This window comes from Tenrec ecaudatus, chromosome 5 (assembly GCF_050624435.1).
Source record: "Tenrec ecaudatus isolate mTenEca1 chromosome 5, mTenEca1.hap1, whole genome shotgun sequence".
NCBI lineage: Eukaryota > Metazoa > Chordata > Mammalia > Afrosoricida > Tenrecidae > Tenrec > Tenrec ecaudatus.
In genome coordinates this window covers 95,205,478-95,493,835 of record NC_134534.1, presented here as the reverse complement: position 1 = coordinate 95,493,835, position 288,358 = coordinate 95,205,478, and the positions used below count along the sequence as shown (strand labels likewise).

General features: G+C 43.3%; 1 protein-coding gene across 8 annotated transcripts; it reads right to left on the bottom strand.

Moving 5' to 3' along the window:
• Positions 1-83,599: 83,599 nt before the first annotated feature.
• Positions 83,600-258,038, bottom strand: LOC142448177 (transducin-like enhancer protein 4). 8 transcript variants are annotated; one of them, XM_075549762.1, is made up of 20 exons: positions 257,137-258,038; positions 256,186-256,283; positions 255,006-255,069; positions 253,834-253,878; positions 215,351-215,413; positions 187,429-187,503; positions 154,018-154,222; positions 152,752-152,768; positions 105,088-105,207; positions 103,881-103,934; positions 102,991-103,143; positions 101,235-101,367; positions 100,700-100,893; positions 99,918-99,994; positions 90,545-90,794; positions 88,629-88,876; positions 86,575-86,722; positions 85,930-86,080; positions 85,553-85,629; positions 83,600-83,793 (listed from the first exon to the last, which is right to left on the bottom strand). In XM_075549762.1, exons 1-20 carry the CDS (start codon positions 257,179-257,181, stop codon positions 83,686-83,688), a joined length of 2,325 nt encoding a protein of 774 aa, XP_075405877.1. In that variant the 5' UTR covers positions 257,182-258,038; the 3' UTR covers positions 83,600-83,685. The 8 variants fall into 8 exon arrangements, with proteins under 8 accessions (XP_075405877.1, XP_075405878.1, XP_075405879.1 ...); XM_075549763.1 differs by having other exon boundaries at positions 154,018-154,219; XM_075549764.1 differs by lacking the exon at positions 257,137-258,038 and adding an exon at positions 256,598-256,766.
• Between the last annotated feature and the right edge of the window lie 30,320 nt (positions 258,039-288,358).

Here is a 288,358-nt window from a genome sequence, read left to right as displayed (position 1 = left end):
AAATAAACATATTTTTAAATTTAATATTAGTGACCTTGCTTTATTACTCATTTTACATACTATGGTAATTTAAAAATAAAACCCTCTCCCACCGAGTCAACTTTGACTCCTAGGGGTTTCCAAGAGTGTAAACCTTGATGGAAGCAGACAGCATCTCCCTCGGGGAGGATGATAGTGTTTGAATTGCTGATCAGTGGTTAGCAGCCCAACATGTAGGCCACTGTGCCACCAGGGCTCCTTCGTAATACAGTTAGTATAGAAATAAATATAGAAGTCCTCATTCCTTCTGTCCACACTTCAACAGATTCCGCTGTGAACTATGCTTTGTAGGCTAGTCAATCTACATTATTTTCTTGCTTTTAGTAAAATAAAATAGGTTCTTTTCTTTCTTGCTTTTTTCTTTACAAATGAAGGTAGGGAGGAAATGAGAAGGCAATTGTGCTTACATTTCTCTCGTCTAAATTCACAGCACAGAAGTGATTCTGCATAACCTTTTGTGACTATTGGCCTTCTGGGCTAACGGGAGTGTTTGGGAGAAGCATGAAACCACAGAGCACGAACCATCAAATATTTGTTACTCCAGCTGCCCTGTTTACTTCTTTGAAAATTGGCAGCTCCTTCATTCAGTATATTTAGATATTTAATTCACGTTAAGTCAGCACAATTATCCTATAAAACTATGCATTATAAGTGGTTTAGTAAGCACTTCGTTGATTCTAATATTACCCAAGAGAAAGCATGTCAACCAGATGTGCTGATACATCCAAGTTCAAATGGTTCCAGTCCAGACAGGCACTTATTTGCATTTTTAACAGGCATGTTTGCAATTGTCTTTATTATTTGTTAGTGATCTAAACTTCCCTTGGTTATTTCTCTTGATAGAACTTAGACATCAGTATCTCAGCTATTTTAGTCTTTCTTGTTATGCTCATCTTTACTGATTAATAAACTTAAAAAAAACTTTTGTCTACTTCTCCGCTGATCTATTTGTGAAAGTTCCATTATCATTATCGCCTTCTGCTAACAAACTCCATTTGCTTTTTGGCTATTATCTTTTCCTTGTCAGTCATAACTAATGGGTGAAATCTTGCTTAATTCTTTTCTATCTATTCCATGCCTGTCATGCTTTTTACCCCTCCTCTACATATAGATCTTAAAATAAGTCAAAGGAAGCAGTTCATTAAGAAATTATTTGAATGCTTCTCACAGCATACAGGCTTTCATTTGGATGTCAGTTTAGATTTTTCCATCTCATTCTTATTCTCCCAATTGGATCTTTCTTCCAGCAAAGAATACAAGGAAACTCTTTAAAAGAATCTTTCCTGAAGCCTGAGACCCAATGTTATGATCTGTAAAGCCAATTTGTATGATAGTCGGCTTTCAGCTAGCCATGGAAACCTGGGAAATACTGGCCTGTTACAACTAATTGAGAGCTCTCAAAGGAATCAGGAACTCACATATGGTAACACGTTTCACCCTACACTAGACCAGTTTCAACGTTCAAATGCATATACGCATGTGAGAGGTATTACCCTAAACTTTTGCACTTAGTGCCCAGTAAACCTGCTGGTAAATATCCAATTAATGGAAGGGAGAATGTCAGAAGCGAGAGCCAAGTGGAAAAGAAGTCAAAACCCTTTGCATTGCCCCGGGGACTCCGGTGGCTAGACGGCCAGTGGACCTGCTGCAGCTCCGGCAGGTGACTCACGCGGAGCCCAGTGTAGGCTTTGAACCGGAGGTGACCCAGGCGGTCACTTGCACTGATGCTGGCATGAGAGCTCTGGATCTCGGGCACCTCCAGAGGCTGGGACTGGATGTCGCAAAACCGCAGGCTTGGCAGGCTCCCCAAGTCTGTGCTCAGGTCGGTCTTGTCAGCTCTGCTCTTGTCCAATTCCCCAGCGGCTCCGGAGTCCGGGAACTCCATGTGCACCTCCGGGTCTGCCCGCACTTCAAAGGGCCCAGACCTGCCCCACTGGTACCTCGTGTTCATCCTGGGGGTGTGCAGTGGTTGTCACCCATCTAAATGGACATGCTGAGAGAAGCAAAGGTCAAGGATATTTGCAGGCAATGTCTTCACTGCTCGAGTAAATGTCGACCTGCTGAGGTTTTCCCCAGCTTTGGAGGAACGTTTGGATCTAGTATGTGGTACAGACTGTTGACCATCTGGGTTGCGTGGCACAAAGCCGAGCTAATGGTGCACGCAGGGTTGTGATGGGCTGTGGCAGGCCCCTCTCCTCCATTCAGTTGCCATAGGCAGAGGAGCCCCGTTGTTAAGGAGGCTGACCCAGGGTCCTGGGATGCTGGTGCCTGTGTCTCCTTTGTGGGGGTCACAGACCTATCTCCCGGAGAGAGAAGTCATCCTGCGGGCCACGGCCAGCTTGCTGGATGTCAGACGACACATCCGCCAGGTCTCTCCCACCAGTCTTCACTTCCTCGATGGGAAAAGGGCATTTAATTTCGACTGCATCCCTTTCTGTATCCATTTTAAGATACAGGATGAGTTGGAGTAAGCATGTGTTGAAATCGACTAAACGACGGTGAATTTGGTTTAGTTTTATTTTTTTTATCAAGTATGTGTTTTCTATAACTTAAATGAATCTCAAAGGGTAGCATTTGAGAATAATTATTTTTAATTACTTACATACTTTGTCAGTCCTGGTAAACTAGAAAAAAAATCATAAACACTCATATGTGTATAAGAAAGAGCTTTTCATACAAGACCAGTGGAATTTTCAGAAAACATCCCAGATCAAAAGTCTGATATTAACCCATGTGTCCAACACCAATCCATACATTCCTCTCCAGACTCACGAAACACATGCAATGACTCCAAATTCTGGACAATCACAGGCCAATGGGTGGAAAGTCTTGTGGATCCAATGGTGGTAGAGGCATCTCAACGTTGACAGGGGTCTCCTCGTGGCTCCTCCAGGTCAGGGTACTAGCATAGCTCCATGTGTCTTGTCATCTGCAATGTCTCCCAGGGAGTCAGCCTGCGCCCTGCCTCCAGTGAGCTATTTACCTCCTTAGAGCCTCCAAATGAGGTGGTCAAGCTACAACCTGGTTGACAGGTTAAACTCAACCCCTTCACTCTCAAATTGACAACAAATTATATAACTACATTACATATATAAGTATAAAATGAAATTAATTACTCACAGTAGTAATTACTTCCAACAAAGATCATATCCTGTTGTAATAGACCACTTAGGATTTTATCATGTAAATACAAGTGTGTTGTTGTTGTTGGTTGTGATTGAGTTGGTTCTGACCCATATCAACCATATGTGACATAGTAGAGCAGCTTCATAAAGGTTTCTTGGCTATAATCTTTAAAAGAGCAGACTATCCTATCTTTCTCCTACCGATCTACTGGTGGGTTTCAACCACAAACCTTCGACTGCTGGACACTTAATCATTGCACTACCAGGACTCCTTAAGTATATCCCTATGCTCCTTAGAGGCAAGGATGATGGGACTTTGTCTCACAGACTTGGGACATGTTGTCAGGAAAGATCCGTCCCTGGAGAAAGGATATCATTCTTGGTAAAGTTGAGGGACAACAAAAAAGAGGAAGGGCCTGGACCAGATGGATTGACCCAGTGGCTGCAATAAGAGGCTCCAACCGAAGGGCACTTGTGGGGCAGGTGCAGGGCTGGGCAGTATTTTAGTCTGTTGTACAGAGGGCCGCTGTAAGATGGAAGTGACAACTGCACACCGGGACAGCAACAATTTGGACTCAGAGTAACTCGGTCCAACCTCAACACTTGCCTGTTTGTGCTTACGTGCACGTGCACACACAGAGACACACACAGCCACGCACAAAGACACACACAGTCATATAAAGTTCCCTAGCCATGCAGATCCCTCATCCATTCAAAGAGCACACCCTGAGGGCCTACTGTCTGCCCAGCATGGTGTAATCTAAGGTAGTAGGCAGCAAGGTGGTGTGCTCAGAGGATGGAGGAGAGTGTACGCTACAAGAGTGATCGAAGTGTACCTGTATCAACCTTCTCTGGATGGAATACTTTGCCAAGGACCAATTTTACATAAGACTTCCCGCTACTCATAAGTATGGAAAAGCACGGATGCCATTTTGAGGACTAAGGTGCCCCTGGCCCAAGCCATGGAAATCAGACAAGGAAAAAGGCAGAGCAAAGAATAATTGGCACATTCTAATTGTGGTGTTGGTGACGAGTTGTTATGATGTTGTGAACTACCAGGGAGTGAACAAATTTGTGTTGGAATAAGTACAATCAAGGTGCTCCTTAAAAGCGAGGATGACAAGACTTCAGCGTGCTTAGTTTGGCATGGCATCCAGAAAGCTCAAGTGATAGGGAAAGACCTTCTGCTTGTCAAAGAAGAGGGTTAGTGAAAAGGAGGGAGACCGCAGGGAGGTGGACTGAAGCAGAGGCTGCCACACTGCGCTGAGACGTAGCAATGATTTTGCGACTGGCACAAGACCAGGCACTATTTTGTGTTGCGATGGATACAGTTATTATGATAATGGAGATACCTAACATGCAATGTGCTTCCACATAGCGACAAAAGAGACCTGCCACTTCCTACACTTCCTCTTTGTCTCCCAAGAAACAAGTGCGTGGACCAGTCCCGAGCTTAATGATTACCTGTCAGTTCACACAATGAATGCCTTAATTCCTCTGGGCAATTGGTAAAGTGCCAATATCAAAGAAGAAATTATTTCATGTTCACCAAAAGTGGCCCGTGTTTACCTTTCCTTTGGATAACTTTTACAAACGAAATGTGGGATGGGGAAAGAGTCGGAGGACCATGAAGGAAGAGACCTTCCTTTTCATAATGAAATAGTTGACCATTTGGGGAAAATGCTCTTACGTCAGACCTAGCCCCGGTTCCTGGAAAAAATGCTTCTGTACGTTTTTCTCAGGAAGGTGAAATAACAAGAAGTCCAAGTCAGAGGTGCAGCACAGCAAAGAGGGAGCCATCTCTTGCTGAGCTCAAAAAGAGAAAAAATTCAGTTCTTGCAATTTTGTAAATTTATCCTGAAAAATGACATCTTTATTTTGATTGAGTGACAAATAACATCTTATGACTCAAAGCAAAAATTTATGTATATGCTCCCAGGATTAAATTTTTCAAGATAAAGCATTTGAGAATAAAAAAATGTGCCTCTCAGCCTCGCGTTCCTTGCTAATAACGTTGCTAAGCTTGAAGGCAATCTCCCTTAATGTTCTTGGGTAACAAAGGGGAAATTACACAGAGCAGCATGAGAAAAATATGATAGAGAAATCACTGGGCTATTTTAATGAATGTGAAATCCAAATTGGAACACAGATATCCAAACCACAGTCAAAATATCATGCTTATTCTACAATAGCTATCCAAGAACAAGATACTCAGATGATTGGAATGCAGTTAATGTGGGGCTGTCTGGAAGGATTCAGAGGTGGCAGCATCTGATGAGGACTATGTAAAGGGCAAAACAAAATCTGCCCCAAAAGGCCAATCAGGAAGTTAAAAACAACTATGGCATGAGTTTCATTCCTTCATTGTCTCTGTCGTTCCATCAACAAGTCAATCAACAAACACCACACTTTTCATTGACTCCTGAGTGATAAACCTGCAAAGTCGATTTTTCTGATGTCAGCTGCTTTCCCGTCAGTCCCTGACAAGTGGTCCATGCACAATAGAAGGAAATGCTTCCAGGGCCCGCCTCATTCACACGATGATTTGCAGAGTACATCCTACTGATGCATAGGGCTTCCAGGTTTTTGGAAGGTGATCATCTGACCTTTCTTCTAGTCTGTCTTAGTCTAGAAACTCCACTGTAACCTGCTCATCATCCTAGCAATGCACAAGTCTCCGTTGGTAGATGGGTGGAGGCTTTGCCTGAGCTGCTTTGCTGGGAAAGGATCCTAAGTCTCCTTCCTGGAAGACAAACATTCTACCACTGAGCCACCTGGGGCCCTATAAAATAGATCCAATATCCACCCGATAGAGGTAAGGAATGCACAACAAAACAAAATGTTCTCTACCTGTGGAACAATGCAATGAAGTCCCCGGGGAAGACCAAAAATAGACTTTGGGGCCAGGGCATGGCACTCCATCATGTTCGACCAGGAAACACTCTTAAAGGTCAACAAACAGACCTTGAACTATTTACAGACTTTCCTTAAATTTCCCTTGGTTTTTGTTGTTGTTTTGATTTCTATTGTTGCTTTGCTTTGCTCTGTTTTGTTTTTGTGCATATTATTATCTCTGCAGGTCTATGTAGATAAGATAGGTGGGTAAACAATCTGAAAGAGAAACCAAGGGACCAACTGTTCCAGGGGGACATGGGAGTGGGGGAGGTGGGGGAAAGGAAGTTGATGTTAACAAACCTAGGGAAAAGGGTACAAGTGATCCAAAACCACTGGGGTGTAAGAGACCTGGTAGAGCTTGACCAAGGGCAACGTAACCGAGAGGAATTACTGAAACCCAAAGGAAGGCTGAGCATGACAGTGGAACAAGAAGTAAAAGGAAATAAAGGAAGGAACTAGGTGGCAAAGGGCATTTATAGAGGCCTAAATACAGGCATGTACATATGTAAATATATTTATATATGATGATGGGGAAATAGACCTATGTACATATATTTATAGGTTTAGTATTAAGGACATTGGCCCTCAACTCAAACTCTACCTCAATTCAAGAACACTTTGTTCAAATAACTTGGTATTCCATGATGCTCACCTTCCTGACATAGTCACCGAAGACAAAGCAGGTACATAAGCAAATGCAAAGAAAACTGATGGTGCCCTACTATAAAAAGATATGACATGTGGGGTCTTAAAGGCTTGAAGTTAAGCAAGAGGCCATCTAGCTGAGAAGCAACAGAGCCCACATTTTGTCAATAGGATCAAGTATCAGGCATCAAAGAACAAAAAACTCTTATCATTTTGAATGAGGGGGATTGGGGAGTGGAGTTCCAAAGTCCATCTGTAGGCGACTGTACATCCCCTTACAGAAGAGTCTCGGGGAGGAGACAAGCCAGTCAGGGTGCAGTATAGCAATGATGAAACATACAACTTTCCTCTAGTTCTTTGATGATTACCCCACCCTCCACCCCCAACTATCATGATCTCAATTCTATCTTACAAATCCAGCTAGACCAGAGGATGTACACTGGTACAGATAAGAGGTGTAATTACATGGAATCAAGGACAGATAAATCCCTCAGGACCAATAATGGGAGTAGTGATACCAGGATGGGAAGAAGGTTGGGGTAGAAAGGGGGACGCGATCACAATGATCTACCTATAACCCCCTCCCTGGGACAACAGAAAAGTGAGTGAAGGGAGACATTGGTCAGTGCAAGACATCAAATAATAATTGATAAATCATCAAGGGTTTGTGAGGTGGGGGTGGGGTAGAAAACTGAGAAGCTGATACCCAGGAGTTGATACCAAGGGCTCAACACCCCCGGGGCAATGCGGTAAATGTTTTGAGAATGATGATGGCAACAAATGTACAAATGTGCTTGACACCATGAATGGATGTATGGATTGTGATAAGAGTTGTACAAGTCCCCAATACAATGATTTTAAATAAGTAAAAAGTTCACTCCCTGCAATTAGTTTAATGAATGGAACAGAATATGAAAAATATCCACATAATCTTCTGACTGCCACTTGTGAAGTTCATTTGTGAAGATTAAATGAAATGTTTGGTGTGGTCTATGTTGACTGTCTTATTGGCCAAGAGACAAGCAGTCAAGAGAGATAAAGACCATAACAAATATACGTGATTGAGTTGAACCCCATAGAAGACAAAGGCTCTCGTAGACTAAGGATCTTTATGAAGTGCATCTCAAGCAGGAGGGTAGCGTAAGGAAGTGGGAAATGAAGAAAGTAGAAAAACTTTACCTATTGTCTCTCGTTTCCCATGGTCCAAGTGTGGTCCACTGGTATCACTCCCCATTAGTCCAAGTTGACCAGGAGAAAGATCAGGGTCATTATGTCAGAGAAATTGTAGAGTAGGAAGGGAGGAGTTTTCCGGGGGAAACAACACCCTGGGTGCAATGCAGTATTTATAGTTAATATGGCCCTTCTGGGTAGAGCCTTTGTTACTCCCGCAATTAACCTTTGTTTGGTGTGGGGTGTGGGTAAGAAGGTAGGAGAAGACATTGATTGAACTGTATGGATCAGCTATGAGTTGATTATCACCAGGGTTCATTGTGATTGCCATTCTGCTAGAGTGGGGATTTTACACCAGCCAGGAGTGGAGCACACCCTCTGAACACCAAGATCCCTGTGTAGCGAATCTCCTTGAACCAGAAGACAGCCCTGACACCCAAGAGTGGCAGAATGATGGCAACCGCACAACAGCAGCCACTGCATGCAACGAGTGGTGGGCCTCCTCAGACCAAGTGCACCTGAGGCTACTGGACAGGAGACTGACTTGGACAGCGGGGTTCCTCTGGGCACTTCATTGAGGGAGCTGGGTTTGCTGACCCACAGAGCTGTAGCTGAGTGCCTTCAGGCTGAGGTTTATGGGTTAATGTTGGAATTATGTTCGTCATCTAAACTCAGCTGGAATGTTTTCTAGATATATAATGGTTCTTTGACATAGAGCTCTTTCGTACACATCTATGAGCATCCCTGGGTTTGTTTCTCTAGTCAACCTGGCCTAACATACCTAATAAACCTCATAATTGTGCCTTTCATCTGGGAGCTCTGCATGGCCATTGCACTGAATTATTGAAACCAGCAAAAGAGTGCAGGGGAAGCAGAGGACTGTGGGAAGAATGGTTGGTGTTAAAATATGGCTAAAAAGGATGGAGAGTGGACACATGTCTGGCTCCTGCCTTGTGACAACCAGCCGGGGGAGCCAGACAAAGTCAGATGTGGCACCTGGTGTCTGTTCTCTACCATATTTGGACCACACATTCTTTGATACCCTATCTCCTTCCCTGGGGCTTTTCCTAGACTCTCCTGCCACCATAAGATAACCATGCAGCAGAGATTAGAGAATCAGATGTTAGAGACCACGTGAAGATGCACATGAATGACCGTAACTAAAAAATTCTAGTCCGTTGTCATGGAGCCCATTTTGCCCCATAGTGACCCCATGGAAGGGAGAAGAACACACCTCCCCCCACTACCACCCCCGTCGTGTTCCAAGGCGGCAATCTTCATTGAAGCAGACGCCACATCTTTCTCCTGTGGAGCAGCTGGTGGGCTTGAACCGCTGATCTTTCAATTAGCAGCTGAGCATTTAACTACAATATCACCAGGGCTCCTCATGAATGTCCTAGCTGTGCTGAAATGAAAGGAGTATGCTTAATAAATAGAAAACGGAATTATTTGGGGAAGGGGGAGAGGAATCAATTTCATGTCCAGCAGACAAATTCACTTGCATCTCTATCGACAAAAGGGACTTGCGATTTTATTGGTTTCCTACCATGTATTATTTATTGTACTCTAGGATAAAATCACCCAACCCAGAAGAGTATTCTAGATAAAGCCTTTAGTCACTGAAAACAGCTCTAGTTATATTTTGTTGGTTTGTTTCCTGCCCATTTCAATGTGTTTTGAAGTCTTTCCTAACACGGTCAGATGGGGGTGTTTCAGTCTGTATTTTACATAGTCTCATCAGACAGTCTCCCAGGCCTTCATTTGTGACCCAACCCAAAGAACTAGAGTAGGCTTCAAGACTGCTTAAGTCAGAGGTCAGCAAACTCTGACTACCAGTCAAATGGAGCCGGTCTATGCTTGTCAGTCGTCAGCCACATGTGGGCAGATCTACGACTCCTTGCATGGTACAATGCAGAAGGGAGCAGCTCCTGCCAAGATGGTATGACCTACAATGCCTAGAATATATACTATATGGCTCTTTACATGAATATTTGCCAACTCTTGCTCTAGTTTATCAAGCAAGAAACAGGATTGAGAAATCTTACATTCTCTGGTCACCAAGTGGGCTCTGTCTCTGGATGGTTCTGAGGAGTTTGGGGCCAGAAAACCTTCATTTTCTGTGAAGCTAACTTCCTCCGGTAATTTTCATCTAAGCATCACAGTGGAAGCAATTGTGTGACTGTCCTGGCCTACTCTTCCTTGAGGCACCATGAAGTGACCCACAGATGCCTTAAATAGCATGCTGCTTTATGAGGAAACAGGAAAATCAGAAGAAAACTGTCCCAATATTATTGTTGTTGCTGTTTGGGTGAAAGTGTAAAGAGCAGATTAGTTTACATTCCACGGTGCACACACACACAGTGGGTTGTTTGTTTGTTTGTTTGTTTATAACATTCCGTTGTAATCCCCTCAGGGTAGTAGCACTCTTCAAATTTACTCCATCAAACTTACTCCAAGGGGTTCGCGTATATTAGTCTCTCTTTCCTGCCCCTTCTGAGCTTTGTTTGGGGGCACACGCTGCCCTTCGGTCTCTAATAGTTCATTGTCCTGAGGAGTTCTTTCCGTCACAAGTATTATTTCCTTCATTACAGGCCTATCTGTTGTTTGGCTGAAAGGTGATCCTGGGGGGTGGGGTGGGGGGATGAAGGCGTGGGGCGGTTAGGTTTCAGGGTTGAAGCCAGTCTCTATCAGACCAGTAAGCTTGGTCTTCTTCATGATTTTGAATTCTGTTCTCTGTCTTTCTCCCGTTCTGACCAAGGCCTTCTGGGGTTCCATCAGAGTGATCGGTAGCCAGGTCATCTCAATATTTATTTAATCCTGTCCACAGCCTTCAAAAGGTTCCTGTTCTCTAAAAGATTAGTTGACTGTTCCTCCTAACATCGGCCTAGAAAATGTCTAGCCGCTCTCCTTAGGAAGCATGGATCCATCCTATCCATTCTCGTCAATGTGAGCCTTAATTGAAACTCCAAGAACACAGGAAAGGTTTTATTCTACATTCTGTCCCATAACTAAAGAGCCCGGGGCGCTCTGTGGGTTAAGCTTTGGGCTACTGACCATAAGCTCAGCTGCGTTGCAGAAGAAAGGCGAAGTGAAGCTACTCTTGGAAAGTTCGACCACTGGGGAAGTTCTCAGACGCGATTCTACTCTGTTCTCTGTGGTTGGCAGTTAGAACTCACCAGCTGCTCCTTGGGGGAAAGGCTCGGCTGTCTACTCCCGTGCACAGTTACAGCTCTGAAGCCCACAGGGGTCGCTGTGAGTCTGCACTGACTCGATGGCAGTGAGATTGATTTGGGGGGCGGGGGGATGTTGGCTCTCAGGTCACCATGAGTCAGAACCGACTGGGTGCTGTGGGTTTGGGGTGATCTCATACAAGCCAAAGACAAACAGCTTCCCAGGCCGTTTGTAACTGGGCTCAAGACTCGTCCTGCCCTCATAGGGCTCAGCCACTCCCTTCAGCCCAACCCACCTCCCTTGGAGCCGCTCTGCTGCTATTTTTAAAGGCATGGAGCACGGAGGTGAGAAAAAATGCTGTGGGCAGAACGCTTGCTACCTCCCTGCTGCTTCCCCGCCACTCAGAGGGGCGGAGACATGGGTGGGCTCCACACCAGCCTGGCAGAGGAAGCAGACATCTGTCTCCAGACGGTATTTCTTACTCTCGATAGCAGCCAGGCGTGCTTCCTGGTCCAAAAAAAAAGTGTGCCTCAGCTAAGCTGTAGTTTAAAATGTAAGCATATTGAAACTAAACTTGATTTATGTTTCGTTTCCTTTTTTAAAAAGAACTGGTGAACCTAAAAGAAAAAAAAAGTTGTGACATTTCTCAATCCTTGGGTAGAATCTCTAATGCGGTGGTTCTCAACCTGCGGGTCGCGACCCTTTCGGGGGTCGAAAGACCCTTTCAGATGGGGTCACGTGACTCATAAGAGTAGCAAAATGTCAGTTATGAAATAGCACAGAGAATAATGTTATGGTTGGGGGTCACCACCACATGAGAAGCTGTCTGAAAGGGTTGTGGCACTCGGAAGGCTGAGATCCACTGCCCTCATGACTCATGGAGGGAAAGCACTCAGCAGACAAGTTTGATAAAGTGAGAGTAAAGCCACGGCACCAAGGGGCAGGGGGGCATCTTCCCTATCTTGTCCACACTGAGAGAAAACGACACTTCGCTCATCAGGGCAGAACACGAGCTCAGGCTTGGCGGTGAGTTTTTGTGTGTTTTTGTTTGCTTTTATGACACAGATAAGGCTTCTCCAGCCGAATGTCAGGTGTGTCTCCTGGGTCCATCTTTGTTAACCTCATTTTCTGGGGAGGGTCATTCCTCTGATTACTTGTATCTTGGGAGGTCACATGTCACAGTGGAAGCAACTGTGGGTATGTTGTGGCCTACTCTTTCTTATTTATTTATTATTATTATTTTGGCCTACTCTTTCTTGAAGCATCATAAATTAAAAATCTAAGAATAAAATAAATTGAAAACTTTAAAATAACCAACCTACTTCCACTCAGTGGATGCTGACTCACAGTGACCCTGTAGGGCAGCATAGGATTGCTCCTCCGGGTTTTCGAGACGGTAACTCTCTACAGAAAGAGAAAGCCCCTCTTTCTCCAAACTGCCCACTCGTAAGCAGGACCCCCCCAGGGCTTCACCTGGTGTCACATGAGAGGAGTAGGTGGCTCAGTGGTACAATTCTCACCTTCTGTGTGGGAACCTTAGGCTCAATGCCTAACCAATGCACATCAAGCACAGCCATTCACCTCTCCATCGGTGGAGGCTTAGATTTTATGATGTTGCTGAGCAATTTTTACCAAAGCTTCTAAAATAAGACAATCTAGGGGGAAAGACCCTGGTGATCTTTTCCCCAAAGTCAGCCAATGAAAGCCCTATGGATCACAAAGATAGATTCTGCAACTGGCCATCGGAGTGGCAAAGACAGAACAGCGTTTCACCCCGGTGTACATGGGTTGCACAGAGTGGAGGGCCAGCCAACAGTAACGTTACCAGAATTCGGTTCTTGTCTTACCAAGAGAGAGATTTCCTTTTGGAAGACATAGGGCGATAGTGAGGGATGTATCAAAAGTTCCTCGGAGGAAGGAAGGAGCCCTGACGGCAGTTCCAAACGACCAGTTGCTCTGGCAGAGAACGATGGGACTTCATACTCGGTAAACGCCTTGGAAACCCGCAGGGGCCGTTCCCCTGTCCTCTAAGGCCACCACGAGTCACCACCGGTCTGATGGCAGTGAGTTTGGGTTTTTGAGGAAGGAAGCTGCATGGAGCCAGTACATCTGAAACACTTCCCTGTCCCCAAGCAATGGAGTCCTGAGCTGCTAATCTCAAAGTCCGCAGTTTGAAACCACCAGCCCCTCCACAGGAGAAAAATTAGGCTTGTGACTCCAGTCAAGAGTTACGGTCTCAGAAACCCACCGGGGCAGTTCTACCCTGCCTCTAATCTAGGACCACCAGGCGTCTGAATTAACTGGACAGCGGTGAGTTTGTTGCCAAGCAGGGTCCTGGGCATGCGCCCGATTCTCAGGAACGGGCTTCTGAGGATGCTCTGTTCTCACGAGATCACATCATGATGTTGGTTCTGCTCAGTGTCTCTGGTGCCTTTGAGAGCTATTGGCCCAGGAAAAAGGAAACTGCTCTTACCTCTGCTTCTGGTCCAGATCTCTCCCATTGCTCCCCTGCCCTGTCTCAATAACAATAGTGTTGACTGCGCAGCTGTTGAATTTAAATACAGGTTCAAATCCTGCCGGGGCTACTTATTAGCTATGTAACCTGGGAAAACCCATCTCCCACCGCTGGCCTTTAGCTTCCTCATCTGTGAATTAGGACGCCGATTGCAGGATGGAAACAGGACTAGTCAGGGAAATCTTAGCGGGAGCCTGGCACATGCTGGGTGTTTCAGTTAAGCATTTGCCTCCCCAAACCCTACTCTGCGACATTCAACAGCTAATCACGCTGCAAGAATGCTCTGTGCATTTTAATATTGCTGTTGTGTTGCCCCAAACGCCACATTGTTACATTGTCCATTTCTCCTGTCTGTATCCTGATTCATTTGCATTTAAATTTAAGTAGCAACATCTTGATCAAACAAAACAAAAGAGAGAAACAAACTAACTGCCTATAGCAAAACCTACCACTAGAGTTGGCTCTCATCAGCCTGCAGAGAGCACAAGTCTGAGAGACAGAGAGTGACAGGCTTGAGGGTAATTAGTAAGGACTGGCCTGAGACAGCAGTGGAGCTATAAAGAGAAGGCGTTAAGTTTTGTAATAAGTGAGCATTCTCTAAGTGTTTAAAAAAGAAAGACTTTGTTGGAGAGGAGTCTCCAAGCAAAACCTTTGTGCCTTAATTTAAAAGGAAAAGGAATCTCAAGCAACGTGATTATTAACATAAAGAAAATATAAATGAATTAGTAAAAAGTCTAGGAACCAGTCAACTCTGGAAAGTTGTTGGCTATTTTACTTTAAAGAACAATTTTACAAGTGGAAAAGTTACTGTGTGTGCGGGGCGCATACTTTTAAAAGTTCATAGAAAAATGGAATAAAATGATAATAGAATTTTTCCAGAAAATTTTTGTTGCCCCATCATAAATATTATGTGTGTAGTGAGACTGTGTTTGTTCGTTTTAACACTTCAATGAGTTGGAAATAATCGCTGCATGACGATTTAAAATGTGCTTTTCTGCAACGTTCTAAGCCAAATAATTTTATAAATTACATTAGGGTTAGAATTTTCTGGAAGCCAAGAATGTCTTTGTATATAACCCAAAATAAGGCCCAGCCTATGTCCAATATAAATATAGGCCAAGATGTCTGCTTTTTACCACATGAATGGTTTTATGGTATTTTTCCTAGTTATCCCTCTGGAAAGTTATGTTACAAAGTAACATAACTGGAAAGAAATGTTACAAAGTAACTCCAGTCCAAGAAAGAAGTCAATCAAGATAATCCAAAATTGAGGAGCCTGGCTCACAGCAATGCAGTTCAATCAGCAATGCAGGAAAGCCAAGTAGACTAAATGAAGCAAGATGACATTTCTGGTCCTTTCTTGGCCGGTGTCTCCAGCAGGTTTGCTGCCATGAATAGCTGTCATCATCGAGGGCTTCCCAGTTGCATCCTATCCAGTGCAATATGTGTCGAAAGGGAAAATTATTTTCTCGTCAAACCTGCTGCTTTAATTCCAAAGGTAAACAGACACTCCTTCCAAGTTAAGAGAAGTAGGAAAAGTCAGCTGGCTCAAGCCACTAACCAGTTACTCACACTTTCCTAAGCACTCATCATCTTTAGAACACATATTTTATGTTAATGTAAATTTGTACAATAATATTTGAATTTCTGTGGTGACCACTGCCAGTGGAGAATAAAATTCACAAGCATAAAACCACTAAATAATTTAAACTGTAACTATATCCTCAACCCTTGGAATGCCTGGCACCCAGAAGGTACCCCAGAAGTGCTTGCAGAGTTGGTGACTACGCACAGTCAACGCAATGGGGAGAAGGAAAGCAGAGGAATTAGGGAATTAAGGGGGTGGAACTTGCAATTAATAAACACATGACTGTGAAGTAATGAAGTTGTTTTTTTAAATCCACCAAGCCCATTGCCATAGCGTTGATTCTAACTCATAGTTAAAGAATAGAACCAAGCTCCATAGATTTTCTCGGCTGTGGTTGTTATAAAGACAGGTTGTCTGGACCGTTTTCTACAGTGCCCCCAAGTAAAAAACTCACTGCCATCCAGCAGTTGTCCCTTTACAGTGACCTTATAGGACAGGGTAGAACTGCCCCTCTGGGTTTCTGAGACTGTAACCCTGTACCGGAGTTGAAAGCCTCATCTCCTATGGAAAAGCTCATGGTTTTGAACTGCTGACTTTGCGATTAGTAGCCCAAAAAGTAACCACGACCTCAGCTGAGTCCAAGTGGCCAACCTTTCCATTAGGAGCCAAACATAAACTATTTGCGCCACCCAGATATTTCCTAGTAAGTAAACCAACACCCTCCCCACCAAAAGAAAGCAAGCATTGCTAGGAGTGGATTCTAACTAAAGCCATCCCATAGAAAAGAGAAAAACCGTCTCAGAGCTTAAAACTCAATAAATAAAGAAAGAAAATGCCCCCCACCAAAAAATAAAAATTATATGCCAATTAAGCTGTTAAACAAGCAAAAGAAAAAAATCTTTTTGAGCGGAGTGTTATGTCCTCCTGCAGAGTGGTTGGTAGGTTGGAAACTGGCACTTAACTCTTTTGCTATCAGGGATTCTAAGTAAGGAATAGGCAGATGATGACAACAACACCAACAACTAAGACCCATTGGGTCTTCTCAAAAACAGAAAACACCAATAAGGAAGCGTAAATAATAGATGGTTTATATCAGGTTCAACATATCCCCACTTAGATCATTCTTTTTCACCAGTCTTTTCTTTCTCTGCTGCCTTCCTAATAAACAAGTGAATTCATTTTCAACTTCTAACAAGGGTATAAACAAATTTCACATATCCATATTTAGTCCGATAACAAATAGTAAAATAGAAACAATTATATTAGAGTCATTTTTGTCATAATAAAATATAGAGAAAATATGTATGTAAATAGATAAATAGCTTCAAAATAGTTGTTGAAAAATGAAATTAAAAGATACTTGAATTTTTCCACAAAATGTTTTAAGTCCTCTTATAGATAAATAAATGGTCAGGCTGCCCAGACCACATGGGCAAAAACTAAGAGGGAAAGAGAGAGAGAGGGTGGACCCATCTTGGTCCATCAAGCTCCCAACACTCCTGCTCAGAGCAGCCAAGACACAGAGAGGATCGTTGGGCCAGTCCCGCCATGAGACCTGACATCCCCTTACTGACCCATATAGCTGCAGGGGACTGCAGTGGAGACACAGTGCAGGAATGGTGCCCGGTCTGACCACCCCACACTGGGGCAAAACACAAAGGATGCACAACAGAGCACCAAGGGGAGCAAAGCAACAAAGTCCCCCAAAGAACTCCGAAAATAGACTTCAGGCTCAAAGGGCAGGGCTTGGCCCCCTCATTAGAATTGGAACTATTTGTAGGCCCTTCCCCCACCCCCTTCTTTTTTTATGTCTATGTAAAATAGGCAAAATAAAGAACCCCAAGTAGAAAACAATGGGACCCATAGTTCCAGGGGACAGGGGAAGGGGGGGAGGGAAGGGAGTGGGAGTCAACAAATCCAGGGACAAGGGAACAAGAGATCTAAAATCAATGGCAAGGGGGCTGTAGAATGCCTGGTGGCGTTTGATAAAATGCTATGTAGCCGAGAAGAATTACTGAGAACCAAATGAAGGTCAGACATGATAGTGGGACAGGAGCAAAGTAAAAGGAAATAGAGGAAAGAACTAGGAAGCAAAAGGCATTTATAGAGATATAAATATAAGGATGTATACATGTCAAGATATTAATATATAACAATAGGGATTTCGGTCTGTGTACATATATTTATAAGTTAAGCATCAAGGTAGCAGATGGCCTTTGGGTCTCTATTCAATTACTCCCTCACTGCAAGAACACTTGGTTTTAATAGTCTGGAACTCTGTGATGCTCACTTTCCTGACAAAATAGTTGAAGTCAAAACAGGTACATAAGCAAATGTGGTGATGAAAGTTGATGGTGCCCAGCTATCACAAGATATAGCATCTGGGGCCTTAAAGGCTTGAAGTTAATTAAGTGGTCATCTAGTAGAGTGCAACAAAACCCACATGAAAGAAGCACACCAGACTGTGTGATCACGAGGTGTCAACTGGATCAGGTATCAGGCATCAGAAGACCCAAAACAATCATATCGATGGGAATGAGGGGGGTCAAAGGAGACCCAAAGCCCAACTGTAGACAAGTGGGCATCCCTCCACAGAAGGGTCACAAGGAAGGAATGAACCAGCAGTATAGCATCAATGAAACACACAAAATTGCACTAGTTCTTTAATGTTTCCTCCCCACCCCAATACCCACCCCCCAACCCATTATCATGACCCCAGTTCTACCTTACAAGTCTGGTTAGACCAAGCATGTTCATTGGTACAGGTAAAAGCTCTAGACATGGAAACCAGGACAGATAAACCCCTCAGGAACAATAATGGGAGTAGCGATACCATGAGGGTAGGGGGTAGGTGGGGGGGAAAGGGGGAGAACGGGGGAACTGATAATAATGATCGATGTATAAACTACTCCCACCCACTCCCAGAGAGGGACAAATAGGAAAAATGTGGGTGAAAGGAGACAGCAGATGGTGTAAGATATGAAAATAATAATAATTTATAATTTATCAAGAGGTCACGAGGGTAGGAGGATGAGGGGAGGAGGGAATAAAGAGCTGATACCAAGGGCTCAAGAAGAAAGAAAATGTTTTGAAAATGATGATGGCAACATAAGTACAAATGTGCCTAATACAATTGATGTATGGATTGTTGTAAGCGCCCTCAATAAAATGATTTATTAAAAAGATAGATAGATAGATAGATAGATAGATAGATAGATAGATAGATAGATAGATAGATAGATAGATAGATAGTCTAGGTCATCTGTGACATTATGGAGTTCATTTTATAGAAAGTATCCCTAATAATGGTGCATTCATTAACAATCTGTAATACCAGATGATACTGCCCTATTTGCTGAAACCCAAGAGTCCTTGAAGCACTTACTGAAGTCTTTAATTTGAATTACAACTCAACATTTAAAAAAATCCTCATAACTGGACCAATAAGCAACATCATAATAAATGAAGGAAAGATTGAAGTTCTCAAGGATGTCATTTCACTTACCCACAATACCTTGGAAGCAGTAATCAAGAAATCAAATCAAAGCAGTAATCAAGAAATCAAAGAAATTTGCAGTAGGCAAATCTGATGCAAAAAATCCTAACTCTCACTTAACTACTTCTGTTTTGAAAACTCTATACTGCTATGCAAAAGCTCAGGACTTCTAAATAGAAAGCATGGGTTTCTATCCGGTTGCTAGTTGGTGCCTTCGAGTTGCTGTGACTCATAACAACCCTATGCACAACAGAACAAAGCAGTGTCCACTCCTGTACAGCTTCACAATTGTTACCTTTGAGTCCATTACTGCAAGCACTGTGGCAGGTTGCTAGCTGCAAGGTCAACAGTTGGGCCGCTCTACCAGAAAGGATGAGGTTCTCTATTTCTGTAAAGAATAACAGTCTCAGAAATCCACAAGGGGTGGGGAAGGGGCGCGTGGGGGGGGGGGGGCGTGTTCAACCTTGTCTTTTATGGTTGCTATGAGTTGGAATCAACTCAATGGCAGTGATTTTGGAGTTTAGTTCTACTAAAGAATGGTATCCTTTTCCATGGACTGGTCTAGTGTGATGATATGACCTTCGGCTCTACTTTCTCCGAGACAGATTGATTTATTTTTCTGGCAGTCCATGGTACTTCCAATATTCTTCACCCAAACCAGAATGTAATCAATCTGATTGATCCCTGTGTAGTTCATCTAGTGAGGGCCACAGGTTTTGTCGGCATTTATGATGTTAAAAAAGAAAAACCGGTATTTTCAATGAAGAAGTCTTGGTCCTGCAAAGTTACATCATGGAACACCCAACTTTGTGTCTACCATCAAGGCCATATTTTTCAGCTACCAACACTTCCTCTTTGTTTGCAACTTTTGAATTCCAATCAAGAGACATTATCCACATATCAGGATTGCATGCTTGATTGAGACCAGATTGAAGATATTGGTAGAATTCTTCAGTTTTTTCATTACTGCTTTCAGTGGTTGGCGCATGAATTTGAATAATACATGCCATTGTTATAAGTGTATCAGTGCTGAGCTATCCCAGACAGCATTTTACTTCAAGACAGATCCTGAAACAATCTTTCTGATGATGAATGCAACACCCTCATTCCTGTTGGATTTTCATTTCCAGCACAGTAAACCATGATTGTCTGATTCAAAATGGCCAGTACCCATCTCTGTCAGCTCACTAATCAATCTTTATGCATTCCCTTTAATTTTTGACAATTCACAATTTTCCTAGATTCACACTTTGCAAATTCCATGTTCTGATTAGCAGTGGGTATCTGCAGCACCTGCTTCTCGTTGTGAGTCACGGCCCATCAACCACTGGGGCCCCTTGTGCTTTGCTCCATCCACATCGTTGTCAGGCCAACTCCGATCCGGGGAGCCGGGTCTTTCCCAAGCATGTTTTGAGTGACTGATTTTCCAGAACCGTATCAGACATTGTTCCACTGCTATCCATCAGCTTTATAGGAGCGAATCCCTCAGAAGCAGACCACCTATTTTTTTCCCTAGACTGTTCTTAGTCTTTCGTCTCCACGGAAGCCTGTCTATCTTGGGTGAAGCTGTTGATCTTTGAAACACTGGTGGCATAGCTTCCAACATCACAGCAACATGGAAGTCAATCCATTATGATAACCTAGCAGACTAGTGAGGGATTCTTTCCTAATGCATCAAGGTGCCAACAGCTTTGCCAATTCACTTTCCCTCTCTGAAGCTTCAATTTTATCAGCATTAAAATGGGGGAAAAGAAACCCAACCTACCTACATCATACAGGGTTTGCCTGAGTATCAGCCCAGATGAGAAACTATGAAATTCCATAGCATCACTTTGTAATGCTCATTTCTGAAGGAATATGGATTTTTATTATTTAGTTATTTTATTTTAAACAATTTATTAGGGGCTCATACAACTCTTATCACAGTCCATACATATACATACATCAATTGTATAAAGCACATCTGTACATTCTTTGCCCTAATCATTTTCTTTTTTTTTCCTCCTCTTTTCTTTTTTTACATTTTATTAGGGACTCATACAACTCTTATCACAATCCATACATATACATACATCAATTGTATAAAGCACATCCATACATTCCCTGCCCCAATCATTCTCAAAGCATTTGCTCTCCACTTAAGCCCTTTGCATCAGGTCCTCTTTTTTTGGGGGGGGGGGCGGGGGGGGATATGGATTTTTAAGCTGTACTCCCAACCCTTGTAAAATTTCTATCTTTTGCACTTAATTTTCTCTCTTCTCTTTCTGCCACCTCAACCATGCTAGACTTGATGCATTAACTGCTTTACCTGCTTAATTTCATAAATCGAAGCTACATGGGAATGTAACTTTTAAATATACATTTTACTGAACTAAACAAAAGGATTAAAACTGTTACATAAAGTGGTTTCTTCATAATATTTCAATTCAGAGCAGAAAAAAATTCTTAAATCGATTAAGAAAGGATTCCTAAGCCCTACAGAGAAAATAGAAGGGCACGGCGGATCGTGATGAACTTACTGAGAAATATGCAGATTGTTCTTCTCAGGATTTTGCTTGGCAGTTTGCATTTAGAAATAGACTTCTTAAAAGCACTTGTCACGGAAAGACATCATCAGCGCTCACTCCTTGTGCACTATACTTTTGCAGAGCAATAAAAAACAATTCACCCTCAAGTCAACGAATCTGCGCTCCTTCAAAAGCAATAAAATTAAATCATGCTAATAGCTACCCCTTCTTCTTTCAATCTTCAAATATTATTTTCAAGAAACAAATACTCATGTACCAGAAAAATTATAGTTACTGCATTTAACAAAAGCAGGAATCAATTTTTGAACATTCCACACTAACAGAAATAGGCTTGATTTCTCTCGGAAGGATTTACAACTCAAAAATGTAAGCATATATGATGGAGCAAATACAGAATCTGTCTTCATTAACTAATGCATAGATATTTTGGTTGTCAAATTATTAAAATAATAACAGAAAATAATATATTATGTACAATCATATAAAATTATATTTGGACATGTAATTGGAAAAATAGAGATTACATAATATCTCTGTGTAATTAATTTTCATATAGAAAGGTTTTCCAAGCTTCCAATCTTAATTCTATCCAGAGGAGCTGTTCCACTCATCCTAACAATATCTGAAACAAAATCCTTGGAGTCTGGAGGTTCTCAAGCCTCACAGGAAACCTAGGAAATTAAGGCAATTCCAGGTTGGGAACCATAACCAGAGCTTCATTCAATTTACTAATTTCTTGTTGCCCCTCATTTTCTCTTCCTTCACTCAGAAGGCGCAGGATAGTTCAAACCATTAACAGGCTCTGTTGCTAATGGAACGCTGGACGTACAAGTCCACCTGGAGGCATCTTGGAAGAAAGGCGCAGTGACCTGTGTCTGAAGAATCCGTCACGGAAACTTCAGGGCGCACGCTTCTGGTCTCACACACGCAGAGTAAACCAGTTGGAATCAACGACTGAAACTGGCTTTCTTGTCCCGAATTTGACTCTGTGCTTCCTTCTCTCCTTTCATTCTTGTCACTCTGTCCCCACGCATGATTTCGGCACCATCACAGAACTAAATGAAGTTAACCCACTGCTGTTGGGTGGACTCCGACCCTACTGGGCGAGTAGAACTCTGCTCCACAGGGTTTTTCAGCTGACTCATCTTTACGGCGGCAGCATCCAGTCTCATCTTTCTCCTGCAGTGCTGCAGGTTTACCCTACCGACCTGGTAGTTAACCACGCAAGGCTTAACCCACTCTGCCACCAAGACTCCTGAGCACCCAAATATCCTGATAGTTTCTGAGTTGGCACCTAGAATTTTAAGTCTTTGGAGCCACCAGAGGCCAAATGTTGAACACGTTGCCATCAAAGTAGAGAGTGGGATCCTATGAACTGCAAAAACGGCTGGGAGGGAGGTAAGTCCCCTTAGCAAGGGAGTAGGCCTACTCTCATCTTCACCACATGGCTCTTGGTAGATCCTGTCGACACTAACTCCGATGATGCTCAAAATAAAGCCAATGATTACTACTAATAACGTAAGAATAAGACCAGGAGGAATACTCTGGATGTAACAGCTCTTAGAAACAACTGCTAAACAAACCAAACAGCTGGTAGCCTGATTGGATTACTTTAACCATCTCTAAAGTCTATCTGCTGTATAATTTTTGGCGACTTCCCACTGTGGGCAGGGTTGTATATCCTACCTCTGACCCTTGGCACAGCCACATGACTGGGTTTGGACAATAGAGTGAACTAGACACTGTTATATTCAGTAAATCATAGTGCAGGATGAGCAGGTAAAAACTATTTGTGCTATTTCCAATCCCCAGCCTCAAGAGCCCTTGAAGATTTACTCTTACTTCTGTGTCTCTACCTGCCAAACATACTTGATGGAAGAGAAAGATTTGTGGTGCAGAGCTAGATCTCCCTTGTCATTCCAGTTGAGGTTAGCCTAGATCTGCTGACACCCACTCAGTGTCGATATGTGTAAGTCGATCCACACGGATTAGTAGGCCCGGGCCAACCTCCAATGGCTCCATGAAGCGTGAGTGTTAGTTTCTGCTACTGAGTCTGTGGCGGCTTGTAAGGCATAGCCAGGGTGCTCCGTTAAGGGGAAAGTCTATGCTAAAGCTGCATTTGTGAACTTTCTAATTAGAGGAGGAATTTAATGGTTTATCTCTAATTGCCAACAAATATACACCCTCTCCCTTTCCATTCGTCCAATACACTGACACACTGGGGAATTCAAAGCACCTTCCAATTTATGTTCCTCCTCTCACATCTACCCCTCCTCTCAGTCCATTCCCTCACCCACTTTCACCTCCAACAATTAGGTCAAAACATGGCTTTTTTTTTTAACTTCATTAGAAATTTATTTTTTTCCTTCTTTTTAAAATCATTTTATTGGGGGCTCATGCAACTCTTATCACAATCCATACATCCATCCATTGTGTCAAGAACATTTGTGCATTTGCTGCCCTCATCATTCTCAAAACATTGTCTTTCTACTTGAGCCCTTGGTATCAGCTCCTCATTTTTAACTCTACCTCCCTACCCCCTCTCCCTCACGAACTTTGATATTTTATAAATTATAATTATTTTGTCATGTCTTACACTGTCTGATGTCTCCATCTACCCACTTTTCTGTTGTCCGTCCCCTAGGGTGGGGGTTATATATAGATCCTTGTGATCGGTTTCCCCCTTCCACCCTACCTCCTCCTTCCACTCCTGGTATCGCTACTCTCATTATTGGTCCTGAGGGGTTTATCCATCCTGGATTCCCTGTGTTTCCAGCTCTTATCTGTACCAGTGTACATCCTCCGGTCTAGCCGGATTTGTAAGGGATCATGATAGTGGGTGGGGTGGGGGAGGAAGCATTAAAGAACTAGAGGAAAGTTGTATATTTCATCACTGCACCCTGACTGGCTCATCTCTAGAACATGATATTGCCTAAAATTCTTAAAAGAACAGCTCACTCACTGCTGGTTTGTTGCAGGGTGGCTTCTGAAGATGGCCGCCTCACATAGATTACTTGGTCACTTTGGGGCAGATGTAGAATAGTTGCTGCTGACGATGATTCCTTTGGGTACTACACACAGCAGCGTGTTAGAGACGGAGCCTTGCTGCCTCCGCTCTGAGCTCTGAGCCTTCCTGCCTCAGCTCAAAGTAAGAGAAAGACAAGACTTTGATCTGCATTTAAAAATCTCTATGATTTCCTTATGTAGGGATGAGATGTTAGGATGGGTTTTCTAGAAAGAAGAATGTCAGGACACTCGTGCCTGTATAAGAAAGACAATTATATCCCACAGTAGCCCACACAGTTGCCGAGCAGCCAAACTCAGCCCAACACTTGTCCACGGTTCTGATGCTAGCTGCATCCCTTCTCAATGAAGCTGTTGACTGATGAACCAAGAAACTGAAGCAGGAGGTGGGAAGACCAGAGGCTGGTGAAGACAAAGCCAAGCAGATCCATGTCAGGGAACATGGCAGGCCACTGATGATGGCTCCCAAATTTTGGCAGACCACATGGTGGCCTCGAGCCCAAGTCTCAGAAAGCCAGATGCCGAAATCAAAGAGAGACCAGCAGGAAAACAAAGAGATAGTCTGTTCTCCGCAGTATCTCTTCATAGATAACAAAACAGGTAACAAAAGAGCAGGCGTGCAACCTAATAGAAGGATTGGAAATCACCCATACCGTCTTACGTGTGCAGCCATGTGACAAAAAAACATATCACAGAGAATGACTGAGGGGGAGGTATTCCTGACCTGTGAACCCCGTCCTCACTAGTGTGGGAAGTTGACAGAGGTGCCATCTTCTCTCCACAAGGTTAAGAAATGTTCAAGAACCCTCTCAGACTATTGTCTAACGGCTGCCTTCTCCTGGTTGCATGCGCCCAAGGGGAAAAGTGCTGCTTCCCTGTTTCAGTGAGAGAGCCGAGAGACTGAGTGCTGCGTGGTAGGGTCAACCCGGAACCTCGGGGTCTATGGAGAAAGAGATCCTGGGTACTGACGTCAACCACACCGGAGAAGAGCCAACTCATCATGTCTTGGGTCCTATACCAGAGGGCAACACTGAGAGAGGAGGTTCAATTGAAGTAGATCACTGAACACCTCGGGAGTGAGGGCGAAGCTTCAAATGACCACCGGAAGTAGTCCACTCAAGTAATGAGTGCTTCAGGGAAAAGAGCCCCACAGGGCACCTCACAGAGCTGCAGAAGACAACTACACAGTCAACCTCTGCAGCCTGTTTAGGGAGAGGGCTCCCACAGCTCCCCAAGGCTCAAGGAGGAAACCATCACAGGCCCTTAATTCTACTCCTCACACCTTTCATTCTGGAGAGGAACCAACAAGGGGGAGCAAAAGTTACCAGGGAGGAAAAGATGTAGACAGGTAGTTTAGAAGGAGTAATAACTAGTGAGTAGGATCATGAATGAAGTAGGCCAAAGATCAAGAAAGAAGAAAGACTGAGCACTTTTAAGTCCACATTTTAAACTAATATTTTTGCTAACATCTTCTAATTATTTAAAAATGATTGTGTTTGCAAACCAAAGTAGCATTGGAGTACCCATTACCTTGGAATGAAAGCAAACATAGTGATACTTGCTAGAGTTTTGTCCAAGGGCAAAGCTTAATTCTGAATTAAGCTTAAAGGTATTCTAGGTGAAATATTATAATACTCTGTTTTGTTTATGTCCCAGAAGATGATTACCAAACGGACCTGTTACACATTATTGAAGGTGTATTTTCTACTCCGGATGATGTTCCCTCATTCTTGTCTAGTGTACACGCATGACCAGCACTTGCTGTTGTGGTCAGGTGCAATCAAGTTAGTTCTGGCTCATAGTGGCCGTACCTCCACCACCACCCCGCCCCGCTCTGTCCTCACCATTGTTGTTCTGTTGGAGCCCAGTGATGAAGCCTCTGTGTCAGTCCATCCTATCAAAGGCCCTCCTCTGTTTCCTTGTCCCTTGACTTTAGCCAACACAATGTCCATCGGGGACTGGTCTCGCCTGATCACATGTCCAAAGTATGTGAGATGCAATCTCACCATCCTTGCTTCCAAGGAACATTCTGGCTACACTTCTTCTAAGGCAGATCTGTTTCTTTGTTTGTTCGCTTGTTTACTTATTTATGTTTGCAGATATTAGACTACCAGAACCAGCACTAAGCAATAGGTTCATTTATTTTTTTGTCTTCAGTCACTGGCTCCTGGTTGTGATCATACAGAGACGGAGGTGGTGAAAATGCTTACAGCTTACAGAACTCTGGGGCCTAAAATGGACTGGATGGAAGAGTGAACATTTCATGCCTCCTTCCTAGTCTCGACTGTCCATGTCGTCTCAATGAGATGTGCTAACTCCAGTCACCTACGCCCTAAACCTTTTCATCCACAACCAGATGCTCCAATTGAATAGACAGAGCTAATGAGAAACCATTTCCCGAGGCCTCGGGTTCAATTTCCATGCTTGTTGGTGTGGGGATTATTTTTGTTTTGGGGTGGGGGGGTATTTTGTTTTGTTAAGATTTATCATAAGAATTATGTCAACTAACCAAAAGTCTGCTAGCAGTACAAATTAGAGATGAGAATGAATGCCCAGATCTAGTCTAACACTCCGGCTAGTGTCGATATAGATGACCCCGAGAGTCAACTACCGTAAATAAAAATAAAGCAGGGCAATAAGAAGAGTCTCTGTTTTTCGATATTCCTTTTTGCACTGCAAGACTCTGTCCTTTATATGTACAAAAGGGGATCAGAGGTATTTCTCAACAGCAAAGCTTGGCCTTGGGGCTGATGAGGCAAATCCTCTACAGGTTGTGTTAAAGGCAACTTGCTGCACGAATGCTGTCTCCTCCTGAGCTCTGTAACGCCCCGTGCGACGTTTTCATGACATTTGTTTAAAACGTATCTGCTACTGAAATGATAAAGCTTTTGGAGCCGACGAAGATGTCGACGAAATCATCGCACTTTCCTAATACAAATGCATACAGCTGGTCACGCATTTTAGGGGCAAAATGCTTGAATCGTGGCACCTGTTTTGACCAATTGTGCGTTTGAGGTTAAGTGGTCATTGGCGTTCAGTGCATTTTACGATAATTTTCAATCTAGTGAAGTTTTAGTGTTGATGCTTTTTTCAGATGTTCATAAAACTGTAGTTTTATGCCAAAGGTGTAATACTCATTAAAAACATTATATTTATTATATATTTCTGCTTTTTAAAAACGTAACAAATTTGTTATGTTCGTCTTTTGAATCGACGGTGGCAAAAATTACCACAGAATGGATGTTGATTTGTTTTATGGAAAATGGTGAATTTATGACCTAGATGGAAGTGGTACAGACTCAGACAAGGAACCAGATGCTAATATGGATGAGATTAGTAAATAAAATGTGTATTATATTAAAAATTTTTGATTTTACAATTTTAAATTTTAATTATATTGCTATTCAAACTATTTCACCATTACCCTGAGATCACAAACAGAGGAAGATGCAAAAATGTAAATTGCAAGAGTGCACCTGTATATTTCTGCAGCAAAGCCAAAGCTCATCTTTGTATCACGAAAGAAAAAAATGGTTTTGTTCAATTTCACACTAACTAAAATTGTAAACAAATAAATTTTGTAGTATATTTTATAAACAAAATAAGTTTTCAGTTTGTTTTTTTATTTAATAATAAAATAAGATGAAAAATAATATAGAAATGAAGGTGCATTTTTAATTTTTATATTCTAAATCCATGGACGAATGTGATGATCTGTTTACATTTTAAAAAACATTGCAAATTTTATATGTTTTAATATATTTTGGTTGTTGTACATTTTCATAACTATGAAAGTAAAGAATAAAATACAAATTTTTTTCCTGAAATTAAAAATGCAGGCGTTATAGTTAGGCCACAGGATTTGAGCCTGGTGGCCAGAAGGAAAAGAGTCTCTCACTCGGAGGAGTTCAGCACTCTCCAGATCAAGCCCGACAGAATGAATCTCGGACATTGACCTACTAGGCCTTAACCAATGTCACTTTCCCTCTCCATCCTTGGCTATTCTCTCTTTCCTCTTTGTCAAAAATCTAATCATGATCTAAACTTATCATTCCACTATGATCTCTTAGGTACCTTGAGCCATACCATTCAAGTTCAACCAGTGCCTGCCTCTGGATGACAATCCTGTTCACTTTTGTAGTCAAAGTTCCCACCAGAGGGTCCTGGGGTCAAAGAACAGGACAACAGTGAGACTTGGCCCCAGATGCACAGAGAGATCTGCCACCACCCTGCCCAACTATCCCTGCTTGCCAATTTCATAACTGAGTGTCTCCTTCCATTCAAATTTAATTTTTAAAACCTTTCTTTGTTTTAAGATAATCCTACTAGAAAACATAATAGTTGATTCGGAGCTTGTTCCACAAAAGCCCAGTATTCAACCTGGATTGGCTAACAATAATCCACAAGAAGTCATCTGAGAAAAGATGTGTGTTCATGCCTTTGCTTTAGGAGAGATGTTAGGATGTTTGACAGAAGCACAGCTCAAAGTGTGATATGAGGTCCAAACGTGTGAGTGGCGATACTGGGAATGTAGAGGAGTGTGAGTTGGAAAGGGGGAACCGGTTCCAAGGATCTACATGTGGCCTCCTCCTTGGGGTATGGACAACAGAAAAATTGGTGAAAGGAGACGTTACACAGGGCCAGATATGACAAAAATAATAATTTGTAAGTTATCAAGGGTTCATGAGGAGGGGGCAGCAGGGAGGAAGGGGAAAATGAGGAGGTGATGCCAGGGGCTTAAATAGAGAGCAAATGTTTTGAGAATGATGAGGGCAACGAATGTACAAATGTGCTTTACGCAATTGATGTATGGATGGATTGTGATAAAAGTTGTATGAGCCCCTAATAAAACGATTTAAAAAGAAAATAAATATGACAAAAAAAGGACCAAAACACTACCAGTGTCCTAGATAATTACGACCACCCAGACCACCACTGTGCCTGGCCTACAGAATCTACTGCCAGTGCCCTAGACAATTACGACCACCCAGACCACCACTGTGCCTGGCCTACAGAATCTACTGCCAGTGCCCTAGACAATTACGACCACCCAGACCACCACTGTGCCTGGCCTACAGAATCTACTGCCAGTGCCCTAGACAATTACGACCACCCAGACCACCACTGTGCCTGGCCTACAGAATCTACTGCCAGTGCCCTAGACAATTACGACCACCCAGACCACCACTGTGCCTGGCCTACAGAATCTACTGCCAGTGCCCTAGACAATTACGACCACCCAGACCACCACTGTGCCTGGCCTACAGAATCTACTGCCAGTGCCCTAGACAATTACGACCACCCAGACCACCACTGTGCCTGGCCTACAGAATCTACTGCCAGTGCCCTAGATAATTACGACCACCCAGACCACCACTGTGCCTGGCCTACAGAATCTACTGCCAGTGCCCTAGACAATTACGACCACCCAGACCACCACTGTGCCTGGCCTACAGAATCTACTGCCAGTGCCCTAGACAATTATGACCACCCAGACCACCACTGTGCCTGGCCTACAGAATCTACTGCCAGTGCGGCTGTCTCTGATGGTCTGTTTCAGTTAGTCTGGACCATCTGTCATTGATGAGAACAATGACAGATATGACCATGCTTTATTTGATTTGATCATTCATATACGATTGCTTTATTTGATTAAGGCCCAGTTCACAAATGTGTTTGCTTGGGGATTATTCAGGCTAGGTCACTTAGGAAAAAATCCCCTGGAAATGCCCCCCACCCCTCGAATCAACAGCTTGAAACGTGACAATGAGGAATAGAAAGGCATTAAGGAAATGTCACCTCCCTCCCCAGCCTCCGTTTCCCTTTGGTGTGCAGCAGAGGCAACCATGGCACCCACTCCGCAGAGGTGCTGTGAAGAATGAACGTGCTAAGACGCAGAAAGCACTTAAAACAAAGCACAGCACCTAATAAGCACTCCGTAAATGTGCACCCAGGGTGAATGAATAAAAGGTCAGCCATCAATCTCTCTGTAGCAGCCTCAGTATCAGAATACCACATACACACACACACGCACACACGCACACACGCACACACTACAGAAAGCCTTGCTTGAGTGACAGGGGAGATACCAAGGCTGAGCTACATCTGATCACCCGCCCCCCTTCCCTGTTAACCAAAACCACACATCAAGAGAAGTGGGAAGGCTTTCTAAAGAAAGATGTCTTTCTTGATAATAGCTCAGCTCTCTCCTCATGCCCCAAACAAATCCTCGGTGCCATGGTGGTCTCAGCCGCAAGTGTGGTTGGCCTGGCTTTTCACATAACCACACGCTACTTTGTGTAAAAAGCAATCCTCTGGTGCCCTGTGCAGTCCTTCCTGGTCTGCCCCAGCGGCTCCCTCGAGCCCAGGCACAACCAAGAAGAGGTTCTCAGAAATGCAGAGAAGCTCCATGCCTGTCCTGATCACTCCCGAGCAGAATCAGAGATGTGGCACTTGGTTTCACCCTTCCTGCTGCTTCGTGGGCACAGAGAGCAGTAAGCCTGCTCCACAAAAAGAAAACCCAACAAGGCCACGTCCATGCCGGGCATGGGGTTGCTATGGTAATCTGTCTCCTCCTCTTGCCTCCTTTCCTAGGGACGTCTGCTTGGAATCCAGAGATGAGAACGTTTCCATGCGGCTCAGAAGAGGAGGGCCCTACGGACGAAAGCTGAGCATCTGGCTAGGCACCGGACTCTGTTCTAGGGTCTTCTCCAATTCTGCGAAGTTTCACATCATGCATAGTTAGGAAATGTCTACATCTCGACACCCATGCTTATCTTAGGGTACTCCTAAAAATACAGGTTTAAGTCAGAAAGTATTACTGCAAAACCATGGCTACCTTGATGGAGCAACAAAGGTCAACAGGTGAAGCTATTGTCTCTCAGCACACCATCCGTGGATGCACGTCCACAGACATTGTATTGTCTCTCGGCACACCATCCGTAGGTGCACGTCCACAGACATTGTATTGTCTCTCGGCACACCATCCGTGGATGCACGTCCACAGACATTGTATTGTCTCTCGGCACACCATCCGTGGGTGCACGTCCACAGACATTGTATTGTCTCTCGGCACACCATCTGTGGATGCACGTCCACAGACATTGTCCCATTTCTCTAGCCCCTCCCAACACAGCCTGTGCTGTTCGACTCTTCCACATCCCAACAGCCAATTCGGCATCCTCCCAGAATGTGAACTATGGTCTTTTAGTTTGGGAAACAAAAAGAAGTCTGATGGGACAGGACTAGGCTGTAGGGTGGGTGGGATAAGAGCTGGGAAAGTCTCATAGGACAGTCCTTGAAGAATAAGCAGGTGTATTGTTGTCATGAAAATAATTCAGTGGCACAAATTTCTGGCCCTGGTGGTGGTATAGTTACAAACTGGGCTGCTTACTGCAAGAGTTATAGTCTCAAATACTCACAGCAGCGGTTCTATCCTGCCCTACGAGTCAGCATTGGCACAGTAGTGATCTTTGTTTTCTTTCATAAATGCGGTTTTTAATTTTCTTTAAACTTATTCCTACTGAGGCCCCGTGTTAGGCTGGTTTATATCTATCTATAGCTTTCTGTCTGTCTCTACGTCTAGCTTCATATCTTAGGCAAAGCTACATTAGTGAAATGGCTGGCTCACATAGTCATAGAAACAGGTTAAATCCCATCTGGTTTAAGTCTGTGAGTCAGGTGTTAAACTGGAGGCTTTTCCTAACTCGTGTAACAGCCAGGCAACAGGAAGACTACTTATGAAGCAGGAAGACTCCAGGTTGGTGGAGGCAGAGGCCAACAAATCCGTCAGTAAATTGGCCTCAGGGTGCAGGCTCAGATGAATCCAAGGTCTGCAGGCATCTGATAGCTCCCAGGGTCAGCAGGCAATATAGCAGGCCATTGGCTCAAGTACAAAGAACCTGAGACAGAGGAAATAGGTGCAGAGGACAGACAAACCAAGCAGGACAAAGCAGAGAGCCATCTCACAGACTCCATTTAAATAGGAACAGGCCACACCCTGGAGGAAAATTCCTTTCCATTGTCATCAAGGATGTGGACTGATGGAGGGACTAGCATTCCACCCCAATCTTCACACAACTGCTTACAGCCATTTTTATTACATGATGTGAGACCACCTCGAGGCCCAGCCAAGGTGACACAAAACCTATCACCGGACAAGCAACAGTCCCTGTCAGGATGACCTCTTTGGAATCCCAGGAAAGCAATTGTCATAACCATCTGAGCTGACCCCTTGGTCTTGAATTTAACTGACCCAGCAGATCCCTCAAATGCCACTGTTTTGATTGGATCTGGTTTTTGAAGGCACCCTAACACCTACTGATTTCAGAAATTCATTTAAACACATTTTCTTTAAAATAGACCTCTGTATGTATGAACTAGAATCATAGTAGCAATTCATTTTGACTTATCCTCAAATATGAAAACTATTGTGCATTGGATTGTGTGTGCTTCTTCAAAAAATATAGGTCAAAATCCTAACTTCTGTCTGAATAAATATGACTCTGTTTGGAAATAAGGGTTTTCTTTTGTTATGTTAATAAGATCATGCCATTATATGGTGGATCCTAAACCTACTCATTTCTGAGCTATAAAAAGAACAGACTTGACACAGAGACACATGCAGGGAACGACAAATGAAAATCAGCACCTGTCTGCCAGCAGAGGACCACCCTCACACTCTAGAAAGTAGGCTAGAGCCCGTAGAAGGAATGAGCCCAACCAAGACCCTGATTTGGACTTCTAATGAAATACATTTCTGCTCCTTACAAGCCATCTACTTATGGTCTTTGTGTGGCACCAGATAAAAACTAAGGGAAACAGTAGTAGCCATAGAGTTGATTCCAATTCACAAAGATGAACTATGCTTCAGAAGGTTTTCTTTCTATTTTTTTATTTAAATCATTTTATTGGGGGCTCGTACAGCTCTTGTCACAATCCATACATGCATCCATTGTGTCAAGCACATTTGTATATTTGTTGCTATCATCATTCTCAAAACATTTTCTTTCCACTTGAGGCCTTAGTATCAGCTTATTTCCCCCCTGCTCCCCCACCCTCCCTCCCACATGAGCCCTTGATAATTTATAATTCTTTTTAATGTCTTACACTGATCACTGTCTCCCTTTACCCACTTTTCTATTGTCAGTTCCCCTAGAAGGGGGTTATATGTAGATCATTGTGATCGGGTCCCCCTTTCTGCCCCCCCAACTTCCCTCCTGGTATTGCTATTCTTATTATTGGTCCTCAGGGGTTTATCTGTCCTGGATTCCCCGTGTTTCCAGATCATATCTGTACCCATGTACATGCTCTGGTCTAGCCAGACTTGTAAGGTAGAATTGGGGTCATGATAGTGGGGAGGAGGAAGCATTTAAAAACTAGAGGAAAGTTATATATTTTGTTGGTGCTATACTGCACCCTGACTGGCTCATCTCTTCCTTGTGACCCTTCTATAAAGGAATGTCCAATTGTCTACAGATGGGTTTTGGGTCTTCACTCCGTACTCCCCCTCATTCACATCAATGATTTTTTTTCTGGGTTTTTTATGCCTGATACCTGATCCAATTGACACCTCATGATCACACAGGCCGGTGTGCTTCTTCCATGTGGACTTTGTTGCTTCTCAGCTAGATGGCTGCTTGTTTATCTTCAAGTCTTTAAGACCCCAAATGCTAAATCTTTTGATAGTCGGGCACCATCAGCTGTCTTGCTTATGCACCCATTTCGTCTCAGCCATCATATAGGGAAGGTGAGCTTCACAGAATGCCGGATTATTAGAACAAAGAATTCTTACATTGAGGGAGTACTTGAGTTGAAGCCCAATGTCCATCTGCTAACTTCATACTTAACATATAAATTTATGCACATAGATCTATTTCCCTATCATTATACATTTACATATGCACATGACTGTATTTAGATCTTCAATGACTGGGTTTTCAGAAGTATAATAACAAGTCTTCTTTTAAGGTCCTCTGGGTGGGCATGAATCGCCAATGTTTTGGTGAACAATCTAGTACTCGAACCCTTTGCACCAGTCAGGGATTCTGGGGTAACAGGGATGACTAAATCTGAAAGCCTAGGAAGGAGTCTCTATTGGTTCTTGCTGATTCAGCAGGGGAATTCATACATCCACCTGACACAGAAATCAACTCTCAGTGAGGTTCTAGAACATGTCATAAATCACACAGACTCCAAGCTCTCCGGCTAGTTGGATTCAGAAGCTTCAAGTTCAGGGAACTCTCCTTCTGACTCCACTGCACTGCCTTCTTGCCCACTGAGTATTGTGGTTCACAGAGGAACAAAACTTAAGCCAGAACAGAAAGGGATTATGCAGGGTTGCATCCCACAGAATACATGGTGCATTGGCCCAATCCATGATCAGATGGAGTTCTGCTGGTTATTTTAGAATCAGAGAGAAGAGTTGTTTGGATTTTTCTGGTTTCTACTTTGTCCATCCTGAAGGAAGGAAGCAGGCCAGCCCCACAGAGGTAAGAAGAAAAACCAAAGCAATACATTTGGGATGAGTCTGGGAGGGTGTTCTCCTGTCCCATCTACAAGGTAGGGTGTGCTGAGGTTCAACAACCAAAATGGAGAACTCAGAAACCAGGTAAGTGAATACCACCATACGGACATGGCATTGGAGTCTAAGAAAAGGTGCAGAGGGATTGCGTGAGCAGATGACTGGTCCAATCAGAGCTGGGAGTATAAACTCTTAAGCAGAGCAGGCTAGGGGAGGAGTCCTGGGAAAAGGGAGCCGCTGGGAAGGGGTGTGGACACAAATGCTGGTAATCTGGACAGAAACAGCATGCAGGTGGAAGAGTTGTCTGTATAGATATGTCTTATGTATCTTTGTATAGTTTTCCCTTTGCTAATTATATTTTTTTCTATAAACTTGTACTGAAGGTGCTTCAGAAAAGATTTGCTAAATCCTGCCTATTGTTAAGGAGAAGCCCAATAAAAATAGAAATCCTGAACTAGAGCCCAGATGACAAGTGTTGGTGACCTTTTATTAGAACTCTGATCTCCCACATAGGAGTCCCAGGATTGATTTCTGGCCAGTGGGCCTCGGGTGCAGCTACCACCTGTCTGTATGTGGGGGGTTGAATATTGCTATAATATTGGATAGGGTTCAACAGAGATTCTAGACCGAGACAGTCTAGGAAGAAAGGCTTGGAAATCTAGGAATGGTTGTTCTTGTTGGGGTGGGGGGGTATCATCAAGTTGGTCCCAACTCACAGAAACACTATGCACACGAGTACAAAACACTGTGCGCCATCCTCGCAATGGCTCCCAGGCTTGAGTTCATTGTTGCAGGCATGGTGCTGATCCACCTCCTTGGAAAACTTCATCGCTCACTGCCCCTCTACTTTACCAAACATGATGCCTTCTCCAGGGATGAGACTCTCCTGACAACATGCCCCCAAAAGGCAAATGAAGTTTCACCATCCTTGCCTCTTAGGAGCACTTTGGCCATAATTTTAGAAATTAAAAACCAAAGGCAAACTCAGTCATCGAGTCGATTCTGACTCATAGTGACTGCATAGAGCGGTAGAACTGCCCAGGTGGGTTTCTGAGAATGTTATTCTTAATTGGAATAGAAAGCCTCATCTTACTCCCAAGAAGTGGCTGGAGGTTTCAAACTACCAACCTTGTGGTTAGCAGCCCAATACTCAACCACTACATCAATGAAAACCCTATGATTCATAGAAACCTGATCCATAACCAATTATGGGACTGATGCAGGGCTGGTGGTTAATCTGTACTGTTGACATGGGGTCACCATGAGTCAGGGGCTGGCCTCATTTCAACAAACAACTAACAAGGGCCCTGATAGTTTGGGCTGGTTCACTTGCCAGGAAAATTATACCACAAGCAGAAAGAGCGGGATAAGAGGTGAAGTTGGCAGATCCAGGAAACAGGACTTACCACTATCCCCAAATTTGACCTTGGGACCTGGAACGTGCACTTGGACAGCGGGACCCTTCCTGTTCGAGTAGGACCAGCCCGGCAAGGTGCAAATGTAACGGGCTGCAAAGCTGACTCACTAGTTCAATGGTGAGTCACAAAAGTGGACTCCTTTATAGTTTCCTGGGTAAAGCAAGAAGGCACATTCAAATACACATATTTTCCTTCCTGGTAAGAAAAACAAGAGAATAGATCATTAAAGGAGTCCTTCTGGACAGCTCGGAAGGGGGAAAACAACTGAGATGAAAGGCTGCTAGGTCGTCATAGCTCTTGTTCTAGCCCTCTGTTATTAGAGGTTAACGCTGCTAGGCATGAAGCCTGGCCTGCTTCAGAAGCTGGAGGTCTTGCCTTAAGGGACAATAATTATTGTAGTTCCATCCTCCTGTGTATCATAGCTACACCATAAGAAGGGGAAAGCTTCGAGCTGAGGGATTTTTTTCTAATGGTGTTAAAAATATACAAGGTATAAACTAGAACGTACACAAGGCACAGACTCTAAAATGTGATGAGAATGATATGCCCGAACTGTGATAACATCTAATCAGTGAGACATGCAGGGCTTGAGTTTCTTCGACTGGAACATCATTTTAATTCCTGTACTGTCTCTTCAGACTATTCCTTCAGGTTATTAATACTAACAGTTCTCGTCAAAGCAGTAAACTTGAAAGGAAGGGGAAAAACGACCCTGATAACATTGGCATCTCTTTTATCTAGCCCTCAAATGGAAGTTAGCGCTGGCATGCCTCCCTTTGGGTGGAGACAGATCACCTGAAACTTGGAAGAAAATTAAATTGGGGTGTAGGAATTTAAAAGCATAAGGAAACATTTATGTTTAGGTGCTGACCAAATGACTGGGTATTCCCTAGGTCAATTGCCACTGTCAGACGTCCTACTTTAATGGGAAAAGCTGGGGTCTTCCAAGCTTGTGGGTGGCCATCTAAGGAGCAGTTGTTGGTCCCTCTGTCCAGAGGAAAGAAAAGTGACCCAAAGTTGGAGATGCATGGAAACAATTAGTCCAATGGGCCGCATGAACATCAGTCTGCACCTCCTGGAGACTAGAAGAACTAGACAGGGCTTGACTCCAATGGCCGACTCTTCTGAAAGGGATCACATTAGAAGGTCCTGAATTCGGGGAAGGGGTGGGAGATGTGGATCACACGTCCAAACCATAAAAATTGGTCAGGCATGCAAGAACATGTTGTTCTATTAAATTGGCATTCCAGGATGCACACCTTCCCGATACGATTGCTGAAGAAAAGTGTGTGCATAAGCAAATGTGGTGAAGAAAACTGATGGTGCCTGGCTATCAAATGATATAGTGTCTTGGGTCTTAAAGGCTTGAAGACAAACAAGCAGCCATCTAGCTGAAAATAAAAGCCCACATGGAAGAAGCACCCCAGCCTGTGTGACCACAAGGTGTAGAAGGGACCAGTTATCAGATATCAAAGAACTAAATATCATATTGGTGGGTGCCCACCTTTGTGATATGGTCAATGAAGACAAACGTGTGCATAAGCAAATGTGGAGAAGAAAGCTAATGGTGTCCGGCTATCAAAAGATACAGTGTCTGGGGTCTTGGAGGCTCGAAGATAAACAAGTGGCCATCTAGCTCAGAAGCAACAAAGCCCACATGGAAGAAACATACCAGCCTGTAGCTCAGAAGCAACAAAGCCCACATGGAAGAAACATACCAGCCTGTGTGACCACAAGCTGTTGAAGGGATCAGATATCAAGCATCAAGGAACAAAAAATCATATCATTGAAAATGTGGGTGAGTGCAGAGTGGAAACTCAAAGCCCATCAGCAGCCAACTGAACACCCCCTTACTTAGGGGTTGTGGGGAGGAGATGAGCCAGTCAGGGTGCAGGGTAGCAACGAAGAAACATATAACTTTCCTCTAGTTCTTAAATACACCCCCCCCACCGCCACCCACTATCATGATCCCAATTCTACCTTACAAATCTGGCTAGGCCAGAGGATGTACATTGGTACAGATAACAACTGGAAACACAGGGAATCCAGGGTGGATGGCTCCTTCAGGACCAGTGGTGAGAGTGGCGATGCCTGGAGGGTGGAGGGAATGTGGGGTAGAAAGAGGGAACTGATTACAAGAGCCTCCTCCCTGGGGGATGGACAGCCGAGAAGAGGGCAGGGGGAGACAGCGGACAGTGTAACATGAGACAAAATAATAACAATTTATTAATGATGAAGGGTTCATGAGGTAGGGGGAAGGGGGAGGGAGGGGGGAAACGAGCAACTGATATTAAGGGCTCAAGTGGAAGGCAAATGTTTTGAGAATGATGATGGCAACAAATGTACATATGCGCTTGACACAATGGAGGGATATATGGATAATGATAAGAATTGTACGAGCCCCCAATAAAATGTTTAAAAGAAAATCGGCCAGGCTTCCTGATCAGATAGAGATTGGAGAAACCCCTGAAATTATGACCTTAAACCTTCCTTTGGGTCTGGAAATTAACTCACCCCTATAGTTCAGTTTTCCTGTCCAGAGGGGGAACTAAAGGATTAGAAAGTATAAACACTAGAATAATCAGTCCACCATTTCAGCTAACAAATGGCAACATTCATCCAAAGATCATGCTCAGAGGGCCTCAGGCAGCAGGAGGAAGAGAAGCAGGAAACACTGGGAGGAAGTGAGGTTACACTGTGGGAATTGCAATCAATGAAGCAGGATGAGTAAGAATGGTTGCATAAAAATCTGATCTGCTCTGTAAGTCTTCACTACGTGCATGATAAAAGGTTAAAATATAGATGATCGGGTGTTCAGGAACCTTTCTTTTTATACTAAACGTCATTGCATAGCAGCTTTGAGTCATAGAAACTAGAGACTCCTCACACCCCTTCTGTCCCTGCACACAGCCTCTCTGTACTCAGCCCCTCACACGCCTGCGGAACAGTGTGGCCCTTGATGAACCAAGGCATTCGGTGCACGCTTTGTGTTGTAGCTGTTTGGTTTCTGACAAATACTTAGTGGGACGTGACCCCATCACAGTATCAGGCAGCACACTTTCAGCGCCTTTCTCAGTTATCTAGTGCCGCTGCTGTTACAGAGATACCACAAGTGGACGGACTTAACAAACAGCCATTTATTTTCTCATCGTTAGGAGGCTCGAAGTCCAAATTCAGGCAAAGGCTTTCTCTAGCTGCTCTGTGGGAAAAGCCTTGCTTTAGCTTCCGTACCCCCAGAGTGCTGGGCTCTTTGGAGAGTGCTACATGGCACCGGGCGTTTCCATTGTCTTGCTTCTCTGTATGTCTGCAGTCCTGTGGGGCAGTGGTTATGCTTTGGCTGCTAACCTGAAAGATCAGCAGTTCTAAACCGCCAGTGGCTTTTCTGGCAAAAGAGGAGGCTCTCTACTCTGATAGAGTTAGCATCTCACAGGGGCAGTTCTATCCTGTCCGAGGGGGTCATGATGAATCAGAATTGATTCGATGGCAGTGAGTTTGATTTGGGGGTCTCTGTGTTCTGTCTCCCCTTTTTGGATGTCAAAATCCATTAGGTTTACAACACCATAACAAAGAAAATGCTATTCCAAATGGGATTGCATTCACAGGGATTGTTGTGGTTGTTAGGTGCCATTGAAAGGGTTCCACGTCACAGCATGCTGTTGGACAGAGTAGAACTCGCCATGGGGTTTCCACGCTGTGATGTGCGCAGAAGCAGAGCGCGCACCTTGCTCTCTCCAAGGGGCTGGTTGGAGGTCATGTCGCAGTGCTTACTCGCTGCCCCATCAGAACTCCTTCATCCCAGGTGTGCGCATCAAGATTCCAAACACCTTAGGGCTTTGGGAAGGTCACGATTCAACGCCTAAGGTTATCCTAACACTATATTATTTTTTTAAAGAAGCCAATCATGCTGGAAACATTTAACACTCAATAGATTTGAATCTTCACAAACTGAGGTTTCCGACAGTGAGGAAGAGCTATGTCTCATCACCTTGCTACTTCTGACTGGCTTGATTTAAAAAAAAGAAGCGTTTTCAACAAGTTATACCGCTGTTATAAAGCATAAGTATAATGGGGTCTGACCCTATACGCAAAAAAGAGAATAAATTAGAGGCCACTAGGGTGCAAATCGGCAGATTAACGCTCCCTTGATTTAAATTTCAACCTAATAGAATGAAGTCACAGCTGGATGGAGAGAAGAATGGTTTCCTGCAGTCAGTGTAGCTGCCAAGCAAGGAGCAGGAGGGACCACTAGCTGCCCCGGGGAGGGGGTGGGGTGGGCGGTAATCACACCAGGCTGAGCACAGACAGAGCGTTACAGTTTTCCTGTTTCTCCAACTCACACACATTCACTCCCCCACACAGAAATGCACCAGCCCTGTCCCATTAGTGAGAATACAAACCCAGCTAAGGATTAAAACATACCAGCGATGATTAAACTGGTTCAAGACCAGGTAACATTTTGTAGTTAGACATCATGTTGCCACAAATCAGAGCCAATTTGACAGCAACTAACAAGAAGCCTTTAGTTTAATTGTGGTATCAAAGATTCAGAATGCTAGCGTTCACAGATGGAATAGGTTTTTCTCATCCATAAGCAGGCAATTCAAAGCTGGATTGGAGCTCTTCACTTGTATGGGACTTGAGATGCTTCTAGACTTTCTCTCTTCCATCTCGGAGGCGGTTCCCATCTTCATGATCCAGCAGAGGATACCAGCAACCCTTCAGCATTCCAGTCTGATAGAAGGAAGACCACCGAAGGAATTTGGGGATGTTATTTGCTTTCCTTCTCCAAAGTAATGGGAGTCATGTGGCCACCTGGAACAAAAATTACATTCCCAGACTCTTTTGCAGCTAGGGGTTCTGGCTCATGAAATGTGAGGGAAGAAGATAACTGCAACTTCATGAATGTCATTAAAGGTGAATTTTCATGACTGACAGATAGGCAAGGACTTGGGTCTTCAGAAAGATATGTTGACATCCTAACCCTGGTACTTGTAAGTGGGACTTTGTTTGGGGAAATGGATTCTTTTTTTTGTTGAAGATTTTTTATCAGTTAAATAATGCTGCTTAGCATCAAATAGAATGGAAATTCCAGAACACTTCATAGTGTTCATGCAGAATCTGTACACAGACCAGGAGGCAGTTGCTCAAACAGAACAAGGATATACTGCATACTTTCAAAGTAGGAAATGTACTAGACACGGTGTATTCTTTCACCATATGTCCTCAGCCTGTATACTGAGCAAATCATTAACGAAGCTACATCATACCAAGAACTCAGCATCAGGATTGGAGGAAGGCTTATTAACCACGTTTCTAGGCGTATGACACACTCGTGCCAGCACAGGTAAGGAGGTCTTGAAGCCCTTGCTGATGAAGATCAAAAGCTGAGACCTTTACTATGAATTACAACTCCAAGTAAAAACAAACATTTCCACAACTGTACCAATATGATAAACACGGTAAATAATGGTGGTAAAGACTTCCTCTTACTTAGATCCACAATCGATGCTCATGGAAGCAGCAGTCAAGATACTGGATAATCTGCTCCATGGGCAAATCTGCTGCACACAACTTCTTTAAAGTGCTAAGGAGCAAACATGTCACTTAGAAGATGAAGGCGCCCATGAACCGAGCCATCTTTTCAATTGCCTCCCATGCACATGAAAGTTGTACAATGAATAAAGAAGACCCAAAAATAATTGACGTATTTAAGTCATGGTGCCGGAGAAGACTATTGAAAGTACTATGGACTGTCAGAACAACAAACAAATCTGGAGGAAGTGCTATCAGAATGCTCCTCAGAAGCAAAGATGATCAGATTTTGTCTCACGTACTTTGGATCTATTATCAAGGGAGACCAGTCTGTGGAGAAGGACATCATGCCAGGGTAATTAGAGGCTCAGCAAAAAATTGGAAGATTGTCAACAAGATGGACTGAGACCATGGCCACACAATAGCCTCAAGCATCACAACAATTGTGAGGCTGGCACAGGGCTGGGCAGTGTTTTGCTCTGTTGTGGGTAGAGTCACCACACAGAATGGAAGTACACTGAATGGAAATCTGACTAGTCCTTCTGAGTTGTAGCTGTAAAAGGGGGACACAGAGAGAGAGAGACACAGGCATAGGTGAAAGCCAGATGCCATGAGACAAAACAGGAGGATGGCACATGCGAGAAAACCAAGAAACTTCTGGGACTGCCAGAAGCTAGAGAAGGAAAGGCAGGGATTTTCTCTAGAGCCAACAGAGAGAGCAAGTCTAGCCCTGTCAGTGGCCTGGATTCAGACTTCCATTCTGCATAGCTAGGAGACTTGGTCGTTCTGTGATTCGGGGCAGCTTACTCTGTGGCATTTGGGTGGGGCAGCCCTGGGGTACCAAGACACTCTCTTTCCTCTGTCTTGGACAATGACATCAAAGCCATTGACACAGACAAGGGGACCACCACGGACGCTGTGCACCGCCGATGTGAAGACTCTTACATGAGCGCAAAATAAACGTTCATAGTTTTAGCCCCTTCCCTTTGAGTCTCTATTATATGCTGGAATGAAATCCTATCTAATACACTGATCTTAAGAGAAATTTCATGAGGGAAAAGGTCAATATTTTAATTTACTAGGTTCTGATGGTTAGCCCCAAAGCCTCACCACTAGCCCTTTCATTTGTGCATTTAATAAACATTGATCTAGCACCTGCAATGCTCCTGACAGTATTCCAGGTCCTGGGAGCAATGCAAAAGGAATGCGCCCTGCTCCCTTCCCCCAAGGAACATAATATCCAGGAAAAGAAAGGATGAAGGAAGTCAGTACAAGGGAGTGCAGGTAATACGCTAGGCACGCCTGCAGTTGTTTCCATGTGTTTATATTATTTGCATCTCACTACATTTTTGTGGAATCCTCATATCGGAGATGGACTTTGAAGCACTGGAAAGTTGTAGAATTTTCCCAGAGTTATACTTATCACAAGTAATGGAGTCAATCTTAAGGCTTGGATTTGACTTTTGAGTCAAATATTGCATCGTTCAGCAAGTATTCTTCTTTATGGGCATGCACAGGTATATGAAAAACAAGAATGCAAGGTTATATATGACAAGTGCCAAACACGCCAAACACTTCAGTCGCTGGGTAACTCTCAAGGATTGAAATATGTCCCACCAAATCTATGTCAACTTCGGGCAGGCCAGGATTCTCAGCAGCTTGTCACTTAGGTGATTCTGTAGTGATTTTGTGATGCAATCATCCTTCATGATGTGAGCTGATGTAATTATGCTTCATTTACAGTGTGCTAAAGCTCCTTCCCTTTTTCTAATAGGACTAGTCATATTGGATTGGGGCCTGTTCTCCTGTGGTATAGCCTCACGCTACCGTCATCAACTTTGCATGATAAGGTGCTCTTTCCAAATAAAGTCACAGTCACAGGTACCAGGAGGTAGGATGTCAACTTGTGTTTTGGGGGCCACCGTCCACTGGGTTGTAGGCATTCTCATGCTCTCCTGTACTACACAAGACCACACTGTCTTCCAAGGAGGCTCTCCCAGTTTCTACTGCCACCGACAGAGCGCTCTCCATCACATCCTTGGGAACACCCAATATTACTGGTTTCCTTGATTTTCAACTACACTGGTAATTGGAAAATGGTACCTCAATGTGGTTTTATTTTCATTTTCTTTAGGGTGTACTTTCATTCCATGTAAATCCGAGAAAAAGAAAACATGATAAACCAGTAGGTGGGAGTATCCCGCATTCTTAAAGGACAAACGGCAAAAATCAGGCACCTCCTAACAAAAGAGACCGTATAATTGGTAAAAGGCAAAAATTCCTCATTTTTGGACATTAGGAAATATGAAAGGGCACATGCTACTGTTTTACTGTAGGTTCAGCCGCTATGTCTTCAATGGCTCCTTTTAGAGGGTCAATGGTATTATCTTAAGTCATGGGAAAAGTACATACATTTCAGGGATATTGTAAACAGTCTCTTTATCTCATCAGATAAGGAGGTTTCGTATAAATTCTAACCCACTTGCTATACACAATTTACAGCAGATGAAGAGTTTGAAACACTTTCATATAAACAATCAGATTTTCCCCCCCAAAGTTGCTAAAAGGCTGTCTGACACGCGTTGTATGTGGGAAAGCATCTCAGAGGGAGATGGGTGGTTCTGGTTAATATCAGGACGCACTGCCCTCTGGCAAAGCAGCTCCAGTAAGCCGGTTTTCATGTCGAAGCCTTAGCTCTCTGTAATGTTTACATCATTGACACCTTCTCTTAACTGAATCCCTAATATAAGCACAGGATGTAATAAGTCCTAATGTATTTTAACAGGATTTTAAAAGGCGCCGCGATGGGGTGAGGATAGCCAAATAGAGGTAGAGATTAAAGCAAAAATTATATAACATCTCAGTCTCGTGTGACAAAGACAACTCCATAATTTAAGTCCAGAAGAGAAACATCCTCCTTGTGTTTATTCATCAATTAGAAGCTGATGGGCTCCCAATGTCCTCTGACCTGCCAAATGCTGCACCGCAGCCTTCTAGTGGGAAATTAAAACCGAAGCACTGTTTGGAAGAGAGCCTTGGCAATGAATTTGCTCACTCCATCACAGCTCGGGACTTATGGCGAGTGTGGGTTCTATGAGGTGCAGCAGTGACACATGAAGAGCGCGTCTCTGTGATCTCCCATGTTCGCTCAATGCCCCACGAGATGATCCACCCACGAGTACAAACTTCACCTGGTCTAGTTCAAGTGAAGCTGCCCTTTGCAGGGGTGCTTGACCGATACAGAGAGAAGAGATGATATGTGAATAACTCTCATTTTGAAGACTTGGCTCTCTGTAAGGTTCAGGGGAGTTTGGGCAACAAGTCGTGGAAGGCGGGCAGCAGTGGTGCTCATTGGGCGCTTAGGAGATCCTGTGTGCCAGAAGGGCGTGGGTTAGCTGAGTGCTACTCAAAATCCTTGGACCAATGCCAAGCTGCAGATGCATTGTCATCAGCCCTCTGCAAGAAAGCTCCACAAGCTGAGAACACGTATTTCAAAACTTTCCTAGTTTGAAATACAAACATCTGACCAGTGCTGCAAAAGCTAGATGCGTGTTGCCTAAATCTGTCTCGGTGAGCAGAACGTTGACAAAAGAAAAAAGAAATGGTCCGCGACAAATTAAACACAAACAACAAACTTGCTTTCAACCCCTAGCACTTAAGAAGCGATGTCCTACGATTCTTATTAAACATGCCATTCCTTGGTTAGCAAGTCCATATTTGGGATCAGGTCTGTGAATCTGCAATGTGGGCCAGGCCCACACTTTGTGTAACCCTGGTCTAAACCATAACAGTGGTCTAGTTCTAAAAGGCAACGTGGCCCTACCATTCGTCATTTATGATTCATAAGCTATTAATAGGATTCATAGCAACATGTTAATGGCGTGGTCCCAGGACTTAATGTCCTTTGAATATGTCTGTTCGGCACTCTCGGTGTTCTTAGGTGAGGGCCCTGGTGGCAATGTCCGATAAATATTGGTCTGCTAACTGCAAGGTCGGCAGTTCAAGCTCATCAGCCTCTCGCAGGAGATCGAGAGGGCTTTCTGTTCCGATAGAGATGTCCTACAGCCCGGAAAACCCTGCATAGGCTCAATATGAGTAAATCCACTGGAGGGCAGGGGATTGGGGGGCTTTAAAGTGAAGGTGGGTGTTAGCATGCTAGTAGTCTAAGATGTCTCCAGGTTCTCACGTGCATCCGCCGCAAGCCGGCACTAAGGTGACCCTTTCCTGAAGTTTCAGCACATCCTCTGTCACTGTTTGAAAGGTCTGCCAATGTGCTGACATCGCACATGTGATGTCAGGATGAATGACTGGCAGGCGGGCGGAGCCTCCTGGGAATTGAAGGGGATTCTAACTGGGATCCGGACTGACGTGAGCGGTGGAAAAAGGACAAGAGTTGAAGTCTACACAAGAAGGACAAGATTTGGTGTCTGACATGGAAAACCACTCGTGCCTGCCTGACCAAGAGCTCAAGTGCTAGTTCACGACTCGCCTGATTGCCTTGTTGCAGTTTGGAGAACACCCGTCAACATGCTCTCTTCAGAAAGAACACAGGATGGCATGTGGGAGACGGCCTGCCTCTGATGCAGGCGTTGGCTTCTCCCCTTCTCTGAGTGGTGGCTAAACAAGCCAGCTGCTGCAGGGCTGATCCAGCTCCCCAGCAGCTGGACTACCACGGAAAGGCCTGCACATTGTTCAGCAAGAGCCAGTCCATTGCTAAGTCAGTGATCCCAGGGTGCAGCAGGCTTTGAGAGAGATTAAGCTCCCCTTGCTATGGAAAGAAAATGATAGATTCTCATATGGGACCCTTCAGTGTACACCTGTTGGCCAGTTATCTAGCTGGATCTGTGATTTGATCAAATGCCTTAGCATTCTGGAAAGGAACATGCACTATAGGAGAGTTGTTTGCACACAAGTAAGGGGCCAGGGTCCTTAGAGGAGAAAAGTGTGCTCACTAGATTGCATTGAAAGTCAACCTATAATTCACACACACACACACACACACACACACCATCTGCACAATTACGGGGGGTTATTAGGAACATTAGTGGGTTGCCAGAAGCCAGGACCAGTCAATAGTAAGGATACAGTCATTCGTCCACAATAATGCTTCTTCTCGACCAGCAGCCAAGTCCCTCTCTGGTCCCCTGTCCCTTACCCAGGGGGGCCCTTGGCCTCCCCCTCCAGGGACCCAAGAGCCCAACCGTGGTGCCAGCTCATGGTTCCGGAGGCTTGGACCGGATGAGGATAATGTACTCCATGGTCTGCTATCTCAGAAGCCGGGACAGAGAAATCCCAGGATCATCAACGAAGAGGAGCCGTCAGAGGAACATGTTCAAAATCCCTGCCTGGTGTGACAGAGGCAGCAGAGACCTGCCATCCTGAAACCAGGTGCTGCGGCACGAGACCATGACACAGAGCAGAAAGGAAACAGGAGGCCAAGGGACTGTGTGCCTGAGAAGTTTGGGACCAGAGAGAGCGAGCTGGCTGCTGGCTGAGGAGAGGTGTCACTGTTGGACCAATAGCCATATCCTGAATGTTTTTTCATCCCGGCTGGTGGTGACTGAAGAAGCCTCCATGAGCGTAGGTGTTGTCTTCCAGGGTGACCATTGCAATGAAGTATGAAACCCAGAAAAATAGAGTGCCATGGGAGGAACAGTTGGTGTTAGATTAAGGGAAGAATTAAAACTAACGAAGAGGGGGTGGTGGTGGAGGCTTGTGTGACCTCTGCCTGTGTCGGCCATCCTTGGACCGGTGTGGAGAGGGAGTCTCCTTCTCTCTCAGGTAGCCAGACGCAGGCAGCTGGGGCTTTCCCACCATTTCTTCAAGCTCCCAGGTGATTTTTCCAGAAGCATTGGATTCCTGAAGCAATTGTCCTGGGGGTGGGGAGGAAGAGCGAAGAATCTGAAGTGCCCCAGTGGCACAATGTGTCAAAGCTTGGTTACTAACCCGATGGTGGGTGGTCAAGAGCACCAGCCCCGCTGCGAAGCTGTGACGATCTGCTTCCCCAAAGAAAGTGCCTTGGAGCCCCTGTGGGGCAATTCCACTCTGGCTCATATTGTCATTGTGAGTTGGCATCAACTCAATGGCAATGAGTTTGGTAAAGGGAGCAGGGATATGTCCCTAGACCACAAAGAGGCCTGAGGTTGGCAAGTTCCACAAACACTGAGCCACATCTAACTTCTCTGGCCCCATGGAGGGTGGCAGAACAACAGAAGAGAATATGTGGGAAACCTCGAGGCTGGTTCTCAGTAGCATGAATAGTGAGACTCAGTTCCAGATTCCCAACTAAGCCACAGATCTGCCTGCCTTCAATGAGTCACCAGCCTTGAAGGTGAAAGGCCCACTTCTGATCTATGTATAAGCCTTCTGAATGGCCATAATTTTAGAGGAAGAGAAATATGCTCTCCTGCATATTAAGTGAGAGCTGACTCTCTTGTCATCTGGGGGAGGTACGGAGTCAGAGGTAGATTTGATTTTTTAAAAAGAAATATTCTATTTATTAAGCCTTTAAGATTACAGAAGTAGCCCTGGTGGTGTCATGGGTTAGCATTGAGCTGTTAACCATAGGAGCAGAGGTTCAAATCCACTAGTTGCTCTGCGGGAGAGAGAGGCCGCTATCTGATCCCACCAAGATTTAACATCTCAGAAACCCAAAGGGGCCGTTCTACTCTGTTCTATACAGTTGCTAAGAGTCAGCATCGACTCAAAGGCAGTGAGTGGGTTTGTGGGTTTGGTTGTGAGATGATGGGGCAAGGTTTTCAAAGGACATAGAGGAGGGAAGAGAAGAAAGAGAAGGGAGAAATAACATCATATCAGAGAGGATGAGAAGAGACAGCAAGATGTATGAAGAGTACTTCAGAAAAGCCCACGACAGAGGTCTGACTAACTCTATGGTACAAAATAGGTAACACATGGCTGAATAAATAACAACAACCGTGCACCCAAAATGACGGAATGAAACACTTTGTGTAAAGCTATGATCTTTATCTAACAAAAACACAACAAACTCCCCAAGATGACTGGACTTAATTATTACTGTATCTGTCAGGTATTTTTCTTAATGGACCAATGATGTTTGAAGGCCAACAAAATAACTTTCATATTCACTAGTTTACATTCCATGAAATTTGTCTTCCTTGCGTTTGTTTCCGCAAAACCCTAATTACACTATAATCAATGCTTTCACATATTTTCTGTTCTACTGGACGTCATGCCAAAACAAACGCTTTTCTTGAAACACCACAGTCTAGTGCCGTGCTTCTCCACCCTCCGCATGCTGTGACCCTTTCGTACAGTTCCTCATGTGGTGGTGACCGCAACCATAACATTATTTTCATTGCTACCTCATCACTGTCATTTTGCTACAGTTAGGAATCGGGCGACCCCTGTGAAAGGGTTATTCGATCCCCAAGGGGGTCATGGCCCACAGGTTGAGACCCGCTGGTGTAGCGCCCTTCAGATTATTCATTTCGATTTGGAAGATCAGTAATCTGCTAACAGCAGTGGCCTTTGGACTTACCCATACAATTTCCTTATTTGCCTTGTTCAACACTGGCTGCATATGAGGTCATTGTTAGCAGAAAAAATAATCCAAAGTATTTTCATTTCAATATCTAAATTGACCAATTATAATTTTCACCATCTCTTAAAGCGATATTGAGAGCCGACTGATACTGCTAAGAAGATTGATATTGCTCACCTGTGTCTAGATTCAAATTCAGGAGTCAGCTGGCTCATTGAACCTTCCACACATTCTTCATATTACATGCGCTAGAGCTGTCCGGAACTTGGCACTGGTTCATGAATGCCTCTAGAACCAGAAGAAATAAGAAAGCGGACGCTCAGCACTCGTGGGAGACAATCCCATGAGCCCGTTGCGTACATGCCATCAGAGAAAAATGATTGGACAAGTTCATTAATTTGTCTTTTCCCTTACCTAAGCACTTCTACCACTCAAATCCTTCATGTGCTCCAAGGCAGCGTTTAGCTTTGATGCAGGTAGCGGTGTACAGTCGCCGAGTCTTCCTGGCATTCACATGGAGTCTCCTTGCCGTCTGAGGACAAAGGGCGAGGATGTGAAGCAGTATTTCCCTGGGGCAGAAACAGTGTTAGTCACGAGGATGAATGTTTAGGGATCCACTGTGCCAGCACTGAGCCCTGGATCCAAAATGACATGGGTGCCTACGTGCGCTTTCATGAATTCCTCTGCATCTCTTAGTGGTACGCGTCTATTGTTACTGCTAGCTGTAGTCGAGAGGCCCACCTCATGGGGACGGCACACACATCAAGTATAACAAGCTGCCTGGTGCTCCTGGGCCATTCCCAGGAGCTGGAGGATTTTCATGGACTGATTTTAAGGAGTGGAGTCCAGCCCTTTCTTCCTCGTCGTTCTTAGTCTGGAAGCTCCATTTAAATCTATGCAGCATCATAGCAAGACGCAAGCTCCCGCTAGCAGGTGGGTGGTGGCTGTGCGTGGGAGGTAGTGCCTGACTACAGAATCTGGCTCTCCCAAAGCACAGGCGCGAAGTCTACCGTTGAACTACCGCCGTCCCATGTGTGCTAAGCAGGGCTTTCTAAAGTGTGAGGCCAGATTCTTCTCGCATGATCTAAACGCAGTACTAAGGAGGAGAGTGGCCATAGAACAAGGAGAAGAAAGAGGGAAAAATTGGATGAAAAGAGCCCAAAGCTGCCTCCCACACTTTCTCACATCAGTAGTCTCGCTCAAAGGAGCTCTAGACGAGTACCCAGTGAAAAATCCTCAGCTGACTTGGATTCGAAGAGCTTCGACAAACAAATAGGAAGTATTTTTTAAAACAAAAAGCAATGAATATCTGCAGACAGCCTTTCCAGGCGTTTCTGTAGCAAACAGTGCCTCCTTCTCTTGTAGTTCCTTCGGTCTGACCCACTCGTTTCTCACCAAGGAGCTCAGGTGCCATGGTGCAGAATGGGGAGCCAACAGATGCCATATCTGCTTCTACCGGGTCCAAGATGGAGGCTTTCAGAACTTCTCTGTACTCAAAACATGTCTTGATAATTGGAGGAATTGTCACGGGATTAGTCATTTGGTGAAAAGGGAAAAACGGGACATGAAAACCCTTTAGCATCTTTATTGTCCTCAATTCATGAGAGAGACATTTCTAGGACACACGTAATCTTTGATTAAAGATTATGCATTCAAATTAGTATTTTAAAAGACATATTACCTTTTAACCAATTTTCTTTAAAGAGCATTTTATTGGGGGCTCTAACAACTCTTATTAAAATCCATACATTAATTGTATCTGGCATATTTGTAAATATGTTGCCATCATTATTTTCTAGACACTTACTTTCTATTGAGACTTTTCCCTCCCTTCCCCTTGCCACCCTCGTGACCCCTTGAGAGATTATAAATTATTATTATCTTCATGTACCACACCAACCACTGCCTCCCTCCCCCCCCCCCAGTTTCTGTTGTTATTCCCCCTGGAGGAGGGGGTGTGGCTATGTGTCCATCCTTGTGATCAGTTGCCCCTCCTCCCCTCCTCTCTCCCTCTTCCCTCTACCCTTCTGGTATTGCTATTCCCATTCCTGTTATTGGGTTCCATGTGTTATGCGTTCTTGTCTCTTATCAGTACTTATGCATATGCTCTGGTCTAGTATGAAGTGAGAGGCATAACTGGGGTCATGGTGGTGGGGGGAGGGCATGAGCATGCCTCAAGAAACCAGAGGAATATTGTGCTTTATCGGTGCTTTACTGTGCCCTGGGTGACTCATCCCTTCCCCGTGACCCCTCTGTCAGGGAAATATCTCATTATCTATAGATGGGCTTTGGGCTCTGCTCCCACCCCTCTTGTTCTCAACAATGCTTTTGTTTGTTTATTATGGGTCTTCTGATGCCTGTTACCGAGTGCCGATGACACCTCATGAATGCTTGATGTGCTGCTTTCATGTGGGCTTGTTGCTTCTCTGCTAGATGGCCGTCTTTAACCTCAAGCCTTTGAGATCCAGATGCTACACCTTTTAATAGCAGGGCACCATCTGCTTTCTTCACCACATTTGCTTTTGCACCCATTTTGTCTTCAGTGATAGTGCCAGGAGGGTGAGCATCACAGAATGCCAGTTTGTTAGAATAGTGTTTTTGTATTGAGGGAGGGTATAAACAGAGGCCTGAAATCTGTCCACTACGGCAGTGTATTATTATATAAATATATGTACACAGGCCAATACCTTTATTTTAATGGATTAATGTATTTATATATGTACACACCTATGCTTATACCTCTATTCATAGCATTGCTTCCAAATCATTCCTTTGGTTCCTTTTACCTTCCTCCTGCCCAACCCTCACACTAGCCTTACTTCCCCCTCTTAGTAATTCCTCTCAGCTAGATTGCTATTGCTCCAACACCCCCAGGATCTCTCCGTCCTTGCTGTTGGTTTTAATTCCCTAGTTGTTCCCCTGTCTATGACGTTTGTTCACTGCACCCTCCCTGCCACCTTCTGCCCCCAAGTTCCTCCAGGACCTTTGATGCCATTGCTTTCTCCTCGAGCTTCCTTCCCTAGCCCTATGCCTACCTTATGTAAGTAGGCAAGCCAACAATGACATAGACCAAACAAAAGATTGAAAAAAGAAAAAACATACATAATTCCAGGTCTGTCTGCTGACCTTTATGACTATCTCCCCATTGGTCCTGGGGGAACTCCGGGAGCTGCCTGGAGTCTATTTTGGAGGCTCTTTAGGGGCTTTGTGACTTGACATTGCTCCTGTTGCTGATCTGTTCTGTTCCCTTTTTGGTTTGGCCCGCTGTAGTAGTGCAGACCATACTACCTCCCTGCTGTGTGTCTCCAGTACTGTCCTCTGTCACAGTATGCTCCAGTAAGCAGAAGGGGATAACATGTCTAGAGCTGTTGTCGGCCCTACAGTTCTCTCTGTGCCTTACCAGCTCCGTGCAGGGATGTTGTCCTCTGGACTTGGTGTGCCAATATGAGGTCTAGACTGACAGTCCCTTTCTCTTTTTCCTTTTTGGTTTGATTCCATGTGGGTGTGGTATGCCAGCACCTCTCCCCAATCTGTAGGTTCAGTGTTGTTCTCTGTCGCATAATACTTCTAGGGAGGGGGTCAGTTTGGCTTTAGTTGGGGCTGGCCCTGTAGCCTAATGTGTTCATGCATTCCTCCACATGGTTACGTTGCCCTCATGGTTTGGTGCACCGTGGTGGAGTCTGTATGCACACTCCCAATTCTGTGGAAACATAACCAATACTCTCCCACTGGGTGGGCTAGTGCCCTGCTCCTCCCATGTCATCATCTCACTTTTCCCCTCCCATTTTCTCCCCCACTCTTCCCCCATCTTTGTGTTGGATTAACATGTACCTAATTGGATTTGGTTTGACCTCCACCTGACTCCTGTACCTCAACCCATATATTGTGAAGTAAGTGGCGTTTCTTCTATACCTACTGTGCTGATTATACTTATCTCAGTGGTCTCATGCTGTACTTGTCTCCTTGTGATTGGCTTCACTTAGCATAATTTCCTCCAACTCTTCCAATGAAACAACATGCTTCAAGTGATCATCAGTGCTTTTCAGTGATGCATTGAACTCCATCGTGTGTATGTACCAGAGTTTACTAATCAACTCATCTATAGATGGAAATTTAGGCTGTCTCTAAATCTTTGCAATTGTGAATTGCGCCACAATAAATATTGGGGTGCAGACAACTGGTCATGTTTTATTTCTTTCCTTGTTTGGGCATATGCCTAGGAGAGGGATAGCTGGGTCATAAGGTACATCAACTTCCATTTTCTTTAAATATTGCCAGATTGCTTTCCACAGAGGCTGTACATATCTACACAACCACCAACAGTGGAGGAGAGTTCCTATCTTGCCACATCCCTCCAACATTGGTTACTCTCTGATTTGAGCTAGCATCAAGGGTGTTAGATGGTATCTCATGGCTGTTTTAGTTTGCATTTCTCTGGTGGCTAAGGATCAGGAGCATTTTCTCATGTTTATTGGCCATATAGGTCTCTTCCCTAGTGAAACTTCTTTTCAGTTCTTTTGTTCACTTCATCAGGGGGTTAACGGTTTTCTTTTTTTTAATTTTTTTATTTGCAGGACAGGAGGGTATTATAGATTTTAGTAATAAGCCCTTTGTCTGTTGTGTCATTACTAAAAATCCTCTCCCAGTCTGTGAGTTGTCTTGTTACCCTCTTGGCGAAGTATTTCAATGCACACAAATGTTTTATCCCTAGTAAATCTCACTTGTCTATTTCAGCTTCACCTGTGTATGTACCCTTCCCTATTGCAGTTAGCCTATGCATTGCCTGGGTCAAGGTTCTTGGGTTTGTCCTGATTCCTTTGTTGATGGTCGTGATAATTTGGGGTTGTACTTCTAGGCCTGTGACCCACCTTGAGTTTGCTCTTGTGCATGAGGTGAGGTAAACATCTTGATTCATTTTTCTACATGTCAATATCCATTGTTATACTTGTTAAAGAGGGCATCTGCCTCCCCCTCGATGCTTCTTGGGCCCTTGGCAAAGATCAGTTGTCTATATGCTGATGGTTTTATTTCTGGGTTTTCTGTTTGTGGTAGCTACATAATCTAGTGTCAATTTGAGGATTCAGAGTGAAGGGGTGGAGTTTAGCCTGTCAATCATATTGCAGCTTGATGACCTCATTTGGAAGCACTAAGGAGATAGTTTGCTGGAGGTGGGATGCACACTCAGTCCCTGTGAGACATCTTGGTTGATAGGCCACATGGAGACAGGCTGATGGCAGCCAGAGACAGAGCTGGAGAAGCCACTTGGAGATCCCTGTCAGCGTTGAGATGCTTACAATGCTACAAGACTTCCCTCCCACTGGCCTGTGATCTTCCTGCATCCTGCATTACTGCATGTGCTTCATGAGTCTAATGAGGACTTTATAGATTGGTATTGGACATATGGGCTAATATCAGACTTATGGACTTGATATGGACTAGGCTGGAGTGCTTTCTTAATGTACAATTACTCTTTATATAAAATTCCTTGATATACACAGATGAGTTTCTATGGATTTGCTTCTCTAGTCCACCCAGACTAACACACTATACTTTTCCATTGGTCTGAGAATCTGTCATTATGCCAGTACCACACTGTTTTGACCACTGTGGCTGTGAAGTAGGTGTTGAAATCAGGTAAAGCGAGACCTCCAACTTTGTCCTTCTTCTTGAGGAGTTCCCTGCTAATTCTGGACTTCTTCCCTCTCCATATGAAATTGGTGGTCAGTTTTTCCAATTCTTTGAAAAAGGTTGTTGGTATTTGAATCAGGAGAGCATTAAACTTACAAAGCACCGTGGGTAAGATTGACATATTTACTATATTGAGTCTTCCAATCCACGAGCATGGGATATTCATCCATTTGTGGGGGTCGCTTATGGTTTCCTGTAGTAGGGTCTTGTAGTTTTCCTTGTGTGTCTTTTGCTTTTTTTGGTTAAATATATCCCTAGATATTTCCATTTGTTCTTGGCTATTGTGAAGAGTGTACTGCCTTCTTGATCTCCTCTTCCATAGTCCTGCCCAATATAGATAGAAATGTGATAGACTTCTGTTTGTTAATCTTGTGTCCTGCCATTCTTCCATATTCCTCTCTTGCTATCAGTACTCCTATTGTGGAGTTTTGGGGATTTTCAATGTACAGAATCAAGTCGTCTGCAAATAGCGATAGTTTCACTTCGTCCTTTCTCAGTTGGATACCTTTAATGTGCATCTGCTGTCTTATGTTGTTAGCTAGGACCTCTAGTACTATATTGAATAGAAGTGGGAACATAGCATCCTTGTCTGCTCCTTTTTCGGTGGGATTGATTTCATCTTTTCTCCATTGATTATGATGTTGGCTGTTGGCTTTTCACAGATAGCTTGTTTTAGCTTGAGGAGTTTTCCTTCCATTCCTATCTTCTTAAATGTCTTAATTAGGAATGGGTGTTGGCTGTTGTTAAATGCTTTCTGCGTCTATCGATATGATCATGTTATTCTTATACTTTTTCTTATCAAGGTGGTGTATAATAATGGATTTTTGGATGTTAAGCCATCCCTGCATCCCTGGTGGAAGATACGTTTTATATACTTTTATATCCTATTGACTAATATCTTGTTAAGGATTTTTGTGTCTATTATTCATTAGAGATATCTGTCTGTAGTTCTCTATTGCCTTGTTTGGGTATCAAAGTTATACTGGCTTTGTAAAATGAGTTTGGGAGTTTGCCATCCTTTCCTATGCTCTGGAATAATTTGTAGAGATCACTGTCGGCTCTTCCCTGAATGCTTGGTAGAATTCTCCTGGGAAGTTACCTGGTCTGAGAGTTATTTTTGTTGGTAACTTCTTGAAAACCATATCTATTTCTTCTTTTGTTATTGATCTGTTGAGGTTCTTGATCTCTATCTGGGATAGTCTAGGGAGGAATTGTTTTGCCAAGGATTTGTCCATGTCTTCCATGTTGTTGAGATCATTAGAATACAGACTTTCATAGTACTTTGTGATTATCCTTTTAATCCCATTGGAGTCTGTTGTGATTTCCCGTTTCACCCCTCAACTTGGCTATTGATGTTTGCTCCTTTCTTTCCTTTCCTTGGTTAGGTTTGCCAGAGGTCTGTCCATTCTGTCGATCTTTTCAAAGAGCCAGCTTTTTGCTGCATTAATCTTTTACATCATTCTCTTGTTTTCCCACTGACTTAACTCTGCCATGATTTTAATTATTTCCTTCATATTGCTATTGGAGAGGCTGGTCTGTTGACTCTGTCCTAGTTGCTGGAGGTTTTGTGAGAGCATATGAGTCGTAAGTCTCTTTTCCTATAAGCTACAAAGCTACCGCTGATAGCTACTTTCACAGTGTTCCATGGGTTTTAAAAATTGTGTTCTCATTCTCATTAGTTTCTAGCAACTTGCCAACTTCCTCTCTAATCTAGACTAGTACCCTTTTATGTCGAAGACGATCATTATTCATCCTCCAATTGTTTGCCCTTTTTTTTCCTGGTCGTCCTTTTATTAATCTCCAGCTTTATGGCATGGTGATCCAAGAAGGACAGGTGAGTAATCTCTATGTGTTTAAATTTACTCAGGCTCAACTTGTGTCCCAGAATATGGTCTATTTCAAAAATGAGCCATGAGCACTTGAAAAGAATGTGATTTGGGGGGAGGGGCATTTGGCTGGAAAGCTCTATATATGTCTATCACAGGGGACCTCAAACTACAGCCCGCGGGGCACATGCAGCCCGCCGAGGACATTTATCCAGCCCGCCAGGTGTTTTTGCCCCATTTGTTTTTTTTTACTTACTATAGTCTGGCCCTCCACTGGGTCTGAGGGACAGTGAACTGGCCCACTATTTAAAAAGTTTGAGGCGCCCTGGTCTAACAGATCCAGTTGTCTAATTGTAGTGTTTACCTCTGCAGCCTCCTTGCTGAGCTTCTTTCCCAGTGATCCATCTTTCTCTGATAGTGATGTATTAAAGTCACCTACTATGATTATTGAATCTGATTTCTTTTTCATCTTTTGAATATTTGTTTAACGAATTTTGCGGTTCTCTTGTTAGGTGCATGTATATTTATTATTCTCACTGGTTCCTGGTTTTATGATCCGTTGGACATTATCTAGGGCCCCTCCTAGTCTCATTTTATGGTTTTTACCTTAAGGTCAATTTTGTCAGAGATTAGTGTTGCAACCACTGCTTTTTTAAAGTTGCTGTTTGCTTGGTATAATTTCAACCAGCCTTTTATTCTTAGACGATTTTTGTCTGCGAGCTTAAGATGTGTCTCTTTCAGGCAATAGATTGATGAGTTATGTTTTTTGAGCCAGTCTTCAAGCCATTTTATTTTAATGTATGAATTGTGAGGCCGTTGGAATTCAGAGTTATTATCACGATCTGTGGATTCATTGCTGTCATCTTGTGCCTTTTGTGTGGGTGTTTTCTTATCTCCCTTCATATCAGTGGGCTGTGTTTGTGTGTTGGGGGGGCTTCTTTCTCACTTTTCCCCCTCTGAGGCCATGTTATCTTGGTAATTGTTAATGGCACAATGCCTTCTGGATGGACTTGGGCTATATGGTGTTCTCCTTCTTGTGCCTACGGGATGTTGGTCTTTTGATCATAGTGAGTTGGCAAGGATCTTCCTCAGGGTTGGGTGTCTTATGGAATATTCTTTGAGTTTTTCCTTGTCCTGTAAGACTCTTATCTCTCCTATGTTAATAGATAATTTGGCAGGGTATAGGATTCTCGGGCAGGCGTTGTTTTCCTTCAGATTTTGGAAGATGTTACTCCACTCTCTCCTCCTCTTCATGGTTTCTGCTGATAGGTGGGGCCATATTCTTACATGAGTGCCATTGTATGTGACCGCCTTTATTTCTCTTGCTGCTCTTACATTTTTCTTTTATCCCTCAAAGTTGGATAGTTTAACTATTATATGCCTTGATGAGTTCTTCCTGGGGTTTAATCTAATTGGTGTCCTCTCTGATTCCTGTATGAGTGTTTGATTCTTATTCATTGAGGTGGGGAAGTTTGCTTCCAGAAACTCCTTCACAAACTTAGCTGTTGACTTCTTCGTTGTGTTCTTTCTGGTAGACCGAGTATTTGATTATTGTTCCTCTTCAGAGTATCTGTCATTGATCTCGGGGTTTCTTTTGCCTCTTTGATTATCTTGTTTGACTGTCTTTCTCATTTCTTGAAGTCTGCCTGATTGTCTTCAAGATCACTGATATATTTGTCTCTGCCTTTCAGATCTGTAATCCTGTATTTAGCTTCTGTTGCCTCATCCACTAACTCCTGTATTTACTGTTGGTACGTGGACTTCATCCCTCTACTGTGGACTTCTCTGTCATTGTGTTCTTAGTCTGTGTTGCTTCCCTCATCTCCTGTATGACTCCAAGCAGCCTTCTGAAAATTTCTTTTTGTGGCAGATCCACATCTGATTCTTCTATGAGCGCAGTTAGCTCTGTTGTTGTGTTTTGTCTTTCTTGTTGAGGGTACCATGGTAATATTGATGTTTACGTGATATTTTAGAAGAACTGGGCGCCATTTTCCTGGGCGACCAAGGGACCATGAGCTCTTTCTGTGTTGGACTGGTAAGTGTTTTATAGGGTTGCCCTAGAAAAGTTGTGGCTTCGGGTGCAGTGATAAGGCTGAGTGGGCCAATTGGAGGGTGCTGGCCATGTTGGGGTCTGAGATAGTGTGGCCAGTGTGGGCTGGGGAGCCCCAGGCACCAGGTTGCTGATCCACTGGCTTCTGGAGTGAGGCTAGATGTGGGGGAAGAATGCCTTCTAGACTGACGATGTACTCTAATTTGCTCCACGTGGATGTTGGAGAGGTCAGGGCAGCGCTGTGCTGGGAAAAGCTGGTGGTGCTGCAATGCATGGGCCAGGAAAGGTCTGGGTGACACTGTGTAGCGTGGGCAGGGACACAGTTAAGGCTGAGATGGTGCTGCGCCATGTGGGCATGGATGTGGGAGAGGCTGCCAGCGTAGTTCCACGCAGGCTGGGAGAGGCTGGGGCAGCGCTGAGCTGTGCTACCAGGTAAGTGGCCTGCCCTGCCCCCTGTGGGCATAGGAGACGCAGCTGCCACAGGGGCGGGGGGTGTTAGGCAATGGTGTTGAGAGCCCCCATAGTTTCAAGTGACCAAACATTGCAGGTGGACTAGGTAAGGTAAGGTGTCCTGGGGCTCTGGGAGTGTGGTGGGAAGGACTGGAGCCTGGCAGCGAGAGCACCACCATTTGGAGAGAGCGGAACTGCGGGAGAATGGAGTAGCTCCCCTAGGGGAGTGCCGTGAGTGGACCAGCTGCTGTATGGTGGCCCTGGAGGACTCAGCAGGGCAGCTGTCCAGCTCTTGGTGTGGGGGTGAGGGGTGAAATTGGTGGGTGGTGCCATGATGGCATGCAGAAGCAGCACACCATCATGGGCCAGGGAATCCCGAGGATCAGGTCACAGATCTTCAGGGCGCTGAGGCAAGGCAGGTTTGTAGGAGAGCTGCCTCCCACACAGAAGAAGCACTCTGGGTTGTTATGGAGGTCTTTTCACTTACCAGAATGCCCCCACTCATCCTCCTGGACACCAGGTTTACTGTTTGCTATGGAGCTCCCAGTATGGGCTGTTTACCTGAGTGCCAACTTGCCAGCCATCCATATTACCTTTTTTGATGCATCTATTCATTGGTTGTCAAGAACTGGTAGCAGCTTAACCAAAACATCACCTTGTCCTTGGATTAACTTTATAGATTACAGTGACAACTTAACTGAGCCAATGAAGCTCTTAAAAGGCCAACATTCAAAGGCACTGCAAGGGCCACAAAGTCTGTGAGTTGGCTGGTGCGGAAGTTGTTACCAAAATGGACAAAAGTCTAGAAATAATTATTATTCATTGCATTGGCTTCAAAGCATATGGTGATCTTGAAATATGCAGTCATCTCAATGTCTTTCGTTTGCCTGGGCATTAAGCATAGAATAAACTGTGGTCTATGCAATTAAGTTGAATCAGGAAGTAAGGAAGGGGAAAGGGAGAAACACCAATGTCACTATGCAAAATAAGCCCCGGAGAACAACACACAGTCTTGTACTAAAGGGTCCAGATGACAGCTGGTGACAACAGGTCCCTGAGGAGTGAATAAGCACTTTTTACTCACCCAGAAAGTGGAAGGTCTTGCAGAGTTGATGAATGGCTTAGAATTCCCTCTGTAAAGCAGTGCTGGTGCCAATGATGATGGGTGGCCTGCAAGCAGAACTGCCAGAGTGTGGCTGGCATCCCATGCTCCCCATGTTTCTCTGTAAAAAATGTAAATGCATCAAAAGTGATAACCAGGCCACAGGGAAAAGCTTCCTTGTCCCTAGGGCTAATCTGGATCTTGGTGTCATGCACAAAGTACGTTGCTCCCCAAGGAGAGAAGGGGTTGCACAGATGACCACGGGTGGCCAAGTCTCAAATTGGGTAAACTGATCACCCCACCTGCAGGTTATAGACTTTTACCACTCATTTCACTTCCCCAAGCCTCCATTTCCACCCATTTAAGTTTGGTTTTGAGTTGGAATTAATTCCTCAGCAGTGAGGTTGGTTTTGAGCAAAGTCATATTCGAGGAAGTCCTGGTGGCACAGAATTAAGTGTGGGGCCACTAACTACCAGCAGCTCCATGAAAGAAGTGGGCTGCTTCTAAAAAGATGTATAGCCCCGAAGCCCTATGGAGTTCTCTCTGCCCTACCGGACCTGGAATGGACTCAATAGCAGTGATTGGGTCCGGGTTTTTGGAATGCCCCCTACCTAGCTGCATTACTTTGGGGGCTAGATAAACTATTTAAAAACCATCAACACGGTCAGGAGATAATTTTATCCCATTTATTACAGCACTGATCTCCATCCTAAAGACTCCTTATGTTCTTGTTGTTGGCCATTAAATCAGCCTTTCACTCATGACAACTCCATGAATAACAACAACAACAACAGCAACAAACTGTTGCCTCCTCTTGTGGCTCCTTAGTATTGGCCGCTGCAGACCAGTTGGGACACTTTGAAACCCGAGGTTTCCACCAGCTGATTCTTGGAAGCAGATTGCCAGGACTTTCTTCTGAATCCTTCTGAATTTGGAAGCTCCACTGAGCCTTGTTCAACATCACAGCAACCTGTGGTAAACTGAGGACTTGGTAGAGTACATTTGGCTTTATTTCTACACTCACAATCACGGGCCTGGAAAACTAGCTCTATTTTGAGAAACAGCTCTATTGTTCCAAGATAGAAATTTTTTCAAATACAGTCTCCAGGCCAAAAAAAGTACAGATACCCCCTCCTGTAATAAATAGTCTTCCATTAAGGTGCAGTCATAAAAGAGCTACCATAAAGACAGAATCATTCTTGTGTCTGGCTATTCACTATGCCTAGAGGTTATCTATAGATAAGAGCAATCAGATTCCTTAGGCCAACCCACTGTAAAATGAAGCAAACCCCTGGGGAGGGCTCAGAGGCATTTGAGGTCAACTAGCACTAGGTCAAGATGATGACTCACCTCATTGCTGGTTTATTATGCTACACACTTATGTTACCCATTGACTATGTAATATGTGTACTCTATGACGTGTATGCCTTTTGAAAGATGTGTAAGGCCCATTATATACACCCATTGGAAAATATATTTACTCGCTTGGCCCTGACGTGGGGACAAGGAGGCTTTGGGCCCTGCTGTCTGTCTTTATCGTTTTCCACGATTGCAAAGTCGCTTCTGAGGACCTGCTCGACTGTGGAGACTCCCTCACCCCACAGCAACCTAGGCCAGGATTTAAGCCCAGGTCTCTCACATGGAAGGTAAGAACCCTACCACTGGACCACCAGGGCACCATAACTGGAAATGAGCATCCATCATTCTCTCAAAACTTGCATGTGGCATGTTAGTGTCTCCACAGGTCTGTCTGAATAGGACAGGCTGGATGAACTATCTGGAGGAAAAACAACGGGACCGACAGTTCCGGGGGCACTTGGGGTGGGGGAGGGGGAGGGGGGGTAAGGAAGTGGTGTTAACAAACACAGGGACAAGGGAACAACATGGGACCCAAAATGGTAGTGAGGGGGTAGTGGCAGGCCTGGTGGGGAATGATCAAGGGTAAGGTTGCGTAGAGAAGAGGTATAGCTGTAGCCCAGGTGGGGACGGAGCATGGTAGTGGGGCATGAGGAAAGTCAAGGGAGATGGAGGAAGGTGCTGGGAGTCGAGGGACATTTATGGAGGTGTAGACAAAGACATGTACATGCAAATATATATATATGAGGATGGAGAAATAGATCTATGTGTCTATATTTATAGGTTTAGTATTAAGGTGGCAGAAGGACCTTGGGCCTCTACTCAAGCACTCCCTCAATGCATGAATACTTTCTTTTATTAAATTTGCACTCTATGATGCTCACTCTCCCGACACAACTGCTAAAGCCAAAGCGGGTGAACAAGTAAATGTGATGAAGAAAGCTGATGGTGCCCGGCTATCAAAAGAGATAGTGACTGGGGTCTTAAAGGCTTGAAGATAAACAAGCGACCATCTAGCTCAGAAGCAACAAAGCCCACATGGAAGAACACACCAACCTGTGTGATCGCATGGTCCCAAAGGGATCAGTTATCAAGCATCAAAGAACAAAAAATCATATCATTAGCTGCACACCTCCATGATACGATCGCTGAAGACAAACGGGTACATAAGCAAATGTAGCGAAGAAAGCTGATGGTGCCCAGCTATCGAAAGAGATAGTGTCTGGGGTCTTAACGGCTTGAAAGTGAACAAGCAGCCATCTAGCTCAGAAGCAATAAAGCCCACATAGAAGAAGCACACCAGCCAGTGCGATCACGAGGTGCCAAAGGGACCAGGTATAAGGCATCATGCAAAAAAAAAATATATATATATGTGTGTGTGTATATATATATATATATGTGTATATATATATATATATATATATATATATATATATATATATATATACACACACACCATAGTGAATGAAGGGGGAAGTGCAGAGTGGAGACCCGAGGCCCAAGTGTTGACCACTGGAGATCCCCTCACAGAGGGGTTTAGGAGAGGAGACAGGTCAGTGAGGGTGCGATGTAGTACCGACGAAGAACACAGCTTTCCCCCAGATCCTGGATGCTTCCTCCCCCCAACTACCATGATCCGAATTCTACCTTGCAGAACAGGATAGGGCAGAGGTTGTACACTAGTGCATATGGGAGCTGGAGGCACAGGGAATCCAGGGTGGACGATACCTTCAGGACCAAGGGTGTGAGGGGCGATGCTGGGAGAGTGTAGGGTGAGTGGGTTGAAAAGGGGGAACTGATTAAAAGGATCCACATGTGACCTCCTCCCTGGGAGATGGACGGCAGAGAAGGGGGGAAGGGAGACTCCGGATAGGGAAAGATATGACAAAATAACAATCTGTGGATTATCAAGGGCTAATGAGGGAGGGGGGAGCGGGGAGGGAGGGGGAAAAAAAGAGGGCTTAAGTGGAGAGCAAATGCTTTGAGAGTGATTAGGGCAAAGAATGTACGGATATGCTTTATACAATTGATGTATGTATATGCATGGATTGTGATAAGAGTTGTATGAGTCCCTCATGCAAAAAAAACACGATATAAGTGTGTGTATATATGTGTATATGTATATGTATATATATACACCATATTAAATGAAGGGGGAAGTGCAGAGTGGAGACCCAAGGCCCAAGTGTCGGCCAATGGAGATCCCCTCATAGAGGCGTTTAGGAGAGGAGATGGGTTAATTAGGGTGCGAGGTAGTACAGATGAAGAACACAGCTTTCCCCCAGATCCTGGATGCTTCCTCCCCCCAACTACCATGATCCGAATTCTACCTTGCAGGCCTGGATAGGACAGAGGCTGTACACTGGTACATATGAGGGCTGGAGGTACAGGGAATCCAGGGTGGATGATACCTTCAGGACCAAGGGTGTGAGGGACGATGCTGAGAGAGTGGAGGGTGAGTGGGTTGGAAAGGGGGAACTGATTACAAGGATCCACATGTGACCTCTTCCCTGGGAGAGGGACAGCAGAGAAGGGGGGAAGGGAGACTCCGGATAGGGCAAGATATGACAAAATAACGAGGTATAAATTACCAAGGGCACATGAGGGAGGGGGGAAAGGGGAGGGAGGGGAAAAAAAAAAGAGGACCTGATGCAAGGGGCTTAAGTGGAGAGCAAATGCCTTGAGAATGATTGGGGCAGGGAATGTATGGATGTGCTTTATATAATTGATGTATGTATATGTATGGATGGTGATAAGAGTTGTATGAGTCCCTAATAAAATGTAAAAAAAGAAAAGAGGAGAAAAAAATGATTGGGGCAAAGACTGTACAGATGTGCTTTATACAATTGATGTATGTATATGTATGAACTGTGATAAGAATTGTATGAGCCCCTAATAAATTGTTAAAATTAAAAAAAAAGAGTTGTATGAGTCCCTAATAAAATGTAAAAAAAGAAAAAAAAAAGAGGACCTGATGCAAAGGGCTTAAGTGGAGAGCAAATGCTTTGAGAATGATTGGGGCAGGGAATATATGGATGTGCTTTATACAATTTATGTATATGTATGGATTGTGATAAGAGTTGTATGAGCCCCTAATAAAATGTTTAAAAAAAAACTTGCATGTGAGCTATTGAAACACAAAGTACCCCATCAACAAGAGGAGGAAAAGAAAGTGCTTGCCATTTGAGAAGATAAGTCCGTGTGGAATTGCGCTCTGAGCTCTGGACTCTGTGTCTTGGCCTCCTGGAAAGATCTCTGACATGCCCACAAGCTCCCACATCCTGGCCGAGCATAGGACTACAGCTACTGAGAACATGCCACCCCCACCAGGAGTGCACTGGAGAATACATGCTTTCCAACCCCCTTCCTTCTCTGTCCTGTCAAACACACACTCAAAGCATTGACACACACACACACACACACACACACACACACACACACACATACTCACTCGCATTAATGGAAGCACCCCTTTAAGACTCGACCAGATTCCTTCCATTTTCAAGCAGCAGCCCAACAGATAGACCTGTGCTCATACTTTCCAGTCACCCAGTTGCCACTGCAATGAGAGAGTGATGGACAAACAAGAGTGGTGTAACCTGTTTATAACATTTTCCCATGTTTAATTTCCAAATTGAAGAGTCTTAAGTCCAGTTGACAAAGGCAGGTTTTTTGCCTACATGCAATGTCTACACACACACACACACACACACACACACACACACACACACACCCTCCCCATGGTCTCTTTAGTAAATGGTAACTGATTTTCCTTTCTTTATTTCTTCTTACAAGTGCTTTGCCGAGGCCAAGAGTTTTTTCCCTCCTGGTCTACAATACCCTTTGGGCTAACACCCAAATGGCTTTCACACTTCCAAGTGAGAAGGAATTAAGTGCTTGCGCAAGTGAAGGGTGCTGGGTGGGCCTCGCAGCCAGAGCTCTCTGTGCTGAACTCTGGCTCCCAGACTTCAGAGCCTCCCCGTCAGGTGCTGAGAAAGAAAGGCGAGAGTGAGGAGAGCCCGTTAGTTCTCCATCTGGTGCACAGCCACATGGCTGCACCTAATCCCACCCAAATCCCCACGCCACCCCCGCCCCAGGTATCTGGGGGCAGAAGATTTTAGCAGATATCTTCTGGGTTTTGTACCTCGGAGGCCATTACAACCTCAAAAGTTGTCACCTCCATTTCATGTCCACCCCGGCTGGACTGCTTGCTGACCAGATTTTCATAATAAATTGGTGGCACTGTGGCTTAAGTGTTGGGCTGCTAACCACAGGGTCGGCAATTTGATGGGAGAGAAAGATGAGATCGCCTGCTTCTGTAAAGAGGTACCAAATGGAGTGCCCCCCCCAAAACAAGGATGTTTTGTCCAAGCTATGTATTTCTTTTTTCTTTTGTCTTACAAAACAACCATGTCACCTTCAAAGTTCTCTCCGTTACACTTAATACATTTGTCAAATCTGCAATTCCATTCTTGGAAACAGTTTTCAAACTCATCTGTTTGGGTGGTTGACAGCACCTCCCTCGTTGTTTTCTTCCCTTCTTCCACATTGTCAGATTGCTGTCTTTTTTTGTCTCCCTTCATTTGCAGAAACAAAAGAAAGTCATCTGGAAGGAGGTCAGGTCAGGTAAGGAGCATGGGGCATGAGAGGCATGCTGATTTGTGCCCCAAACTGGCACACTGAAATGGCTGCTTTAGCAAGTGCATTGTCATGGTGGCAAAACCAGTCCTCTGTCTGCCACAAATCAGTCCTTTTTTGGCACACACTGCTACACCACAATCTTCTCAGAACTTCTAGATAGAAAGCTTGAATAACTGTCTGACCCGGTGGAACAAACTCCAAATGCACTATCCCCCTCACACGGAAACAAACAAACAAATGAGCATCGAGTTTTGGGGTGGTTTTTTTTGGGGGGGTGGCAGGGGCGGTACCCCTCTGATAGCCTTGGAAACCCAAAGGAGCAATTTTACTCAGTCCTCTAGGGTCACTACAAGGCAGAATTGACTTGGTGCTGGGGCTTTGGTTTGGTTACTATGGGAGCCTCATCATTCCAATGGCAGGAGAAAAAGCGGTTAAGTTTCTTTACATTATTGCTCATTGCTTTGGAAAGCTAATCAAGTCTCATCATTTCTCAAAGGTATAGCAATACTTTTTGACTTACCCTCGTATTATCCCACAATACGTTTATATTCTACAGAGCAAACTCGTCACGTAGTTGAATCATTGCACCTTAACCCCTCTACATACTTCAGACTAGTCATTTATTTATTTGTCGGTACAGCTCTGCAGAACAGCTAGCCTATCCATTTATCCAGGTACAGTCAGAGGTCAACTGGAGAGCTGTGGACCATGGCCCCGCGAATCTCTCAGGAGCTTGCCAATTTGTAAGAAATTCAAGATGACAGGTTTTTGCCGTCGCTGTCTTCTTTTCCTAAATACATCCAAATCGCCCTTCCCTTTAAGCAGGCTCCCTTACACAGCTCCCAAGTAAGGGAACGATATTTGCAGAAAGCAATTTAAAACATTTCTCAGGGAGGCCCCTAAAAAGGAGCAAAAAGTGGAGCGAAGATGTCTGAACCACAGAAAGGGGCAGCCCTGAAAATCATAGAGCAGGCAACTTCGTTTTCATACCTTGAAAATACTGGAATAAATCATCAAAAAATCAATTTGCAAACACCCATACAATCACAAAATAGTAGGTAATAATCAACATTGCTTTGTCTGAAGAACAGTCTTGTCAGAACCATCTAATTTCCTTCTAAAACAGAGTGACAGGCCTGGTCGATCAGAGGGATGAAATAGATATAACAGAGCTAGAATTTTATAAAGCTCTTGATTCTGTCTTCTATGATATGCTCATCAACAGATGATTTCAGACCAGAAGGATATTGGTGTAAAGGTTTACTGAAAACAACAACAAAAAAAACCAAACACAAAACCCGAACACAGCCATCATTGGTTCAGCATGAAACCGCTGGGGGTAGGGATCTGGGTCGGGTATTCAGGTGGCATCTGGCAAAGGAATGAAAGACTCCTGGACTCTTCAGTATGGTTATCAATGCACAACACAGTCCTACCATGCGGCCTGGGCTCACGTGCCACTTGATCAATGAGAGAACAATCAGCGAGGTTGCTGGGTGAACGTCATGAATTAGACAGGGGAATGGAGGTCAACATCTTCAACATCTTGCGCTCCTCTATAAAAAGCTTTGGAGTCCTTGAGTGGTGCAGAGTTAAAAGTGCTCAGCAGTTAACTAAAAGATTAGCAGGTCAAGTTCATACAGAAACTTCTCAGAAGAAAGGCCTGGTGACCCATTTCTAAAAGGTCACAACCATTGAGAACCGAACAGTTGTAATACCTGGAAAAGACCACTCTGGCACCCGGGGGCTCACCATGAGTCGGAAGCAACTGGACAATGATGAATCCTGCAAGCATTTCCCTATGGCTATCTGGGCGGTTGCCTGCGGTCACTGCAACCCCCGTCCAAGATAGAAGGCTAGGACAGAAGTTGGCGTTTCATGTTTTCCCATTTCTATCTGTCTGGAGGAATGTGATTGTCAAGTCCCTCAAGAATGCCAAAACTACCATTTTGACCTGGTAGACATCAAAGGGCATTGAATTCTCTGGAGAGGGATTTGAGAGAAGGAAAGGCCTCCTTCAGAAGTGCATGGGTGGACATGGAGGATATGTTGAGAACCAATAACTTTGTATAGTTATATCATTTCCCCCCCCAAAAAAATATTTTATTGGGAGCTGATACAGGTTTCATATCGTACCATAGTTCAATCCCATCAAGCAGTACTGTACAATGGCTGGCGCAGTCAGTTTAGCCCCCTTTGACTCCCGTCCCCTCTCCCACTGTACCTGCCAGGAACACTTATTCTACTTGCTGTGTCTATAGGTTCATTGATCCTGGGCTTCATATACCGAAAACAGAAAAATATATATCCAAAATTCAAGAGGGCTACCCTCAATGGCAAGATACATCAGAGATCTTTAATAGAGGTGTCTGTGATGTACACGTGTGCATCAAAGAATAGTTCAAACAACAAAGAGATAGCCACTGAGATTGACATTGCACCTGGAAGCTTCAAGGGAGCTGGAGGAACAGTGTGAAGCAGTAACTTATTCCAGGCAGGGTACCAGTCAACGGGCACTGAACACAGTTGTTAACTCCAAAGAGAGAATAAAGCAGACAGGCTGTCATCACCCAATCGCAGACATAGTGATATCTCTTTGGACTGCTGGGGATTTCAGAAAAAAGTTTTCCACGATCACAGATGGACAGGATTTCAGTTTTTCAACATCTCTAAAAGGATCCTCACTTTAAAACGTCTTGCTTTTGCCATTGCATTCATTCAAGTCAATTCAGACTTCTAACAGTCAAGTATGCAAAGTAGAGCAAACTGCTCCGGAAGGGTTTCAAAGCTGTTACCTTTTGAAGGCAAACCGCCAGGCCTTTCTTACAAGGTGTTTGCTGGTGGGTGGGTTCAAACCACCAACCTTTCAGCTAGCCATCAGGCGCTGCAGCATTTCTAGGAGCCAGGGCCTCCGTGAGGGTTGTCCAAGGGCACCGAGGATGCACACCTCTGCATCACCGTGCATCCGGCAGCTTGTTTTGACAAGAAAGTATTTGAGGCCGTAACTGAAGTGGTCCAGGTTTTGTGATGAGATTTTAATTAAAACCCTACAAAGTCATCTCTCTAAATTCTCTACGTGTTCTGTTTTCAGAAGGTGGGCAGAATAGGCCTTCTTTAAGACAGGGTTGTGATATTAAACACTCAAGAGTAAATAATCAAACTGTCCCCAAAACTTGAGCAATAGCTCAAAATGCCTTTGTGTACCCAGAATACTGGCTTCCAGGATTTCAGGTAACCCATGTCCTTCAGCACCAGCCCATCAATCTATCCTGTGAGCAGGGCCTCCTGTTAGCTCTGTGCAATTTTAACATGACTGTAAACAATGCTGTTTTAACCACCCTGGATGGGTCTTTATGAGCTCATGAATCAAAACACACACTAGTCATCAAGGAAAATCTTCCCGTGTGTCCCATCTTTCAAACAAGACAATTGCATATGTTACAAAGTGCTCTTCAAATAAAAGAAAGAAAAGACATAAACTCAGTCAGAACAAAGGATAATTTTATCAAGATATTACATAAAGCAAAGCAAAACCCCAAGATAAACCCATATTAAAATTTGGAGGACTCTATGTATATAAATATACAGTCCTATATTAAGACTTGCATTTCAAATCAGAAAACTTGAAAAACATTCTTGTCAAAAATCTCTTTTGGGAAATAAAGGAAATTACTAGGAGGCAAAAGACATGTACAGAGGTATAAACATAGGCATACATATATGTAAATATATCAATATATAACAATAACGATATAGTTATATGCATAAATATTTATAGGTTAAGTGTTAAGGTAGCAGATGGACATTGGGTCTCTACTCAAGTACTCCCTCAATGCAAGAACACTTTTTTCTAATAGCCTAGCATTCTGTGATGCTCACCTTTCTGACACGATCACTGAAAACAAAATGGGTGCATAAGCCTATGTGGTAAAGAAAACTGATGGTGACCTGCTATTACAAGATGCGGCACCTGGGTCTTAAGGGCTTGAAGTTAAACAAGCAGCCATCTAGCAGGGAAAAACAGAGCCCACATGGAAAAAACACACCAACCATGTGAATGAGAGGTGTCAATGGAACCAGGTTTCAGGCATTAGAACACCCCAAATAAAACCATTATTTTGATGTGAATGAAGGGAATCCGAATGGAGATCCAAAGCTTATTTGTAGACAATTGGACATCCCCTCACAGAAGGGTCACAAGGAACAGATAAGGCAGCCAGGGTGCAGTATAGCACCAATGAAACACATAACATTCCTCTAGTTCTTTAATGCTTCCTCCCCCCAACCCCGCATCATGACCCCAGTTCTACCTTACAAATCTAGTATACCAGAGCATTTACACTGGTGCAGGTAAGAGCTCCCCACACCCAGAACCCAGGACAAAGAAACTCCTCAGGACCAATAATGAGAGTAGCAATATTGTGAAGGTAGAGGGAAGGTGGGGTGGCGGGGAGGATGAACTCATCACAATGATTGATAACATATAACTCACCCCCTACCTCCCAGGGAGACTAACAATAGAAAGGTGGGTAAAGGGAGAGAGCAGCTGGTATAAAATATGAAAATAAAAATAATTTCTCTATCACCAAGGGTGCATGAGGGTGGGAGGGGCGGGGAGGGAGGGAATAAAAAAGAGGAGCTGATACCAAGGGCTCAAGTGGCAATATATGCACAAATGTTTGATACAATTGATGTGTGAATTTTTGTTGTATGGTCTAAATATAGGCATGTAAGAGCACCCCATAAGACTATTTTTTAAAAATCAAGGAAACTATAAGTGAAAATCGATGGCGAGGAGGATGCCTGGTGGGGTTCGATCAAGTGCAATGTAGCCAAGAGGAATTACTGAGAGCCAAATGAAGGTTGAACATGATAGTGGAACGGGAGAAACGTAAAAGGAAAGAGGAAAGAACTAGGAGGCAAGGGACATTTATAAAGGTCTAAATACAAGCATGTACATATGTAAATATATTTATATATAAAGTTAGGGAAATAGATCTATGTACATCAATACTTATTAACAATACTTAATGCTAAGTATTAACATAGCAGTTGGACACTGGACCTCTACTCAAGTAATTCCTTAACACAAGAACACTTTGTTTTAACCTGGCATTCTGTGACGCTCACTCTCCTGACACAATTGCTGAAGACAAAATGGATGCATAAGCAAATGTGGTGAAGAAGGCTGATGGTGCCTGGTTATCAAAAGATATAGCGTCTGGGGTCTTTAAGGCTTGGAGATAAACAAGCAGCCCTCTATCTGAGAAGCAACAGAGCCCACATGGAAGAAGCACACCCAGCCTGTGTGACCATGAGGTGTCGATGGGATCAGGGATCAGGCAACAAAGACACAGAAAAAAAATCGTATCAATGTGAATGAAGGGGAGGGCAGAGTGCAGACCCAATGCCCATCTGTAGACAATTGGACATCCCCTCACAAAAGGATCACAAAGAAGAGATAAGCCAGTCAATGAAACATACAACTTTCCTCTAGTTCTTTAATGCCCTCCCTGTACCCCATCATGACCCCAATTCTACCTTATGAATATGGCTAGACCAGAGCATTTACATGGGTACAGATAAGAGATGGAAACACAGGGAATCCAGGATAAATAAACTCCTCAGGGCCAATAATGAGAATAGTGATACCAGGAAGGTAAGGGAAGATGGGGGGAGAAAGGGGACTTGATCACAATGATCGACATATAACCCCCTCCCAGGGAGATGGACGAACAACAGAAAAGTGGATGAAGGGAGACATTGGTCAGGGTGAGACATTTAAAAAAAAAAAAAAGATAAATTATCAAGGGTTCCTGAGGGAGGGAGGGGGGAAAATGAAGAGCTGATACCAGGTGCTCAGGTAGAAAGAAAATGTTTTGAAAATGATAATGGCAACAAATGTACAAATGTGCTTGATACAATGGGTGGGTGGGTGGATGGATGGATGGATGGATGGATGGATGGATGGATGGATGGATGGAGTGTGATAAGAGCTGTAAGAACCCCCAATAAAATTATATTTTAAAATGAGAAAAAGATAATACAAAAAAGAATGTCTTTTTTCTTCATCATTACTACTTTTAATCATGTGTCTCATCTGAAAGTTGAATTTCCCATGGGCAAAAGTAGCATGAAATAAAGAAAGCTCTCTGCAGCCTGGGACACCGTCTGTAAGCAAAGTACACATGCCAGCGTTTTGTTTTTAAATATAAGTCTGAGATTTTGCCTAAAAGCCCTGGTGGTGCTGTTGGTTATGTGTGGGATTGCTCACTGCAAGGTCAGTGGTTCAAACCCAGCAGTCTCTCTACAGGAGAAAGCTGAGGCTGTGTGCTCCCCTAAAGATTGATAGTTGTGGAAACCCATACCAGGTCTCTATAAGTCATCATAAACCTGATAGACAAACCAAAAGCCAAATGGACTGCTAATGAATCGATTCTGATTCATAGTGACTCTACAGGACAGGGCAGAATTGCCCCTGTGGGTTTCTGAGACTGGAACTCTTGACAGAAGCAGAAAGCCTCGCTTTTCTCCTGAGGAGCAGTGGATGGTTTCAAACTACTGACCTGTGGTTAGCAGCCCTACATGTAAGTACTATGCCATCAGAGCTCCTTAGCGTGACGGCAGTGGTTTTGTGTTTGTGTGTTACATTGGGTTCTTTCTTTTTAAAACACTTTTTATTGTGATGTGGGTGAGTTAACAAACTGGTTTTCCCTTCAACAATCCATATACATTTTGATTCGTGACATTGATTGGGACATAAGGTTTCATTGTCTAATTTTGCCAAAAGAATAAAAATCAGTCCTAAGTACTATTACAGTGCTCCTTCGAAGAAACGGTGGTGACGTTTTGACTTGCTTACTTTGGACACAGGAGATCAGTAGCGCGAAATAACTGCTGGTTAGGGAAGAGGGCCAGGGCAAACAACACAGACCCTCAATGGGCTGGGTTGATGACAGCAGCAGCAAGCGGCTCCAACCCGCCAACGATCCCGACAATGGCCCAGGGCGGGCCAAGGTCTGCTCTCTTACACACCTAAGATGGCTGTGAATTGAAGCCCGCTCGATGGCAACAAACACAACCGCATGGAATCTTACTTTGGGCTAACGGAAAATATTAATGACAATAATAACAGTAAATGATGAGCGGGAGGGACCCAGAGATTCTCTAGGAAATAGTATATAGGAGACAGGGCAGTCCCAGGCAAACGAACACAGTGACCATTGGGAGAGGTTAAGGATACTGGTTATGGTGTTAGAACAAACTTCTGTCATCCATTCATGATCAGTTTACCCTCGGGGGATCTGTTTGCTTGTCTGTACAAACAAACACAGAAGCATATGCTCTCAAATCTAACTCCAAAATTGTAAGAAAACCAAATTCTCATAACTTTGAGGTGAAACCATGTCAACTGGGGATGTGGAGGTTCATGATCAAACGAAGCATTTATACCATTTAGTGTGTCAAATATTAATGTGCTTGATCATAGGGTGCTGAGGGTGGGTGGGGTGTACCTATGTCTATGTGTCTGTATGTATCGTACTACTTTTCCAGAATGAAAAACACTGACAATCGACTTCCCCGAACCAGCCATTGAACACCCTTGGGGCACAGTTCTACTATGACAAACACACGTGGGTCAATGGCAACTGATTTTCTTAAATGAATTACTAGCAGCAGAAAGAAAGTACAATGCATCTGGGTAACTTTCGGTCAAAAACATGTTTTTAAGGTTGATTTCTGAAAAGAGTAAATTTCACATACCTGGCAATTAGTCAACGTGTGATGTTTTTATTCCCCGGTGATGCCAGATGTCTAACAGAAACCGCGATACCACAAAATGATCAATAGCAAACCTGAGAAACTGTTACCAAAAGTTCTAGAGGATAAACCTTTCTTTATAAGCTCTAGCAACACCAACGTGCCTTATCTTATTCTCTCCAGATCTGCGGTCTGGTTTCTAAGTCTACGCCAGCCTTGACAGTTTAGCAGCACATGATATGGGAGAGACCCTACCCTGCGGTTCTTGTTAATTTGTACAAATGCAAACTTTGGGCAACAAAAAGACCAAATTAGAAGCTAATGCTATCCTTCATAAATCTATAGAAGTGGAGCTTGAATCCCCTTTGGAGCCAACACTGCCTTCACCCGAGTAAACCTGCACACTAGCCGTGTGCCCAAGCCAAGCACCGCAGCGTGTACCTTTCAATGGGAAAGCAAGGGAGGCTCTGAGAAACGTGGGACCATGGCCCTTACAGACGGGAGGTAAAACCTTCCACTTTTAGTCAGCTTGAGTCACTATGAAACTTCTCCTTGGGGATGCTTTACGCTTTGTTGGCTTAGATCAGGGGTGTCAAACTGGCGGCCTGTGAGCCGCATGCGGCTCCAGAGGTCATTTTTTGTGGCCCACGATGCTCTGAAATAAAATGAAAATAGAAAAAATTGTTATGAAGAAAATAGCGCTTAGGGGAGATCCAGGCAATTCCGTACACACAATTCCCTGTTAGTCCTTTAACTACTGAAGACAAGTAGACATGTGGCCAGGGGCCTTTCCTGGGGGCGTGAGGACGGGTATCAACATGCTGACTCAGGTCGGGGATGTTTGGAAGCGATATATCTGCCGCTGTCAGTGTCACATCATGTAAACAGATCCCAATAGCAAAAAGGTTAGAAAGAGCACTCTGGGTTGTGCTGTTATGAGTCATACCTAGCGGCAGCGCTGGTTAACATTTTAGAGGGAAGCCATTACGATTGTGCATCACGTTTGTCAGCTGTCCAACATTTTGTGTTTTTTATTAGTATATTTTCTGATCATGACCTAAGAGGTAAATGAAAACTAGTAGGAGGAAAGCGCTGGCAAATTTCGGGTAACAGAGAATAATTTGTCTTATAAATAAATGTTTAAATAAAAGCAATTATCTAGTGTTTTAATTATCCTATCCGTATTCCTGAATCCTCACTTCAAAATGTAAATTTAACAAAATTTGTAAATGTGATGTGGCCCGCTTGAAACTAAGTGACTGTGAATCAAGGCCTTCGTTCTCAGAGGAATTTTAACAACCTTCTTGGGCACAGCTAGGTCTGCTGCTCAGCTGGATCACAATGCAGCTCTGAGACCAGAAGACATGCCTGAGACCTTGGGTGAAGCAAATGGTTGCTGTGCTCAGCAGCCTGCCCAAAGGTTAAGAGGTTCGAGTTCACCCCTAGGCGCTTTGTGAGCAAGCCTGGTGAGCTTCCTTCTGAAGAATCGGCCATGGAACACCTCTGGGTTTGCAGCTCTGCCCTGGCACTCCCGAGGCCACCGTGAGTTGAGGTGTCAGCCGCGGCAGCTGGCCAGAGAGGCGCCGGCAGCTGGCTCACTCATGAGCAGCTTGGAAAGCCGCACTGTTTCCAGACTCGGCCATAAATCTGAAACCACATGGATACTGATGACCTCCTTGGTGGGGCAAAACAAAAGGGGGCTATGGATATCTGATGTCCACTTCACAAGGAGGTTTACCAGAAGGCCTCTCAATTCCTTCAGAAACAGAACCTTTTCAGTTATCTTGGGGGGAGGGGCGGGGGTTGGGAGGGGGTGGTTGTCCTCAGAAGTACCAGCCTTCTTCACGTTTGTACATGGAGTTCCCCAAACTTGATCCCATAGGTGTCTAAGTTCATAACTAGTTAAGCTAAAATACACATATACAATATTCACAAAAGTTCTTAACTATTTTAAGCTATAATCTCCTGGCCTCAAAGAGTATCCAACTAAAATTCTTCAATCAGGAAGCTATCTTGAGGAAAGTTCTGCTCGACGCCCACTGGTCCGGTGGTCTCACCTGTGGCGGTCCCTGTTGGAGTCGCACTCTCTGGGGCCATGGCTGTTGGCCCACCGAGCAATGCGGGCTCTTTCCCTGTCGGACAGTTTTCTTCCCTGCAGCCCCTATGGGTACGCCTGATTAATCGAGCCCACTCCGATTTTCCAGCCTCCATGGGGGCTATGACGGGAGAGTGAAGGAGCATTGACCCCCCCCACCCCCCCAGCCGACTTAGTCTTGGAAACTCCCAAAGGCAGTTGTACCCTGTGCAGAAGATCACTATGAGTAGGTCTTGGTAGCAGTGAATTTTGCTTGGGTTTTATGGTGGGGTGGGAGAGGAGGTAGAAACCCATCTCCTGTGCCCCGTTCATGTTTTCTGCCACATGTCACAAACTATTGCTGAGGACGACGCCTGGAGATTTCTTTTGGAAAATGCTGTGGTGTTAAGATTTGCAAATGGCAGTTACCAAAACCCAGGGAGAAAGGTTGGGCCATTAACAACCCCTCGGCATCAGTTCGGCCCCAGCTCATCAGGGTCCGAGGGTCTCTTGGCCAGCAGCCCCGCAGCAGGCTGTTACTTCTATGCTGTGCTGTGGAGCCGCATGGGCTTGATGGTGATGTGGGATTCAGCATCCAAAAATTCACTGCTTGATTGGCAAACTCAAATACCTCCCAAGTACCTCCGTATGCGCACATGGACAGGCCTATTTTGTCCGACTCGAGTTAAAGAGCATATGACGTGAGTTCGCCTTCTTGCAAAGCCCAGTGAACTTCCTACAGCCTGAATGTTTTACGTACTTTCAGGGTGGTGTTCATGGGGAGGCTCCTGCTTGAAGGTGAGATTGTCAGGGACTCAAGCAGGAAAAGACTAACAGGCGAGTGGGTATTGCCATGGAGGTACTGCTTCCAGTCCACAGCTGGCACATGGATCACAGGGGGAAAAAGGCAGGATGCAGTGGTTGTTTCTTATTAAGAGCCCTGGTATTGATGACGTGCTGGCCTGCTGAACGAAAAGGTCAGCAGTCGAACTTAACGGCCATTCCATGGGAGAAAGATGCGTGAAGTTAGTTACAGAAACCCACAGGGCGGTGTACCTTACCTTACAGGGTCACCAAGAGTCTAGTCAGTGAGTTTGGTTTGGCTTGGTGATTTTTGTAGATTTCCAGGGACTCTGAGATATAAAGCCTCAAGACAGTTCGTTTTCATGAAGCCAAGAGGCAAAGGGCTGTGAAGTGGAGGTGTCTTCAACTCTCCATCTGTTTGTGTTGGATTCCGCCACATTGTACAGATAGGGCAGAATTCAGGACTGCACGCAGGAACCTTCAGCTTAGCCCAAGCCCCTGGGGAGATGAGTGTTTGGGTAAATCACTGCTCTTCTCTCATTCTTTGTTCTTTGTTGGTCACTCAAGTCTCCAGCATCTGCCCCGTCCTGGATGGCGTGAGATCAAATGGGGCAGCTTTTGTAAAAACACGTGTGCTCTTTTTTCCCTCTGGATGTCAGGCAGCCCAGTGTGACTTCTCTTTCTCTGCAGGGCAAATCCTTCCCCTGGGAAGAGTCAAACATTCTCGAGTCCAGCTCTCCTGCCAATTCCTAGCTGGGACCCACGCGAGTCTGTCCCCTGCTGCCGAAAGTTCAAAGAAAACCAACATGACGGACACAGCAGTTGCTAACAGAAGAGTCTTTCCTGCCCATGAGCACAGGATTGCTGTTCAAATGCTCTGCGACAGGAGGTTTCCTGACGTGCTTGGGGTAGCCAAGGGGGGAACGCAACCCTTACAGTTGTTAGCTCTGAAGAGAAGGTTGAACCAAAGCGCAAAGACAACAGAACCTAAGAACAAAGCTTGTGGCCAGCTGCTGCTTCTATTGCTTAGGGACCCAGTGGGAAATTGCAGCGCGGCGGGGTCCAAAGGTGCTCAGCCGAAGCCACTCCACAGATGGCCCAGGTGCTGGCTAGCTACGAAATGATGAAGGCATCCAAGCAGAAGGTATGTATGTATGTATGTGTATATATATATGTATATATATAAAATGACTCCCTTATAACTGAATGCTGGATGATGAATCTCGGGGGGGGGGGGGAATCCCTTCCAAGTAGCAACAATGTCAATTGGCACACACCCCAAAGTTGGCCATTTGCTGTGTTCTTCACAGCACTGGCAACAGTAGGCGCAGCCGAGAGAAGGAGCCAAGTTGAGCCCCAAGAGTGTGGCCGACGCTGCTCACAAGGGCTCGCAGGGCAGCATGATCAATTTCACCTGTGCTGAATTATGCCCCACAGTTCGGGAGCTTGAAATGGAGGTTCTGGAGTTCCAGATTCTAACCATTTACTAATTTTAGAGGCTGAATTATCAAGGGTTCATGAAGAAGGGGAGAGTAGGAGGGAGGAGGAAAAATGAGCTGATGCCAAGGGCTCAAGTAGAAAGCAGGTGTTTTGAGAATGATGATGGCAACAAATGTACGAATGTGCTGGACACAATTGATGTATGTACGGATTGTGAAAAGAGTTGTATGAGCCCCTAATAAAATGATTACAAGAAAAGTTTGGAGGCTGTATCTATTCTCAGCACCTGCCAGCCGACACGATTGGCCTCTTTCAGCTCACTGTCCACAAAGCCATCTTGAGCAGCAGAGGTTGAAAAACGGAGGTATGCATCTATAAAAAAGTGAACATCCTGGAGCCTGTTTCACCTTCCAGTCCTGGGAAGGGCTTCAGCGTCTTCAACCTGGGTTTCTTTGTCATGCAGATAGCTCTAATTAAGTAAATTTTCTGGACTGCGTCTTTCTGCTCCTTCATGAGGGCTCAATTTTCCGTGTGTGTGACTGATTCCTCTTCTTTGAATTTTGCAAGACTATACTATGGGCCAAACTAAGACCTAAGTGTAAGCAGCTACATGTGGAGTTCTAATGACATCCACAGCAGCCAAGGCTTCTGTGGCATTCAGGCCAGGCTTGAGATTTATGTCAAAGGCATAAAAGAAAAGCTTAGCAGTGAGAGGAAGGAGGTGCCCGCTGAGTTAGAAGTTAGAACTACTTAGGCAGTCTTATTTTTTCAATCTAGTTCAACACCCAGTGTTTTTGGATTTCCCCAAGAGAAAACTGATGTGCAACAGACATTAGCACTACTGAGCACCAACCAGGAACTTTAACTCTTTCGGTAGTGGGAGGCACTTCTTTCGAGATGTTACTAGCAAAGTAAAGAGGTGTCATGCTTATGCAAAAAGGAATTCTGTCTACCCCCAAACTCTATAGAAATTGAGCAAAGAATCCTTTACAAAATGGAAGGTACCATTGATGAACTTGGGTTGCTAAACTAAAAGGCTGGAGGATGAGGCTCATCCAACAACATGTTGGAAGCAACGCTTGGTGAACTACTGCCCCCAAAGGAGCCAATGAAAGGCCAGGGAGCATAGTTCTCCACAGACACATGGAGAATTGATTTGAAGGCAACTGGTGTTGGTTTTTCATACATCAAGCTGGGTAGCAGAGGGGAAAGGTTATTCTGAGGAAAGAATTAGGGAAAAGTGTTGAGATTAAGGGAGGCATCGAGGTAGGGGATCGAGGCTCTCAACTGTCCAGACTCCGGAAGACACGGCTCTGTAACAATGTCCACCCTCTCCTCTTCAAAACCACCCGGTACCAGACAGTCTTATTAGGACAAAGTCTGGCTCACTGTATCAGTTCTTCAGTCTACCCGTGTGTTGTGGCTGGGATTAGCCAACCACTGCCTCCTTCCACCCAATGCCAAGTGTTCTCATGTGGCACAAATTTGAACCTTCCTCCGGTGTACATTTCCCTAGGACTTTTGGAGTCTGTGGAATCAGACAAACTTGGGTCAAGACCAAACTGGGGAGATCACGTATAATTGACTAAGCAGCAGTGTTCTCTATAGAGCAGAAACTCAATGCTATTTCCACTCCCACCCCCCTCCCCCCCAGTTCACCCCACTCCAAGATGAATCTTCAAGGTCACTTGTATTTATTGTGTGTTTTAGTTTTCAAGCTGGCTTTACCATATACTAACACTCATAACACATTTGGGGTGCTGGTTCCAATGAACCACTGATAACCTCTCACTTACTCAAAAGCTAATGTGTCGGTCATCTCTCAATCCATTCCTCAACCTAGGCCTTCCTAATGCTGCTCCCCTGGCCTGGCCCCTTCCCCCCAGAGGATTTGTGTTTGAGTTCCCTAGTTTACAACGCAAACTTCTTTTAATATCAAATCTTCATACATCCATAGCCCAGTGGCCAAAGGAACCCAGTGCTTTCAAAGACTGACATGTTACCTTAGAAATATGTCCCATCGCAGAGAGGAGATGAGCCAATCAGGGTGCAGGGTAGCAACGATGAAACAAACAACTTTCTTCTAGTTCCTAAATGCTTCCCCACCCCCCACCCCCACTATCATGATCCCAATTCTGCCTTACAAATCTGGCTAGACCAGAGGATGTGCACTGGTACAGATAGGAACTGGAAACGCAGGGACTCCAGGGCGGATGATCCCTCAGGACCAGCGGTGACTGTAATACTGGGAGGGTGGAGTGGACAGTGGGACAGATAACAGGGATCTACTGATCACCTCCTCCCTGGGGGTCGGACAACAGAAAAGTGGGTGAAGGGAGATGTCGGACAGTGTAAGATATGACAAAATAATAATTTATAAATTATGAAGGGTTCATGAGGGAGGGGGAGCAGGGTAAGGGGGAAAAATGAGGAGCTGATACCAAGGGCTCCAGCAGAAAGCAAATGTTTTGAGAATAATGAAAGCAATGCATGTACAAACATGATTTATATAATGGATGGATGTATGGATTATGCTAAGAGTTGTATGTGTTCCCAATAAAATGATTGCAAAAAAAGCAACGTCCCAAACCCAAAGTGCTACAAGCGGAAAGGTCAGCGCACTCTAAAGCAGCCTGGGTCCGATGCAGCTTTCTGTGATGACAGAGATGCTCTGTGTGCTTGGCTGTCAAGTGGCTGTATGTGACCTAGTTAGTGTAACTGATGGGCTGAATTCTTATTATTTTTAATAAACCCCAAACCCTCTGCTGCTGAGTGGATCCCAATTCATGAAGCCACACGCCTTGCAAAGGCTTTCTGAGATTGACGCGCCATCTTCCCAGGAGCAGCTAGCCACCTTCCCCTTCCTGGGAGCAATGAGCGTGCCTTCAGTGCCAATCTTGGGGCTTGCAGCCACTGAACAGTTTGGTTTATTTATTATCTTTCTTTAAGAGTTAGGCTCAAATCGGCACAAAGGGCTAGTGGGAACCACCCTAGATGTCTTGGAAGAAGTATAGCCAGAATACTCCTGAGAGGAAAGGATGGCAAGGCTTCATCTCATGGATTGTCCATACTGCCACGAGAACCAGTTCCCGAGGAGACATCATGCATGGTGGAACAGAGGGACAGCAAGGACACAAAAGAAAAGATAAAGGAAAGCCCTCACTGAGATGGAGGGACACAGCGGCTGCAATGGTGGCTCAAGCAGAAGAACAATTTTGAGGATGGCGCGGGGCTGAGGGATACTTGCTTCTCCTGAGCATCAGGTCACTGTGGGCAGGAGTCGACTGGAGAGCGAGCGCCTAACCCCCCACCCCCACCCCACCCCACCCCCCCATCAAGTGGGACAGCCCAACGCTTCCTTATCAACATGCTGAGGGACATACAAACACGTGGGAAGACTGGGTTTACAAGCGAGAGTTGTTCCTCTTTGGTAACACCTTTTGTCAGGAATGCCTTATCTGTTAAAGCTACTCTACTATCAAGAGAAAATAAAACGACAACAGCAAAAATGAGCAAACAATACAAAAAAGAGCCACAGGTTTAAACACAAAGCTCCTTTGGGTGAGCCTCTGCGCGCGCAGGGAGTGCAGAGCCAGAGCAGAAGATAAACGAAAGCCACCAAACAAACAAGTAGAAAAGCAAACATTGTAGAAGTTATTGATGTTTAATGCTTAAAAGTCGGAATGCAACAAACAATCTACCATTATAGAAGTACTGGTGGGTCAATACAATGCATTAGAACTATGTACAATGCACAGTTTAGTATCAAAATCTTTCTACACTGTAGAGGTTTACGAAACTGTTAATGACATCAAACACTAAGCACTGGAGACACCATTTTTTCTGCTACCACATTAGGAACGTCAGTGGACAGTCCATTTCAACTTGCAGCATCCATCCATTTCTAGTAAGAAATTAAGTAATTTTCTACTTACACAATAAAGTTTATCTACACGGCTCTCTTGATTTTGATCCATAGCAGCAAAGGCACTGTACATCAGCAGATCCACAGACTTAAAGGGTTTTTTAAAGCATTCAAACAAACAAAAATAAGAATAAAAAAAGGAAGAGTCACATATCATAGTTGAACAGCAACAACAACAACATAAAAGGTAACACAACGTCTCTGGCACAATGGCCCAGCCTGTGTCCGTAGTGGGGACAACCAACTCAGACATGGAAAGAACCGGAGGTCAAGAGAGAAAGTCTTCATCCCAGGTGGGAGCGTCCATTCTTCCTGTTTGTCAGAGGGAGGCCCTTGCAAAGCCTCCTCTGCTGGCTTTGTTTTGCAAAAGGCTTGGCTTGCACAGTGGTAGGAATCGTCCCCCTGGCCTGTGCAGTTCCCAAAGAACATGCCAAAAAATAGCCCATTGTTTCTTCCAACAACAAAACCACCCAAAGGTACACATCTCCCTTTGCAAAGAAAACATGGCAAAAATATCCAGAAAGGATTAGGTGGTCTCTTTCGGGCCAATTAATTTGTTCATCTGTCTATAATACAGTAAAAGAAAGTAATTCAAAACAGATTACAAAGACACTTGTCAGTAAAAGGAGGGAGGGGGAGGGAAAAACCAAAACAAAACTCCCAATGATTTTTCTTTTTAAAGAAGATGGTATCTAAAGCTATTGATAGATGGTTGAGCTTGTCCAAACAGATGGGAAATGAATACAACTTGGGCTGTCATGTTCTAATTGTTCGGCTGAGTTTTCAAACTAAAAAAAAAAAAAAATCAGAAAAAAAACCAAACAAAAGAAAGCCAACAACAACAAAAACCTCCAAAACTTAACAACACAGCAACATATTGCTTCCAGGTGTAATTACACATTTCACATCTCTATGCAGTCATTAGTCTACATTTAGTGACACTTTTAGATCAATTATTTTAAACTTTCCCTTCCCCTCCCTTTGCCAAAAAGGGGGTGGGGTGGGGATCAAGTACAATGCATCTTCATTATCAATGCAGAAGCAGACAGCTTTATTTAGTCAGTCATTGTTAGAAAGCCTTCTTTAAACAAAATAAATATATTACAGATATAATACATAATTAAAGATTCCGGTCCTGATGAGTATGCCTATCCCATGTTCTTCCAAGTAGATATCTGTAAGATTTGGTATCACAGGTTCTTAATGAGTATTCACAATTCAATAGCAAGTAGGAAGAGGGAGGGTTAAGGAGGGAATGAAATTCCACAACCACTTGTGAGTATTTGGAATCCTTGGTTTAGATGGGGGTGGGGGTGGGGGCAAGATGAGAGAGCAAAGTGCTACAAGAAGGAGTCCAGTTCGCATGAAGGTTTATCCTTAATAAATAACTTCGTAAACTGTGGCCTTCTTATCTCCAGAACCGGTGACAATGTATTTGTCATCCACAGAGATGTCACAGCTGAGCACTGATGAGGATTCTTTGGACTGGGGGGGAAAACACATAAAGAAAAATGTTGAATACAGAAAGAAAACTCTGTGAGTAGTGTGAGACAGGACTGGAAGACTTGGAACACGGCACGCATACACACACACACACCTCACATCACCACTACACACACACGCACCACCCCCTCACACCACCCCCACCACCATACGTGAGCCCCACCCAGGGAAAGATAGGTGGTGTGTCTTAGAGAGAGCAGAGCTGGGCCCGCTGGTGGCTGGGCCGCACCAAGTCAGCGTGGTTTACCAGACAGGGGCTAACCCTGGAGGTCCCTGCTTCTGGGGAGGGGGCGCAAGAGTCAGTGATAACAGCCCTCTTTCAAGGAAGGCTAGATTTCCAATCCTGTTCTTCAGTTATGAAGGGGCTTCCAAAAGTCTGTGAAAAACTCCAATTTTGCTTTCACTTCTTTTGTCCAAGAATTTTTTGGAAGTTCCCTCCTAGGAGAATGAAAAACCCTCAACAGAAGTCAGATGGCTTGAACTGAGTTTGCGTTGTGAAAATTCCCAACATGCAAGCAGGTCTACCTCACTGAGCCTGTTTCCTTACGAGGGCTACTGCAGAGTACCGTGGGGTCACACGGGGAAAGGCCATGAAAACACTTACCTTTTCGGAGATAAGGAATGCAAAATCATTCCTGTAGAATTCTGAATTTCTCCCAATGTAAAACTTACATGAGGGATCAGCTGAATTTTTTTTTAAAATAAACTGTACTTAGAATTCTGTGCATCATGTTCAAGTACAATAAATATGTCACAATATCAACTTCTAACTGAACCATGCTAATATAAAAGAAATCCCAGCTCAGTAGTCTTCATCAAACAGTTATTTTAGAGTGATGCAAAGACTATCCTAACCATTGTCAAGAAGAAAGCAGTTGGTACTAAAATATTTAGCCGACCTTTCAAACAAGGAATGGAGGCAAAAAAGGATCCGAAATAGGATGCTGAATATCTTAGTACTTAAAAGAGAAAAACGGATAACATGTAGCTGCTAGAGCAGAACCAGTCTTTCTATTAGTTGCAAACTTTTGATTGCAACCAATCAGAAACATTTTCCTTCACACAAATATGATACAATATTTATACCTATTATAAAAGATACACAGCATTAAGTTGTTAATTTGTAAGATGCTGCTTAGGACTACCTGAAAAGTTGCCATCCACCTTATGAAAAATGATACACTCAAATAAAGCTTAAAAAGTAGATGGCAAGAATGTGTATTTTGTCTGCTGCACATCTGTTTCTATACAATTTACAATTTGGATGCTCTGTACATAATTTCAGACTCCAAATCAATATAAATAATGAGAATTCATAAAAAGAAGCAAAATTTGTGGAATTATCATGTACTACTCTTCTTTTATGGAGGGAGATTCAAAGAAATACGACTGAGAACATTTAAATCATTTGTTCAAGTTTTCAACATAAAAACGTAAGAGACCCAAACAAAAAAGAAAGTCACAGCCAACCCACAGACCGGAAACTTCAGTTAGTCAGGTGATAGGGACCCAGGGCTGAGCAGCTGCTGAGCAGCGCACTGGGGACCAGCCCTGGCACTGAAGTCCCAGTCACGTGGCAATGAACCCCAGCTCCCCAGGACCTAATCATCACATCTGCTCAATGTGAGTCACACTAGCTTCAGCCACTCAGGACACACGTGTGCACTCTTCACGCAGAACATGGCGACACAAGCGACATGCAGTGTGTGGGACAACTCAAGGCTGCTCAATCAGCTCTTACCTGAAATATGCTGGCCCCATACGGAGTTCTCCAGGCATTCAGAAGGTTGTCCTTTCCAGTGCTTACAAACCACTTGCCTGTAAGGAGGTTTCCAAAAAAGCATGTCTGTGTTACTTTGTCAGACACCGGAGACTAGCTTCACAGAGCTTCAAAATATTTACAGGAATGGCCTTGTAGCAGGGCTTTCTTTCAGTTCCAAACAAAAGCCAGCCCCCCTAGATGTACTGAGTCATTGATACTTATGACAACGAAGGAGGGGCTACACGCCAAAAAGTCACACGGCTTTAGGAGGTAGGTGTGTGTGAGGAAGTGAAGCCACCTGGGAGGAGGACCCCTGACGTAGAGTGACAGAAAGGGGGCAGGAGGAGCTTGCTTACCACAGTGGGCAAACTTGAGTGACAGCACACAACTCTCATGCAGATGTAGCTGGTATTTGTCAGGCTTGGTGACATGCAGCACCTCCACGTTGCTGTTCTCCATGCCCACTGCCAGCCACTCTCCAGTCGGGCAGTAGCCCAGAGAGAAGATCTAGAATTAAAATGGGTGAAATGTGAACCGGGCAGAGAGGCCACCATGCTTGCTTTATCAAGAAGTAAGCAGTTCTTCTGCAGATACAATTCAAATAGTGGAGGCGATCAAAACAACTTGAGAAGAAGACAGACAGGAGAACAAAAGTCAAATGGGGGAAGCCACAAGTAATGAGACAGAGTTCCACAAAATATTGGCTCACCAATTACACAGATCTCAAATATGCACATAAAGCAATGATCTTTGAAATGAAAAGCGTCTCAAAGCTTCTACTAAAAGATATTTTTTTAGCTTTTTAACGTAAGATAAACGAGTTTTTGTATTTAATAATATACTAATCAATATCCCTTAAAACAAACACAACTTGGGCAGGAGAATCCGACATTTGTCAGTTATTGAATATGGCTTTGTCCAACATGGCACTTTATCTGAGGAGGCCCACGGCCTCTTCACATGCCATGTCTTCCACAGAACCCATCGACCAAGACACTCACCTGGGACGTGAAGTCGTGCTGCTGCAACTGGCGCCCCTCGCGCAGGTCCCAGGACCTGACCGTGTTGTCCAAACCGCCCGTCCAAAGCTTGGTGCCATCGTTAGAAATGTCAATACAGCTGGCCCCGTCTGTGTGGCCCTGGAACTGTCTGCAAGTGTCAGAGAGACAGAGAGAAAGAGACACCTTGAGAAGCTGAGTTTTCGTTTCTTTTTTTAAATCACTGTATTGGGGGCTCGTACAACTTTTTATTTTTTAATCATTTTATTAGGGACTCATACAGAGAAGCTGAGCTTTTTGTTGAAATCAAAATTTAGCCTGTCTTGGTGGTCAATTTCATTGTAGTCCTTAATTGTACATCATTTTGGTTTATGGTCTATGTATTCAAAATCGGTCCAACATTGCCCTTTAACTGAGATGCTGCATTTCCTATACTCTTCTTCTTTTGAGAATTACTTGGGTAGTTCTTCAAAAATCACGGTGAGGATGGAATGGCAATCACTCATGGAGAAACATCTCCGAATGAAATAAAGCTCAAGAAAACACACCAGCTGTAAGGACAGGAAGAACTAACTTCAGGCACATTCTGAGGCCTACACTCTCGCAGCGATATTGAAGGACACAGCATTTCAGAAAGAGAGGCAGTAATTCCCCTTCCACCCAGCAGTGGGGACAGGCCCAGGGGCAGGTAGAACTGTGCCAGTGAGCAGTCATGCAGCCGGGGTGGCTGTACACAGCACACCAGCAGGCTCTTCAGCTAAGTCCTGGTCTAAGTCAGGCAGCTGCCCAAGCAAGCACTTCTGGTAAGATGTGCAGATGACACTGCGGGAGCTGAAGGGATGGGATGAGAGGCAGTTCCTCATGAAATCCTTTCTAAGCAGGAAGAGAAAGGTGATTCTTACTTTGAGTTTAAAGCCAAATATGTGTGTGTGGGGGGGGGGGGAGGGGGAGGAATGGAAGAAAAACATGGAAATTTGCCATGAACTTTCTGAATCCCTCTTGTATATACGTAAACAAGAACCATTAAGTTTGTTTTGACTTAAAAGGGTGCTACATCAGGTTCTGAACTGTCAGCCTTGTAGTTGGCAGCTCAGCGCTTAACCCAAAACACCAACAGGGCTCCTTCCCATTTAGAGAAAGTTCAGTCCTATACGGTTGCCAATGGGCAGTTTACCGGCCTCTTCTCCCAATGTGCTCACCTGAACTTGAAGTTACACTTGACTATAGCCTTCTTTCTCCCTTTACCTGGTCACACTTCACGATTCCCACCTGTTGATATCTGGAGACTACATGCAAACATTTGCCTACCAATACTGGTCCCAATCAATCTCAGTTCTTACCAGGCATCAAAGTAAGGCTTCGACATTCTTGGTGGGGTGACATGTAATCTAGCCCAATCCAGAGTGAGCAGGACCCAACCCAGGCCCCAGGCCCATATGCTATGAATCTTCAGTACTTAAGTATCTACCAACACTGACCATGTCAGCAAGCAGAGGCTGTGTATCACAGGCACAGAATAAAGGCATGAGAAACCACTGTTAAGCAATGAGCCGCTGCAACCCCATTGAGCACAATTCTACTGATACGGGGGTTGCCATCAGTTGTAAACGGACTCAATGGCAACTAACTTTAATAAGGCCATGAGATCACAGACACCTCATGTTGCATTCATTATGTCACACTGACCTCATTAGAAAAAAAAATCACATTGAAGATGCTTAGAATCAAGTCCGGGTGAGGGGTGGAGGGACCTACAATAACCAACCCTCCTCTCATTTGATAAAGTTTAAATAGTACTGGAGACAAGATTTTATATTTTTCTTTCTAGCCTGTTAAAATGGACCTGCTGTGGACAATGAATAATCAGATAATTATACGAGGGGGCTTTGGGAAGGTCATGGGGACATGGAATTAAAGGAATCTCCCTTGAACTTTTTTTTGAAGTGGAGGGGTATTTCATCTCTTTAGAGTAAGAGACAGGCGGAAACACAGCACGTGGTTCACTATGGCCAAGCTGGCTCCTCCTCAGGGCTTGGTAACCTGTCCTGCGGACCCACCTCACCAGCGTCTGGTTGTGCAGGTCCCACACGGCGATGTTGCCGTCGCTGCAGCAGGAGAAGCAGACCTTGGAGTCGGGGCTGATGGCCAGGGCGTAGCAGGCAGGAGCCGAGGACGTCAGCTCGGCCTTGATGCGGGGAGTTGGGGCCGCCAGGTCCCAAATGGAAAGAGTGCTGGCCTCCCCTCCCACAATTAGGGTGCGCCCATCGGGGAGCAATCTGCAGGAGCGGATGTAGTTATCCCTGTTCTGTGAAGACAAAAACCATCAAGAGATTACTCATGAGGAAAGGAAAACAGCATTAACATGAGAGCAGAAATCCATAAAAGTATTGTGTTCCCTCCTGGTTTTAATGAGCCATTTATACTTATGACAATGATAAAGTGGATTAATGCTAGAAAATTACATGAAATTAGGGAAGTACTTAAACTTGATCTTCAAAACCTAGTAGGGAGATATTTAATCTTAATTAGCATCAAAATGCAAAGATGTAGACTTTCTCCCCCCCTCCCCCTCCACCACACGGAGAGCGTTGTGCAGTCATCAGCGCCTGGAATCATCTGCACACACAGACCACGCGCACACTAACAGAGGTGTTCCCACAACCCCCGAGGAGCCAGACACACGGGGAAGTCAGTGGACTTGACCCTGCTATGGCAAGTTCTGCTACTGATGCCAGGAAGTGTCAAGGGGTTACAGGCCTCTGGAGTCTGTTCCTCCTGCACAGCAGTGCATGATCTGACTAAAAGGCGTTGTGGATTTGATTAAATCAGGGGCAATTGGAGGTGAGACTTAATCAAGGAGTGTTAAGAGACGGAATGGAGAAAAAAAAAAGTCTCCCAGAAATATTTAACTGGTGGTATAAAGGAAAGAAAACTAAAATGAAATTTCCTAAGCAGCTCAAGGACAAATCTTAATGAATCAGCCGAGAGGTTATCTAGTGCCCGCTGGCTAGACAATGACTTTTAGTGCACCCACATTGAAACTACTGGGTGCACTCAGCTCCTGTGAACCCTGTGACTAGAAAGGCCAGTCCCTGGGTAATGCAAGCAGTTAACTGCTAACATTGCTGGAGATCTGAGTCTACCCGGAGGTGACCTGCCAAAAAAGTCAAGCAATCTTCTTCAAAAGTCTGCCACTGGAAACGTCATGAAGCTAAGAGAGGTGACCGGTGAGACCCCTGGGCTCATGGCCATTAGCCGCCCTTCAGGTCGGGAAATGAACTCACCTCCATGACTCAATTTCCAGCCCAACAACCAAGTCTATAGGGTGAGCACGAAAGCAAGGCAGGTACAGAGAGTGGAGACTCACCAAAAGGGCAGTATTTACCCTGGGGCTAAGTTCAGAAGGGTGAGGAAGGAGAGAGGACACAAAGGGAGGAAGTACAATGTGATGTTTCCATGAGGGCGCTGCCGTCAATGAGATGAAACAAAAGGCGTATAAACTAGTGAATGTAAAACTCACATGCTGTGTAAGCCTACATACAATTCCCAATAGAAAGCCAGAGGGCACAACCAGAAAAGAAATCCCCACAGAGCCCCGTTCTACACCAACAAACATGGGGCTGCCAGTTTCACGGCCTCCATGCCATGGGCGTCGTCTAGGAAAGCGGGTGTCTTCCTTTTCCTGTTCCCGGGGAACGTCAGTGAACATGGTTCTGAAGCATGCTCTGCACATGAAGAACAGGGTCACTTTGCCTGACGGAAGCGAAAGACAACCGATGTCCTCCTTGGCCCTTTCTTTACATCTCCAAGTGTGAGTCCACAAACCACCACCATCGCCAACTTAGGACCCACACTTGGGTGCGGCTCTTAGGTACTCTTGTACTGTTTTCTCACCCGCCTTTCTCCCGTACACCTTCCCCTCTCCCTTCCCATTTTCTGAAGTAAGGGGTGCTGCACGTCCCTGTTCACTCACCAGGCAGTCGAGCTGAGAGACTGGGCTCTTGTTGCCCGGGTGGCTGATGTCCCACACCTTGACGCAGCCCTTGCCGCCCGTGTACACGTGCCGTGTGGGGTTGCTGATGGTCACGGCACACACCACCTCCCCGTGGTTCAGGGTGTTGATCTGGCGCGCGTGCCGGGGGATGCCAGGGCCAATGAGGGCGTCGGGGGGGAAGGGGACAGGCTGCATCTGACCATCTGCACTGACGTGGAAGGAGTATGCTCTACAGCAGTGGAGAAGAAAAAAAAGAAGACATAAAAAGGGGGGAATGTACAAACCTTATTCAACTGCCCAGTGCAACGGGATGAAAAAAGAAAATTGCTGGTACTGCTTACAATGTATCATTCCGCAAATTTGCCTGGCACAGTGGAGAACAGAGTTTTCTTGAGTCAGAGACAGGGCCGACCCTGCTAGTTGCTGGCTGATACCAGCACTTACTTAACATGCCTCTGAGCTTTAGTTCTAACCTCTAAAATGGGGGTAGTACTGCTTCCTCTGGAAACTGTTCTGAGAAACGTGACAACCAGGGACAAGTCTGGGGCCCTATGACCTCACTGCAAACTCGCACTAGTTCAGCGGCCTGCAATGATTCACTCAAGTGACTTCCTTACAACACACCAAAATTAGGAAACTTTAAGGACTCAAGAATCGGTAGGCCTAAATGTTAAAACGGCAGACATGCAAACATAGGGCTCTATCTATCATTTTTCTAAAATGCCTTGATTTGCCTTTACAATCACAAATCCTAGTAATTCCAAATGGAATTAGATGGCTAAGAGAAAACACACCGTGCGAGTGCCCAGAAGGCCCACCTGTGAATACCTATCAGCAGCTCCATCTCCAATTCATTTCCATGGAAAGCCCTCAGGTTGTAAAAGCGGCTGGTTCTAAAATGAAACTTGAGGGAGAGCTTCTCCCTCACAGACCCGTCTCTATTTTTAGGGTGTGGGAGTTGGGGCGGGCTGAGGAGTAGGGCTGTGGGGACGTGGCTGGCCTGCCAGCTTCCTGGAGGCAGATGTCAGAAGTGGGCAGGAGGGAGGGGTGCCGCCTTGGGATTATCACAGGCAATATCTCCCTTGGAAATGAAGGCACTCGAGAAGACAGGGAGCTTTGGAATGTTGCTGTCTGTGAAAGGCAGAGTCATGTGCGGCAGTCTAACAGAGGGACAAGTGGATCACCCTGTGTGAGAGTATTCAAGCCAAACCCAAACACTTCTGATTCTGTAACACAAAACATCAAAGGAGCCTTGGTGGCCTCCACCTGTAAGTGCTGGTCTGCTCACTGCAAAGTTGGTGGGTGGTCCAATGCACCAGCTGATTGGCAGGAGAGAGATGAGGCTGTCTGTGGTCTCAAAGATTTAGAGCCCCAGAAACCCTACACCAAGTTGCTATGAGTTGGAATCAGCTCATGGGCAGTTGGCCTGTTTGGGTTCGTGCAAAATAATCTTTTGGCTGATCACATTCATTAAAATTCAGCCCACTAATGAAGAGGGCCATTATCAATCACCTGAGGCTCCCCAAAAGATGACAGCGGGGTATGACTGCAGAGGTCTGGGACACAATGTCTAGACCAATGTGTCCCTAGAGCTACAGCTGGGAAGGCACTGAAAGGACTGCTAGCCACAAGGGCAGCAATTCACGCCCAACGGCCACTTGGAAAGAGGATGATGAAGATGTCTCCCTTGTAAACATGCAGTCCCAGGAACGCTAGGGAGTTAGTTCCACTATGTCCTACAGGTCAGGGCTGACGTCATCTTTCGTAGCAGTGGGGTGGCTGGATTAGACTGCGGAGAAAAGCTCAGGACTGGGTTTTAGAAAAGAAAGGTGTCACTTAAAGGCAGAGAGGTGGAAAATTAGGCAAACAACGGCTCTGCAAAGGCTGTAGAGAAACTCTCGGTGTCTTTTAATTCCATTTTCCCATAGACTTTTAGAAGTTCCCTCAAATTTCTTCATTGAAATCAATAGGACTAAGAGATTAATGAAGTGTCTAGTGTGTCGGGAGGAGGGTGGGTGGGTGCCACGGAGGAGGCACAACCAGGGAACCAGGTCAAAGCATTCTGTCACTGCCACGAATGGGGGAAACGACAATCAACAGCTGAATACAAAACAGCCGAGTTAAAAAAGGGGGTCTAAGTCGCCAAAGAACAATGCTATGAGGAAATGGCAACCATGCGGGCCAGTGTGAGCGAGCATGTGTAACCCCCGCCTTATTCAGAAAGTACTTATTAGAGGCCTGAAGTATGCCACATGCTGAGGACTCATAAATGAATAAGACATGCCAAAGTCCGTACATGCTCCCAGAACCTACATCCTAGAGAGGAAACTATAAACAGATCAACCAGTAACTTCAACAGCAATACACACGCTTATATCAACACCAAACCTAGCCCACTGTCATCAAGTCGATTCCAACTCACAAAGACCCCATCTGTACGTGGGGCAAAGTGGAACCATTCCTGGGGGTTCTCCAAACCTGGAAATCTTTACGGGGAAAAAAGCAACTAATGGGCTTGAACCACCAAGCTTGTAGTTAGCTCAACACTTAACCAACTAAGCTGCCAGTGATCCTTAACTATGGTTTATACACATACACATAGAGTAAACGCACAGAATGGTGGCTGGGCACATCTCTCGAGGAAGAGGCATGTGAGCGCAGGTGCAGGGCTTGCAGGGGCCCGAGAGAGAATATGTCAGCTGGGAGGGCAGCAAAGACCTTGTGGCAAGGCTGAGTGAGAAAGCCTTTGGTGGGTGAAGACAGGATATGAGGTGGGGCAGAACCAGTGACAAAGCAAAAGCAGAAGCAAAAGAGGGGTAGACAGAATTTCTGAGTTCAATGGAGTCACTGGAGGCAAGGAATTGAAATGATTCAATGTTCTCAAGTGGTCATTTTGGTTGCCAGGTGAAAGATGAATTTTATTTGGCAAAAGGGAAGAAATGAATGCATTCAAAGAGTCAGGGATTGGTTACAGAAATCTGGAGCCACCGTTGGTGGCTAGGACCTGGGAATCAGTGAGCAAGCTGGGAGCAAGTTTGAAAATCAAAAGGTCTGACGCCGGCTGGGAAGGGTAGATAAAAGGCTTGGACTGGAGGGGATACAGTCAGGGGTAGGCAACTGAAGCTGAGTAGGGCAAGGCTTCATTTTTGATGAGGTGGTCCAACGGCGGGGGCAAGGCTACTGAAGTGTTCCTCTGTTGCTATGAAAGCCACCCAGGATGATGGCAAGCTCTGAGTGAAGTAAACCCAAGGCCATTTGTCCAAGTCTTTAATAAACTGGAGGAACATCCCAACAAAGTGAGGGGGAGGGGTAGAGCTGAATGGCATGAGCCTGAGAGAAGTCTGATTTTCAGGAAACAGTGGATGAGTTAAGTGCTGAAAGACCCACGTGGAGTAAACGTGACCACAGCTTTTATCACTCGTACCACTGGCCTGAGGACTGTGGAGTAAGGGTGATCTCAGGAGAGGCTGAGTGAGGTCCATTTGGGTTAGGAAAGGCAGGCAAGTGATGCTCTCACAGAAAGCCTGAGATCCTGAAGGATGATGGCTGAGTGAAAAGCTAATTGATTAAACAATTGAGGTCATGAAGCCTCAATCTTAAAGGGAGAGAAAAGAAGGTTATCCTAAGTTTAGACGCCGCTTGTACATCTTTTATGACCATTTATTAGAGAAGACAGCTCTCTCATTTCTCTATCTTCACTAAGTGGTTTTTAAAGTACCCAGAGAAGTTAAATAGTTTAGAAACCAGGCAAACAATTTCTTTTAGGTTTTTAATATTACATTCTTAAATTCTTAAAAGTGAGTAAGTAAATAAATAACCACTGTGAACACCTACTATGTTCCTGGCACTTCTTTAAAAAAAGGTCAAGAATTTCAAGTGTCTATACTTGCAAGGAGACCATAATGTATCCCTATATTTGCTTAACAATACATAAAAGATACTTACAAGTGTCAAGAAAAGCCTTTGCACATATTTACTACTGGGGTTCAATAAGCTCTTTGACGTAAAACTGGCAAAGAATTCAGGAATGTATAAGGAAAAAAAGCCAGCATTTAGAGAAAGCACAGAAATTTCAAGTTTGAAGGGCTTTTCTATCCAATTTACATGTGTCAAACTTGGTGTTACTCTTGAGCAGGGGTTGGACTGCTACTGGCCAAGTTGACAGTTCAAATTCACCAACCCCTCCACAGGAGACAGCTGAGGCTAGAGGGCCACTATGAATCACAATGGACTCAATGGCAGTGAAGTTGTTATATCCTATGACACAGAGTGTATTTTAAGGACACAAAAATCAGGCCAGGCCCTGGCCTTCTCTCAGAGGTAGATCCTAGTTTAGTCCAAGGATGAGCAAAGTACAGAAGGGATTAGAACACCGGGTGGAAAATGACAGGGGCAGGGTTCCTTGGTGGTTCAAAAAGGCCGAACTTCTGTTTCATGAGAAAGAAGGTGCTAGAGATGGCTTTTCAAGGACAAAGGAACACCACCTAGGAAGGAAGATAGGGGGAAAGCACTGGGTGGGAAGACTAGCCAATATCAAGGGCTACAAAGGAGGATGAGGTAGCATGAAGTTTAACCTGTTGTGTGTACAGCAGACTCTACAGTACATGGTTGGGGGACCTGGACAGAGAGTCTCATGGAAAGCCAGTAACACATGATGCTATAAAGGAAGGGCATAGAGCACAAGTCTTAGATTTCCGAGGGAGTTTCTCGCTGTCTCTCCCCACCCCCCCTCCCCCCATGGGAGAATGTGGAGGTTGTGTAAATAATTAGACAAAGGCTTTAGTGCAACACACCCCCACAACCTGTCCACTCCCCCACCCCCTGCAACTAGGTTGCAAAAAAAAAACAAAAAACAGGCTGATTTGGAGGAATAAGAAGCAATTATTCCAGAAATAAAAGAGGTAGTAGGGTAAGGGAACTAGCCAAGGGGAAGGATGGCAAGCTGAAGTCAGAGTGAATACAAAACTCTGTAGGCACCAACTAATAAGATATGAGGAGGGAGCCAGTAATAAGCAAGTTTCTAGCTCAGAAAACCACAGGACACTAGCAGTTACAAAAATGGGAAAATTGGGAGGAAGACCTAGTGTGGGGATTGTAATGAGTTTAAGGAACAAATAATACAAGTTGAAGATTCCTTGCTGCTACAAAGAAGGGTATAAACAGGGCTGGAGAGGGAAGGAACTGGGGTGTGTTCCCCCCAACATAGACGCTTGCTGCCATACACATCAACGTGCATGAGTATAACACATGGGCACACAGATAGCAAAGGAAGCCACGAAAAGCTAAGAACAGCTCTTCAAGAAACATAGTTTTGAGAAAAGATGACGACAAAGAAAAATGTAGGTTTGGTTTCAGATTATGTCGTGTTTACTTTATGACAGGACCAGGTTTCAAACAAAGCAGGTCCCTAAGAGGCAATCTCTCTGTAAAACACATGCACTGGCTCACCATTTTGTATTGGGTTTCAATGGAAGCCCAGCGTCTTTATACAGTGCTCAGCCTTCCCACCTCCACTCCACTTACTCTCAGAAGCCCTGCTCTATTGTGTCAACTCATCTCTCCACACTTTGCAACATCTTCTCCACATTTTCAATGTCTCCCATGATGGGTCTAGACCTTAAATTCCCCAGTAGAGGTCTACCTATTGTATTCCATAGGGTACAGAAGATTTTGTTTCAAGTACCCTGAGCCCACTAGTAGTCGACAGATAATTGGAAGGGTTTACCCATTCTGAAAGCCCTGTTTTATAAAATACAGAACCAAAAACCAAACACAATTTCAACAGAGAAAAGATTTCTACAGCCTGCAGCCCAGAAGCCTGAGATCCTTGCTACTGTTCATTCCCATGCCATATCCCGTAATACATTTAGTGCTGTGCTTTTAATTGGAACGGCTTTCCGCTGGTCGTATAGGTTTCCGTTAGGTAGTAGAGGTAAGGGAAATAGTCCATTTTCAGCTCATGCTGAAATTAAACTATGTTGTTATTCCAATTGCGTACTGACAGGAACCTCGCTAATTCACTTGAACAGATAGAGGACCCAATGTGGGTTATCAAGTAAATGCCACTTTATTCATTAGTTTAGTACATGAATTTAATTATAACTTTTGATAATATCTAACAATTAATTTTGTAGAAATAATTAGGACAGAGATGCACAAGTGTTGTCTTTCTGGAGTAAAGTGGCTGTGTGTGGGGGTGGACTTTAGTTGACACGTGCTTTGCATAAGCTTCGCGTCTTGAAGTGTTTTGTACAAGAGAAAGTGTCTCAAGTCCGTACTATATGATCTTGAGAGCCGTCTATTATAACCATATAGTCATCATCATTTCTGCTTTAAAAGCTACATTGCAAAGCAGATGATCTCTCTATATGTGAAAACTCACAGGGCCTTTAAATGGTTCGGGGAAGTTTTCTCTTTCAATTCTTCGCCGTGCTGCCCTGCTACATCATAAAGACATGCTGATGGCGAAAGCTTTGGAAACCCAGTTTGCTCAATCTAACATCCTTAGGTTATTCTGGTTCCCGAAAATAGGTTCTACGAAGTCCTTGAGAAACCGATACAACTCGGGGGCAAGGCTGCAAGAAAGATGCTGCTGGATTTTACATGTATTAAGTGAACACGGTGCTTCACATACACTGTCATCTTACACCCTCATCAGGAAGTACCATCTCTGAACCTGCTTGTCATCTGGCAGAGTCAAAATTTAAACTTGGAGCTTTCATATTCTGCCAACCACACCACGTCTTGTGAAGTGTTATTTGCCCAGTGCAGGAGGTGTGACTCCACCATTTTTAGGAGTAAAATTTCCCAATAGTCCTCAACCCCCCAAAGGACCCTTAACGATTTCGTAATTCCACAGGCCGCAACGGGAAGAGAAAGGCAGTCCAAGTCAAGCCTCAAAAGCAGCGCTCAATCACACAAGTCATGATGTCTCGGTTATTCGGCTGGTTCATCCCTTCTTCAGAGGTATCTAAATATACTCTCCACGTCCCTTGGTGGTATTAACTGCTAATGCACTCGACTCTTAACCAAATGGCTGGAGGTTCAAGTCCGCCCAGCGGCACTTGGGATGACCCCTGATGTTCCACTATGAAAAAATAAACCATTAGAAGTGCTACAGAGCACAGTTCAACACTAGCACACGGGGAATGTTAGGAGTCAGACCCAAGGATGGCTTTTTTTTTTTTAAAGCACTTTCAGTTTGTTTTTCCTTAGGGCAGCTGCTGGAGCAAGAAGCACCAAACCTCTTCTGCTCCGGTGGTTATCGGACAGCTTTGAGGAAACCATTAATGACAGTGATGCAGTGCCTCCAAGAGAGCAGACACCTCTTCACCTGGAAACCACCCAGCCCTCCCCATGTCATACATTCCAATGGAACTCAGGTGTTCGACTTATTCAGCTAATCCGCTGACCTGGTTATTTAGTCACTGCTTGAAATCAACCAAACTTTCACCTTCAAATACACAAGAGAATTTGGTCAACAAGACTTTTCAGTCAGTCAGCAACTATTTGCAGAACACACAGGTATACAGAAGTTTATGATAATTGATGTTTATACCTTCAACTCTCAAAGAAGCCAACGTCTAATTTGCCTTGTCTCCCTATTAATCAATCAAATATTTACTGAGCAACCTGGCTATGGAGCCAGCATTATGTTTGAAGCTCGCGATAGAGCCTGTGGGAAACCAAGCCACAGAAGGAAGAACAAGGAGTGGGATGCATCAGACAGAAGTGAAGACAGGACACGGCGAGTGGCGGGATGCATGAGGAACAGAAAAGGAGACCGCGGGGCGCCTCAGCCTAGACTAGTGAATGAACCAGCAGTGGGAGGTCAGAGGGAGAGAACGGGGCACTCCTCTGGGAACACCCACAAGGTTCTAGGTCCTGCAGACACTTCTGCGAACTGAATAGCAAAACTTCAGCTCTACTGTCCTGTCCTGGAACTTGTATTCAAATGGCAGAGGTGGTGCGTGGCTGCGCCTGAGAAGTGAAAGAGGCAGGGGAATAGAAAGAATGTGAGGGGAGGACAAGGGGGGATGCAACTTTACATACGGTTGTCAGGGCAGACCAGTGGTCAGGTAACATCTTAGTGGCAACCAGAGGCGAAAAGAGAAAGCACACAAAGGGGGGACCAGGAAGAGCAAGGCCCCTGTGGTAAGCAAGGGAAGCCTCACACGAAGCTGCGACTGGGGGTCCAGTGGGGACAGCAGAGGGCAGGTGAGAAAACACTGACGATTGGACAGGCAGCCCAGGCCTGCCACGTCCAGTGAATAAAGAAGATGGGCTGTCGAGTGGTGAGGAGAAATATACAAAAGCAAAACAAGCCCATTGCCCCTCTGAATCTGAATTGTGTCCCAGGGCACAGTTCTGTATGGTGCTCTTGGCTGTCAGATTTATGGAAGCACGGCTGCCATGCCTTTCTTCCTGAAAGATACATACAAGTGATGACTAGGAAGACAAGGAGAGCCTGCAGGGGTGTTTCCCAAAAGAGAGAAGAGGAAAACAAAGCAGGTATTTCAAAGGAAGGAAGAACAATAGTGTGTCCTTGAGTCTTGGTGCCTGGGGAGTAGGGTTGGAAAGGTGCAGTGGCCTGCAGTGCACCTTAGTGGTATGGGATGAGATGTGGTGGGAAATGAGAATATGCCAGAGGAGACTGATCAACTGGTGTGCTATATTCTGTCTTTCCTAACTCAAGGGGGTATGTCGTGAACACAGAGCCTCCAAGCACCCAGCTCAGGGCAGAAGAAGCCAACCAAGTAAAGCCACCTTTTCTACAAACGGAACCTAGTCTGAGATCACTCTACAGCCCCCACCCCCAGCCCTGTCCTAACTTGCTCCGAGCATTTAAAGCCCCATGTTTTTTTCCCACATGCTTACATTCTGAACGCCCAGGTTTGCTAACCAGAGAGACTTTTTAAACAAAAGAACGACTTTGAAATCAATAATCAACGTAGAAAGACCTGACTTCTGGAGATGCTGCTCTAAGTCGCATCCTCTTATTAGAAGCTCTTGGAAGCTTGGGCTTTTAAATGAAAGCCCCAAGCCCCTCTCTCCACACCTTCTTTCCCTATGAAAACCATTCTGCAAGAAGGAAAATGCAAGCTAGAGGGCCCATCAACAATGATCAAGTTCCTCTTGATCAAGATCCCCGGCTGCTATCTAACCCACTGCCATTCAGTCAGTTCTGATGCCGAACCATCCACGAGCAGCTGGTGGTTTTGAACCACCAACTGACCATGTGGTCGGCAACCAGTGATTACCCTACAGCACTGCCCAGCAGTACTCAAAGTCCGAAGGGCTAGCCAGGGACCAGGGGGAGTCACATAATTTACCAGGTCACAGAAGTACTCACGGTTTTCCTCCTGGAATACCTGCCAGGTTCGGAGGTATTGCTGGCACACGCATGTGATGGTGGGGATCAAATCCAACCTAGAATTTTTCCAGAGAAAAACAGACACAAACTTGGTTACACAGTCACTCCTTTGATTCCGTTCAACACCTTTTCCTCCGTCTTACGAGACGAGGTGTTTACGAGATTGGTACTTATTAATGAAATGAGAATGAGGTATAGGATATGAGGCTTTACTGTAACACAATTGGCGGCGGGAGACATATGATACATGAACAGTCGTTGAAGCTGGTGGGAAGAACAAGTTAAACCTGTTGTCGCTGCGTCCAGCCTGACTCATTGGGAGCCTGTGTGACACAGCAGAATTGTCCCCACTGGCTTTCCTTGGGTGGCATCTGCTTGGGAACAGATCACCAGGCCTTTTTTTCCCCTGGCAGGGTCTAAGTTCTAAGTCCAACCTTGTAGTTAGGAGTCAAGTGCAAATCATTTTCGCCACCCAGGAACATCATGGAGCTCATTATATTCACTATAGTATTTGCTCTACTTCTTTGTGTTTACATTTTTTTAAATGACATGAAATAAACTATCTTACAAAAGGATGAGCTCCTCATGGTTTAATTACAAGCAGCTTCATTTACAAATACATGCCAGTTTGGCTCTAAAAATACCTCAAATTCCATACAATATAACTTTAGTTACAAAGGGAAAAAAAGCATGAGAGCCCTCTCCTCTGAGCCTTTTTTGGGGGGTTGGAAGTATAAGCCTTTGAAAGCCCACACACGTACCACAGGTGACCTGCCGTATGCAGCAGCGGCGGCGGCGGCGGCGGCAGCCGCACTCATTTGTGGGGAGATGTTGTGCAGTCCAGCGTAGGCGGCCCCGGGGCTGGTCAGCTCTCCATTCATGCCGGCATGGGGCACAATCCCAAATGGGGTTGGGTACGGACAGGGAACTGCCATGGGGGTCCTCAAGCTCGAAGCTATAAGCAAATATGGTAGGAGGAAAGAGAAAACCCAAGAACCTAAGAGATGCTTTAGTCAGATCTTGTTTATTAGAAAGAAAAATCAAAACCCATGGTACAAATAGTTATTTTAATCTTCTCAAAATGCATACAAGCCTTTATGGGGTTCACCTTGCTAGTGAACACCTGCCATGTGTCACACAAAGCTGGGACTCAGTACTTGGCTCAGATAAGTAACACTTTCGTAGTTGTTCAATGCACAGGGCACTTCTTCTTTTAAGGTGCTGTATGCTTTTCATCGTTTTAAACATTTTACACACAGAAGCATATACAGGTAGAACACACTTCTTCTTACTAACCCAGCGGATCAACTCCTGGCGGTTTCCCGGGAACAGGCCTCAGCCCAGGAGTGGAATTACTGCCTGGGGTTGGTGCATCAGATCGTGGAGTAGGGGTGTTAGACTTAGAAACAGGAGTGGTGGATTTTTCATTCTGGTAAGAGATAAAATGAAACATACCCACAATTAGAACACATTTTTTATAGTGAAAACATAACATGCTTTTCCAAATCAAATATTTAATATTCAATTTTGAACATATTCTTAAATTCTACATGCATATGTCTGAATCTCTGAACTACATGTTAACAGCTGAATGCATCCTATTCACATGTCAGATCTTTAAAGAACAATCTATTCATTAAGCTAATAACTACAGGACAATTTAGATAAAGATCTTACAACATATCCCCCCCCTACACACACACACACACACACACACACACACACACACTTAAAGAGAATAAAGAAGCAGAAGCTGAGCGGCAAAGACTATAGAGGGTGGTAAAATAGGTTGTTTTCCAGATTGGAATAAAAGCGCTCTCAGCCGGTTAAACCACTTTAATATGCATTCATTTTTAAAGAAAATCTTTTATTTAATCTAAATAAGCCAATTGTATCAGTTTGTGAATAAAATGACCATTAAAGATGGGTGCTCGTAAAGTGAGCAGAGAAAAAAATGATCTAAGACCTCTACCCAAATTGTTTAACATTATCATAACTTTTATGTTACAAGACAGAGTCAAGAAGCAGAAGCTAAGTGGCAAAGACTCTGAAGGGCGGTGTGTACCCCATTTTTCGACCTCCAGCTGAGTCAGGTGGGCACCGACCATCGTGCCCTCCTGGCTGTAAGGGACCCATCGCTGGCTGGGGCTTTCAGTTCGAGCAGATTGGCTTGAGTTAAGCTATTGGCAGATGTGTTTCTGACACCAGAAGCTTCCTGGTTAGCAGGTCTTATTGGAGAGATGCAAACTCAGAAGTCATATAGACTCTGCTCAGGGATGTTCCCAATAAAGGAGGACCACAACAACAAGCAAATAAAACCTAATATAGCCCTCTGCCAGATGCAGTCTCCTAATTTGCAGACAAATTGAGGAATTCTCTTTCCTTTTAGTTGTAAATTCAAACTTATTTGAAAATGAAATTCCTCATTTCCTCCTTCTCTCTAGCGTTATATTATTAAAAGAAAGGAAGTAACAGAGGGAAAACAGACAACACACCACCCCAAATGCAATTTACCACAGCCATACAGAAGGAGAGGGGTGTGGGCCGACCACCCTGACTTGCAAGCAGCTCCATTTTGCATCTGTGATGTGTGGTGTAAGTCAGAGCAGACTCTTGTAAATGACATATTCCCTCTTAGACAGGAAGGGAAAATTATTGCTGTCATATAGAGCTTGGTGAATTCACACAAAGCTAACAACAAAATCACATTCAAGCCAAGCACTTATATTTTCCATATACCACAGCAACAAAACCATCTCTGTAACCCATCTCAGTGTATTTTTTCATCTTCAGCAAAACACATTTCACTCCATTTCCCCGTATCCTTCGTCCATCATGCAAAACAACCCCCCATCACCAAGCCAGTAAATCAGTCCATTCTGTTCCAGAAATACTTTCCTAATTAAAACTGGGATACCCACTATCTATATGTACTTGTAGGGGCGCAAGGAGAGCATTTCAGAAAAACGTGGAAAAAAACAACCAAAGTTTAAATCAAGCCCCACCCTCCTGAAACAGGCAATGCTGAAAATGATGGTGAAGAATGGCTTACAAGGCTAAGTTCTTTGGATTTGGAGGAAGGTGTACTGCTGGAAGATGCAATAGAAGCTGGGCTGATCGGGGCATCTTTCTTGAGCAGGCGCGTCTTGTCCAGCCCATTCTCCCTTGGGGAATGTGCTGGGCTCCCTCGAGGGGAAGATGGGTCCTACAAAGGAACACCCCAGGCATGAATACAGCAGCACAGCGGTACTAGCTGACATTGTCCAGTAGCTTAGAAGTGCAAACTGTTCTCAAATAGAGATCGTCTTTAGAAGGGAGTTAGGTAGGTTTTGAGACCAAAGAAAATGCAATACTTATAAACCAAAAAATACCACACTCAAGACCACCAAGTCAATTCTAGCTCACAGTGACCCAACTTAGAGTTCCTGAGATTGTATATCTTTATAGGGGCAGACAGCCTCATCTTTCTCCCAAGGAGCAGGTGGGGGTTTGAGCTTCTAACCTTGTAGACAGGAGTCCATTGCCTAACCCACAGCACCACACCAGGGTTCCCCATGATACCACATATACTCGTGTGTAAGCCAAGTTTTTCCAGCACATTTTTAATGCAGTTTTTGTGGTAAAATTAGGTGTCTTGGCTGATATTCAGGTCAGCTTAAACTCAAGTATATGCAGTACTTACAGTATCTATTAAAAACAAAATTACAAACCCCACATATCTGCAAAATTACTTGTCAATAAAATCTGTGAGCTGACCACAGCTGGTATGCGTTTTCATGATGGTAAACAGAAGATACTCGATACTTCATAGAAAACAATGGTCGAGTGTTTTTCTTTCAGACAATCAAAGAGTGGAACTCCGTATTGTGGAGCTAGTTGTTCACACACTATCACTCCAGCGAAGCATGGAAGACCATGAAGTGAAGCTTGTGATAAACATACCTCATTAGAAACGTCAACCACCAAGTTGTCATCACTCTTCTCACCATCACTGTCCTGCATCGACAAGTAAGGAGTGTTATCACGTCCCTCATCAAAATCACTGTCCTATTTTTGCCTATATTTACCTTAGATAAATCCAAATGAAGCCCTTAACACTGCCATCGAGTCAATGGCAACCCCCTGTGGATTCTAACTGTCTATGGCAGTAGAAAGCCTAGTCTTTCTCCTGTGGAAATGCTGGTGGTTTTGAACTGCGACCATGCAGCTCACAGCCCAACATAACCACTACACCACCAGGGGTCATAAATCAACCTCAACTCTAGGGAAAAGAATAAAAATTTTTAAAACAAACCGCACTAAACAACAGTGCTAAACATGTTACATTGTACTATTTTATTTAACCCTCATATAATATTTTTTGGAATGGATGATTCTTCCTATCCTAGGTTAAGAAATCAAAGCTTACAGCCTGATTACTCAAGTAAAAAGTGAAAACTGACATGTCTATGCTGAATGTATACCAAGAACTATGAAGGGGGAATGAGCTGGTCTGTCAAGGTTTGGTAAAACTGAGTAACCAGCCAATGTTTTAAAAATGCAAAGGAAAAATAAAAGTGGGAATGAGGCTTTCACCTAAAACTCCAGGTTTTTCAGCATCTCTAGAAATCATGTCCATGTGGGCAGCCCAAACCTTGCCTGGAACACTGGCGGGAGCTCTATACCCTCCATATCATCCCCACCTAGGTGGCCTCTTCATTTGTGTGCCTGCTGGGCCACTGAGGTCAAATAAGCCTCATGCCAAGGTCTGAACATTCTGGATGTCTTTGAGTGCTAAAGTTCCCAGTACAAGTACATATCTGTACACTTCAAACAGGTCTCCCAGGAGTTCACGTTTTCCTTCACATTTCTAGTTGGCCACAGAAAGTCAAACGATCTTGAATCGATGTCAAAAATCCAATATATCCATAGAAATAATCCATTGGAACACCAAATACTGCTACTATTAGCTACTAATTACTTCTATCAGCTCTTTCTCTCATACATACCTGCATACTCCCCACGGCCACAGAAGAATTCAGTTGGTCAAATTCCACCCATGCCCCGCCCCACCATGGGCGTCTGTTGGTCTGCGCTCCAGTTTGGGTTGCCAACAAATGCTGTAACCGCTGCTTTAGTAAACAGCAAGGAAGACAAACTTAGAACTCACGTAACGAGCTGCAATTTCCTTTTCTTCGGTTTTCTGCTTTTTGCTCTCAGATGAATAGTCAGTTGAGTTCCTGTGCTTCTCAGCACCCCGGAAACTGGCTGACGGGGATACCGAAGAGCTCTGGAAGAAAAGGGGGAAGGTCAGGTTGAGAAACGACCATCTACTTAGTGGTGCTGACTTCTCAAAGTCACTGGACACTGTTTCCTTTTGGTTCTTTAGTGCACATTTGTAAAGCTTTTCTGAGAAGAGGGAGAAGTGGTGAAGCAAAGTAAGAGTGGACAGGAAAATACAAGGTGAACAAGAGATACAAGGGTTGATAAAGGAAGAAGAAAGAGGAGGGATAGCAGAGAACTGTCAACCCCCAAAGATCAAAACCAAGTTGTGGGAGGAGGGGCCTGGCAGCTGCCTGTATGCTTCTGTTCCAAATCTTGGTGACACCCCCCCCCCGCCAACCTGCGATGTTTCAGAATAGAAAGAACTATGTACCATAGACTGGTGCAAATAAATTTTTTTAAAGAAATAAACTGCCAGGTCTTACTTCCGAGGGAACTCGGAAAAGGATAGGTGTATAGTAAGTACACTGTTGAAACACTTTTTAGGAAGGGAGGGAGGGAGGGAGGGAGGGAGTGAGTTTGCTGGCTAATGGAAAGCCAATATTTCAAGTCTTTGTAATGTGACTATGAAAAACTTTAAAAAGCCTGAGTAGTTGGGAGGGGGGGGGCGCACTAGGAGGGAGGGAAAAAATGAGGAGCTGATACCAAGGGCTCAAGTAGAAAGAAAATGATGATGGCAGTAAATGTACAGATGTGCTTGACACAAGGGATTGATGGATGGATTGTGATAAGAGTTGTATGAGCCCCCAATAAAATGATTTAAAAAGGAAGAAAAAGAAAAAAAATCTGAGTAGCCGAGTCTTTCAACTAGGTATCAGGACAAGGCCTAAAACGGTTAACATCACACAAGCAGGCAGTGGGAAAGGCTTTTCTTAGTAGGTGTTGGATAGAGTGCATTGAGATAATAGTATTTAAGAAAGCAGGTTGCAGGAAGAATAATTCCATCATTTCCAGATAAATTCTATACTCAGTAAAACTCTCCCTCAATTTATTCATTTCATAAAGCCTCCTTTTGCATTTTATAAAAATCTTAGTTGCCATTAATTAATATTGACAAAGACACACAACATTTACAAGGCCTTTTAATTAACTAAGGGAAGCAGCATGCTATTCCTAACTTCTAACTCTATTATTTTATTTCCACTGAGTCATAATACCATACACTCCCTTGTGGCTAGACTTTCAAAACCTTTTGTGGGAAAAAAAAACACTTCAGTAGACTTTTTCCATGCCTAGGTCAGGGCAACTACCAGTATATCACCTCCTAGTGGTCATCGGTGGAGACAACAACTTCACCACCAGCTTCAACATTGAGGGTGTTGTGCTGGGTAGATGCTGGGTAAGGAGATGAAGTTGGAAAGGATTAATGAGTGAGGCTGGATATCTCTAAATCTTTCTTGCTCCTGGGCTAGTTCCTCTCAAGGTTTTACATATATACTCTGCAAATTTTATGTACCCCAAATTCCACAACTATCGTGCATCAAACACACAACCCTGAACACTCAATGACAGAAAACAGGCAAGCTTTTCATTCAAAGGTCAAAAAATAACATTGAAAAGCCAAACTAATTTTCAAAGTGGATTACTTCTAGACTGCCTGATTTCCAATCCTCATTCCCAAGTCACTTCTCACCTTCTTCGTTTCGTGTTTTGATTTCATTTATAGTTCCATGCATCTGCTTCTTCTTCACACTACAATCCATTGCAATAATGCCTTAGACTATTTATTACCCACCCCCATCCATCTGTGCACTACTCAGACCCATAGCTGAGCCTAACTTCTGGGTTTTCCCCACAACTTCATCTCCTGCCAGTGCTCTAAGATTCCCATTCCCCAAGAGACGCCTGACCACGTCCCACCCCTCCTTACAAAGGGCAATTTTCCACAGTCCTGAAGAACAACGACCAACATCTCAGTTTGTTCTTTAAGAATGCCTTCAACTCTGCAGCCCAATCCACAACCCTGACCTTGGGTCCTACATGGGGGCCATGCGCTTCTTGTCCTACCTAACCCCAAAAATTCAGTGCCACTGAGTTGGAGCCCTGTAGGACAGAGCAGAATTTCCCCTATGCATTTCTGAGACTGTAACTGGTTATGGGCAAAGTCTCATTTTTCTCCTACGGAGGGCTGGTGGGTTTCAAACTGCTAAACTTAAGGCTAGTTCAATGCATCACTCACTGCGCCACTGGGGCTCCTGGTTAGTTCCCCAGCACCGTCTGCACTGTCACTACATTCGTAGTCTGTCTTTCCTGGCTTAAGGGAATGCTCCTTTCTCAGGACCTTTCAAAATTGTCATCATCCTTTAAGAACCAGCTCTAAAGACACTTTCAAGCTCCCTCAGACACTTTTCGGCTGATGTATACCTCACTCCTCTTTGCTCCCTTAACATTTCGTTCCCTTAAGTGAGCAGAGGGCACTCACCATGAATCTATGGCCAAGCTGTTGGTGGCCATGTCCCAGTCCAGGCTATGGGCTTCTTGGAGGCAGGGTGCCCAGTCCAGTGAGTGGCTGGAAACCTCCCCAGGCAGGTGAAATACAGAGGACTGTGAATTTCCTCTCTGTACTCCTTAGTCTTAACACAGAGTCTATGTGATATATTGTCTCTCAGAGGCCCCCTGGGCTGTACGGCTCCACAGGAAACGGCCGTTCCCTAGACGAAGACGTGAGCGGCAGTGCCATGCACAACTGTGCAGTGTGGTGGTTCCACCCTTTGCTGGCACTCCTTTCCTTACTTGTAGGAGGGTTTTTCTCACAATAATTTGGTATTTTACAAGCAAATCAATGTGCACACATGCCATGATTAACTATGTTTGCCTTTTGATTTGGATACACTGCAAAGTTACTTCCATTCTGCCCCAAACTGACTTATAAACAATGATGAAATACTTTCATAAAAATCAACAATAAATTTAGTTGTACAGGCATCCCTCTGAACTACAGGAGACTGATTCCTGTATATGTCCAAAGCTTTACCGACTCAAGTTCCTTATAGAAAATGGTGCCGCCATATTTGCATAGAACCTACACAATGCTCTCACAAATGTAAATCATCTTGATTACTTATAATACCTAAAATACACTGTAAATGCTATGTAAATTGCACATTTTGCTCCTGCTCAGCTGTTGGGGGGAGTGCTTTGACCACTTAATTACTTTGTGTCATTACCCATCTCCCACCCCCAATATTTCTATTCCCAAATTGGTTGAATCTGGGGGTACAGAACCCGTGGAGACTAAGGGTTGCCTGTACAGTCAATTTAACATTTCTGTGCTTACGTATTTATTGGAATGCATGCACAATAGCTTTATTTTTTTGTTCAGCTGACCATTTCTGGTTCTGCGGGCAGCTTTTGATTTTGGGATTTTATTGTATAACAGTTACATGTTGGATGTTCTGGGTAGTGTGCTAAAGTAGTTCATTATCAGTAACATTTAAAGGTTAAGCTGCAGGATAGACACTGGAGCAATCAGTAAGGTCCTAAATAATGTAATTGCTCTGGAATCAAATTGGACTTGGCACAAACTTGTACTGGGAATCTTCGAAGTCCACAACTCTGCCACCACAAGGCTTCTTGGATCCGGGCTGGGAGTGTGAACAGGAAGACTTGAATACTGATAGAGACAAAATCTTGCTTTTACTAGAAAAGATTTATTTTTATGTCCCCATTATTATTTTAATGCTTAGTTGGGTTAGCATTCCCTTCTAGAGTACTACCATAAGAAACTTAGCGGTGGAGTTGAATCATAATCTTGGGTAAATCTACAATTTTAGTAACATTAAACATGAGCCTTTTTTCTTTACAGTATGATCATGGACATTTATTAGAAAATTTTCTAGAAACTGAGAATCACAATCAAAAGCAATGGCCTGTATCTCGAGAAGGCAAAATAACCTGAATATTTTAGTAAAGGGCTCTATTTCTCTATAGCATATGCATTTTAAAAAAGTAAACACTTATACTGGAATATTAAAACAAGGAAGTGGGTAGATATATTTGATGAAAGAAAAGGGGGGCAATTAAAGATAAGTCAAATGAAATAAAAAATGGAGAAGTCTTACTAGATGAAAATTTCAATCACTCTGGGAGCAATCACTCTGGTTTCGGATATATTATACCTAATATTACAAAAAAGTTCCCATTAAAAAATAAAATTCTAGACTCTACTTTGAAATCCAACTTAAGATTATATTAAGGCTATTGACTACATCCGTTCAATGGAAAGCCACAGGCTTGCCCCTTTAACTGCTCATAACCCATCCAAGATCAAAGACAGCGCATCTCCCCACAAAGGAAGGTACTGCTGTTATGGCTGGCTAATTTTAATAGTAGGCAGGACAGATTCTAAGAGCAGGCAATTATATCCTCTCTGGAATCTGACTGCCTGGGTTTGAATCCAGAGTCTTCACCTTAACAGCTATGTAAGCCTAGGGATGTTGCTCAGTCTTTCTGGGCCTCAGCTTCTCTGTAGTCGGGGAGAACCACTACCCCATGTCCATGTGGGTTGCGATGAAACTCACGCTCCCTGCCATCGAGTTGATTTCCAATGAGTCAATTCCAAATCAACAGCAACCCTCATAGGTCAGGGACAACTGCCTGTGGGTTTCTGAGAAAGTAATTCTTCATGGGAGTAGAAAGCCTCCTATTTCTCCTGCACAGCAGCTGACTGTTTCCAAGTGCTGACGACAGTTAGCAGCCTTGCTCATAACCACTACGTCACCAGGGCTCCTGGGGGCTCTGAAGATTGTGTGAAATAATCATCCTCCTGAAGTACAAGGCATGACTCAAAACTGGGTGGTGTACCCAAGAACGATCAGCTGCTACTGCATCCTATTCTCCAACTGAATCAAGTTCCCACGAAGAGACTGGGATGGAGAGCTGGTGTGAGTCTTCTATTTCAAGGCTCAGAAAGGACTATTCTAGTTATCTGGGTGGCACTTCCTCTCAGCAGAGATATTCCAATGGTCCATAATGATAGGGTTTCAGTATGCTGTTATCCAAAACACATCTCCTGTTAACAATCACAATAAGGCTCTAGTTCAATACTGCACTGAAGTACGACTATAAATACTACCCCCACAAAGGACTTACCAATTTGATTTCAAAAGCACATCAAGTTAATTCTCCTTTCACTCACATTGGTGCAGTGCTCACCTGTCCTTGCCAATGTCATAAGATTTCAACCAGAAAGGTAGAAGAACCCGGAAACTCAGGTCATACGGCTTTGTTTACTCATCAATTATGGCCTTCAAAATCCCCAGTTACCAGGTATCAAAGGGTACATTGGTTTTTTAAAAAGATAACGATGATAGTGCCAGGACAAAGGGTAGCATAAAAAACTGGTCAGGGTGAATTCCAATTCCAGTTTGCCCGTGTTACACATGCTGTCAAGTATGCGGACGAAAGCAGCACCGGCTTGTGAGACACCATCACTTTTTAGGGGCTCATACAATTCTTATCATAGTCCATACATACATCAATTGTGTAAATTACATTTGTACATTCATTGCCCTCATCATTCTCAAAACATTTGCTCTCTACTTAAGCCCCTGGCATCAGCTCCTCATCCCCCCCCTTCCTCATGAACCATTGATAAATTTATAAATTATTATTTTGACCTATCTTGTCCTGTCCCACGTCTCCCTTCACCCACTTTTCTGTTGTCCCGCCCCCAGGGAGAAGGTCACATGCATATCCTTGTAATCAGTTCCCTTTCCAATCTACCCTCCCTCAACCCTCCCAGTTATCACCACTCATACCACTGGTCCTGAAGGGATCATCTGTCCTGGATTCCCTGTGTTTCCAGTTCCTATTTGTAACAGTGTACATCCTCTGATCTAGCCAGACTTGCAAGGTAGAATTGGGATCATGATGGGGTGGGGTGGGGGTGCAAGGAAGCATTTAGGAACTAGAGGAACATTGTATTTTTCATCGTTGCTACATCGCACCCTGACTGGCTCATTCTTAAATGATGGTTGGGTGGTATTAGTTATCAATTACTTATCAGAGACAATTCAGAGTGAGCTTGTTTATGGCAGTAGAGGTCCACTGGGAAGTGTGCACTGAGAGGATGACTGAAGAAGAGTCGGTGGACTTTGTTAATGTTAGTAACTAACCTGCTAAATTAATCAAACACTTCCTCTCAAGAAGCTCACTGCCATCAAGTTGATGCCAATTCATAGCAACCCTACAGATAAGCGTAGAACTGTCCCTGCGAGTTTCCAAGACTGAAGCTCTTTATGGGACTAGATAGACCCACCTTTGTCTCAAGGAGCTGGTGGTTTGGAAATACATTTAACCATTACACTGCAAGGGCTCCCCCATAGCAAACCTATATAGGGCTTCTGAAGCTGTACATCTTACAGGAGCAGACAGCCTTGGCTGTCTCCTGTGGAGTGGCTGGGGGTTTTGAATCGCTGATCGGTGGTTAGTGGTCTTAGTGAAAATTACCTGGTCTGCACACCCAAGCTCTTCCATACTGACTCTCAGCAAATCCAGATCTATGTAAATTAACTTAAATGTATAGTATTACAGTACAAAAGCAAACAAACACACCCTAAACCCCGTAAGAGAACATGAGAAGGCACTGAGCCAGTCACAGTTGTCAGTTTACTGCTCATTACACTCCAAGATTTCTCCCCTCTAATAACCTGCCTGATTAAAGAAGTCATTAAAACTACAATCTGTGTATCACCCTCCTAGAACAGGTTTTTTTTTTTCCAAATTAACATAAATCAAGATTCACCTTCAAAAATGACTGGGACTTTCTAAAAGACCTGCCCTGTTTAAAACAGATTTAACATATTCTCCATGTGAAGTAATGAGTCTATTCTTAATAAATGTATCACCTTGTAAAACATTTCATGAACATGTTCTTTAAACTCTAAAGTATTATTGTCTTTGTTTTCCTGCTTCTCTTCTGATAAGAGAAACTTGAGTCAAGATAAATGTCTTGCGTAGATAAGCAAAAGGCTCTTAGACTGAGGAAAGATTAAGAAGACAGGAAGTGGCCATGGAGGTCATGCTATGGGGCTCAAGGGTCAGAGAGCCTTGGAGGTAAGTGAAGCACTACTACTTTCTGTGTATGAGCTTGGGCATTTTAATGAACCTAAGTTTACATTTTCCGTGTGGGCATGTTCTTATATTTGTGTGTCTGCATATGCATCTGAGTGTGTGTGTGTGTTCCATTTGCATGTGATAGATATTCATGAAGAAGGAACTTGGTGGTGTTTAAGCATTTGGCAGCTCATCAAAAGGTTGGAGGTTCAAATCTACCAACTGCTCTGTTGGAGAAAGACGATACTGCCTGCTCCCATAAAGACCTACATTCTCAGAAACCTTAGAATTCTACTGTGTTCTACAGTACTGCTGCATCGCAATTTGACTGTGTAGGCTACACTTGGTGTAAGAATGAAAAGAGAGTGCATTCTGTAGCATCTAGTCAGCCCTCAAAGTAGTTCCTTCCTTGCTATGTGTAAGCTGCTCTCCATGTCCATCACTATATTTTCTGAGTGCCCACCGAGTACAGAAATACAATCATGAATGAGATGTACATCTTGCCCTCTCATATTTTTTGGTCACTTGGCTGGTAGCTTCTAGGAGTCAAACTAAACAGAATACAAAAAGTCTTTCTCGCTCTCTCTTCGCAGTGGAAAACAACAGCACTTCAATATCCAGTCATTCATGTTTTCATGGGCTCAGCATTATGTATTACTTGGTCAGGATAAAATACCCTAATAATTTATAAGGTATCAATAAAATTGATTTTAAATTAGAACATTATCTTAATGTCCTCTTGGGGTTTCTTAACTGTTATTTCCTCTTCCTGGAATAAAGCTGTTGGCTTCAACCCAGAAACTTCATTAAATACAGTTACTTTAGCTGGAGAGCTGAGCTGCTGGAACACGCTGATGAAACTTTGTCGCCAAGGATATAGGTTTGATGCTGGTGTGGGCAGCGTGGTTTCCTTCCCTGAGAGCTACCAAAACTACATGTGGCTCAAACTTTGAGTCACATGAGGAAGCAACTGGTGCAAAAAAGAAGACAACTATACTCATCCACCACTGAGAGGAATTCAAAGCATGGGCTGAACGAATCAAATAGTATTCCTGATGATCAGCGACAAAATGGTATTAACAGTGTTTCAGAAACAGTTAATAGAAGTGGTCGAGTGAACTTAACTTCCTATTGCATAGAAATCACTTCTTTTAAACTAGTATCTTGTTGACCCAATCAATTTACAGTCCAATGGACTGTCTTCTTCAAAGCAGAAATGTTTTAGAGAAAGTCCAGCATTCCTATGTATGCATATTTGTCCTCCATCAAGACTCCCTCCCTCTCCCTTCCTAGAAGAGGTTCTACGAATCTTGTATGCCAATTCTATGTATATTTCAGTCATATGTGCACTTGCTACCTTGCTTTTCTCTTAGCATAGTGTACCTGTAAAGTGTATTCTAGATATCCATAGACTCAATAATTTATAGCCAGTGTAGCACTGTGCCGGGCAGGCAAATCTGATGTGGCACTTTAGTCCCATGGCCCAAAAAACTGGGGTGAGAGGAGAGGGAGTGAGGACTGGCAAATTTTCTTTCTTGCATTTTCTGAGCAGGCAAACTGTCATTAGGTCTGTTCATGTACAAGGCTCTGTTTCTAAACGACAAGATCAACATACTCTAACAACTGCTTTGAAAGCTGCTGAAGTAGGGTCACTGCTCAGAAAAAATGAGACTGAGCTTTAAGCCTTGGCAAGCTATCTCTTAATGGACCAGAACCCTCATTTTAGTATCTATTAAAATTCATTAAGAAAGAAAGTCTTTTCATGTTGCTATTTTTTCCAGTAAACTGTTTTAATCTATTTGAAAGGCTAAACATTTTTTTCCAAAGAGTGTTAGCTCCACAGAGCCTCATATATATTCTTACGCATTATGTATGCAAATATACTCTACATTATGTGAGAGTAATTCAGTGGGAACACAGAAGGAATTGACAGTCTACCCATTCAGAGGGAGGCTGCTTGAGTGTGAGGCTGTTATTTGGAACCTCCAGGGCTGCTGCTTGATGCCACCACAATTTGGCTACAGTCTTGTGATAACCTGGGTTAAGTGAGTCTTAAAATCTTTCATTAAAATATTAAAGGGCACCATGATCTACACCAGCGGTTCTCAACCTGTAGGTTGAAACCTCTTTGGCGGGGGGGGGGGGGGGGGGGGGGTGTCGAACAACCCTTTCACAGGGGTTACCCGATTTATAACAGTATCAAAATTACTGCTATGAAGTAGCAACGGAAATAACTTTATGGTTGGGGGGTCACCACAACACGAGGAACTGTATTAAAGAGTTACGGCATTAGGAAGGTTGAGAACCACTGGTCTACACAGTAGCCTTAATAGAAAAGTGAGCAATATATGTACTTAAAATTAATTTTAAATATACTGGAGTAACTCATTATATCCAATCTCATAAATATAAACAATTATCAATGATATATTTTACATCAGTTTTATAGTAATACTCTGTAAAATCTGATACCCTTTAAACTTAAAATTTGGACTGGTCACATTTCTGGGGCTCATAGGACACTGCTGCTTATCTTATTGTATGACATAGCTCTAGAAGTTCTTGAAGTCATAATAGAAATCAACATCCATTAATACAAGCATCTAAACACACACACATATCTAATCCGGGCCCTGCCTACTTTCTCCAATTGGATGTGAAGATCTCTCTTGCTCAGAGTTCAGCCAACTCCTCGCAGGGCTTTCAACAAGGTGGCTCTGTGGAGGAAGCTACGGGGCTGCAAGCCACAAGGTCCCCAACGTAAGCCCACTAGCACTCTGCTCCAGTGAAGAGCTGCTAGTTTCGGAAATGAAGCTCTACAAGGAGATCTCTCCTATAAACCTCTCATCACAGACCCTTACGCATTTCCTTCCCGACATCTGTAATCAAAGGCATGATTTTTATTTCTTTTATGACCTGCTTGTTTCCCTGGTTGGCGTAGTTAGGCCTTGGACCACTAACTACAAGGTCCAAGCAATGTGAACCCACCAGGCGCTCCTCGGAGAAAAACAAGGGTTTCCACTCCCATAGCACTACAATCACAGAAACCCTACAGGGCCATTGTAAATCAGGAAGGTTTTTTATCTCCCTACTTCATTCTCAAGTCCCAGGAAGGCGGAGACCATGCCTGTTTTGTTCATCACAAAGCAAGTGGGCTAGTTTTAGTGCCCATCACTCAGGGATTGGCTGCTGCAAAGACAACTGAGTAAAAAAAAACCTGATTCACAGGTGTGTATGTCTTACTTGCTCTCCTAATGCTCTCATTATGCTGAGACTGGAGACTGCGTTCCTAGCGGGTATGAACTCCTACGTCCTATTTCTCTGCCTGGGCAGCACTCAAAATCACAGCCCAAGAGTCAGAGAATAGCTCTGCGCTACATGGATGTGTGTGGGGGTAGGGTGGGGAGTGGGGGAGAACATGCACATAATAGGGGGGAGTGTGGCCTCCAAAGGTTCTCTACTGGAAAGTGACCTGGTGACAGAACCATTTTCAAGACTACCATGAAGAGAGGAAGCGGTACAGAAAAATAAAATGGAAACAAAGGTCAGAATGTGTGCCAGGTAGAGCAGAGGGGTCAAAGGTGCTGCGTTTCTACCATTTGCTGCACAGCCCCAACCAAGCAAGGGTGTACGTGACCTTCCCAAGGTCAGCACACTGCAAATATCTGTGGTTCAGTAAACATCTCAAAGGCCACCAAGCCTTCTTTGTCCATTCAGAGACAGATCAATCTTCATAAGGGAGATTACTCATCAAGCAGTTATCCCTCTGCCTGGTCTCCCTCCACACACTCAGCAGCTGGCTTGTCTGTGGTCCAGGGAGAGACAGACTAACTGAAGTCTGACCAGCAGAAAGGCAGAATCTAAATGGACCCAGCCTGACAGGTCCACCCTGTGAAGAGCGCAGCAGTCAGGGGCTTTCTTGTGGCCATTCATTCTTTGCTAAATGAATGTTCCCCCCACCTGCCGCCCACATCTCCCTGCAATGTTTATGTCTCAAGGAGGTCTTCTGTGGTTAGAGGAAAGAAATCCTCAGTATCACTCCCCTCCCCTTTTCTGGCATAGTAAGTCAATCACACTCAGGTGACAAAAAGAGGTAAACAGGGGGCACGCAGATCTGATACTTGTTGAGAGTGAGTGGAGAGCGTGCAGCATGCGCAAACAGGTGCCAGCCCTACATGAGTGGGTTTTGTTAAGCCAAAGGCAGGAATCTAGAAACTCATGTACATTTTTAGTGTGTAAAGCAGCATATGGCACTGTCAGTGGAACAAAGTGACTTCAATATTGGATGGCGAGTTTTGAGAAATGAAAACAAATGCGCTGCTATTTCGATCTACAATTTTGTGCTAGTCTTAAGAAATTATTCCAAGTAGTAGTCTTCATATTGACAACTAGGTCTAAAAATGTAAGGTGTTCCATGAACTATATGGAACACTGGTAGAACATCTGGTCTAAGCCAGAAATGGGGATAATACTGGTCTAGGGGTAAACTTCCCAGCTTCCATGTGGAAGACTTAGATTTGCTTCCCGCCCACTGCCCTTTCCTCACGCCTAGCCATCACTTCTTCTGTCAGAGTACACCTAATTGCTGTGATGGTGTAGGAAGACAAGACGTGGTGGAGTCATGCCAAAACAGACTAGGAGGAAAGGTCTGAAGACCCCTTCCAAATATCAGCCAATAAAATCCCTAGGGATCACAACGTTCAGATCCATTGTACACAGGGTTGACAAGAGTTATGGACCAATTCGAGGGCAACTACCCCCCACCAATAACCAGGAGACATGCCTCCAGGAACCAGTGCTAAAAGGATGATAGGGAAAGCCAAGTTGCAGTCTATTGCGCACAGAAAGGCTCTTTGCTCTGCCTGCCACCCAGCGTGACTCTGAGCATAGCTCTGTTGCTGCTGCTACTCTGACCTTTCGCTCCCCTCTCCTCCTCACATTTGTTCTCTCCCTGCTCGTTCCACTCCGACCCCCCTTCCAGGCCGTCCTGCCAGCAATACCTCAGTCAATACTTAGTCTTGCTGGTGGCACTATAGGCTAAAGAGGTTGTTGACCCTTATTCTAACATGTCCTTTTAGGTTAATTACTTTTGTATGCTCGGGTGTACCCAGTGACATTTAATCACTACAGCGCTGCTCGGGTAAACAGAGCTGAATGGAGCCAACTGCAATTTGGCATCGAGCTAAATGGTGCAGTAATAGCAGCGTGCTGAAAATGGACTGCAGGAAATACTCTCACTCGCCATGCTACGAAGGGGCGTGACTGCCATTAGATCCATCGCGGTTTTATTAAACATGAACACCACTCTGTCTGAAGGATGCTGTTGCTCTTCAGTACAAAACATGCCTCGAAGGACAGCCTGTACTTTCCAGTGCAAGGGCAGTTCCTGTCACCCAAGTAAATATTTAGTAAGTGTTTGCGGAATAAACCAATGAATGAAGACAAAAACTAAGGTATGACTTTTGTGGTCTAGACCTCCCATCCCTGTTTGTATGCGTGCGCGCGCGCACACACACACACACACACACACACACACACCTTATCACAGGACGGTTTTGTGCGAATACAGCTGACAGGGTCCTAACTTTTAAGTCCCTCTGATATGTAATTACCCAGAACACAAGAACACAGTAATGTAGATGCAGACAATCTCACGCTCTAGTGTGCGCACAAAGGCTTCCAGAAGTATAGGGTGAATCTACAAGCCATGTCATAGACCTTTGAACCACTTGCAGTTTGCCCAAACCAACACCCACTGACTTTCCTTTACTGGGAATGGGGAGTGAGTTGAGACAGGCTATTACCTGCCTTTACACACACTGGGGGAGAGGGGGTGTGTGGAAGGGACAGGAAAGGATGTGGATAATTCTAAGTGTTCCAAATACTAGCTGATGGATGAAAAACAGGACCGTAGGAGTCTATTGGATCAGAACCCTACAACTTTGGGTGAATGACAGACATGAGGACGGCATACGATGTTGGGTCTGAGAAATCTACACAGGGAAGGGGATGGGTAGAATAAACATGGGGACTCAAGGCTGCAAGTTCTGGCTTCAAATCTCATCTTTGCCACTTACTACCTATGTGATTCCCCTCAAGCTGTCCTCACTAGGTCTCAATTTACACAGCTAGAAAATGATATGGCTATTACTGACCCTGTCGCATTGTCATGGAGATTTAATGAAGTGACAAGATGGCAGATTTCCCTCCCTCTCATACTATGTCAGGAACCTGCCCGAAAAGTCTTTTTAGAAGGCCAGGAGAGGTGCCGTGAAGGTCTCCTCTCAGCCTTTCTTTGAAATGGGCACTCACCTAGATTCCTATTCTGTAGAAAAGGCAGTGGCTTTCCCAGATCAAAGATTTCGAGCAAGTTCTCACGGCTGGCCCTCTCCCTGCCTTCTTGGCTCAGTGAACTCATCCGAAGTTCTGTCCTTTGTCCTTATGTCACATAATGTGTGCCTTCTGGGATGACTGAGTTAGGGGGGCTGAAATGGGGACCAGACTTGGAAACTCAACTTCATTAGAATATGACGATGAGTCCAAAGTGAGGTATTAAGACTGACAAGCAAAGGGGCCCAGAGCATGAATCCTTCGATGATAAAGCACAAAGGTTTCATTTAGTCACATTTACTATCCTGGGTCCTCCCCACATATGACACACACTGCTAAGCCCTACAATATAGGAATACAACAAACATGGCAGAGGAGAACCCTAGTAAGGAGAAGATCTCATCATCAATTAAAACTAAAAGGGAAAAAATAAGTGCTGATAGTGATGCGTTACCAAAAAGTAAAGAGCATGTTAAGACTTGGGATAACTAGCATGCCAGAGGTGGTCAGAGAAGACCTGTTCACAGAGATGATAACTCAAGAGCTGACACTTGAAGAAGAGTAAGTCAGGAGATGAATGTTCTAGACAGAGACCATCACCCACACTGGCTTTGAAGGGGGGAAAGCCTGCTGTGACAAAGGAACAGGAAGGAGGCCTGGGTTTCTCAGCTGGGGGCAGCAGGCTGAGGAAACGCTTTCCCAGAAGAAAAGGCTGGGAGGGCCCTATGGCACAGGCCTGCGGGCCTTAGGGCCTTAATGGCTTCAACGTTTAAGTGCCATGAAAGAGGAGGATGAGCTGTCACACAGACTGCAACAATTCTTCTATCTGTTGTTACCTTAGAAGGGGGGCAAAACCAGATTAACACTTTCATAAAAAGCCCTTAAGAACAAAAAAGATTATATTGCTTACCTCGATTCTGTGCGATTAACCTTGTAAACACTAAGTGCATAACATGAGCCTTCCATGAACACTAGTCAAAAACAGCAACCTGTCTGCATCGGATCATCCAAGTTAGGTTTTTCCTACTGTTGGTGTTTCCCTGGTTTTACTGCCAGCATGGGCTTGCGTGGCAGGTCAGGTAGCAGCTTTGGAAAGGGGCAGGCTTAAGGGGAAACGAGCAGTAGGCAGGAAGGCGCTGTTGCAGGGCAGCTTTTTGTGGGGCGAGGGGGTGGGGAGGATGGATTTGGAATAGAGGTTAAGAGGTAGGCTAAACTTCACACAAACATGTGCGCATGAATGCGATTGAGTGCTTTCAAGTCCATGTCAGCTCAGAGGGCATTCTAAGACATGGTAGAACTGCCTGTGTGCGTTTCTGAGACTCTGAACTATAAATGGGAGGAGAAAGCTCTGTCCTGTGATTGACTGGTGGTTTTCAAACTGCAGACTTTGATACCGTAGCCAAACCTGTAACCACTGTGCCTCCAGGGCTCCTGTTTGTGCACACATAAATTAGAATGGAAGAAGTTTGTCATATCCTCATGTATCTGTAACCTGATATAGGTCTGAGTTGACAAAGGGCTGATATCCTAGGTATCCTACTAAAAATACTACAATCCCCCAGAGTTTATGAGGGGCTGGCTGCATGGTGTGCGTGAATAGCATCCTCCAGGCTTGTCACAGCAGGGGAAAACCAACTGAGAAGTTTGTAGCTGTTACTCTAATCAGCCAAAAGTAAGTTTCCACAAAGTGGCATACTAGGTATTTGAGGAAAATGGTAAAGAATAAATGTTGGTCCTTTCCCCAAAACAACAAAGAAGGAAAGTAAAACATAGGTATGTAATCAGCAGGAAAGTTAGTTATTCAAGGACATAGGGACAAGTTAGTAAGAAATGGTGCTCCCGAGTTTCAGAAAGAGGGGAATTTACTCCACACAAAACTTCCTATGCAAAGAGGTGGGCTGGGACTGCTTGGGGAGGAAGCCTGAGCACCTCACTGGGCCTGTACCTGGATGAGGATATTCCCAGCAAGTAAGGTACCTGGGCTACGCCTGTGAAGAAATGCAGCAAGGCAAGATGGTAAAGATCCCAAAGGGCATCAGAAGGTCTGGGTTGTGTGCTGTGTCAATATAAACAGCAGAGTCTCGACATGTAAAGGTTTCAACACTGGCTGCATCTCAGAACCATCTTTGGATCTTACACACACACACACACACACACACACACACACACACACACACCTGCCTCACTGTCACTGAGTCAATGCTGATTCATGGATGCCCTCCTGTGGGTTTCCGAGACTGTAATTGTTTATGGAACTAGAAAGCTCACTCTTTCCACCCACAGAGCTGCTGGTGGTTTTGATCCCAGCCCAGTGGATAAAAAACAAATACACCATCAGGGCTCCACCAGGAGCCAGGTGGCAGTGGCAACATCTGGGACTTTACCTCACAAGAGGTGAGCACCGAAGGAACGTCATTCTTAATTGGTGAGAAATAACATATTGCAAAACTATAGTTTGGAGCCAAGAGATGGGAAAAAACAAAGCATCCAATCAGGTCACAAGATGAGACTGGGTGCCCTTTATACACTTCTGGCACCTGACTGTGGTGTTCTCATGCGTGACTCTACAATGCTGACAAAAGTGATGTATTCTGAGTGCCATGATTAAAATGATAATCTCAATAAAGTGGGCATTATGAGATAATTGGCCCTCCTTAGGTATTAAGTAAACTGTAGTAAAAGCCAAGGATATTCCTCACCAAAGTCAATTACAATAATTGCTTATCTGAATCACATTATTGTAAACCTTGCTTGAAGTACTAAGACAAAACAAAAACAATAAAAATGGATATAGCTCATACCACAGGAACAGGGACTGACTGGAGAACATTTCGTTGTTATTGTTTTGCTTGATGAGTGGTCATTTTAAGAATTTTATAAACAACTCTGCAAGGTCTCCACGTCTACCACAGATGTTTAACAATTATACACACACTTACTTAAGAAAAGCCTGTGCAAAATGGAATCAAAAGATAATGGCATCCCATGAAGTTTTTGAAGCCCCCTTTTCTGATGGAGTGAAGGAAAAGACAGGCATCAGCGATTACAGGCGCAGCTTAGAAGAGCTACAGATGATACACAGCATACAGGAACGTGAGTGGCTCTCCATGAAGGAAAGTTAGAAGGCACCCGAACATGCAAACAGCACTGCATGACACAGCTGCCAGCGTGCATTCTTGGGGGGAAAAATGTCTTACTCCTGCCGCCTTGGCAGAAACTGAGCACCCTCAATCATTCTGTTTTATAGCTTGTAGGAAGGCATTTTATCCCCCTCAAGCCACTGTCAGCCCTTCTGAATTAGCATAGACACTGAAAGAACCAATGGCCAACTAGTAAGGTGCCTGGGAAGACTTTAAAGATGGGCCGAGTATGTGTGTGTGGGGGGAGTAGGGGAAGACCCAGAATTTTTGACCGCCCTTGGACTAATTGGAATGTGTTTGGCAATCAAAGAGTCTAAAACTTCTTAAGCTGTGATTAAACATCAAGACTTTGATGTTTTATACGGTATTCTTCCCCACTAATTAAGTGCAGTAATGAAGTTAATTAGTGGGGAAGAATACCGTATAAAACATCAAAGCATCTATGTTTAGTGTCACCATCAGTTCAACTGAACAGTAATAAAGAAATCATTTCTTACAGCGGATATTTTTATGCACACTCAGCACTACTTCTATTTACAAGCTCAAATTGTATGATCGGTTATTTCGAAAAATATGCCTAAAATGCCAGCTATCGTGCAATCCTGCTGCAGTGACAGCAACAACACGCCATTTGATGCTGTGTAAGTGGCTTGCAACGCCGCATAAAGCAAAAGAGTTGAGAAATTTACCCCTAGTTATGAGAATGGCTATAAATCTATCACTACCGTAAGATGAAGGGATTAGGGGTGCGGGGCACCTGAGGCAAATGGCCCCAACAAAAAAACACGCAACCTAAAGGTTAATTCTAGTGTTGCAGTGGAGAGTGAGTGGGCTGAAGAAGGGTAGGGCCAGCTATAAAGCAGCAACTGAGGAGAGCAGGTTCGTTCAAGTACCACCAGAAGGCATCGCATGTACTCTGACCTTTCTGGAGGTACACAGCATGCAGGGGGCGGCGGGGGCAAGGGGGAGGGGGTTTACAGATAATGTAAGGTGAAGAAGGGTGGGGTGGGGCTTCCCAATGGGAAATGGGGGTCCATTTTTTAAAAAAAAACTTTTATGCTCATTACAGTGTAGGACACATTTGTCTATTTTTACCTCCTTCCTTGCATATAGACATAAAGAAACCTGCATCCAGAGGACGATGCTCTGACCTCCATGGCTGTCTGTTTTAGAAGCCACTCAGAGAACGACACCTAAGTCTGGGCAGAGCGCAGCCCATACGCACAGCGGCAGCAATGCAACCTCAGTCAGATCTGGCCAAAGGGGCTGCCGTCGCTAGGTGTGACAATAGCCTGGCATTAGTTCAGGACCTCTTCTGAACATGCGCAAAGTAAAAAACTTTAAAAATTCCACTAATACCAAAGATTAAAATGTCAAAAACAAAAAGCTGAAAAAGAAAGGCTCCACTTTTGATATCTTTTTAAAGGAACGATGAGAACTGAGGAAAACATTTCTGTATCCACAGCACCACACACCTGAGACTGCGCACGATGTGGGCTGTACAGCCCCACAGAACACCAAAAGCGCAAACCCAATCACACACGGTCACATTAATCCAAAGTGCCTAGTGGTGCAATGGTAAAGCAAGAACTGCTGGCTGCGAGCTCAAGGGCTGCTGGCAGGGCCAGACCACCGCCAGGAGGATTAATCCAAGTCAGGAAAGTCAACTGTTGGTGAGGAATGGACTCAGGGTCAGTTTTTCACCTCTAGATTATGCTTAATGTTTTAAATTTAAAAAAAACAACAACAGTAAAATGTTCATTTTTTGAAAACAAAAAATAGAATAGTGATGGATAAGCTGAGAAATGGGAAGAATGTGTGGGGTGGAGAAGTCAATAGTAGATTGTCTCATTGTAAGTAGTCTTGTTATTGTTGTGAGCCAGTGAATTGGTTCTGACCCCGTACTGAACCTACAGGGCAGAACAGAAGTGCCCTATACATTTCTCTAGACTGCAGTCTAGATGACAGCAAGAGAAATGTGTTGGGGGCAGTTCCCTGCCATACAGGGTCAGAACCAACCTGACAGCACCCAGGAGCAGCACTAGTCGAGGCCCAAGGGGCAGAGAGGGGCATGGGCGGCTTGCTGCCTCACCTCAGGCTGGATCCAAAGGTCAGTACTATTTGGGGGAGAGGAAGAAAATGAGTAAGAATGCAGGTTACACCGAAGCAAAATGAGGGAGTTTCATCATAGCTACTCATTGCATGGTAATGAGTGTCCTCTTAATGAACCATGAGAGCACTCGGAATGCTGCTTCTCCTTTGTCTTTTTAGCACTGTGACCCTGAAACCCAGACTGGTGCTTTGTACTGAGCTGAACATTGATAGGCAAATTTTTAAAGCACTTAATATAGAACTTTCCGACAATATATGTAGACACATGTAGTATTTTTACCTTTAGTGTTGCACAAGTTCTACACCGGTGATGAAAGTGTCCAATAAACTTGCTGCGTTAATGTCCTAGGGAAGCTGTTAGCAATTTACCACAAACAGCAGCTCCAAACAATATAAATCAGTCTCTCCCTGTTCTAGGGACTAGAAGTCCAAAATCAAGGTGTCAGCAGTACCTTGCCACCACCACCCCCCAAAAAAAGCTTGAGGAAAGAATCCTTCTTTTTCTAGCTCCCGATAGTTACAGTAACCTTAACCTTCCTTGGCTGGAGGCAAATTAACAGGCCAACCTCTGCTGCCACCATGTCTTCACATCTCTCACCTTATGAGGGACACCAATCTTTTTATTCACAGCTTCCCCCAATCCAATGTGACTCCACCTTAATGTTATTACATCTGCAAAGCCCCTAAATCATGGCTATTGATGGGCAGCACTGCAAGTTACTTTTGGGGGGAGATAATACCACACATGTAAGATGCGCAACATTATAGGTACTTAAATGCTATTCAGAAAGTAGTAGGCTCCGAGTTTGACTCTAAGAGTGAGTTCTCCTTGCCTGCAGGGGACAGAGTCACAAAATATTTTCTCCCTCAGTTTACCGACTTTCCTGACCTCCCCCTTACTAACAGTGACAATGCCATAGAAGTATCCCAGCAAGCATTCATTCTAGAGGAATTTCTCATCAAGTGTGAAGTCTGTGTCCTACAGCAAAGCTCCCCACCTTCTGATTTTTCGTGCAATCTCTCAGAATTTGGAATCTCCAGTTCTGGAACTAAAGGATGCAACCAGCGGCAATCCTCCAAAGAGCATTTGCAATAAAAATGGTAAACTTGATCCCTCCAAAAGATCTTTGATCTTAAGATCCTGACTGTGTGGGAGCAGCAGTAGGCAGGGTGTGGCAGACACGCAGATATACTTCTCATGCAAGCTACAGTCCCTTGAGGCCCCCGCCTAGTGGACTGAGGATTAACTAAGAATGTGTGAGATATTTTTTCATGTTTAGAAAAAAGTTTGTAGAAGATTTAGAATAGATGCCTAAGCAATTCAATTGATTTTCTTCATGACTTGGAAGTCAAATTCTAAAATCTACAATGACTCAATAATGAAGTTATTTCTGGCTTGAAAATATTTGGTGAGAAAGTAATATATTTTAAATTCAAGCCAAAGAAGCTAAAAAATAGAAATATCACTCTTGTATACTAATATTTTGCCAAGTTGGTAAGTCTAGTAGCTGACATACAAACATGTGACCTGTTTGATTTGAATGAGTTTTCTTTAGATATTTTGTGCCGACCATGCCTACAATTTAAGGAAAATAATCAAAATTTATCCCTCATTTTGCTTTTGTTAAGGAAAAGTCTTGAATAATTCCCCTACAACACAGTTCTGGCGCACACTCTTAAATTATGTAATTCACCAGGTTCAACTCTGCTGGTACAATCACTTTCAGAGAAGATGGTTATAATACATTATCATTACAGCTATACAATCCAAGTTGAGTTTGCCTTGGCTGAATTCCTAACATTTTAATGCTGAAATTGATGTGTTTTAAAAACATCATGTGAAGGATTTTTAAATACCATACATGCCCAAGCTCTTTATTTTAAATGTTTTAGAAATGAGATTGCATAAACAGGGGAAAAAATAAAATCTGTTCTTGAATCTAGCATTAAGCATATTTTAAAGAACAACAGGCATGTTTCCCAACAAACAAGTGCAGTATACAAATTACCCAGCAGGGGTGAGGGTAACAGTGCTGCTTATGTGGGTTTAGCACTGAGAGAAACTGACATTTCCTCAAAGTTGTCTTGGAAACAGTACTCTTTGTGTTATTTAATACATACGGGTTGAGTATCTGGGCGTGGACTAGTTCTTGCCAAGCAGTCAGACTGAGGCTGCCAGGGTGCTAGCATGAGTGAGAAAAGGCCGTGCAAACACGACAAAAAGAAAGAAACACTCTCCTGGAACACAGTGAGAAAATCTGGAAAATTAAGGAATATGGTTTTCCTAATAAATTATCAAATCACTAAGCACCTGTGTTTATGCAGCAAAAAAAGTCACTATGTTCTGGTAAGGAGACCTTAAGATCTCCAATACCCAAAAGAACTTTTTCCAACACTCTATATGAGGGGACACCCCCCCCCACACACACACAAAAAAACGGAATCTACCACCTCAAGCGATGTATTTAAATTTTTACAAAACAACCCTATCATCTTTAAAGTACTCTCCACTACACGTCAAATATACTGTCAAATCTGCAATTCCATACTTGGAAACATCTGTTTTGATGACAGACAGCACCTCCCTCATTTTTTTTCTTTGCCTCTTTTACATCGTCAAATCGCTGTCTTTTCATGTCCCTCTTCATTCTCAGAAAATAAAAAAAACGTATCAGAGACCAAAGTCAGGTGAATAAGGTGCGTGGGACAAGAGAGGCATGCTGTTTTGTTTTGTTGCCAAAAACTGACCCACTGAGATGACTTTGTGAACAGGTGCATTGCACCTGCCCAATGCAATACTTCTTTGATTGTGTGTGTGTGTGTGTGTGTGTGTGTGTGTGTGTGTGTGTGTGAGAGAGAGAGAGAGAGAGAGAGAGAGAGAGAGACTGTTGCCTCTTTAAGCATTGATGATGGATCTAAGTAAGAAGAAATTCTGGACAATGTCAAACTTTCTCCATTTATCACGATGTTGTCTACTGGTACAATTATGACGATTTTAGCTGTTTTAAACTAACTTGTAATATATATTGAAGGCTTCAGGTCTCTGATCATCAATAAGTGCTGTAAGGCCTTTTGGGTTTCCGCAAGCAAAAGTGTATCATCTGCACATGGTAGATTGTTAATGAGCCTTCCTCCAATCAAGATGCTTCATTGCTCAGAGTACAGTTTCTCACATCATTTGCTCAGTACACGGATTACTACTCTAAAAGAACACAACTCCGACACACATGCCTTTCCAGAAACTGACAGTTCTGTTCAAACGCTGGCCCCAGTCCACCATTTTGAAGGCCCACAAAATGTGAGGAACAAAACCACACTCCTTCCCCATGTTACAATCTTCCAGCTCACACTCTGACAGGTAAATCACACACGATGACCGTGGAAGCATTACTATAAAAACACAACAATCAACATTCACTTGGTTTAGCTGGTCATCGTATGGCAGATAGGAAATGGAAGAAGTGCATACAATAGTATTACCTTCCTAATCAACAGAAACTCTGCTGAACCATCTTATACTCTAGTCTTATCTTATGGCTCTACCTATAACCTGGTTGAAAAATGAGCTACAGAAGAGTAAGCTGAATTTTTGACCTAATGGGTGGCTGAGTCTCACAGCCTTGGAGCTCCATCCAGTCTCCACCTGACCACTATGCCCTGCTTTTTTTCATAACCGAATTTTGTTCTACATATTTCTTCCACTGTATCTGGGACCTCTATCTAGTGATCCATTTCAGAGGTCAGTGCTAGCTGGACAGCATCTTCTAGTCCTTCTGGTCTCAAGGGCATGAAGGTATGTGTGTTCCAGGAGTCCAGTGGACTAACTGCTTCCATACATCTCCACTTTCTTTGCTTGCCTTTGCTTCTGACATGGATAAACCAATAATTGTCTTAGATGGATGCTTGCAAGCTTTTAAGGTACTGATTGTGACTCACCAAAGTAGGCTGTAGCACATTTTCTTTGTGGACTATGCTGTACCAGTTGGCCTCTATGTTTCCTATGCCTATGGGTCCTGAGCGCCTAGGTCCCATGATTTAGTCCCTCGAGGTGTTTGGTTATGAATATGAAGTTCTCAGAACTTTGCTCCCTGTGAAATCTATTAATGGATGTATTTGTAGTATATGTCATTCGCTGGTTTTCAGTAGATCACCAGGCCTTTCTTCCTGATCCACCTTATTTTTAAAGCACTATAGAAATCTTTTGTGCATTGTAGCAATACACAGGTTACCAGTGGTAAGGGGCATTGGCCAGGCTTCAAACCTGGGTCTCCCCACATGGAAGGTGAGATTTTAAAAAAAAATCATTTTATTAGGAACTCACACAACTCCTATTACAATCCATACATACATCAATTGTGTAAAACACATTTGTACATTCGTTGTCCTCATCATTCTCAAAACATTTGCTCTCCACCCAAGCCCCTGCCTTCAGGTCCTCATTTTTCCCCTCCCTCCCTTTCTCCTCCCCCTCCCTCATGAACCCTTGATAATTTATAAATAATTATTTTGTCATATCTTGCTCTGTCCCCCAGGGAGAAGGTCACATGTAGATTCTTGAAATAGGTTTCCCCTTTCCAACTCACCCTCTCTGTGCCCTCCCAGTATCACCACTCACACCACTGGTCCTGAGGGGATCATCTGCCCTGGCTTCCCTGTGCTTCCCATTCCCATCTGTACCAGTGTACATCCTCTGGTCTCGTCAGGCTTGCAAAGTAGGATTCGGATCATGACAGTGGGAGGGGGGTGGAGCAAGCATTTAGGAACTAGAGGAAAGCTGTATTTTTTATCGTTGCTACATCGCACCCTGACTGTCTTGTCTCCTCCCCAAGACCCTTCTGTAAGGGGATGTCCAGTGGCCTACAAATGGGCTTTGGGTTTCCACTCCGCACTCTCCAGCTCACTCACGATGGTAAGATTTTTTGTTCTTTGGTGCCTGATAACTGATCCCTTCAGAACCTCGTGGTCACACAGGCTGGTGTGCTTCTTCCATGTGGGCTTTATTGCTTCTGAGCCAGATGCCCACTTGTTTATCTTCAAGCCTTTAAGACCCCTGACACTATCTCTTTTGATAGCTGGGCACCATCAGCTTTCTTCACCATATTTAGTTGTTCACCCACTTTGTCTTCAGTGGTTATGTCGGGAAGGTGAGCATCGGAGAATGCCAATGTAATAGAAAAAACTGTTCTTGCATTGAGGGAGTACTTGAGTGGAGGTCCAATGTCCCTCTGCTGCCCTAATACTAACCTTATAAATATATGCACATAGATCTATTTCCCCATCCTCGTATATAGCTATATTTGCATATGTACATGTCTTTATCTAGACCTCTATAAATGCCCTCTGCCTCCCAACTCATTCCTCCGTTTTGGAAGGTGAGATTTTTACCACTGAAAAAAGTCTGCCTTTTTTTTCGCCCTCAAGAAAAAACTACAGTTGGGGGACTCCATTATGGTGAAAGAGTATTTTCTATTAACCTTTAGCAAACTAATGAGGCTACAAGTTAAAATCTTTGTCAGATTTTTTCATCTGCATAGATCTTAGTTAATCAGATAACAGACTCTGAGCTGTAAGAGGAGGAAGATACATCTGCCGGAGATGAGAGATTTAAAGCAAACACACGACTGTGTGGCGACGTTCCGAAATGCTGGGAGATTAAAATGGCGCCAGTTCACTGTTTGGAAGGCACATAGACACCCCTTTCCCCGTGCCACAATCCCGTAGGAGCTCAGACTTTGACAGGTAAGTCACACGAGGAGAAAATATCATGACGGCATTACGAGAAACACACCAATCTTATGGTTTGGATTTCTGTTGATTTGAGACAGGAAAGGGGGCGGTTCTGTATAATATTAAGTGCCTTCCTATGTAGCAGGAACCATTGTGGATCTCCTAGCACATGTCTCTAATGCTCTCACACCAAAGGAGAACTCTCTGCTCCTTTTTCTACATACATGTATATGAGGATTTAAATTGACCCTAGGATAAAGACACCGTGGACAAGCCTTGGGCACTAACCTAGTTCAGTGTCACTATAGACAAGTAACTTAACTGCATCGCTCTCTTTATCTGCCAACACAGAGTAAACACTAAACTCCATGTTAGAGACAGTTATAATGAAAAAATTGAAGAAACAGGTGGAAGCACCCGGCCAGCATAGAATAAATGCACCAATAATGCTAATTATTTGACAATTGCCCATGTTTATGATGAGAACAGGTGGCAAGAGTTGTCTCTAAAAGCCATACAAGTGGGTCTGAAGTTTTGGTTAGGAAAACAACAGGCTACCACTACTCAATCCTCCCGTCTTGGGAGGGACCTCTCTAGGGTCGAAAGGCCATTCAGGTTCATGTCATATGTGGGGATTAGAAAAGGCAAGGCCAATTAATAGGAAGATCATCGCAGGGTGATGGGCCCAGGACACCCAGAGGCAGAGGTCCCCCTAGCCTGGGCAGCTCCAATATGCAAAGCCAAATAACCAAAAAATGCACGCACAGGCAGAAGAAACCATTGCTGTCACTGCTCAGGGGCAATACCGATTCACGCAGGGCAATGACAACCAGTCACTAACCCTGTGTCCTGCTTCATGTATGTGACATCTGAGTGAGTCTGTGGCACATGGCTGTGGTGGCTAAATCATATAAAAACCACCCCCCCTCCAAAAGAAAAACGGGGGAAAGCTCTGCTGAGCAGCTTTCAGAGTACACATTTTTTCCCACTAGGTGAACAACAAACAACTCGCTCTGAGTTACTGTACCCAGTGGTGTGCCTGGGAAGGTCCTCTCAGGTCACAGGGAATCTTTTTGTAAAAGCAGTTTTGCTCAAACGTGTGTGTGTGCGCGCGCGTGTGTGAAGACTGATTTAAGAGAAAAACGGGTGGCTGTGAGATTTTGCTTCCTGCTGGGGAAAAATGCTGCAGAAACTGTTGTGAAGTTGAACAAAGGTTACAAAGACACCCTATGGGAAAAACTCAAGTGTATGAGTGGTTTTCTTGTTTCAAAAAGGTGAAAGGTTGAACGATGACAAACCTCAATCTGTATGTCTGTCAACTTCCCTAACAGACAAAAATGTTGACTTGTAGTGCGTCTGGAATTCGTTCCATCAGGCCCGACTGTTAATCAAGCTTTCTTTTTAGAGGTTCTGAAAAGATAGCCTAACTGTGTGCAAACAAAAAGACCTGATTTGTGACAGACGGTGAACTGCTTCTGCCAGCACGATAATGCACTTGCTCACACAGCCATTGCACGCAGTACGCCAGTTTTTGGCAAAACACATCATGCCTCTCTTGCCCATGCACCTTACTCACCTGACCTCACGCCACATGTGACTTTTTTCTCGTGAATGAAGAGGGGCAGAAAGGACAACGCTTTGATGATGTAGAAGAGGTAAAGAAAAAAAACCAGGGAGGTGCTGTCAGCCATCCAAACAGGTGTTTGGAAAATGTTTCTAAGAATGTAACTGCAGATTTGACAAATGTATTAAGTATAATGAAGAGTACTTTGAAGGTGATAGGTTTGTTTTGTTAGGAAAGAAAGAAAGAAAGAAAGAAAGAAAGAAAGAAAGAAAGAAAGAAAGAAAGAAAGAAAGAAAGAAAGAAAGAGAGAGAAAGAAAGATTAATGCATTTTGGGTTTGGGGTGGGGGAGGATTTATGGGATTTTGTGGTACCCCCTGGTATTAGTACCTTCGTAAGTTTTAGGGAAAAGTTATTCTATTAAATTCATAAAACACTTTCTAGGTAATGATCAATAAAAGAAAGTAAAACATGAAGAGGAGATGGTGGGAAAGCAGACTTCATTTGAGACGACTTGTCACATGAAACCAAGTGTTTCGATATGCGCGTGACATACTGAAATTCGTTTTAGCTCAATGAAAAACTACTCTTTTGAAAGCACACAGTATACTCCAAAGAGAAATATTTTGGGACTCAGTTACTGTCAATAGACTAGTATTGAGTCCAAGAGGTTTAAGTGAATGAAGAGGGATTATTTTGCCTAAAGAACTGGGTTACATTTGATACAGATCCAGGGTAACAGGCAATGGGCTGAGTATAGAAGCTATTTTGGCTATGGGATGTTTCTGTGATATGGAGCCCTGGTTGCCCGGTGGTTAATGCCCTCTGTGGGAGAAACACGTGTAGGTCTGGGTCTGTAAAGACCTCTAGCCTTTGAAACCCTGAGGGTCAGCTCTACTTTGTCTTATAGGGTTGCTAGGAGTTAGACTTGATTCAACCACAGTTTGAGTTTGGTTGCAACGATATTCACTGTAATCAGATTCGATTTGTAAATCACAAAAAACAAATGCTGTGACAACTATTGAAAAAAATCAGGATCTTAGTCCAAACAAAACTAGCTCTTTAAAAAAGGGGGGGCATTCTTTATGTAACAAAAAGACTATACGATTCTCTATTTATTATGAATATTTCAGTAATGTATTTTCCACGTTTCTGAAAGCCAAAGCACTTAATTAATAATTAAGGGTTTCTGAAACCATGCCCTTTTCAGTGGTTGCTGGCATTGAGATCATGTTTTTACATATCTTGCAATGTCTTGAACGATCCACATAGATCAGAATCGCATTTTTAAAGTATTCTAATTGAGTCACTGGGCTCAGGGGGTTCTACCTCCGTGTGCCCTCACATGCACTCATTTCTTTAACAGAACTCTACTTTTAGTGGTACAAGTTTTCACTTAATCTAGTTCTTCTTCTTAGGGTATTTGGAGCCAAGAGAAATGCAAATTTACTAGTTTGAAAACAAAATAAATCTCTCCAAAGGAACACAATTGGTGTGTACAGTTCTGATAACTCAAGAAATGGGAAAACATGCTTAATCAAACTCCAAACCTTAGCTGACCTCAACAAGCATTCCTGAACCTTCAACAGACTCACCACAGTTTGAACAAACAAAGCAAAGCGGAGGAGGGGGGGGAGGACGGCTTGGTGGTTAGTGAAAATGAGCTGACCCAAACATGGCCCCTAGATCAGCTGCCTCATAGAGTAAGGATCATCTAACAAGATGACCACAGAGTCCAAGACACATCTAAACATCCAGATGGGATCGTTCTCCACAAAATAGGGACTTAAATGTCCCATTTAAGTCTTTACCAAGTCAGTGGGCCTGGTCCCTTGAGAAGCTGAAATCCTTTCACAGGTGTCCAGTATGGCAATCCATCGTGTGTGTGTGTGTGTGTGTGTGTGTGTGTGTGTGTGTGTAGGGCGGCACATGCTGTCCCTGAGTGCCCTGTGAGAAACCAGCATTTGCCCCATGAGAGCAGGCATTGGCCTATGCTCCATTGTGTGTCTCTGCTTCCCAGCAATCAGTGGCCTCCTCGTGCTCATTAAGGCGACATGGAAACGTTCTTGGTGTGACTCTCCTGGTAGGCGATCTGAATGTAGATGCCGGGCTATGCCAAGAAAGCTCCCTCATTTTGTTAAGTTTTTCAAGACAGCTTATGCATCAGAATTCAGCACACACAAACACACATTAGGCAAAGGAGGCAGCTCCCATATTTCAGTGACATAAAAAGCATGTTGCGCCTGTTGTGTGCAGTTGAGCTGACTCTTGACCCACAGTAAACTTACATGGCACAACGTAATATTCAATAGGATTCCCTAGGCTGAAGGCTTTATGGGAAAAAAGATTGTCAGGTCTTTTCTCCATCAGAGCAGCTGAAAGGTTTAAACTTCAGACCTTTAATTAGTAGGAGAGTGCCAAATCGCAATCCTACCAGGGCTCCTGTGTGTGTGTGTGTGTGTACACACACACGCACACATATTAAGGAAGGAAGGGAGGGCGGGTAGGCCATAAGAGGAAATACCTCAGGCTCACATTTTTGAGAGAGAAATGGAATGAGGCTGGCTTCTTTACTGAAAACATAAACACCAGGTGCCACGCTCTGAAGGCCCTTCATGTCTCAATGGTCCTCTTTAAGGGTGTCTCCAACAGGGGGTAAGGGAGCAGTCCTTAGGCTCCCAGGTAGACCCAGGTCTTCAGTTGCCTAGTATCCAGAATTTGCAAATGCTTTTCCCCCCTCAGATGCACCCACCTCCAAAGCCCCTACCCAAACCAATGCTCACTGCCTCGAGAGATTTCTATGGTAACTCAGGCAGAAGGAGTGGCAAATAAATCAGCATTATAGTGCAGGGACGTGTGTTCTTTCCCCAAGCAGCCCTCCTTATTGACAGGGATTAGGTGTGTGAGTAGTAAAATAATGAAAAGCAGCAAGAGTTTCTCCTGTTCCACAAGCATCTATCGGGTGTACTCCCTCTCCCCACACAATTAGAGGAGCGCTGGAATTGTTACACTTTATAACACTGCAGGGAGAAGTCCATTTTACAGATAATCTGACATGAAAATAAAATAGGCTCTCTGCAAAATACAAGGTAAGCCACGAGACCACAGTCCTCAGGCCACTCGCTCGGCACTTCTAAGGGTGGTTATTAACTTCTCCTACCAGCAGAAGCACAAGCCAGGAACACAGCAAGTGAATGTCTTTTACTGCCAGGATTTAGACCAACAGGAACCCGTAAGATTCTCCCCTGCTTGGTCTCGATTTCATCTATTATGAGTAGCCAGTGACTTTGTTATGAAATACATAAAGTCAACTTCCCAGCTGAGGCTGAACTGTCCCAAAATACGAAATCTCCTTTGGAATTAGGTATGTGCTCTATTTGGCTAAGGCAAATTCGTACCCATCTGCATGCAGAAGATCAGTTTGCTAGATTTTTGGTTTTCTTGAGCAGCTAATTTTAATCCCCAAACCATTTCCCCCATAGCCTAGCACATTCCTACTTTGCTTCTTTCAGCTGTCAGTCTGGTGTCTGCTTGTGGAATACAAGTTAATTTAAATACCAACTCCCAGAAGAATCAAAGGATTTCAAAATATACATACTGCACTGAAAAAAAAAAACAAACTAGCAAGATTTACTGAGCAAGGACTAAGTGTTGGGTGCCTTTGAAAACTCTACAATAGATGAGAGAGAAGTAACTTCTTCTAGGGCCCATGATTAGTAAATGGCAAAAACCAGGATTTGAACCCTAGGACATCTTTTTTCACACCAAGACGTTTCTAACCAGTATCCCTGCACTGCGGCTGGTTGGAGTTCAGAGTGTCACAACCAGGGATGGAACAAGTCCTAACACTCGCCAGCTTCCCAACCTTAGGAGGTGTAAGTTTTAAACAGAGTGTCCAAAGAGCCACCTTGAGTCACCCTTTACAAGGGTGTTATTTTCACTTTAAGAGCACAGAAAAGTCAAATACCTGACAGTGTGTGGAGGTGGAGGAGGAGGAGATGGAGGAGGGCCCAAGATCCCTCCAGGCCAGTTCATAAGACTGAGGTGGAATCTGTCTGTAAAACAGGTCTCTTCCAAAATATGCTTACCCTTGCAGTCTACGCTCTGCCTGAGGGGTGCAGTGTACCAATCTATTTGTCTTGGCCTAAATACGTTTCCCTTGAACACAATCCTTTTACTTGTGAGCTTTTTATTGTGTTTTTGCCCAGGCTTTCTCTCATAATTTTTGGAGTCATGCTGAGTCAAGTCACTGGACTCTCCTTTCCCCAACCCCTCCACCCCCTTTTCTGGCTTGTTAACAATGATGCATTTCTTGCCTCATTGTCTTTTCTAGTGTCCTAATTCGCACTGTCCCCACCCCCTCTTTCCACCCTTGAATGCTAAACCCTGGAAGAGCTAGCAACTGCTCTAGCACAGAGATAGATGGATGTCTTGTTCCCAACTCCGCCCAGTCTTTCAGGGTTCCTTCTTTATGAATTTCAGGTCCAGGTCCCTCGTGTGACCTCCGAGGATTGAAAGAAGCAGGGTTTATCACCTATGAATGCCGACCTTGGCGGCACATCCGCTTATTTTGTACAGCTGCGTAGTCGAGCCAACACAGAGCCAAGTCATGTGACTCTCTCACCTCCCAAGAGTCAGCCACTCTTGTCCCACACTAGCGAGGCTGCGGCAGTTAAACATCTACCACACCCTCCCTGTCTCCCACAAACTCAGTAAATCTCATTATTTTCTACTGTAATTCCTTGGCAGGGTCAAACTGGAAACGTTGGGACCAAAGGTTCTTCTCTTTTCTTTTTGGCCACTAAAGGAAAGAAAGAAGAACCCCCACAGGTGACATCTGGGTTGGATGGCATGGCCTGGACCTGAGAACACGGAAGGCGAAGAAGGAACACTTCTCCTTGCTCCATCCCTCTGAGTATCAACACAAGAAGGTCTTTATTGCGGGTGTCCGGAGCGCTTCGGACCAAACTGGAAGTTGAAAACAAAGATGGCTGCTTCATTTTTCTTGTCATTCAGGTACATTTTTAGTAAACCTTTCAAATGATGGTATCACGCAGTGCAATGTCCCAGAATGAACTGTAAAATCCCTAGATACAGTTTCTGGCTATCCTCAGTCATGCTTTATACACATGTTTCTATCCTCCCCACTTATTCGGAATCCGTTGGTACCCAAAGAAGGCCAATGCTGTGAGTTTTCATCAATGGCTTTGTGCTGTTTTGCTGGTTAGTGCTTTCAGACAACACTCACAGACCCACTTAGATAAATTCTTCAGAGCGTCCTTTCTCCAAAGCCCGCCCGTCTCCACTGACCATCTGTGCAGGGAACACGCACGCCTCCGCTTTTGAGTCAATACTCAAAGGCAACTTTCACGGCAAGATATTTTAAAGGGAGAATTACGCATACAATCCTCAGCCAAGAAGCTTTCCTATTCTGCTTTGTGATTGGGAAAGCACATGTATAAATGAAGCTTGCGGAAGACGAAATGCAAAATGAAATCAGTGAGCAGAAGGACAGCGGCTTCTCCGACACTCAATCATTTCCAGTCACACTATGCTGTCCGGTAACCTGCATTGATAATTCCTCATGAATAAAATGCCAGCATTATCATCTGCAGCTATGTTGTTGACATGCTTTTGCTATTTCTCTAAAAATACCATTAATTTTCTGGCTTCACAACAGCTGAGCTACTCCCCATTTGAATATACAAAAGATTATTTTGTTTAAACCAAATTAAAAGCGTTCCAGTTAACGACTTCCATTTTGCTAGCGATACTATTTTAGCATATACAGTCTTCCTTAATCCTCACTACCTCAATGCCATGCGTGTCATCACCCGCCTGCCCCAAGCCAGAAAGCTTCCACTATTAAAAATGTATTTTTAAGTTGGGGGGTGGGGGGAGATTCACAAACTGGTTATACCTATTGCAGCATTCCTGGCCATCGAGGGGCCCCAAGAGCAAAGTGACATTTTTTTGTTTTTGTTTTTAAAGGGATGCCAGACACAGTAGCCCCACTAGTTCTCTCACTTCTATGAACCAAAGTACATAAGCTAAGCAGCAAGCTATTGGCCAACTGGGGTATCTGGAAAGAAAACAGCCATAAACACACATGGACAGACCGACGGACACACACACCACAGTTAAATACACCTTCCACTTCCCATCTAGATAAGTACTGACATCCCCCATTTAAGTCAGAATGAAAACCACTACTCCTGCCAAGTCCTCCTGGCATCTCACCACTTTATTTGTTCCCATTTGTATCTAATGCTTTTGTCAACAGTTCAACAAAAGTCAAAGCAAACAACCTACTGCAAACACTGGGGGAACAGCAACAAGCAGGAAGCTTCACAATTACACAGCCCAGCTGCTGAGAGCTCTGACCAGACTGCCTTTCATTTACAACAATGTCAACAAAAGGCTGAAACCCAATAACCAGTTGGGTCAATACCGCCACTGTATACCCTCTGACGGAGGCACCGCTGTTCTCTCCTTTGCTGCTTCAGCAAACATGCAGAATAATTCAGTCAGATGGACAAGTGCTTGTCGAATCATTTGTTATGTGAATTATTCAATGACTTTGCACATAAACTACTAAACAGAACTCTTCAAATATCTCTGTGGCACTTCCAGCTGTCGAACTGCAGACACACATTAAAGAAAGACCAATGAAAACAAAAATCATGACCCCGGTTCGCTCCCAGTGATATTCTCTAGTCTAAGACAGCCAAGTCTTCACAACGAATCCTTTTATGTCTGAAGTTGCCCGACAGACAGTCCCACTACAGGCCAAAGCTGCGAGGCCGACCAGACTGGAGGAGGCAGGAGGAAGCCCCCTAGGAATCCAACCTCAACAAACCACGACCACGTGCCTCTACCACCGTGCGATAGCCAACTGTTAGCTTCCCATCTCAAATCACTAAAAACGAAAGTGTCCTGTCTCTTTCACAATTGCCAATATAACATGCAATGTTTTCATGTAGCATTTTAAAAGCCTAGTTATAGACATGTAAATAAACTACACGGCATAGTTTAAAAAGTACCCATTCCTAAAATTGTATCTTAGAATGCTAATTCCCTAGACCAATTTTGGTGAAAAACAGGAGCAGTTATTTAATAAAGATTTATTTTGAGGTCCACCTAGGACCTCTTCCAGATCAGCCCCTTCCTCATGGGATCGGAGCGGGGAAGTCCATCCAGAGCCTCTGCTCAAAACCTACGGATAATGAGTCTGGCACCCACAATGCACAAGCACCCCCGCCCGCCACTTCCAGGTTCTACCTATTCTTCTAGCTGGGTTACCCTAAGAGGAACCTATAGTTTGAATATGCTAAGGAGCCAGAGATGGTCAACGGGCATTCATGGGTATTGAAGGCAAGGTGATGAACCCTAAAGGCCCAAGAACTTTCCATCCATACCAGGCCATCAAAAGGATGTTTTGGGGCGAGTTCCCTGACCTAACTCACCTAGCACACTGGGTCTCGGAACCACTTGGAGGCTCGTGCCCCAATTCTCTGCTTTCCCTTCCTTCGCGGGAGTTCTTTCCCTGCCTCAATAAAATTATTTAATTAAAAAAAGATGTTTTTGCTAATTGAATATACAACTTGTACTCCATTTTTCCTTCGCTACACCCTTGAAGTGTTCGTGGTCATCCAACAGAAAATATCACCTATACAGTTTTCAAACAGCCCCATCTTTGAAACCACCAGCAGCTCCCCGGGAGAGACTGGGCTTTCTACTCCTGTAACAGTTACAGTCGCAGAAGCCCCCACAGGGCTCACTAAGAGTCAGCATTGACTCCATTGCAGTGACGGCGTGAGAACCCCAGTCTCATCCTGTGTCTGTGGACATTTTTTCTCTCATAGACTTTTAGATACACATATTTCTTATAGATATGCATCTTAACAATAGTAATGGAAGTAGTTATTTCAACAGTTGCTTAAACACACACACACACAACACTAAAAAGTTTAAAAAGAAAACAGAAGCAATGTTGCCACTTTCTAGGCTGACTGTATCTTAATGGTGGAGACACTTTTCCTTCAAGATTATTTGTGCTCTTTCCTATTCTAGCCTTCGAACATTCAGATTACAAAATTGCTGCTTGTCAAATGCAGATGAAGTAGAAATCATTTATATTCATTTTCCCTCTTCACTACAGAACGCTTACTCTCTCCTATTTAATATGCTGGGGCTTTTACTACGTAGCACAGGTGTCTGAATTTTCACTATTTGAGAATTTAGAACCCACCCCATGAATATAGACTTGAAGCCTTGAAAACTGATAAATTCTGAGATACGTGAATAAAAGCAATGGCCCACAAAAAAGCAAGGAAAGAAAACAGAAACCATAAAAATAAATACATTTTAAAAAGATCAACAAAGGTATCAGAAGAGACTCTGAAATGTACTCAAAGGGCTTTTTCCTTTTTCCAAAAGGAAAAGTTTTATTTGGCTATTGTAATAAAATTACAAAGACCTGGAGTCTGAAAAGTAAAAGGGAAGAAAGAACAGGCTTGGGATTTTCCAAAGTGAAAAAAAGGAAGAAAAAGTTCAAGTTTCAAGTTGCAATACTGAAGGATTCTCTGGGAAAGATGCACCAACAAACAGAATAACCAAACGAGCTGTACCCAAAAAACTGGTTGGCCTTCCATCATTTTAGAAGGGAACATACGGTCAAGAACAGATGGTTTGGAAGGAAGAAGTCTGAGCCGTACTACAGGCACTGGGGAAAACAAAGCTCCAGACACTGATGGAGTACTAATGGAAATGTTTCAACAACAGGATGTAGCATTGGTGGTGCTCATTCATCTTTGCCAACAAAGGTGGATGATACCTACTTAGCCAATTGGAAGAGATCCATGTTCGTGCCCATCCCACCCCACAAAGTAATCCAGTGGAATATGAAAGTTATCAAGCAATATCATTAATATCACACATAAGTAAAACTTTTCTGAAGATACTTCAAAACAGTAGCAGTAGTCCATCACAGGAACAACCAGACCCCCAAAGTAGATTCAGAAGATGATGTGGAAAAGAGTTTTGCTGACATCCGATGGCTCTTGGATGAAAGCATGGAACACAGGAAGGGCACCTCGTGCTACCTTGCAAAGGCATTCTACTGTGTGGACTGTAACACACTATGGGTAACACTGCAAAGAGCAGGCACCTACACATAGACCAAGGCAACAAATGTGCAAACAGAAAAGGGAAATACTGTGTGTTTAAAGAGGCACGATCAGGGCTGTACCTTTCACCATGTTTACTCAATCTGCATGCTGAGGAAATAATCCAAGAAGCTGGACTAAATGATTATAGGAAGGCTCATTAGCAAACTGCAATATGCAGATACTATAACCTTGTTTGCCAAAAGTTACAAGGACTTGAAACACTTACTGAGGAAGATCAAAGAATATAGCCTTCACTACTGATTACACCTCAACAAAAGTCATCTCTACTGGACCAAAACATATCATAAGCAATGGAGAAACGATGGAAGCTGTCAAGGATTTCATAAGCAATGCACATGGAAGGAGCCATCAAGAAATCAAACGACATATTGCATTAAGCAAATCTGCTGCAAAAGTATTAAAAGTAAAAATGTCAAAAAATACAAAAGCAAAAACATCACTTTGAATCTGGAGTGACTCAACAGCAGTGAGGTTTTTGGGGGCCCCAAGCCATAGTATTTGCTATTGCCACACACACTTGTAAAGTTGGATAATGACGGAAGAATGGATGCCGTTGAATTATGGCGTTGGCATGGCACTAGTGCTCCGTCCCTGCAGAGAAACATCATGGGTGGCAAAGTAGAAGGTGGGTGAAAAAGACGAGGTCCCTCAATGGGAAGGATAAACATACTGTCTGCAACAATGAGCTCAGACACAGAGTGATTGTCAGGCTGGTAGAGGGCTGAGCAGAGCTTCCTTCTGTTGAACACAGGTCTGTGAGAGTTAAGAGCTATCGAAGTACTGTTTAAATTTTCTTCTGAGTGTCTTTCAGGGTTCTACAGCTGCGGAGTCTGGCATACAGTAACAACTAGATTAAGTTTGTAGCTTTAAAAAAGATTCTTGATAAAAAGATATTTTAGACAAAGCACAGTTTAACGGAACCCTGGGTACTCATCTGGAAGAGCAACAAATGTTTTAATCAAAGAAGCAACATGAAAAGCAAGTAAAACTAAAAAAACACAACCAACCTCAACTGCCTCAAGTCATTGGGGTCTCATAGCGACTCTATAGGCCAGGGTAGAACTGCTCCTGTGGGGTTCCGAGACAGTGACTCTTACAGGAGTAGAAAGCCCCTTTGCTACTTTCTTGCAGCAGAGGAGCAGCTCGTGGTTTTGAACTGCTGCTCTTGCAGTTAGCAGCTTAATTAGTAACCACGCCACCTGGGCTCCTTTGATAATCAAGTACTGGGTTGAAAAATCTGATGACCTTTTTTTTTTTTCACCTCTAAAGTCCATTTGTGTTGCTGACTCTCTTGAAAAGCCTATCTGAACATGAGAGTAAAGGACATCTATCAAGATGCATCCATCAAGTGTCTACAGAATGTTGCTACGGGCATAGTAACCCGCTTGCTAAAGGTTCCATGTTTTCATGAATTTGCACATCAGCCCAGGCACCTTCCTGGGAAGACTGCCTTCAGAAGCTAGTCCTCCACTCATCACAAAATAGTTTCATATGCACATTTTTAAAGGATTCAGGACTCACCGGAAGCACAGGGAAATGAAGAGGAACGATCCATTAATACATTTTATTCTACTGAGAAGGCAGCGTATCTCAGTTCCATATTTTAATAGGAAAATGATTTGAGAGAAGGGATTGAATCTAATCTTTACTGTGCACCCCCTACCAAGGCAGTGCAGGCCTATTTACCCTCCGGCTGCCAAATCAATATCTACTGACTCATTTTAAATATGTTATTTGGATGGCACTGCTGTCAATTTTCAAGTATGTCCATCAACACCAATAGGTTTCAAAGTCAGGAATCATTAGAATAATTATTTTTGGTTAGTTGTCCAACAGAAAAATCACAAAAATCTCAGTTGGATGTGCAGCTGTGCCCTTTTAATATCCCAAAGAAAAACATTTACGAGTTGACAAGCAGTTCTTGCGCCTTCTATATTTCCTCAATACTAATAATTAAGCACATCAAATGAATCAGAATGTAAACGCAGGTTTTTAATACATTTATAGTAAAAAAAACCAGTTCTCACGTGAAATATAAAGTAACATAAAGATTCTGTTTCTCAAATACACGAGAGTCTCTTTTGATTCTTTGCCAGGAAGGTAGACTCCTAGGAAGGTCGGTGGGTAGGGGAGGGAGTTAGTTGTAGGAGGAGAAAAAAAGGAAGAAAAGGGAACTGAAAATGATAAGGGTAAGCAGAACAATTTCAAGTGAGCACCTGGTGCTTCCATGAGGAATGGAACACAAAGTCTACAGTCACACTAATGTCTGGACAATGGTGACAAGGGCAGAGAGTATAAGTGGGGTGGGGGTGGGAGGAGACAAAGCAGTCAATCCTGTTGAGGCTGTGGGCATAACCATCTAACCTAAGTCTTATTCCTGGGTGTTATGTAAGGATGAGCCAAAATATATTAGTATAAACTCAGAGACACTTTCAGTAAGACAAAAAGCTCAAGATGTGAAACTATTGCTTCTCACCATACCCTCCCCATATTGGTCTACATGTCTAATGATAGTGTTCCCATCTCTAACCCTTCCCAGAAGAATTCCGCACTCGCTTGAGGATCAGCATCTGATTGGAGGACCAACATCTGACTGGAGGGCTAGCATCTGATTGGACGACCAGCATTTGAATGGTCCTAGCAGGATTAGCATCTGAAGGCAGTGCAGATTTACACCACATCAAAGGGCAGGTATTCTCCAGGGTCTCAAATCTTATTACTTTCAAGGTTCTTTTGAATTTACAGAACAAAAAGAAGTCTGAAGGGGTAAGATCAGGGCTGAGGGTAGCAGGGATCCGGAATGTTTCCTAATGCCAGTCTCATAGGACAGCTCTGGATACTCTGGAAGAATGAGCAGCTACACAGCATTGTTAAAATAGAAAGCGATCCATAGGTGCAACTTTGCTGGGCCTGCAACTCACCAACAGCTTTCCATTTTCTTGAAACAATCTAGAATAAGTTCCTGTGACCATCCCGTGTCCCTTGAGAAATTTTATCAAGATTACCCCTTGGAGCCCCAAGAGCAGTCATAACTCTGTCTTGAACATAACTGGCCCACAAGATCCCCTCCGAAGTCACCCTACTGATTGGACACTTTCTTCTGAGAGTGCCCTAACAAGACTAAGACAAGTGCATTACTGAAAGAACCTGTCTGCAGTCACCTACTTATCCCAAACACACATTTAAACATGTTTTGTGTAGAAGAAACCCATGCAACGTATAAAGGGATCTTCGAGTAGCAATGCTTTGTGACTGACACACTTGTATTTAGTCAGTTTACTCTGTGTTTGGGAGTGGGGAGCACTCAGCTGAAAAATGCCCTAAATAAGGTCAGACTAGGTTACTACTAGAATGTATCGTACCAGATTCCAGGCCTCGGTGTCTAATTCAGGCATCTCATTCACACAAGTGACAGTCCAGTCCAAAATGGTTATAATCAAACCATTGGTGCTGGGGCAAGAGTGTGGAATAACACAGACTTTTCAACTCTTGATAACTGTGGTATAAAACACGAGTGATTATTTCAATTTTCTCTACAGATTATTTTTCCAGGGCAGCCCAATAAGCCCAATAATGCCCAGATTTACTAGAAAATTTTTTATTCATTTCCCCATGCACCAGAAAGTAAGTTAATAATGTCCCACTGAGAGTGCTGTCAGGCTAAATCCCTCCACTGCTGCATGCACACTGCCGGGATAAATCTCCCTTCACTTCCCATTTCACCATCCACTTTAGGGCAAGGCCCTAGGGACTGCTCCAGATTACCCGTCTGCACGCACTGTCACAGGCACAAGTCCGAGTGGCCCAATCAGTGCCAAGAAAAGAACAAACTAAAAAAGATTAATTCACAGATGTTCATGCATTTCACATACACTGTGCCCCATGGTCTGTTGCTAGGGCAACGGGAGACCACCAGTGCGAGCTTTATTGGCTTTATGAAGTGCATCTAGGGGACTATAGTCCAGAAATGCTGCATAATAATACTGTGGCTTTTCTGCAGCCTTGTTTTGTGTTTATCCACATTTAACCCTCCGAGTATTATAAAGAACACCCCATTCTGCATATCCTTCAGAGGCTTCCCTGTAGCACATACCCTCCCGCTCCCAAAATCTGCCTTAACTTTCTATCTAGAAGCATTAAAATGCAGCTCCTTGGGGTCCACTTTGTTAAGAACCATGTTAAAATGATCCACCAGCTCCTTAAGAGGGGGAAACATCTTTGTACACATACACACCCGCACTTAGAACGATGTAAAATTTATTGTATTAATGTAGAAGCTACAAAACATCCCTGACTCTATGTACACTAGAGAAGGTTGCTTTTTAATATTAGGAGTCAGTTTTGATCAGTTCGATGAGCAGAACCAGCGATCTTTATTAGACCCAAGGTCTTTCTCGTCTGAGTCAACGTGTTCTCCACTAGAACTTTCTGTGGCTGTGCAAAGTCCTCTCTCTGCGTCGTAAGGAAAGTCACTGTGTGGTGAATGCTGGCTGTTGGCACCAAGACACTGCAGTGAGGTTTATTTGAACTAACTCAGACTCAAATGCCTACATGTGACTGGTGGTGACCTTCTTGGGCAGTGCAGCAGCTTGAGAGAGGTGTACAAAAAACCCAGCCACTATGCATTTTTACTGAAAGTCCACAAAGTGCTGTCTCTTCATGTTTTTCGTATCCTCTTAATTCATAAAAATCAAACTTCACATAAGTGTAAACAGAACAGCACTCATGACTCCTGCCACGGCTTGCTCTGCCAGTTCCAAACACAGCCCTCAACACTGTGAAATCCGCCTGCTTCTTTTGAGAAAGCAGCCCAGGGATAAAAACTAACTCCCTCCCAGCCTCCCTCCCCTCCCCTCCCCTCCCCACCCAGGTTGGGAGGTTAAAATCACAAATGTCAGGTCTCAGAGCAGTAGCACAGATCAAGTGTTACTCTAAAGGAAAGGGGTGGGTGCTGGGGAGCTACAGGCTGGAGGGTGAGGGAAAATCTGGAATGAAGAGGGGAGAAATAAAAGCAGTGAATAGATCAATAGAAGCAACAGCTTACATTCAGATTCACAGGAGAAAGAACACAGGGAGACAATCATTTCCTGGGAAAAGCTCAAGCCTAATGAGAATTTACTCTGCTCCTTTATGTGACAACCAGGCCTTTTGTGGCAGGGCTTCCTGACTGACAGGAACCCTGGGCCCCTTAATAGGATTTCCATATTATTTCCAACACCTGCCCAGAAGTTATTTGTTTACATTGAAGGAGGCAAGATTCTCAAATCAGACATCTGCTTCTAGTTCAGGCATATCTCAGCAAACCATCTAGAAAGCAGCTTTGTTACCATGGTGACATTTTTATTTTTCCTCCTTTAGTTGGCTCCAAACATTAGCATTTCCAATTTTATTTTGCTGCGCAAAAGGGCAAATGTCATTCAAGAAAACAAGTTACTTTAAAAGGGGGGTGGTTAATTGAATAGAATGCTAAAAAATACATCTTAAGTAATTAAAATGAGGAATAAATAAAAGTGAAGTATTATATTACCTACTGGCTTCTCTTATTGGGTGGTATGTATTTACCTACCCCCTTCCCCTCAGCCCTCTCCTCTTGCTCTCAAATTTAAACACTCAACAATTTGAAGACTACTTAAAAAAAAAAAAGCTTCAAGAATACTTTAACATGTGATACAATTAAGTAATGAATCCATTTATTTCCATGAAAAAGAATCCTTATGCTCACCCGACCATCCTTTCTCGATTACAAAGTTCACTTATAATAAAAACTTAACTTTCCACCTTAGTGCTGTCACTGCAGTAAAATGGGGGGTGGGGGGGCATTTTATGAACATTAAGTGGTTGATGAGGCGAGAACTGACCAAGCTGGGGTGGGCTACACATTTGTGTATGTTGTTGTTTTCCTGTTTCTAATGAAGCAAAATGCGAAGCATTCTGAACTTGAAAGGGTTGAAGGAGAATACACCACACAATGAACACCATCAATTACAGCTATCAAAAGGAAATAGGAATTTGTAAACCACATTACTAGGACTAGTGGCCTAAAATCTTTTTTATTTTTTAAACAAAAAGATAACTTACTGAATACAAAACTAATTGTATTGGTTCTAAAAATGATGTGAAATGGATATTTAAAAACACTGGTGGCACCATCTGCTAAGGGCTGTGCTGCTGAAGAAGGAAGATGGGGCTATCTGCTCATTCTGGTTAAGATCTGGAACTCCCAAGTCCCTGCACAGGACTGTTAGGAGTCCTGACCAACTCCACAGGCATCAATTGCGTAGCTGTTGTTTTGTGTGTGGTTTTTTCGTTTGTTCGGGGAGGGGGGTGGGTGTTGCTCTGATATCTGATCTCAGCTGCACTGCCCAATCTAGAAATATTTTATTACTGTCATTTAAAGACATGCTTATTCTAAAATCACAACTATTGCCAGTGGTACACACAGTGGAGAGCCTTTAAATCCAGAAGCTATGAAATACTTCAAACCATCATAGAGTAAATATGAAAGTTAACAGAGGTGGGTGAAGAGAGGTAGTGAATTGAGAAGTCCTGGTTAAGTGGTTAAGGGCTCTGCTGTGGCGGAGGTCAGCAGTTCAAACCTACCAGTTGAGGTAGTCATCTTCCATAAAGATGTGTATTTTGCAGTCCTATGGGGAAGTTCTCCTCTGTCCTACAGGGCTGCTATGAGTACACACTGACTTGATGGTAATAAGTACTGTAGAGATGATTCAAGAAATCAATGAGGATATTAAGCTCCCCCATTCCTGGATATTTTTATGGTTTTTCCAGAGTAGGTTATAAAATGTTATGGCAAGAATAGGAGGAAAGAAAGAAAGAAAAAAGACGGTGAACAATTATTTTAGAAGAAATAATCCACATTTTGAGGGGAAATACACTTAAATAAATCTTGGGGCCCTCAGGGTGGTGTAATTTTTGCAAGAGATGACATGCATAATAATGAAGAAAACTAGAGGCACTGGACATCAGGATGGAAATGTCTGTTTGGTAACTAGGAAGGCTGGCTTTCCGAGGAAAAGAATGGAACCACCCTTGCCAAAATCAGCTGGGAAGACAGGCCTGACACCAGCCTGCCCCTGTTAATTAGTATTTGTTCTGCTTCAGTGATCGGTGGAGGAGGGTGCAGCAAACTAGCATGTCTTTCCCAATCACATCATTAATCCATTCACGCTCACCACCGGAGGACCTGCAGCTTTGCCCTAAAGGTATTTGTTCATCTGTTCAACAAACAAACAATTAGAACATACTTTCTCCAATTGGGGCACCTGTTACATTTCACCTGGCTTACATACCCATAGGCAGGTATCAATTAATACTACACAAACGACAGGATCAGAAATCAATCCACATAACAAAAGTCCATCACCGGTCTTTGATAAGGTAATCCTAAATAGCGAAATACATGGAAAAAGCAAATCATTTTCACCAAAAAATGAAACCAAACAAATTAGGTACTGCTTAAAGATCTAATTCTAGATTACCGTCTTATTATTCTGGAGACACAATAAACATTAAGTGTTTGAAAGGGTCACTTTAAACATCATGCTAACCACCCCCTGGCACTCAACCCTCAAAACTAATGACAATTATCACTGTACTTATTTGGCAAATAACATAAGCAACTGTACTTCTGAAATGTAGCCTATGGCATAAGAATTTTTTATTACAAGGTGCTATGACGGCACAGTGGTCAAGTGTGTGCCCCAAAACCAAAAGGTCAGTGGTTCAAACTCACTAGCTACTCTGAGAAAGTTGTTGGCAGTCTTAATCCATAAAGATGGACAGCCTTGGAAACTCTGGGAGTAGGTCTACTCTGTCCTACAGCAAGCAACACTATGAGCAGCAATTGACTTTTGATGGCAGCAGGTATAGGGTTTTCTTCTCTGCAAAGGGTTACAAATATTAAGGCCACTCCCTTCAATCAGACCCATACTCATTTTAAACAGAAAAGGGGACAAGGGGGTATCCTACAATATAACCTTTACCTTAATTTCCAATGTGAAGTGGTGAACAGAAACAATTACCAGTATTCTATTAACTTGTTTAGTTAAACAGATAAACCCCAATTGTACTTCTAACACCCACCTAACTTAAGAGACAAAAGTGCTTTCTGGTCTGAACCACATACTTCAACCAGGACATGAAAACAGCCTTGCTCGAATTCTCTGTAAATAGACCAATATTGCCAACAGAGAATTAACCACAAGCGCCAAAAGCAAAGATGTCTTCCACATAAACACCAGAATGAACCAAGTAGTTGTATTTAACTATCATGAAAAACTCTAAATAAAAGTATAGCATTCACAGAAAAAAACACAAAACACAGTATGCTCACATGTTGAAAAGCACTGAACTTGAAAAACAATACATATATAAAAAATGCAGTGCACTATTCACTCATAAGCAAAATTTATGGAGTTCAACATTGGTCAATTAGGTGTAGACATACACAAGCCATCTAATTTGGCAATTTACATTGATACAACATTTCTGGAAATCAAACTGGCCTGTCACTAAAAAATGACCATGCTCTTTGATTATGGACGTATACAGCACTTTGGGAACAATATGCGCCACAAAACAATAATACCGCCCCTTAATATCTCTATGTAAGTATACATGTACTTATAGCTATATATCTATAATAGATATATAGATATATTTGTACCCCTGTTGTAGTTTATAGACTATAAATGACCTATCCTACATACTTCACCTGGGGGGGGGGTGACCGTTCACACTTCAGTGTAAAACATAGGAGGGCCATGGAGATATAAAAATACACTGAAGCGATAAATGTATGCATGATATCAATTTGAAGATCCCAGAGTTAATTCATTATTTGGTGACGGCCACGGTATTTAAGCTAGTTTGGGGCTTCATATCCCCAAACCCTTTTTAAAAATCAGATGGTATTAGAATTACATAGATATTTGGAAGTGATAAGTCTAATTTCTCAATCTTGGATCCCTACACCCAATTTTAGGCAATTTGACTTTTCCAGCTTTGAATCATAACCCTCAACTCAGTCCTTCAGCAGAAAAAATCTGGAAAGAGGTAGGAGGAATCTAAAAACTCAAGGCAACTAATTCCTCATCAAAACTGATACCTCTAGCAACAGAGCAGGAAGCTCTCTGGACAGTATGTGGCAAGTTCCTGTTATGTCTTTTCAAGAAATAGTTTGAATGAAAGAAGCAATTCTCAACACCCAAGATGGTGAGAAAGCCCTCAGCTGGGTACTAAAAGTAGGAACCAGGTCTTGAGAACTAAACAAGGGCTTTCTGTGTTACCACTAGGGTGAAGGTGTTTGTTTGTTTTGTTTTTGTCAAGCCCTCAATCTGACAATCACATGGATGATCAAGCAACAAGTCAAAGTTAGAGGTACCATGGCTATGAATTCACCAGCTCCACCACACACACACCATTCTCATCACCAAAGTACTGTGACTGATTTGGGAGCTCCAACAGGGCTCTTTCCTTCAGGTCTATGTTTACATTCTCCAACCTTGTTGAAAAACCTTCAGATACAGGTCTACAAATACTAATCTCAGAAGTGAACCTGGTGACGGCAGCTATAGAAAACACGATCAATAAAGCCAATAGATGAACTTGACTCTGAATCCAATAGCATGTGGGTTATCAGTGACCAAAAGAACTTTCTGTAAAGGAAAGGGAAATAAAAAGCCCAACAATTCAACATGCAATTTTGTTGTTGTTGTTGGTTTGTTTCATTTTACTAGACATTAAAAGGTAAAGCTCCTTAATTACCTGAATCTTCACGGTAAGTTTAAATTTGTGTTTTACGAGCTATTCTGAAATCTGCCCTGTGTAATAATCTGTAACATCAAGAAAACATTTTAAAATGTCTCTCACAATTAAATCCATTCACAACCTTGTATAAATCAAAATTTTGCTACCATATCAAAATGTTACACTGGGGCTGTATAACATTGCCCAGTTCCTCATTACATGCAACACTAATTACTACCAGCAGATTCCGAATTTTCTGCACATTAGAGGCTTTTAGAGGAGCTATAAAAAATTTCAGGCACCATTAATTTAAATTTGTATTGGAATTTCCTTTTGACAGATGGCCAAAAATTACTTATTATTTAGAATACCAGAGCTGCCTGTTTGCACATTAGAAGAGGAAAGGGAAAAATTAAAAGCAAGAAGGAAATTTATGTCACGTTCATTACCTGTTAAATGTTAAGGAGCATTATCCTGCATGAATAAATTATTTCCTACAAACCCGACTCCAGCTGCAGGCAACTGGCGAGCTCTGGCTGATTAAAAAAAACCCACCTCGGCCACACGGCAGCCAGTCATAAAAGCCCCTCACACCCAGGAACCACCCACGGGAGGGCGATCGATGAAACAAGTAACTGACTGCTTCTCTGAGCATCACTGGAAACACTGGAGAAAATTAGCAACTGAACTCACCTTGTAAAGCTGTAGGACAGCGCCAAATCTGACACAACAGAACTTCAACTGTTAGAACTGCACCCCAACAAAAATATCCACAACTACCATCCTATTAATAAATCAGGGCAAAAATCACACACCTCAATTTCCTTTTGTTTCCCCCCACTGGCTTTCCGCTATGTAGACATCCGCTCCCAGACTCACTCAGCATGATTATGGATGATTTCAAAATATACCCTTACTCTTGCGTGAGGAAATATAAAATGTAATTGACAAAAAAGAGTGCACTGGAGTGTAAATATTTTCACAGCTTTCTGGGAGTGGGGAATGAGAACAGGCTTTTGTTTAGTTTACTAACCTGCCTAGAGGTATGTATTTATCATAAGAAAGCAGGAAATGTTTATATTTGGGCCTCAAAACTATGAGACAAGCTTTCTGTAGGCTGCAATCAGCTATTCCTGGCCATTTACTTATTGCAAACAGTTGTTAAGAATGCGATCTAGCCCTAACTGTATCTAAGAATTTATAAGTCAAACAGATGCAACTGATTCTTACTTTCAGAGCTCTGGTAGTTAGAGCCCTTGGAAACTTTCTAAGCACATGCGCGGAGAACACTTACTACATTAACCCAGAATGCTTTTCAATCATAAGTACTGATATGTATATTACAAAACAAAAATACATTAATGGTGAATATCGAATTAATTCACTATGTGCTGCTCTAACTGTAAATGGTGGCATTCATATGGCTATTAAGGTGCCCTTTCTAATTACAAAGATTCCTGTAGGGTAAAAATACACAAACTCAACTTCTGCTTTCATTATTTAAGGGTTTGGGGGCCGGGGAGGACCCCTACTGTCATTTAGGGGAACAGTAGAGGCACTAGAAATGAGAGCATAGGTTTCAGGAAAGGACTGTCGTTTTCATTGACTCCTCCTTCTTTTTTTTTAAAGCATAACTCTTCTAACAATGTGAGAGAACCACTTTTTCTCCAAACTTTCAAATGTCATAAAATACAAGAAGAAAACTCAGGCTGTACTTTGCATTGGACTGATAACCACAAGTTCAGCAGTTCAAACCCACCAGCCACTCTAAGGGACAAAGATGAGGCTCTCTGATGTTGTAAATATTTGCAGCCTAAGGGTCGTTAAGAGCTGAAATTGACTCCAGTGGGTTTGGTTTTCGATTCTTGGGTCAATGCTTCAGAACTGTTCTTTCTTTAACCTATACTTAGCACAACCTATATTTAACGCAATGGCATATGGTATGTCTGGCTCAAAAGTAATTAAGGCAATTTTCATATTTTACTCCATTCTTGTCCTTGTGAACTTGTTTTACTTGTTTGCTTACTAAATACATTTAGGTAACTCTTAGCACATCACATTCCAGTGTTAACATAAGCTTATTAGGCCCTAACTACTTTTGCTTGCAACTTGTTCATAAGGAGATACAGAAGGCAGATAAGACAGACCCACAACCTCAGCAGAATGACTCACTATATTAGAAACTAAGATGTTATTTAAAACCAAGCAAACAAAACCAATTCTCTCTGCTAAAAGAGAAATGCTCTTAGATCCAAGTTTCATAGAGTTTTTTTTTTACAGGATGGGACTAATTCCCCAAAATATAAGACTCGTATATATTTCCATGTAAGCCAATTTATTAATTTCCTTCCAGTATTATTTATCTTATAGCCAAAGGCTAACCAAAGAAAAGCAGCTCTTCTTTTCCAAAGGCAAGATACAATAAAATGAGCAACACATGACATTTTATGATCCAATCTTGGTCTACAAATCTAATTCTGATAGAGAAATGGAACTATATTTTCAAAAATCTAAACCACACCCCTGAGAACAATCCCAAAATGAAGTTAACCATTATTTGCAAAAGTCCAGCAAATCATTTTCTAAATCTCAAAACCTCTAATATTAGATTGATTGAAACCACTCAGAGCCCTTTAAGCCACCCTTCCTCTGCGCACTGGAGTCTTACCTTGATGGAGTCTCTGTCTACAGGCAAAACACCAGCAACACAAGCCAAGAAAGCAGTGGGAAAGAAGAAAAAAATAAAAGTACTAGTTAGGTTTTCACAAATCATACATTTATCAGACTTGATCTCTGTTAAGTAGTAAATCGCACAGATGCTCACTGTGCTGCAGAATTAATTATTAATAGTACTCGATCAGATTCACAAAGCACCAATCTACCTTGGGCACAATTTCAGATGGCCTAAAGAAGGACACTCCTGTAATTTATAGTCCTTATCAACTTTTCTATTTAGAAATGTGTTTAGAATCATGCCTCCACTCTGTACCTAGAACCTGAAGATAATTGGGATGACAAATATTTAATGTTTCCAACATCAGAGATGGGAAATATCTGCTTGTGTGATAAAAATCACATACTCAAAATTATAATTGATGGTAATGACCTGAAACAAGAGTAGATATGAGCTTTCAATTAGGAGCCACACCCTTGAAGCCAGTGAACCACCCAGGTGCAAAGTAAATTCCCACAATGGAACACTGGGAGAGTTTCATTTGCTTTTCTACCATCAGCTAATGAAAATGGTTCTTAAAATATCGTCTAGCACCCAATGAACACAGGCTCCACACAATCAGGCAACTTGGGAGGAAACCAATCTTTAAAGAGCACAAATGGCCCCTGAAACAATTATTTGCATAAACAAATATGTTGGTCTTATAGGAAGCAATAAGCTCTTTGTTTGTGCTTACAGACCAGGTGGGAGTTGGTAAAACCAACAGATTTCATTCACTAAACAGAGCCACACCTTTTCTCAATCACCAAGACCACTGACAGGTTTTCTTGAGATGGTTTCTGTACTATAGGCTGAACTGACTTATATTATAATAATGGATACTATTAAACATCAAGTGGGTCTTTATCAGTAAGTCTTCCACCAAATAGAAGGGAGTCAGAGTAACGTAGCACACTCTTTCAAACACAAATATCACGGGATTCCATCACTGCCCCGGAACGGAGGCGGCAGCACGGGATCCAAGGCAATAATCAGGAAGCAGGCCTACTTTGCCTTTGGGGAGTGCATTAACTCTTGCCAACCACTAGGGTATCATTTGGCAAATGACTGCTTTCAGTAATTAATTTACCTTCCAGGAGAAGCCGTATGTTTAGTGGCTAGGAAAATTAATTCAGAGACAGAATAAATCATTGGTATCCAGACCCTACTCTCATCAGCAGGTACACAGTATGAGGCTGACCTCCCCAGAGAACCCCTCACCTCTTTGGTGATCACTGTCATGGTGCTTCTTCTCATCTTTAATTGGAAGGTGGGACTGGCCTCCCAGGGCACTGGAGAGGGCCAGAAGCCCTGCGCTGCTACCTATGGGCGGAATGGCAGGGGGCTGAAGTCCTGAAGGATGTGGAGTCAGAGGCACTGGCAAACCGTGTCCATGTGATAAATGCTGGGCCTGGAGTTGTTGCTGCTGTGAAAAATTAGACAGAGATATTGAATTTGTCCCCTATATGCCCCAACACGCACGCACGCACGCAAACAGATCATGAAAATGCCAGCAACTGAAGATTTATTTGTACCATATATACATATATTAAAACAGAAGAGAGGAAGATCATTGTCTTTCTGGGTTGGGGATTGTGTATATGCAGAGCAAATAACTTAATTTTGGAATGGTGAGATTACCCAACGAACAGCTGGCCTTCAAACAGACTTCTTTCACAAAGCATCTGTATATTGTTCACCAAAACAAGGGAAGAAAAAGGTTTGCTGTCATATATTTCCAATCAAAACATATAAGTGAATAACTGTAAGAAGTAGTTATGTAGAGCAAAAAATACCCTGAAAATTGAGAAAATTAGCGTTAAACAGTTTTCCCCAGAATCCGCTGCACAGCGTGCAGTGAGAGTTAATTTGAAAGAGAAAATCTGAATTAACAACCCAGAAAAGGAAACTGGTTGCAGCCACCGTTTTAAGTCCTTTAAGTGTCCTCAGCGGTACTTGAGCAAATTACTAAAGAAAATCTAATGTAGCAAGGCTTGGGTCCTCCTGTAGGCTTGCTCAATAATGCTGAAATAATTGAGCACTCTGCGCACGTTTAGTGATGCTCGAATGAAAAGCTAGAGGCCTGCCCTCGTACTCTTCTCTAGCGGCCGACTGTGTTGTGACAGGTTTATTTGAGTGGGACTGTGATGCATGCACCAGTAACTGCATTGACAAGAGTTTAAAGTCATTTTTACCAGCACACTGGCAACACATGGAGAAAGCCCTCGAGAGGCTGGGATGGGAGTGCCTGACCTCAACAAGGGCGGCATCAAGCTCTGTGCAGGAGCCCCTGTGGCCAGGCCTTGTTGCTTCTGAGGGGGGGAAGAGACGGGGTGGTTTATGTTAAGTAGTATCTCTCAAGGGGAAACCCTCTAACTAAAAACTCTATTGAACAACTATCCTAGGAGAATGTAACGTTGAGTAATTCTTACAATGACTTCTATGGTGATTACGTTCTAAACCTTGCCTTTCAGCCAACTATTTTCCCAGCCTAACAGAGGCAAAAGAGGTCCTACACCACAGGGTCTCAAACCTATTTAGATCACTCAGTGCCCCTGGCAAAAACTTTCTTACTACATATCCCATAAGCCAGGATAAAGTATCTGCTTTTTGTAGCCACCCCCCACCCCGATCGATATTGCCCACTTTAGGAAATATCATTCTATACTTTTCTGTGCAAAACCAATTTCACAAATTAACTGAGAAATGGAAGTTATTCTTGCAAGGATATTAAAGTGATTTAAAAAAGATAAAAGCGAAAATATACACACAATGTCTCTTCTACTGAATCTAATGATAAAAGTCAAAGTAGCGCATTAATTAGTTCTCTTCTCCTATTGACCTGCACCTGGCATTGCTACATGCGCTTAAAAATAGTTAATAAATTAAAGTACTGACACGTTTAAAGCAAGTTTTCACCCAGAAAACTGAAAATCCAGGATAATAATCCAGATATCCAACTACCAACGCCCAAGCTCAAAGTCCTGTCAGAGCACTCCTTCACTGGACAGTTCAAAATAATGTATTTCCAGGTCTGTCTGAATAGGACAGGCTGGATGAACTATCTGGAGGAAAAACAACGGGACCGACAGTTCCGGGGGGACTTGGGGTGGGGGGGTAGGGGGGATAAGGAAGTGGTGTTAACAAACCCAGGGACAAGGGAAAAACATGGGATCCCAAATGGTAGAGAAGGGGGAGTGGCAGGCATGGTGGGAAATGATCAAGGGTAAGGTTGCTTAGAGAAGAGGTATACTCTAGCCCAGGTGGCGATGAAGCATGGTAGTAGGGCAGGAGGAAAGTCAAGGGAGATGGAGGAAAGAGCTAGGAGTCAAAGGGCATTCATGGAGGTCTAGACAAAGACATGTACATGCAAATATATATAGGAGGATGGGGAAATAGATCTATGTGTCTATATTTATAGGTCAAGTATTAAGGTGGCAGAAGGACCTTGGGCCTCTACTCAAACACTCCCTCAATGCATGAATACCTTCTTTTATTAAATTGGAACTCTATGATGCTCACTCTCCCGACACAACGGCTGGAGCCAAAGTGGGTGAACAAGTAAATGTGGTAAAGAAAGCTGATGGTGCCCGGCTATCAAAAGAGATAGTGACTGGGGTCTTAAAGGCTTGAAGATAAACAAGGGGCCATCTAGCTCAGAAGCAACAAAGTCCACATGGAAGAAAACACCAGCCTGTGTGATCGAGTGGTCCCAAAGGGATCAGTTACCAGGCATCAAAGAACAAAAAATCCTATCATTGACTGCACACCTCCATGATAGGATCGCTGAAGACAAATGGGTGCATAAGCAAATGTGGTGAAGAAAGCTGATGGTGCCCGGCTATCAAGAGAGATAGTGTCTGGGGTCTTAAAGGCTTGAAGGTGAACAAGCGGCCATCAAGCCCAGAAGCAAAAAAGCCCACATGGAAGAAGCACACCAGCCAGTGCGATCACGAGGTGCCAAGGGACCAGGTATAAGGCATCATGCAAAAAAAAAAAAACACGATATAAGTGTGTGTATGTATGTGTATATATGTGTATATGTATATATATACCATATTAAATGAAGGGGGAAGTGCAGAGTGGAGACCCAAGGCCCAAGTGTCGGCCAATGGAGATCCCCTCATAGAGGCGTTTAGGAGAGGAGATGGGTTAATTAGGGTGCGAGGTAGTACAGATGAAGAACATAGCTTTCCCCCAGATCCTGGATGCTTCCTCCCCCCAACTACCATGATCCGAATTCTACCTTGCAGGCCTGGATAGGACAGAGGCTGTACACTGGTACATATGAGGGCTGGAGGTACAGGGAATCCAGGGTGGATGATACCTTCAGGACCAAGGGTGTGAGGGACGATGCTGAGACAGTGGAGGGTGAGTGGGTTGGAAAGGGGGAACTGATTACAAGGATCCACATGTGACCTCTTCCCTGGGAGAGGGACAGCAGAGAAGGGGGGAAGGGAGACTCCGGATAGGGCAAGATATGACAAAATAACGAGGTATAAATTACCAAGGGCACATGAGGGAGGGGGGATAGGGGAGGGAGGGGAAAAAAAAAGAGGACCTGATGCAAGGGGCTTAAGTGGAGAGCAAATGCCTTGAGAATGATTGGGGCAGGGAATGTATGGATGTGCTTTATACAATTGATGTATGTATATGTATGGATGGTGATAAGAGTTGTATGAGTCCCTAATAAAATGTAAAAAAAGAAAAGAGGAGAAAAAAATGATTAGGGCAAAGACTGTACAGATGTGCTTTATACAATTGATGTATGTATATGTATGAACTGTGATAAGAATTGTATGAGCCCCTAATAAATTGTTAAAATTAAAAAAAATAATAATAATGTATTTCTGCATTTCATATTCATAATTCTCTACATACTGCTATTCTGATCAAAAAGTCTGTGTATACAATTATTTTCTAAATTGGTAGAAATAAAACTATGAAGAAAAGCAATTATGACACGGAGAGACTTCAGGTGAATATGAATATACAGCACAGTTACTTCAAATCTTTCTTCAAACAGAATGGCCGAAAATTGCTCCAATGCACATCCTCCTGTAAGCCCCGTTAATGTTCTATGTGTGCTTGTCAGGCCCAGAGTCTCTATGTCACTTCAGAGTTCAACTGGCAAGCATTTCCTAAGAGCCTTCATCTCTCTCCCACGCTTATCTCCCTCCATTTCCTTAGACACTAAGTCCTGGGAGATACTGTGTCTAACCCAGACCCTCTCAAACTGCAGGCACTGAAGATTCACAGATCTGACAAGTTAGAAACCAAAACAAGGTACTTCTTGAGACACTAAAAAAACAAAACAAAAAACACCCAATCTTCAACTTTCACAGAATAAAAAATAAGCACCGCAATCTTGTTTTCCATTCAACCAGGGACTTTGCAGACACAGGAAACATGGTCCCAGTTTGTTTGCTGGAAACTGCATTCGCAGGGAAGACTTCCTGGGATCCTCACGTTGCTCGGACTTGAAATTGCTCAAATTCCCATCTTACAGGAAGCAGAGCCCCTTTCCCTTCAGAGGCTGACCCTCCCCACCTTTACATGCTACATCAAAAGGCCCCCACCCTTTGCCATTTCACAGCTCCTGTAAGTCTCCCATGTGCTCTACCAGCTTCAGTTCTCTCTGCTACTGGATTTGTTCCACCAACTATAATACCAGTACAGAAAGAGCCCTGGTGGCCGGGTGGTTAAAGTACGCGGTGGCAAACTGAAAGGTGACATTTGAAAGTAACACGCCGACTGCTCCACAGGAGAAAAGATACGGTAGTCTGCTTCTGTGCAAGCCTTGGAGACCTACGAGGCACATCTACTCTGAAGAGGGTTGCAATTTTGAGTTGGATGGGTATTGTTTCTCCTCCCTACAGAGTCCGAACCCTTGTCCGGCATCACCCACCACAAATGATTCTCTCATCAACTCCTAAGCTCCAGTACCCCTGCTCTAACATCCTGTCGGACAATTTCACTTGGAAGTCCAACATTACCTGAAAATGATGACATGTTCAACACCAAATCCATCATCAACCTCCACTGGCTCAAAATGCCAATCATCTTCAGAGTGCCTGTCTTCTGTGCTCCCAGATCCATATCCGTAATCACCAAGGCCAGTCCTGTCCATTTCCATCTAATTCCTACTGCCTCTCTGTATCCCTGGTACCTAGCTCAGCTCCCTACCCATAGGGGAAACAAATGCAATGGATAGTAAATTGCTTCCGTTATGAGCAAATTGCTTCCCAAAACAATAGGTCCCTTTTGAACTAAAAATAAAAGTTCCAATATGTCAGCATGCAAGTCCATCCCTAAACTCCCACCAGTGTAATTCTGCAAGCATTACCACCTGTGAACTTCTGCCCAAAACACTAGTCTATGTAGACATCTAAACCCTTGAAACTCAAGTTTGCTAAAAAATTACTTCGGCTTCAAAAACATACAAGAATCCACTTGTGTCTCTTTATATTTAACTTTTGCTAATATTTAGGATTCTATATCACATCCCTATTAACCTCATCTACAAAGACATCTCTTAACATTCCACACACAAAATAATCTCTGCCACTGATGCTTCGTTTGACAGCACTTGAGGCCAACACCGTTTTATGCAACACTTAACCTAAGAGGGCGGAAGACTTCTTCCACAGGGATAAGGCATATAACTAGATGTTGCTCTTCCATGCCTCTCATGTTGTTGTGGTTTGGTGTCGTCAGGTCCGATCCGACTCTGGTCCAACTCCTAGGGAAGGGTGTCTCCACTGAAATTAAAAGCCCACTTACTGAAAAAAAAAGGAGCAGCTTCTACTATACATAGTCCTTCCCTAGGGCACATTAAAACAAACAGTAGAATTGCAAACTAAGCAGTTAAACATTACAGTGGTCAAACTCAGCATTTGGTGTCTCATATGAAAACTGTACATTTATTTTCATTATTCATGTTTTCGCTTTATTTTTACCATTATGAATTATGACTAGGCTTTACTATAACCACAATTAAATTTACCCTAAGCTAATTAACTCAAAGATGATTTAGTGAAATGGTCACATATGTAAAGCTAAATCTTTTAATGAGTCACATTTTTTTTTTACTAACTAGAAAAGAGTGTTTTTTAATTTCCTTTGGGAACTTCTTATTCTGAAATGATTTTAAATTTAGAGCAACAAATAGCTGGGAGAGTATAGAGGTGTCGTTTTCCCCTAATCCTAACATCTTGCATAACTGATAGGTTATCAAAACAAACAAACAAAAAAGCAGTTTTGACTGTCTGATATTTTTGGAAGTAGACTGCCAGTCTGTCAGTTCTGCATAAGCCTGTTAAGCATTGTAGCAACATGGAAGGCTCCTCTAATAAATGAAACACATGGGCTAGCAATCAAATTTGTGCCAAACCACTACAGAGCGCACTAAGAGCAATATCAAGGCCACTGCCATCAAGTTGATTCCAACTCATAGCAACCTGGACAGGGTTACTGAAACAGTAAATCTTTAGAGAAACAAAAGGCTTTATTTTTCTCCTATTGAGAGGTTAGTGGGTTTCAACTGCGTCCTTTCAGTTAGCAGCCCAATAGCCAACCCACGGTGCCGCCTGGACTCTTTATGTAGGCTAGTAGGCAATCATAAACACGGATTTATCAAGTTTCACAAGTCAGCCACTACACATGGAGAAGATAAAATCCCCACAAAGGTGCTCAATAGAGCACCCTGTAGAAAGATGCATCATCAAGTGCTTTTAAAAATATAGCACTGTGAAACAAAAGCAGGATTACCGGTAAATAGGTCACCAAAAGCTCACAGAAAAAAGAATTGCATGAACTGTTTGAAGCCTTCTCATGTGATAACAATGTAAGACAGATGTACTGAAATACTATATTAGGTTCTTAAATGCTTAAAAATGGATACATTATTTTTAAGCTCTGTTTTAAGTTTTTACCTCTGAGGAATATAGACGTATACTATAAAAAGAGTGGTCTGTTGATCATGAGCCTTGATGACTGAATGGTAAAGCACCTGGCTATAACCGAAAGTCTGAAGGTTCTAACGCACCCACCTCTGTAGGAAAGACCAAGATCTACCTGTTTCCCTAGGAAATGTTGCTGTTAGGCACTGCTGCCTGGCTTCCGCTAATAATGACCTCTTGTAAACTCCACAGGGCAGTTCAACTCCATCACCAGGATCACTACTGGATTGAAATTAAGGAGATCACACAGAACAATGGCCACTAAATAGTCAATAAAACATAACGTATCTTTAAATAAAACCAATAAATTACCACATGATAAAGTGAATTTCATGTTTCCCTCTCTTAACAACAAAGTTTTAAAGGCTTTCAGTCATCATATTTCACATTTTTATCAAAGGCTTCTCAAAAGAAGTAAACCCACAGTAAACTTCCCAGGAAGAGAAGTTGGTTTTCTTAGGGTATTACATAAGGAGCTGGGAGTACTATCCCCTATAGCACAGCAGAGGCTTCCAGAGGCTACCCAGGGGTGATAGAGCCATCTTCTGATCTCTGTCCAGTCTGTGTTCATGAGCAAGAAATTAACCCATAAAGGTTAACTACTTTATTCTGTGTCGGCACTATGTAACATAAAACATCACCCTTCCTAAAGATAAAAAGGGAATGTGCATTGAGAGTACATATTCAACACTAATTTGTTACTAAAATAGTTTAGGATAAATAACCACACCCTAGATGATTACAAACTGGCAGGTCAAAATATGCTGACTTCAGAAAGAGTTAAACAAACAAAAACAACCAACCAAGCAAAACAAAAACACCACCCCATCCCACAAAGCCCAAATTATCAATTAAACATTAAAATAGATATACTCTGATGGAATCATAAACAAGAAACACCTATTGGAGAAAGACTAATCTGTCAGTGGGAAAATTCTTCTCACTGAACTTCTAAGACCACTTCTATGTTTAGATACCTAATTTCATTAAACAAGAAAAAGACACCCCTGCCCCCCCCCCCAAAAATCTCTTTTCCCCAACCACAGTACAAAATAAAAACTCTATTTCCTTTTTCTGTTCCCTTGATGGGCCATTCAAGATATTAAACATTAAAATGGAATGAACTTTAAACTTAGGCATGTAAGTACTCCATTAAGATAATTAATTTAATTCTGAAAAATAGCCAGTAATTACTTCTGAAAATACATGGCAATGAGGTGGTAGACACAGCCTCAATTGTTTTAATAGCTTTTTGGAACGAAGGGCAGAATATGACTACTAGAGAATCGAGTTTACAGAGAATGGCTTTTGAAACGCTTTCTGTCAGCAAAAGGGGGTTTGCTTTTTAAGGAGGAAGGCTTCTGTTAAGGGAGAATTTCTAACTGATCACAGGGGCTACTGGCCATGATCAAGCAGATATTGGGTGAGTACACAGCTGAGACCACTTGTAGCCCTAGACATTCTGGGCATCGAATATTGGGATAGGCATTCTTACTCTTCTCCGCCAGCCATACCAGAAAAATGCTCAAAAAAGATGCACACCTTTCTAAGAAGCAGCGACTTCCTCACAGCAATAAACTCGATCTGTGTCTAGACCTTGGTTTCTAAAAATGTGCAAGAAAAGCCTAGACCTCCTTATCCGAGAAAGCTATCTAGACTAGAAGGATATGTACAAACTTGTCACAAACAGCAAGGTTTCCCACTATCAATACCTGAAAGAATTCAAGCATCATTAAGAATAATGGCTGTAGATTATAACACTCCCTTAATATTATTATTTTATGTTTTAGGAATGGTATGGGCTCCTAATATGTAGAGAATAGGTGACCTTGTGGGAAATTCTGGGTCCAAGGACTATAGAAAGGTTTCCAAGAGTCAGCTCTCAAACTCAAGACCAAACCCTTGATTCAGTGGCAGATACCATTTGGGAAAGAAGGCAGAGAGGGGCCAACAGACCTGAAGAAGAGATTGAGAAGAAGCAACAGACTAACATGGTGCAGCAAACACAGGGTGGGGCACAAACTTAGTCTGGCTTTGCTGCTCTCCTTGGACTGTGAGGGCGTCTTCAGAAGACCCAGCTTCAACCTTTAGGGGTTACACTGAGTCACAGAGAAGATTCTGTATGACATCTGAGACACCTCACAATCAAGTGGTGGAACCCAGTTTTCAGACACTAGGATGAAGTGAATCCTTACCACCTTTCTGAGAACCAATCATGTATCTTTTCAGAAGCTCAGTGTTCTTCACTTATAAAGTGGGAATAGGTTTTTAAGAAAATCTTAAGTGATGGTACGTACAAAGCCCTTGCCACAACACTTGGCAAATGATAAAAAAAAGGTATCCATATGTACATACACAGCAAAGGTTGGGAAGAAATGCTCTTCTTCAAAGAATATTAATTTACAACGAAAGGCAAAGTCAAGACATGGTTGTTTCATCATTCGAATATATTGAATTTAGAGAGGCTCATCAATAAGATTCTAAAACCATTGGATAACCCAACCCCCCAGGGGGAGGGGTGTTAATCTCAAAGTATCATCCTGCAGGCTACATAGTGACTGCAGAGTGGAGAAAGTATCTTTATAATGAAGAGCTCTGGCAATGACTAGCCTAACCAAGCAGTTAAACCAATGCTTCACCAATACTGGGATACAAATGGACATGCACCCCACAGCCACCACAAAAGGAAATTCTTTTTTTTTTTTTAACATTTTATTAGGAGCACATACAACTCGTACCACAACCAATACATGTACATACATCAATTATATAAAGCAGGTCTGTACATTCTTTGCCCTAATCATTTTCAAAGCATTTGCTCTCCACTTAAGCCCTTTGCATCAGGTCCTCTTCCCCCCCCCCTCCCCGCTCCCCCCTCCCTCATGAGCCCTTGATAATTTATAGATTATTATTTTGTTATACCTTGCCCTATCCGACGTCACCCTTCATCCCCTTTTCCGTTGTCCGTCCCCCAGGGAGGAGGTCACATGTAGATCCTTGTAATCGGTTCCCCCTTTCCAACCCACTCACCCTCTACTCTCCCAGTATCGCCCCTCACACTCCTGGTCCTGAAGGTATCATCTACCCTGGAGTCCCTGTGCCTCCAGCTCCTATATGCACCAGTGTACAACCTCTGCTCTATCCAGACTTGCAAGGTAGAATTCGGATCATGGTAATTGGGGGGGAGAAAGCATTTAGGATCTGGGGGAAAGCTGTATTCTTCATCGGTGCTACATCGCACCCTGACTGACTCATCTCCTTCCCTAGACCCCTCTGTGAGGGGATCTCCAGTGGCCGAAAAATGGGCTTTGGGTCTCCACTATGGTAAGATTTTTTTTTTTTAATGATGCCTCATACCCAATCCCTTTGGCACCTTGTGACTGCACAGGCTGGTGTGCGTCTTCCATGTGGGCTTTGTTGCTTCTGAGCTAGATGGCCGCTTGTTCACCTTCAAGCCTTTAAGACCCCAGACACTATCTCTTTTGATAGCCGGGCACCATCAGTTTTCTTTGCCACATTTGCTTATGCATCCGTTTGTCCTTGGCGATCTTATTAAGGAGGTGTGCAGTCAATGATATGATATTTTGTTCTTTGATGACCGATAACTGATCCCTTCAGGACCACGTGATCACACAGGCTTGGTGTGTTCTTCCATGTGGGCTTTGTTGCTTCGGAGTTAGATGGCCGCTTGTTTATCTTCAAGCCTTTAAAACCTCAGACACTATCTCTTTTGATAGCCGGGCACCATCAGCTTTCTTCACCACATTTACTTTTCACCCACTTTGGCTTCAGCAGTTGTGTCAGGAGGGTGAGCAAAATAGAATGCAAATGTAATAGAAGAAAGTATTCATGCATTGAGGGAGTGCTTGAGTAGAGGCCCGATGTCCTCCCGCCATGTTAATACTAAACCTATAGACACATAGATCTATTTCCCCATCCTCATTTATGTATTTGCATGTACACATCTTTGTCTGGACCTCTATAAATGCCCTTTGCCTCCTAGCTCTTTCCTCTATTTCCCTTGACTTTCCTCCTGCCCCACTATCATGCTCCGTCCCCACCTGGGTTACAGCTATACCTCTTCTTTATGTAACCTTACCCTTGATCATTCCCTACGAGGCCTGCCACTAAAAGGAAATTCTCACTAAAAAATGCTTACCCAGATACTAACCACAATGAAAAAAAGAATCACAGACAGAATGTGAGACATTCCTGGACTCTTCAAAACGGTAGGGTCATAAAGCAAAATGGTTTTGAAAAAAGAGATGTAACAATATCTAGGACATTTTACTTTTAATGTGGGTCATGGACTGGGGAGTTGTCGTGAATGAAAACACACTATCAAGGACATTTGGTGATACACTAGAGAAATGATTTTGCATGCTCCTAAGGAGCATTCTGGCTGTACTTCTTCCAAGACAGATTTATTGGCTCTTTGGAGAGACCATGGCACTTCCAATTTTCTTTTCCAGTGCCTTAATTCAAATGTATCAGTTCTTCTGTGGTCTTCCGTATTATTGAATATGCAACGTTGACAGGCAGGCGAGGTAACTGAAAATACCATGGCTTGAGTCAAGCACACCTTAGTTTCTCAGATTAGCATCCCTGCTAGTCTTGTCCAGATGATGTATCTAATGCAATCTATTCCTTCGATGTCTTGACTGTGGCTTCAGGAGCGTTGCTTATCTTATGGATCCAAACAGGATTAACTTCTTGACCATTTCAATCTTCTGTTTGTCATTATGCTACCTACTGGTCCAGTTGTGAGGACTTTTGCTTCCTTTACATTGTTTCCTTTCCTGGATCTTCAGTGAGCAAGAGCCTCGTGTCCTTCTCATTTGCAGCAAACACGGCTGTGTCATCTACATATCACAGGTTGCGGTTAAACTCTTCCAATCCTGATGCTGCTGTCTTCTTCCTAAGATCCAGTGTCTCTACTTATTTGCTCAGCATACAGATTTAGTAAGTATATTTACTGGTGAAAGGTTACCACCCTGACTCACAGCTTTTAAAATTGTAAACCACAGCATCCCTTTATTCTGGGTATGTATAAACACACACAGATAAAACGTGGCAAAATAGTAACTGGTAAATGGATGTTAAATAGGCAGATAGTGTTCATTCAGCTTTCCTATAGATGGGGGGCGGGGGAGATAGAGGTTAGCCTTTCTTGCCAAAAGATGAGAACTCTTGCTTTCAATAATATCTCGAGCAAAAGCTAAAGGTTAAATACGTCCATGGCAAGAATAAAAAGAACAAAGGAAGGAACGCTTACACCGTAAGTCTCTATACAACTCAGTCCTGATGGCTTAAAGCAGGAGACTGACTGCAAGGGAAGAAGTGCATTTAAAGAAGCCAGTGAAAGGTGACTATCACTGAAAGGTTAACTTTCCCTTGCTAAACAAACCGCAGATCTCTGTGACCCCAAGATCTCTCAACTACCCTACAGAGAAAGGCAGGTCAGAACACAAGCAAGTCAAGCAAACATTAGTCTTGCTCCCAAAGGTTCCACTTTCTCAAGCTTTTGGGGAACTCCTGATGAATTAACAGCCAGGGGGACAGGGGGGAGAACAGATGAAAACTTGGATAGGGTATTTAATTCTTAATTTTACTAACTTTCTATCACTGATCCTGTTAGAAGTTTCCCTTCATTGGTTCAAAGTTTATTAAGAAAGGTATGTTTAAACTCACAATAGAAATACAATTTCCAGGCAGCTTGCTTGAACTATTTAAGAAAAAAATTTAGAGACTTTACAACTTTAATGATTTCTTGAAACAGATGCTTCTGTTTGTGAGTTCCAGTCATTCATGCCATCAAGCTAAGGGACCCATATTCAGAAAGCTCTCTTAAAAGTGCCTTAAAGTAACTAAAGAAAGCTTTTCTGGACTTTAATTTCTTCAGTATCTTTACATTTGATCGTAGAACTTTAGAGAAAGAACTGAGGTGACATCTAGATGGAGTTTCATTCCGGCAATCTGACCACAACTCCTACGTGTCCAAGTGTGTACACTTGAAAAACACAAACAATAGTTTAGCAAGCAACACCAAACTCAACTATGAAAAACACACTAAAAATTTCTATTCTATTTCTTTTTTTTTTTTTAAGGAAGGAGTCATGTGTGATCCAGTGATGTCATCCCCTGCCCCATTTCTCAACTAGGGAGGTCCGGAGTAAATACATGGAGATAGCCCTCTGGGGAAGTGACCTTGGAACCAAGACCTGAAGAAGAAGAAAGACACAGAGTCTGGCAAAGAACTCAGAGGAGAACCAGAAGTAAGAACATTCAAAATAGAATGGCAATCACAAAACAGGTAAGGTGCTTGCTGTGATCGATGAAGGCAAAGGAAGCCAGATGGGCAACGAATAAGCCAGGGGCAAGTGGCAGCAGACAAAGAGGACAGGAACCAGGCCACAGTAGGGAGTTAAACTTGTATTCATTTAAGAACTGGAACTTTTAGGCTGTGGGGGGTTTTTTTTGGTTCAGTGTTGATTTTTTTCCAAGATGAATTTTCAGTAGCTATGTAACTGGTATTATCAGGACCATAATCCTGTGTTAGGTGTAATGCAAATTTCAATGTTCCCGGCTTGCTTTTTCATTTTCTTTAAGCTATCTTTTAATGAACAGATGTTTTTTATTTTAACTGAGTGGTAGTACCAATTTATTTTTCTTATGGTTTATACTGCTTTTGACCTCTTTAAGAAACCCTTTACCTTGAGATTAAAACTAACATCTTTGTCACTTTTCCCCTAGAAGGTTGTGTTCTTTAATTATTCTAGCATTGACCAACTGTTCCCCTATTAACTAGCATCCACCCCCCCCACCCCTGATCCATTTGCCCCTATTTCTGAGTATTTTTTACCCTGCATACTAGTGGCCTATACAAAGAATAGTAAGAATTTAAGCTATAGTGGGGTACACACACGCATAGATCTTGTGATATGAGAAAACTAGATTTGAGATGGATTTGAAATTGGCAAGGATGGTGGAAAGGAGATCAACTAGGAGATGAGTGATTTTGACTAAAGTAGATTGCATGAAGTAGGAATTGCCACATATTCTGGAAATAAAACAAAAAAAGTTCTAAGGGTGTGACTAACTTAAGGATATCTAGCAAAAATGGGCATCAAATAACTGGATGGACATAAAGGACTTATCTCCAATACAGGCAATTCCAACTCAGAGCAACCTCATGTACGCAGACTAAAACTGCTCCAAAGAAGGAGAAAATGGGCAATCACAATCCTTTCAACAACAAAATATTAACTGCCAGTATACTACTGCTAAGTCTACCCAGTATTTTTTTCTCTCCATATAGAAGCATCCTTAAACAAAATAGCATCATGTTATCTATGTGGAAGCTTAATCTGCTTCTTTACCTATTTAGTATGCATCAGAACATTTCCCTGTATCTCTATGTAATGCTCCACTACGCCATTTGTAATGTTCGAATAGTACGCTATTACAGAGACATAAGAAGATTCACTTACAAAGCCCTAGATTACAGTCATTTAAGTTATTTCCAATGTGTGGTATTATAATAAGTTAAAAAAAATGCTACCCCCAAGTCAGAAACCTAAATCTAGAGAGACCGTAATTGAATTCATGGTTCCTTGTGGTATGGGAGGAGGCAGGGAGATGGAGAACGAATAACGATGAGTACAAGAATGAAGAAAATAGGGACACCCAGACAGTGTAAAATACGGAAATAAAAATAATTTTTAAATTATCAAGGGTTCACAAGGGTGGAAGAATGGGGGAGGGAGAGGAAAAGAGAAGCTAATACCAAAGGCTCAAGTACAAAGAAAATGTTTTGGAAGTGATGATGGCTTGGAACTGATGTATGGATTGTTATCACAGTGGTGCTAGATACAACTGATGTATGGATTGTTATCATAGCTGTAAGAGCCCCCAGTAAAAATGATGTATTTTTTTTTAAAAAAGAAGAAAATGCTCTAAAACTGATTGCGGTGATGGTTGTACTACTCTTCTTGATGTGACTGAACTAAATTATATGTGCTATGAATTATATGCCCCAAAAAACTCCTTTAAGAAACACACATTATAGAAACCTTTATTTTTTTAAAAACCAAAAACTGTTAAGCAAAACCTATATATATATATTTTTTAAAAGCATACTAAAATAAGAAGCTATGGTTTCACCATATATCCTGCATCTACTTCTGAAGGTGGCTTTAATCCTTTACGGGCTTGAATTCTGTTCCTTTTAACTGCAAGTTTTCAAAACAAAAAGAAATCTGGAGGGTTAAGATGCGTGCTGGTGGGTGGATGGGGTAAAATTTCCCAATAAAATTCCCAACAGTTCTTTTCTCTCTCAAACAATGCAAGCAAACAGGTCATAAGAAACAGTTCCCTACACACTTTCCTGCTATCTTTCTCATCAATGCACTTTTCAAAGTTCTCAACATTTCTTCCTAATATGCACTCATAGTTTTTCTGTTTTCTGAGAAAATTTATCCAGATTCCAAAACAAAACTGGCTGTCATCGAGTTGATTCTGACGCAGAGAGCCTACAGGACCGGGTAGAACTGCATCTATGAGTTTCCAAGACTGTTCATTCTTGCCCGGAGGAGAAAGACTTGTCCAAATTACCCCTTGGAAGTCCTCCAAAAGTTGTCCATATCATTATCTTGTGGCCTGGCCTCTACCTGGAATTTAACAGCAGATCCCCTCAGAAGCCATGGTTTTGAATAGACTGTGTGTTACTCAAGAGAACTTGTCTGCAGCCATTCATTATTAAGAGACAATTTTGTTTACTATAAACCAGTAACCAGCATTTTGTTTACTATAAACCAGTAAGCAGAAACCCCAGTAGCAGCATTACTTTCCCTTTTACACAGGATGTAGTCCATTTCTATATATATGCTAAGAGTCATCCTCTACAAGTTACAAACTATAAAATGAAAAAAACAACTTACTGCCATGAAGTCAATGCTGACCCAGAGCCGCGCCAAGTCGGTTTCCATGACTAGCTGATTCTGAGAATAAAAGCCTAGTCTTTCTACCTTGGAGCGCTGGTTATGAACTACCGATCATAGGGATCGCAGCCCAACACATACCCAACCACTATACCACCAGGGCTGCTCTCAATCATAAGTGTTTGGATTTAGAGAACATCTCTTTCGAGCAGAGGGCCCTGGGCCTAGGTTGCACCCTCCCCACTGAGGGGGAGGTTTTCCTTTCCTTGTCCATACCTCTCCACACGCCCCTCTCCCCCAGGGCTGATATATAAGGAGAAAGGAATGGTTGTGGGGCTGGGCCTTGCTTCTTTCTCCTCCCCCTGCCCTTGCCCCTGTCCCCCTATCTCTGGGATCATTTGTTAACCATGAGTAATGGAAGGATTTTTTTTTTAAGACCATTACTGATTATCTTAGCCTCTCCCATTTTCTACTCCCCAATCACAACATGGCTGCCACAGCTCCGAGCACCAAAATATATCCTCATGCAATCTCACTCAAGGGCAGTTTTCTCTCCCAGCGATTCTGTTAATAAAAAGCATACTCTTATCTCAAAGACCTGCACAGGTCACAGGCTCACTGCCTGGTTTTAAGGCAGGCTGAGGGAACATTTGTGAGGTTTCTACCTCTATTGTAGAAGGGATCTCTCTGCCTTGCAGGGAAAATCAACAGTCCCTCAGTAGCTACTGAGAGGGGTGGGGTGGCGGGTGGCAGAGGGGGAAGCAAAAGGCCAGCCTCTGGACTTTCAATAGAAGCAACAACACACAGCTCAAACTGGTTTTCCCTCAACAGTGTCTTCTCCCAGATATTCATTTGTGCAGAGTTGTGTCTACAAATTGCTTTGAGTCAACCGAGCAACACCATGGGGAAATTAAAGCACATGTACACCCAAGCAAACCCACACACCATGGCTGCCACTTTCCTTCTCAACCACAGTGGCATGACATCCGTGGTCACACAGGGACAAACCCGGGCCAAGATGAACTCCTATTTTTGTGAATCAAGTGAAGGGGGATAAGACTCACAACAGAAACACAACAGTCATGGAGCTACCTTAAAAGAGGCTGAAGAGTATGTTATCTCAAGTTTTATATACCGCATGTACTCATGTATAAGTTTTATATACTGTATATACTCATGTATTTTATATACTGCATATACTCATGCATAAGTCGAGTTTATCAGCACAAAAATGTGCTGAAAAACTGGGGTTCGGCTTATACATGGGTCAGTGGCATGAATAGATGTCATCTGGTCAAGCCCAACTAACAAAAGGAGGAAATCTCATGAAACCTGACATAGAGTTAATAGCAAAGTGGGTTCGAGATGCATGGGAAGACATTCCGGAAGACATGGAGCCACGTGTCTTCCAAAATGTAGTGTTAGTAATGCTATGGATGGCAGTGAAGACTGCGCTTTGTATGAAACTGACAGCAGTGATGGTGATGACGGCGATCTCAGTGAGGACAGCATCTATGATGACCTCACACCAACTGAAGCTCTGCATTGGGATACGGATGATGATGAGGAATCCAGTTTTGAAGGATTTTAACTCTTTACATTTTAGCTTGGTTGCTGATTGAGCTCAGGGAATAGTACTCAAGATATCATTGTTGATACCTTCTTGTTTTTGTTGAACCTATTTTCCACTTACTGTGCTGGTTTACTAATGTTAAATGACTTGTCCTTTTATTTATGTCTTTTATTTAAAATAAATATTTAAGTACACTACCCCACTGATGTCTCCATTTTTAGTAATTTTATTTTCATTTGTTTTGATTACTGAAACTCACCAATAGCTTCTGCATTTTCCACCCTAGGCTTATACTCGAGTCAATCAGTTTTTCTGGTTTCCCAGGTAATAATTAGGTATCTTGGCTTATACTCGTGTCGGCTGATATTCAAGTATATACAGTAAGTATGAGGTTTGGGCACGTGGGTTGAGTTCTATGTTTTGCCTATTAGTTTTACATACTTGCAAAACATGCAATTAAGGCTAGATTCCATTTAGGCCTTGTGATTCACAAGAGGATGGATGAAATAATCTTAAGATGGAGAAATGAAAAAAAAATTAGGCACACTGTATATCATCAAGGAATTGAAACCTTTTTGAAGATCAAACTCCCCCAAACAAATGGGATACCTCTATACTTCCTTATTTATGTGCACCCTGGCTGGTAGCTGGCCTGGTGCTTTGTTTCCTGGCTGCCATCCTTCTTCCTTCAGCCACTTTCCTATACTTAGGCTCACCACTACCTTGGACTTCAAGGAGTAACTGCTACCCATTTTGGTGCCTCCTTTGGTGCTTGGTTCATTAACACGATTTTTTCATCATGCTGTGATCTCTGAGGAGTCTGGAACCCATTTTTATTTATCCCTGTGCCTCAACATTCTAAGGGATATTTGCTATGCAAGAGAAACTTTTAAAAATGCACTCTCTATTTGCCTGTATTTTCTTCTGATAGGACTATTCAAGATAGGGGCTAGCTCCAGCGAATTCTCCTTAAGAGCTCATTATCTTTCACTGCAAACGAAAGCTTAAAAATTTAGTATAGCTAACTTATTTTCTATAATGATATCAATAAAAGATAGCTTATTTTTAATTGTCCTTAAGCAAGAAAACTCCCCTCCACCTAAGACAACTTAGAAGCAAATTAAGTGTAAGCCTAACATTCTTATCCTTATATCCAACCATCCAATCACTGTTGATAATTATCTTTTTGCATATATCTCACCACAAATTTTATCAGCTCCCATTAGGATTCCATACAATCCAACTCCAATAAGGTTTGGGTTCAACCTTGTGACATGGGCCTTTTGTGTAGCTAAAGATGGCAAACTCAGAATTGAGTATGATCTTCCTCACCAAAATACCCCTCTCTACCATACACACAACTTTGCAAACATTCTAGAGGGATTATAGCCCTATGTCCAAGCAGAAACCCCAGAAGATTCAAGGACTATTGCTTAAAACACCTGCATTTCTAATAGTGGCTCTGACTACTTTTGATTCTTCCATGTAAGAGTAAGTTACAATCACTACCACTACCACTGTTTGCTGTGGAGTCAACACCAACTCAGCCATCCCAGGTGCATCAGGGGATGCACTGTGCCCCAGGGGGTTTCAAATGCTGTCTTCCGAAGTCAACAGCCAAAGGTTTCTTCTAACGTGTCTCAGAAAGGGCACAAATATGAGTCAAATGTATACAACTAACTCGGACACTCATAAAGCTCAGACAACGTGGCACAGCTGACTAGCGTGCACACCAGGAAGACAAAATTCCCATTTTCCTCCCAACACTGAGAACTGGTCTTGCAATACTAGATAATTCTATGAGTGGATCTCAGATTGATGAGAATATTGATCACTGAGAAAACAACAACAAAGATAAACTGAAGGACTAAGAGACAAGTGTGTCATAACAGTTAAATACTTGAGTTCTAAAATCTATGAGGGGGTACCCTCCCCACCCAAAAAAAATCAGAATTTCCCCCCAAAAGCTATGTGTTTATATCTTTTTTACAAAATAACCTTATCATCTTCAAATTACTCTCCATTAATTAATATATTTGTCAAATTTGTCTTTCCATTCTTGGAAATATTTTTTTAATTCATCCATTTGGGTAGCTGACAGCACCTCCCTAGTTTTTTATCCTTCACCTCATCTATGTCATCAAGTCACCTATGTCATGAATCATCTGTTCATGTCCCTCTTCATTTGTGTAAACAAAAAAAAGTTTGTTTTCATGGAAACGAAGTCTGCCACAAATCAGTCCTTTTTTGGCACTGTTACACAATCTTTTCAGAACATCTAAATAGAAAGCTTGATTAAGTCTGACCTGCTGGAACATAACTTCAAATGCACTAAGAGTCAACATTTCTGTCCATATGGGAAGTTGGCAAATATCCACAATGAGGTTTGTCATCAAATTGACCTTTCACCTTTTTGAAATAAGAAAATCACTCATACACTTGACCTTTTCCCATAGTGTTGTCCTTGTAAGCTGTGTTCAACCTCACAAGTTTCTGTAGCATTTTTCCCCAGCTGGAAAACTTAAATCGACCATCACAAAAAAACGAGGCTTGAGCTAAAGTGCTTTTACAAAAAAATTCACTGTTACCAATAAGAAGTTTCCCAGGTGATGTCACTGGGTGTACTAAACCTCAAAGCGAGTTGCTCAACATGGACCTAATGGGAGAAAATGTGTACTACAAAAGCTCCACTCCCCAGCACAATTCCGGGTTTCTTTTGGGCAATCCCTCTTACGTTCTACTACTTCTTGCGGCCTTTAGAAAGGACCTACCCCTTTGGATTCCTGGTTTTACTAAGTAGAAAATGTTAACAAAACGATCGTGTCTTTTATGCAGGGCTGGTGTCAGGATTAAACAACACAGTGCACACAAATCCACTGCATGTTGCCAGACACAAGCCATATATGCTATGAAAGCTGTTGGTTCTAGTTACCCTTGTAGAAAAGAATATGCATATATATATATATATATATATATATATATATATATATATATCTACAGAAATGACTGAGGTGCAAAAAGGTCCCGAGTTTTAACATAAAATTCCTAATTTTAAAAATAAACAGGCTTACCAAAGTTTATAGTGCTCAAGTTAGATAGTCCTACGGGCAATGGACTGCATTCTACAGGTAAGACTGAAGTGAAATCCCTGAGGCCACACTATTTGAAACTCAGGCTGCACTTTCTACAAGTCTCAACCTGGTCTGAAAATGGGGCAGGAGAGGGGAGAGCAGAGGGAGGGTAAACCAAGCTGGTAATAAAATGAAGAAAATTTCAGAATTTGTGTATTTGAAACATGGTGTTGTAAAGGCCATAGGCTGAAAAAATCTGTGTTGGATGAAGTACAGCCAAAGACCCTCAATGTGATGCACTGAATGTAGCTGCAACAATGGGCCCACATACACTTAGGGTCTGGAACTAATCTCGGCCCTCCTCCAAAAGTCTATACAAATAGTACACAGGGGTTAGGAACAGAGATGGAAACTGTATTCAAGCTTAAATTCTCAGCACCCCAGTGTGCAAAAGGTAAAGATGGTGGCAACAGCCCAAACTCCCATTTGAAAAGTCTCCACATGGATTAAGCCTCTCTTGAATTCTTTCTGATCATTAACCAAAGATGTAGACAATCTTGGCATCATGCATAGTGCCTGGGAGTGTAGATGACTTCCACCCCTTTTCAGCTAGCCCAGGGAGGGGCAGTCTCTCAGGGGCTTGCCCAGGTGTGTCCTTGATGTGTATCTACTTACTGGGACAGTACATGAGGTCGCAGGGTGGTGAGTGATGCCCTATCAGTTGTGCCCTGACTGTCATGGTCAGGAGGCCCTCAACTAATCTTGTATGCCCTACCAGTATCTAACAGTATAGGAGCCTATCTAACTAACAACCATTGTCCCACTCCTGTCTGTGCAGCCCTACTGTAACTGTGACTTCCTCATCTTCTATCAGTCAGGGATTTGTGAGTTTCCCATTGGTCCATGCCCTATTTGTATAGCATCCAGACTGTGAATCCTGGGGTGCCATTTTGACCTCCTGCTAATGGTCTTGTTCATCTGGATGTTGTGTCTCTGTGTTGTCTGTGACCCTTTGAAAACTTAACAAATGTCCTTAGACTACATTTGAGATTGGGGTCTCTTTCTGTACCCTGAAACAAAACAAAAGCACAGAGAGGACGTAGGGTGAGTGAGACTGCATTGGAGTGATTGTAGTGGATCAACTGTAACAAAGTACTGGCATATGAATTGTTGAATGTTATATGCATGGGGTCCCTGAGAGTCTCGAAGGGATAGATGGCACCTAACAAGAACAACACGTAATGAAAAAATAACTCAAAATATTTTTATGAGTTCATTAAGCAAATATTTATTGAGCATTATAAATGAAATCTTGCATGTGTGTTGAGTAAACCATTATTAATATTTATTCTAGATCCCCTGGTGGTATAGTAGACTGGTCAAACCTACCTGCTGCTTTGTAGGAAATGAGGCTGTTTGTTCCTTGTAAAGATTTACAATCTTGGAAATCCTATAGAGTTACTATGCGTCAGAATCAACTTGATAACAATGGGTGTGTAATGTTTATTCTACAAATATCATAAAAGATGGCCCAGATAGTACATCAGCACTAACTAGGGCTATAAAAGTGAGCAAGAGACAGTGGCTCACCTGTTCAGTGAACCGAACAGATACAAAAGTACATAAACAAGCGGGGAGGGAGGGGGGAAAAAAAAAAAAGAGGACCTGATGTAAGGGGCGTAAGTGGAGAGCAAATGCCTTGAGAATGATTGGGGCAGGGAATGTATGGATGTGCTTTATACAATTGATGTATGTATATGTACTGGATGGTGATAAGAGTTGCATGAGTCCCTAATTAAATGTAAAAAAAGAAAAGAGGAGAAAAAAATGATTAGGGCAAAGACTGTACAGATGTGCTTTATACAATTGATGTATGTATATGTATGAACTGTGATAAGAATTGTATGAGCCCCTAATAAATTGTTAAAATTAATTTAAAAAAAGAAAAAAAAGTACATAAACAAGCAAGCAATATGTGTTATGATGAAAATAAAGCAGGTTGAAGGAGTGTTGGTGGTGTAGTGGTTGGGCACCAACCCACAAGTTTGGCAGTTCAAATCCACCACCAGCTCTAAGAGATAAAGATTGGACTTTCTATTCCCATAAACAGTTACAGTCTTGGAAACCCACTGGAGGCAGAGGTGTGTCTCAATGAGTCAGCAATGACTGGATGGCACTGAGCAAACAGGACAGAGAATGATCCCAGTGGTTGAGCTGCCAATCGGGGAAAACCTTTCTCAAAAGATAACATCTGAGCTGAGACTTTTGGGAAGAACCTACAGTAAATGCACAATTGGAAAAAAAGTGGTACCTGCACTAAAAATATTGGACATAGAATCAGTTCGCAGATACCCGCAGACAAGCTAGGAACCCTGTGGTGCACTGGGTGACGTGTTGGGCTGCTAACTGAAAAACCAGCAGTTCAAAACCACCAGCTGCGTCGGGAGAGAGAGGAGGCTTTCTATTCCTGGTCAGTTACAATCTCAGGAACCCACACAAGTTGTTCTACTCTGTCCTATAGGGCTGCTATACATCAGAACCGATGTGAAGGAAGTGAATAAGAGATGAGACGTTAAACCAGGGAGAGAAGATGCCATCAATTTTCAGGGAAGAGTTTGCTGGCAGAGTAGACATTATTTTTTACTATGAGAGTTTTCAATATTAAGAATGAATTAGTTAGCCTCTTCTGACAGTCCCTATCCCTCTCAAACTCACTGTCATCGAGTCAATGTTGACTCATAGCAACCCTATAGGACAGGGAGAACTGCCCTGTGAGTTTCTGAAATACTAACTGTTAACCTGAGTAGAAAGCCCCATTTTCCGTCCCTATTCCAGAGACTGACAACAAGGATCAAGGTAGTATAAAGAATGCAAGAAGGAAAATAAGCAAAATAAATAAAGTCGCAGTGGCACCTGGTAAGGGAACAGAATAGGATATAGAAAATACACCCTATTATGTCTTGACACAGTACAATAGATAGTCCAAGGGAAAATATGAAAATTTTTAACAAAAAGCCTTAGAACAACTCAAGTGGATATTCATATGCCTCTCCCCAACTGCATCCCCCTACCCCCAAAAACAAAGCCCGTAGCTCACCATACACAAAGACTCAAACTGGACCACATATTTACATGTAAAACATCCTGAAGAAATCCTAAGAGAAAAATATTTGTGGGTTGGAGTCAAACAAAGACTACTTATGAGGCAGCAAGAAAAGATCCACAAAAGGGAGAAAAAAATGATAAATGTGGCCTTTATCAATATAAAAATGAAACTTCTATCTGACACCGGTTTAAAAAAAGCACCCCACGAAGACAAAACCACAGAATGGGAGAAGGTATTTGTGAAATAGATGACATATCCAAAATATATCAATATTAGACAATTTATTAGAATTGTCCTCCAAAGGAATGCAAAGTAATGATATTTCCACATGTATTAATGCGGCTGCAAAACGAAAGAGTCAAATTTAGCAGTGATGTAGATATTCCAATATGCACATGTCATAAAGTGCAGCCATCCCACTTCTGGGTGCACGCCTAGCAGAAATAAGGACTTACTTCTACACATGGGTTATTTAGAGTGGCTTTATTTACAATGATCAAAATCTGGAAAACACTTACATGTCTTTCCTGGGCTGACAAGATAAAACAGGTTCTGCCATACAATGGGTTGCTACTCAACAAAAAAAAGGTGACCTGGGTGCACAACTGAGAAGCACGTCCTACTAACCCAAAGAGCCAGTGGCTCCAAAATGCAGGTGCTCTGAGGGCCGTGACCCCAAGAAAAGTAGTCTTCGGAAGAGTTTTACTCTGCCATGTGGGTCACGCTGCATGAAAACTGACTTGCTGGCATCTAACATGGACTCCTACCAAAGCAACCACATAAATAAGTCACAAATACATTGTGTTAAAGACGACTCAAAACACTACATGTATGGTACATTTTCATTTTGTGACCTCTGTGAAAAGGCTTAATTTGAGAGGAAAAAACATGAAATCCTGGTTGTCAAGGCTGGAGTGGGGATGAACTGACTACAGAGGACAACAGGAAATACTGGGAAGGTGAAAGAACTGTTCCCTCTCAATTGCACCAGATGTTACACAACTGAACACACTTATCAAAACGCACGAACTGTGTTCTAAAAGGGGTAAATTTCATACTTTGTGTCAACTATACTCAATAAAAGGAGTTCTGGTGGTGTAGTGGTTACTCGTTGGGCCGTGAACCGCAGGGTCGGCAGTTGGAAACCAGCAGCAGCTCCTCAGGAGAGACTGGGCTTTCTAGGGCCATAAATAGTTAAAGTCTAAGAAACCCAGAGGGGGTGTGTGGCTATGAACCAGCATTGATTCAGTGGCAGTGTAGTGAGTTCCAGGTTGGATAACCACACAGGTCAGCAATTGGAACTGACCGGTTGTTTGCTCCCATGGAGAAAGACTGTTTTCTGCTCACATACAGTGTGACAGTCTCAGAGATCCTAGGAAGCAATTCCACACTGCCTACAGGGTGGTCATTATGAGTTGGAGTGGGTTTGATGACAGTAGATTGTTCTGATTTTTAAATATCTGACATTAGAATAAGGGGAAATATCAATAATGGATGTGCAATTTTTTAATTCATAATTTCAAACTATATAAGAATAGGTCAATAAACAAGGACTGCTACAAAAATCAGACAAACCTTTATTAAGCAGTATCAAAATATGATGCTACTGTTTCTCGACCTATCCTTCATTTGGGTGTAAACACTTCTAAATACATTCTCTCCATCTTTGTAAACCTCCCCCCCCAAAAAAAATTCTGCATCATTCTTCAAATTACACCATATCAAAATGGTAATTTGGGATATCCAAGAGGCACTCAAATTGGGTTCCTCTGAAATGTTCTCTGAGTTTTGTAACCAGATAAGTCTGTAGGGTAAGATCAAGATGGGTGTGGTAGGGTTTCCCAAGGAAATGCTGACAGGCCAGCCCTGGTTACTTTTGAAGAATGAGCAGGTACATTGTTGTGACCAAAAAAAACACAACAATTCCTCAGCCCAATTTCCCTGGAATTTTTCTCACCAATGCACCTTTCTATTTTCTTAAAACTTCTTCCTAATAAATTCTGATGATGGTCCTGTGTCTTTTGTCAAAATTTACCAAGATTACTCTTTGGGATCCAAACACCAGTATAACCTCTGAGTTGTCCTGGCCTTTCTGCCTGGATTTAACCAGCCCAGCCGATAGATCTCCTCAAGAACCACTGTTTTGATTCAACTTTGTTCTCGGAATCATCTTGATAAATCCAGGACTTGGCCTTAGTTATGATTCATTCCATAACATTGTCTTTATTAGCTTCACTCTCCTGTGAAAGACTAATGGAAAGATCAGCTCTTTGAACTCGCTGATCTTCACATACTGCTCTTGGCACTCATCAAAGCTGACAGTTTGCAGAGGCCACTACATTCACTTATGATTTAAAATACACCCATGGTAATTCCCTAGTCATCTTCCACCCATTTCTGGACGTCAGCCATAGGTTCCTCATTCATCGAGGCTGATAGTCCCTACCTCCCTTAAAATGCTGAGTCATCTAAAACAAATGTGCTGCTTTATGTTACAAAGTTTCAATGTTTGGGGAAGTTGTCAGCTTGAATTCTGTTACACATGTGACCTCAAAATCTCAATCTCTCTCTCTCTCTCAAACACACACCAACTGCCACCATGGCGCATAAAGTACCTTCTCTTTTGAAGACAATAAAATTAAGAAGAATGTATTATTGAATTAGTCAGCAGCCATGCACTGATTTTAGAAGGAGGTTTATACATGTTTGGTTTGGAATAAAATCCATGCGTGTATAAAATAAGCGGAAATCCTAACAGCAAACGATTTTACTTGCCCTTATAGATCTGCAAATGCAAAAACAAACAAATCTCCAGATGTATCGAGTCATTTTCTCTTTCATCTTTAAGTATTCTTAGAAATTAGTTGCATTGAAATTAAGTGTTAGTTAAAAGTTTACTCTGTGTAATACAATGGAAAATCAGGAAGTTCACCATTACACTAAGACCTTAATGAGATGCTTTCGGTTTCAGCATCATTTCAAAATGTTACAGAAAATAATGAAAAATGTCATTCAAAATGCAAATGAAATGTACCTATTCACTAGACTTGAAGATAATCAAGCATTTACTGAATGAGTAAGTGGTGGACAGAATCATTAAATCATCCCTAATGAGCACTGAAAGAGTCTAGAAAACCATTCTACCTCCCTCCCTGCAGTCAGTCCAGAGGGCAGTACGAAGGCTGAGCCCACAGAGCCAGGGTCTCCAAGTCACGGAGAATTGGTGAGGTGGCCTGTAGGAAGCTTTACTAGGAAGAAGTATTCATTAGAGAAGGCGCAGCAAAAATTTAAAAAGGCAAAAAATTCAAAAGACAGAACAATGGACAAGCATCTAAGTGCCTTGAAATAAACCGTTTCACCCAGGCCCCTGTACAGGAAGAAGCGCTGCTCTGGTGCTGATGGAATTAATGGAACGCCTATTTCCAGATGGTGGGGAGACCCTACTTTCTTTATAGTGAAAGCCCAATAACCACAGCCCCCCAGCCCCACCCCACCCCTCCTGCAAGAAACCAAGCTCACTGCTGTAGATTCAATTACGACTCCTAGAGACTCCATCAGACACGGTACAACTGCCCCTTTGGGTTTTCTAGGCTGTAAACCTTTCCTGGAGCAGAAGACCCCACAGGCCTTAGATCAAGGCAGATGCACCCTGCCAAGCACACTGTAGCTCTTCTAACCCCAAATGGTGCTTTTAGGGAAAGATGGGAGGCAAGATCTCTTCCTAAAACACTTCATATTAAACCAAAAACAAAACCCACTGCCAACAAGTTCATTTTGACTCATCGTAACCCTATGTTAGGTTTTCAAAGCTATCAATCTTCATGGGAGTAGATTGCCAGTTCTATCTTTCTCTTCCCAAGTGGCTGGTGGGTGGGCTTGAACCACTGATACTGTAGTTAGTCGTCCAATGTCTAAGCCACGGGGTAGCACTTCAGGTTAGCACCTGTTGAAACAAACCTGTGGTCAACTGCCTTCTTGAAATTTCTCCCAGAGAAACTTGGTAAAGAAATTAACTCCTAGAAAAAAAAATTTTTTTTTGAATCCTGCTTAATACCTAGGGATTTTTGGGATCCCTGAAGTGAAGAGAGGGTGGATAAAGTGACTTTAGCTGCATGACTCTGTTAGGAGGAAGGGAAATTACTGCCTTCTAGATCCTCACCAGACTCTAGTGGAAAACGTGATTACAACTACAACTCTCCATAATGTAGCTTCTTGCTCCTCAGTAAATGAACCAGATTTTTTTTTTGAACCAGATTTTTTAAAAGAAAGAAAAAACAGCAAAGGGCAGAGATATGGTAAAGAGAAATATAGAGGCTTACCATCTAAAACTGCTGTGGTTTGTCTGCAGTCACAGCTTTATGAGGCGTTGTGCGAGCAGGTGAGAAAACTCCTACCATTTCAGAAAACCAGAGCACTTTCCAGACAGTTTCGTTCTCTCGACCCTCAAATACAGCAAGTTGGGTACATTATGCAGCGAGGGGCAGCGTATTTTATAAAGCCTAAGCAACCAGCAGTTTGTAACGACCATAAAACAAAGCTGGAATGGCAGGCTCTGAGAATACAAATGATCTTACAGTTCCTTTTGAAAGTTATTTCCTGTTACACACACAGAACACAGCAGTTTTCAGTTGAAGAGAGCAGAGCAAGGACGGGATCACATATACGTTAACTAAGAAATCTTCGAAATGATGTAGAAGTCCAGTTTTTAAAAACAAGAACTTATCTATTTCCGCACAGAAAACAAACCTTCACTGCAGCATATGAGTGCAGTTGCCTGCCTACCCTCGATACAGCCCCCCGTAAAAGCTGGCAGCCAATGAAGTCAAATACCCGATATTTTCGTTTCAGCTAGAAAGTAGAGTCTAAAGTAGGGCTTGTGGGCAGGTTGCTGGCTCTGAGAGAAGATTCTGGAATAGAAGTGGGGGCCCAGAGAGAATGAATCAGGGAAAGAGGGAAAACCAAAACAAGGATGCACTCTCAAATTGATCACCACCTTGGCCATCAAGCTCAACCTTATCAAAAAAAAAACCCTTGTGGAACAGTGTAGCACATACCTCAAAGTGATCCACCTAACGGTGGGAGGGACCACTCCACAGGCTCTCTTGCCCTGTGGGGCCAAAATTCCCCCATGGGATAGCAACTCCCTCACCCTTCCAGGCTGTGCAGGCACGAGTGAAGGGTAGATTCCCACAAAGCCCCAGAAGAAGGCCTGTGGGAGAAGCAAGAGCGTCCCGGTGTAGATAAAGGGAGGTGCTGTCAAGCCCTGGGAAACAGCTCTGTTGACCAAAAAAATGATGCGGGTAGAGTGGTCCCCCGGGGAACTCTGCTTAGGACCTCCGTGCCTTCTGAAGGCTAACAGAACAGAGAAGATTATAGGGAAACTACTGCAAAATTAATACCTATTGGAAAGCCCTTTACAAAAATAAAGCAACAGGAATTCAAAATGGCCTGAGAATGTTTAATAGATTTTTGCTTTTACTTAAAAAGTACAGTGGTCACACACACCCCTCCCCAATTTTTATGGTATTGGCATGTGTTCATAAGTGTATCCACTATGCACAAGGAAGGGACAGTCTCTCACACATTTCTATATACCCGTATATTTCTAGTTTTTATTTCTTACCCGTGGGGCAAATTTGTTCAAAAAGAACACAAGGGAAACCACGACAATGGCTCCTTTGTTCCAACACCTCTGAAAACTAAAACAGCAGTTTAGAAATCTGTCATGGTAAAACGGGCACACATTTTAAAACTGTCACACTGCAAGACTACTGCTGGCATGTCAATCTGGACTATGTATATATTCTTATAATGTAAGAGCCAGTCATACAAGGACAATAAAACAAAATGCAAAGAGGGGGTGAGGGGGAACCCAAAGGTATTGTCTTTCTTTTCTTAAACCAACTCAAACACCTAGTATGGCAGAGGCAAAGTCATTTAAATCATTTCCTTAGTAATACAAGTAATATTTAAATAGATTTAATAGTGCTGCTCCAAACCAATGAATTATGGGTTTAAAACCTATTAAAATGTAATGTTTTTTTCCTGAGCTGAGAGGAGAGAGATTTAAATCCACTGAATTTTAATATTTCAGCTTGAGCTGCAGGAGGTAGAGAAAGTCCAAATGAACTATTCCATCAGCACCATTCAAGCATGAACATTTTAATCAGTTTTACTTCCTTGGAGTTCTCTAACACAGTTTACGCTGTCATTCTGAAAGCACTTAACACAGAGAGTGTGAAAAACCACCAAGGCTTGTTATTGCCTTCACAATTGATGGCAAATAATTTCGCAGACTTCCTATCATTAAAATGTCACTGCTAAAAACTGAGGTTCAGCATTTCTTGTGCTAAACTGCATTTCCCTGGAACGTCTCGGCATACCTGTTCTGAAGGGGCTTTCTGGAAAGGGGTCTTTTTAAAGAAAAATACATACACTTCTATCATTTTTTTTCTCTCAAAGAGTTAGAGGCTAAGAAGGAAAGAAAACCAATCCAATAATAATAAGCCGCCACATCTTCTATTTTTACAAGCCAAACATTTTCTTTTTCTGTGTTCACACTAATATAACTTTTTTCTTAATGAGAGTTTCTCTGGTGAAATTCTTATGAGGTTCCAAGTTAGTCTCCTTTATTAAGCATAACCACATTCACACAGCATGTGCTGATTATATAGTGTCATGGATTTAAAAGCATTTTAAGATAGTCAGATGACTCAATTTAATAATACAGGAAATGAAAACATCACTTCTAATTAGATCATATTACTGATTTAAAACTACAATTTGTGTGTTGTTCCAACAGCGTGATCTTGCAGAGATTCTAATTTAAAAACACAGTGGCTAGTAGGGGCACATGACAAGATCAAACTAGAGACATACCAGTTCCACAGCCCAAATGAGTAACTCAGGGAGAGCTTTTGGCAAATGAACTACAACCAGTTCTAAACAAAAAGAATTTTCCTGATTTGTGTGTGTGTTGCTGTGGTTGTTCCTTATAAATAAAAGATAAATGATGTTTAACTTATTTCAATCTATCAACAGTCTTAAACTGAACATGACCTGTGAAAGAAATCATTATAACTGTGTTTCATTCCATTAAACACAACTAGCTTATTGTCAAGAGAACAAGCCGCCTCTCCAGGTTTCAGGCTCACTTCAGCATTTTGCATTTAAACTGCATGGATCACTGGCTTGGCTCATTTACCAATGAAGGTAGAATAATATTGCAGAGTTAAAAAGGTGCTTCATCAGATTTCATTAAATCCGGGAACATTTGTGCTTGTCTGGGTGGTATGCATACATATAAAACAGATACACACCAAGAGGTGCATAAACCAAGGTCTGTAGGGGCTTAGCTAGAGGCTCTGCCTCTCTGGAGAAATAGTTTCATTCCCTCAACACAGAAAAAGGAAAATCACTGCCGACTACAATTTAAAAATCAAGCAACAGAATTCTAAAGCGGGGCCTCCTCTTCATCTTTGGTAGTCAACTCAGGATCCAGCCCAAGGCCAAGGGACACACACTAATCAGGCCCACAGGTCAACCCATATATTTACAATCCCACCAGGTGGTAACTCTGAAAACACCTGGACTCAAGGTCCTAGGCCAGTGCTGAAAAAAGGCAAAGAGAGACAAGAGCAGCATGAAGTTTGTAATCAAATGAGTTTGTCACTGGGTCTGTGATTCCCTACAACAATTCGGCTTGCTTCTCTGTTCTTGAAAAAAATCTGTTTATCAGAATTAACAAGATTATGTGTTTTTTTTTACTCCATTCTCTGCTCATATATAACTAATTTGGAAACCACCTCCCATCCACCCACCTAAACACACTGTGGGATCCATCAACCTACAGGTTTGCTGCTTTTGCAGCGTCTAGCTCTACTGAGTTCATGCTTCAAACAAGTTTTAAGCCAAAAACTCACATTAGCTCTATTTCATTAATTAAACCCACACATGCACAGTATACCGTGTCAGTAGCCCGGTCACCAGCTTCCTGAGACGAAAGGTAATCTGCCACCCACTATCTAACAGTGTTGAAAATGAAATGCTTATCTACAGCACCAACAACAGACGGGAGGAGATGAAAAGAGGAGCATGTCCCAATTCTCCTTCTCTCATTTTTCAACAGCATCTAACACCAAGCTGTGTTTTTTATTTAGAGCCATTTCTCCACTGCACACAGTTAAAAAATAAGATTTGGAAGAGAAATAAAAGCGCATTCTGTTTTCTGAGGAAAGGCTGCCAACAGGACCTATGGTAGGACAGCCACAGGCATTTCAGCAGTTCAAAGAAACAATGAGCACTGTGCCACGAAGTGCCCGGCAAGCGTCTCCTTCAATCAGCTCTCCACACACAGCAGACATTGCAGTGGGTGAAGACTATGTGTCCTATGCCTTCTGTCTCCTGGGACATGTGGCAACAAAACCACTCACACCATCCTACACTGCCCATCATGCACACAACACACATGTAGGCGCATGCCCACTCCGGCTGGTGTAACCATACATACTTAATTTTTTTTTTCAATTTTCACGTGCTCCGTCTCTCATTCTCAATCCCCATGGATGCACAGGAAATATACAGCAAATGTAGCTTGTGATTCCACATGACTCGTGCCTGTCCCAAATCAGCCTCGTCTTTACAAGGGTCACTTCTCAGCAAATAATGGTCACTATTTTCCATTTACCTCTTCTCGCTTGCTAACAGTATTTTCTTGGGGTTCAAGACTCCTAACAAGCCTACAAGACAGGGTAGAACTTCCCCTGTGGGTTTCTGAGACTGTTAACTCTTTACAGGAGACGAAGCCTCCTCTTTCTCCTGCAGAGGAACTGGTAGTTTTGAATTGATGACCTTGTAGTTGGTCGCCTCATGCCTAACCACTGCACCGCCAGGGCTTCTAGAGCTCAGGACAGACCATTACAAAACAAGCTACGATCCGACCACTATTGCTCCATCACCTTTGGCAGTGATTCTGGAGTTCTGATTTTCTTGTTAAAAGACAGAGACATAATTGAAGCAATATCTTCACTTCAGATTGATTATCAGGTGACCCTTATCTGCATCTTCACTCAGCAATTTGAATTTTAATGAGAGTAAATGGAATAATTAGCATTTCAAAGTGTGTTTGATACACTAGGGGTGGGGGAGAGCCTTTTGCGTATTGTCTACACATAAGAGAAAAGTTATTGTATGGGGTGGGGGGGTGCAGGTAGTAGAGAATATGGTGGCAGCGTCTTCGTTAGAATAACCTAAGGAACCGCTTGTACCAGGCGCATAAATGGAGAAGTGAATATTGTGCTTTTCTCAGCTATGAATTCATTTCTCAACTTTATTATTAAGTTGTAATGCCTTACTTTATTACTTGTTATTTTAATCTAGAAGAACAAAAATTTAAGTGGAGGGGAGTACTTGCATAACCCCACGTATGTGTATTCCAACGGGATCTCTGGGCAGCAGTTAGGCTACTTTTGTTACCAGGAAGGATTTTTAATCGGGGAGCTAGTTTTTTCAAAACTACACCGTTCATTGATTATTGCTACTACAGAAACTAACCCACAAGAACCAGTCATGGCAGGGAGGAAAAGAGTATAGTATGAGAGATGCCAAATTGCACATTTAATTTCACTACAAATGAACTTGGGACACATTGCATATCATGTGACAGTAGATAGAAGCGGTGGGATCCTTTCAACCCCAGGACAGTCTACATCTTTTTACTGGCGTAAGACAGCAACGGAAGCTGCCGGCTGAGGACGGATCTATTACAAAAAAGAAAATACTCATTTCTCCTTAGAGGAGAGCTTTCTGAAACAAACTTATCAGCAAGACCGTGATCCAGAGTTGCTGAAGTAACCATCAAAGGCCAGAGGAGATTTTTAAGGCAAAGTGCTTAATCTTTGATGAAGCAAAAATTTTAAGAGAGAAAGCAAAGAGAGCTGACGACACACACTAAGATCAGAGCTAAAACGGAAAGGCCACGTACCCCAATGATGGCGTTCAGCTCTGCCATGGTCACCTGCTTGGCCCGTTCCACAGCCTGCACCACTTGTTGCTGGTGCTATAAATGAAGATCAGAAACAGAATACAATTATTTGTTTTCTAGTCAGTCAAGAACAGCTTTTCCTAACATGTCCTCTGGCTTCAATTTCATGCAAAACAGAATCGAGGAAGTCTCTGTATTTCCAAATCATAGTCAAGGCTGGAGGAAGACTACATGTCTAGATCTAAAATGTTGAGAAAGAACTGACCTTCCAACTGCGGTGAAGAACGCTGCCCTACAATTGGGAGAAGCAGTATATATATACGGTGCCACTGACTGAAAGGGATATATATATACACACATATATATGGTGCCACTGACTGAAAGGGATATATATATATATATATAATCTCCCAGACCACATGCCCTCCACTAATACCACCAAGCCAAGAAGCACCCTCTGCGCACTCTTTTCTCTTTGCCACCTACATAACATTTGTGTGTAAACAGTTTTGAGAAGGACTTGTTTTTACATTTTCTCTGGTATTTGTTGGACACTGGAAGGGCAAGTTGAATTCAGTGTTTATGTGTCTTTTGGAAATCTTAAAAGTGTCCATATTGTTATTTTCTGTCTTGTAGGGTTGGTACATATTTAAAATATCACTCTTCAAAAAAGGTATAACTCTCACTAGCAGGAAAGTTGAAGGATTTTCTTTAAAATGTAATAGAAAGACTAAAACCTACCGATTGTTTTTCTTTTTGAAAAACCAGGATAGGCAGTATAGGAAGAATCCTATCCACGACATAGTTCAAAAGGAACAACCACAATAATCATACAACTCTTCTTAATATGATTGATATGAATCATATGATGTGAATTAGATGCACCCCCCAAAAAAACTGGTTAAAAGAGAGATAGCAAGAACTGTTGTCCATAAATTTTATAATGTTGAGAACAGTGAATAACATAGAAATCTCAGTATAAAGGCTCGCACACGTGGACACACACACAGAGCTTCCAGTCTTACAGGTATTCTTGTTGTAGTTCGGTGCCTTTGAATCAGTTCTGACTCACAGCCACCTTTCGTGTAACAAAACAAAGCACTGCCTGGTCCTGCACCTCCTCACTGTTGCAACCACAGAAGCACTGAGGAACTAGCGGTTACTCGTTGGGCTGCAATCCGCAAGGTCAGCAGTTTGAAACTGAGAGACCGGCAGGCAGAGTGACAGCAAGGCGCCTGGTGGCCAGAAGCACAGGGAGTGGCTGGATAAGTTGAAGGGTGATCTCAACAGCCAGGGGCAGTTTCATATTAAACCTGCAGGCATCAGACCCCTCAAAGCAAAAACAAACAACAACAAAAACCCTCACTGGTGTGTCAGTGCTGATGCACAGGGACCTCCTATGGGTTTCCAAGAAGTTACCTGTTTACAGAAGTAGAAAGCTCACTCTTTCTCCTTAGGGACCATGCCGACCATGCAGATGGCAGTCCAACGCATAACCACTATGCCACCAGGCTCCTCTAAATTACAAAGTCATACCCAAGACCCGTTTTATTGACCTTTGCAATGCATACTTCCTTGCTGATGCCCAGATGAGATCCGGCCCCGAGGGGAGAGCATGACTGGGTTTAAGAATGTATCTGAGAAATAGGACCAGTCCCAGGATTGGTCTGCTCATAACCCAGAGATGCAGACAGGCAAAATAGCCCACATCTAAGAAAACACCCCCCTACACAATTCATTCAGCAGCAACTCATTCAAGGACCCATTCACTGTTGTCAGGTGCTTTCCCGTCCTTTCCAAATAAGTCTTGCTTTCTGCTTGCCATTTTGTAGTCCATGAATCCATTCTTGGGTTCGAGAGGCCAGAGTGTCAGAGACTTATCAGAGCAGTTGCAACACCCAACAGTGGGGCATTCAACAACAGTAACCCAACGGACTCCAGCCTATGCTTTTGCCTTTGCCTCTTTCAATTTCCCTCTGGAAGATGTAAGAGCTGCTTTGCACCCAGGAAGCACTCAGCAGTGACAGCTAGATCCAGGCTTACTCTGAACCCTGGCAGACAGCCCTTTCCTGAGTCTTTTTTCAATCCTCCTTTTTAAATCCCCAGTCTGACTCCAAAGACTGGGAGGCACAAGTAGCCAGTGGCCCCATGACCCCTGGGCCTCCTTCTGGTTAAACCTATGGTGCCCAGCGAATGCTCCACTACAGTCCCACCAGAGAGAGAGTTCCTGGGACTTGCAAATGAATCCTTTAGGACTTCACTCACTCTCCCCCAATGCTTTTAGCCCTTCCTTTTTTCCATGATGTATGGGGAACCCTCCTTGTCCAAGGCCAGAGACAATCCCATTTAATAAGGGCAATAGCCCCCAATTGCCTTTAGTGCCCCAGGAATTACCTCCAAGGAACTAGAGTTTCCGGAGTTAAGGTATTTGGAAGGTGCCCTCAGGGAAATAAGCAAAAAGAATAGATCCCAGGAGGCCACACTATGTGACTTGCACCAGGGACTACTTATCATGCCTGGTCTTTAAGTACCACCCCTTTAACACACGGGCATTGTGGCAAATAGAACAGGGGAGATTCAAAGGTAAACAGGGAGCCAGGAGCTCATAGACACCTTTGTTCCAAACAACCTTCGGGGCCACAAAGCTCTCCCTCCACAAATTTTAAAGAGTTCTGATGCCTAATAATTAGATTCTTACTAGGAGGCTCAATGGCACCTCCACAAAAGCTTTCAGTGGATGATAGGCCAGACAGAGCTGCCAGCAGCCAACTTCTTCTCATACTGGGAGCTTTTCAGGTAGTAGAGTCCAAAAGACTGAGCGAATATTGGGCTACTTCTGCGCCAGTACAGCATGACTGGTGGGAGAGTTGTGGTGGCCATGCACCACAGAGTTTCAAGTCCTGTCTGAAGGGGACACTTGATGGTCAGAACTCCTCATTCACACTGTAGGGCACTGTGATGCTCTCTCTTTCCTCTCAGATGGGCACTTCTTTGTGCCCCATCTGACAACACTACTTTGGGCTGCATATAAAAAAAAACAAACTAGTCCCTGTTTGATCCCCAAACCCTGATGAGAGGTGTTTCATTTTCTTTTGCGGTAAAACTTGGCGCAAATATGTACTTTCTGATGGACTTATGGAGAACAATGGACCCCTGAAAGGAGTATTAATCACAAACCCATCCTTCAGTTAAGACTGTTTTGCAAATGAGAGGGTATAGCCTGAAGTTCCCTATATACAAGCCACCCCCCACCCCTCGTGGTAATCAGAAGGTATGCGGAACTTAAAAGTCTTAGTCGAAGAAACTAAGCTCAATTCCAAGCCCCCCTCCTTCACCCATGCCAACCAGAATATCCCAGTGCACCTATGGTGAGTCCTTCCTGGCCCCCATTATCTAGAACCCAACCCTACCCCAGTCCATCAGAGCTACTCAAATCCCTGAAAGCAAACAGGCGCTCCTTAGCGCTCTATAGTGCCTTCTTTGGAAGGTGGGCTCAGGAGATTTTGTCACCAGGGACCCGTACCTTTGCAAATTAAGGTCGACCTGGGGAAGTTCTCTGATGATCCTAAAAGGCATACAGACACTTGCCATGAAGTAGCTGAAACTTTTGACCTTTCCTAGAGAGATGTAATGCTCCCGCTAGACAAGACCCAGATTAATTCAGAGAAATCCAGTGTAAGAAGCAGCTCAGCGGGGAAGGGGCATCAAGGAAAAAAAGCAGCAGCTAAGAACTTTGAAGATGAGTGGTATATTTTAAACGCAAGGGATGATATGATAGCTGAGGGAAAAGCCTCATTTCCTACTGGAAGTCAGGCTGTCCCCTGGGAAGACTCTGAGTGGGATCCTGACAAGCCTGGAGATTGGAATATCAGACATTTCTAAACCTGTATCCTAGAAGGCCTCAGAAGATCTCGGCAAAGCCCCTTAATTATTCTAAGCTTACCATCACTTACCAAGAAAAAAGAGAAAATGCCACCACATTTCTGGACGATTAAGAGAAACTATGAGGAAGCACACCCCCATCTCCCCTGACCCACTTGAGGCCAGGTCCTATTAAAGGACAAATTTATCCCCCAGGCAGCCCTCGACATAAGGAGGACACTACAGGTGCTGGCACTTAGCCCCGATTTGGACACTGCTAAAGATGGCTACCTTGGTCTTTCACAACAGAAACCAACAGGAGAGGGGAGGAAAGACGGAGATCAGAGAAAGGCAGCATTTGGCATGGAGCTCCAACAAGCTAACCCTGTCACTTACATGGTCAGCAGGGCCAATGCCCAAGAAATTGCCACCAATGAGTCAAGGGGCCACCTAAGCCATGCTCCCAGCATGGAGACCACTGGAGGAAAGATTGCCCTGGTGAGTGCAGGTAGCCTAGGTTGACGCCATCACTCCAACCGGCCCTAAAAGATTGAAGGAGCCAGGGCAGTCCTTCTTGGTATCTGCACGTTCCATTACCCTCAGGGAGCCCTGTGTGTGCTCAAATGTCCAAGGCAAGAGTGATTTTTCTCATGGACAAGAGTGGCTCTCACTCTCAGTACTCCTCCCCTGTCCTCGAACTCTAGCAAAAATTACACCTGAGTCCAGGGAGTGTCTGAGAAGCTTGACTAGATTTTTCTCTGAGCCTCTGTGCTGGGATTGGGGAGAAGGGCTGTTTTTTCATGCCTTCCTGATTATGCCAGAAAGCCCTACCCACTTCCCGGCTCGGGATTTATTATCCAAGTTTCAGACCACTATTTATATGAATGTAGGCCCAGAGCCAATCCTCTGATTGGTCCTGCACAAGCAAGAAATCCATCCACAGGTTTGGGCAGTTCACTGACAAATCAGGAAAGCCCAGAATGCCCTGCCTGCCCTGATTAGATTAAGAGACCTCACACCTCATTTCCCAACCAGAGGCAGTACCACTCAGGCCAGAGGCAACCGGGACCTAAAATAACTGAGAGCTTGGTACCTTGCAATAGACCTTTTAATACCCCCAATCTAGGTGTTCAGAAACTCAATGGGGGCTGGAGGCTATCAGGATCTAAGACTGATAAATGAGACTGATTCCTGCATAGTCCCAACCCCATACAACCTGCTGTCTGTCCCTGAGGGAACTGAATGACCCACAGTTTATCCGTGCATTTGAAGACCCTTCTGATCAGTCAGCCTAGCGCACTCGGCCAGTCGTACCCAAGGGTGCCGAGACAGCCCTCACTGTGTGGATAGCATCCTCCTTTGTGCACCTTGGGCATTACGGAGTTCTGCCAGGATGGATCCCAGAGACAACAGAGTTGTCCGTCCCCTACACACTCTTCTCATAGAAGCCAGAAAAAAGGCTGTGCCAATCTCTCTTTGGGGCCTCAGGCAGAACAGGCCTTGCAGCAATTACAGTGATCTATTTTAAATGTTCCTGCTTTTAGTCACCCCACTGACAGAACTTTTATTTACATGTAACTGAAGAAAAGAAAAAACAACAACAAAAAGCAGGGTGTAGCCATAGGTGTTTTAACACAAACTAAACCCCCAAGGTACGTGTTTTTTGTGGGGGTTTCTTCTCCCCAATGTACCTTTGCCTACAAATGTTGAGATCCTGTTTCAATGACAGGTGGTTGTTACCTTTGGATCTCTCACCTTCTCTTATTGATAACTAATTCTTATTTTCTTCGGTATTTGGTGTCCTCTAGTTATCAGACACACACAAAGAGACATTTCTAATTTTGACCTCAAAGTAATGAATCCATATGGATTTAATCTAGCCCTGGTTCAACTGTGGCAGGAATTAAGTTTTCATGGCCTGGATTAGGAACTGCCTTTGATTCTATCACTAATTTGACAGAGGCCATTCGGTTTCTGGCCAATGCCACTAGAAAAACCTTCTGTGCCCAACAAGCATCTTAGTGTGGCTGGCAGGGCAGGTCAGAGATCACAGGCACACTCTACATCAGCGGTTCTCAACCTGTGGGCCGTGACCCCTTTTTTTGGGGGGGATTCCAATGACTCTTTCATAGAGTTCCCTGATTCATAACAGTAGCACAATTATAGTTATGAAGTAGCAAAGAAAATAATTACATGCTTGGGGGGGTTGTCACCACATGAGGAACTGTAATAAAGGGTCGCAGCATGAGAAGTTTGAAAAGCACTGCCCTACACTATATCCTGACTATAGAGAGGTGTGTGTGCCATATCTAACCCCTCCTATTGTTTCTGGGTGAACCCTTCTCACCAAGACCAGACGAAAAGCAATAGATAAGGTGCGTGATTGGATCCATATGAAGTCCCAGGTAAAAAAAGCAATAAGAGTCCTGATGGAAGTGGCTGTAGTGTTGGTTCCCATGGATCAGACTTCTGCTTGGACCCCTGGTAACCATATTAGCTGTTTGCCTATTGGGGCCCTGTCTTTAAATTTGTTAACGAAGTTTGTATTTTCTAGACTCCAACAGATTCAGACACAAACTCTGGTGGCCCAGGAAATTGAAAGGACGTCAACAAATTCAGAGATCATAACCTTGCTTGAGATAGCTGAACCAAAACCCTGAACCTCAACTGCTTTCTACCATGGCCCAGTAGACAGACCCTTTGTGGACTGTTGTTTCCATGCATGACGCCCACGTACAGACAGCCAGAAGTGAGATTGGTCTTCACTCCAACTCCCTAACGCCATAAAGAGATTGAGAGACTGGAGATTGAAAGCCCTAAGGTAGAGTGAGGGAAAGAGAAAATCTATCAAGGTTATCCATTTGGAATCCCAACCCACCATAACCCACTGAGTTCACCTCTCTGTCCTGAATTTAACTGGCCCAGTAGATCTCCTTAAAAACCAGTTTAGGTTGGCCATTTTAATTCAAAAACACTCTAATAAGAGTAAGACAAGGATGCTACTGATGGCAAAAAAAAAAGTTTATGAATATTTTGTTTGGAAAAACTCATACATGTATGAACTGGAACGATAGTAAGCAATACATTTTATTTACTTTCATATAAAGTCCAGGGATCAAAATGGGTAGAGCCAACAGGCGGGAATAGAATCCTCCTTGAAAGACCTGGTCCACATTCCAAAAGGTTCAGCTCTGCAGCTGCTAACGGAATAAGAATTATTATTATTCCCACAACCCAGCTGGAGGTGGGGCAGAAAACCGTTAGTATCTACAAAATGGTGTTCTTCACTGCAACTGCTCTCCCCTCTGGTTTCCTAACAGAAGTGAGTATTTGGTGCAGATGACTAACAGAAAGAAAAATGTCAAATAATAATCGCCACAATTACACTCCCTTCCATCGAGTCAGTGCTGACTCACAGTGACCCCCTGTGGGCTTCCCAGTCTGTAACTGTTTACAGGAGTAGTAAGCCCAGTCTTTCTCCCTCAGAGCTGCTGGCGGTTTTGAACTGCCAATTATATGGATCAGAGCCCAACACTTAATCACTATACCCCCAGAGCTCCAAAAGACTACTACTACATTTCAATTTTTAATGGCCTGTGAATATCAAACTATCAGAATATCAGACTCTGAGGGTCGTGAGGTTGTTGTGTTGTGTTTTTACTGTGTGGGTTCCTGCTTCAAAATGAGAGCTTATGACGTACACCTTAAAGCCTTTCAGATGTCTCCATCCATTTACTCTTTAATAAAATACAAGCCAATGTGAAGTCATTCATTTTACTTTTTCTGAAGAAAGTAAAAATCCTAATGAATTGTAAAATCACTAGAAGGAACAAGGAGGCACAGCCAATATAATGGCCAGTAATAGCAGTTCTCCCGACAGCACAACGCTTATGGAGGAGCACTGAGTATGTGCCAAGCACATCGCTCCTGCTTACAATGAAGACAATCTGGTTCCAAAAGGTGTGCAGGGTCGGGGGGGGGGGCAATGTCTCTGGAAAAAGAAAGATGATGATACCACGTACAATTCTGAGACTTCATCAGCAGTCAAAATGAAAGGAACACCTCGACAGAAAAATTTCCAATTTCTACCTGTTACATCCTCAACTTTCGAGAGTAAAAGCAAAAGTATTGCATGCACATTATACACAGCCAACACCTAACATTCATTCTGCTCATTTCAGTCATCTATTCAACAAAATTTCTTCGAGTGCCTATTCTATGCCTTTCTCTTTGTTACTAAACGTATGTTTAATGAGAAAAGCAAAGCAAAAGACCAGTGAGCCACAGCTGTGGGGCCAGATGCTCTCAAAGCGAAACTCTTGGTAGAAAGCTACACTGACAGTGGAAGCCAAGATTAAGAGTCTTCGTTTTCTTTCAAGGCAATAGCCAAGAGCTAATACAGTACCTTAACTTTACCTGTAGTTCAAAAGTTTACCCTCCTTTTTCTGCTTACAACCGTGAATCATTTGCTGTGTAAGGAGCTCCTGGGAATAAGCTCCCTGAGGCAGAGAACACTTTCCCCCTGTGCTAGAAAAGTACCAGAAGCACACTGGCAGTGCACTCACCCACACCACAACACTGTGACACACTTGGGACAAGGTGTGAACATGACAACCAAAACAGGAAGAGGGGCAAAAGATCTCAAAAGAGAACAAAGGGAGCGCTAGAGAAGCGTCCAAAGCACTCCTGTAAGCTGACAAAGAAGCAGCTTTTGTATTTTGTATTTTTTTTCTTTACCCAGGTTCCCATTGTAACAAATAAGTTGTCTGACTCAGAAAATACAGTGAGCTCTTCACATCTTCTTAGAACCACTGCAGCTCTCCCATTATGTCTGCCATCTCCTCCCCTTTTCCTCCCCTTCCCCGTCTGCTCCTCTTCTCCCACTCCACCTTACATCTCCCCCACTTCCTGCACAGCCCCTCTGCCACCACACAAGTGGTGACAGCCACTCAGAGCCAGTAAATCTGCTTTAGGGAATAAGCCCATCACAGTTTTTACTGCTTAAGTGGCTCACTCAGATGTGAACTCCCTTGCACTTTCTACCAGCACCACTACATAAATGCTACTAAGGATAAGTGAACAGCCAAAGGTAGGAGAGGGGGATTTACAAGAGCCAAAAGAGGCAGGTGCAAGGAGGGAGGGGAGGTAATTACTTATTCTTTACACTATCATGATTAAAGCAATACAAGCACAGTTGGAAAATTATAGTCTGTAAAATCAGTCACTTTCCAAGTTCATTGTAAAAATTGTTTTTACATTTGTTCCAGGAAAGTATTAAGAAGTATTAAAAATACAAGAATATATGCTCAGAGCAACTAAGGAAAAGACCTTATCAAACTACTGGCCTGTGTGTGCCCATACCAAACCAAACCCACTGCTACCCAGTTCATTCAGATTCATAGTGACCGAAAAGAGAAGAGTGGAACTGCTCCTGAGACTAAACTGCTGCCTATGTGACTAAATCTATGTGAGAGCAGGGAGCTGCATCTTCTCCCTCACAGCGGGCGGTGGATCTCAATGGCTAGCATGGTGATGGGCAGCCCTCAGCTTAACTTGCTGCACCACCAGGATTCCCCAACCTACGCACATCGGGTATCTAATCAATGTTTCACAGGAGAAATTACGATGACAATGTCCAAGAGCTACATTTGGAGAATAATTGTAGTACGGCGTGTTTAATATAAATAGTATTTAAAAATACATTTGTAAAAAGTTTTTGTCGTCGCCGTTGCTGTTTTTAAACAGCCACTCCTCGAGATAAAGACAGGGCTTTTTACTCCCATAAAGAGCTAGAGTCTCAGAAACTGACAAGGGCAAGTCTTTCTACCTTGTCCTGTAGGGTCACTATGAATCAGAATTGGCTCAATGGCAGTGGGTTGGTTATGAATTTTACTGATTGAGGTAGTAGGGATTGAGGTTTAAAATAAACTAGAATTCGCTTTAAGAAAATTCAGAATAACTAAGAATAAGCCAAACTGAAAGTCATTGAGTCAATTCTCATTCATAGTGACTGTACAGGACAGGGTAGAACTGCCTCTGTGGGTTTCTGAGGCCTTAGCTTTTTGCGGGAGCTCGAAGCCTCATCTTTCCTCCCATGGAACTACTGGCGGTTTGACCTTGGTTTGGTTTAGCAGCCCAACTCATAACCCACTACAAGTCACTGGTGCTCTTCCAATTAACATTATAATTAATACTTCTGACACTTGGAGAAGTAAAAACAAGCCAGACTTGATTCTTCCACTCCTCAACACAATTCACAATCAAGTCAGTAATCACTTGCCACTGAACCGATCCAAACTCATGGTGTCCCCACGTTAAGAATCCATCCTAGGTGTTTCAGAAGTAGACTCTCTTCCTTCAGAGGCTCCTCAGGTAGATAGAAATCTTCAACCCTGAGTTGGCACTGGAGCATATTAACAGTTTAACACCACCCAGAGACTGACCAACAGGGAGTACATATATTATGACACAGGTATGTAAGACCTAAGATCCAAGGGGAAGTTGTAGGAGGGAATGCCAGCACTCCCTGAGACATCCAGAAAGGATTTTTATTCAATCATTCAAACGCTAAGGAGAACCTACTGTATGTTAGAAGTAATGAACAAGACAGTTGAAGGGCCTGAGCCTCTGAGAGCTTAAATTCTAGCAAGGAAGGCAGTCATGATCCAAGAGGTCATCTAATTAAACGGGAGGAAGTGCGATTTCAATGAAGAAAAGTTCACCATGGTCTGTGATAATTTATCAGGCAGATTTAATGTAATCTTTGAGCCAGGGAAAGATTCCCTAAGTTAACAGAACTGACAACCAAGATTTGGAAGGATTTAATAAATAAGAATTCTGTGGATGGGAACAAAGAGAAAAGAATTCCAAGCAGAGCAAACAGCTTGGGTATGAACCTGAAGGAGAGATGGGGAGGGAGGAAGAGAGTAAATGGGAGATAATATTTATATATGAGGGTGGGGAAATAGATCTATGTGCATATATTTATAGGTTTAGTTTTAAGGTAGCAGATGGATATTGGGCATCCACTCAAGTACTCCCCTCAATGCAAGAATACTTTGTTCTATTAAACTGGCATTCCATGATGCTCACCTTCCTGACACGATCACTGAAGAACAATAGGTGCATAAGCAAATGAGGTGAAGAAAGCTGATGGTGCCCAGCTATCAAAAGATATAGTGCCTGGGGTCTTAAAGACTTGCAAGTAAACAAGCAGCCATCTAGCTAAGAAGCAACAAAGCCCACATGAAAGAAGCACACCAGCCCGTGTGATCACGAGGTGTTGAAGAGATGACGTATCAGGCATCAAAGAACAAAAAATTATATCATTGTGAATGAGGGGAAGTGTGGAGTGGGGACCCAAAGCCCATCTGCAGGCAACTGGACACCCCCTTACAGAAGGGTCATGGGGAGGAGACAGGCAGTCGGGGTGCAGTGTAGCAATGATGAAACATACAACTTTCCTCTAGTTCCTAAATGCTTCCTCTCCAACCCCACACCCACTATTATGATCCCAATCCTACCTTACAAATCTGGCTAGACCAGAGGATGTACACTGGTACAGCTAGGAATTGGAAACACAGGGAATCCAGGACAGATGACCCCTTCAGGACCAGTGGTGAGAGTGGCGATACAGGGAGGGTGGGGTAGAAAGGGGGAACCAATTACAAGTATCTACATATAACCTCCTCTCTGGGGGATGGACAACAGAAAAGTGGGTGAAGGGAGATGTCAAACAGTGTAAGATATGCCAAAATAATAATTTGTAAATTATTAAGGGTTCATGATGGATGGGGAGGGAGTGGGGGAAATGAGGAGCTGATACCAGGGGCTTACGTAGAGAGCAAATGTTTTTTGAGAATGATGAGGGTAACGAATGTACAAATGTGCCTTACACAACTGATGTATATATGGATTGTGATGAGTTGTATAAGCCCCTAATAAAATGACTTTTTTTTAAAAGTTAGAAAGACAGGCATGATGAGAGTTTACAAAGCCGTCTGGGGAATGGTAGAACATAGATGCAGAATCTGCTAGGTGGAAGAGGTGTTAAAGAGCACCAGGCAAGCAAAGCAAGCCAAGTAGAGCACGGGTGTACTCCATAGAACCACAGACCAGTGAGAAATGAATCTCTAGGGCCAGGAGGCTAAGCGGTGAAGGCACGTAAAAAGTTGGGACCCCACCCTGTCAGAAGTGTGAAGTTATGTTTTAAACATTTTAGTAATTCCATGCTACCTTTACTGCATTTTGGTAAGACATCTAAGAACAGTAAGAAGCTGGATAGTAGGGCAGGGGGCGTGGAAGGAGAAGCAGTTAGAGTGCTAATCCAATAATCTAGAGAGTCAAAGATGCTTCATCATGATTTTGAATCAAACACCTTTCTGCTAATAGTTCCTAGTAGCCATTCACTCACACAAACTCAGTAACAAAAGGAACACTGAGATCATGAGATTCAGATGTCAGTCAATAATGCCCCAGGCATTAGAAAAACCAACCATCAAAAATGCAAAAGACTGTCTCTCCAAATACCTACAGCTTTCTAAATGCTGTCTGGGCAATGGGGTAAGAGTGATGAATTTCTGATTGCTGTCTGGTAGGTAAGGCTGGGGGCTGTGGAAGGAAGATGGTGGGTGGGAAGGGGGGTGGGGGTGCAGTCCAGAGTTCACAACTCTTCTATCCAAAGGATGAAATCTCCTAAGAAGTCATTCATTCTGCTTGATCACCTCCTGCAAAAAGGAACTCACTACCTCACAGATAAACTTTTTTCCACTTGGGGATAATGGGTCCTAATACTGAATAGTAATTCGCCTTCTCATAACTTTTCCCATCCAGTTTTGTTTCTAACTACTTCTCTGGAGAAGTGACACGTCAAGTCTCGGAAAATGGCATAATGAATACTTTCAATTTTCTCTCTTCTAAATTAAACAGACTTGTGTTACCAGATTAGGCCATTCATCCACCTGGCCTCTCTCCCAGTCACACACAATGCCATTTGAGCATAATGCTCCAGAGCAGCGCTTCTCAGCCTGTGGGTTAAGACTCCCTTTGGTAGTCCAATGACCCTTTAACAAGGGTCGCCCGATTCATAACCGTAGCAAAATGACAGTCATGAATTACCCTTATGAAAATAAGTTTATGGTTGGGGGGGGGTCACCATGACATGAGGAACTCTATTAAAGGGTCGCAGCACTGCTCTAGAGAGAGTTGAGCTGATCAAATCCAATGAAAGTGTCACCCCACTTTCCAGTAGGTCAGAATAACATCCCAGAAGCCATGCCTTCAGCAATTCTTACCAAGTCATTGATACATTATCAATGTTCAGTATAATCCAACCACCCACATTCTCCTCCTCTCCTAAATGATAATCTAAGAAACGCTAGTCTTTGAGGAAGCTTAATATTACTTTATAAACACACACACACAGACAGAGGCTCATCTGCTTAACACCTGTTAAGCCACAGGACTTTCCAGAGCTTCAAATCTCAAGGACGTGACTATGCACCATACCCATTGCCTCTAATGGCTCTGGGACACAGAATTAAAGCTTGTAGGAATGAATACACTCTGGGAAATGCTAAGCTTACTCCCACCCCCAGGGCCTCTGACCAGAAAGGTCTTTCCCTCTCCATTTCCCTCTCATTTCAGGGGGAGGATAACATTCTTAAGTCCAATGAGCTTCACAAGTCCAGTGCCACCCAACAGAACGCTCTGCCACGCTGGAAATGCTCTATATCTGTATTATTTCACAGATACTAGCCTAGGGGCACCAAGAGTCAGAATTGCCTCAAAGGTGGTGCGCACCTTTATAGGTAAATATTGGGCTTTTGAATTGTATGGCTAGTTCAACTGGGAAACAAAAATTTTAATTTTATGTTAATTTAAACTTTAAAAGCCACATATGAATAGTGACTACTTATGACAATGCAGCTCTAATCAATCAAAATTATTTTAAAGCTGAGCTATAGTAATGATACTCTAATCATCCACTATATAGAATCAGTGAAATGGGCCATCTTCTCAAACACACATTAATTGTTTTGAGACACATACTGGTAAGCGTTGACTTCACTCTTTTGAAGGAGGCCTGGAGCAAGATAGTTTACCTCCTTACAATCACCTTTCACTTCCTAAAGGCAACCAGGCCATAATGTCACCATATGTGTATCACACAACATCCAACTGCCACAAAAACTCATGGTGAGGTGGAACAAATCAATTATTTAGCTGTGGAGCAAGGGGCAGGTTTATGATCTTTGAAGATGTTCTTTAAATGGACAGTTGTCCATGCCTTCCCCTAATGTAGCAGTAAGCCCGTGTATATTACTCTTTTTAGGATTTTCTTTAGGTATGCGGCTTTGTCAGAACACACCTCCAACACTGCAGGCCATGCCCAGGATGCAGCCACGCCATGTGTAGGCTGTTGGCAAGTAGCAGACACTACTGAAAGGCAGTCTTAGGAGTGTCACTGCACGCTTCTCTGGGAATCTCTGCTGATTTCAGCCAAGCACTCCTCCTCCATCAAACCTTGTTAGTGCAAGTCATTGATTCCTCACAAAGTTAACAAGCAGTGAGATGAGTTAACCTGGTGCCATTAGGAGGCGAGAACCTGCCACCAGTGCATGTAACCACTGCATTTTGTACATTTCCTCCCGAAGACACAATAGGAAAGTGCCTGATCACATTTTTCAACTTCCACTCACAATTATTCTATACATGCAAAATAGGGCTCATGGTACCATATTAACCCAGGTGTCCACATGAACAGCATCTGAAGATACATGAATTATCTCAAGAAGTCATATCAGACTTGGTTTCCATCAAGTCAAATTTACAGCATATTCCACACCCAAACTAGTGTATCATTCATTTGATATGATTAAATACAATGGCTGATTGAAATTGGAGTTCAAATAAAAGCTATTATCACTTGTATGCAATGTGGAAAACTCAAATAAATTTAGATCATTCCAGAGAAAACCGCCATCTATTTGACTGCACTTTTATGAAAGACAATGAGACAATGCAGAAGAGATAGGGAGTTCTTATTCCTGTAAAGAAGTACAGTCTGGGGAACTCAGGGGCAGTTCTGCCCGGTCCTACCATAAATTCGATGGCAGTGAGAATTCATTATGTAAGTAAACAATTACTTCAATACGTAAATATATGCTTACAGGAGTGCTGCAAGGAAGAAACACCCAGCTGTACACCTGGCAAGCACAGTGGGTCCCACAGTGTCACCAAGAGGACCAGCCTCCAAGAAACCTGTATTTGGCTCCCAGCATAAACACAGCACAGTAACTCAGGAACCAAAAAACCTAGCTATCAAATTACAGAAGAAGGCAGAATATATCTCTTCTCCTTGGCACCGAAACCTAGAATCAAGTTGTAACTCAGCCAAAAACAAGGTTAAAGATGAATGCTGCTGCTTCTCTGAAGGTAATGGTGCTGTGGCTTCAATTAGGGCACCACTGGTCACAGCCACCAGTTACTTCCCTTTCCTCCTCTGCAGGGAGATACATGCACTTTAGTTACTTTCCACAGTCTAGAAAGTCTGAGAGTCACGCTGTTAAAATGGATCGAGTTTGATGCCACAGATGAACCTACCAGAGACTGTTTTTCAGAGAGGTCTTATAACCTCCACAAAACCCAAAGTGACCAATATTGTGACTAGCATGCATCTGGGGACAATCAAAACGTGTGTGCCATCTTCTCCAATTCCAGCAGGAAGAAATATTTTAGGACTTAAGCTTCAAATTGTTCCCCTCATGAAAAGAGATTTCTCTTCCACAGCTTTTCTAACTTCAAGTAGCATTTTCCTTCAAGTCTATAACACAATATGGCAGGCCAATGTGTAAAAACAAAAGGAGCCCTCCTCCCTGAGGTAGACGGACATCAGAAATGTGGGTGAAGGGAGACAGCACAAGGTCTAAGATATGAAAACAGTAATAATTTATCATTTATCCAGGGGCCACGAGGGTGAGAAGGCGGGGGGCGGGGGAAGGAAGGGGAAAAAGAGGAGCTGATAGTAAGGGCACAAGTAGAAAGAAAACGTTTTGAAAATGATGATGGAAACATGTACAAAAGTGCTTGATACAATCGATGTATGGATTCTTAAAAGAGCTGTAAGCAGCCCCAATAAAATGATTTATTAAAAGAGGTGTCCTCAAGAATCTTTGATCTTTTCAAAATATAGGCAAAAAATAAACTATACATTTAGACCTAGAGAAGTCCCAAGATCCTTGAGATGAATTATTTTCTATCCCCTGGGAAATGGGTGAATGATTAACAATACCTGGTGGGTGACTCTTCTCAAAGGTTCGAATTTTATGGAGTACATTCTATTTATTTTTTATCTATATTAGCAACTGTAATTAGATAACTAGGGCCAGAGTTTGTCTAGTAATATCCAACTACATTATTGCAAATAATGTAAATAATACACACTATTAGTGAAATATGGTTTCAAATCAACAGTGAAAACCCTAATAGTAATAATACTAATAATCACCATTACTTCTTTTTATTTTGTGCTATGTACCACTTGGCAGCAATTACTTGCTGGCTCTCAATACCAAAACTATTCCAGTTGTATGTTTTAGGTGAGCACAATGACCAATCAGCTCAGATTACACTTCCAAGTCTCTCCCTCCATCTATCTGTGGGCAGGAAATAGTGAATAGTGGGCATGCCTGAAAACTGTAGATATTTACAGGGAAGGAAGACATATGCATGTCCACCTCTTCCTTTTCTCCTCCCTTGTATCAGAGCAGGGCACGATGGTACTAGGAATGACAAATCTCAATATAAAATGAACCTGAGTTCCCAAAATTATAAAGTGAGTCACTGAAGTAATAGGCTGCCTCCCATGTGAACTGCAAGGCAGGAAACAGCCAGCTTCGATCTTGATTAAGCCACAGTTTCTTTGATCTCATTGAACGCAGTCAACCATTTAGCTAGGTCGTTGGCATAACCACAAACCCTCATGTAATAACCCTACAGAGATATCTCATTGTTTTGTAAGGATGAGGAAACAGAAACCCAGGGAAGTGAAACACTTTGTTGAACATCACAAAGGCACCACGTAACTCGATGCCTTGCTCTGGTTCTTCCTCGTCTTTACTATTACAAACTGCCTTTCACGACAGGGCTCTTTAAATGAACTCTGTTCAGAGTTACGGGTCGAACAAGCTTCAGAAAACTACAACTCTAGTTTGGGTGAATCTGCTGCACAAACCTCTTTCTGATTACTGAAAAGCAAGGGTGTTACTTTGAGCAGTAAGGTGCACCTGACCTGAGCCATTGTAGTTTTCATCACCTCATATCCAGGTGACAGTTGAACACTGAATGAGAAGACCAATGCATTTGAATTGTGGTGCACGTATCATGGACTGCTAAAAGGACCAACTGATCTGTCTTGGAAGAAGCACAAACACAGTGCTCCTTAGAGGCAAGGATGGCAAGACTTCATCTTACATATTTACTTGGTAAAGTGGAAGGGCAGAGAAAAAGAGGAAGGCCTTCAACAACACTGACTGAGAGAGCAGCTGCAATGAGCTCAGGCTCGCCGTGAGGAGGGCACAGGACCTACACCTTGCAGTGCTTCATGCAGTTGTGCAGTCATTAAAGGTCAGAACCAACTCAGCCCCTAACAACAACAACCTTGGGCAAAGATTTTCAATGCCTATAAGGAGATGTTAAATTCTCAATGGTCTTCAGAACACCTTCCTTATTCCCATGAAAAACATCCTGCAAATGTCTCAAAATGACTCCTGTAAATTCGCACAATGTTTACACAGCTTTATTGAATAACTACACAGCTCTGGGGATGTAGTGCCTACACATTGCACTAAGCCCACGGTTAGCAGTTTAAAACCTCAACTCCAAAGGAGAATGATGAGGCTATCCACTCCCACAAAGAATTTGTCTCAGAAATGTACAGGGTCAGTTCTCCTCTGTCTTATAGAGTTGCTAAGTGTCAGAACCAACTCAATGCCAGCAAGTTTGGTTTTGGATATTATTTGCAACTGCCAGTATTTTCCCCGATGGACAAATAATAAATACAACTATGCTACAAGCACAACAACCAAGTGCCAGTGACTCGCAGCAACCATACAAGACAGAGAAGAACTGTGCCCAAGGGTTTCCAAGGCTGTACTCTACTGAAGCAGACAGCCACGTCTTTCTCCTGTGGAGCAGCTGCTGGGTTCCACCTGCTAACCTTTCCGTTAATGTGGAGTACTTATGCACTGAGCCACCAATGTGCCTTACACAAGAAAAACAAACAAGCTACAAGATATTAAAGACATATAGAAACTTTAAATGAGTAAAATTGCTGTGAAAACAAGAAACTGAATAAGCTAGATACTGAACAATAAACTGAATAAGCTAGATACTGGATGATTCCAACTACCGTATATAGTCGTGTATAAACCAAGTTTTTCAGCATATTTTAAATGAAGTTTTTGTGGTAAAAGTAGGTGCCACGGCTGATATTCTGGTTGGCTTATACTCGAATATATATGGTATATAGGACAAAAGAAAAAACTGGTAAAAAAAAGTTTCAAAAATTTCTAAAAGGGTGGTTTACTAAGGGTTTCGAGTGGAAGTTGGGTGAACAGGTGAAGCACCAGACATTTTAGTTAAACTGTATGACACGAGAAAAGTAGACACACATCATGTGCTTGTCAAACTTTACGATGGTAGGAACAAAACATCGGCCATAATGGAAATGATGGATCTAGTGTAATTTTTCTGTGAACCTAAAACTGCTTTACAAAACTGGTCTACAAAAAACATTTTCTTAGGGCACGGCCCCAATCCCAACTACATGGACTGCCACCCTTCCTCCAGAAGAATTCACTTCAGAGGACAGCACTGACGCTGCAGCTCAGGAGAAGGACGTGTCTGATCAGAGCACACAGGAGCAAATGAAGGAGGAGGACGAGTGAGTGGAGCACATCCTGACCCTCCAACCCTGGAGGACAATATCCCCGCTCAAAACAGCCAATGCACAGAGATGACCATATGGCTGGCCCACTATGAGACACGACGTCCCTAACTGACTCATGGCCCTACGGGGGGAACAACACTGGAGATACGGAGTCTGGATTGGCCCAGTCTGACCCCACCACACCGAGGCAAAATACTAAGGGTATGTGGCAGAGCAGGGGTGGGAGCAGAGCAGGGAGGTCCCGAGGGAGTGCAAAGGATAGACTTTGGGGTCAGGATGTGGCGCCCCATAAGACTCAACTGGAAGACACTCCTAGAAGTCAACAAACAGACCTTGAATATTTACAGTTTTCTTTTTTAATATTTATTTATAAATTTATTTATTTATTGGGGGTCATTGGTTTTTTGTCGTTGTTTTGTTTTCTTTTGTCACTTTGTGTTGCTATGTCTGGTTTTTTTGTGCATATTATCATCTTTCCAGGTCTGGCTAGATAAGATAGTCTGGATGAACAGTCTGGAGGAGCAAACGACGGGACCTATGGTTCTGGGGGGGCCATGGGAGAGGTGGAGGTACAGGATAGGAGATAGTAACAACAAATGGACCAAAATCAGTGGCACGGAGGGTGTGAGAAGCCTGGTAGGGATTGATCAAGGGCAATGTAACAGAGAAATTACTGAAACCCACATGAAAGCTGAGCATTACAGTGGGACAAGAAAGTAAAAGGAAATAAAGGAAAGAAATATGAGGAAAAGGGAATTTATAGAGGTCTAAATACAGGTATGTACATATGTAAATATTTATATATGATGATGGGGAAATAGATCTACGTGCATATATTTATAGGCTTATTATTAAGGCAGCAGATGGACATTGGGTCTCCACTCAAGTACTTCCTCAACAACACTTTGTTCTATTAAATTGGCATTCCATAATGTATACCTTCCCAGCACAATCTCTGAAGACTAAGTGGGTATATAAACAAATGTGGTGAAGAAAGCTGATGGTGCCCAGCTATCAAAAGATATAGCATCTGGGGTCTTAAAGGCTTGAAGGTAAACAAGTGGTAATCTAGCTCAAAGCAACAAATCCCACAAGGAAGAAGCACACCAGCCTGTGTGACCACAAGGTGTTGAAGGGATGAGGTATCGAGCATCAAAGAACAAAAAATCATATCATTGGAAATGAGGCGGAATGCAGATTGGGGGCCCAAAGCCCACCTGTAGGCATTCCCTTACAGAAGAGAGGTGGGGAGGAGATGAGCCAGTCAGGGTGCAGTGTAGCATCGATGAAACACACAATTTTCCTCTAGTTGTTAAATGCTTCTAGAGGTTCACCACTATCATGATCCCAATTCTACCTTACAAATCCAGCTAGACCAGAGGATCTACACTGGTACAGATAGGAACAGGAAACACAGGGAATCCAGGACAGATGATCCTTTCAGGACCAGTGGTGAGAGTGGCAATACCGGAGGGTAAGAGTGAAGGTGGGATAGAAAGAGGTAACCAATTATAAGGATCTACTTATAACCTCCTCCCTTGGGGGCGGACAACAGTAAAGTGGGTGCAGGGAGACATCAGACAGGGAAAGATATGACAAAATAATAATTTTGTAAATTATCAAGGGTTCATGAGGGATGGGAAAAAATGAGGAGCTGATACCAAGGGCTTAAGTAGAAAGTAAATGTTTTGAGAATGATGAGGGCAACAAATGTACAAATGAGCTTAATATACAATGGATGGATGTATGGATTGTGATAAGAGTTGTATGAGCACCCAGTAAAATGACTTAAAAAATATTTTTTCTTCAAAGATCCTCTTTTTCCAGAAAAATAAAAGTATATAAAAATCAGAACTTTCAGAGTAGGCTTCAAAAAAAGAAAACCCAACACAAATAAAACCAAACTAACGGCCATGGAGTCGATTCTGACTCACAGCAACACTGCAAGACAGAGTAGAAACGGTCCCTGTCAGTTTCTGAGCTGGTAACTCCTTATGGAAATAGAAAGCCTCGTCTGTTTCCCACTGAGTGGGCTGATGAATTCAAGCTATGGACCTTGAGGTTAGCAGTCTGAGACATACCCGAATAGCAACCAGGGCTCTGGAGGCCTTCAGCATGGGGCTACTATTTCCTGCTTAAGCTAACAGACTGACAAATGCTCTGTTTTTATGGGGAAAAAGAATATTTCCTTGCTTTGATAAATAATCTGTGTGGAGCTAACTGCCCATGGGTGGGTAAGTTCCTGATGCTCAAGGCTGAACTAAGGCCACAGAAAGATTGTCACTCAGCTCTTTTAGGAAAATTACCTAAAACTCTTACCACTTTTTTTGCAAATCCCCCCTCTCTAAATTTCTTTGGACTCAAATAATCTGGAATAGAATTAATTACCTGGAAGTCATTCGAAAAATGCATATTGTCGAGTGCTTTTCCATTCCAGTAAGTATAACAGGCATTATCAAGATGGTGTTGGTTTCCCATTCTATGGACAACCGAGTCTCAGGGAAATCAACTTTCTCAACACATACAATGAGCTGGTCTTATTCTAAATTAACAGAAAGGTATGTCATGTGGTCAAGGATTAACAAGGAGTGACAGTCTTTAATCAACATTAAAATCTCCTCAAAGGAATGTTCCTGGCATGAAGGAGGAAAAGGGTACACAGTTACTGAGACCCTAAAGCAGTGGTTTTCAACCTGTGGGTTACAACCCCTTTGGGGGTTGAACGACCTTTTCACAGGGGTCGTCTGATTTATAACAGTAGCAAAATTACAGTTATGAAGTAGCAACGAAAATAACTTTATGGTTGGGGGCGTCACCACAACATGAGGAACTGTATTAAAGGGCCGCGGCATTAGGAAGATTGAGAACCACTGCCCTAGAGGACCTAAAGCACTTAAGGGGATCCTTCAATTCTCAAAGTCTAAGGGTGGAAGAGCTATATTGTGAAAGGTGAGGACAAAAAAACTACATCTACATAAACCACTCTTGGAAATAAAACTAACTTACTTCAGCTCAGCAGTCAGTAGTACTTTTGAAAGCAGGCACCAGCTGAACTGAGGAGGCGTTCCTTTTCCTGAAAGCCTGTATGTGAAGACATAGCAGATCCTTACCCCCAAACACTGCTCTCCTTTAGGGGAAGCCCTCTGGCCTGAACAACTGAAGGAGCTATCTATCACCTTTCTGGTACTTACTAACTCCTGAGGGAGAGGCAGGAAAATTAATTCTGAGAGCCAAAAGAGAATCAACTTTGGGGCTACCTGATGGGTCTCACTAACGAGTCGGTTCTGACTCATACAAAAAGAAAAACACAACCTCACTTCTATCAAGTCAACTGCTATATACAGTTTGCAAGACTGTTAAGTCTCTCCGGGAGCTGAGAGCCTCACCTTTCTCCCTCAGAGCAGCTGATAGGTTTGAACTGCAGACCCTGAAGTTAGCAATCAAATGTCTAACTGGTAACGAACGCCACCAGGGCTCCATACAATGCCATCAGGTTTGGGGCTGTTTCCCCTATCAGAAAAGGGCATTAGAGAGGAATGTAACCAACTTGCTTCCAAAAGGAAATGATTGCAAAGCAAGGGTGGTATAAAACCGGACAGGGCAAGAGATGACAAAATAACAATCTCTAAATTATCAAGGGCTCATGAGGGAGGGGGAGTGGGGAGGGAGGGGGAAAAAGAGGACCTGATGCAAAGGGCTTAAGTGGAGAGCAAATGCTTTGAAAATGATTAGGGCAAAGAATGTACGGATGTGCTTTATACAATTGATGTATGCATATGTATGGATTGTGATAAGAGTTGTATGAGCCCCTAATAAAATGTAAAAAAAAACTTATAGATTGACAACAATTACATTAACAGACTGTGGAATCCAATCATTCATCATCTTGACATTTCTGTAACTATTAATCACTCTTTCTCTCTCCTAGGAGTCCTGGTGGTACAGGGGATTACTTACTTGTGAAGGTCAGCAGTTCAAAATCACCAGCAGCTCCAAGGGAAAAAGATGAGACTTTCTACTCCATAAAGAGTTACAGTCTTGGAAACCCACAGGGCAGCTCTACTCTGTCCTATAGGGTCACTAAGAGTAAGAATCGACTCGATGGCAATGAGTTTTTTTCCCCCTCTCCTGCCTACCATGGTGGTTTCCACTAATAAGATTTGTTCTTTATACATTCATGTTCTCTTACCTTTTATATACATGAGGTCATATAATACTTGAAAAAAGTTCAACTGGTTCTATCCACTGCGGTAGATAGATATATTTACAAGTACCTGCTTAGTGGAGGGGCAGTGTCATGGGGCATCCAGTTACTCAGCATAATAAACTGGGATCATCTCAATTTAATCTACAGTGCCCTGGGAACTTAAAAACTGAGTAGTAGCCAACCAAGGCACAACTGACCTACATCTGCCAGGAACGACAGAGGATGGGGATTCGCTCACAGGATGAAGATGTTGAATGTGGGGTAATGGCCTCCACAAACAACTGTCTCCTTTACCCTGAGACCAGAAGAATCTGATGGTGCTCAGCTACCATTCCACCAAAGAATCCTGGATTACAAAGGACAAAGCACAGAGCATAGAATTTCAAATTCTCATGGACTCCAGACTTCCTGGACCATGAAGGTTGGGTGAACCTCTGAAGCTATTGTCCTGAGATAATCTTTAAGTCATAAACAAAAAAAAAAAAAAAAATTCCCAAAGTCTTCTTAAAACCAAGCCACAGGTTATGCTTAGCTGGAAAAAAAAGAAAGGTCATGCTCTTTGACAGCTAGTTTGAGAGATGAGAGAAGACCCGTCCGTAGCAGTGAATTTATGTTGATGGAGGAAGAATTCACTCAGAAAAGGGTGGTGAGATTGGCTACACTACCCAAAGCATGTCATCACTAAGCGGATGTGGAGAAACTGTGGAAATGCTGGACTGCTGTGTGTTTCCAACAACAAAATTAAACATATTTACAACAGGAAACAAACTATGGGTGCACAGGCGTCCTGCTGGTCCGAGTTCTTCCAAAAGAAAATGTAGCGCGTCAGCAACTGCAGGCATTACATGCTATAACTAGACTCATTGTACCATCGAGGAAACAAGCTTCGAGAAGCAGCCGATCACTTGCTAAAGGTCACCTAGCTGAAAGTGGTTAAGGTAAGCTAAGCAATCGAAAACAGAGAAGTCAGCTGGGGCTCTACGCAAATCCAAGTATCCTCTCTGTCATCACCTTGGCATGTCTTTACTTCCAGAACTGCCAAATGAGGAGTTGTTTATAGCATTTTCCCCCTGCAAAAAAAAAAACAAAAAAACCCAGAGAGAGAGTAACTCCCCCATTACCACTTTGAGATAAGCTTTATGAAGAAATTGGGGGCAGGTGGAGGAGAGGGTAAGTCTCTCTGACCCATTCCTAAAAGCCCAAAGGAAGTAGGCGAAAACCAAAGATTCAGCTAGGCAGTGACTCCTGTAACAATGGTGTCAGCCATGGTTGCTTGCTGTACACTTAAATGACAAAGGATGCCAATACTGTGGCTAACAGCCCAGTCATTGAACCTATTCACAAGCTGAGTATATCACACCATTCTTTAAAAAGTACAATGGCTCTGTGTTTCTTTATTAGGAAATTATAATTTTAATGAGGAGTAATTGGGAAATTATTTTTGTGACTCAGATACACAAATATACTTGAAGTATTTTTGCGTTTTAAAAGTTCTGCTGTTAAAGCTGCTTATTTGTGAGGTATCATATACTAATATTTTTTTTTTTCATGTTGGAAGATGTGGCACCCAACACTAACAGCACAAAGCATCTACATTAAGCGGGTGTTGGGGCTTGATTAAAACACACTTCACTGAGCCACAGGTACATTCACTTCTTGTCTAACTCCAAAAAGCACGATTTCAAAGACACTCTTTAAATTCCCCCTGGCCACTATCCTGTGGTTTACTCCACTTTGTCTTTGGAAGGGTGGGAGGTGGGGGTGGCTTTTAAATGTTTTCCCCCTAAATACAATCATTTAATTTTTACATAAGAACATTTAAAAATAAATTTTCACAGTACAGCTGCCATTTGGGCAGGGAAGCCACCACACAGAGTCTTAAAGATCAGATGTAGCCCTTCAGCCCTGGCACTGAGCACGGCCCGCAGCCATGCAAGAGTGATTTGCCATGCCTCAGAAGAGACAGGAAATAGAATTTATCTTCCTCTAATAACCTGCCTCCTCCCTTTCCTCCTGATCATGGTCCATCTGGCCCCAGGGTTGAAATGGGGAGGTTGGCACTCACAGAATGTCCAAAGAGGAAACAAGGTGGGCACAAAACACCCAGGATTCCTGACTTCCCTGAAACAAGCATGTCTGGGGCCCACACATTTTAAGGCAGCCACAGAAACAGAAGGTGAAAGACCACAACACAGGTCATCATATATCAAGCAAAGATTTCAACCAAGATATGCCAGGGGTGTCTGAGAAAACAACAGGGTGGCGAGCTTGTGACCCCATAACCACCTGGCCTGAAGAGGAAACAAAGGGCTTTCCAGAGTCTCCCCTCAGCTTTCTGCAACAAGGCACAACTTCCTGAGCCAATTGATTCCAGCCCAGTCTTGCTCACCACCACCACCCTCACCCCTTCTTTTTCCTACTGAGCCTGTACACTCCCACACACAGTCTAGCACTAGAGAAGCTACCAGAGGAGAAGCTACCTACTGGCCAATCAGCTCTAAGCAATAGCTTCTCTCCACCTACTTCTAAACACAACCTCACATATTCTGGAGAAATGTCGTGGGAATAAGGCGGTAATAATTTCAAACTTTTATTTCCCACCCAAGGGCATGATACCTCAGCAGTTAGATATTCTGTCTCCAGGTAGCACAGCTTCTCAAAAGAAAAAGAAATACACACCGCTGTGGAGCAAAGGGCAGCCAGGCTTCCTCAAGAAATACACATATACTCCTTGATTCTCTTATTTGCCACTCAATCTAATATACCCATCCATTGCCACTGGTGGACTGTGACTCAGGATAGAGTAGAGCTACTCCTTAGGTTTGTCTAAACCATAAATCTTCATGGGAGCAGCTGGTGGGTTTGACCAACTGACCATCTAGACACTAGCAAATCCTGAGCAGCAATAGCTAAATGGGGCTGGGATGGGTGTGGGGAACAGAAGGATTTCTCCCAAGATGTCCCCTTCAAATATATGCCAAACTTAGCTGCTTGTAAATGACTACACACTTGGAGGTCATCAGAAGTAGATCAGGAGTCATTCTCCCTAAGGGTTATCAGCCATCTAGAGCAACAAGTAGTAGGGTCCACTCCCTTCTGATAAGGACAGTAGTTCACTGTTTCCTTGTAGTAGTCCCCAGAGAGGTCAAGCCCACCCAAGGGTGGCCAAGATTAGGCCACCATCATGAATCTAGGGTCCGCCCTTCCTGTCACATGTATGCCTCTAGTCCTTCCCCTTCCTATCATGTGTACAGCCCTAGCTCATCCCCTTCCTATTACGCCTATACCTAATATACATCCCCTTCTTATGATGTATATGCCTATTGTACTGCCCCTTCCTGTGACGTGTGGTTACCTGTAATCACGCCCCCCTAAGTAGATATAATCCTTGGTTAGCAATAAACGGGGTCCTCCGCCCCACCTCTCCTCGGCCCACACTGTGCATGGACCTGGCTGGTAAGATCATGGCCATCCAGGAGGTGAGCATGCTACCATGAATTGTGTCTGACTCCATTATTTGACTCTCTCTTCTATCTCTCATGCTCTCTATGACATTACTATAATCTTTATATATCTCAACCGTACAATTGCACTCATCAAACCCGTGATTAGTGACGGGCCCTGGCATCCCATCCAACCGCAAATGGGTGGTGGTTTTGTAACCACTAGAGGTAGATTAGGAATGAGATAGTTTGTGATCCAGAGCACTTGAATTCAGGATGTTAACAGGTTCATGATTTGTGAATACAAAGAGGCTCTTTGGCTATATCTGGTGAAGGTACCCATGGTTATTGAAGTCTAACCTAGTTCTGATCAAATAAGATCTCGCCCAGGAACCCATGTATCTATAACGTACACACACACACACACACACACACACTCAAATACTAGTTGCATGCTGACGTCAGCAAGTGCTCGTAGGTGGGCAGATGGAGAAACACTCTCCTGAAAGCAGTGACACTACACACCCATAGAGCAAGCGGAAGACTGCGAGGAGGAAGAGGAGGAGTGCAATCTCAGCCACAACAAAACGGTCTGTGGTCACAAGACGTGCAGATCTCCCAGTTGTTAGCTTCTTCCTTCTCACAGTCCAGCTTACCTGAGCAAAGGAAGAGGTAAAGCTGATCTCTTACCAGCCCTCTCTTCTAAAACTGTGTAACTACCAAAGGCAAATGAACAAACAAAAAGGAACAACTGTCATAAGCAAGAACCCCACACTAGTAACGCGCCTCCTCACGTGTGCATCTGACGACAGTGTGCACTTTCACTGGTGGTGAACAAGAGGGCTCGGACCCACATCCTGGGTCTTGCACTGGACAAAGACCCGCCATCATCAGAGCCCTATTTTAAGAGGAATGGTCCTAAGGAAAGTGAGACAATCCTTCATATCTTTTTGCAAATGCAGATGCAGTATAAAGGTTTAATAGGGCAGAGAAAAGTAAGAGTTTCTGAAAGCATCTAGCCAAAAATTGCATTTGTTTGCCTGCTACGTAAAGCCTTTCTATTTGATAGGCCTTCAGATCACTTTCATACTCAATGACACAAGTACAGCACAGACCCTTGTCTACCTGGCAATTTCTCAACCTATCTTATTAGATGCCACCATGAAACACAGACATCATTCAAGAAGCCAAATGGCAGGAAAGTGTCTTAACCGCTGGATTTTGCATATAACACATTAAAAACCCTAGTGTATAAACACATTTAAAGTATAGCCAGGGCCACCCCCCCCCAACCAGATGACAGTAAGGTGGAAAAATTGTAATGAGAACACCAAGTCTATGAAACATAACATACAGACACCAAATAGGTGACAGGGTCAGAGAGGCAGTTCCAACAGGCCTTGTCTGCAACACTACTGAAACGGCCCCTGCGCGCCCAGCGCCTGAAGCCACCTGCCTTACCTCCTGGGACAGGAAAGGAATGACTTGTGCACAGATTGCATTCAGCCTCTTGACGATCTCTGCCTGCAAAAAAAAAAGAAAGAAGAAGAGAGCAATAAGAACAACAGTCACAGCTGGTTACAGAGCCCCCAAATATTAGCAGGAGCATATCAAAACCCACTTTACATTCTGGCTGGAGTATTTTCTGAGGAGGAGGGAAAACGATGTCATCAGTAAGCCCATTAAAAGGAGGCAGTGACAACAGTGCCACATTAACAGCACAATTTATTAACCAGTTTCCATCTGACAAAGTTAACCTTCAAGCACCAGGACAACATAAAAAGGAGCTTCATTTTCAGGACTGGACGTCAATTTCCAAAAGCTTTCAAACACAACTCTTGTCCATTCCAATTTGCTTTTGCATAAAATCTTAAGTCTTTAGGGTTTAGATAATAAAAATACCTTCATCTTTACATCCCAACATCTCTCAGCTAAATGACTCATTAGATATCTGTGTGATAACCTGTACATGTGGCCTCTGCTTTAAAAGTCACTACTGGGATTTTACATTCACATCCCTCACCTCCCAAACCAAATGAGTTGATTAATTCATATTCTCAGTTGTACAACTATTGAGGCACAGGATGCTTTCTTTAACTGTACGGATTTTCCTGGGTTAACAATGTACAGCTATTCCCCAGGTTACCAATGTCCATCTACCTTAATGGTAACTCCCCCACTTGCCCTTTAATGATGTATAAATTTGCCTCAGTTTAAAAGACTAAATCAAGCAACACCAAACAAATTCCTCCACACAATCACCTTCACTTACAGCCTATTCACCTTTTAAATCATGGGAAAGGCTTCAAGCCTTTTTCTTGCACTAAAGTAAGATTAAATAAAATAAGAACCATATGCACCTATTCTGACTTACCTATAAATTCCACTTAAAGACTGAAAGACACAGGGATATATCTTGTTCTCCTTCATAATCCGGGGAAATTGCCAGCACCAAGAGTCATAATACGCTGGACAGTTACTGAACTTACCAGAAAGCAATTTGTATGCATATAGATTAACCTTAGGAACTTTTAATTATCTTTGTACTATAGCACTGCAAAAGTCCCAACCATGGCAGATATTAGGAAATATGGGATTTTAACCAACAGGACAACTCTACATTACCTTTCAAAAACAAACAAAAAAACAAACCACCAACCACTACAGGTTTTCTTTGAGGACCTAGTAGGCATACAGTCACCAATGGTTTGTCTTTTCAGGAGGCATTTTACATCCTTGTGATCTGGGAACACGGGCATACAAGGAGCTTGCATTGTCATGAAGGGTGTAAAAAGCAGAGGTGAGGAGTGCTGAGAGGCAGAAAAAGTAAAACAATTACTAGTCCTGAGACATTCTTAAAATAAATTCCACCCAGGGTCAGTTCCTCATTTTACAAGAGGACAAAAAATCTCTTTTTTTTTCTTGCTAAGTCATTACCAGAATGACAGCAGCACTCTACTTGTGCAATCTAGGCTTCCTTCTTTCATCAGCAACCCTTTTGACTTTGGAGCTATGCAATCTTTTTTAAATGCCAGCACCTTAAAAACTTTGCCAGCCAAATGCAAACACAAATTCCACCATGTAGTTTCCAAACCGAAGCTTTCCGGTCCTGCCTGCATTCCTGACAGGATGGACAAAAACCCGGCACCAGTGAACATCAGTGAATAAGGACCCAACTGTGCTGACCTGATTTAATTTACTACACCAGCCCAGCGGAGCATTTAGCCATCTTTTAAGAATGCTTAAACCACCATGAAAAGCTGCAGTGGGAATCACCAAACCGCTCTCCACCTGGACCAACATACATACCACAGTGGTTATGGGGGTGAAATTCCAGGGTGAGCTAAGAAAATAGAGTAGCATTCACCAGGCTGAAAGCACTGTCTCAAAGGCATTTGGTTGTTAAGCTTTTAGTACGGAGTGGTGGAAGGGGAGAGAATAAAAGATAATGAGACACTTTGGGGCAGACCAAACTGATGATTCTAATGCTTAGAACCATCTGCCAAGCATATTTTCCTCATTATGTTGTTTACATAAATAAAATAGTCCCTTGCTATGAGGGCTGAAAAAATGTGTGGGCACATAAGAAAACTGAGCTCTTTATAGTTTGCCTACATGATCGCGGTGATAAAAAAGTGCTCTATGGAAACTCAACTTGTCTGGCAAAATGAGACCCAAAGGGTGTCTGCACCTTCATTTTGGACCTGAACTATTTTAAGCCTGAGCAACTACTAGCAGAGAAGGAAGGAAAAAAAGAGTCAACATTTTCTGAAAATTAAAATTTAATGCGGTGAGTCTCTGTTTTCCTGATTCATGGTATGTTCACAAACATATACCGGAAAGGGAGGGAGGAAGTCTTATTAACATTTTTTAAGGTCACCTTTTGTTTAAAGGACTTCTTAATATCTTTAAGTTGTCATGCCAATGGATGTTCATGGTCAGGTTCATTGGCAGCCAGTGGTATAAGGGGGTATGTGTGTGTGTGTGTATGTGTTTATGTGTGCGTGTTTGTATAAAGTTATTTCATAACATTAAGTAGGTCATTCTTCACTTTGAAAGCTGTGTACGTGTGTGTGATGTGATTTCATGAAATTAAGCAGGTCATTCCTCACTTTGAAAGCTAAAGTTGCCTCGGAACCACCTCGGCTTCCATGGTCATCTAATTTCCCTTCTCTTCTCCCATAGGGTCCAGCTTGAGGGAAGCATCATTTATTTACAGGCCTTTCCACTGGGTTTCAGTGATCAGCCAATAATATTGTGGACACACACTTCTAATGGCCTATGTTTTGAAAGTGAGTCTAATCTAATGGCGTGGGGCACAAACTCTTTTTCCAGCACAGCCATTAAAGGATGTAGGTTATTGCTGTTGTCACCATTGATATTTGTCATTGTAATGTAATTAGGGCCCTAAAATGATGCATTACAGCCTTTGGCACAGCTTCTATTAAAATCTTTTCTTCTGCTCACTGAACTGCGACCTGCTTTCTGATGAATAACAGACAGACAGCTTTAGGGTAAGGAGCAGATTCATCAAAGAAGTATTTTTCAGCTTTGAGGAAAAGGGGAGGGGGAGGGAAGGCAACCCAGGAGGAAAAGCACGTGGGGAGGAAAAGCCACACACATTTGAATTTCATCTGACCACTTGAAATTCTGATTGCATCTGATGAATCTTGCTTAGACAATATATTCCCAGTCTCCGAATCACATGGTTAATCAGGGCTCTAATCTGCTATCCATCAGCCTATGCCAGCACTGTAGCTTCCAATCAAATTTATAGGTGATGTGGGTCATACATCGCTGAGCAAATACATTCACCGAGATCCCATTTAAACAAGCACAGATTCTGAAATACTGCTGTTAGGGTTACTGGATGTTATCATGGTATTTGATGCTTCATGAGCACTGTTGAACTCCTGTCTTTAGATGCCCCTGATATTCCAATACAGTACTAATATCCCCAAAAAAAGGACAACTGCTTAGGTCATAATAAAACAGAAAGATCATCGTTGTGGCCATACTTTGTCAAAAACATTAACAAACACTTTATGCATCCAGAAGACCTTCATTTAGAAAAAGTCTCCATGCCAAAAGTCTCATGAGATACTTCCTAACCTTTATTTCCTCTCAGCTATCATTCTACTGAGAACGTACCAAACCCATTGTCAACGAGTTGATTACTACTCAGAGTGACCAGCATAACAGAGTAGAGGTGCTCAAAGGGTTTCCGAGGCTGTAATCGTCCATCGCAGGAGTAGACAGCCTCATCTCTCTCGCAGGAGCATTCGGTGGCTATTAGCCCAATGCTGAATATGCTTACTGTCCAACAAAGAGCATATACATAAATTATGATACGCCACCCACACTTTGGCCAAAATATTTGGGGAGGAAAAAAAAGGTAAGGTTTTATATACAGAAAACAAACATATAATACACATACACGCATCTTACATATATTTAAATATGTATTATATATTTATGGAGAGAGAGGCAATCCTTAAAAACCCCTTGGCTACACAGGTACCATGTGGCAGGCAAATGAATGCCAATGGGCCGATTTTAATAAAGTGGTGATGGAACAGCAGTCTAGCAGCATGACCAAAACCAAACAGCCACTGCCAATGGCTCGATTTAATTGATTCACAGTGATCCTATAGGGCAGAATAGAACAAAATCCCTCTCGTCATAACAGTGGCTGTGTCCGATCCATGGACAATACAGTTAGCAGCAGAGCACTTTAACCACTGTGTCACCAAGGCTCCTTGTAAAATGACTGATTCATTATTAAACAGGAAAGCACTGATCAATTTTTTCTTCACTCTCTACCTCAAAAGTCATTGGGAAATTTATTAACTGCCTGGTATAATTAAAAAGCAATAACATACATTAAAAAGAATTCCACAATTAGATTACTAGATATAAAAGGTACACAAAAGTAAATATATATTTTATCACCTATAACCAATTTCATGTCATTTAAGTAAGACAAAAACTAGTAAGCCTATACTTGAATTCAATTACATCCTCTGAAATAGTCTTTATATAATAAAAATCTAATTTTTATTTTGAATATGGCTATTTGCTTTCCTTTTAAAATCATGAATCAATCTTATTTTAACAACACTAGAGCCTTGAGAGAAAATGCCAATATCTTTCCTTTAGCAATCAAAACAATGTATCACAAGCAATCGTTGGCTTTAAAAAAAGGTTCCTGCACTTTTCAGCTTCATCCAAATAGCAACACTATCTATGGTGTGCTGCTTGAAACAAAATACAACAAGAAAACTACTAGAAAATTATTTCAGAAGTCAGACCTCCACACCCCAAAATAAGCTATGATAGCCTCCGGGGGAAAAAAAAAACCCCAAGAGTATTATTTCAGGCTTAATTTTTTTTCTAACAGTTTTCTTGGCAAATAAAACAAAAACAATTTTTAAATGATGGATCAACTTCACTATTAATATATAAACTCTTTACATGTATATAAACATTTTAAGGGGGAGAGAAATTCCTATTTATCTTATGGGAAATCATTTTCTGGAATAAGTACAAATAACTCTTATAACCCCATGTGGTACACCCCTCCCTGGTGCTGACTCCACTATAGAACATGTTTTTTGTTTGTTTTTAATTTCAATCAAGAAATAAATTATCCTGATTTGCTCATTGATTTGTTCGATATTTCTGAAGAAACTGAACTGCTGGAACTGATACTGTCTACTCCTCGATTAAAAACCAGAGTGCTTATTTTAAACATCCAGACTAAACATGAAAGAGGACTATTCAAGTAGTACTTTACCTCTCAACTGCCAACTCAATTGTCATCTTGTCATCAAAACTCAACTTCACAGAAGAGATAAAAACAAGTAATGGGCAAAACAGATTTTGAGAGTTTATTTTTAAAAACCCAAACTGAAAAAAAAAATTTAACTAAAAGGCAGACTGGAATAAGGGTTGGAGCCAATTTAAACCAAAAGCACAGTCAGCATTGCTGGCGATTTGGCAACAGGAAACCCAAGTTTTATTTTTGTTCCGGTGCTTATTTTGCACAAAGTACTTTACACTTCATAATATACCGATAATATAAAGTGATAACATGATCAGAATCAATTGAACAAGACAGCTATCAATTCCCTAAAAGAATGACACAAACTATCATGACTTTTTTGCATAGAGTCCCCATTGTTTTTAAAAGTCCTTCTGGTCAGTGCAAGACATGAACAAATAATAACTTATAAATTATCAAGGGTTCACGAGGGAGGGAGAAATGAGGAGCTGATACCAAGAGCTAAAGTAGAAAGAAAATGTTTTGAAAACGATGATGACAACAAATGTACAAATGTGCTTGACACAATGGGTGGTGGATGGACAGTGATAAGAGTTGTAAGAGCCCCCAATAAAATGATTAAAAATAAAAGCCCTTCTGATCCCATGTCCTCCTGCACAGTGCTTGATTCCTATTATCTCCACATGTATGAAACTCTTAATGTTTAACCAATGTAACATACACACACACACAGTGAGCCCTCACTAGCAGTCCTGATGGTGCCGTGACTTAGATGACAGACTGATAACCTTAAGATGGCAGTTCAAACCCACCAGTCATTCCAAAGGACGAAGATGAGGTGGCCTGCTCCAAACACTGCCTCAGAAACCGTTAGATAGGGTCACTATTAATCAACTTGGTGGCAGTGGGTTTGGTTTTTTTGGTTGGTGGACCTCTCTGAGATAACAATGTCAATGTACTTTGTGCTTTTAACCCGTATAAATACTACCTTACTGGTTCAGTGAGCTAAAAATATCAGTGAAAAACTCAGTTAACTGAACAGATTGAAGCACCTCCCTCCCACCCCCAACCTTTTTTTTGTCCTAGCAAGATGTGTGTGTGCTGCTGTCCCTGGTGTCAAGTGCAGGAAGACGCAAGGGACTATCTTCCAAAGAGATTCACAGCAGTCTTTACAATCTGTCCCCCAAGCGAAGCTTTATTTTACTGAAGCGTTTTTACAGTGTTTAAAAATGGACGCCCCTTAGCTTTTTAGAAGTATGCCTTTAAAGAAAATCCTGGATAGATTGCCTTTTATCCTGCATATGTCTTCTGGGCTCTGGTAATTGTGTTTAAATACTGCTTCAATTGTTAAAAAGTGAAGGAGAAAGCAAACATAGTATCAAGGTTGACAATGAAGACCCTTGTGCCAGACGTCCAATTACTAGCACAAGGTCAAATCATTTCAGTTCTCAAGTAAGAAACTGTAACCAGCATTATCTGTTAATACAAAGCTCCACCAAAGGGGAGGGGCAAGGAAAATTGGGGAGTAGGAGGCAGGCCTGGGAGGGCAGGCAGGGCGAGTCAGGAGAGCAAATTACTTTCTCTCATGAGCTTCACTTCAGCCTTCAGGGAAACTGATCCCTGAGATACCCTAGTGTGCCAATTCTCATCTGCTGATATGCCAGGGCAAGTCCTGCCACTCCTTTCTGTTTATCTTCTTTTCTTGCTTGCTGACTTGTTTGCCTTCTCCTTTCTTCCTTCCACGCTCTCTCCCTTCTCCACCACACCTATTCCCCAAGACCTCTTTATTTTCTTTTGTTTACCTTACTCTTTTCTCCTAGCAAAAATGAACAGACGTCTTAGAATGCTGATTTACAATGCATGCATTTTTACGCTCAGTCTTAGTGGAAGGGTAAAATATTCCTTTTGTCCAAAAGAAGTAGAGAGATATCATTATTTTCCCAACATGTTCTGTAGGGTCAAAATGATGTAGCAAGGCCCAAGCACAGAAGAATTGGGTACTGAAATACTGGGGAGTGGAGGTATGTACACACTAATAGTCCCTTATCCAGTTCTTCTTAGAGGCCAATGTCTAAGAAAGCATTCGTTTTGTCACTTCTTGAATACTCTTACTTTAGGCTAAAAGCTTCCTCATCTGTTTACTTCTGGTTTAGTTTTCCCCCAGATTTCGAGTTATATCTACCTTCCTGAGCATTTCCTTCCCTCGCGTCCTTTAAATGAGGAACCCTGGTGGTACGGTGGTTATGCAAAGGTCAGAAGATCAAACTCACCAACCACTCCACTGGAGAAACACCAGGTTTCTACTCCCACAAAGAGTTACAGTCTCAGAAACCCACAGGGACAGTTGCATCCTGCCCTACAACGTGAGTCCGGATCAAGTGCATGGCAGTGAGTTTGGTGTGTGAGATGTTTTTTGTGTCCTTTTAATGCGTAGCATGGCCTCTTGGTCTCTTCTCCCTCCTCTGAGCTACCTGCACAAGATGTGTCAGCGCTCTGAAGACACTGCTGCCTAAACACCCATTTGTCCCCTTTATGTTGTTCCTAGCTCTAATGAGTAGTCAGCATTTACCAAAATCACACTCCCCAGTTTAGCCTGAAGTGCAGAGGGAAAAGTCATTCTGAGTCTAGCACTAATGCACAAAAGGGTCCTGGCAAGGGCTAAGGAGAGAGCCCTCTTCCTGGAAGTGGGCCCTGTTGTCCCTTCTGCCTACATGCAACAGTCTTCCCCAAGGATCCTCATGGTTCGCTCCCTACTCATTATATTAGTCTCAGCCCACCCACATGGCACCTCCTCAGACACCATCCTCTATCACTCCCTCCCCTCCCAGACATGCACTGGCCTTTTCCTAACAGCATTTATAATCACTGATAACAATTTCATATCGAGTTTTACTTACATGGACTGGAGCAGTGCTTCTCAAACTGAATGTGCATACGAATTATCCTGAGAATCTTATTAAAATACAGCCTGGATTGGAGCCTGAGAATCTAGTGTTCTAAACAAAAACCGAGATAAAACTGCCTTTGGCTAGCCCAGAGGTCTAGAGTAGCAAGGCACTCCCAGGGAAAGTAGGCTCAGTAAGGGCAGAGCAAACCCTTGATGCATGTTTGTTGAATGAACAGATGACGGAAACCTCTTCACCCTCTTGCAGGAATGCTTACATTGTCTGGAAGGATGTTGGAGCACATGAATACATCAACCATGAAGGAGTATCCATCTTGAAGATCAGTTCACACACATCAATGCTGCCCAGGACACACTCTGGGATACCCAGGACACACTGCAGCATGATGCCTAAAGAAGGCATGCTACCCAGACCCCTTCCAAACACGGTCTATGACTTGCTGCAGCATCACGCACACTTCAGAGCTGAGCATCAAGCACACTGAATGAGGACCCCAGGCATGGATTCTGATACACAGATCTCTTTTCTCCTCCATCTCTCTAGCTGACTACTCCACAGTAGGCGGGTACTAATCAGGAAGAAGCTTTTACCAATTCCTTGCCTGGTTTTGATGTTGGTGTACTACTGTCTCTCAAAGAAGTCAACAATCACTCACCAATTGCCCATGCAAATCTGTCAGTGCATCATACACAGAGACAATGGATGCCTACCTGGGGCAGGCTGGCTAGGAAATGGAAAAATTACAGGAGCGCAGACCAAGAACAGACATTAATCAGAAATTTGTGTTTTCCCTATAACCACATACAGTTACTTTTGTTTACTTCTTTCTTTAATTAAGGGTGAAAGAAACTATTATCCTCTATTTGTGCCCGACTTTCCTAGTTATTCTTAAAATACATTTCAAGTAGCGTTCAATTTATATGAGATAAGTAGCTTAAAATATTTAAAGGCTGCAGAAGGGATCAGGCATCAAAGAACAAAAAATAGTATCATTGTGTGCTCACCTCCCTGATACGATAGCTGAAGACAAATGGGTGCATAAGGAAATGTGGTGAAGAAAGGTGATAGTGCCCAGCTATCAAAACATATAGCACCTGGGGTCTTAAAGGCTTGAAGGTAAACAAGTGGCCATCTAGCTCAGAAGCAACAAAGCCCACATGGAAGAAGCACACCAGCCTGTATGATCATGAGGTGTCAAAGGGATGAGGTACCAGGCATCAAAGAACAAAAAATCATATCATTGTGAATAAGGGGGAGTGTGGCATGGGGACCCGAAACCCATTTGTAGGCAACTGGATCCCCTTATAGAAGGGTCACGGGGAGGAGACAAGTCAGTCAGGGTGCAGTATAGCAACGATGAAACATACAATTTTCCTCTAGTTCCTAAACGCTCCCCCCTGACTCTCTCTCTCTCTCTCTCTCTCTCTCTCTGTCTCTCACACACACACACACACACACACACACACACACACACACACACCCCTTCACTATCATGATCCCAATTCTACCTTACAAATCTGGCTAGACCAGAGGATGTACACTGGTACAATAGGAACTGGAAGCACAGGGAATCCAGGACAGATGATCCCTTCAGGACCAGTGGTGAGAGTGGGGATACAGACCGGGAGGGCAGAGGGAGGGTGGGGTAGAAAGGAGGAACCAATTACAGGAATCTACATATAACCTCTTCCCTGGGGGTCAGAAAAGTGGGTGAAGAGAGACATCGGACAGTGTAAGATACGACAAAATAATAATTTATAAATTATCAAGGGTTCATGAGGGAGGGGGGAGCAAGAACGGGGGGTGGGGGGGATGAGGAGCTGATGCCAGGGGCTTAAGTGGAGAGCAAATGTTTTGAGAATGATGAGGGTAACAAATGTACAAATGTGCTTTATACAAATTGATGTATATTTGGATTGTGATAGCAGTTGTATGAGCCCCCAATAAAATGATTTAAAAATATATATTTAAAGGTACATGCCACAGAAAAAGTAAAACACAGAAATGTACTATTGCTTCTGTCCAATCAACAGATGCCAGGCTTCACTGAATGGGTGTGTTTGGGGGGGGGGGGGGGAATGAGTAAACAAGACAAGTAGTCCCTGCTGCCACCAAGTTCACACCATAAGGAAGTTCAATGAAGAAGGAAAAATAGGAAGTCTGAGAGAGAACCCTGGGGCGAGGGTAAGTCTGGCTTGGATGAGATGGTCAAGAAAAAATAAAGTGATGTAAACATTGCGATTTGGCTAAAAGCAGTATCCTTCCATGAATGTTCTAGAACAGTTTTGCAGATGCTATTAAAAAATATCATAAACATAAAGGGCTCCCTGATCAAATTACCTCCCTGCAGTTTAAAACAAAGTCAAACCAGTTTTTTCATTGTTGGAAAGCTCAGAAGGTTTTATTTGATACTGTTAATTATCAAAGCATTGGGAAAGAGCATGCAAGATGCAGTAGTAAGCAAACTTCTTTGAATACGAATCCCCCTTTCTTCTCGGAGGCCTTTGAGGAGATTGTATTGCATGGGAGAAACACTGAGCTAGTCACTGGTTTCCAACCCTGGCTTTATATTAGCATTAACAGTATCTCTTCTGCAAACACCAGCACCCAGGCCTCACAGCAGCCCCCAGGTCTCACCCCAGCCCAATTAAATCACAACCTCTGAGGGCAGAACCCAGACTCCAGCTTTCTATTGTAAAGCTCCCCAGGTGATTCTAATGTGCTGGCAGCATTGGAAACCACTAAACCAGAGCAGAGATTATCCTGCATGCAATGAGAGCAGGAAGATTTCACTGGGGTCAGACTGTGGAAGGGCTTGAATGGCACTCTAAAGAGCCTGAACTTTATTTGGAAAGCAGAGAGGGCCTATCAAGGGCAATTTCTAAGGAAGCTATGATAGATATCAGAGAGGAGGAGGACAGAACACTTCAATGCATTTCTGCCTTCATCGCCCCTTCTTCCCAGTGATTATATTTAAATGGGCTGTGGAAGGAGAGAAGCAATTTATAACCACAAAACACACCAGAGAGGAAAAAGGGTGGGGATGAAAGATAACTTCACAACAGTAAGAACGTGAATTCCCACAGCACCCAAGGCTTAGGAAATTAAGGACCCATTCAGACACCAGTTCACTTTCCTTCATTCAACTCTACTCTGCACTAGTAGCCGTGGTAGAAAACAGATGTGCACAGAACTGATTGTATCCACAAGGTGTTTCAATCTAGTGGAGAAGATGGCCAAATGAAAATAATAATACACGCTCTGTGTGGGTTCATACCCTAAGCTCTCACAGAGGAGTGTTGATACCCTAGGGTGAGAATGGAAGCGAATCCTTCCTGTCTGGAGTCATACAGTGACTCTGGGGAAAGAGCAGCATCTGATTCTATCAATTCCTCAATTTTCATGAACTATTACGGTGCCATTGGTAGCACTGTGGGATAGGTGGTGGACTGTTAACCAAAAAGTCATAGGTTCAAACACACCAGTCACTCCCTGGAATAGAGATGAGGCTGTTGCTCTCATAAAGAGCTACAGTCTCTGAAACAGAAGGTCACAGCGCTGTAGTGGGTTACCCATTAGCCTGTTAACCACAGAGTCAGTAGTTCGAACCCACCAGCTGCTTCCTAAGAGAAAGATGAGTCTTCTTATTCTCGTAAAGAGCGAAAGTCTCGGAAACACATGGGGGCAGTCCAACTCTGTCCTGTAGGGTCACTCTGATTTGAGAGGAACGTGATGGATGGCCATTGAATTTGGTTGTTTTGGATGAGCAGGAAATCTATATACTCCACCACAGTGGATTTATGCTGCCACACACTTGTGTGAGGAGTCCAGAGGAGTGAGAGAAGGAAGACAGATCCAGCAAGCCTACTTATACTTGCAAATAAGAAAGGCATTGAAAACCTTAAAGAATGTGAGAGTATTTTAAAATGCTTTCAAGACTAACCTGACAGGTTGGAAAATGTCCCTGAGTACCTCTGTAGTTAGACAAAGAAAAGAGGAGCGGAGGAAAGGGGTGAAAGCATAGAAAGGGTCAGCCTGCTGGGCCAATGTAGGCATTCACAATCCAAGGGCAGAAAAAGTAAAAGAGGCAATGGTCTCACAGGGCAGTCGGAGGTGAGGCTGGAAAAGTAAATGCAGAAGAGCCTAGTGGGACGGATTACCTCCCCTCAGGTCAGACCAGTTAAGAGCCAGGCAGCATGACTCAAGGTGAGAATCATCTTAAAGAAGGCCACCATCCTCATCATCACATTTACAGAGCCACTATCTCTGCCCCAGATACATCACCTAATACCCATAACAACGTTAAGAGGATTAGTTTCGTACCATTTTACAGATTAAAAAAAAGTGGTTGATTTACGGAGATCAGACAGCTGTTGTGCAGAAAACCACTGCAGAAGTTACCTGGGAGATTCAGTCTATCTGGGACTGGCTGGGTGGAGCTACTGAGAGAGATAAAGGCAAAAGTCACTTGCCTCTGGGTTTCTGGCTTAAGAAACTGGGTGACTGGTTCTGGCATTTCCCGAGATAGGGATCACTGAACCAGGAGCATGCTTGTGATGGAAGATGTCATTTAAACTCCGGTACTAAAGCACCCAGGCAACATTCGTGGGAAATAAGGACTAGATGGCTTAGAGGCAATGGTCTCAGAGGAAAGGGCCATCTGCTGGAGAGGGCTGCTCCACGGATCAGTGTACAAGCTCGCCTCTGAACAAGAACTAAAGGTGCTGAGATGGCAACATGGGCAGGTTTTCCAGGAGTAAGTGCCTCAAGCATGACCCAATACCCAAAGATAAAAAGTGCGCCCTGAACTCCCACAAATCAAGTTACGGAAATAGAAAAGGGGCAAACTACAGGCCCAAAGGCCAGCCAGTACGCTGGCAGAGCAGTCCAGCCGGCCAATCCTGGGTTTGGGGGGTGGGGGTGGGGAGGAGTGACAGCAGGGAAAGGAGATGTGCTACAAAAGGCAAACGTGTGTGTGGTTTCACAAAACCCGGTGAACGAGAGGGAGTCAGGAACCCATGATTCTAACATGTAAAGCCTTATTGTGCTGTCAACACTCATTAAAGTATGGATGATGTCACCAGGTTGGAGTCATGGTTTATTTGGGGAAGAATTCAGGCTTAAGTGACTAAATAATTGTGGAAAGCACTCTACATAATGTAAATGATACAACTGAGGCATCCCCAAGCTCAAAATGGCTCTAAGCTGAACCACGACTTTAAGCCAATCATTAACGTTACTCAGGACTCCACGTCTACAACCATGCAATGTAAAGACTAACAGCTGCCCCATATCTTTACGAAGGTAGACTTATGAATAAAATACCTTAGGTTAGGCAGTTCTTCTCGTAGAAAGGACTGCGATTAGATAGCCTGACAAATTAAGTAGTTGTGTTGTTAGATAGTGATTCAAGCTTAGGGTGCTTCCTGTCTCTCAATTAAGAAAGGTCTCTCACTAATTTATACCACACAGGAGAAAGGCTATAGGACCCATGGGGTTTGGGGGGATAGGGGAGAGACCATGCCAGGCTGGCTGGCACAGTCACTGAAGACCAAAACCGAACCCAACCCACTGCCACAAAGTCCATTCTAACTCGTCTAGTACAAAGTTTCTGAGACTAAATCTTTATAGGTACAGAGAGCCTCAGCTTTCTTCCTACGTGTCTGATAGGTTTGACCAGTCCACTTTTTGGTTAGTAGCTCAATGCCTAAAACACTCCATTCACCAGGACTCCCTGTAATAGAAGACCCCTACCAAAGAACCAAGCCCACTGCCACAGAATTGTCATCTAGTGACTCCTAATTGAGTAGAAGGAGAAATTAAAGTCACAAGTCTAGCCCCAGAAAATTTGATTTATCTCTGCTTCCTTGCATTGTGACCCAGAAAAGACATTCTTAGTATTTATGTTTCACTACTGGCTAAGACTCTCTCTTCCTCTTTTCTTGGTAAACAGATACTTGCCCTGGATGCAATAAATTTGATATACAGTAGAAAAGCTCAAAGAATACTAGGTTGGAGGGGAAGAAGGGGTGGGGGTGGGAGAGACTCAGGCTTAATTTCAAAGCTTCTTTAATACGAACAAGGTCTTGCAAATTTAAGACTACATAATAACAGCTATGTGACTTATAGAAATGTTCTTGCCAGTGGATAGAAAACGAACAATGGTGAAAATTGAACAAAACCTATCTAAGACAAGTTGCTGAGAAAAAATTAGAAGTTCGCAGAATGTAAACCTGTTTTGCATTAATCACAGCACTCCAGAGCTTCCTGCGAGTGAAGCAGCGACAACGTCCTGGCTGAGCTTGCTGTCTTACAATGGTTAGTCAAACCTTGTTCCAACTTGATCCTGTCCTTTTCACCTGAATTTCTTTAAATTTACTCATCCTTTTTTTTAGCTTACACATTCTTTTATTTTCTGGTTTTCAATTTTGGTTTGTTCCTAATTTATAAAGCAACCCTGATAAACCTTTCAATTGATACAAGTTAATCTAAAGCAGTGGTACTGAGAGAAGCCAGGCAGCCCACAATGCTACCATCAGCAACAAGATAAGGAGCTTGTAAATCACCACTAAGCACACCATTTAGCTCCTAGTTGGGTTTTCAGTTTGTTAGAGTTTTTTTCATGAAGGAAGCAGTGAGTGCACTGATTTATACTCTGGGACAAGCGCTTCATCTCATAGGGTACCCATAATAGCAGGCCACATATCTGTACCATCTCACAGGGTACCTGGAATAGTAGTCCACATAACTGCACAGTGAGCACTTCTTAAAACAGCCCTCCTCCAAACCAAACTCAGAGGCCCTGAGGGACAGAGCAGAAGTGCCCCTGTGGGCTTCCCAGTCTGTAGGTTCTTTATGGATGCAGATAGTTGTCCTCCTCAAGTAGCGAGTCCAGTTCAAATTGTTGACTTTGTGGTATAACCACCCCACCCCACCCCACCCCACCACCAAGGCTCCTTAGCAACTCATATAGCAAAAAACGCACTGCTATCCAGTCTCTTGCTAGAGATTATAAAACAGGTAATAGATATGTCCTTTAAATACTCCAAAGAATTTTCCAACAGCCCCAATAAATGGGAGCCTTGATATCTCTTGACTGGTATCTCATGTGAAGGCCCTAAAATCAGTTCTTTAAGCGCCCATCCAGGGCTCTTCCCATTAGGTCATCGTGCCACTGGCTAGTCTGACAATGTGCTTAGACACACATAAAATAAAGGCCCATCAATTATGAATTGTATTTTATTTCTAAAAACAATCAAGTAATAGGAATTGAAGAATAGCATGATAAATGTTACATCTTATGTGTATGCCCGTGCCTCTTCCCCAATGATAGATACATACTTCTACAACAGTAGTGCTGCCTGCTTTAACTTTTCTGCAAAGAACTGTGCTCTCCGGAGAAATGAAATTGAAAGAGTAGGAACTTATGTCTCCCTCCCAACTCAGAGCCCCACTTACTACCAAAACATTGATAAGGAATTTAAGGTAGACATGGGAAGGGTAATACTGAAGGAGAAGGGTTTGAAAATGTAAACACAGGCATACTTTCGTTTTACTGCCCTTTGAGCGTACTGGTTTTTGTTTTTCTAAAAACACAAACTGGTGGAAGTCTCTATCTGCACCATTTTGCTCACACCATGGACGCACTTCACGTCTCTGTGTCAGGTTTTAGTCAGTCCCACAATATTCCAAACTTGTTCAGAATGTTAGTGCGCATTTCATAGACTCCCAAAACCAAACCATGGAGTCAATGCTGGCTCATAGCAACAGGATAGAACTGCCCCTGTGGCTTCCAAGACAAACTCTTTACAAGAGTAGAAAGCCGCATCGTTCTCCCACAGAGCGGATGGTGGTTTCCAAGTGCTGCCTTTTGCAGTTAGCAGCCTAATGTGTTTTAACTACTGTGCCACCCAAAGTAAACTCACTGCCATCAGTCGATGCCGGTTCACAGTGACCCTCTAGGGTAGAGAGGAAACTGCCTCTGTAAGTTTGTGAGTCTGTAAGTCTATATGGGAGCAGAAATTCCCATCTTTCTCCTGGCGGTTTCAAAACTGCTGACCTTTATTTAGCAGCCCAAAGCGCCACCACTCGCCATCATCAAAGTAACTCTAATAAACTACTGAAAAACCAAACTCACTGCCATGGAGTTGATTCTGACTTATAGGGTAGAACTGCCCCGTGAGTTTTGGAGACTCTTTTTACAGGAGAAGAAAGTCCCGTTTTTCTCCTGCAGAGCAACTCTTGATTTTGAACTGCGGACCTTAAGGTTAGCAGCCCAATGTGCAACCACTCTGCCACTGGGTTCCTCAAATAGACTCCAGTAAAAGCATAGCAGCTATCAGTTTTGTTGTGGTGGCCTGGAGCCAGGCTCACACTTATCTCCAAGGTATGCCTGTACCTAGTAATGTGGGGTGTTTAAGCAAAGGAGAGAGATATGAGTAACATTCTTCTCTTCTCCCCTGCAATGTAGAGCTCAGCCAGGCGACATAAAGAAAGGTTCTACTGGGATTACTTCAATTTGCTGAATTGTTTCAGACATGCATCACTTGGAAATTTAAGCATTGAGAACTTTTATGTAGACACTGCACGATACATCAATCTTGACATCCCACATCTGGAGTTCTCATCCAAACAGTACGAGGACTTCCATGCACTATATAAACTATCCCACAAGGAAAAGAACACATGGAAATGGAAGTAAATTTTACCAAGACCTAATTTAACTCCTTATTGTTTAAAATGCAAAGAAGCCCTGGTGACCTCATGGGTTACACTTCGCACATTTCCAACCCACTCCACAAGAAAAAGAAGGCTTTCTGCTCCTGGACAGATTTATAGCCTTGGAAACATAAGGTGGGGCAAGCTCTACTGTGCCCTACAGGGTCTCTGAGACCAAACTGACCCAATGGCGGTGGGGGTTGGGTAATTAAAATACAGTTGGTGAACCAGCAGCCTGAGCAAGAGCTGGGTCAAAATGAAGAGTCCGTGGAGTCAGCCTTTGATTTAACATGATCCTAGGTGATTTATGTGCATATTAAAGTCTGAAAAGCACTGCTTTAGTGAGCTGGTCCTCAATTCTACTATACAAACTCTAACGTACATACTTTGATGTCATTAGATTAGGGGGCCCGGGAGCCAACATTGAAAAAAAAAATGTTTGATCTCATCAATTTATAAATGAGGAGCCAGAAAAAAAGCTGAATGAGTTACCAAAGCCAGAGTATTATTTAGGATTGGAAGACTGTACTTCATCATACACTCCTTCTTATTTAAAAAGAAATGAAACTATATGCATGCTTACTTTATATCTTATCCTTTGAACTTGGCCCAGCAATTTCAACTGGGGAGAGTGGGTGCTGGATTATTCCTCAGCAGTGAGGTTAAAGTAGGAGGTCCCTGAAGGGTACTTTTTCTTCCTTCCTTTGGCTTTCTAAAAGGTATTTACTTAATAGAAGAATGTTACATTTTTAGACCCCATCCCCCACAAAAAAGTGTCACATGGCCAGACACTTTTAAAGACCTCAGCTTCACTTAAATTGGAAAGCCCATAATATAAAAGACAACTGCTGTGTCTGATCATAAGGAGTTTACAACAGCACAGGACTGACAAAACAACTAAGACTGGGCACAAATGCTGACCCACTCCTTTTGGGAGTTGGCAAATCCAATACTACATTCAAATCACCCATAAATTAGTACTAAATACCAGGGGGTAAGGGTTGAGTGGAATGAAATTAAAGGTTGCAGTCAGACTGGAAGAACGCGCGCGCGCACGCACACACACACACACACACACACACACAGCAACGTATGTTTCTAACAGTTGAAACAGACTGCCTGAGAGCAAAACCACATTTCCGTGGTTTTTTTTGTTTTTGGAATGGATCTGTGGCTTTATGCCACTGAGCAATATTTTGGTTTACCAAAATGTCCTCTATGGCCTTTTAAATTTCATGTTTACTTAACTTTCCTTACTATCACTGCTGTTTCTCACTCAACTACAGCCTCCTAACTTGTAGACAAGTGTCTACAGGGAGGTGAAGGTTGAAAATAGAAAATACGTGTCACATTAGAAAGGGGGGGGGGGGAATGAACCACTCAGATAATCCACACCAACTGAAACACCTATTGTAATTTCTGTATTTAGCTCATTAGGGACAGAATGAACAAGGAGAGTAATTATTTCTTGTGAAAGAGTAGTTTTCTCAAGACAATTATAGACTCGGCCTCATGTTTATATGAAATTTCTCAATACAAAAAGAATATGGAATCATTGATCCACAGTGCTTGTCAAATGATTCAAGAATTACAAAGAAACAGAAGGGAAAAAACAGTTTTAAAGCAATGACTGCCGCAAATGGTTTTCCTGACTGATGGATAATTTAGAGGATTTTGGACTGCGGTGTGAGTCAGAACTCGATGGCAATAAGTTTGGTTTTCTGAGTTTGGTACCTATTAATAATATTTTGGTTTTGTTTCTTAAAGGGGGGGGGAGCTTTTAAAGAGGGAAAGGGCAAAAAAAAGAGACAAAGCTACAAATTCCCACTATTATATCTATACCAAGATGACTAGCAGAGACAAACACACACTCAAGTATACTTGGACAAAAGTCAAATATCTTCCTTAAAATAAAAAAAATTCTAAAACCTTAGCCCACAATAGGCTGCCTGGGAGAAATCCACTGCGGTCTGGAAATAGAATTCAGGCAAGAAAAGTGGGGGGAAATCCTCGAGATTCTTGGCAGGAATACAGATTTGAGGAGAGAGCCAAGGGAAGATAAGGGCCATCAGGGAAGAAAAGTCATAAACTCACCTTCAGCGACACCTCTCTGTAATTCTCCTTCCCTCCTAGGCACTGGACCCAACACACTCACTGCCATGGAGTCCATGCCAACTCACAGGGACCCTTATAGGACAGAGTAGTACTGCCCTGTGTATTTTGGAGGCTGTAGCTCTTTACAGGAATTTAAAGCACCCACCCCCCGCCTTCTCCCTCAGAGTAGGTTTCGAACTGCTAACCCTGCAGTTAGCAGCCCAAAGCACAACCACTGCATCAAAACCTTCCAACGTTCCTCAGCACAAGCAAAACTAAGACTGCCCATGCAGTGACACAGGATACAATGCTATCGATGTGCAGAGGCCAGCGTCTCTGGCCCCTTTCGCTTGCACTGATCCACACCTCTTCTAATGAAATGCCAGCTCCAGGTGATCAAGTTCCTCCTTGGCCAACCCTACTGCTGCTGCCCTATTTAAGGCTTCATTTCAACCCCACCAACATTATTTCAACGCTCACTGAATATTTGGCACTGCCCAGGACCCCATGCTAGATGCCGAGAATACATCATCCGGACAAGATATGGTTCCTGTGCTTTCCCCTCCAACAGCCCACACTATAATGAGCAATAGAGGCCTTCTACACCCCATCCAAGACCTCCCTTCCCACCCATTCTCTTTCTTATCACCATATCAAGCTGGCATTACTCACTGCTGCCTGAAGATGCATGGTATTGTCAGTCTCCATAAAGAAGCTTGGTGGTGTTGTGGGTTAGGTACTGACTGGGCTGCTAACTGCAAGGTCAGTGGTTCAATCATCTGCTTGCTCTGAGGGAGGAAGATGAGACTGATAGTCTGGGTAACCCCGCAGAGGGTCACTATGAGTCAAAATGAACTCAATGACAGTCGGTCTTTGGTTTGAGTGTTCTTGACTCCGTGGCTTCCATTTGGAATCCTCCCCTATTCTTTCTTCCTGTTCGGGATTGAGTTGTGTCACTCACCAGCCCATCCTCAAAACAAAACAAATGTGTAGGAATCCTACCCCTATCTAATCCCATGAGTTTAATGGAATCCAAAGTAATGTAATCACCTCCCCTAATGTCATCTAATTTAATCAGTCAATTGAAGGCAAGCTAGTGCTAAGTGAATCAACAATTCTGAATTACAATGAGCACAGATTAGGCAGAGGCATTCACACATGTTGGGTAGAAGACGCCATGTGTGTCAAGAATAAGGAAACTCTGGGCCACTGATTAACAAAGGGACCAGCAGGGTCAAACCCTGCTTAACTTTTAGCTTCCAAAACTGTGAATAGAAGGGCCTTCAAGAAGTTTATGGAAATACAGCACTGAAAGATAATAAAAATCTTCCACAAACTTTTTGAAGTTTTATTTTTATGTGTAACATAGCTTTCTGCAGCCACTCACTTAGATATTGTGTTACAGTAGCATTAGCCTAGTCACTGCTTTATCCACCCCTCCAGGAAAGTCCCAACTCTGCTTTCTTCTTAACAACACCCATAAAAAACACCTAAAGGCAGAAACGCATTCCCTTTCAGCCAGCCTGTGTCACACAGTGCCACCAGAGCTCTTGGCAAAGTTCACACTGGTAACCAATGACCAAAAGAGGGGGTGTCCCTGAAGGCAAGCCTTGGACCTTCCTATTTCCCTCTCTCAAAATGCCCTGCACACGTAGCTTGAAGTAAGTCCCTTAACATCTGAAGGGAAGAATATAAACCACCACAGTCATTTGCTTTCCATGAGTTACTCAGCATTGTCTTGACTATCTCAGCGACAGAAGAAGCAACCTCATGAGGACTAACTTGTTTTCCATCCGTGTTTAGGTTAATAATCTTATCTTTTGTGGGTCCAGTTTTAGATGTTGCCATTTGAGAAGTTAAATTTTTCAATTTAGCAAGGTTGATTTTTTTTGTGCACCTCTAACAAGTGACAAAGCCTGCCTCCCCAAAATAACAAGGCATCAACACCCCCCCCACACACACACACACAGTGAAATAAAGAGGGAAAAATAAGATTGATAAATTAACTTGCACCATTGGTGTAAGTACCATCTCAGAATCCAAGTACACAAAAGAGCTTTTGAAACAATACTTTACTACAGGCATCCTAAGCTGACACAAAATAACAAGAATTCTTGCTTCAGATTGTAAGAATCCTTCTGTCAGCTTCGCTTTGATCTGGTTAAAGTAGTTCCTTTCAGGGGCCTCCCCGGCTAGCCATATCAAGCATTTGGAAATGAGCTGCCATATTACACTCAAGGTTTGTATACATATAAAGGTACTTTGGTTGACTTAGCTATGGAGCTGGTCCTAAATCTGACATCTCTTTAATAAAGAAAAGCTTAAAGGAAGCAGAGCTGCCAAACTGTTAACTACTGTTGCCTCCATGTTTCTTGGATGAACATGAAAGTTCAAGCTTAAGAAGGGTACTCTGCAATTTTGCAGCACAGAGTTTCTCCATTAAGGAGCCTAAAGAAGCATTTTGTCTTCCCGAACTTACCCCCCCCAAAATGCTCAAGCGAGCAACTGTGGAAATGCTACCATGGTTTTATGGGCCACTTTAGGTTAACTATACTATTTCTTCTAAGGTTAATCAGGGTAGACATACATAGAGGTAAGCCACCCTCCAAAATAGTTTTATGTCCTGAAAAACCAAATGTCTCTAAGTCACCTACATTGATAACACAATGGAATGTGTGTGTGTGTGTGTGTGTGTGTGTGTGTGTGTGTTCAGAAGTTGGTGAAAGACAGACCAAGAAAAGCGTAGGCTCACTGCTGAGTTTCCATGTAATCCAAACTACGTGGGCAATCTAGAAAACCTAAGGTTCCATTTTGCTTATTACAGTGTAAGCAGAACTGGACAAAGATACCGTTAAGAACTATGAACACTTTGACCAACCAAAGCTAAGTAAAAGGCTGGAGTGGAGAGTCTTCTACAATAAGAGGTTAACATGCCATGCTGAGCCCTCAGACACACAACTTGGTAAAAGCAAGACCAGTGGCACAGAGAATGGCTGAAATGACCAAGAATGGTCAGCCTGAACAAAGAGAACTTCTTAACTAGTAATCAGCTTCCGAGGGTTGCCATAACAAAGTACCACAAATGCCATGGCTTAGCCACCAGAAAGTATTCTCTCATAGTTCTAGGGTTAAGAAGGCTAATACCAAGGTGCTGGCAGAGCCAGGCTCCCTGACGCCTCGAAAGGAGGGAGATCCTCCCGTGCCTCTTCCAGCTTCTAGCAGCCCCAGATGTCCCAGAGCTTATGGCAGCCCAAGGCCACACTCTTGCCGATCGCTGCAAGATCGTCTTCTCTGTCTCTGCTGCGCTTCTTTCTGTAAGGCCATCCATCACTCATATTAAGGGCTCACCTCCATCCAGAATGACTTCATGCTAACTTAATGGCATCTACAATGACTTTTTTCCAAAATAAGGACACGACATGGTACACTCAGAAAAGCATTAGGACGAATTCTTCCACCCGATGAATATCCAAGACAAACAGCCCTTAAAGCCAAAAAGGTCTGGTAGTGTCTGGCTTTGAATCATAAGGACCTGTATGTTTTCCATGGAAATCAAGCATCTGTTGAGAAGCTGAGCTCACGGTCACCAGCCCTCCTCTGCTTAGCATAATGAGGAGAAACCCAGAGAAGACAAGGTTGGTTCAGAGACATCTCAAATTGACTTAATTAACTACAAAAGCCCAATCAGCTAAGGCTGATTCTTAGCCTAAATCTACTAAAATAAGTAATCATATCCCCAACACCTGTCTCCTGGACATAAAAAGGACATAGAAATTAACTATCATGTTTCCTTCCCTCCAGAGCAGTTTGATGAGTTGAAATGAACCCGAAGGTAGTGAGTAAACACCACCAGTTTCTCCACCTCACCTTACTTCACCTCATCTCCACCTCATTTTCCCTCATATTTTGGCCTGCTGATGCTTCTGTGTGGGGGTTGGCCTCCACCTGCCAGATGCCAGCAGCATCCCCAAGTTGTGACATCCAGAAATGTCTCCAAACCAAACAAAGCTCATGGCGACTAACAGTGACCCTACAGGGCAGAGTAGAACTGCCCCTGTAACTCTCCAAGACTCTTTACAGGGATAGAAAGCCTGTATTTCTCCCAAAGATTGGCTGTTGGGTTTGAACTGCTGACCTAGTAGTTCGCAGCCCAACACATACACACTAAGGCACTCAGGCTCCTCTCCAGACATTACCAAATGTCCTTGGGTCCGGGGGACTGTGCCCATGCCCCTGCCTCCCAGCTGAGTGCACTGCTCTAGAGCAATTTTTTAATAAATAATTTTATTGGGGGCTCATACAGCTCTTATCACAATCCATACATCCATCCATTGTGCCAAGCACATTTATACATTTATTGCCATCATAATTTTCAAATAATTTTCTTTCTACTTGAGTCCTTGGTATCAGCTCTTATTTCCCCCTCTCCCACCCTCCCTCTCTCCATCATGAACCCTTGATATTTTATAATTTTTCCCCATGTCTTAAACTGACCAATGTGTCCCTTCACCCACTTTTCTGTCCCCTGGAAGGTTATATAGAGAGCATTATGATCAGTTCCCCCTTTCTCACCCCACCTTCCCCTTCCCCTCCTGGTATCACTACTCTCATTATTGGTTTTGAGTTTATCTGTCCTGTATTCCCTGTTTTTGTTTTTCTTCCCCCAGATCTTATCTGTACCCATGTACATGCCCTGATCTAGCCGGATTTGTAAAGCAGAATTGAGGTCATGATGGGGGGGAGAGGGGGTAATTAAATAACTAGAGTAAAGTTATATGTTTCATTGGTGCTATTCTTCACCCTGACTGGCTCGGATCTCTTCCTTGTGACCCAATGTCCAATTGTTTACAGATGGGCTTTGGAGACGTCTCCAGTCCGCACTCCCCCTCATTCACATTGATATGATTTTTTGCTCTGGGTCTTCATGTCTAATACCTAATTATAAGAATTATTTCTAATTTAGCTAGGGCAAGCCCCCTCAAGCCCTAAACATTAGCCAGAGACCCCCATCCCACCCTAAGCCCTCCAGACATAGTATTATCAAAAAGGTTCTGTGTACTATTTTAAAATCAGTATCACAGACCTAAGTACAAAATATTTAGAGGCCTGTAGCAGTTCAATGGTAGAATCTGCACTAAAAGTTGTGCTACTAGTTCACTAACCCAGCACACTTGCTCATGCAAAATATCCGACTATCGGGCATATGCTGCTTCATGTTCAACATCCAAAGAAACGTATGTTCCTGGTCCCATAGGATTTGCTGTTATTTTGAAGAGCAAGCATCTCTCCTTTTATTAGTTTCTCTTAATGGTTTAAAGACCCCAAACCCATACTCTTGTAGCACTGGACCACAATGAGGGCACAGGCAAGCTACAGCAGAGGACATGGCTCTGGGTGCAGACTCAGCTTTTGTCCAGTGGGTAGGTGAAAGGGGGCACCTGACTGCTCAGGTTGGCAGAACAGCAGGCTGGACAGGGCACACTCCAGTCCCCCCCAACTCTCTCCCTCTGCCTCCAGTCCCTCTGCCTGAATCAGTTCTTCTTCCGGCCTCCACTGTGGCAGCTCCAGCAGCAGTAGTAGATGGAATCCAGCCGCAGATTCCCCTAAGATTTGAATGTGGTGCTGCACATACTGTCCGATTTTGCAGGCTGTATCGTGGAGGGTAAGTAGCCCATCCCTGTATGATTTTCCTAACTCAGAGGAGCCAAGCCACGTATAGCCTCACCCCTGCAGTCCTGCAACCTGGCCTAAAACCCCCCCATTCAAAAGCTATATGCATTGAATGTCACTAAAAATAGAAGGCATTTGTTTTTAAATGAAAAATTGTTATCTAAAGACAAGTTCTAGCTCCTTGGTTTTATATATATATAGTTCTTTCTGCTGTGCTACATGGCAAGTGAAGCAGACGGAATGCAGGTACAGAGAAGGGTAGATGGAGAAAGGTTTAAAAGCCTTGTTTCTTGAGAAGATGCCTTCCCCCTACCTCCTCCTCCTTCAAATAAGTACTTGGGGATTGGGGGGTTAGTGCTTGGACAAAGTATGCACTGGTTTGAGATTCCAAAAGTTATTTTTGCAATACAAACATACACAGCCCTCACCCCACTACACAGGAGCCGGTCAAGATTTGTAACATTTAAGCTCACTGTGTACCAGAACACAGCAGGTGGCTACACAGTGCATTTGTGGAAAACAGAAACAAAGCTTACCATGTTAAATGTCACTTAATCAGCAAGTGTTGCAAATGCTTCAGAATCTGGGCTCTGAGTCCAGACCACTCGGGTCTGATTTCTGCAATCCACTAGCTGTAAAACCCTAGGTAAATTAGCATCTCTTAGTTTCCTCTGACACAATGAAGCTCATAAGAGACCTTTCCTCAAAGGGTAAGAAAAGAAATACATCAGAAACACTTACAACAGAACCTGGGACACATTAGATGCTCAATAAATTGTTACTTATTATCACTGCCAGGCCAAAGTCATCCTAACTGCAATAAACACCATTACCAAGGAAAAGTACAAATTAAGGTGTGGCCAAAGTCTAGAGGGTTAAAAAAAAGTTGGGGGGGGGAGACATAGGAGATGGTCCTGGGTTGTAGAACACTTCAGAACATTAAGATTGTTTAACTGTTGCTGTTATTAGTTGCTGCTTCCAGTGCACAGCTGCCATGTGCGAAGTAAAACTAGCCACCACCCCCCACCCCACCCCACCCCACCCCCACCCCCGTGTTTTCAAGGATGTTGCCTTTTGGAAGGTCTGTTTTCCAGTGGGGTTTCAACTGGGTTTAAACCATCAACCTTTCAATTAGTAGCCAAGTCTGTGCAACCCAGGGACTCTGATGGTTCAACAAGCTACGGAGAACAAGGCTCTTCAAGCACAAATAGAACAGTGCTAGTGACTCAGACAAAAATGAGTGAACTACTTAAAATGGCCTGCCTCTACTGTCAAGCAATGAAATCAGGAATGGGCCTTTTCTAATAGTGGCCATGTTTAGCTTACAGTTGTAAAATAGCCTCACAAATAATATTCTGGTGACAAATCTAATCCTAAATTTAAGAAAAACTCAATCATCAGCTGCAGGACCTGTCTGGCAGAAAAGGGAAGAGATGAGAATTTCCATCCTTGGATAGCCTTTCTAGAGCTTTTTCATTCATTAAACTGGGTCCTCCCTACCAGTTATACCTGACAATCCAAAAGCAGGTGATAGAGGAAACAGAATAAAATATGAGCTAAAACATTCCTTCAGCTGTTCCACTATTCATTCCCTCCTCACCCCTTTCCTCCCAGACCCAGCCCCACACTGTTTGAAGAGCTGGGAGTGCCACGATGAACAAAATTCCCTCTTGGAGTTTACACTTTGGTTCAAAAAGACCAAGTCACACCCCTTCTTTTATTTACCTACTATTAACTTATTAGAGACAAGGAGTGCAAACCCATTCAACCCTTTCCTAAGAAAAGGTCACTGGGTAGAACAATATAAGGGATCCCTAATGACTTTCTAGATCCCAATCTCATTGTAAACCACAGTTTACAGATATGCTTCACTCATTGCCATGGGGTAAAAATCTTACCTAAAGGAACTGACATCTATATCAGATTCTAGGAGGGTAATTAATCCCAGGATCTCATTACACAACAAGTAGCTAAAGATTGATTACATATGCCCTTGGCAGATCCTTTGGGAGATGGGAGAGGGGGCATGGCAGGGAAATGAACTGGATCACATTATAATTCATACGATTTCAGATGTTGCACAAATAAAAATTTTAATACATGTGCAAAGGTGAAGGACAAAAATAGTATCACTTCAAAGCAGCACTGATGTATATTTAAGTGTCTGTGAACACCTTTCTATCATACGTATTACCCACTGTATACCAGTCCTAATTCTACTATAGCATGGGTGCTGGCCCCAGTGAATCACTGCCTTCTGAGCCATTTGCTCACCATGTCTTTGTCATTTTATACCTTCATTCACTTATCCACAGGATGGGCAGTCAATGTGTCGACATGTATTGGGGGTTTAAATAATGAGCAAAAAATTACCTTAATAAAAATTAAATACCACATAAATACAAATGTCTACTCCTGTTTTCATGAGGGAGTTGGGAACCTCAAAGCTCTTGATTAATGGGTGTTAAAAAGAACTGTCTTAAACTAAGAACAGGCCATCGGGTCTCCATTTCTGTGCACTGGGTCAGCAAAAGCAACAAACCAAAGCCAATTGGTAACTTTATATTCTGAGAGTTAAGGCAAGGAGAGAATTACTTTACACTAGTAATTGAGATGGGAAATATAAAGTTCCAAGAAGCCAAGATACTCAGCAAACCCAACAACCTGCTACTGGCATTACCAAAGGGATAAATGAAGTGTCCCGACTCAGTTATTTTGGGGGGACTCGAGTATGTATGGTGACAGTGTAGTATTCCGAACACTCAAACTCACTGCCATCCAGTCCATGCTGACTCACAGCCACCATGGAGGTCTGTGAGTTTCCAAGGCTGTAACTCTTTACCAGGAGTAGAAAGCCCGTCTTCCTACCTGGGGGGAGCAGCTGCGGTTTTCAAAGTGTCAACTATGAAGTTAGCAGCCCAAGCAGTAAGTAACCATTACTCCGCCAGGGCTCCCTACTCCAAACACAGTATCTAGAATAAGGCAGAAAATATCTATCATGTCAGTGATTCCCTCTGACCTGAGTCAAACTCAGGCTGTATTCTGCTTTGATTTCAAGTCTGATCTCAAGCTAGTTTTGTAATCTCCCTATGTCTCAATCTCTATATATGTACAATCTCACAAGGTTGCTGTGAAAACAAACATTGCCTGCTCTGTAAACACTCTAAAATCATTTGCTCTCACTATTATTACTCTTCCAACATCAACATTGTCTCTTCACCAATAAAAAAAAGAAGCTATTTCCTACGTTCCCTTGTCCCCTGAAAAGGAACTGGAAGCATGCCTTTTTACTAGTTTGAGGCAAAGTTAGCTGAACATTCTACTGCTGCATCACTGAGATCAGTATCTCCCCACACTCACTCAAACCACGTGTACAGAGGCATTAATAGTAAAAGAATTTTTCAGGCACATAATGACTAGTGACTGAGTGAGGTTCAAACTGAATTTCAAATTCCGTTGGGAAGGTTTCATGTTCTCATCTTTAAAATGGCACTCACTATGCTAAAATACCCATCTTCTACTTCAACTATCTGAGCTCACTCCCGAAAGGAAGTTCAGTTGCTTTTCCTTCCTTCTTTCCCTGCAATACTTCTCCATAAAGTTCTTCTAAGTATCAGGCAACAAGGGGCTTTGGAGGCTCCACATTTATCTCTCCCTGTGTCCTGAACATGCCCCTCACATGATTCAATTGCACATAATCCCAATTCTCAGATGGCTCAACCTGAACTCAAGTAGTCCTTTGCTCACCAACTATTTCATGAACACTTCCCATATGACAGACTCAGCATCAAAGGGACCGAAGCCTCTGTCCCTTCATGTACCATGGGAGACACAGTACATCTACATCCTGTATCAGGTATATCAGATACTACCTTGTGTTTAGGAAGTCTGTCCAACGTAGCTCATGGCTTTCTATTTTGACTTGCTGATCCTAGATACCAGCTGGGTGGGTAGGGGGGTAGACACTGGAAGGGCAGAGGGGTACGGAGAGGAGTATCTGTACACTGTGTACAGATCAGACCCATGGCAGGAGACGACACTCTAGGGGCATCTGCCAGGGGCATATCCCCTTCTCCTCAGGTTGCATCAAGCCAGGAGCATTACAGAAGCAAGCACATTACTTGCTGCTTGGAAACTGTGGTCACTGAAGGGAGCCCAGAAAGGGAAGTCAAGAAACCTACCATTTCCTCTTCTGCCAATGCCTGTTGCTCTACAACCTCGTGTTAGCTGACCTCTGTGAACCCAGCGGCCTCACCCGCACGCTGATCCTCTCTGACTGTGACACGGGACTACTCTCGTAAGCCCTTAAGCCGCAGTGTCATCTGTTAGAGGAGGCCAGTGGAATGGCACTGCTTGGCAAACTGTCGGGCACTCCACTCACTGACAAGAGCTATTTAAATACATGATCCAAGGGTGCTACCTGCTGTACAGGAACATCGGGAAGATTACGGAGAACACACAAAAGACCTTGAGCTCTCTGTACAGACAGGTGTCAGAGAGTACAATTACTGATTATTTCTACAACTGCTATCCTTTCCAGTTTTATCTCCTTGCATTTTCAAATCCGTTTCACCAGGAACAATCCAAGATGCTTAGAAGCAGAATGACATACCCACCACCACTACCATCAAATCAGTTAACAGCAATGGTCCCTGTAGTGATGCGTTTAGCAACTTCTGCCATCTTAATAGGGAAGAGTAGAACTGGCTCCACTGGGCTTCTGAAGCTACAATTCAGTGGTTCTCAACCTTCCTAATACCGCAATCCTTTCATAGAGTTCCTCATGTTGTGGGGACTCCCAAACTATAAAATTATTGTCATTGCTACTTCGTAACTGTAATTTTGCTACTGTTATGAATCGTTTGACCCCCAGAGGGGTCAGGAGCCACAGAGGTTGAGAACCAATTAATATAAATCCCTATGGAAGCAGGAAGCCTCAGGATTGGCTGGTGGGTTTGCAGTGCCGACATTCGAGATAGCAGCCGAATGCTTGCTTGCACCACCCAAGGTCCTTCAGAAATGGGAAGAACGAGAGCCCAAATAAAACCATCGCATTTTTTTGTGGAGCCCCAAAAGCCAGCATCCATCTTCCTTCTCTCACCGCTCACTTATCCAAGTCACCACCCACCAGACTGTGGCTGCGGCCTGCCCTAATGGCAGCCTGCCTTTCTTTCTGTAAAACACAAAACTGCTCTCCACAAAACAAGGCTTGAAGTACCTGTGGACAAAATCCTCAACAACAACAAAAAAACCGAAGTGACCCATTAGCCAGAGAAGAGATTATTAAAGGGTGTCCTAGAGTGTAAAGCAAGGCTATCCCTGCCTCTTTGACAAGCCAGCTTCAAAACAAATAAAACAAGCAAACACCTTTCCACCCTGCTGAATGGCAGACAGGTTTACACACTGCCACTCTATGAGGGAAAGTTTGGGCTTGGTATTGAAAGACTAAGCATGAGCCAACTTTGGTATAAATGCTGGCTCAATTCCAATGAAAATAGAAAGGGCACATAGATCTGCATCGATGAATGCCTGTTAAATCCCTGTGTATTGCAGATGTAAAGCAACTACCACTGACAGCTGGTACAAGGACAAAGGCAAAACAACTCTATTTCCTTTGGACTAAAAACTTCTGAGGTCTTTCTTCCCTTAAAGGAGAGCAGTAATTACACATGACCTCTGGTTAGCAGTGGATTTCCTCTAACTCCTGGGGCCTGCTAACTGTCATTTCAGTGGAATAAATCAGTTGCTTCTCTGCAATAGGCAAGGCTTCCAAAGAGGACGGCAACTACACCAACAAGCCAGTGGCGCTGGAGCCATTTGCTGCTGCTCCGGAAGAGGTTCTTAAAGGTTAGGGTGGAGGGACGATCCTCAGACAACCCCACAGCTTCCACTCTCTCCAAGGAGCACTCGTGGCACAGTTAGTTCCATATTGGGCTGCTAACTTCAACATGAGCAGTTCAAACCCACCACTCACTCCCCCATGAGAAAGATGAGGCTTTCAGCTCCCGCAAAGATTTACAGCCCCAGAAACCCACATGAGCATTTCTACTCTATCCTACAGGGTTGCTATGAGTCAGAATTGACTCAATAGTAGTAAGTTTGGGTTGGGGGAGGACACGAAATCTATTCATCCTTTCTTGAAGTGATAAACCTGATTATCCACTTCCAAATATACAATGTTATCAGAGACTGCCTCTACTTGTTGTAGCTGATGGTCCATATAGAAAAAGGGGAGGGAGCGGGGAGAGTAAAAGTCTACAAAAGACAAAATGAGCACTGGGAAGAACAATGGTGCCTGTACCACTCCCCGTCATGCAAGTTTCAGTAGCACCTGGAGATGCTCTCCCGCCTCTAGGCCATAGGGTCTCAAACTTGTTTGACCTACATTGATTTTTCAGAGGAACAAAAACTCAGTGCCCCCTTTAACCATTAAAAACTTTTGTCATGCAGCCCTGAATCCGTGATAAAAAATGAACGTTAGCTGCTTTTGCAGCCCCGGGATAGTCCCAGCGCTACCCACTTTGGACATTAATCAAAATATAGTCTTTGGAACACGCTTGGACTATATTTTTATTAACATCCATTCCGAGCCCAGGGTATCCTGGTGTCTGAATAAAACAAGGAGAAAGTGACCCACGAGAACAGGGGAAAGAGGGGGAAAAAAAGCAAAAACACCTTCTTGATGTCAAAGCCTCACTTCTGCCTGGCTGCAGCACACAGTCCCGAAGCCACCTTAGCCTGCAACAAGGGGACCCAAGACGCATTTCCCAGCCCAGCCACCCTCCCTCCTCAACTCAAACAACTTGGAAGGATCTGGTCTCCATTTTGCCTGGTGTGGTGCCGTGGAGTGCTGATGGGAGGCTAAGTGCCCCGGGAGCCCCAGCCCTGCTAGCTTCTTACCACTGGCTTAGGGGAAAAGGTGGTGACAGGTGGGCAGGATCTGGCTGAGCTCACATCTGCTGCACTGCACAGAGGGCTTTGCCAAGGCCAAGAGCTCCCCCACAGCCCGAGGCCAGTGTGCTCCAAACTACCATGTCACACACAGGTGTTCACTCACCGTTTAAATGATCCTCCAACTACGCAATGCCAGGGTTAGTTAATGGATACTTGTACTCAAGACACACAAAAAAATCTTTGCTCAAAAAAAATTTTTTTTTAATTTCCCCATTAAGGATTGAGAGAAGGGGAAGTAACTATTCCTTTGTTTGAAGGCTGCAAAGAAAATCCCTTAACAGAAAAAGCAAAACATCTGCCTTCATTTAGAAGTCTTAGCTGTGTGTGATTTCCTGCATCCAAGAACCTCTTTCTGAACTACAAAGAGGCCACAAAACATCACATTTTCCCCTCCCAGATTCCCCCATCAGAAACCCACAAGATGATGATTTACAAACAACCCCTTGTCTTTGGGCATAGTTTTAGAAGCCAGAAGGAAAAGATAAAAGTTGATTGGAGGAGCACGTTTGTAAACAAATGAGAAATAGGTTGACACGGAGGAAGCACACGCCTAACTACTACACTAGCAGCTCTCCTAACCCAATGTGTACAAGAATCTAAGTGAAGCCTACTCTCACCCCCAACTCCTACCCCCTCACGCCTGGTCCCCATTCCCCGAGGCTGGAAGCATCTAGGAGGTGAGCACAGACCAAGTCCTCCAGGCTGGACTCTGGGCATAGTGCTGCAGAGATTCCCCAGACATACTAGTACTTCCAAGTATGATCCTGCCATTCAGGGACTCAAGAGACAAATCCCAGAACTATCCCAGCATCTTAGGTATCCTCTAGTCCAGGGATGTTAAACCTTCAACCTCCCCTGGCAGACACATCCTTCCTGGTAAACTCCTTGTTGGGCCAGGATCCATCACCTATTAACTGTATCCCCTTGTGCACATCTGGATCCTGTTTAATTACCTTCTCACTGAGCCTAAGTCCTTTCTTAGCATTGTGCAAATTAAAATAAAGAGTTCAGGGAATGCGCCTAGATCAGTGAAAAGCACATGCCAGTTCTATTTTTAAAAATGTCCACTGAAAGAAAATGCCAGTTTCACAAAGCACTCGCTGCTTTTGATTTCTAAAACTCCAGATGAAATTAAAAACCTAAGGCACAATGAAACGAAAAGGCGAAAAGGTCAGGGGAAGTCCACGGCAGCTGGAAAAAACACACTTCTAATGCACACTGATGCACAGGAGTCCTGGTGGTGCATAGGATTAAGCAGCCCCGGTTACTAATCAAAAGGTAGAGGGAGGTAGAGGCCTGATTCTGTATAGGGATGTACAGTCTAGGGAACAGTTTTACTCTGCCTTCTGGGTCATTATGAGTCCAAATCACAGCAGTAGCGGGGTTTGGGGACCAGTTAAACTTGGTCCTACAGATCTGCTTCTCTGGAACGTCCTTTGTCAAGTGAAAAAAAATAGCTAACTGGGCCTTGCCCAAGGCTTCGAGGCATTGCCACCTGGTGTAATCTGTGTTAATGCTAGGTCCTCTGAAAAGTGTTGGGAGGAATATTATTTCAAATCAACCTGTATCTAGTTTACCAAAGAGGAGTAACATTGACCCCCTGCTTTGCAATACCCAAATCAGAAACCTAAGAACAGCGTACTTTTTTATATTAATTATTATATCCGAGGATAACCAGACATTAGAAAGGGTGGCTTTAAACATCAATGAAAGGCACAAAAAGAGATCCACCCCCACACACATTCCAAACACGTTCGAGTTCTTTTTCCTGGAGTTTTTGCACAGCCATCAACATTTCACTTACCATCTAGCTGCAAGGTTTTCTTGTGACTATCCACTGTTGAGCCCTTCTAGACTATAATTTATGTTTTTAAAAAGGGAAGGCTGTCCGTGAATTTTTATGTGATTTATCCATTACTTTTAGTTGCAGTGCCCCACCTTTGATAATCGCTCACCTACACTGTTACATAAGAGTTCAGTCACACCCCCATTGCTGGAGGTGGGGTGCGGAAGAAACCACTGTCTAAGAATATAAGACACTACATACATATTCAAACTCCTATTCCACCATCCTTCTATGTATCCAAATGTAAGCGTATACAATATAAGACAGATATGCAAGAAATTAGTAATATTCAAAAAATATTTTAAAGGAAAATATAGTCTAAACAGAACTCTAAAACAAATCTATTTCTACTGCAAGTACTATCCCCAAATAAATGTATTACACCTCAGAATGAAGTCCACTCAGGGCTGGAATGTCATGCCAGTCAGACATTATTACTTCAACCTCAGTAAATCTTGTCTTACTCTTCAAACCTAGTCCGCTTTCTAAAATAGTTCACTGAAATGCACCAACCTAATTAACAACAGCTTCCTCAGCAACAGTGGCCTTGATTTCACTTATTTACACATTAACTGCAGCCTCCTTTTGGCCAATCCAGTCTATTCTCTGTGCCATGCCAAGCCTTTTATCTGCCCTGGACAGCATTTTCTCCAGCAGATGAAGTAGATGCCGATTGATTTGCTGTCGAGCATGGTAAATTAATAGCAACAAATTGCTGAGGGCCCGACTCGCTGCTCCACCATGCTTCGGCAGTTTTGCTTTATTTGCTCCATGATGGGCAGCAGTCGGCCTCTTCAAGTCAATTTCTTCTTAACAACCTGCAATACTTTTCAATGGTGAAAATAGAGCTGTTCCTTGTAAGTCAGAAATCAATATCCTATTGCCCTTAGAAAATGCTAAACAAGCAGTATTGGCAATCCACTTGGTACTGGAGGGTATCAGATATAATGCAAATCCATACTGCTTCTCTCCTTGTAGTTATTACAGTTTGCTAAAAGGTTCCTAATGTCATTTATCATCATTTACCATCGACCAGAGAGGCTATGATTATGATATCCTATCAGTTGGCAAGGCCTTCTCATTTCTATTCAATTAATATTTTAGCAGCACTCAAATGGTTGTTGCCCAAGTCTTGTAATAAAATTTACATGGCTTGGAAAATTGGGGTTTTCTACTTATGATTTTAAAACTGGGGGGGGAGGCGTTCTCTCCCAAATAATGCACATATATAGGCACACAAATATGTATATTTAAATATATAGCACTCACTTTTAAATTTTAACTGTCTCCAGAATTCTAAAATGTTCAAATTTCTAAATTTCAAATTCTAGGCCTTTTGTTTCGTTTTGGATGTAAAGGGACCTCTGACAGTAACTTTGAGGATATCAGGAGTTTCTCATTCTCTCCTTTTCATAATGCAGGTCTATTCGGCTCTTTTCACACTTTCTATAGGTTTAAAACGAACCCTGGTGGTGCAGAAGGTTAAGCGCTGGGCTAAGAGATGGCAGGGTTCAAACCCATCACTTGTTCCACAGGAGAAAGATGGGTCTGTCCCTCTTAAAATGTATGGCCACAGGAAGCCCTCCGGAGTAGCAAAGAGTTCTACTGCAGTCTACAACGCTGCTGAGTTCAGAATCAAGACTGAGGGGTTTGGTTTGGTTAGAAATCTAACTCATTTTCCTATTGTGTTAAATCTATATTCCATATTCACTTTTTAACCTAATAGCTGCTGTCAGATTAAATCTGGGAGGTCTTTTTTAATTGCAACATAACAGATCAAGGATGGGAACAAGCAGCATTTAGCAATATCAACGGCATGCATTATCGCGTTCCTCCCACAATTGCTAACTCATTTATGAGAGGCCAGACTGTATTTATAAAGAGGAACAATCAGCAGTAAAAAATTTTAAAAAGTAACTCACCTGGGCCAACTCTCCTATCAAAAATAAAAAGCACAATACCATACTTAAGGAAAATCCTTCAGGAGCAAAGCCATGAAGCCAATGTACTGGTACTTTCTTTTCCTTTTTCAAGTTCCATTAGGAAGACATCATAATAAACCACTTCAAACCATTTCTCAATGGCCACCTTCACTTTCACATGAGAACTTAAGACAGCAGCAAAGCATTTGAATTAGAACACTCCACCCTAACTTTACAGGGATTCCCTGGCCTGCGTTCATCTGCTCAGCTCTAGTGATTGCCCAAGATTACCAGAAAGTATTAGGTACTTTATGCTCTAATTCCAAGTCATGTTACCGAGTTCCTTAGGAAAAAAAATATTCAACTAATTCTACCAGACTAATGCTATTTACTCAGTTACCAAAATTTAAATTAATTATGTTCTCAAACATAATTGTTAAAAATTGGCAACATTATGCAGGCTTAATTAAGATTAAATCCAATTTACTAAATGTACTTTAATTGGTACTAATTACATTAGCTTTCATTTCAGAATGACAAATTCCCCACAGGTTTCACTTTATAGCCCTCTATCAGAACCAACACAGGGTGACTGATGAGCATCGTGTGTGTGTGTGCGCGCGCGCGCACGCGTGTGTGTGTGTGTGTGTGTGTGTGTATGTGTCGCGAGGAGGGCAACCCCCAGACTGTTTGTCACTGCTCTGTGCTTTTATCCTTTTATCAATTTGCTAAGTCACAGAGTCATGACTCCATCACAGCCATCATTTTCCGTTCCAATGAAAAATCGCTCTAAAAACTAATGCTCTGTGGCTGGCTGCAGCCAAGAAGAACAGCAGCGTTAACCAAAAAAATACACAGAGGTTTCAAATATCAGGGTCACCAATTACTAAGGGGTACCTCCAAGGACTCCTGGGACTCCTACTCTTGAACCCTCTGAGACACAAATCTAATAAGTGAATAAACCTAACCCGATCTTGAGAACTAGGCCCAATTATGCCGCAGGGCAATTTCCCTGCATTATTGCTGCTTTCCATTACGAGGGCATCCAGGAGTGCATCTGGAAGAGAGGCTAAGAGGAACCAAGGCTGTCTGCCTAGGAAAACAAATAAAGACAGATCTGCCTCTGTGCTTAAGGGGGGAAAGAAAGAAAATATAATAAGTAGGTGGTTTGCAGAGCTGTCTGTATCTCATAATGTGATAAACTGCCCTCAGGATTCCTGATATGATTGAATTTAAAAGCAAGAAGGGAAAAAGGGGGGGGGGGGAGTAGTGTACTCCATTATCAATTTTAAATGGCCAGCGTTTGAGGACAACTGGACAAGAAGATGACAGAATTATAGAGGTATAAAATTAAGGGATCTCACATAGCAAAAAAGAAAAAAAATGCATTCCGCCCACATTCAAGCCTCTCGGAAATGCAGAATGAATAAGAAATCTGGAACAAGTGGTTAAGGTAAACAGGATCGAGAAAAAGGAGAAATAAGTGGGCATTAATCATCTAGTGTAATCTTGGAAGAGACACTAATTAATAAGGGGGTAGTGGGGACAAAAGAAGACATGTACAAGATCCAGACCTAAAATGAAATGTAATGAGAATTAACAATCTCTCTCGTGCAATTTATTCCTGTAAGGTACAGCTAAGTGAGGTGTCTCCCTGTCCCCCAAGATTAATAGATCTTAAGTAGGAAGTATTTATATTACTAAACAGAAATGGCAAGATATGAAAATAAGAATTTAATTTGCATACATAGCATTCAAACTCTACAACAATACTAATAGTGGGCACAACCAAGAAGCACACGAAATAACACAGTCTATGAAAGAAGCTTAGAATGAGTTAACAACTCGTGTTCTCCCAACTTTGTTTCCACATGCTATCCATCTGACTGGTTTTACTGGCCAGCAGTCACTCAAAGATCTGCTATCTGAATGCTTTCAGAGCATGTGGTAGAGACCCTTAACCAAGGAATCTATAAACAGTAAAGGTTCAACAACTGGGGGTCATTTCATACTTACTAATGACATCCACCTTCACCATAAATAAGAAATGAGAAGCATGAAGCATCTCATGTCTAGTCTCAGCAGGCAAACATATATACACACATTTATTCTGAAATGGAGAATTTTTTGCAAGATCACAAAAGAGAAATGCTTCCATGAGGAAATATTACCAATATGTTCAAATCTATACATGTGTTAGTAATATAATATTATGTATAGACATACAAAAGGGCTTCAAAAGTTTATGGAATTAAAAGACAATGCAATTTTCCTGACTAACGTTTGAAACCTCTGGTGTATACCTATATATGCATGCTTTTTTTTTTTCTCCCAGTTTAGGAAATTTCAGTCAAGCTATTCAGTTGCCTACAGGAAAAAAAAAAAAAATCATTCCTCACCGCTTTCTGACTAATAATTACCTCTTCTTTGCTTTTGGCTGAACTAATTGCTGGATTTTAAGACCTATGGTTGAACCTCATCACATCCTTCTGACAGGCTCATTGACTCTGCACAAATTTGGGGAACTAACGGTTCCAGTTACGGGTAGGACCCCACTAAGTAGCCACGAGGGACTGGTACAAGGATTTTACATGGATTTCTGTTGCAGCCCCACAGATTTCACTGTGACCCTTCCCAGCTTACCCTCGTATCCATCCTATCACACCAAGCCAATGAGAGCTACACACAATTTACCTTTACTTTTAATATTTTCCAAGAAGGGCTCCTTTAGAAAGCCACATTTGCACAGCCCAGAACATATAAAGTCAGTCTTTCAAAACCCAAACAACCATATTTCCAAACAAATGTAGAACTCCGGGGGTTTGTCGCATGTGTAAGCTTATAACGCACTCCTACGTTTCTCATTACATTTTTAAATCATTGAAATTAGGATGATAAGCAAAAATAGGGAGACACACATGAAAAATGACCTATTCTATTCTAGTCTTTCAAAATAGTCACAAAAACATTCAAAATTACAAAACAATTTTCTTTGTAAATGTGCAGTATTACCGACTATCACTTATAATAGTCATAAACAAGTAACTTACCTGCTTATGCATTTCTATATTCAACCCATAAGACATTTCGTAATACTGTCAAAGAAGGAAAAGCAATTACGTTAGTACCTTCCTTTCACCCAGCAAAAAAAATGTCCCAAAATAAGCACCTCTCCTAAGCCAAAATATCTACAATATCTCTGCCTGGAAATCAAGAAGCATCCACAAATACCTTTAGCCAAATAGGCTAGAAGGCACCCAAGACAGACTGTTAACTCGGAAAACCAAGTTCAAACACAGCATTCTTAACATCTCCATTTGCCATTTTACATCATAAGATGAATAAGAAAGACTGATGAAAATTCAGTACCATATGGACTAATTCCTGGGCACAGGGGACAAGGTAATGGCAAAAACTGGTCTTGTACAAATGGTGATGTTTGGAACAAACATTTCAAGAGGGTGGTGCTACTTCAGAGCTCAGGTTTGTTTGGTTTTTTATTATTGTTTGTGTGCTGTTCCCATTAACACATTCAAAGAAAAAGGGCTTGAGAAAGAATGAATGAGCTACTTGGGAGCCTTTATGACCAATCATTCCAATATCCTTGGTAAAATCTGGAGGTAAGAAAAACACAAGATTTTTAAAATTTTAACATATAATGTCATAGAAATTCTGGTAAAACTAATCAATTATTCAGGGTGGGGGGCACAAGACTCCTCAAATCAACCCTATAAGAAATGAAAACACACACAGAGAGAAGTAAATTTTAGAAATGGGCTCTGCCGTCTTTTCTCATCCATCATTCTTTTGGAGCAACTAAAGCAGATTAAAAACCATAACAGTAGACAGAAAAACTGTCTAGAGTTAAGAGCAACAACACAACAAAGAAAACCACTAACACACAAACATTTTGCTTGGGACTCTAAACAAAACATAAATGAGGCTGTATGTGTGTGCCAGCCTTTTCTATCTACAAAAACAAAGCACAGAAAATTATACCTCATGAAGCTGAACTTTTTGAGAATTCAAATCAAAGCTGGTTGACAGAGGCGAGTTCTAACGTCCTAGAATTACAGGGTGCTAATGGACACATTCCCACAACCTCGACTACACAGGCACAACAGCTATGATCTATGGTACAGCCGCCAGCAATCTGAGCGTATTCTTGCTTTTGGTATCTCAAACTAATAGGTACTTTGACTCTGTGACACAGTTTTCTTACCATGACATAATGCCGCTGCATCTCTGTCTTCTCACTGGCCAGTTTCTCACATTCCAGCTTCAGGCTGTTTGTGGGAGACAAAATGAAATCTCAGTCTAACACAGAACTTGACTTGCATCCTTCCGATCTAAATATACAATACCTCCTTCCAAATCATCACCTACAAACACCAAACCAACAATCTTAAATACTGCTCTCATTACTGAAAGAGGGGAGAGAAACAGGTGATTAGAACCAGCCTAGACTTGCCCTTTTAATCAGGATCAAATGTGTTTGGGTTGTTTTAAAGTTTTAAGAGGGGGGGAGGGAACTCTTAAGGAAATTTAATTATGGAACCTCATCCAGAAACATGTTGTCAGTTAATGAAACAAAAAGGAGGAAAATAAATATTAATATCTACACAGCCAAGCACAAATAAGTCTCCCCCCAACCCAATGTCACAAGAGAATTTCTTTAATGTTCCATGAACAGAGTAATGAAAATATGAATCAAACATGTCTTATGAATGATGTCTTATTTCTTCCCTCCAAAACAGATTAGTTGAATACCACCACCACCCAGGGGTAAAATGTCTGACCGGGTTCAGAGGATTTTTAGGGGTTTTTTTTTATTTGTATATTTATGAAATATGAATTAGACATCATTAAAATGTTAACAAATCAAAAATATTTGAAAACCACGCTAATGACCGCCTTTAACACGGAACAGTTTTTCAGCATCCAAGTAAGGACCATCGCTTGCTTGCTACTCTTCCAAGCTCCAGGTTAAGGATATTCCAGAGAAAATAGCTGCGAGAGAAGTCAGCAGGAAGCAAGCTCCTGGCAATAAAGAACCAAGGAAGTTAAAGGGCCCCGGAATCTTCCCAACCTTCTATTCTCCTGGCCCCAATAAATCAATATCGAAAGTTTGGTCTCAGCGTTTTCCAAGGCTCGCCAGTTTCAATTGTTCTGCCTCGTCTTTTTATTTAATTTTTTAATTTACCGAAGAAATGTTTAATTTCTTTACACCTGCTTCAAAGAAGAGGCCTTTACTTGTCCTTTCTGCCCACAAGGAAAAAATTGTTAATCATGCCTTTTAGGTGGACAAAAATAAGGGGGGGGGGGTGTTTGTGTGTGTTTGGGGGGGTGGAAGAGACAAGAGCTAAGCAAACAGGAGGATCAGCTAAAGTCAATATCATTACCTGTGGTATTGAGCCTGTAAAAACTGAAACTCTTCCTTAATCCGATCACAGGACTCGGAAATTGTAAATTTAAAGGGTTGAGCAGGCTGATGCGGTGCCTAAAGAACAATAAAATATTTAATTAGCCCACATCACAGGCGAAGCAGGGAGCTGGAGAAAACCAACCACGCGGCGCTGGCGAGGGGGGGGGTCGTCTCACGGGCACGGAAAGAGATTAAAACTCTCCTCCCGCTCCCCCCTCCCGTAACAGCCCGCGCAAGGGCTGACTTCGGAGTGGCCCCCGCACCCCACCCCCCAGCCTCCCGGTCCGCAACCCAGAGAGCCCCAGGCTCTGCGGGTTCGAGACCCCGCTCCCGACCTCCCGCACAGCCGGCGCCGCGGGGCCCGCGCACCGCGCCCACTCCCTCCGCACCCGGAATCGAAACTGGCCCGTCGAGGGGACTCGCGCCATGGCGTCGGGCCGCAGTCCGGCGGGGGAGGGGGCGGCGCCGACGGGACACAGCGAGGACCCTCCGGGGCTCGCTCGCCGGTCCGCCCGCGGGGGTCCGCACTCCGGAGCCGCAGCGACGACCGCCGCGCCGCTGCCGAGGGCGCCCTCCCCGCCCCGGCGCGGAGTCGCGCCTCCTCCATCGCTCGTCCCCCCCCCCCCCGCCTCCCTGCCCCCCCCACCCCACCCCCCGCCGAAATCGCGGCGCGCGGATGACAAACGGCTCTGCGCAGCTTCCCGGGGCTTCAAAGACAACAATAAGAAAATGGCTACAACTCAATCGCCTCTCCGCAGCCCCTCTCGGAGAGTGGCCCCGCGCGAGAAGGGCGGGGGGGTGGCGGGCAGACTGCTCCCGGAGTGGCGCGCGGATTGCGGGCCAGGCTTCCACGCCCCTCCGGCCAAAACAGCGAACGAAGCGGGCAGGGGGGCTCCGCGGGGACTCCCCGGGCGCCGGCCGCACTCACCGGGTGTCTGCTCTGAGGATACATCTTGCTCAGGTCGCGAATCATCCAAACCGATTTAGTTGGCTGCTCTAGGCAGAGGCGCGCGGCTCATTGGCTTGAATGGTCCCGGGGAGGCGGCGGCGGCGGCGGCGGCGGCCGGCCAGGTCCGAGGGGCGGCTCGGGCGGTCCGGGCCCCCGCTGGGGCTGGCGTGACGCGAGCGGGCAGACCGCGGCGGCGGCGGCGGCGGCGGCGGCGGGATCCCAGCGGCCGGGCGGCTCCGCATTCCCCGCGGGCGTCACTGGCCCGCCGCGGGCATTGTCCGGCGCGCGTCTCCCGCGGCAACGCTCCGAGGTTCCCTCCGCCTCGGCGCGCCCGCCGAGCCCCGAGCCGCAGCCGCAGCCGCGCCGCTCGGCTCGGCCGGAAAAGTGCTAGCTTCGCGCCCGACTGCCCGCCGGCAGCGCCGCTCGCTAGCTCGCTCGCTCTGCGCCCCACTCGAAACTTTTATTTGTCTTTTAATTGGTGGTTATTCCTCCGAATGAATGATCTCTCTTCTTTCCTAAAAGCAAACACAAACTCCTTTGGTTCGGAAGAGGTCGCGGCGGTGCTTTTTAGTTTCTCTGGAGATGTTTTTCACTTCACAGCAACGATCTTTTAAAAGGCACCTTTTAGCTTCTTTTACCACATCTCATTTCCTTATTTTTCTTCCTTCCTGTTTTCTTGTCTTTTTTTTTTTGTCAAACCCCAAATTGAAGGGGATTATAAAAATAAAAGAGAGTGAAACGCTTGCGGCTTTTTTAATTCTCTTTCAAACTCTGCGAACACCACCTCAAAATAATATACAAGTGTGTGACAGAGGGGGAAGAAGGCAGCCAACAGCCCAAACACCCTCTCAGAACAGCTCTAACAACACGCTCTGTGTAGGTGACTTCTTTGACCAAATTTAGCAGCAGCTAATCATTAACATTCTGATACATATTCACAATCGTCCGCGAGGAATCGCGAAGCATCATGGGTGATGTAGTCCGCCCCCGGCGACCAAGGCTGAAGATTCCGCCAAATAGACTACAATCACCGGCCGGCCTTGCGACCGCTCCGGGGCGCTCTTCGAGCGCTCCACCCACCCTTGGCGCGGTAGGCGTCTTCAGCAACCAATCAGAGATGGCTAAACATTAATCGCCGTTCTGTGTTACTGCCCATCATTTCACTGCAGACAAATGGCGAGCGAGGGGAGGAGGAGCCGGCCGGGATGGACCCCACGTGGGGGCCGGGCGTCGCCTGCGGCTTCAACCAATGAACAGAACGAGGTGGGCTTGGCAGAGGCGGGGCGGAGACGACCCGCCCAAGGCGGAGCTTCGGCTTGGCTGACGTTCCTTAGCGCGAGCGTTCGAACCAGGGAAACATTTGTTCAGCTGTCAATCAAAGTAACGTGGGGTTGGGAGAAGCGGCGACGGCGGCGGCTGCTGCCGGCGTTGCTGCTGCCCAGGCTGCATCCTGAGAATTGGGTGGTTGTGGCGGTGGTGGCCGCAAATAAAGGGGGCGAAGGGGGCGGTAGGCAGAGGGCTGGTCGGAGCTCCTTCCGAGTCTCGCCCTCCCTCCCACAACAAACAATCCGGGCCCCTAGCTCCGTGGCCGCGCCAGGAATGCGGACTAATTAGGGTCCAATGTCTCCTTAAAGAGACAAGCTCGGCCTTGTGTAACGCGCCGAAACCCCTATTGAGACAAGAGAGGGAGGATCACGCTGATCCCACTTCGTTCGGTTCACATCAATTTTACGCGCCGCTGGAGCCGGCATAATTTTCCGTGTGAACGCGGACTCGGGCCCCTGCCCTTGTTTAGAGCCATAGACTGAGCCGTGAGACGCCGGCCTGGGAGGGGGACGGGGACCGGCGGTGGGGAGCGCCCCTGCGAGCCGTGGGGGAGAGGCTGTGATGGCCGTTTAACCCCGAAGCGGGGTGGCTTCCCCGCGATCAACTCCGTGGGGAAGCCCCCCTAGATGCTCTGCCTGGGGACCACTGGGGCGCTGCGGTGAAGCCTCTGGGAGGGCTGAAATTCCGAGGGCGGGGGCCGCAGGATGCCCAAAGAAATTTTGTCCTGGGGTCCACCCGCACTACCTTCAGATTGCCTTTCAGTCTTGTAAGCCACGTTTCTGGGTTGCTGCCCGGGGCCCTCAGGAGAAAATGCCCTCTTGGTGTCTCGGAGATGCTCCAGCTCCAAGTTTAAAAGGACTAAGACAGTCCTCTCTCCCTCCCCAGCAGCCTCACCACACAGACCCGGGTTCTCATTGGAGTGGCCAGCCCCGTTGACACGTGGGGGCACAGCGGATCCCAAGAGAAGGTGGGCCGGCCACCTTGAGGTATGAGCCCGGAGGTGGGTGCGACCCTGGGGTTGGGGGCCACAGCCTCCCAGCCTTGACCAAAAAAGAAGGTTGGGAGGCAGAGCAGACAGGGTGGCCGTGAGGGAGCAACCCCGATGGGCAGCCCTTCCATTCCTTCCTATCCAATTAGCGGTAGCTTCCCAGTTTGTGGGGAAGATCGCCAGCCCGGGTTCCAAGCCTTACCTAGTGAGCCACTGACCTTTGGAGATTGAGAAGGAATCCGGAAAACGTTTTCAATAGGCAAGTTGGCTATTTTAATGCTCTGGGATTTTGACATTTATCTTTAGTATCCTTTGCCTATTATAGCTTGAGATGGGACTGTTGGTGCAGCATTAGTAGACAAATGTTCTTCTTGGCAAGATCGTTTTGCTCAGTGGACGGAATAATGATTTCGCATACATCCCAGGGCATCGCCTGAACCTCTCTCTGGGCTGGGCACTAGAGAGTTGGTGCCAGGGAAGGCTGTCTTGATCCTCAGTTACCTCTCACAATTTACCAAAACTCGAACTAGAGCTCACAAAACTGTTTCCATTCGGCAAACATTGTGTCTCTCACCCACAAAGTTAGTGAACAGAAGAATCCAACCAGCGCTAGAAATGTAGCCAATTCAAAATCAATTGTTCTCTAAGGACGCATACACACAGATTCTGGAGTTATTATAAAGGAGTAAACAGAACAAAAAGAAATGGAAGTAGCTCAGTAATTTTGAATAATTGCAAATTGAAGTGATAGTGTTGAATACGTTGCATTAAAGTATTTTATTATCTGTTTATTAGGGCCTCTGTGTTTTAACCTAGGTACTCAAACCGAAAAAGCAAACTCACTGCCAACGAGTTCATGCCGACTCATAGTGACCTCACAGGACAGAGTAGAACTGCCTTCCTGTGAGTTTCTGAGTAGAAAACCCCTATTTCTCCCGTAGAGTGGCTGCTCATTTTGAGCTGCAGACCTTTCAGATAACATCCCAACCACAACCAGGACTCTGAACCTGGGTAGTAGAACATTTAAAATTGTTCATGTGCCTCACATTCCTGCTGGACAGTACCTTTATGACACATGTGCAAGGATCCAGACTTAGAAGGCTCAGAAGTTTTTACATGAGAATCGGGTCTGTTCTAATAATATCAGCAACAACAGCATTCTCTTCGAAGGCTGGTTATTTACTCCCAGTGGAGCTTTTCAATAATTGGTTAAGTCCCCCACAGTGCCTCTGTAGGGAAGTTCCACATTCTCCAATTTTAGCCAGAAAGTTAGCAAGTCCCATTGAGAGCAGGGGCTGAGTGGTACTCCAAGTGCCCAGGATGAGGTCTGATACAGAGTTGGTGCTCAGCAAATATTTGTTGATGACTTTAATGAATGAATGCCATCTTGTGTCAGCATAGAGAGCTTCTGCATCATTGGGGTTGTATTTATTGAAATTCTGTGCAGTTATTTCCCAGGACAGGAAACGGGAATTCTAATAATAGGACCTGAAGAGCTAGTGAGAGGGTCAGTGGACAAAGGGGAAACTTGGCTCTGTTCGGTAATATCAACTAGCTTCTTGCCAGGGACCTTTCTCCTAAAATCTCTTGACAGTTTGTGTTAACAAAAGAGTGACTAGAGCAATCAGAATGTTTCCTTATTTTTGTATTAAGTACAGTTTTAAACGTCAACACTTGGACATGTCTCATGTTTGGGCTGTGTGCTCCATAACCCCTTACCATCTAGTTGAATACAACTCATATTGACCATATAGGACAGAAGAGAGCTACCCCATAGGTTTCCCAAATATACACTGCCATCATCTTCCCACAGGGTGACTAGTGAATGTGAATTGCCAGCCTTTCAGTTTGCCACCAAGCACTAACCACTGTGTCACCAGTGCTCCTGATTATGTAGCAGATCTATATAACTCTCAGTGATGTCTTACAAAGATGCTTGGGCCCTAGTCCCAACACAGAAAAATGGTGGGGCTAATGACTACTCTATCTCCTCTGCTTTCTGTTCTCTGGGCTTCTCACAAACTGTTGAGATGAACTGTGGGGTTACCTGGGTGGGTACTTGTCATAACCTTACTTCACAGTATGGGCTCCAGAATTTTCATATTGGAGGGGCATATTAGAAGCTGGGCATGGGGGTTCAGTCTTGATATGACAAATGTAAAACAAGCACACTGTTTTCATGGAAATTATATATTCTTAATCATTGATTCTTTCACCGAATATTATTGAGTACCCAGTATGTGTCAGAGCATGGGGATTTGACAGTAAAGGTAATTTATTACCTCCCAGCTCCAAATTCATCCTTTTTGCCTGTTCTGTGAAAATACATCTGGGCCCTTTAAATAATTTCCTTTGCCTACGCCACTGAAGATTTGCCAGTAGAGGACACTGGGGAGAAATCACAGCAAACAGAGTTTTGCTTCAGGTCCCCAGGTGTTTCAGCAGTATGTTCCTACCACATGGGTACAGACAGCAGCACCCAGCAGTCAGCAGCTTCCTACAGTAACATCCTTCCATCCTAGGCACTTTTGTGTGGAGTGCCTCTGTGAGATACCTCTCCAAACCGTTTCCCCAACACATGAGAGGACGGATTTCTATCAAGTCTCAGGATATAGATCCTGGCAAGTTCCAGAAGGCAGATTTCCAGCAAGGTCCACCTGTTCAGCAGGAGAGAATCATCTCTGGCATTCTAAGGGCCACAGCTGTTGTCTCTCCAATCAAACCTGCATCAGCCCTAGGGTATGTGGGAGACCAAGGAAGAATCCTGCTTGGGCATCTCAGCCCTAGGAGCTGTGGCTGCTGTTTAATATTTGTTGTTTCTGTATTATTCAGAGGTCTCTTCACTCTTTGCTAGTCAATTCCTCAGGTCAATAATTCTTTATATGAAACTTTCCTTGTTCAAATAAGTACATGATTTTATTCCTGTTTGGGCCCAAACTGGTTCAGTAGATACAAGTCTCCTCCTACTTCGAACTTATATTCTGCAGAAAACCAGACAGGTAAACTCGTTACAGTGCACTATGGAGACAGGTAAATGCTCACACAGCAGCAGGGAAGTAGTAACAGGCCCGAGCGTGGTGTAAGTGGTTTCCACTAAACTACTACTGGGTTGGCCATGTGGACCTATCCAGTGGTACCATGACTTAGAGGCCTAGTGGCCTGCTTCTGTAAAGACCACAGCAAGAAAACTCCATGGGGTCGTTCTAGTTGATAGCCTATGATGTTGCTCTGAGTTGAAATTAGTGGCAACAGGTGTGGTTTAGTTTCAGTAAGGAGGACCGCGAGTGGTGGAACTAGTGCAGATAAGTGTTCATGGAAGGTTCTTGAAGGAGTCAATGGTTAAGAAAGGTTTGAATGCCAAGAAAACTCCAGCATGGCAAAGCTCACTGAAAAGCGAATGTCAGGTGGATGCAAAGGCCCTCCCTAGAGAATTGTCAGTAAATACAAGGATGGTTTACAAGTTATATGCAAGGGGGCGTAAGATTAAGTAACACCCAATAAGGCATTTGTTTTCTATTTTGAATGTAATGGAAAACTGGGGGAGGGACCAGGGGTGATACATGTTGTAAGTAAACAAACACACCTCACTGCCATTGAGTCGATTCTGGCTCATGATGACCCTCTAGGACAAAGTAAAACTACTTCAGATTTCTAAGGCTATAAAGTGTAATGCGAACAGAAAGCCTCATCTTCCCTCCTTGAAGTCACTGGTGGGTTTGAACTTCTATCTTTGTGGTTAGCAGCATAACATATAATCCTCTGCATCACCAGGGCCCCTAAGCAGACACACACACATCAGTCATTTCCTACATATAGCAACCTTGTAGAGCCAACCCATAGGGCAAAGTAGAACTGCCCCCTGTAAGCTTCAGAGGCTGTAACTTTTTGTGGGAGTAGAAAGCGGCTGGTGGTTTAGAACTGCTGATCTCGCAGTTAGCCTCCCCACATTGACCCACTACACCACCAGGGCTCCTAAGCAGAAACAAGATCATTGCAAATAACAAAGTGAACAGAAGGAGCCCTTATTCACACTTGAGCTAAGGTTGAATGTGTGTCTTTTCCATTGAAATAATATCTATTTAATTCACTCTGGAGAACTAATAAAAATTATGAAAGCACTAACCCTACTTTAAGGAGCTGTAGTGGCAGAGTCAGTTCCATGCTTGGCTGGTAACCTCAGGGTAAGAAGTTCTAAAGCACAGGAGAAAGATGAAACGTTGTACTCCTCTAGAGTTATAGTCTTGGAAACCCACAAGGACAGTTCTGTGCTTTCCTGTAGGGTCACCATGAGTCAGAACCAACTAAATGTCAGTGAAGGAGAACTCAATCATAAGGAGTGCTGGAAAACAAAGTGGTTACAATGTTTAGTTGGTAACTTGAAGATCAGCAGTTTGAATCTACAAGCTACTCCGCAGGAGAAAGATATGGCAGTCTGATTTCATAAAGCTTTCTAGCTTGGAGAACCCTCTGGGGCATTTCTGTTCTGTTCTCAATGGCAGTAGGGTCAATTTTTTACTTGGATTTCTACCTTTCCCCCAATACGTATCCTTTGGCAGTGCCATTGATGAATGATGAATCAAATTTAATAAATAAAATCCACCTCTGCAATTCAGAAATTCAAGCTCAGCTTTGAATACACAACTAGCACAGAAATTATCATAGCGAATCAAGGACACACAAATCCATTTCTAGATCAGCAATTGACTTGGCCAGTCACTGCTTGTCCCCAGCCTCCAATTATGAGATGGAGAGAACAATACAGTGCAAATCAATGTCAGTGTGCGAAGTTTCTGAACCTGTACAATGAGACCCAGCTTTACCTTTATGGGCTGCCTTTATGTGCAGTGGTAGAGATAGCCAAGCCCTCTTGGTGCTCCTATGCCCCTTCTTAACTTGATAGATACAAAGGCAAGTAGGAAAAAGAAAAAAGGAAAAAAACAACAACAAAGGCAAGTAGGAACATATGGCCTATTTTTGGAGGAGAAGAGAGCTTGGCATGGAAGTGGGGTTAACAATTTTGCACTGAGTCTAAGGAAGCTTCTGAGGGAAATGTCCTCTTTGTGAGATGCATTTGAACCTCTTGAGAGCGTCTCTTACTGCTGAAAGGAGCACCGGGAGCTGAGGGGCAGGAATGGTGGACAGAAGGCAGTGCAGCGGAGACATCGTTCCAATATCTTCATGAAGTCAGCAGCAGGATGGACTGGCAGCTTGGGTTCAACATCAGTCTCTGTATTACTAAGACAGGAAGCTTTGTTTATGTTTCCTTTCTTTTCTCATTCTTAAAGAACTCTTAATTGACGATGTAAATCCCCTTTGGGCTCAGGTTCCTTGACACTACTGCAGTACTCTGGGGTAAATGGCTGAGTATATGAGAATGACAAAGCTCTCTATCACTCACTGCTATCCAGTCAGTTTCGACTCCTAGAGACCCTACAGGATGAGGTAGGAAGAACTGTCCTGTGAGTTTCTGAGGCTGTCAGGCTTTGCAAGAGTAAAAAAACCTCATCTTTCTCCCAAGGAGTGCCTGATGGGTTTGAACTACCAACCTTGTGCTTAACAAACCATCACAAAATGCAATACACCACTAGGGTCCCTTAAAAGTCTGTATAAGACCCCTGTTTTAACAATGACACTTAGGTCAGTAATAGTTCTGGGATCTTAGCAAAATCTGAGACGACTTGTTAGTTTAAACATTGTCAATTGCTTTAAAAGATCTGCAAATGTCTTTATACTCTAAGCTGATAAAGCAAACCCTACCAAAGAAATAAAAACCAAAAAGCCAAACTTATTGCCATTGAGTCGATTTAGACTCATAAGAGCCCTATAAAATAGGATCCAACTGTCCCTATGAGTTTCCCCAACTGTAACTTTTTTTTTACATTTTATTAGGGGCTCATACAACTCTTATCACGATCCATACATATACATACATCAATTGTATAAAGCACATCCGTACATTCTTTGCCCTAATCATTTTCAATGCATTTGCTCTCCACTTAAGCCCTTTGCATCAGGTCCTCTTTTTTTTCCCCTCCCTCCCCGCTCCCCCCTCCCTCATGAGCCCTTGATAATTTATAGATTGTTATTTTGTCATATATTGCCCTATCCGGAGTCTCCCTTCCCCCCTTTCTCTGCCATCTGTCTCCCAGGGAGGAGGTCACATGTGGATCCTTGTAATTGGTTCCCCCTTTCCAAACCACTCACCCTCTACTCTCCCAGCATCGCCCCTCACACCCCTGGTCCTGAAGGTATCATCCACCCTGGATTCCCTGTGCCTCCAGCTCCCATATGCACCAGTGTACAACCTCTGCCCTATCCAGTCCTGCAAGGTAGAATTCGGATCATGGTAGCTGGGGGGAGGAAGCATCCAGGATCTGGGGGAAAGCTGTGTTCTTCATCAGTACTACATTGCACCCTGACTGACCCATCTCCTCTCCTAAACCCCTCTGTGAGGGGATCTCCATTGGCCGACAAATGGGCTTTGGGTCTCCACTTTTCACTTCCCCCTTCATTCACTATGGTATGTGTGTGTGTATATATATATATTTGCATGATGCCTTATACCTGGTCCCTTTGGCACCTCGTGATCGCACAGGCTGGTGTGCTTCTTCCATGTGGGCTTTGTTGCTCCTCAGCTAGATGGCCACTTGTTTATCTTCCAGCCTTTAAGACCTCACAACTATAACTTTTTGTGGGAGTAAAAAGCCTTGTCGTTCTTCTACAGAGCAGCTAGTGGTTTCAAACTGCTGACCAAGGGGTTAGCAGCCCAATGCATTATCCCTACAGTATCAAGGCTCCACACCTAAGAAATCCATCATTAAAAATGACACTCTTTCTCATGAAAAGCTCACCTTACTTTTACTTTCCTTGAATCTAGGAGGAACCTTTAAAACATATTTTTTCTGTCTCATTGTCATGCCTTTAAACAAACAATGTATTATTATCCTCCTCCCCCTTAAAGAGTCATCATCTGAGACTCAGAAGGAGCTATTTGCCCACGGGGCTTAACTTGGAAGTACTGAAGAAAGAATCCGAACTGTCTGCCACCTCCTCATTGTATAACCCCATAAAGGAGAGCCCCATGTGTGGTTTTCAAGTCAAGTCAGTAACTTAAGCACCACTCAATTCACCTGCTTGGTTTACTGGTTTTCAAGCAGATGTTGTATAGCTAAAACGGAGGTGGGTGGTGAATCAGGGAGAAGACGGTTGCAGCTGCCACTGGGCAAAGGCTGGCCCCAAGGCGCCGTGGTTGCAGGAAGCAAAGTGCCCTCCCTCCCTCTCTCTGTTCCCAGCCTTGGAGGCTCTGAAGTCTTGATAAACACAGCTCAGAAGAGATGAGCAGGGCTGCAAGCAGGCACTGGTCCTCTTACTTTCAATTAACAGCAAGGAAGGTTCACACCCATTCAGCACCACTTGCCAGGCCTTCCACAGCCTCCCACTCTTGCTACCTATCACAACAGCCTGCAGGGCAGATATTACGGGAGAAAAACCCGGCATTTATTTTCTGAAATGGCTGGCGTGGGAACAGGGTAGATGTAGGCAAACTAAATACTATACTGCATTGTAGGAGAAAAGAATTCATTCAAATCCAGTACTATTTCCCTTAGAACTGAATGCCCAATCCACAGTCTATCCTCAGCTGGTTAACTTCAATTCATCCCTTTTAACCTTTTTCTTCCCCAAGTGTGTCATCCAGACATAACTAAGTACCTCTTTTTTAATATACATGTTAGGATTGGACTTGGAAATATAGAATGAATATTGGTTCAGGATCATCAGTTAAGCTTGATCACATTTTATTTTCCTCTTTTGAATACTTACCAAATAAATGAATTTGTGGAATCAATGTTATTGGTGGGAGGGTGGTACAGGGAGTGGCTGTAGACACGTTTGTTGAAAACTGATTAGTTAGTTGTCTTCCAAAGTGGTTGAAACTAGGAGTCTGTGATCTCAACGCTAGCATGTGGGTTATAATTCAATTCAAGACTTATGCTCAGTGTTCTGTAGCCTGGAACAATTCGACTAAGTCACATGACATCATTTAAAAGAAATGCTTATAAAATAGTGTGAATGAGCTATCATTCTCTGTGTAATACCTAGTCTGGTGTACTGCTATTTTAAGAAAATACTACTGATTCTGATGAATTTTCATTCTTGAAGATCTCCCCATCCCACCACATTCACCTCCAATACCTGCGTGATTTTATAGAAAGAAAAATATGTAAACACACTTATCCTCAGTATTTGATTAAATATGTCCACAAGAGAAACTTGCATTTGGAACCTTATTTTTTTCTATGGGCCACGAGTGTTTGGATACTGCTAACCAAAAGGGTGGAAGTTTGAGTCTACCCAGAAGTGCCTCAGAACAAAGGTCTGGTGATCTCCTTTGGAAAAAATCAGCCATTAAAACCCCTTCTTAGGACACATGGAATTGCCACGAATCAAAACGGACTCAGCAGCAGCTCGTCTGTGCGGCTGAGGATGGCTGTGAGAATTGCACAGGACCAGGCAGTGTTCCGCTCTGTTGCTCATAGGGTCACTGTGAGTCAGATCGGACTCAATGGCATCTCACAACAACAATGGTGATGGTCATGTATCATAACATTATTAGGTATGTACAGGTACAGAGAGATAGGTAGGACTGGTATAATCCCCATTTTATTAGAAACGGACTTTCAGAAGAACCACATCACTGGTCCAGAGTATACAGTGAGAAAATCAATTGGAAACGAAGCATGAGTATCTAGATTTCATTTATTTTCACTCTGCTAACTGCCTAACATTAATCATAACAACTTGTGCCTTACAAAGGGCTTTCAAATGCCTTTTCCTTCCTTACAGCATGTTGGTAGGTAGATAAAGCAGGTCTTCCTTGGCACCATCTTTCAAATGAGAAAGGAGCCCTGATAGTGTAGTGCAGTCGGTTTCTCAATGAGTTGCTAGCCTCATGGTTGGTAGTTCAAACCCTTCCATGGGTGAAAGATGAGACTTTCTGTTCTCATAAAGATTTACAGCCTAAGAGACTCATAGGGGTACACTGACTGTCCTGTAGGGGTCAACTCAGTATAACACCGAAGTTTTGGTTTTTCAAATGTTGAAAACAAATTCAGAGAAAAGCGACTGGCCCAGTGGTATGGATATATACATGAAGGGATTACCCCAAAAACCAATGCTCATCTGTTTTTTGGATGTGAGGGAGATAGTGCATTTGGAGTTTGTCCCATCAGGTCGGACTACTAAGCTTCTATCTAGAGGTTCTGAAAGATTGGAAACTGTGCAACAAAAGCCTGATGTGGCAGACGGGGACTGGTTTGCCACCAGGACAATGCATCTGCTCATGCAGCCATCTCAGTGTGTCAGTTTTTGGCAAAACTCTCTTGCCCCATATACCTTACTGACCTGACCTCACTCTGTGAGACTTCTTTTTGTTTCCACAAGTGAACAGGGACATCAAAGGACAGCAATTTGACAACACAGAGAGGTGAACAAAGAAGTGGGGGAGGTGCTGTCAGCCATCCAAACAGATGAGTTTGGAAAATGTTTCCAAGAATAGAATCACAGGTTTGACAAACGTATTAAGTGTAATGGAAAGTGCCTTGAAGGTGATAAGGTTGTTTTTAAAGAAAAAAAAAATTCATAGCTTTGGAGGAAAAAAAAAATCTATTTTGATACCAGGAGTGTGGAGGGAAGGTGAGGTAGAAAGGGGGAACTGATTACAAAGATCTACATATAACCTTCTTCCTGGGGAATGGACAACAGAAAAGTGGGTGAAGGCAGGCGTAAGACAGTGTAAGATAATAATAATTTCTAAATTATCAAGGGTTCATAGGGAGGTGGGAGCGGGGAGGGAGGGGAAAAATGAAGAGCTGATACCAAGGGCTCAAGCAGAAAGCAAATGTTTTGAAAATGATGATGGCAACAAATGTACACTTGTGCTTGACACAATGGATGGATGTATGGACTGTGGTAAGAGTTGTACGAGCCCCCCTAAAAACTGATTTTTTTAATCTGGGTTTTGGGAGTACCCCTTATACATCAAATCTACATTACTCTATGTACAGTAATATGCAATAATCGAATAACACTATCTTAAAGTATATACATTTAAAAAGTATATGAAATGATGTTAAGATAAGTCATATGCCAGGTAACTGTTATTAGTTGCTGTCTAATCAGCTCCGAATCCTGGCAACCCCCTGTCCAACAGAATGAAGTGTTGTCTTGTCCTGTGCCATCTTCCTGGTCAACGATGTGCTTAAGTCCATTGTGGGGCCAGTGTGTGCTTTGACTGCCTTCCAAGTTGGAGGGCTCATCTTCAGCTCAATGCCAGACAATACTCTATTGTAATCCATAGGGTTTTCATTAGCTGCTCAAAGTAGAACATTAGGCTTTTCTTCCTAGTCTGTCTTTGGCTGGAAGGCCCATGCAAACCTCTTCACACTGGGTAACTCTGCTGGGGTCTGAAATACCAGTAGCAGAGCTTCCCATAGAAGCTGACAAACTGACAGATGCGTGGTGGTCTAGTTAAGAACATGGTCCCAAACCGCTCATCCTGCTCGAAGCCTTGCTTTTCCAGCTTTAAACAAGGATGACCCCAAACATCCATCTCTGTAGCTCCACAGATTCGGAGATGAGGGTTATCTCTGTTTTACAGAAGCGTTCCTGGCTGTGAGTTGTTTCTGTTGAAAGCTTGAGCTCCACTGCTGTATGCCTCCTGCTGGCTTGTCCATGTTCTACCCAGGCTACTCTTTAGAACACCCTTCACTCTACTGAAGTGCCCTTGTCACAAGCTGTGTACCCTGAGACACTTTGACTGGAGGGGTGGGTGATGGAGGGAATTAACAACGCAGGAGTGCAAATCACTTAAAGGAGAATGTTCATCCTCCCCCGCCCCCAACACCCTTGCCCAAAAGTACCTGGATGGCTTAAACTGTGCCTAATGACTGACCTCCAGGTGGGCAATTCAAACTCAATAGGCATCAATATGAAAGAAAAGCCTGGCTATCTGCTTCCATAGAGATTTAAAAATCTGTTGCCATCAAATGGATGATAATCCATCGAGATTTACAGCCATTAAGACCCTCTGCAGTTGCTCTGTGTAGCACACGGGTAGTCATGCATCTGAATTTACTCTAGTGCAATGGGTTTGCTTTGGTTTGGTTGCTTTAGCACCTTACCCCTTTAAACTGGTCCTTGTACTACACTTGCCCAGCCACAGTGCAATGTAGCACCTTTCCTTCCCTCTTGGACCCTCATTTCCTAGGCAATAGATGATGAGCCTAACTAGCTTGCCTTTAAGTGAAGTCAGAACTGAAACCAGAGCATAGCAGCCAGGGAGGATGCTCAGCTAAGGGGGTCAGGCTGGGCACCCCCAGGGAGCATTGGGGAGCCCTGGAAGGCTGAGGCAGAAAGAGAGATGGATTCTTTAGAAAGTTCTGTCACCAGGGAGACATTCTGCTGGGGCTGATAGGGGAGGCAGAGGGGAGGTATAGTTGCTACCATCTAGCATTTTTATAGTTTAGATATGTTCTTCGCGACCCTTTGGGGGTCGAATGACACTTTCACAGGCGTTGCCCGATTCATAACAGTAGCAAAATTACAGTTATGAAGTAACAACGAAATAATTTTATGGTTGGGGGTGGGCAGTTCACCACAACATGAAGAACTGTATTAAAGGGTCACGGCATGAGGAAGGTTGAGAACCACTGGTTTACATATCTCAATCTGATGGATTTTTATAATATCTTGATGAAAAAGTTTTATAGTCTCTCTATACATATATAAATATATATATATGAGGATGGGGAAACAGACATAAGTTCCTATATTTATAGGTTTAGTAATAAGGTGGCAGAGGGACATTGGGCCTTTACTCAAGTACTCCCTCAATGCAAGAATACTTTTTTCTATGAAATTGGCATTCTATGATGCTCACCCTCCTGACGCAACCGCTAAAGACAAAGCGGGTGAATAAGCAAATGTGGCAAAGAAAGCTGATGGTGCCCGACTATCAAAAGGTATAGCGTCTGCGGTCTTAAAGGCTTGAAGGTAAACAAGTGGTCATCTAGCTCAGAAGCAACAAAGCCCACATGGAAGAAGCACACCAGCCTGTGCGACCACAAGATGTCGAAGGGATCAGGTATAAGGCATCAGAACAAAAAAATCTTACCATAGTGAATGAAGGGGGGAGTGCAGAGTGGAGACCCAAAGCCCATTTGTCAGCCACTGGAGATCCCCTTGCAGAGGAGTCTAGAGGAGGAGATGACTCAGTCAGGGTGTGATGTAGCACCAATGAAGAATACAGCTTTCCTCCAGTTCCTAAATGCTTACTCCCCCCCTCACCCCACCCCTCTCCCCACTGTCATGATCCGAATTCTACCTTGCAAGTCTGGCTAGACCAGAGGATGTACACTGGTGCAGGTAGGAGCTGGAGACACAGGGAATCCAGGGCGGATGATACCTCCAGGACCAGGGGTTTGAGAGGCGATACTGGGAAGGTAGAGGGAGAGTGGGTTGGAAAGAGGGACCCAATTACAAGGATCTACATGTGACCTCCTCCCTGGGGGACGGGCAACAGAAAAGTGGGTGAAGGGAGACATCAGACAGGGCAAGATATGACAAAATAATAATTTATAAACTACCAAGGGCTCATGAGGGAGGGGGGAAAAGAGGACCTGATGCGAAGGGCTTCAGTGGAGAGCAAATGCTTTGAAAATGATGAGGGCAAAGAATGTCCAGATGTGTTTTACACAATTGATGTATGTATGGATTGTGATAAGAGTGGTATGAGCCCCTAATAAAATGTTTTTAAAAAAATGAAAAACATGCTGATAACCAAGGGCTCAAGTAGAAAGAAAATGTTTTGGAAATGTTGATGGTAGCATCTGTACAAGTGTGCATAATACAATGATGGATTGATTGTTATAAGATTTGTAAGAGTCCCCTAATAAAATGATTAATAAATAATTAATTAATTTTTTAAAGAAAGAAAAAAAATCACAATGGCTCACTCACTTTCCACTCTCACCTTGGAATCCGAACGAGCACATTAACCCAGTTCAAATTTAAAGACAAATTGTTGTCGCCATTGAGTCAGTTCCGCCTCACAGTGATGCTGTGTGCAACATCGTGAACCCCTGCTCGGGCCTATGGACCTATGTTTGAGGCACTTGATGCAGCCACTGTGTCAGTCCATCTCATTGAGGCGTTTCCTTTTTCCTGACCTTCTTTCTGCTTTACCAAGCCTGGTGTCCTTCCATTGATCGGTCCCTCTGAATAGCATGTCCAAGTTGAAGTCTTGCCATCCTCCCTTCTAAGAAACAGTCTAGCTTTAGGCCTTCGAAGACAGATACATTCATTCTTCCGGCAGTTCTTCAGACAGTGATACTTCGGTTGTCAAATGGCTCCAGGCTCAAACATTCCACTGCTCAAACAGCAAAATTAAAAAAAAGAAATTCTGCTTGGGGTTCATCTACTCACTCGTGGAACCCAAAATCAGACCTGAGAAGACCTGTATGGAGAGAGTGAGTCAGGAGTCAAGACTTGCCTGGGATGCAGGGGTGAGGCTTCGGTGTAAGTGCTGTTCTCACTCAGACAGCACATGGTGCTGTATTAGTGGATCAAAACGTTCATCGTTGTCCTTTTTAAAGTTTTTGCTTTATCTGCTTAAAATGTCATAACCATGGCGCCAAAGAAAGTTACGTGATACCAGCAGGAAAACTGTGAGAACCACAATACAGTTAAAGAAAGAAATTATTGAGAAATTGGAATCAGTTCTCCACTTATCTGATTTGGCAGCTGAATACAACATGACTAAATTGACATTACCAACAAATTTGGGGTGGGGAAATGTGATTAAAGCAGCTAATGTAGCAAAAGTTGTGGAATCGTTCACCATGTAACAAAGAACCCAGACCATTCAAGAGGTTGCAGGTTACTGTTAATTTGAATACATCAGAAAGTACTCAATGACCATAGGGCATCCGGGAAGGCTAAAAACCTCCATACGGATTGAAAGGCCTGGAAAAATGAATTTATAGGTGTAATTTGGGGGTGTAACAGCCAACTATTTGTGTTTTCCTTATTTCTAATGGGAAAAAGATGTTCGGTTCTTGAACTTTTGTGTGTCCGAACAAGAAGTCGGAATGAATTGAGTTTGTCCACAGGTATCGCTGCATTCAGCATTCTTCACCAACGCCATCATTCCGAGACACCAGTTCTGAATCACTGTCCCAGTTTTTACATGCCTATGAATTGGAAAGACTATGACTTGTGTACCTTAGTCTTCAAAGTTACATCTTTGCTTTTCAATCACTTGAAGACTTCTTTTGCACACATTTGTTCAACGCACTGTGCCCTTTGTTTGCTTTCTTGCTTTTGTTCTTTGGCTTCTTGACTTCTGTTTGCATTGGTGCTGATTGTGGATCCAAGTAAAGTGAAATCCTTTGCATCTTCCTTCTCTTCTCCATTGATCATGATAGTGTCTGTGGGCTGAGTTGAGAGGACTTTTGTTTTCTTTATGCTGAAGTATACTCCATACCGAAGGTTGTGTTCTTTGGTCTCCAGAGTTTAGTGTGTTAAAGTCTTCTCTTGCAGCAAGCTATGTTGTGTCATTGCTGTGTTACAAATTGTTAATGAGCCTCTTCACACCCTGATGCCATGTTCTTCAGAGAGCCCATCTTCTCAGAATAACTGCTCAGCATATGAATTGAAAAAGCCGCTCAATTTATGCTTGTTCTGTGTAAAAGACTACCCATTAGTCTCTCTGTACAGGTTCTGCATGCATAGAGTGACGTGTTCTCGGAATCATATTCTCAACACAATTATGTATAGTTTGTTATGGTACATACAATTGAATGCCTTTGCAGAGTCAATAAAACAGAAGTAAATATCTTCCTTCTATCCTCTGCTTTCAGTCAAGAGCCATCTGACACCAGCAATGTATCTAGCTTGAATTTCTTGAAATCCCCGGTTGGTATTCTGCTGCAACAATTTTGTCATTATTGTCAGAAAAAAATTTGCATGTGATAGTAGTGATATTTTTGTAGAATGTCCACTATCTGTGGGGTCACTTCTCTTTGGGCACAAATATGGATCTCTTTCCGTTGGTTGGCCAGCTGTCTTCCCGTTTGGGGGCGTAGATGAGTGAGCGTCTTCAGCACTGCGGGGATTTGTCGAAGATTCCAACGGACTTTTCGCCTCGCTACTGCTTGGCCCTTTTCCTTTGATAGCATTGGTTCTTAGTGTATGCTACTGCCTGACGTAGATCAACCTTGACCAGGTTTTATGTACAGTGATTCTACGTTTTTCATATTCTCTTACTTTTCCCCACGTCATCCGTATTTTTCTCCTAGACTCCTTCAACATTATAACTCAAGGATTGAGATTTTTCTTCCATTCTTTTTAGCTTGAGAAATACTGAGTGTGTTCTTCCTTTGGTTTTCTTACTCAAGCTCTCTTAACTTTCAGTGTATATTTTCCTCTAGCTATACTTTGAAATGATCTGTTTAGCTCTATTGTGTTGTTTAGCTCTTTTACTTCATGTCTGTTACTATTCACCTGAGCTAGTCTACATTCAAGAACAAGTTTCAGAACCTCTTCTAGTCTTTTTCCTTTCTGTTTTAAAAAGTGACCTTTTGCTTTCCTTTTATATGATATACTTGAGACTATCCCACAATGCGTTTTTTCTCTTATCATTTCTTGAGATGGTTTCAAAACTCAGGTGGGAGATACTAAAACCATCCTTTATGGGCTTGTTTTGAAGAGAAATTAAGACATTTGAAAGGAAAACTAGACTGGAAATAATCTCCTACATCCAGGAAATTATATTTATCAAGGACTTCAACAGTAGCATAGACTCTTTTGTTTTTTTAGAAGGTTTATACATTTGGTACTTATACATTTTTTAAAAGAAATAGTATGTTAACAGTTTATTTCTTTTTCTTTATTTATTTTAATATGTCTATCTATATAAGATAGGATAAACAACCCCAGGAAGAAAACAGTTTATTTTCATATTGTGCATACATGTTTTAATCAGTGATTGAAAAAAAAATATTAAAAAGCTATATCAAATATTTATTCTAAATTGTCTTTAGAAACATTTTTTAAACCACATTGAACAGTACAGCAGTCATTGTTCTCTAACAACTAGCTCCAAAAGAGTAAACTTGAATCATGTTATGAAAATTAGCTTCAGAAATCTACTGTGAGGTAAAAAAAACTGTTAACACAGTAGCAATTATACTGGCTAAAGGGAGACATGGTGGTGGTACTATTCTGTAATCATTAGGCTGCTAATCCCGTGCTTAACAGTTCAAACCTACCAGCCACCCTGTGGAGGAAAAATGAAACTATGGACTCTGGTAAAGCCTGAGAAATCCTATACAGGGTCATTGTGAGTTGGAATTGACTCAATGGCACTGGAATTTTTGTAGAGTAGAATGTTTACAATTGCCCAATATAGACAGTCATATTAAATATTTAACTCTCAGCTTTTGAAAAATTGAGAGAACTTTAGATATTTATTGAATGAAGTATGTTAGTCACATACATATTTGAATTATTTATGCAATGCTTACGAAAATTTACAATCAAAGTTGCATCAAAGTAAGTTTAATTAAAATTTTGATATCTATAAAGCTACTTCATAAACAACTAGAGTTTTACTAATTATTAATACCAGAGATATACAAAATCCATGCCTCAGGGAGAAAGAATTGCTAAATGCAGCATTGGTTTGTCATTTCAACTGGAGATGTAGTGATAAAAATGAATGTAGATTTTTGTATTTTTGACATTTTAGCCATGAAGATCTAGGGTGCTGAGAAAGCCTCCTTTATGAACTTTGTCTCATGTGTTAGGCTGGATTTTCAAGAGAAGCAAAACCAAAGCTGCTTATATTTGTATGTAGATGTAGAAAGATTTGTATCATGAAATGGCTACACAGTTGTAGAATGGGGTATGTCCAATCTGGTTCAAGCCATGGGTCAGATGTAAACTGGAGGCTTCTCCTGATACATTGTAGTGGCTAGGGCTGAAAACAGGAAGCAGGGAGATGAAGGCCTGGTGAATGCAGAGCCAATGGTTCCTGAGACCAGTAGGCAGTATAACAGGTGGTCCATAAACCAGATCCAAATCCAGCAAAGTGAGCCACCTTCCTTCCACACAGTGTCAGTCTATACCAAGAGCAGGTCACTTGAATGAAACTTCCCTCAGTCGGATCAAAACTGCGACGAGATTAAGGAAACAATATTCTATCCTGTTCTTCCCATAACTGCCTGGTTGCTTCACAGAAGACCCTACCATGGATCTTTTCACCACTCTGTGTGAGACCACATCGTGGGAGGATCCTGGCCCACGCAAGCTAGACTTACATCTATTACACTTTATATTCCAGGTTATACTCTAGGAAGTACGCAAGCTCATTCCACAGGGAGGCCACACCCACCACCATTAGTAGCTATTGCTGCTTTTGTGTGACAACTATTCTCATACAAATCGTTTCATGTAATGACTTTTCCACATTCCCATCTTCATTTAAAGAGAAGTCAAGGATTCCCAGAGAGATTGCAGCGTAAGACCAAATCCAGTATTGTTTTTTCCAGGAGGTGTTTTGCACTTCCCAAATCTTCCTGTTCTTATAATTTTTATTTTGTTTTCATGGAATAAAAGTAAAACCAAATCAGTTGTATTCAAGTTGATTCTAGCTTATGGCAGACCTGTCTGTGTCCCAGGGGCACTCTGCCTCACAAGGATTTCAATGACTGTGATCTTTCAGAAGTGGATCTCCAGCCCTTTCTTCAAGATGCTTCTAGGTAGATTTGAACTTCCAACTTCTCAGTTATAGCCAAACATTTCATCCTTTGTGCCACCCAGGGATTCCTTTTAGGAATCAAGTTATGCTTAGTAGTATAGGTTATGTATCTCTTTGTAAAAAGAATGTTTTTAGGAAAAAAATTGTATGAACCAGTGAATCAACAAATGGTTGATACATTTACATATCTGCCACGGAACAAGATAAAATTCTAATTCATTCAAATTAATTTCATGTTCAGATATATAATCAAATGACCCATTTTCTAAATGAATCTTTTAAAAAAATATTTTAATTCTCAGCAGAGGCCTAATCACTAAAATCAGCATCAAAGTTAAGAACTGGACAGCATAGTTAGGGACGATTGGCAGCCTGCTGTTAACATGCTACCCTGGGAATTCAGAAATATTTTCAATTTCAGGCAAAACAGCATACATAAATTTGCTCCGAAATGAAGTTATCCGAAACAGTGCCTACACACACATATACACAGCACATGCCTAACAACCTCTATAAGTACATCAGCAGTCAGTCCATAGATAATTTCCTACCATAGCCTCTTTATTATTGAGGAAAATAGATAGTACTGCTATTATAGCTTAATTAGTGATACTTCTTCTGTTGAGAGCAATAACCAGCGTCCTAATGCCTGGTTTGATAAGATGAACAATAAGTGAAGCTTTAACAAAGCATTGTATTGTTTGAGAAAATTCTTGACACTTTTTTGGGTTAACTTTCACGGAGAGCTTTTTTCTCAGCTTCACTTGTGGTCGTCAAGGGTTAAAGTTTAAAAGTACAATATTCATAATTGGTTTGGGTAACAAACTTAGCTGCGTGAGAGACATCAATGTTGGCAAATCAAAACTCCCTACCAAAGCTGAGGACTGAAATGAGCTGAATTCAAGTGTTTGTTTTCCCTAAGCCCTGCTGAATATGTTGTCTAGATTGTATGAGAGAAGGCTGAAAGCAAAACACGGGTGTGTCTATCCAACAATCCCTGACTCTGTTTATAACAACTGAAGCTGTGCCTTTCATATCAGAGTCCCATCAGAAAGGGGAGGGAAGGAAGAGATAAGCCCATCAGTGAAACAGTATCCTTTAAGAACAACCAGTCACTTCCTGCAATCAAAACCATGCTCGCATGTGGCTTGTTCAAATAAAAATTACTGGACTCGAGCCAAACAAGGAGAAGTAATTGATAATGTGGTTTTTCAGAAACCATCCATCCATCAAATGTGTCAGTCCTTCATAATACTTTATTTCCCTTCTGAACAAAGATCCTTAAAATTCATTGTGTGCACTTAAAAACAAAGTGTCCTTGTGCTTGGTTTATAAAGATGCTCTTTTAGTTTGGGCTTGTTTTGTTATTTGATTACATTCCCTCCCATCCTGCTTTGGTTCTTCTTCTTTTTATCCCCCCCACCCCCACCCTCCCTCAGAAAGTTGCTGGAAATTTCTGCCGTTCTTAAACAAAGCATCTTTGTGCTGTATCAGCTTACATTTTCCTTGGATTGCGTGGGGATGATGCCTAGTCACTGACTTCAGCACTGGCGTATTGTAGCCATCGCTTTACTAAGTAGACTGGAACAAACAGATTCACTGCCCCTTTTTGTGCGTTGCATTTTATTAACCTGCCAGGGGAAACCGCTGCTCAGAGTAAGGTACCAACCAGGGTTATTGCAAGCAGTAGGAAGCACTGCGGAAGAACTCTTGGGTCATACTTGTGCCTAGAAAGCCATGAACAGTTATTACCAAAGGAGCAGGGGTGAGGTGGGGCCTGGGGGGGTGGTGGATAAGGGAGAGAAAGGGATGCAGGGACAGTATTCCCCACCAGTGAATTATCTCCCTGATGCATGCCCTCGTTTTTTTAACTAACACTTTTTTTCATTGTTTGGACCATAAGCGTTAGTCAACAAAACTGGTAGCAAGTTAATTCGCCATCACTTTCCAAACAAAATGTCTGTGAAGTCAATTTCAGGGACAGTCACTTAATTACACTCCTGAAAACCAAAAGAAACAAAGTCAGGTCTATTGAGTCGATTTTGAAGTCAGGCTTAGTAGAGATTTTGTGCTATATACACACGTACACTTGTGTCCCGGGTTATGGTAAAGAATGCACACTTCTGGGTGGATGTTTAAGGAAATACCATGTCTACAGAGCGAACGTGATTAAAAAGTAGGCCAGCCACAGTGTTTTCTCGGCTATCATGTTGATGAAAAGCAACATTACCAGAGCTTCTCTTTGACAATAGCCACTGAATGGCTTTGAACTTCCAACCTTTAAACTAGTCAATTCAAAATTCACTGCCACCAGGTCCATTCTGACTCTCAGTGACCGTACACAACAGGGTAGAACTACCTTTCGGAGCTTTAAATCTTTACCAGAGTGGTCAGGCTCCTCTGCCCCGGAGTACCGGGTGGTTTTGGACTGCTGACTGTCCGTTAACAGCCTACTTGGTAACCCACCATGTCACCAGGTCCCCTCTTTAGGCAAACCATTGTACTACCCTGCCTCCTAGCTTTCCTAAAATTGCATTTTAAATGACACATGATTAACACATTACAAATAGGAGAATCAATGAGGCTTTGGTGAAAAAAATGTGACAAAACAAGTCCACGTTAGGAAGACCGGATGACTGGAAAGGAGTCACATTGGAGGGTGTCCAGCAGGGTGGGAGAGCAAGGTGGGAGCGAGCTGAGAGACAGGCCAGGGTGGCCAGTCAGGAGGAGACTGGTGCAACCACCAGGGCCTGTAGCCCCTGGCCACCCTTTGGGGCTGGCACTGAACTCCGCCCTAGGCGCTGTTTTCAGCCAAACAATAGACAAGTCTGTGAAGGAAATAATACCACTGGTGAGAAACCACACCTGAGAATGGTCAGCCATTTGAGATCAAGGGGCAGCCTTTGCCCAGGGCCAAGTCCCAAACAATTAGTAGAGAAGGAAGAAGGAGAAGCTGGGAAGTGAGGAAAGAAGGAAGGAAGTTGAAACAAAATGCCGTTGTGAATTCAGGGGAAAACGGATGATCTGCACTCTAAATCTTCACCCAGTTCACAATGGAACATTACTTTTCAAAGCCCACCACACGAGTGTCAGTTTCCTCCTCCTGGCTAGCTATTTCCAAGATAAAATAATCATATCATAATCACTTTGATGTACTTCCAGTACTCATAGTCATTGATCTGCTAATACTTTAGAGCTATGTGTAGAATTTGTCATCAATGTCTTAAGACGCAGGGAAAAGCAAAGAAGAGGCAGGCCCTTGTGAGGTAGCTGTGCCTCTCCAGCCGGCTAAGTCCTGGAAGGAGAAGCCACTCGTCTTAGCTTACGAGGCCCCTCAGTACCAAGTTCCCGTTTCAAAAGGCCAAGAGGCTTCAGTGGCACCACCGAACCTCTGCCTTACAACAAATCCTGCCCCTGGGACTTCTCGTTTGGCCTGCCCTAGCACAGCACTTCAGAAAGGGGGGGAGAAAGAAAGAAGGCCACAGTCGGACTAGATACTAAGAACAGCCTTCATTTGTAACTGCTATTCTGCCTCTGCGCTCTTCACACTAGAAGAGCAAAAGGAAGCCAGGCTCAGGCTTCACCCGTGGACGTTAACACACAGAAGCACACGCATGGCTAGGGTCCGCCCAGGGTTATTTTGGGTGGGAAAATATCAATCTGAAATGGCAAAGAGGTCAACTATGAAATCAACATCCACCGTGGGTCCCTTGGAAAAAACTCATTTAGGAACATGCATACATTGAGGTTGGGGGGTGGTAGGGGGGATAAACCTGCTAAAAAAAGTCAATGGTACAAATGTTGCCTTTATAGGGACTCACAAAGAAGAGTTGTGGGGATTAAGGGAATATGTTTTGTTCTGTTTTTGTTTGTTTGTTTGTTTTTCAGCTGTCATTAACAGCATGTCAGTTTTGCCATTCCTTTTGTACTAAGCATTGTGGGCGGACGCAAATGACACAGGGTCGGTTTTCGTAATAGATGTATGCTTTGATTTGTGTATGTGTGTGTGCATTTTTCTGTCAAAGACATCCTCAAACCATAGTTAAGACAAGTTTAGGATCGTTACAAAAGTGGCTGGAAAAGAGCTAATATTCAATTTCTGACATCTGAAAGATTTTGTCACCAGCCAGTGTCATCTGACAAGACTTTCTGAGTTCGGTTCTCAGGAGAATGTCCGAGAAGGAGGTCCACGGTCACTAGTACACAGCAAAGCAGGCCAGCCCCTCAAGCAAAGCCGACTCTTGTGATGAGAATCCACACGCACTGTCCTAGCTGGAGGACATCACAACTACCACCGCACAGCCATTTAAGGAAAGCCAAGTGCACACTAGGGCAGAAATCTGAAAGACTGGGCCATTTCTTCCAAGATAGAGTGAGCGTTCAGATAAGCGGACTGTAAAAAATACTGAAGAGAGGCACCGCGGCTCTTTCTTGAACATGTCCACTTCGTGACCTCCTGGCAGCATTCAGTCCCCAAAGCACAACTATGCTCTGAGTAGAGAAGAGAAAGCCACGTTGCTCACTCAGTTTTTATCTGAAGTTCAGTATCAGGAACTCCTGTCATCAACAGAGTCTCAGTGGCAAGTGGGATATGTGTCCTTGGGCTCTGTCCTTACTTCAGGGGAAGTTCAGAGATTGTTCGGAGGGTAGTTTAGGGGTAAAATTCCTGCCTTTCGTTCTGGAGATCTGAGTTCTATTCCCAGCAAATGCGCTTCATGTGCATGACAGCCGACAACAACAACAACATCCTTCCCTCTGCCTAGGACTCAGAATTTTTAGAGCTCTCCTCCTACCCAAAATGTGGGGTGTGCAGGATGAACAAAGGAAATGCCACCCAGTGGGTGGAGCCTTCTGTCGTGAAACAAGGAGCATCCCTTTTAATTCAGGCGGGTTCCCTTTTTAGAAAGCCGTGTTTATTCCAATAATCAAGGCCATTAGCATGGCGATATGGAGTGAGAGGAAGCAGTAAACATACTCTTTCCCCCCTTCTGTGTTTATAGCTACCCAGAAATGAACATCAATATTTAAATGTCTGAATTATCTTAGGCTTGTAAAAACCCATTTAGCTACTCCTTGGGGCCAGTGGATGGAGCCTCCGAGGGGGAGTAGTATGAGACTGTTTAGTTCTTGTGGTCGAAGGCATGGAGTCACGGGAGAGTTCACAGTGGCAAGGGTCATTACTGGGTTAGTGTGGTCTCATGGGACGTTGACTCCTGAAGGGGCAGACCAGGACTGGGTCAGGAGTCTATGGCAGCCCTGGGAAGGCAGTCAGAAAATAATTCAGCAGGGTTGTTGACAGCACATCAAGCTTTGACAAGAGTAACTGCATCGCCAAACATATGCCACAGATCTGAGACTTTCACGCAGGTTAAGTTTAGGGCCATGTCTACTTTTAGGTAGAAACCTTTAGACTCAGCTGTGGCAATTCTAGTTCCTCTGAAGAAATAGGACCTCTTCTCTGGTCAGAGCCTGCATGCTTGTATCTAAGAGTAGGATCCCATCTTCAGAATTTAGAGTTCTTTGGGAACATCTGTCCTTGGCCTGGGCAGAAGGGTGAACCATGGAGACTAGAGCTCACGTTCTTGAGGGGGATTTCTCATTTCCCCAGTGGTCTCGATTTCTATGATCTCTAGCTTTTGGAGGGCCAGGATTATTGTCTATTTTGATTGAAAAAATTTCTGCTGAAAGACACCATTAGTTACCTAGCCAATACACATTCACTTATTTCCACTTATATCCACCTTGACTTAAACAGGACAAAGATAAGACAAAAGAGAAATCATCCAGGTAAGGGAGACCATCAGCATGATGCCGTTATGTTGTCCAAGGATTCGCAGAAACCTAGCCACTTAAGCAGAACATGGAGAACAAAGGAAACTTACACAATCATGATTGGCAACAGATTAAAACGTCACAGTGGAAAGAAGGTTGATGTAAGCAGGAAAAGGACCGTGTACATTACTGAAAATGAGAAACGCTTGAAAGATTGATTCAGGGTCCTCCAACCAAGGCAGTCGTTGACTTTGTGACCCTCAGACCCTAAAATTCCATGAGGGGATCACCCAGGCAAGTCCCTGAGGGTGAGACTGCCGGCCTCTCCCTGGGCTGGTTGTTCCAGTGATAACAATCCACTTACAAACACACTGTCTCTGAGGGAAAAGTGTTTCACATTGCTAGTTAATGAGAGGCTGCATTATATGTAGAGACTCAAACTAAAGCCTAATGTAAACCTCTCAAAAAAATTGAAGACCCCATTGCCATTTAGGCTATTCTAACTCTTCGCCCATGGGACAGAGAAGAAGAACTGGCCCATGTGAGTTTCCAAGGCTGTCAATTTTGATGGGAGTATCTTTCTGCCACGAAGCAGCTGGTGATTTCCAGTTGCTAGCCTTCTGGTTAGCAGTGCAGTGTGTAAGCTCCCATACATTCCTTCCTCTGAGCAGAGATTTTATTAAATATGCTTTGGTTGGTGGATCAGTTAATAGCTTCTTCAGATGGCTACTTATTTTAGGACAAGTCTGTAAGGCCCCAGACACTATTTCCATAGTTAGACACCATCTACTTCCTTTACCAAGCTTTGCTCTAGCATCCGTATCCTCAGTGATCCCCTCATGAGGGTAAGTATCAAGCAGGGCCACCTAGTAAGAACTAATTGCTCTGAGATTAGGGTTTATACCTTCAGGTGGGGACTCAAGATGTCGTCAGAGAATACACTGTTTAGATATTTATACTCCACTTCATATGCAGCATATTAGCTTCCAGAAAAAATGAGGTTTAAAGTAACCACCCTGCAACATTCCATATTTCAAATGGTAATAGCATAGTAATAAAGCCATCAAAAAAGATTTGAAATGTTAGCGAGTTAACTATAAAGGAACACTTGGTGCTGAAATACATACTCCTTTTTTTCTTGCTAACAGAAACTAAAATCTGTTTGTGGCAGGAAATGGCCTCGCCCTAGGTGAGAAATGTGATTTACCAACCTCTAAGGCAGCCGGGGAGGGTCCTGTCACAGGCCGAGATTGTAAGCAGATTTGGGGCCATGGTTTCTGGTCACGTTTTTAGCATACTCACTGAACAGGACAGACTCAGCTCACATGGCACCTCCTGCCTTGAATTAGACATTTTGTCTACAATGGCACTGGGGTCAGCTGTACCTACGGAGTCTAGAGCTAAGAGGCCAATTCTATATTTGCATTTATTTTTAATTATATCTGAAGTATCGTATCACGCAGAATTCTTGGTTGCAATAGAAATGACAGCTGGTTTCAGCAGTAAGGATGTTCAAATGTAGGGCATGGTGATGGTCCACAGTGGCTTGATGGGTGCATTGTTGGACTGCTAACTGAAAAGTCAGCCATTCGAACCACCAGCACCCGACAAGAGAAATATGGGGCAGTTCACTCCTGCAGAGACTTGCTAAGCCCAAACAACATCTTTCATAGGCCACACCAGAAGGATTTGATGTGGAAATCCCACTGGGACTGAGCAGATTGATGGAACTGACATACTCCCTTGAACTTAAGGCTGAAATGCCCTAGTGTGGGGAGCAATGGCTATCCCAAGGCCATTGGACTTGGACACAGACCCCATGCTCTGAAGATGCCCATGAGTGGTGGCCTTGGACTACCATATGTGTATTATTTTCACGCCTTCCTTGCTTTCTTATGACGTGCATTCATCTTGCAGTCATGATTCTGATCTGGTCTGGTGAACAAGTGTACTGCAACTTTGCCCTTTCACCATCCCCCATTGTTTGTGTAGTGCCAGCCACTTAAGAGTTTCATCTGTAAAAGTCAACAATTCACATATTGAAATTTGTAGCTGGCCTATACTTGTATAATTTCCTTTTCTAAGCAATGTTTTTAATTCTATACCATTGGCTAAATTAATGGTATTATCAGTAGAATTACCTTATGCCCCATAGGATGATTTATAATCTTCTATATCACGAAATGATAATGATATCTTTAAAATGAGCTACAGACATATATAAACCATATATCTATATATAAGAGGGTACTCCCCACAAAAAGGAATTTTTTTCCAAAGCTATGTATTGAACTAAAAAAAAACCAAAAACAACCATCACTTTCTTTTTCGGCATTCTTTTTTTTATCATTTTATTGGGGACTCATACAATTCTTATCACAATCCATATATACATCCATTGTGTAAAGCACATTTGTACATTTGTTGCCATCATCATTCTCAAAACATTTGCCTTCTACTTGAGCCCTTAATATCTGCTGCTCATTTTCCCCCTCTCTCCTCACTCCCCCCTACCTCATGAACCCTTCAACATTCATAAATTATTATTATTTTGTCATATATTTCACTGTCTGATGTCTCTCCCCACCTTCTTCTCTGCTGTCCCTCCCCCAGGGAGGAGGCTATACGTAGATTCTTGTAATCAGTTCCCCCTTTCTACCCCACATTCTCTTCACCCTCCAGGCATCGCCACTCTCACCACTGGTCCTGAAGGAGTCATCTGTCCTGGATTCCCTGTGTTTCCAGTTGCTATCTGTACCTATGTACATCCTCTGGTCTAGCAGGATTTACAACCATCACTTTCAAAGTACTCTCCATTACACTTAATATATTTGTCAAATCTGTGATTCCATTCTGGGAAACATTTTCCAAACTCATCTGTTTAAATGGCTGACAGCACCTCCCACATTTTTTTTCTTCACTCTTCCACACCATAAAGCATTGTTGCTTCTTTTCTTTAAAAAAAATAAAACCTTTTTATTGGGGGCTCTTCCAGCTCTTATAACAATCCATACATCCACTGTGTCAAGCACATTTGTACATGTGTTGCCTTCATCATTTCCAAAGCATTTTCTTTCTACTTGAGACCATGCTATCAGCTCATTTTCCTCCCTCCCTCATGAACCCTTGATAATTTATAAAAAAAAATTTTCATGTTTTACACTGACTGCTGTCTCCCTTCACCCATTTTTCTGTTGTCTGTCCCCCTGGGAGGGAATTAGATGTAGATTATTGTGATTGGTTCCCCCATTATCCCCCCACATTCCCTGTCCCCTTCTGGTATCACTACTCTCATTATTTTTCCTGAGGGATTTATCTGTCCTGGGTCCCCTGTGCTGTGAGCTCTTGTTTGTACCAGTGTACATGCTCTGGCCTACCTGGATTTGTAAGGTAGAATTAGGGACATGATAGGCCAGGGTGGGGAGAAAGCCTTAAAGAACTAGAGGAAACTTGTGTGTTTCATAAGTGCTATACTGCACCCGGACTTGCTCAACATTGTCCTTTCATGTTCCTCTCTATTCATGGAAACCAAAGTAAGTTGCACAGAGTGAGGTCAGGTAAGTAAGGTGCATGGGGCAAGAGAGGCATACTGGTTTTTTGTCAAAAAGTGGTCACTGAGAAAGCTACATGAGTATGTGCATTTTTGTGGTGGCAAAATTAGTCCTCCATCTGCCAAAAATCAGGTCTTTTTGGTTACACTATCTTTTCAGAACCTCTAAATACAAAGTTTGATTAACAGATCTGACCTGGTGGAATGAACTCCAAATGCACTGGGTCAATATTTGTGTCCCTTTGGGAAGTTGAGAGACATACAAAACAAGGTTTGTCATCAGTTAACCTTTCACTTTTTGAAATGAGAAAACCACTCATACACGTGAGCGTTGCCCACAGCGCTGTGCTTGTGAGCTGTGCTCAACATCACAACAGTTTCTGCGGCATTTTTCCCAAGCAGAAAACAAAATTTCACAGCAGCATGCTGTTTTTTTAAATCAGCCATCACAAAAAATGAGGTTCTACTTAAAACAAACAACAAACAAAACAATGAGGTTTGAGGGAAACTGCTTTTACTCACTGTCTATTCACTGTGACCAGAGAGACCCTTCCAAGGTGCACGAACTCAGAGCGAGTTGCTTGATGCTCACCGAGCGGGAAAATGTGTGCTACAAAAGCTCCGCCCAGCAGAGAACTTTTCCCATTTTTGGGGGGTGGGGTGGGGATATCCCCTCACATATATCTATATAGATGTATGGATTTTGGACTCACACTTAATTCTAGCCCCAATCTAAGAACAATTCGTTCATATGATATGGCCCTGCTTGATGATCACCATCATGAAGAGATCACTGAAGTCATGGGCACTATACAAAACTGGTGAAGAAACCAGATGGTGCTTCCTTATAGAATAGTGTCTGGGGTCTTAAAGCCTTGTCTCCAAAAAGACAACCATCTTAGTCAATGGGCTAAGTTCACGTAGAAGAAGCCTACCTGCCATGTGATCCAAGTATCTTAAATACCAAAACCGCAATCCAAAGGAGGGAATATTATCCGAGTTGAAATTCTGAACACCCAGTTAGCAGAAGGCCATGGATGACAGAGGAAGATTCAGACTCATTTACAGGGTCCCCCATATGGCTCACATCTCCGGTGAGTCCTTTCCAGCCATAGTCAAGGCATGCGAATAGCCATGCTGTCATACAGAGCACATTGATAAGTCAACTCTTGCAGATGTACTTAGATTATAAGGTCCTATTCTATCATTTGAACTCCCTTTTGACCCATTATAAAGTTGTTTCAGTTTTTCATATTTTCTGCTTTCTCTTTGATTGAGGGTTTTCTGTGTTTTGGGTAGTCATTGTTTGTTTGCTTTGTACAATTTTGTGTGATTGTGTTTTGTTTTGTATGATTTTCTGAAATCCAGAATAGGAAGATCTATAGAGATAATAATTGGATAGGGACACAGTAGGGGAAGATGGGGGGGGAAATGGGGCACTGTCAACAATATGAGAAGAAAATGTTCTGAAATTGATTTTGGTCATGATTGCACATATCTTCTTAATATTTTAATATTAAAAATACCATCTTAATAATATAATATCTCCCCCCCCCGATATTCCATTCTGTCCTTTTAAAAAAATCAATTTTAGGAGAGCTCTTAAAGCTCCCCTGAATGTACATTGTGTCAAGTACATTTGTACATATGTTGCCATCATCATTTTCAAAACATTTTCTTTCTACTTGAGCCCTTGGTATCTAGCTGGATTTGTAAGGTAGAATTGGGGTCGTGATAGTGGGGGTGG

Coding starts and splice junctions, on each gene's coding strand:
- LOC142448177 (XM_075549762.1), bottom strand. CDS start 257,181: ATGATTCGCGACCTGAGCAAGATGTATCCTCAGAGCAGACACCCG. Junction 256,284..257,136: donor ATCCTCAGAGCAGACACCCG/GTGAGTGCGGCC, acceptor ATTGTTCTTTAG/GCACCGCATCAGCCTGCTCA. Junction 154,223..187,428: donor AGCTGAACGCCATCATTGGG/GTACGTGGCCTT, acceptor AATTTTTCACAG/CAGCAACAACTCCAGGCCCA.